Source organism: Moschus berezovskii, chromosome 19 (assembly GCF_049115385.1).
Source record: "Moschus berezovskii isolate FMDL1 chromosome 19, NW_MosBer_1.0, whole genome shotgun sequence".
Lineage (NCBI taxonomy): Eukaryota > Metazoa > Chordata > Mammalia > Artiodactyla > Moschidae > Moschus > Moschus berezovskii.
In genome coordinates, this window is record NC_142478.1 from 43,590,216 (window position 1) to 43,878,573 (window position 288,358).

The 288,358-nt window shown below is 40.4% G+C and overlaps 4 protein-coding genes and 3 pseudogenes across 5 annotated transcripts; 3 read left to right on the forward strand and 4 right to left on the reverse strand.

The window, feature by feature from the left end:
- Positions 1–5,197: 5,197 nt before the first annotated feature.
- LOC129542301 (mitochondrial carrier homolog 1 pseudogene) lies at positions 5,198–6,198 on the reverse strand (annotated as a pseudogene).
- A 13,190-nt stretch (positions 6,199–19,388) lies between these two features.
- On the forward strand, positions 19,389–33,085 carry PPID (peptidylprolyl isomerase D). Its single transcript, XM_055404444.2, has 10 exons — positions 19,389–20,001; positions 21,885–22,025; positions 24,319–24,425; positions 26,368–26,556; positions 27,381–27,503; positions 28,030–28,136; positions 29,819–29,960; positions 31,504–31,590; positions 31,683–31,725; positions 32,700–33,085. Exons 1-10 carry the CDS (start codon positions 19,917–19,919, stop codon positions 32,786–32,788), a joined length of 1,113 nt encoding a protein of 370 aa, XP_055260419.2. The 5' UTR covers positions 19,389–19,916; the 3' UTR covers positions 32,789–33,085.
- Positions 33,086–33,575: 490 nt separating this feature from the next.
- Positions 33,576–76,093, reverse strand: ETFDH (electron transfer flavoprotein dehydrogenase). The gene is made up of 13 exons (XM_055404443.2): positions 75,869–76,093; positions 56,384–56,524; positions 55,402–55,631; positions 53,748–53,829; positions 53,170–53,288; positions 50,886–50,963; positions 43,859–44,005; positions 42,022–42,162; positions 40,719–40,862; positions 38,033–38,201; positions 35,951–36,133; positions 35,460–35,681; positions 33,576–33,783 (listed from the first exon to the last, which is right to left on the reverse strand). Exons 1-13 carry the CDS (start codon positions 75,900–75,902, stop codon positions 33,620–33,622), a joined length of 1,854 nt encoding a protein of 617 aa, XP_055260418.2. The 5' UTR covers positions 75,903–76,093; the 3' UTR covers positions 33,576–33,619.
- LOC148774860 (biorientation of chromosomes in cell division protein 1 pseudogene) lies at positions 61,756–62,304 on the forward strand (annotated as a pseudogene).
- A 201-nt stretch (positions 76,094–76,294) lies between the features above and the next one.
- Positions 76,295–83,193, forward strand: C19H4orf46 (chromosome 19 C4orf46 homolog). Its single transcript, XM_055405419.2, has 2 exons — positions 76,295–76,758; positions 78,013–83,193. The coding sequence occupies exons 1-2, from the start codon at positions 76,576–76,578 to the stop codon at positions 78,166–78,168; spliced, it is 339 nt and encodes a 112-aa protein (XP_055261394.1). The 5' UTR covers positions 76,295–76,575; the 3' UTR covers positions 78,169–83,193.
- Positions 83,194–84,177: 984 nt separating this feature from the next.
- RXFP1 (relaxin family peptide receptor 1) lies at positions 84,178–144,988 on the reverse strand. Of its 2 annotated transcripts, XM_055404756.2 has the most exons (16): positions 144,928–144,988; positions 140,968–141,073; positions 135,493–135,564; positions 132,774–132,845; positions 128,205–128,276; positions 128,042–128,113; positions 126,940–127,014; positions 111,722–111,793; positions 110,582–110,653; positions 104,865–104,936; positions 101,198–101,269; positions 100,127–100,198; positions 98,052–98,281; positions 95,473–95,883; positions 94,215–94,433; positions 84,178–84,540 (listed from the first exon to the last, which is right to left on the reverse strand). In XM_055404756.2, the coding sequence occupies exons 1-16, from the start codon at positions 144,971–144,973 to the stop codon at positions 84,239–84,241; spliced, it is 2,037 nt and encodes a 678-aa protein (XP_055260731.2). In that variant the 5' UTR covers positions 144,974–144,988; the 3' UTR covers positions 84,178–84,238. The 2 variants fall into 2 exon arrangements, with proteins under 2 accessions (XP_055260731.2, XP_088684175.1); XM_088828049.1 differs by lacking the exons at positions 101,198–101,269; positions 104,865–104,936.
- Positions 112,908–119,146, reverse strand: LOC148774861 (ribosomal oxygenase 2 pseudogene; annotated as a pseudogene).
- Positions 144,989–288,358: the final 143,370 nt, after the last annotated feature.

Consider the following 288,358-nt stretch of genomic DNA (forward strand, 5'->3'; position numbering starts at 1 on the left):
AGATACTCATGTGAAAGTATTGCTTCAGTTCAGTTCAGTCGCTCAGTCGTGTCCAACTCTCTGTGACCCCATAAATCACAGCACGCCAGGCCTTCCTGTCCATCACCAACTCCCAGAGTTCACTCAAACTCATGTCCACAGAGTCGGTGATGACATTCAGCCATCTCATTGTCTGTCGTCCCCTTCTCCTCCCGCCCCCAACCTTTCCCAGCATCAGAGTCTTTTCCAGTGAGTCAACTCGTCGCATGAGGTGGCCAAAGTATTGGAGTTTTAGCTTTAGCATCAGTCCTTCCAATGAACACCCAGGATTGATCTCCTTTAGAATGGACTGGTTGGACCTCCTTGCAGTCCAAGGGACTCTCAAGAGTCTTCTCCAGCACCACAGTTCAAAAGCATCAATTCTTCGGCGATCAGCCTTCTTCACAGTCCAACTCTCACATCCATACATGACCACGGGAAAAACCATAGCCTTGACTAGACGGACCTTAGTTGGCAAAGTAATGTCTCTGCTTTTTAATATACTATCTAGGTTGGTCATAACTTTCCTTCCAAGGAGCAAGCGTCTTTTAATTTCATGGCTGCAATCAGCATCTGCAGTGATTTTGGAGCCCAAAAAAAGTCTGACACTGTCTCCACTGTTTTTCCATCTATTTCCCATGAAGTGATGGGACCAGATGCCATGATCTTTGTTTTCTGAATGTTGAGCTTCAAGCCAACCTTTCCACTCTCCTCTTTCACTGTGACACATCAGCATGCACTAAATAATAGTGCTTATTTAAAATTTCAACTTCATGGCAATTGATTAGCTTCCACTAAAATAAAGCAACATGGATGGACTTACAGGTTGTCATATTGAGTGAAGTAAATCAGAAGAAAAAATATCATGTGACATTCCTTATATGTAGAATCTTAAAAAGACATGATACAAATGAACTTATTTACAAAACAGAAACAGCCTCACAGACTTAGAGAATGAACTTTTGGTTGGCAGGGGGAAAGATGGGAGGACGGGATAGTTAGGGAGTATGGGATGGACATGACACACTGCTATATTTTAAATGGATAACCAACATGGACCTACTGTAAAGCAGAGAACTCTGCTTAATATGTGGCATCCTGGATGAAAGGGGAGTTTGAGGAAATTGACTGAGACTATTGAGTTTGAGAGAATTGATACATGTATATGTATGGCTGAGTCCTTTTGCTGTTCACCTTAACTATCACAACACTGTTAATTGGCTAAACTCCAAGACAAAATAAAAAGTTAAAACTTTTTTCATTAAAAAATAAAATTTCAATTTAATGTTAATTGCCTATCTTCCACTAAAATAAAGATGCCCAAAGAATTTTAAAATCAGCTGTTTAAAAATTTAAATACTACAGATTTCATAATATACAAATAATTTTAAACAATAAAATGTGCCTTACTATAAATTATGAAGGTGCTTCTTTTGGCTCATAAAGTCCCACAATCTGAGTTTGTTATCATTTACATTTCTCATAAAGTTGTTAAAATATCTGGTTATTTTTTTCCCCTAAATCATCATCAATATATTTATGTGAGGGAGAAATGGTCAAATCTTATTAGGAACTTATATATATATATTTATTTATTTAGGCTGTGCTGGGTCTTCGTTGCTGAGGCTGGGCTTTCTCTAGTTGTGCTGAGCCATGGCTACTCTTCACTGAAGTGCACGGGCTTCTCACTGTGGAGGCTTCTCTTTCTGCATAGAGCACAGGCTCTAGTCACATGGACTTCAGTAGTTGTGGCACACAGGCTTACTGCTCCACCGCATGTGGGATCTTCCCTGCCTGGGGATTGAACCTATGTCCCCTGCACTGGCAGGCAGATCACTCTCCACTGTACCACCAGGAAGTCCCAGGAGCTTTACGTTGCCTAGAACTAGAGTCACTGATCTGCCTAACACTCGGGTATTCACAACTGCATAGGCAATCATATCCTGTGTGAAAGGCATCACCATTAAACAGACAAGCATTTGACGAGGGGACCACGTTCTGAGCAGTCACATGATTTCCATTCAGAAGGTGCCGCCAGTGTTGAGAAAAATAAAGTGAGTTTCTAGCAAAGACCTGGACAGGCTGGTGGCCTTGTGAAAGGGGATCACATTCTATTTACAAAGCAAGAGAGCAAAGGTCCCAGCTGGCCAGCAGGATCAGAGCCGGGGCTGATCCCAGATATGTGAATGGGGGAGGTGGCACCTGACCTCACAACCCTTTGCTCATCCAACTTGGGCCTCCACAAGCCATTCTCTGATCCCCTGCACAAGACAGACTCAGGAAATCTGCAAAGCAGAGGATTCTGCCCCAATTCCCCAGCCCTACCCCAACTTCCTAGGTCTAACAGTCATCAATCCACTGGTTGCAGCTTCAACCCCACCCAACCCTGGTTCCAGAGAGACATAGGGGGAATATGGAAACCGGAGTCCAGCTGGTCTGGAGCACTTCTAGGTGCTGCTCCATTGGTCTGACAGGTGCCTGGACATGATCAGGCCTCACCACAGTGGCCAGGACACAGGCCACACTGTCAGACAGCGTGGTTTTTTTGGGTGATTTATGTTTGGGTAATTTCTGAACTGAACTGAACTATGTTTGTTGTCATTGTTATTCAGTCACTCATTTGTGTCTAACTCTTTGCAACCCTATGAACAGCAGCACACCAGGGTTCCCTGTCCTCCACTACCTTCTGGAGTTTGCTCAAACTCATGCCCATTGAGTCGGTGATTCCATCTAACCATCTCTTCCTCTGTCATCCCCTTTTCCTCCTGCCGTCAATCTTTCCCAGCATCAGGGTCTTTTCCAGTGAGTTGGCTCTTCAACTGAGGTGGCCAAAGTACTGGAGCTTCAGCTTCAGCATCAGTCTTTCCAATGAACATTCAGGTTGATTTCCTTTAGGATTGACTGTCTTGATCTTCTTGCAGTCCAAGGGACTCTCGAGCGTCTTCTCCAACATCATTGTTCAAAAGCATCAATTCTTTGGCCTTCAGCCTTCTTTATGGTCCAACTCTCACATCCATATGTGACTACTGGAAAAAACCATAGCTTTGACTATACAGACCTTTGTTGGCAAAGTGATGTCTCTAATTTTTAATATGCTTTCTAAGTTGTCATAGTTTTTCTTCCAAGGAGCAAGCATCTTTTAATTTCATGACTATCAGCAGTGATTTTAGAGCCCAAGAAAATAAAATCTATCAATGATTCTATTTTTTCCCCATCTATTTGCCATGAAGTGATGGGACTGGATGCCATGATCTTAGTTTTTTGAATACTGAGTTTTAAGCCAGCTTTTTCACTCTCCTTTCACCTTCATCAAGACACTCTTTAGTTCCTTTTCCCGCTCTGCTATAAAGGTGGTATCATCTGCATATCTGAGGTTGTTGATGCTTCTCCTGGCAGCCTTGATTCCAGCTTGTAACTCATCCAGCCCAGCATTTCACATGATGTGCATTCTGCAAGTAAGTTATAAGCAGGGTGGCAATTACAACCTTGACATACTCCGTTCACAATTCTGAACCAGTCCATTGTTCCATGTCCGATTCTAACTGTTGCTTCTTGACCTGCAGACACGTTTCTCAGAATGTAGGCAAGGTGGTCTGGTATTCCTATCTCTTTAAGAACTGTCCACAGTTTGTTGTGATCCACACAGTCAAAGGCTTTAGCATAGTCAATGAAGCAGAAGTTTTTCTGGAATTCGCTTGCTTTTTCTGTGATCCAATGGATGTTGGCAATTTGATCTCTGGTTCCTCTGCCTTTTTTAAATCCAGCTTGAACGTCTGCAAGTTCACGGTTCACGTACTTTGGAAGACTAGCTTGAAAGATTTTGAGCATTACTTGCTGGCATGTGAAATGAGTGCAACTCTGTGGTAGTTTGAACATTCTTTGGCACTGTCTTTCTTTGGGATTGGAAAGAAAACTGACCTTTTCCAATCCTGTGGCCACTGCTGGGTTTTCTAAATTTGCTGACATACTGAATGCAGCACTTTAATAGCATCATCATTTAGCATTTGAAATAGCTCAGCTGGAATTCCATCAGCTCCACTAGCTTTGCTCTTAGTGATGCTTCCTGAGGCCCACTTGACTTCACGCTCACACTGCAGGACGTCTGTCTCTAGGTGAGTGATCACACCATCGTGGTTATCTGTGTCATTAGTACATTTTTTGTACAGTTCTTCTGTGTATTCTTGCTACCTCTTCTTAATATCTTCTGCTTCTGTTAGGTCCATACCATTTCTGTCCTTTATTATGTCCATCTTTGCATGAAATGTACCCTTAGTACATCTCATTTTCTTGAAGAGAGCTCTAGTCTCTAGTGTTTTTCTCTATTACTTTGAATCGTTCGCTAAAGAAGGCTTTCTTGTCTCTCCTTGCTATTCTTTGGAACTTTGCATTCAGATGGATATATATTTCCTTTTCTCCTTTGCTGCTTGGTTCTCTTCTTTTCTCAGCTATTTGTAAGGCCTCCTCAGACAAGCATTTTGTCTTTTTGAATTTCTTTTTCTTGGGAATGGTTTTATCAACACCTCCTGTACAATGTTACGAACCTCCATGCGTAGTTCTTCAGGCATTCTGTGTATCAGATCTAATCCCTTGGATCTATTTGTCACCTCCACTGTATAATCATAAGGGATTTGATTTAGGTCATATCTGAAAGGCCTAGTGATTTTCCCTACTCTTTTCAATATAAGTCTGAATTTTGCAATAAGGAGTTCATGATCTTAGCTACAGTCAGCTCCTGGTCTTGCTTTTGTGATCATAGAACTTCTCTATCTTTGGCTTCAAAGAATATAATCAATCTGATTTTGGTATTGACCATCTGGTGATGTTCATGTGCAAAGTCGTTTCTTGTGTTGTTGGAAAAGGGTGCTTGCTATCACCAGTGCATTGTCTTGGCAAAATTCTGTTAGGGTTTGCCTGCTTCATTTTGTATTCCAAGGCCAAGTGTGCTTGTTACTCCAGGTATCTCTTCACTTCCTGCTTTTGTATTCCAGTCTCCTATGATGAAAAGGACATCTGTTTTTGGTGTTAGTTCTAGAAGGTCTTGTAGTAAGTCTTCATACAAGCATTTAACTTCACCTTCTCCATCATTAGTGGTTGGGGTATAGACTTGGATTACTCTGATATTGAATGGTTTGCCTTGGAAATCAACAGAGATCCTTCTGTTGTTTTCACATGATTCATTTTACTTCAGGACAAAGCACGATCTGGATGCTATCCAGCAGAAAAGCCGACTGGAGCCTCAGACGTGCTGGCCTTGCACACTCAGGTCCTTCCAGCAGTGGATCCAGGATTGGAACACTGGGGAGTGAGCAGGGGACCTGGCACGCAACCCACAGTCATTCACGGCCATGAGATCACTGACCAGCAGGAAGGGGTAGGTCAGCATGCTGACTGAGGCCCCCATCACAAATTTAGGGTGGCTCTGGATGGCCAGGCCTGGCTGAACTGGGAACCTGGACTGTGTTCTCATTGCCCAGCCCTCCTGGGGTGTCCTTCATGCAGTCACCCGCCAGGTAGGCATTGATGAAGTGGCAGCAGGTCCACAGGAAAATCGCATCTCCCAGGAGTTGAGGGGTTAAGCCCATAGAGAATCCCAGAAGCCCCTCTTCTATGAAAATCTTCCCCGTGGGGCTCAGCTTCCCCGTGGCCCTCCATCCACAGAACCAACTGTGCAGCGCATGGAGATGATAGGCAGAGGGGCAGGCCAGCATGCGGGACACGACCTGCATTGGCATCTCAAAGGGTCTCCTTCACCACTTGTGTTCAGAGAAGTCCTTGTGTCATCTGTGCTGGAAACCATCTTCATCTCAGCCAGAGGAAAAGCATTCCTCATACCACCCAGATCATGGTGGGGAGGGCAGCAGACGTCAGCCAAGGTCTCAGGCCTGGGAACAGCCTAGCTTTCCATCTGCTTGCACAGGGTCCACGGTGTAGATGAGGAAGCTTGGTGGGCAGAGGACTTTCCTCCCCAGCATGCTGGTCCCAATGGTGGGACCACTCATGACCTACCTGGATAAGAGACTTCATGTAGAGCAGTGGGTTCCTGAGCACTGCCTCACCCAGCACTGGGAAAAAAGCCTCAGTGGCCCGGGTGTTTTCCCTGGAGCCCAGCTTTGTGGATGCACCCCAGGTCTGGGGTATGTGCTGGGGAACCAGTGGCAGATGGGGAACCTGGGCCTGCATCCGCACTGACACTCCGCCTCAGCTCTTACTTGGGCTCCCCACCCCCCATAACTATCTGGTAACTGAGCACAGAATAATTGATGTTTTTGAACTGTGGTGTTGGAGCAGACTCTAGAGAGTCTCTTGGACTGCAAGGAGATCAAACCAGTCAATCCTAAATGAAATCAACCCTGAATATTCACTGGAAGGACTGATGCTGATGCTGAAGCTCCAATACTTTGGCCACCTGATGTGAAGAGATGACTCATTAGAAAAGACCCTGATGCTGTGGAAGATTGAAGACAGGAGGAGAAAGGGGCAACAGAGGATGAGATGGTTGAATGGCATCACTGACTCAGTGGACATGAGTTCAAGCAAACTCCAGAAGATGGTGAAGGACAGGGAAGCCTGGCCTGCTGCAGTTCATGGGGTCACAAAGAGTCAGACGTGATTTAGTGACTAAACAAAAGCAACAGTTTTAAAAATCTACTGAATGCCATTGACAGAGGAATAGATACAGAAGATGTAGTATGTATACACAATGAAATATTACTCAGCCATAAAAAGAATGAAAAGGCAGAGAAAGACACATACTACATGATATCATGTATACATGGATTCTTTAAAAGTGGTACAAATGAACTACTTACAAAATAGAATCACAGATATAGAAAACAAATTTATCATTACCAAGGTGGACAGTGGGGGACGGATAAATTGGAAGATTTGGATTGACATATACATACTACTATACATAGAATAGATAAGAACCTGCTGTGTAGCACAGGGAACTGTACTCAGTACCCTTTCATGGCCTATTGGAAAAGAATAGGAAAGAGTACATACATGTATGTGTATAACTGAATCACTTTGTTGTAAGCAGAAACTAACACAACATTGTAAATCAGCTATTTGTTGTTTGTTGTTCAGTTGCTCAGTCATGTCCAACTCTTAGTGACCCCATGGACTGCAGCACGCCAGGCTTCCCTGTCCATCACCAACTCCCAGAGCTTACTCAAACTCATGTCCATTGAGTCAGTGATGCAATCCAATCATCTCACTTTCTGTCGTCCCTTTCTCCTCCAGCCTTCAATCTTTCCTAGCATCAATGTCTTTTCCAAAGAGTCGGCTCCTCGCATCAAGTGGCCAAATTGGAGCTTCAGCATCAGTCCCTCCAATGAGTATTCAGGATTGATTTCCTTGAGGATTGACAGGTATTGATCTCCCTGCAGTCCTAGGGACTCTCAACAGTCTTCTCCAACACTACAGTTCAAAAAGCATGAATTCTTTGGGGCTCAGCCGTCTTTGTGGTCCAACTCTCACATCCATACATGACTACTGGAAAAATCATAGCTTTGACTATATGGACCGTTGTCGGCAAAGTATTGTCTCTGCTTTTTAATACACTGTCTAGGCTTGTCATAGTTTTTCTTCCAAGAAGCAAGTGTCTTTTAATTTCATGGCTGCAGTTACCACTTACAGTGATTTTGGAGCCCAAGAAAGTAAAGTCTGTCACTGTTTCCATTTTTTCCCCATTTATTTGCCATGAAGTGATGGGACCAGATGCCATGATCTTAGTTTTCTGAATGTTGAGTTTTAAGCCAGCTTTTCCACTCTCCTCTTTCACCTTCATCAAGAGGCTGTTTGGTTCCTCTTTGCTCTGTGCCATGAGAGTGGTGTCATCTGCATATCTGAGGTTATAAGTCCTCTTGGAAGAGGTCCCTGTTAGCTCCACTGTAGAGCCACTGAGCTGACGATCCACAAACTGGAGAACAGTTATAAGAAAGAGGTTCTTGCCCTTTTGGAAAAGTTCTAGGGCCCACAACAGATTTCCCAAGCTGGGAATTCGGCAAAGAGACTGAGAACCCCCCAGGGAATTTGACTTTGAACTCCAGTGGGATTTGATTTCAGAACTTCCACAGGACTGGGGAAACAGACTCTTGGAGGGCTCAATAAAACCTTGTATGCACCAAGACACAGAAGAAAGGAGCAGTGACCCCACAGGAGACTGAGCCAGACTTGCCTGTGAGTGTTTGGGAGTCTCTGGCAAAGCTGTGGGCAACAATGGCCTGCCACGGGCTCAGGGGCACTGACTATAGCAGTCCTGGGAGCTGCAGTGTGCTGGCGTAAATCCTTTTGAAGGAACTTGCCATTACTGCCATTGCCCCACCATAGTCTGGCCTTAGGTCAAACTACAGGGAGGGAACACAAGCCCACCCATTAACAGAAAATTGGATTAAAGATTTACTAAGCCCACCAGAGCAAGACCCAGTTTTCCCCACAGCCAGTCCCTCCCATCAGGAAGCTTCCATAAGCCTCTAATCCTCATCCATCAGAGGACAGACAGAATGAAATCAACTATAGTCCAGTAAAAATTAATTATTAAAAAAAAATCTCCTTAGGCAAACAGCATGACCAGAAGGAAAAGTTTTCCACATACAAATGAAAATTTCTCATGAGTTAGTCTTTGAACAATTAAGAGTTTTGGTATTATTTAAACTTCTCTCAAACATTATTAGATTTTGGAGAAGGAATGAAAATATTGTGTACTCTAGAATTATGTATTTATATATAGCCAAGTTTTGCTTATAGTTGTGAGTTTTGAGCAAATCTGGGTGAAACTGTGAGTACATGGAGAATTCTTTTTCTATTTGACTTTGATGTATTTAGAGCATCATTCTGCACTAGTTTTTTTCCTCAATGAACTGAGCATCTAGGTCTTACTCTTATCAGATGTTCTGCTATTAACCTTCCACCATGTTCTCCCCCATGCTTTGGGAATAACAGCTTCTCTTCTTTCTCTGGCTTTTAATTTCCTAAATGGAAATCATTTTTAAGCCATGTTATCTGTATAATAGGGGCTTCCCTGGTGGCTCAGAGGTTAAAGCGTCTGCCTCCAACGTGGGAGACCCGGGTTCGATCCCTGGGTCGGGAAGATCCCCTGGGGAAGGAAACGGTAACCCACTCCAGTATTCTTGCCTGGAGAATCCCATGGATGGAGAAGCCTGGTAGGCTACAGTCCACGGGGTCGCAAAGAGTCGGACACGACTGAGCGACGGAACGGAACGGATCTGTATAATATTAACAGGTGCCCCCAGACTCTAGTCTCTTAGCCTGGTGAAGTATTTTCTGGAATTTAAGAAGACTTAGAATCGCACCTCCCCTATAAAATTGTTAGAGATCTCCAAAGTCTAATATTCTAATATTTTCCCACAGTGTCTTGAGTATAATACATATTATTATGTATATGCATTATTATACATAAATTGTACATATATTATAATGATTTGTCTCTTTTAGAAAACAGTGAACTTCTTAAAAACAGCAACTCTGTTCTTATAACTATATGCTAACCCAGCAGGTATTAGGTACTCAGCAATGTTGGCTGAATAATGACAGTTTTTTCCCCCAGTAGATGTTGTACTGCTAACAGAAATACTTCAGCAAATATTATCACTCGATTATATCTGAGTATCTTATTAGCTATAAAAGTAAATCAAAAGAAAAGAGTCCTCATCCAACATGTATCAAGATTCTGAGTACAGAGGGATTCTATTTTCCTAGATCTAGTTGCAATTTAGCTGTGTACTAAATAATTATGATCTAAATTCTCCATTTGAAGCTTAAAAGCTTTCTTATTTTTTTAATGACCTGAATACACGACCTCTTTTCAACAGTGTGATCCAATAACTTTTAAGGGATTATTCAAGAAGTGACTGAATCTGTTGGCTCATTTTTTTCTCAAAAGCAACAATGATGACAAAAGCAACTGTCATCACTAATGACAAAAACAAAATTGTTATTATTGGCAGATATTCCCAAACATCCAGAAAAAGGAAGAACAACGCCCTTGGGGACCGAAGAGGCACGTTTCATGGCCTGATGGCTCGACATCGTGGTCTTGGGGCACTTCTTTAATGTCTCATACTCAGTTTCCTCCTCTGTGAAAAGGGATCCAAACACCAGCCTCACAGTTTTATATTAACAGTAAAAGCTGACCTTTTTTGGATGATGCTCTGTTGTATGAATTTCTGGAGCAATCATCAGAGTTCCAGGATTTAAATAGATCCACCATTGTGATCTGAAAAAAATCAAAACCTTCTCTGAAAACTTTCTTCTTAGCAAGGTGAGATATTGCATTCTGTGGGCAAAAATACAAAGTCAGCTCTTTGCTTCTGGTGTGCAGTCCAGGGCACTTGAATGTCTCTTCTCTCAACATCATAGAAATCCTTCCTTTCCCATTGTTTCTTGCCACCTTGATGATGAAGCCACAGCACAGCACCAAAGCCTAGCTGAAACCACAAAACAATCAGCAGGAATTGTATAAAGAATATGATAATCATTAAATGCTGTCTTCACTAAACATAATCAAATTCAAAGTCCTTCAAATTTGAATTCTAGGAACCTAGAAGCCAGGCTTCAGCAATATGTGAACTGTGAACTTCCAGATGTTCAAGCAGGTTTTAGAAAAGGCAGAGGCACCAGAGATCAAATTGCCAACATCCGCTAGATCATGGAGAAAGCAAGATAGTTCCAGAAAAACATATATTTTTGCTTCATTGACTATGCCAAAGCTTTTGACTGTGTGGATCACAATAAACTGTGGAAAATTCTGAAAGAGATGAGAATACCAGACCACCTGACCTGCCTCTTGAGAAACCTGTATGCAGGTCAGGAAGCAACAGTTAGAACTGGACATGGAACAACAGACTGGTTCCAAATAGGAAAAGGAGTGCGCCAAGGCTGTATATTGTCACCCTGCTTATTTAACTTATATGCAGAGTACATCATGAGAAATGCTGGGCTGGAAGAAGCACAAACTGGAATCAAGATTGCCGGGAGAAATATCAATAACCTCAGATATGCAGATGACACCACCCTTATGGCAGAAAGTGAAGAGGAACTAAAAAGCCTCTTGATGAAAGTGAAAGAGGATAGTGAAAAGGTTGGCTTGAAGCTCAATATTCAGAAAACAAAGATCATAGCATCTGGTCCCATCACTTCATGGGAAATAGATGAGGAAACAGTGGAAACAGTGTCAGACTTTATTTTTTTGGGCTCCAAAATCACTGCAGATGCTGATTGCATCCATGAAATTAAAAGATGCTTACTCCTTGGAAGGAAAGTTATGACCAACCTAGATAGCATATTAAAAAGCAGAGACCTTACTTTGACAACCAAGTTCCGTTTAGTCAAGGCTATGGTTTTTCCCGTGGTCATGTATGGATGTGAGAGTCAGACTGTGAAGAAAGCTGATCGCCGAAGAATTGATGCTTCTGAACTGTGGTGCTAGAGAAGACTCTTGAGAGTCCCTTGGACTGCAAGGAGATCCAACCAGTCCATTTTAGAGGAGATCAATCCTGGGTATTCATTGGAAGGACTGATGCTAAAGCTGAAACTCCAATACTTTGGCCACCTCATGCAACGAGTTGACTCACTGGAAAAGACTCTGATGCTGGGAGGGATTGGGGGCGGGAGGAGAAGGGGACGACAGAGAATGAGATGGCTGAATGGCATCACCGACTCGATGGACATGAGTTTGAGTGAACTCAGGGAGTTGGTGATGGACAGGGAGGCCTGGCGTGCTGTGATTCATGGGGTCACAAAAAGTCGGACACGACTGAGCGACTGAACTGAACTGAACTGATACCCTTCAATAGATAGTACTATTCTGGCCACGGGAAAAAATGACATAACAGTATGTTCATTTGTTTATTTGTTTTTGGGGGTCAAAATAAGGAAAGAATTGGGAAGTAGTTCATTCTGTGTTTTTGGTATTATCAGGAATGCCTTTAGTCAAATATGGATGTGAGAGTTGGACCAAAAGAAGACTGAGCACCGAAGAATTAATGTTTTTGAATTGTAGTGCTGGAGAAGACTCTTGAGAGTCCCTTGGACTGTAAAGAGATCAAACCAGTCAGTCCTTGAGGAAATCAAAGCTGAATATTCATTGGAAGGACTGATGCTGAAGCTCCAATACTTTGGCCATCTGATGTGAAGAGCCGACTCATTGGAAAAGACCCTGATGCTGAGAAAGATTGAAAGCAGGGGGAGATGGGACGACAGAGGACGAGATGGTTGGATGGCATGACTGACTCAATGGACATGAGTTTGAGCAAACTCTGGGAGATGGTGAAGGACAAGGAAGCCTGGTGTGCTGCAGTCCATGGGGTTGCAAAGAGTTGGATACGACTGAGCGACTGAACGGCAACAACACAATCCATAGATAGAGAATAACTTACAAAATGTAAAGGAGCCTAAACTGCTTTATAATATCAGGTCAAAACTGAGTTATGCAAGAATAAACCAAGTCCAGCGCTAACGTCATGAGGAGCTCAAGGCCCTTTACATATCTTGGTGTTTCTTACACAATATTTAAAACTTACAGGTTTAAAGATAGAGTGTCAGGTTTTATCTTTCTAGTATTGGGTTGGTCAAAATGTTTGTTCATTTTTTATTTCTGAAGATGACTCTAGTCATGCTGTCTTTAACTTCATTGAAAACAATTTTGTTAAATTGTATTGTGATAGCTCTCATATTAGCATACATTAAAAGAAACATGAAAATTGGTGAATTTTTGTGTACCCATTTTAAGATTGGAGACAGTGGAAAAAAGCAACATTTTGGCATAAAAGCATAAAAGCTTTATTATTTCAAGAAAGCTAAAAACATAACTGAAACACAAAAAAAGATTTGTGTAGTGTATGGAGAAGGTGCTGTGACTACTTAAACATGTCAAAAGTGGTTTTTGAAGTTTCATGCTAGAGATTTCTCTCTAGATAACACGTCATGGTCAGGTAAGCCAGCTGAAGTTGACAGCAATCAAATCATTAATTGAGAACAATCAATTTTATACCATGTGGGAGACAGCTGACATACTCATAGTATCCAAATCAAGAGCTAAAAATCATTTGCACAAAGTTGGTTATATTATTATTATGTTATTATTGCTTTGATATTTGGTTTCCACACAAGTGAAAAAAACTTCTTGACTGTATTTCTGCATGCGATTCTCTACTTAAAGGTAATGAAAATGTTCTGCTTTTAAAATATATTGTGATGGGTGATGAAAAGTGGATAATGCACATAATGTTGTGAAATAGTGTATTTCTTGCCATATCTGTAAATAAGGATGTCATAGCCATCAGCTTGGAGGAGGCAATGGCAAGCAACTCCAGTACTCTTGCCTGGAAAATCCCATGGATGGAGGAGCCTGGTGGGCTGCAGTCCATGGGGTCGCTAGGAGTCAGACATGACTGAGCGACTTCACTTTCACTTTTCACTTTCATGCATTGGAGAAGGAAATGGCAACCCACTCCAGTGTTCTTGCCTGGAGAATCCCAGGGATGGGGGAAGCTGGTGGGCTGCCATCTATGGGGTCGCACAGAGTTGGACACGTCTGAAGCGACTTAGTAGCAGCAGCAGCAGCCATCAGTTATCCTTGGCCTTCCAAAGGTAAATTTCTGGGCCTGGAGTGCCCCCAGGAAGAACAATGCCTGCTATTTGGCAGCCAGTGAACCACCTCAAGCTGCCACTCCTCCCTACACCAAACGAGAAACTAAAGATGTAAAAAATCAAATCACAAGACACTGATCCAGGTAACTGAGATACACATAAAAGAAATGATTTCAGTAAGCCCAGACTCGTACATCTTCCCATACATAAAAAACCCACTAAATCCCTTAACTTGAAATATCTGGTTTTGCTTAATAATAATCTTCTGATGTTCAGACTACCTGCCCCTTGTTGCTGCTGCTGCTGCTGCTTAGTTGCTTAAATCGTGTCTGACTCTGTGCGACCCCATAGATGGCAGCCCACCAGGCTCCCCTGTCCCTGGGATTCTCCAGGCAAGAACACTGGAGTGGGTTGCCATTTCCTTCTCCAATGCATGAAAGTGAAAAGTGAAAGTGAAGTCGCTCAGTCGTGTCCGACTCTTAGCGACCCCATCGACTGCAGCCCACCAGGCTCCCCCGTCCATGGGATTTTCCAGGCAAGAGTACTGGAGTGGGGTGCCATTGCCTTCTCCTTGCCCCTTGTTACAAACTTCTATATAAGCTGATTCACCCTACCCCTGAGTCCTTGGAACAGTTCTCTCAGGGTCACTTGAAATGTCTGTTGGGGTTAAAGTCCTAAAATTGCCACCAAATAAAACAAAACTCACAACATTTAGGTCTTGACTATTTTTTACCTTGGCAATGTGGAACGTGGATTCCCTGGTGGTCCAGTGATCCAACCACTGAGCCCATGTGCTGCAGTCACTGAAGTCTTTGCACCTAGAACTTGTGCTCTGCAACAAGAGTTGCCAGCCCCTGTGATGAGAAGCTCACACCCCACAGTGAAGAGTAGCCGCCACTTGCCCCAACTAGAGAAAGTTTTTGTGTAGCAACAAAGACCCAGCACAGCCAAAACTAATAAAATACATTTAAAAAATAATGCGGAACAGAAGAGATTGTGGGTTAAGCAAAATGAAACACCACCAACCACACCAAAGGCCAGTATTCATCTAAAGAAGGTGATATTGTGTATATGGTGGGATTGAAAAGGGAGTCCTCTATTATGAACTCCTTCTGGAAGACCAAAGGATTAATTCCAACAAGTACTACCCTCAGACCAACTGAAGGCACTTCATGAAAAGTGTCCAGAAGTAGTCAACAGAAAACACATAATCTTCCATCAGGATAACTCAAGGCCATGTATTTCTTTGATGACCAGGCAAAAACTGTTAACAACTTGGCTACAAATTCATCCCCTGTATTCACTGAGCCTTTGAATTTCCATTTATTTTGGTCTTTACAAAATTCTCTTCATGGAAAAATTTTCAATTCCCTGGAATACTATAAAAGGCACCTGGTATTAATAGTCACTCAGTTGTGTCTGATTCTTTGTGACCTTGTGGACCGTAGCCAGCCAGGCTCCTCTGTCCATGGGATTTTTCTCGGCAGCAATACTGGAGTGGGTTGCCATTCCCTTCTCCAGGGGATCTTCCTGACCCAGGGATTGAATGTGGGTCTCCCACATTGCAGGCAGATTCTTTACTGTCTAAGCCACAGAGCCCTGGCTTGCTATTAATAGTTCTTTGCCCAAAAAGAGAGAAAGTTTGGGGAAGATGGAATTATGAAGTTGAGTGAAAAGTGACAGAACGTAGTGGAACCAAACAGTGAATATATTGTTCAATAAAGTTTTTGGTGAAAATGAAAAATGAGTCTTTTATTTTTACTTAAAAAACCAAAGGTAATTTTTGGCCAACCCACTACAGTGAATTGGCTTTGGAGTCACACTGGGCAACTTTTGTTACCTCACTGGCACTTATTTGTCTGATAATAGGATGTTAAGATCACCTATGACACAGTTAAGTTGAAGACTGAATAACATTAATTATGTAAAGCACTTAGCACAGAGCTGGCACATGGCAGTGAGCAGTAGATGCTAGTTATTATTTTTGGGATAATTATAAAATCCATGTTGAGGAAGTCCTTTTAGATGAATGTAAACTGGATTTCAACAATGGTTTTTTGGGTTCACATTAGTGTATCATTGGTTCTGGTCTATCAGAGAACTACACATTTTGCAACTGAAAAGTTAAAATTAATCTTATTTCTCCTCAGAAAAGGAATAGACATAGCCCTCTTACTTGGTATTATTGTCAACTGATCATCAATACCGTTTTTGTCGTTATCACCTCCAGCACCTAGAAGAAGAATGTCACACTAGAAGAAGGTCACACTGGGAGTCCTCAGGCCCAGAGTCCCAGGCACCATTTCTGTCTGTGGGATGATTTCTGTTTCTGGCAGACTCTGCTGTCCCCTGGTGGCCTCTGCTGTCTTCCACTGGTTCAATGTTCCAGTTCAGAAAACCAAGTTATTCTTATAGAGTCATACATATAGTAGGCAGAGCCTGTGAATTGCTTTTCTGTTCTTGATTGTTCTTGAAGTGGAATCAGCCATTTCTCTACGTGGTTCAGAGAAAGGGCCCTAAGTCAGTACTCAGTACTCTCTCCTGCACATTACCACCTCATCAACACAAGCCCTCCCCTCCAGGAGTAGAACTGTGTTGTCTCCTTAAAGAGTTACATGTTGACCAGTTCTGATTTTGCTGTCAGAGCCTGATTTTTCAACATCTAAGGTCCTGAAGCTTTCTCCCCAAACCCTGGTGTCCTTCCTGATTTCTTGTCTTTGACAATGTGCTTGGGTGTTACTCCAAAGTTGTCTGTGTCTCTGTCACAGCCTATAACCATGTGAACATATAAACACAAATTTATTTTTTGATAACTTAAGTTCAATTTTGAATTGTCTATTCCAAAGGGTTGGTGATATCATGCTGTTGCTGCTAAGTTGCTTCAGTCGTGTCCGACTCTGTGCGACCCCATAGACGGCAGCCCACCAGGCTTCCCTGTCCCTGGGATTCTCCAGGCAAGAACACTGGAGTGGGTTGCCATTTCCTTCTCAACATAATCTTTGCCAATTTCTGGTATCCTACCTTCCCCCACCACCAGGGTTGGATCTAAATTTGAGAATGTCTAGTGTGGCGGCCTGGAAAAGGCAATGGCAAGCCACTCCAGTACTCTTGCCTAGAAAATCCCATGGATGGAGGAGGCTGGTAGGCTGCAGTCCGTGGGGTCGCTAAGGGTCGGACACGACTGAGCGACTTCACTTTCACTTTTCACTTTCACACATTGGAGAAGGAAATGGCAACCCACTCCAGTGTTCTTGCCTGGAGAATCCCAGGGACGGGGGAGCCTGGTGGGCTTCCATCTATGGGGTCACACAGAGTCGGACACGACTGAAGTGACTTAGCAGCAGCAGCAGCAGTGTGGCAGCAAGTGTTTAGGTTGGGACCTCTGGTTCCCAATGCCATCTGTCTACATGGGCATACAGTGAGAAACTCAGCATCCTAACCCAATCATTGGTTCTCCTAGCCTCTACTGGGTTCAGAGTTCCTTTCTGCAATCTCCTGTCTAAAAAAGGTGTCTCATCTCCTCCTAAAAAAGAAGAGGGCATCAGAGGATGAGATGGCTGGATGGCATAATAGATGGAGTGGACATCAACTTGGGCAAACTCCGGGAGATGGTGAGGGACAGGGAGGCCAGGTGTGCCGCAGTCCATGGGGTCGTGAAGAGCTAGACACGACTGGGAGACTGAACAACAGCAACAACTTCCAGGGCACACTGATAAATAAAGGGATGTTGTTTTGCTCACTCTCCAAGTTAGGGACCATTTAAACGGGTCCACTTCTACCTTTCCTCTTTCTCCCCACTTTCAACCATCCACAACCTCCTCTTTCTCCAGCACAAGAGGCGAGTTTATTTCAGTTTTTTCTGTGAGTGGAAAGCCAGAACATGTTTTATCCACATCTCTTGCTCTGTCAGTTTTTGTTGTTGTTGTTGTTGTTCCTGTAAGCCAAGCCTTTTGCAGCATGAAAGCCAGGACGGACTCCTTTTATTCCCTCCTCTGCTTTCTTTTCTTTCTCTGCATCTTTCCCTTAAAGCAATAAATAAGCACAGGATGCCTAGCTGCTTGTTTGGGGTGGAGTCATGCACAAAAACATCGAAAGAAGATAATACTGGTTAGGGGAGGCAATCTGTTAATATTATCCTACCACACTAGGAACAGACAGAAACAGTAATAGGGCTCTTAGGAATAATATTCCTCCCTCTCTCCAGATGAAACTGTGTCCTTAGCCTTAAGAAATAGTGCATAGTCAACTGAGTCCTTTTGCTGTCCACCTGAAACTATCACAACATTGCTAATCGGCTATACTCCAATATAAAAAGAAAGTTATAAAAATTATATATATATATATATAAAAGAAATAATTCATAGTCTTGGCGCTGTTCCTTCCTACACATTGGGCAAGACTTCAGAACTCAGAGCCCTCTCTTAAGCAGACTGACAATGAGACAGTTTGTCTTCTAGGATAAGGATTTATCAGTTCTGGAAAGATTTTCAAAGGTAGATTCTGTCAGTTGAGTTGGTTCTAGGAATATGGCAGTTTATATAAAGTAGTGACTTTACTGTGAAAAATCTAAACAGAGTGAGAGTAACATTTGGATTCGTCTTTTACACCCAGAAACCTGTATAACAGAATCACGTTACATTTTCTGACAATGCAGAGGCACCCTCAAAGCAATTAGCTTCTTTCATTTTGAAGTATTATTCAAAATTGATATTAGTAACTTTTGATATTAGTAGTTACCGTACTATAGTATCATTAGTAACATCAACGTTGATATTAGTAATTATAATAAAGTATTAGATATTTATGGTTAATTATTGCTTATACTTGAGTACTATGTCTGTAAACATCTAAATAACTTATTTACTCCTCATAAAAACATTAGAAAATACATAATAACTTACAGATAAGGAAACTAAGACACAGAGAGGCTAAGTAACTTTTCGAAAATCACAAACCGCTATTACAGTCAACCCCGAAAGTCTGATAGCCAAGTAGAAGTGCTTAGCTATGCTGCCTAGTTAATGGTAATGATAATCAACCATAATAACAGAAGATTATAGTGTATAAAAAACTACTTTTGGAATAAGCTAAAAGCTGATTTTTAAGCTCGTAGATCAGAATAAAAATTTTTACTTAATCATTTGATATTTGTAAGAAAAAGTCTAAGCTACCAATTTTGTAGTTCTGAAATGAGACCGGGTTAAGGAATAATTTATTTTCACTCTTATCAAGCGGCCCAGAGGTTATATGCTAAGTTCTTCTGGATCTTCAGGGAACCACAACGGATAAACACCATGAAACTGAAGGCCACCAATGCATAAAAAAGTAACATTTTACATTAACTTTAATGTGCTGGAATTTGAAAGGATCAGTGCGAGGAGCTGATACAGGAACTCTTCTCGCATTGTTCATAAGGGCATAAGGAAATGAAATTTCTTGACATTTTCATATAAACATGCTCAGGGCCTGACACTTTGAGAAGTGTTGAGATTAGAAAAAAGAACACCAAATTCTTGTCTTCGTGGAGTTTAACGGGAGAAGACAGATGAATGGGTCAGTAAACAATTAGAATATTATGAAGTGGTAAGGACCATGGCACCACTCTTCTCCAGAATTAAGCTTGATCAAGAAGCAAGTGTGCGGTCATGCAGCGAAATCAGAAGCTGGAATACAGCCCCCCAGGGAAAGCGGGCGATCTACAAGGCAGCTGAACCAGGAATCTTCGGCCTGGCCTCCTGCCACCGCTCACACGGCCAAGTAAGAGAATCGAATTACAACACGGCCGCCACCGCACAGGGCTCAGCGACTCGCCGCCGCTAGCTGCGCCGCCAGGCGGGCGCTGAGGGCCACGGTCTCCACCCTCCGACGATCCTCGACGTCAGCATTTCCAGCCCTGTTTCCCAGACAAACGGATTTTCAGACAGCCGGCGAGAGCGGAGCCCCGAGGCAGAACGGAGTGACAACCTGACAACGCTCTCCCGAAACACGAACGACAGGAATAAAAACAACTGGGCCTGCAGCTTCAATGAACCAGAAAAGCAGGGAAAGCGGGCTCAGGAAGCGCAGAGGCGGCCGCGTGGGCGCCGGAAGTCGGAAGCCGGAAGTCGGGCCGCGCCGCAGGAAGTTGGGAGGCGGCGCCGGAAGTTCGGCCGCGTCAGCCGCACCCCTGCCGGAAGCAGCTCACCAGCGCCGCCGTTCCTCGCGGACCTCGTGACTTTCGGGTTCGCGCTGCACGGTGACCGCGCGGTGCTACGAGGCGGTCGTGCACGCGTCCTAAGGCCGCAATGTCGCATCCATCCCCCCAAGCGAAGCCCTCCAACCCCAGTAACCCCCGAGTCTTCTTCGACGTGGACATCGGAGGGGAGCGAGGTGAGGAGGCGGGGCGCCCGGGGTCGGGGGTCCCTGAGGCTGGAGCGCCGCTCGGGCAGGGGGCTGCGCTGAGGTGGGGGCCGGCTGCCCACGCCGGGACCTGCACTGGTCCAGGCCTCCGGGCTGGGTTGCGCCCGCGACCTTGTACCGGTGCCGTGGGGCGTGGAGAAGTTTCTGGAAATTTCTGTTCGAGGAATGCTGGAAGCCTTTGGGTTTGTCTGACCCGACTTGGCCGCACCTGCCCGCCACCTAGCACCGCGAAGTTAGCACGAAACGAGATGATTTTATGTTTGTAGGGCGAAAACCTGTTTTGAAAACCCCAGGTTAAGCGTCTGGTGGGCTCTCGTCACCCTGTGTCTTTTGCCACGTGATGTAAGTCAGCAGTTGCCATGGTATCTATTAATTAAAGCGACTTCTGCGTGTTTTTTTCTTTTTTACTACTGATTCTTAAGTTAGGGATTAGTTCAGATTGGTGGACATTTTCTCCGTTTTGGCATGGGGAAAATGAGATCTGTGTGGCGGTGTGGTTGCCTAGGCTACAGTAGCAGCTTGGAGGCGCCTCGGGTCTTGTGAATTCTCACGTTGCTTTGTAACTTAATTGCTCGTGTTCTGAAACGCATTTACAACTGCTTTGAAGGAAAAAACTGAGGCCGTAAGCCTGGGACAGAGCATCTCAGCGCTCTTCAAAGAGATGAGGAAGGAGTCAAGGTATCTAGGAGTTTTTGCAACAAAGACCAGGTGGTCGGAACATCAAAAAAAAGATTACTGTTTAATTAAAGAAAACCAGGTATCTCAAGGAATTTAGGACTTTTCTCTGTATGAGAAGATGTAAGAATTTGGGCTCACTGAAATCATTCATTTGATGTGCATTTCAGCTGTCTGGGGCCTGGGTTTTCCTGTGTTTTCTCATCCTTAGTCTCCTCAGGGTACACCGTTCAGGGTGGCTGCAGCAACTGACTGCTAGGTGGGCTTGGAAGTGGGCAGCTTGTTTGACTCCATACCGAGTTCCCTCAGGGCACTTCGGTAGGTCAGGTCAGCATAATGTGATGGCTTAATGGCTGCAACATTCTTTGTTTACTGAGAAGGCAGGCAAACACACACACACACACACACGCACGCACGCAGAGACTTAGGTGTGCATTCATTTTGTTTGGAAATTTAGTGCTAGGTTTATTGCCTGCATTAGGAATAGTCTAGAGTGGCAACTTTTTCAGGTTTTGCTGCCGAGGCAGCACTAGGCAGGTTCCACAGAGCACAAAGATTACAGCTATACCTAAAACTTGGCCAAGCTGACCACTCGGGATATTTCATTTTCTTCCGTTGGTCATTTTGTGATTTAAAATTATGCGCACATGTCAGAGAAAATCAATCGAACGGTGGTGTCCTTTGTTTTGTTCAGTCACTAAGTCGTGTCTGACTCTGCCCCCGTGAACTGTGCCACGCCAGGCTTCCCTGTCCTTCACTATCTTCCAGAGTTTGCTCAAACTCATGTCCATTGAGTCAGTGGACCCTGAATATTCAGTGGAAGGACTGATGCTGAAGAGCCAATACTTTGGCCACCTGGTACGAAGAGCCGACTCACTGGAAAAGACCCTGATGCTGGAAAGATTGAGGGCAGGAGAAGGGGGCGACAGAGAATGATGTTGTCCTTATATGCTGCTAATCTTCTGGCTACTGTTTATGATCTTTTGTAAGATGTAGTAAAGTAGTTGCTTTAAAGTCATCCGGATACATGATACTCAATTTAGGTAGACTGAATTGGAATATTAGAAAAATGACCAAAAAAAAGAAAACTTTTTCAGTCACCATAATTTTGCCAATTCTTCTGTCATGTGCTAATTTAGTTGTTTTGCATACTGACACAATTTTATTTTTTCTTTCAGTTGGTCGAATTGTCTTAGAATTGTTTGCAGATATTGTACCCAAAACTGCAGAAAATTTTCGTGCATTGTGTACAGGAGAAAAAGGCATTGGACCCACCACTGGGAAACCTCTCCATTTCAAAGGATGTCCTTTCCATAGAAGTATGTATACATTTTGTGAATCTCACTCCTCTTAGAAGTCATTGAATCCTGTTCCTTAGGGAGTTAGGGAAGAAAACACTAAGCAGAGGGTGAGAGTTAAAAATTACTATTAGTTTCAAAAGGATGCTTTAACATCTGAGACTATAGGTCAGTTTCATAGATGTTGGGCTGTGAAAGGTGGAAGTAATTATGGGAGGGTCCTAAGGTTTATTTATAGAGAAATGGGTTATCCTTGCTTCACCAGGATGTGGCCACGTTAAAATAGAGCTTGGGTAGCTTGACTGCCTGGTGACAAAAAGTTATGCCTACTTCGTGGGCAGGATTGCTTGGGAAGACTGCAGCTGACTTAAGGATTCCATATTTTGCATCCCTGGTGTGCCATGTGATGACAGGGTGACCTTTCACTGTGTTGTCATACTTCTGTTTTGTGATGAGTTGCTGGTACTCCCCATGGAGTAGCTCCATATTTGAGGAACTGCATCTTCTCACCATTTTGTCCTCAGCATCTAGTATCGTTACTGAGTAGACACTCTATTTAATGAATAAACTAATAAGTTAATTTATAGTTATGTAAGTATTTAAAGAAACTTAAGAAGAAATTAACATTGATTTTAGATTACTTAAACTGTTGATTTACATTCATGTTTAATAAAATACCAAAATACAAGCATGTGTGTTTGTGCTTAGTCAGATCCAACTCTGTGACCCCATGGACTGTGGCCCACTAGGCTTCCCTGTCCATGGAATATTCCAAGCAAGAATACTGGAGTGGGTTGCCATTTCCTTCTCCAGGGGATCTTCCCAACCCAGGAATTGAACATGGGTCTCCTGTGTCTCCTTCTTGACAGGTGGATTCTTTACTGCTAGCGCCACTTGAGAAGTCCCAAATATAAGCATACCAGGGAGATATTGCAGGTTTGGTTCCAGACTACTGCAATAAAGTGAATGTTGTAATAGAGCAAGTTACAAAGTTCTGGTTTCCTAGTGCATATAAAAGTTATGTGTGCAGGATGCTATAGTCTATTAAAGTCCACAGTAGCATTATATCTGGAGAAAAATACATATCTTAATCTAATACTTTATTGCTAAAAAAATGCCAGAACAATTATAGTAGTAACATCGAAAAATCACTGGTCACAGATCACTGTAGTAGCAAATAATAATGAAAAAGTTTGAAATATTGTAAGAATTACCAAAATGTGACACAGAGACGTGAAGTGAGCACATCCTGTTGGAAAAATGGCGCTGACAGACTTGCTAATGCAGAATTGCTACAAACCTTCAAGTTGGAAAAAAAACCCAAAAAACCACAGTATCTGCAAAGTGCAGTAAATCACAGAGTTGCCTGTATGCTAATAAAGTGTCTGTGGATAAGAGTTAACATTGCAGACTTGAGACTGCTGTCCATAAAGTCTGCTTGCAAGGGTGGAATTGCCTGAAGTAAGAGCACTTAACCATTCCCTGAATCATAAGGTGGCTTACTCTGCCGAGACTGTACAGTTTGATTTATGCTGAGCAATTGCTTTCCTTTTGAGGATGTGGTGAAATTTTGGTATCTGCTAGGCAGAGAGTGCCTTCATGATCAGCCCCTGTAGAAACCCTGGGTGCTGAGTTTCTCAGGGGCTTTCCTGGGGAGTGACATGGTACACGTGCTGCTGCATTTTCTTTGCTGGGGGAAGAAGGCACCCTGTGACCTTTCACATAAAGAGGGAACACAAGGAAACACATGGATTCTTCCAGGCTTTGCCTTTTTTCTTTATCGTCCAGCTGTGTCTCCTTACTACATGAGTGTCATACAAGCAGATACAGAGTTCTGGGGAATCTGAATGTGGTGGCAGTGTTAAGTAATAACATTTGCAGAAGTAATTCCAATACAGTGTAACAGGCCTCTTGGGAATAATTGGTTTATTCAGTAGGCATTTTTGAGTAACCATTATGTGCCCAGTCATGCACATGGTTACCACGGAAGAAAAACAGTGTTGCTGTTCTTAATTGTTTGCTAAAAGAGGCAGATCATTATGATCCATATTATAAAAGAAAGGTAGAATCAAGGTACTATGGGAGAAAAATTAGTAGATCCAGTCTTGAGGTTTGACAGTGTTGTAGGGGAGGTGCCATACGAACTAATTCTGAGTGTTAGTGGGGATTTGGATTGGGAAAAGCCTTTTATGGAGTTGTGCGTGTAGGTGGGGAGAACAGGAGAGAAGTTGTCTTTATTGTCACACGTTCATTAGTTAACGTTGCTGTAGTCATGTGTACTGTAGTTTCTAATGCTAATTTTCGTTTTTTTTAGTTATTAAGAAATTTATGATTCAGGGTGGAGACTTCTCAAATCAGAATGGGACAGGTGGAGAAAGTATTTATGGTGAAAAATTTGAAGATGAAAATTTCCATTATAAGGTAAAATAGACAAAAATGTGTGTTGCTAATAATAAAGGTTGTCATGTTTCTGGGATTCTTGTCAAATTAGGATAAATGCCTCAGATGTGCTTAGATCTTCTTTATTTGTGAAAGGTATCATATTTGTAAATATACATCTTTAATATGAAAAAAAATACAACTCATCCAGCAATGATTTTATTTGCAAAACTAGAACAGCTATTTCAGTGTGATCCAGGTTTATACACTGCAGTAAAGCCAATGAGTTTTCATGGGTGGCCAGCATATGGCAAAATTGTTTCCAGGAAAAATGTTCCCATTAGAGGGATGGTAAATTGTGCATCTTTATGCCTAAATTTGAAGAGCAGCAAAACCATGGCTAATGTGCAGGGTGTCAGGGCATTTGCAGACTAGTGGATCTGGTTAATGTCCAGGCTCCTAATGACCTTAGTGACACCTGTGCCTGCTTAACTTAACTTCAATGACCCTGGGGTCCTGGGGTGTGGTCATGACAATGGACGTGTAAGAGCAAAAGGTTTTTGGAAATGGGGAACAGGAACAAGGTGATTAGGATCATTTGAGAATAAATGTCATCAATGTTTTAAGCAGTTTATTTCCTGTAGCTAATATAGGCACTGGCACCAAAGTATTTATCAAAAGGAAAGAGCATGATAAGGAATAAAATTTTGCCAAAAAGGCAAGACACATAGGACAACTGGAGAATAATGTAATAATATGCAAATAAATGCTGAGTTGACCAAGACCTTCTGTGTATACTACAGGAGAAAGGTATGACTCCTGTGGTCTGGATTACTAGGGAAGACATCAAGGGGGAATGGGTGCATGAACTAGGCAGACTGGACCTCACCAGGTGGCTGAGATTTGGTTAGAAGGAACTAAAACACAGATGCCTTTGAGGGAGGGATATGAGTGAAGAAGGAAGAAGGCATGAGGAAGCTGAGGAGATAAAGTTAATATTTACTACTGTGGGGAAAGCACCAGACTTTTGGAAGGGAGAAAGAAAGTACCAGAAGGATGAACACTCAAGATTATGTGATGGAAAAGTTGATCAGAAGAAAGGGGGCAGACTTCCCTGGTGGGGCAGTGGATAAGACTCCGCCTGCCATTGCAGGAGACACAGGTTTGGTCCCTGACGTGGGAAGATCCCACATGCCATAGAGGTTATAAACCCATCCGCCACAAGTGTTGAGCCCGTGTGCTGCAGCTGGTGAAGCCCCTGCACCCAGCGCCTGTGCTCTGCAATAAGAGAAGCCATGAGGTGCCTGAGCGCCACAACAGAATAGCCCCCACTCGCCACAACTAGAGAAATCCTGCACAAAAGCAACCAAGACCCAGTGCAACCAAAAATAAAAATAGCATTTTAGAAAAAGGGGCTGTTGCATGGACACATGGTTCTTTGGCTTACTTTGGAGGTCTTGAAAGCTGGATTAGGTTTGGGTTTAGGGGTAAAAGGCATTTCAGGTGGGAGGGCTAACATGAGTGTTACACGGGTGGAGAGTGGGAAAGGACCTAACTTTTCTGACATGTGAAGAGAGAATCATAGAGGCCTGAAAGTGGGAACACTGTTGAGTGCCTTTCAGAAAAAAAGTGTTTCAGTCATAAGAAAGGGTGAAGCAGAATTACTAGACTTTCCCCCTGCGGCATCTTCATCTTAATGATGAAGTTCAAGCATGTTCTCAGTATGATCAATTTAGGAGTACCACCCCTGCCCCCACTGTTGTTTCTGTTATCTTAATTTAGTTTCATAAGCTCTCCTTAAAGTTTAAAAAGTGGTTAAGTCCTCTCATAGTTTGTGAATTAAAGTCGCACTTGATAACGAAATAAAATCACTCTACATTATGTGCTGTAAGTGGTATTCCAGCGGCACCCCCTTTTCTGTGAATGGTTGGTAGAGTACAGCGGGAACTCTCATCTTGGTTTTCTTTATGGTTTATTCCTGCAGCATGACAAGGAGGGATTGCTGAGCATGGCCAACGCGGGCAGCAACACCAATGGCTCCCAGTTCTTCATCACCACCGTTCCGACTCCACATTTGGATGGGAAACACGTAGTGTTTGGCCAAGTGATTAAAGGAATGGGTGTGGCAAAGATTCTGGAAAATGTGGAGGTGAAAGGTGAAAAACCTGCCAAAGTGAGTAGCAGTATGGTAATGTTATCTTAGCTGCTGGATTAGAGAAGGGTGAGTAAAAGGGTGATTGTTAGCTGAAAACTGTCCAGAAGGCTCTTGTTCTAGAAGCCTGGACCTGCCACTTTTTCTCTGAAGCTGTTTCTACTGTGGGAAACACAAGGGCAGTTGAGACTTTTATTATTTTAACTTGTCTTGCTGATTTTGATAACTGAAGTCTCCTACGCCTGTAGAACTTAGAGTCGGTGTGTGTACGGGTGCAGAGTACAGAGAGCAGGAAACCAGGAGTCCTTTGGTCTTCTCTCTGCCACGTAACTTGTGGTCTAGCGTTGCTCTTGTGATTTCACTTTCCTTGGCCTGATTTCTCATCCTATATAAATCACTTAAGGGTTTGGACTACATCCTGTCACTCCAGAGATCCTTGTGTTCTGCATGTCTGTGGATCAACACAGCCATCACAGACACCCTGCATCCGCAGGGTTGGGAGTGGAAACTGGAGAGTCAGAGCTGCGGGAGGTGTGCTGTCATTCAGTGTGCGAAGGAAAGAGTCAGTTAAAAGCATGTGCAACACCTAAGGGAATGGTGAAACTGTCCACTCACTCTTTGTACGCTGAGTTATTGGCTGCAGTGAGTGCTTCCATAGTGTAGGGACATTGCTCTGCTCCTGCCAGTGTGTAAAGTGCGTTACTGCAGTCACAGCAGGTGTGCCTACCAGGAAGCGACGTAGACAGTGCACATGACTTGCAGCTGTAGAGCTTTTAAACCCAGACCTTTTAAAAATCATCATTAATGTAGTAGTGCGCTTCTACAATTGAGGGTTATTTTTACAGTTGTGCGTTATTGCAGAATGCGGAGAACTGAAAGAAGGGGAGGATTGGGGAATATTCCCAAAGGATGGATCTGGTGACAGTCACCCAGATTTCCCTGAGGACGCAGATGTGGATTTAAAAGATGTGAGTAATTTAAGATTTTGGGCTTTTCTGGTGGCTCAGGTTTTGAGCTTTTCTGGTGGCTCAGATGGTAAAGAACCTGCCTGCAATGCAGCAGACTGGGGTTGGATACCCGGGTTGGGAAGATCCCCTGGAGCAGGGCATGGCAACCCACTCCAGTATTCTTGCCTGGAGAATCCCATGGACAGAGGAGCTTGGTTGTCTCCAGTCTACTCAAAGAGTCAGACATGACTGAGCAGCTAACAAACACTTTCAGATTGGCCAAACTGCTAAAAAAAATTTAGTACTGAAAATTTTTAAATTTTACTTATTTATTGGCCATGCTGTGTGGCCTGTGGCATCCTCGCTTCCCGACCAGGAGTGGAACCATGCCCCCTGCAGTGGAAGCACAGAGTCCTGACCACCACCAGGGGATTCCCAGTGCTAAAATTCTGAGCTTTTTTTGTCAGTCTGTCTTCAAGATAGAACGTGGCACTAAACTGCATTACATACTCAAACCCCACATATTTGTATTCTTTCTTTTTTACAGGTAGATAAAATTTTATTAATATCAGAAGACTTAAAAAACATTGGAAATACGTTTTTCAAATCCCAGAACTGGGAGATGGCCGTTAAAAAATACACAAAAGTTTTAAGGTAATAAAACATTTTTAATAAATTGCGTTTAATAACTTATAAATTGAATTACAAAGTGAAATTCAAGAGTTGCTTTTTGTATTTTTGGCCTATTACTTGCAGAGTAACCAGGTATATTGAAATTTTAGTTGCATTTTTTTAATTGCCTACAGATTCTTAATTGAAAAATTTCAGAATATGGAAAAATTAATAGTACGTGAATACTCATGTACCTTTATCTGCATTCACCAATTTTTAACTTCTGCCACGTTTAGTTTTGCAGAATCATTTTGAAAGGAAGTTGTAGATACCATGACACTTTACCCCTCAATATTTTAGCAAGTATCATTTCCCCCAAATGAGGACATTTTCTACTTAGCCTTAATGCATAAAAACATCTTCCAAATATAGATACACTGTTACCTACTATGTAATTCATATGCAGATGTCCCCAGTTGTCTCAAAATTTTTTTTAACTCCAGTATCCATTGTATCATTTGTTTTTATGTCTCTAAGGCTTCTCTAATCTCCACCTTTTTTAAGTCATTTCCATTTTGTGGAGTCTGAGCCAGTTGTCTTAGGGAATATCATGTGTTTATTGCTTCCTCCAGATTAGTTCGAGGTGAAATATTTTAGCGAGAGGATCCTATGTATCATGTCCTGAAGGCACGTGGCAGTTTGGCTTATTTTGAGTTCTGGCACTTGGTTAAAGTGGCGTTAGTCATGTGTCTCTATTATAAAAGGACCTTTACCTTTTTAATAAATAAGACGTCCTCTGTGCAGTGGTCCTGTGAGATTGTATGACTGTAAGTTTCTAGGCTTTCATCCAGTGGTCTCAGCATCACTGAAGACCTTTGCCTGAATCAGTTACTACATTGAGGCTTGCAGAACTGTGATTTTCTGATTTTACCAGTCATTCTGCAGTTACTAGCTGTCATTCTTCTGTTTGAAAGGACTCCTTACCCTTTTTTTAGTATTACTATAGATCTGTGGATTTTTTTTTTTCAGTTCAGCCTATTATACTGTTCACATCATTCTTTCTGATGCTGTAAGGTTTCGGATTTGCCCAGTGGAAGCCCCTTGGCAGTACCCATCTGATATGTTCCTCTTAGTCTGTGAGCACTTGCCTGCTTTCTGCCACAAGGTGGTCCAGGCTTATCTTACATTTAATCTCATGTCCAGATCTGAATTTCTCTCAGGAGCCCAGATTCTTTTCTTTGAGGGAGACTCTAGAGACTGGACTATCGGGACCAGGTATATGCATTGTTTCAGGTCCCCTTTCATGGGAACGGTAGTAAACAGCTGGGAACTTCAGTAAAAGATGAGTCAGAGTTACCACTGTAGGTTTCCTCACCTTTCCCAGTCTAGTCCCTCTCCTGCAATGACAACCTTAGTTCCAGACCTAATTACATTGGAAAGTGGTTGATAAAAACCTTAATTTTACAAATAGAAAAGTGTTAATAGTATATATAATCTTTAGGTTTGGGGATTGTTCTTAAGTTGGTGTCTTTGAACATTTTGGGAAAAAAGGTTGGAACAAAAAAAAATCTTCCAAAGGAAAGCATTTAATAAAAAGATGGTCATTAAGAATATTAAAATTAGCATCGGTGAACTTTTATATTAAAACTGGCGAGTTATGAGTGAGTCAAAGGCAGAGTGTCTTAATGGGGTGTTGCTTGCTGCTTGTACGGGGTGTTCTCCAGGTATGTGGAAGGCTGCAGGACTGCTGCTGAGGACGCAGATGGAGCAAAGTTGCAGCCTGTCGCTTTGAGCTGCGTGCTGAATATTGGCGCTTGCAAACTGAAGATGTCCGATTGGAAGGGCGCAGTTGATAGCTGTTTGGAGGTGAGTCTGTTGATGTTCTTACATCTGAATATTTTGGATCTCAGTTCTTCCTCTCAGACCATCCATTTAGCTTATAACACGAGATCACTTAACTTCCGTGAAGATAACTGTCTTTCTCAGCTCATTTATTAAACTACTGAGCACCTATTATGTGCCAGACATTGGAAGATAAACCCAGGAATGATTAAGAACGTGGCTGTGGAGTTAGTCAGCAGACGTGGTTTTTCTCTTCAACCACTGTCACTTTTTGATGTTGAGGAAGTTCTTTAGTGTCTTAATTTCTTTGTGTTAAGTGGAAATACTGCTTTCCTCCTGGGATTGTTATAGACTGTGTTATGTGTGTAAAGCATTTTAAGCGCAGTGTTGGGCACAGATTAAGCAGCTGATAGGCGCTTATGTGTTTTGATTGAAAGACCCTCCCATCAAGGAATTTACTTGATGGGAGAGGGAGTCAGTTTCAGTTTAGGGTTGTCAGGACTCTTCTGGGGGGATGAGTGCTGTTGGAACATACAGGAAGGCTGCCTGCCTTCATGGGGATGTCAGCAGTGCTGACGGAGACAGCTGGAAAGTGGCCCCACTCCCTCCTTAAGCACAGCAGTTAGGACAGTGTGTTTGATCAAGTTTTTCAAATGAAAACATTCATTTCAGAAAGACCACCTCCAGTCATTTTTATGTATATTGCCCGTTAATCGCTGTACACAGGTCAGCTGTGCCCAAGTAGAAATGAAATGAGGTCCCAATTTATGGGGTAGGTGGAATAAGGTATAAGAGTATATTTAGAAGGGACTGGGCAGCAGAAGACAAGGTGGTTCTTTACTCTGGAGTGCTTTTCTGACCTTTGCGAGGCAAGTAATATACCCTTTTCAGTAAAATCTGAGTGCTGACCTTTAAAAGATGTTAAATAAATAAATATATTGTTTTTAAAATGTTTGTTTCAGAGGAGAAGCCTATTAAGTTACTCATGTTCCTTAAAAAAAACCTGGATGTCAGCTTAAATGAGTGTATACAAATTTTTACTCAGAATACTTTTTCCTATCAGCTAGGGCCCAATCAGAAGATAGGTATTACACAGTAATTTCTGTAGAGAAAGGTTACTCTAAAATAGATAGAAGGGGGCATTGGATTAACGGCGTTGGCTAGTAAAGAGAACCCTGAGGCATATGGCAACAGCAGGTATATATGTGTTTATATGTGGGTCTGTATGTCTAACAGGAGTGCCCATTCCCTTGGGGCTGGGCTGAGGTCCAGAGTCCTTGTGGAGGGGGTGGCCTTGCCTCACTGGATGGCAGGGAGGTTGAGTGCTTGAGGAGCCCGCCTGCAGGAGCCTGGAAGGGACACAGGTTCCTTGCCCATGTCCCCTTAGCGCCCTCTGCTGACCAAACAACGTGTCAGCAGGCAGAGGAGGCTCTCCGGGTCTAGCGTTGTTGTCATAAAGCAGTGAAGAATCGATTTGGAGCTGACAGGCAGTAAATTGAAATCTAGGATATATATTTAGTATTCAATGTTTGGATAAAAAAATACTGATTTTATCATTTTTTTGTAGGCCCTTGAAATAGACCCATCAAATACCAAAGCACTCTACCGTAGAGCCCAGGGATGGCAAGGATTAAAAGAATATGATCAAGCATTGGTAAAACTTTGTTCTAAATTTTAATTAAAAAAAAAAAACTCTTTTCATGAATCATAATCTATTATTTCTTTTTTTTTCCCTCCCGATTAAAGGCTGATCTTAAGAAAGCTCAGGAAATAGCACCAGAAGATAAAGGTAAGTTGGCAATTTTTGGAGTGAAAGTTCACTTTGTCTTTTAAGAATTTATGCTTGTTAGCCACTGTACCCTTTGCCCTTAAAGAGATTTATTTGTTAAGCAGATGCTACAGAAGGCCTGTTATGCGGCCAGGCTCCAATCACACTGCAATGAATGAGTCAGGGCCCCGCCCTCAGTCTAGTCTCTGTCCAGAACACTCATTTGCACATTTGCACGTATCTGGACTATAGGCTTTACTGTCCTGTAATGCTAGGTGAAGGAGCGGGATTAGAAGACAGTATTTATGGCAGATTTAATTAATGTTTGGGACCATTCCTTAAGCTGAATGTGGACATATCCCAGATAGCTACTGGATATGTTGTAGGAAAGTTTTGGAAAGCTGCGACAAAAATAAGCTTCTTTCCAAGTAAACCAACTACAGATAGTGATCATCAGTCTGCTGCTGCTGCTAAGTCACTTCAGTCGTGTCCGACTCTGTGTGACCCCATAGACGGAAGCCCACCAGGCTCCCCCGTCCCTGGGATTCTCCAGGCAAGAACACTGGAGTGGGTTGCCATTTCCTTCTCCAACGTGTGAAAGTGAAGTCGCTCAGTCGTGTCCGACCTTTAGCGACCCCACGGACTGCAGCCTACCAGGCTCCTCCATCCATGGGATTTTCTAGGCAAGAGTACTGGAGTGGCTTGCCATTGCCTGATCATCAGTCTAGACATTGAAATATACCTTGAGTCTTTTGCTTAAATGAAACAGGGGAGGCACTTTAGAGCCGCCTCTAATGGAAGGGAGAAGGCACATCTGTGTGTAATTGTTAGTTCTCTTGGTGGACAGTCTTCTAAATTATGCTCTGTTAATAGGGCTCAGTTACTCTTTAGGAGAAGAGTTTTATCTTTTTTTTAAACCATATTAAAGTATCAGTTTGGTCAACCTAATTTTTTGGATGTTTTGAGAAATAACTCATACTCTATTTATTTTGCAGCTATTCAGGCAGAATTGCTGAAAGTCAAGCAAAAGATAAAGGCACAGAAAGATAAAGAGAAGGCAGCTTATGCAAAAATGTTTGCTTGATGAGGAATTCAGTTTTGCTTCAGTGTGTGTTGATTGTATGAGCGAGGAAGACAGTGTAACGGTTTATCTGTTCTGTGTGATCCCTCTTGTGCTCCCTCTGATGCTGCGGTTCCCTGTGTTTACAGTCTAGGAATACGGATAGGGACTTACTCTTTAACACACCAGTGTTACAAACTACAATGGCGTCGATTCCCTCTTTAGTGACTCTGCATTATTCAAAGGATAATGGTGTCTCCAGCTTGTTTTTAAACTCCTAAAGACACATCGTGTTTGAATAAACAGACAAAAGCTTGAGTCTGTGTATTGTTTTTCTCAGTTCTTTGATGTGTCTCTCCGCAGTACAGGCTCTGGGCTGGCAGGCCTCTCTAAAGGGTCAGACATTACTGTCTCAGCTACTCAGTTCTGCACCTGGAGCTCAGAAGCAGCCACGGACAGCATGTAAACCAGGAGGCGTTGCTGGGCTCCATAACACTGTTTGTAAGAAGAGTGGTGGGCTGGATGCCAGCCTCTGGCCTACAACATAATACACACTTTACCTTGTCAAGTAACAAGTCAAATGTACATTACAGGCTGATGGTGTATCTTACTTTTGGTGCTGAATCTTGGAAGAATTTTGGAGAAGTAAATAGATGCTTCAGCACCTAACAAAGTTTTATTTAAGAGAAATATTCATAATATAATCTTTATGGGACAATTATAAAATGATTTCACTGGTAATTATTGTTTGAATACTGATCACTAACATATTGTAAGATGTTCTGACACCTGTGAACTTCCAAATACTGGAAGTTAGTTTGCTGTTTTATTAGAGACCCTGAAGCCAGCTACAGTTTACATTCCGTTGTATGCAGGGCCTCCCCCGCCTTCAGGTACCACCCAGTTAATGTTCTGACTTGGATCCTTAATGTCACATGTTTTACAGTGCACACAGTTCTGAGCATTTATCTGTAGCCGAAATCCATCACCTTGTTCCACAGGGACAAATTCATAAACTCCTGTGAAGAAAAATAGACAACATGGTGTAGTAGCTAACTTCAAAGTAGAAGCTGAGGTCCTGGAGAAACTCGCCATAGAAACACAAAGTTTGCTGACAGAACATATACCCACAGAGAGTATTACAAAGATCTGGGTGTGTGCATTTGCTACTGTTTTAAATCAGATACGATAAAAGCAGAAGGTGCAGCAGCATGTCGCTGAGTTGCTGTAACTAACAAGGCAACTCTTCATTGAGCAGTTTCTGAATGAGATGTTATATACAGGCCTGCACGGGAGACCCCACAATACAATGAAATGGAGTGCATCATGGGGGTTTTGTTTCCAGTGTATGGAGCAGTTACATTAAAGTGTTACTGTCTGAGTCTTCAGTCACATCAGAGATCACTGATCTCAATATCAAATATAATGAGAAAGTGGAATTTTGCAAGAATTTCATGTGACACATGAAGTGAGCAAATGTTGGGAAAATGGTGCCAGTTGGCTTGTTAAATCACGATTGCCTTCAATTTTTAAAAAGCCCAACATCCACCAAGTGCAACAAAATGAGATCTGCTCATATGTATGTGGCTACGGCTGCAAAGATCAGCTCTTACCCTCAGTTTACAAGCAGTGAGGTGACAGGGTTAGAAGCGAAAGTTGGAGATGGTCACGGCCCTCCCCCTGTCCACAGTACACTGGTTTTCACACTCCTGAGTACTGTCTCATCACCACTGAGGATCACTTCCTACTATAATTCTAGTTGAAAACTTAGCACTAAAAGATACAGTATCCATGATGGATTTAAAGTCTGGAAGCATTTCCCTCAGCTGCATGTGGCCAAAATCCAGTATTTTATGCTGGGAGGGAGTGGGGGCAGGAGGAGAAGGGGACGACAGAGGATGAGATGGCTGGATGGCATCACCGACTCAATGGACATGAGTTTGAACTCTGGGAGTTGGTGATGGACAGGGAGGCCTGGCGTGCTGTGATTCATGGGGTCGCAAAGAGACACGACTGAGCGACTGGACTGACTGACACACATACCATATGTGTATACGTGCATGTGTATGTCAGCATACAAACCAGTTAATCCTAAAGGAAAACCCTGAACATGTACTGGCAGGACCGATGCTAAAGCTGAAGCGCCAATACTTTGGCTACCTGATGTGAAGAGCTGACTTACTGGGAAAAAACCTTGATGCTAGTAAAAGGAGAAGAGGGTGGCAAAGATGGTTAGACAGCATCACTGACTGGATGGACATGAATTTAAGCAAACTGTGAGGTAGTGAAGGACAGAAACCTGGTGTGCTTCAGTCAGTGGGGTAACAGTCAGACACGAGTGAGCAACTAAACACATGAGCTCACTCACACGGACGGGAGCAGCTGTGACAAAAATGATTTTTAAGTCGCATGAATATGGAGAGAGATGTTTGGTGCTTTTTCCCACAACCCTCACCTTGGGCTGAGGGTAAACAATTTTTCTGAGAAATGCCGTCTAAATTAGGCTTAAGAAAGCCCTACTCTAAACTGCTAATGAAAGAACCGTAAGAATAATGGGTTTTTGAAAGGAATCTAGATGTAGGAGTCATTTACAATTTCTAAGCAATAGGAGGAGAAATTTCTTAAAATAACAGAAGCCTGTTTTTGATGTGTTAAAGCAGATACTTGGAGCACATGTGGAAATGAACGTACTAACCTGCAGGGCAGAATCGTTGCTCGGGCCCGTCATATATGGACAGGTTTCTGTTTACAGGCACGCTGTCATCTTTCAAGGTCAGATGTGCTGGCTGGTCATGTTCATGGTTGGTACCGCTCAGAGCCACGGATGACAGAAGGTCAAAACTGATCTGCCCGTCTGGTTTTGGATACTCAATGGGTGTGCAGTCCTTGGCTGGCTTGAGCTGATCTGAGTCAGACCCTTCCAAAGTTTTGAGGACGATTTTTAGTAAAAATAGAACTAATTTTAAAGTACTTCCTTAGACATTTAATAACTTGTAAATATTATACTGAAGAAGCAAGATTTTAGCCCTCTTACAGTGCTACCCTGTTCTCTTAACGACACTGAATTAATTTCTCTCATATGGCAAGTTTAGAACAGTAAAGTAAGAAAATTCCCCTTCTTCCCACTGACTGGATCCCGTTCCTGAGTTAACGACTAACACTCATGCTCACAGGGGCCAGAATTACCTTTATGTTTCAGAGTCCAGGGCTCCATCCCCCTGAATATCCAGTAGAAGATTCCAGTGTAAATCATTCCTCCGTACACACCCAGGATGCTGTGGCAGGACGGTCGGATGTTCCTGACAGCATAGAGCTCTTTCCACACCCATGACTTCTTCAAATTGTCCTCGTACTCAGTTACATCAAGCCCTATTTAAAAAGAAAAGAAATACTGTGTTAAATTGCCTCAAGGAGTATTACTGTCAAGGTACTCAGCTACCAAAATAAGTGATGCATCTTATGTAATTACAAAAAGCAGGTGGTTGTGTAAGACTACACTTGAAGAATCTTATACATAAATGTTGACATCATCCAAAAATAACCCATTTGATGTGGTATTAACAGGCAAGGCAGTAAGGCCAAACTGGTAGCATGGGAAATAAGTTTCAAAATTCAGTGAACCTGAAAAGGAAGCTAAGAGAGCTTATGGTACTAATGAAAGTGAGAAATTTCAGAACTGATCAGTGAAACCCTTCTACCTGCTATGGGTTGCACTGTATCCACCCCAAAAGGTGTTTTGATGTTGTAGCCCTGAGATGTCTCAGGCTGGGTCACGCTGGGTTGTCTCAGATGAAGTCAGAATAGGGTTGCTGCTGGTGTAATGAGTTAAAACGAGGTTATACTGGAGTGGACTGGGCTGGGCCCTCAGTCCAATGACTGGTGTTTTAACAAGATGACACACACAGAGAAGACTTCAGAGGAAGCCAGGGCAGAGGCTGGAGTTGCTGTGCCAGGAGCCAAGAATACCAGGGGCTCCTGGAAGCTGGAAATCAATCTGGAGAGGCAGTGGTCCTGCCAACACCTTCACTTCGAGTTGCTGGCGTGGGGAACTCAGAATAAGCAAGCCACCCGGTCTGTGGTGCTTTGTTGTGATAGCCCTAGGAAATGACAATGCCTGCCAATGCCGAAAGCTCCGGGCTTGCACTTAACCTCTAACAGGATGTCTTCGCTCTGGTTACCTCCTGTGAGCTCCGCGGTGAGCAGCCCCACTGCTCCTCCTCCTGATCTCGGTGACCTGCTCACTCCACCCTTCCAGTGTGGAGCCCCGTGTGCAGTGAGAGCCCCCCTGGGACACAGCCTTGGTGAGGATTCTGTCCCCTGCAGCTTCTCCCCCTCCCCCCTGCCCAGGCCTCCACGTCTCCAGGACACCTGAAGGCACAACCTACTTGGGCAAGCATCAAGTTACTGGACTCTATGGAGTACCGCATAAATCAAGTATTGAGTTGCTACTGTTGTTTGTAGTTCACAGGGAATGAGGCCCCTGCTCTTGATTTTCCATCCAGGAGGCAGGAGATAAAGTTGATCAATTCTGCCGAAAGGTGGAAAATACCATACGGAAAGAGGGGCTGGGACTGGGAGTGCTGTGTGTGTACATACGTGTGTGTGTGCTGCAGATTCACTTATCAACATGGAGCCACTAGAGAGATCTGAGCAGAGGTGCAGGGAACTCAGGGGTGGGTGCCCGGTGCTCCCAGGACCTGGGAAGCAGCAACAGGACCAGAAAGGAGAGTGAAAGGTGATGAAGGCAGAGGGTGGGGCAGGTCCCGCTGTTCCTGGGGAAGAGATGAGACCGCCTGAGAAGAGGCTGTCCTCGGATGAACGGTCTCCTGCGGGGTCCTTGGGCCAGGCCTGTGGCGCCTGCAGCCATGACTCCTCTGCCTGCCCAGGAGTGAACATCTGGGGGTGCTGGTGAGGGTCTCCCTGGGCGTGTGTGTGATGGGATGTGGGGCCCTCATGCTGATCGTGTTCCTGGGGCCAGGACACCACAGGCCCTGCTCCACTTTCCACGTTCATAAACTAGAAGGTGGCCGTAAAAACCTCGCTCACTGTGAGTGGGCCACAGGTTTCTTTGCCCAGCACGCATCTTAGTGCTTTGTGTAAAGGGACAGACACAGTAAACATCTTCCAGTATCCAGTGAAATAAACATAAAGACCAAGATTCTTAACTGTATTTCTTGTCCTCCTCTATGTGCATGCTGAGTGTATGTTTAAACAGCTTCTTTTTAAATGTCCCTGTGAAGAACCTGAGAATACACAGGAAGTTCTTACCTATCGTCTTTGATTGGAGATTTTCATTAGTCAGTTGATTAAAAATAGATTCTGCTGCCAAAATACCACTTTTCATTGCTGTGTGAGTGCCTTTGATCTTGGGAACATTCATGAAACCAGGGCTACAGCCAATAAGTAAACCCCCAGGGAAGGTGAGCTTTGGTATAGACTGAGGAAAGAAAGCAAGCGCATTTGTTAGTTCAGATTCAACAAACACTCTAAAACTAAATACTCCACACTACAGCCTCTTTTAAAGCTGTAGAGAAAAACTGAAAAAAAAAATTACATGAAAATGAATATAGTTAAAGGAAAAATCGGAGCAAAAGCAGTTTTTCCCCTCCCCTGAAAATGAGGATCAGAACTGTCACTCTTTTTCTATTAAGGATTTTTTCATCTCCCTCCCCATGACTTATGTAAGACATATGTAAGACCAGAGCATCAACACTTAAATAAAATGTTATTTATACATATTTGTGTCATAATTAAAAATATTCTCTAAACCTGAAAGACTATTATGTAAATTGTGATTTGCTTTTATAGCCATTCTGGGTAACACAGGATTTACCAAGAATGTTATCTTAACTCTATGTGCCCTTTTGTTTTACCTTGATGTTCAGGGACGGAAACCTAGATTGTAAGCATGGCATCACCACAATTAGCTGCCACCCTAAATAATATATTTTACTTAACCTAAGAGTAAACCAGATTTCCAAAATAAATTTTAAGACAATTGTTTGGACCTCAGTATACATTTCTGATGAAAAACAATGTAATCAAAGGCGGTGATGTTTTGGTTTAGTCCCAGAATGTAGCAGCTAAGCTGCGGATAGTTAGCATGGGAAAATGTACTGTAATCTAATCTACAGAGTAAAAATGAAAAAAGAGACAGTGGCTCTTTCCTCGTCATGTATGATTTCCTTCTCTGGAACCTTTCTAAAGTATGCCATGAGTCTCTGCTGAGAAAGCGGTGGGTGGTGACAGTCTGCCAGATGAAGCTGACAAGGACCCCGAGAAGAGTAGGTCCACAAGGAGACCCCTGCCACCAGCTGCCACACCGAGGGCACGTTGCCCCAGCTCCTGGCAGTTACTGAAGTCTAACCTTGAGGAAGAGGTGGTAACAAGCCAAGGGAGTGCTGGCAAAAGAGGGGTTGGGCCAGGGCCTTTCACAGTGCGTGTGGGGGTCACTGTATGACTGGGGTTCTCAGACCAACTAAGGATCAGAGCCACGGAGACAAAAGAGCACAAAATCAGGCTCAGAGAGCAGATGACAGAAAGAACGCCAGGAACCTGGATCATGACAACGCTTTTCTCAAATAAGGCTGTGGCCTTGCTATTCCTAAATTTGATTCAAGAACCAGAAGACTGAAGTTTAATAAAAGGACATGGGTTGCTAGTGTAAATTCTTCCCAATGGGTGCTTAAGTCCTAAGTGTTAAGGCCCAAGGGAAAAGCATGTTTTTCAGTTCTGGGAGGACCCCAACCTGTGTGGGAGGAGTTACTGGCAGCTGAGCATCTTGTTAAGGAGCTAGGGGCCCAGGAAAACTTGTAATGAGAAATGTATCCTGGGACAACTGCTGAGCAGGGCTAAATGATTAGAAAGCTTTGGTATAGACTGAGGAAAGAGAAATAAAAAGTCATGTAATACTTGTTATACTCAAAATAAAATCCAATGTTCTCAATTTTTGTGTCTTAAGGGTCTTAAAAACCTAATGGGAGTTTCCAAACCTCTGACTAATTAAATCAGAAAACTTAGGTAAGAAGTGTGTGTGTGTGCAGGGCGGGGGCGGACCATCTCTTCCTGCCCATCTAAAGATCATCTGGGATGTTGAAGCGACAGGCAGATGATGTGAATACGGATCTGTATGCACTGCTGAGCATACAGAAGCCGTTATACTAGAAATTAAAGAGTAGCATTAGGGTGGCGGCAGCTACTGTGGACATTATTCAAAAGAGTTTAATGGGCTTGAACACAGACAACTGAACAAAAATTACTGTGAATGAGTAACTACTCTAGAAATAAATTACCTCATGAGAGGTAATCCTGTAGCAATGGAACTTAGGGACAGTGCTATTTTAAAACTCTAGCAATTCCATTCATAATTTAGTTGTGATTTTACTTGACTTTATGAATGTATTTAGAACTTCACTTAAGGTTAAGTCGACTTTTCTCAATTTTCTATTATCTATTTGTTACTTTTACAATAGATTAAAAAAGATATCCAATTTCTGAAGTAGTTCTAATTTTGAACATATACTAAAATAGGACAAATAAGGGTAAAAACTTAACAGAGGCCACTTAAAGGGCATGGATATTACTAGGTAGTTGAAATGAATTAATTACCTTTGCTGAATACTACTATTGTTCTTGAGTTTCCTGGCAGCTAGCTAAGGAATAAAGGAGAAGATCTTGTTTAAATTTTCTGGTTAAAAACCAACCAACAAACAAAAAAGGCCCATGAATTTTTCTCTAGAAACAAGTATATCCTTAAAACCAAATCCATGGTAAAATTTATTTAACTCTGGTGTAGCAGGTACAGTTTTATAAATACTAGGGTGCTTTTTGCTTGGTTACTTAAATTTTCTCCCTATAAGATAACCTTCTATTCTTTACTTAGAGTTGTAACCTCATGTTTTGACATTTCATTCACCAACACATAAATAAGGAATAAAAAAGAAGGCAGAGTTACCTGAAGGCCACCTTCATTGAGTGCTCTGGCTCCATAGGCAATCCTTTTCCCACCTTCCAATGTTGGCTGGACGCTGGGATGGTGTTTCCACCTTTGAAATTCTCTAAATGGACTGAGGTACGGGTTTTGATAGTCCAGACCAACCTTAAAATGTTTATATTTAAATGAGACATTGCTATTTCAAATTATATCAAGATGAAGTATGGGCAATTATTTATCAGAAAACATATACATTAAAATTCTTCTTCTCAAAGGACTTAGAGAAATATACGCAATGATCCAAATTTAATTAAATAATTGGAATAAAATCTCTTTGGAAAAGAAGGGCAAACAATACATGCCATGTTTTTATAACTTGCAAAACTTAAAATACTTAGAACATATTAATATATCACTGTACTCTCTAAATCAAAATTAAATTAAAAAATATTTGTAGGTAGGTGTCATGCATTATGTGTCTACAAAAGGAGTTGTAATAACTTATTATTCATTTATCAACACCAACTCTAGAAATCAACTAATAAACTCTATGCAGTACACTGAGGCAAAAATTAAGAAACTGAATATAATCATATTTATAAAGAGGGCAAGAAATATCAGAGGTTATACTTTACATGGTATTACGAAATACTGAAATTAATAACCAAGCCGTTTTTGGTCTGAGAAGATTAAATCACTATAAAAAGATAAACAAAAGGAATGCACTGAACACACCAATAGTGCACAAATTTAACATCATATACAAGTCTAACTAACACTGAACTATAAAGCTGCAACCAACGGCAAGGAGCAGTAACTCATATTGTTTTTCCATTCCCTGTAATGTTCAAGATATAACTCATTGCAAAGATGTAAGTGACCAAAGGGAGAAAAGGTTCCTGTTAGAAAGTTACAGGCTCAAAGCCGGTGTGGACTGCACTTCCAGTGATGGCACGCCTCAGTGGACATGGGCTTCCAGGAGGACAGGTTTGGGCACGAGTCCTGCCTCTGTCACTTAATGGGTGTGTTTGGGAAGGTTGTTTCGCATATGTGAACTTCAGTTTTCCCATAAGTAAAATAAGGATGGACAGATTTCCCAGGAACCTTATGGAACAGGATTCCCAGCGAAGCACCCAGCACAGGATCTGGCGTATAGCAGAAGTGGATAACAGCCAAAAGCATTTCATGCATGCATAAAAGCAGAAAGGAAGCTTTAAGCGATTAATTAGCCTTTTACATTCTCCAGATTTGACACCCTGGTTTTGTAACACTGAGGAGCCCTGACTCTCACAGTGGAACCTCCCATCATGAGCATATGACTCACCACAAAGCCAAGTGCTACCAGGGGCTCCCCTTCATTCAGGTGGTAGAGGAACGAGCCCCCATAGGTGTGTCTGTCCAGGGGCCAGCCGACAGAGTGATCCACTCTCCCAGGTTTCCACTTCTTCTCATCAATAACCCATAACTTAAAAAAAAAAAAAGGTCCTAGTGTATTTAGATATTTTATGTCACCACATGTACAAAAGCTGCTAAGTTTTATGCTTTATTTATGAAGTTACAAGTGGAAAACTGTAATAAGAGAAACACATAAAAGGCATTTCAACCATCCCAGCAAAGTGCAGGGATGAATGAAGTAAAGAAACTAGTTACGAAAGTCAGGAATGCTTAAGACATTAATCAGGTTCTCAAATGGGTAAGGTGTTCATGTTTATAGGAAACGCCATACAGGAGATGAGGTGCTGGTAGCCACCTACACCTGGATCCAGGTGGGGGCCTCGCAGGAGTGCTTGCCTCATCAAGTGCACTGAGCCCTGCATGTCAGAGCTGCTACTTTACAGGACAGATGTTATCTTTCAGTAGAAAAACGTTTATTTCCTCCTGCACTGCCTTCTCCCCAACTGAAGCAAATCAATCATCCTACTTTCAGAAGGGTAAGGTCTAAATTTTATACAACAATTTTCATGTGAAATACTATCTAAAAATCAGATTTTATGTGACATCACATAGTGTTAAGTGCAATCTGCCAAGTGAAGATTGCTCAGTCGTGTCTGACTGTTTGTGACTCCATGGACTACAGTCCATGGAATTCTCCAGGCCAGAATACTGGAGAGAGTAGCCTTTCCCTTTTCCAGGGTATCTTTCCAACCCAGGGATCGAACCCAGGTCTCCCACATTGCAGGCAGATTCTTTACCAGCTGAGCCACAAGGGAAGCCCAAGAATACTGGAGTGAGTAGCCTATTCCTTCTCCAGCGGATCTTCCCGACCCAGGAATCGAACCAGGGTCTCCTGCATTGCAGGCGGATTCTTTACCAACTGAGCTACGAGGGAAGCAATCTGCCAAAACAAGCCCTTATTCACAATATAACAAATCTAGTTATGTACAGAATTTGAACCTATCTGAGTTTCACCCTCAAAAATATTTTTAACAAAAGAATTATAATGAAATTCTTATGCTAATAAACCTAAGGTTTGGGAAATCATACTAGAGATTGGATAAACTGAGAAACTATACATTTAACCTAATAAAAATATATGCTATAGATTAAATATATTGAGTGGGTACTCCATAAACTAAATTATTTTTACATTACAATTTTGAATAAGCAATTCTTCTAGGATGTGGGCATCTTACAAAGAGCAAACAAACAAAAGTGGAACAGGTCAAATCCTATTAGGGAAATGGAATTACAATGAAAAAATAAATTAACATCACAAATATTTTCAAATTCAAGACTTATTTCAATCAACATTTGACAAAACAATTAGAACATGCAGACACAATTCATATAATGGTGAAATCTGATTAGTTAGCTAGCCCCTTGAAAGAAAGTGAAGTTGCTCAGTCGTGTCCGACTCTTTGTGACCCCATGGACTGTAGCCTACCAGGCTCCTTCATCCATGGGATTTTTCCAGGCAAGAGTACTAGAGTGGGCTGCCATTTCCTTCTCCAGGGGATCTTCCCAACCCAAGGATCGAACCCGGGTCTCCTGCGTTGCAGACAGATGCTTTACTGTCTGAGCCACCAGGGAAGCCCCTTGAAAAATATCACAAGTATTTGCAGTCATTATGAACATTTCTGACTGATGATAATTACATGGCAATACAAATGAGTGTAAATTTCATCTTGCCACGTTAAAATTACACCGGCAAATGCAGGTACCTCCTTCAGCCCGATTCCATAGGTCTGAGGCTCGCAGTTGGCCCTTAAGTCGAACTTCCTGTACAGCTGCTTGGCCAGGTGTCCATGGCAGCCCTCTGCAAAAATTGTGACTTTAGCATGTAGTTCCAGTCCCCGCTCGAAAGTTGTCTAAGAAATAAGAACACGTTAAATTGCAACATTTGACAGTTTTTAAAATGTTCACATTCTGGTTGGTTTTGAATTAAACTATGATTTAGACATAGAAGAGAAGGTACAAATATATAATTTTAGGAGTAAAACTAATTACTGTTATAAGTGGAATTTAAATTTATAAAGCAGTCAATCGATATCTTGTATCCTTATTATGTTTACTTTTTCACTTCAAAAGTACTTGATTGAATGGTTAAGTTTGTAAGAATGAAAACAAACAAACAAACAGAGCATGCTCCCTCTTCCTATTACCTACAAATGAATTGTCAGTGAGACGTGAGGGGAAAGGGCAAAATGGATGAAGGGGGTCAACTGTGTGGTGACAGATGGTAACCAGGCTTGGGGTAGCTGTCCCTCTCCAGTGTATACAGATGTTGAATTGTAACAGTGGATACCTGAAACTTCTATAATTAAAAAAACATTTTTTACCTCACACCAGTCAGCAGGGCCATCATCAAAAAGTCTGCAAGTAACAAATGTTGGAGAGGGTGTGGGGAAAAGGAAACTCTCCTACACTGTTGATGGGAATGTAAACTGGAGCAGCCACTATAGAGAACGGTAGGGAGATTCCTTAAGAAACTAAAAACAGAGCTACTGTATGATCCAGCAATCCCGCACTTGTGCATGTATCTGGAGAAAACTCTTCATTCAAAAAGATGGAAGCACTCCTATAGTCACTGCAGCACTATTGACATTAGCCAAGACATGGAAGCAACTTAAATGTCCATCAACAGATGAAAGGATAAAGAAGATGCGGTACATAAACACAAAGAAATATTACTCAGCCATAAAAAAGAATGAAATAATACCACTTGCAGCAACATGGCTGGACCCAAAGAGGATCATTCTCAGTTAAGTAAGTCAGACAGAGAAAAACAACCATCACATGGTACCACTCATATGTGGAAGCTAATTTTAAAAAAAATGATACAAATGAACTTCTTTACACAACAGAAACAGATTCACAGAGTTTGAAGACAAACCTATGATTACCAAAGGAGAAATGCGTGGGAGGAGGGGAGGGATAAATTAGGAACTTCCATTACTGGGAGTGTGAACGCCTTTCACATTTGCTGGTAACTCTGTGCTTGTCTGGTGCATCAGCCACACGCACGGGCACCCTATAAATGACTCTGCTTAGTACCTCTGAATCCGTTTTTGTCTTCCCCTTACTACACTTCATCATCCATAAACCATGTTAAGAACCTAGCATGTGGAGTGTTACCCAAATATATACACACACGTATATACTGAGACCTTACATATACACCCAAACTTTCCTGGTTCCTGATGTCACAAGAATAGGATCATATAATCCAACCTTCTGTGCATCTTATTTTCTCACCATAGCACTTCATGGAAATCTCCCAAGTCACTGTGTGGCTCAAATCTTTCCGTGTGGGAACACCACTGGTTGGTGCTTCTGCTAACAGGTAACAGACATTCACTGTTTCCAGTTCATCTGTCATGAATAGCATGTTATAAAACATACACCCTGTATACGTGCCCTGACACCATTGGTACTTCTATTCCTGTAAGTTAGGTTTCCAGGAGTGGCACTGCTACTCCTGGACACACCTAGTTTAATTTTACTAGCTATCCCCAGAATGTCTACCCAGAGTCTGAACAATTCACATTCCTGCCCGCAGTATGTAAGAAGACACCTTCCCTATTCCCAGCTAGTGACAGTTTGTGTGTGTGTGTGTTCAGCTGTGTTTGACTCTTTGTGACCCCATGGACTGTAGCTCACCAGGGCTTCTCCAGGCAAGAACACTGGAGTGGGTTGCCATTTCCCTCTCCAGGGGATCTTCCCAACCCAGAGATCGAACCTGCACCTCCTGTATTGGCAGGCGGATTCTTTACCACTGAGCCACCTGGCAAGCCCATACCTTTTCTTCTTATGTTTTTGCTAAGGGTAGTACTAACGCGTTGCTATGCTAATTTGCATTTTCCTGATTACTCTCTTCAGCATCTTTTTCTTTTTGATTCAAGAACTATTAACTGAATGAATCCTGTGTACCAGGTTCTATGCTAGGCACTGGGGAAGAGAGGACAGGAAAACACCATTCCTTCCCTGGGGCGAGGCACAGGGGCAGGACTAAATATCAATAACTACGTGGGTGTGCAAGGACCAAGTTTGACTGCATGCATGGAGGAGAGCGTGGCCGTGGCAGGGGTTCTGGGGAAGAGCCGCGTGACTGGGGGAGCAGGAAGGGTCTCTGTGAGGAGCTGGCCTGGGAGCCGCCGACCCTGGACAAGAGATGTCTAAGGACCTGCCTCCCGGTCAGTGCTCACCTGGATCTGCTCTTCTGTCCACTGTTATTTTTTAAGATTCTGCCCGTTTTTCTAATGTGTTCTCTTTTTTCCTTGTCAATGTAGAAGTGCTCTTTGATATCACTGGCACTCAAACTATTTTCCCCAATCTACTGCTTATCTGCAGACTTTTCGGTATTTTTGGTATACAAAAATACCAAAAAAGTGCTTAATTTTTAAGTCATTAAAAAAGGCCTCTTATAGGTTTCTAATTTCTGTTATAGGATGGCTTACCTTACACCTACGTTGTAATTATAATCTAGGTTTCTTTCTTTTTTAATTGTTTTAAGAAGTCATCAGAATTTTTATAAAATGAAGGTCCAACCCTATCTGCTTCCAGATACACATGCGGTTTATCCAGCTTAACTTCAGTTCAGTTCAGTTCAGTCGCTCAGCCGTGTCCAACTCTCCGCGACCCCATGAATCACAGCATGCCAGGCCTCCCTGTCCATCACCAACTCCCGGAGTTCACTCAAACTCATGTCCACAGAGTCGGTGATGCCATCCACCCATCTCATTCTCTGTCGTCCCCTTCTCCTCCCGCCCCCAAGCTTAACTTACACCACAAGTCAATCTCAGTGAACTAAAGTACTCCTCAGTATATCTCCACTTCCTCTTAGAGGCAACACACCCCTGCGTGTGCAAGGGGCAGTCCTGGAGCCATACCTCCTCTATTCCAATCCCAGCCCCACTGCCTAACAGGGGTCTGACCCTGGGCAAGTCACTTAACCTCTGAAATGTGAAAACATCCACATCAGAATTCTGACAGGGGGCTTCCCTGGTGGCTCAGAGGTAAAGAATCCACATGCCAATGCAGGAGATGCGGGTTCGATTCCTGGTTCGATGAGGATCCCATATGCTGCGTTAACAACTAGGCCCATGTGCCCCAACTACTGAGCCTCCGCTTTAGACCCTGGGAGCTACAACTACTGAAGCCTGCGTGCCTTTGAGCCCTGCTCCACCACAAGAGAAGCCACTGCAATAAGAGAAGCCCACGCGCTGCAATGAAGAGTAGCACCCACTTGCCGCAATTAGAGCAAAGTCCTCACTCAGCAACAAAGACCCAGAGCAGCCAAAAATACACAAACAAATAAAAATTAAAAAAAAAAAAAAGAATTCTGAAAGTAAGAAGCCTGACAGATCTAAGATTAGAGCTACCAAATGAGCAGTTGGACAATAATTCTGGGACTTGAAGGAGAGGTGTTTAAAGTTGTGTCACCAAATGAGGCCACTAGGGAGAAAATATAGGTAGAGGATCCCACAGTGAAGCCTAGAGCCCAGATACTTGGAGGATGGGCAGGGTGGGGGCGGCAGAGGATGAGCAGGCAAAGGCAGAGGGGGCCCAGGAAACACCAGGAAGACCAGGAGAAGGTGGAGGGACAAGCAGGACGTGTTTCTGGAGGAAAGTTATTCAGCTGTGCCAGCATTCCCAACCAGGAGGCCGGGTGACAGGACAGAGAACTGGGTCTGCTAGGCGAGCTGTCTGTGAGCCCTAAGAAGGACAGAGGGAAGCCCAGCCATGCCGGAATAAGTGAGCCGAACAGCAGAGGACACAGAGTCCACCCTCGGTTCTTCCCCTTCCACACGGCCATATGAAGACACACTGAAAAACTTAGACTCTGTAGCTCAAACTACTGAGGTTCCACTGTACTCTTCTATGCTGTTACATCTCTATATACACAATATATAAAATATAAAATGTTTTTACAACTACAAAGCACAGAACACAAAAATACACATTTGGACAAATATCACAAGAACACACACAAAAAGAAAGTATCAGAATGGGAGAATTCGTGTGCTTCAATGTCGTAATATTAAATGTAAAATTTTTTAAAGACTAAATGGCAATTTATAATTAACTGATCATAATCTAGAAAAGAATAGCCATAACATAGGAAAGAATATAGGAAAACAATATTATTAAGTCCCCTTAAAATTAAGTTCCCCTTCTTACACTGTTAGTAGGAATGTAAGCTGGTGCAGCCACTATGGAGAACAGAATCGAGGCTCCTTTACAAACTAAAAATAGAAGTACCATATGATTGAATAACCCCATTCCTAGGCATATACCCAGAGTAAACCATAATTTGAAAAAACACATGAACTTCAGTGTTTACTGCAGCACTATTTACAACAGCCAGGACATGGAAGCAACCTAAAACGTCCATCAACAGAGAAACAGACAAAGACGATGTGGTACGTATACATGATGGAATACTACTCAGTCATAAAAAGGAATGGAACTGTGCCATTTGCAGAGACATGGACGGACCTAGAGACTGTCACACAGAGTGAAGTAAGTCAGAGACGGAAAAAAACATTGTATGTTAATGCATACATGTAAAATCTAGAAAAATGGTACAGATGATCTTATCAACATTTGCAGAGCAGAAACAGAGACAGATGAAGTGAACAAACATATGGCTGCCAAGGAGGTAAGGGGGGGTGAAATAAACTGGGAGATTGGGACTGACATATATACACTACTGAGACTCTGTATAAAATAGATAACTAACGAGAACCTACTGTATTGCTCAGGGAACTCTACTCAGTGCTCTGTGGTGACCTAAATGGGAAGGAAATCCGAAAAAGAGGGGATATATGTAAACATATAGGTGATTCACTATGCTGCACAGCATAAGCTAACACTTTAAAGCAACTGTACTGCAATAAAAATTAAAAAGGAAAAAGAAAATAGCAGTCATTTCTCTACCAAACTACGTCTTGGACAAGGCTTACTCTCTTTTCAGTAAGTCTATTAAAAATACTATGTACTACTTAAAAAAAAGATGAAAATGTAAAAAAAGCACAGAAAACTGAGTTCCCTAAAGCAAGTTTCTCGATCCAGAATTTTATTCCCTTTCTGCCGCCTCTGACCTCACCCTGGGCTCTCTGAACACCAATCAGCCAGAGTCAGGTGACTACAGTGGCTATTATGAAAATACCTTTAATGTCCTACAACTGCTGTTACAGATCCATCATTAACGTACAAACTCAGGCTGTTTCTCCAGTGCGAGATGAGCCCACAAAGCCTGGAGGCACGGAGCGCCTAGCCAGAGAGTCACAAACCAGAGACATCCTGACTCCCCAGTCAGAGGAAGTGGTTTCTTCTTTTTTTAATCCCAGTTTCTTCTTTTTTCTCTTGGCCACATCTTGTGGCTTGCAGGCTCTTAGTTCCCCGACTAGCAATTGAACCTGGGCCCTCAGCAGTGAGACTGCCAAGTCTTAACCACTGGACCCCCGGGGAATTCCCAATCCTAACTTCTTCTGCCTTAAGACACCCTCAGCTCAAAGATCAAGCTGGGGTGGATCTGAGGGGCTTCTTTCCCCACGCTGCTCAGCATCCTGGAATAAACCCTTACTTTGTCATAAACTCCTGTTCTCAGAGTTTTGGTTTTCTGTGCTGCAGGTACATTCCACACTTGGAGAAGCAGGATGAGATGACAGGTGTCTGCAAACCTGGCTATGCATCAGAATCCCTGGGGCCAGTTACGAGATAGCTCCCTGGCCCTGCCATAGCACAGGCTGAGTCCCGTGACCTCACGTGATTCTGTACAGCCAGGTAAGCCACCAGGAGGAACAGTGAGGCACTAAGGCTTGAGAACTTGGGTATGTACTTCTCTCTAAGCATGAAGGAGTGAGAAGCAGCAAGACCTGCTGGGGGATATGCTAAACGAGATGCCCAGTTCTGTTGTATAATGGGAGAAAAGGACTAACTAGGAGGTGACCCATCTTTCCTGAGGCTCTGGCATTACCTGGCACTGTGCCAGCCTTGGCGTAACCCTCCATGATCTCAGTCTTCAAGGAGCCTCTACTCTAGTTGAGAAATTAAGACAATAAACAAACATGAATAGGCAAGTTTGTCTATTAAGATGTTAATCTGTGTTTTGTTCTTGTTATAGGAAAGGAAGGTTATTTGTTCCTTGTCCTTTCCAAGGGACCTAACAGAGCTGAGATTCACGTATCAAGAGCTCTTCTTTTACAAATTCAAAAATAATGAGCTGTGAAAACTGGAAAAGGCCATTCAGGCATATTCTGAAAGCGAGAAAGGCAATCAGTCTTATATTTACCAAAAGATGTCAAAGATTCAATCCACATTACTGACAGTAGTGATGCAAATGACTCTTGTCCACAGAAGTGGAGGATGGTGGAGGGGAGCTGAGCAGCTGACCCGTGTGTACGTTTTTTGATTTTCCTTGAACTGGCTATAACATCTTACCAATTCCCTCATGAATGAATGAATGAAATAATATCTGTGACCTGTGTTTGTTTTATATTTATATGAATCATGTTTTTACCTTTTAAGAAAATTGTTCCTAAACATGTTATATCCACTTATCTAAATTATGTTTAATTCAAAGATGTTTATTTTTTTAACAATAAGACAAAATTCCACATTAATAACTAAACACTAACATGCACTTAATTAATGTGCAGTTTGTAGTAAGACTAGATCATTGAGCGTGAGTTAATTTTATATTTTACTGTCAGTTTGCTGAGCACGAACTGTCCACAGGCTCACCTTGGGCGCACCATCCTTCTGTATCCCTACGTCATTTGTGGCAATTCCTTTCACACTGCCATCTTCATGAAAAAGGACCTAAAATGAAAACACTTTTCATTATCACCTAGAGACTCATGACTGCCTTGCAAAAAAACAACAGACGGCTTTCGATTTTTAGAAGGTGAACTTATTCTCTAGATTATAGAGACACAGGCTTAAGAACGCTCAAGCAAAAATAAGAGATATGCTTTTAAGATACTCCCTTCAAGATCAAACAGAACTCAGCTCAAAAAGCTGGAAATGGAGGAAATGTCCCGACCTGACGAGGAAGAATGGGAGAGCTACCGAGAGGACACCGAGGAGCCAGGAAGATGTGATGGGAGGCCGCGTGCCATGTTCAGAGGTCAAGGGCATGTGTACAGAGCCTGGACTAAGCGCCTGTGACACACTGGACTGTCAGTTGGGGGCGCTGAGGACACTGTCAGGAAAGCCTCTTCCCAAGTGAGCCCGGACCCCAAAACCAAACACTCGAACAAGAAACAGAGTGGGGCTGAAGACAGCCCAGGGGTGATTAAAGCTTATTTCTGGACCATAAAGAAAGAGGGCAAACTGGTCAAAAGTGTGATTCTGAAGATGAGAAGGGACACTTCTCTCTCTTACTCGGTTTCCGCTTCTTCCAGAGGAAGATGCTCTTTGGACAGGAAAGAACTAGAACCTCGTGCCAGAAAGCATGCCAGTGCAAAGGTCTTTGGACAGCAAAGAACTAGAACCTCATGCCAGAAAGCATGCCAGTGCAAAGGTGAGACGAGACCAGCAGCAATGCACATGACACCTTGAAAACAAACCCACGCTAGGACAGGGCTGTGACCTGGACCTGCAGACGGCCTTGGCAAACAGGAAACTGGGGAGGAGAGCTGCTGGGGGCTCTGAGTGTGTGTGTGTGTGTGAACCATGGATGCCACAAACCACCTACTTGTGGCTTGGACACTGATTCCCATTAAGAACAGTTTATTCAGGAGAAATGCAAACCCAAATCCATGTGTATGAATTGGGAACACAGAAACTTGTAGCAGGACGTGTAGTGCAGAGGCCTATGTGTTTTATTTGGCTTACATCTACTGCAATGGGAAAAACAAAGATGCTTTTAATTTCACTGGTGACAAAAAGGACAACTCCCTCTCCTATCCAGATTCTTTCAGCATTTCCTTTAGAAAACTTGACTGTAAATTCTTTCTCTGTCTCTCTTAGAAATATGGGAATGATGTAAAAAGCTAAGTAAGATTCCTGGTAGGTCAGCCTCTCAGCAGTGCTTCTTGGGTCCTCAGAGACACATCTGACACGTGAACACGGAGGATGCTGTCCAATCTTCCTGTCTCCGGGGTACAGTCTGGGCTACATGCCTGCCTCCATGTTGTCACTTGCTGCCAGTCAAAAAGATATAGGATGCTTAATTTTTCCTTTGGAGAAAGATGATTAACATGGGGAGTGTATTTGTCTGGCTGAGTAAAAGGTTAAGAGTTCTCTCCGTCTTGGCAACATCCCTAGCAGATGGCCTGTAATTGCGCTGCAGTCTTGGTTTAATGCTCATTCATTAATAAAACTGCTTCATTTTTGTTTATAATTTGTAGAGGTGAGTTTTTTCTGGTTTGGTTGGAGATTTTATTTTTAATGATTTCCCCAACAACAAGTAGTGAGAATCTATAGTGCGATGTAGTTACCAGTTATTTTGAAGGAATTATTGGAAGAACAGTTTCTAGAATGAACATGGTAACCTGCCTTGCTGTAAGCAGGCTTGAAGTAGTTCATTCACTCTGGGTGCCACATAAAAGGGAATGCATTCAGAGGAGGGCAATGAGAATACTGCAGGAACTCAAAATATGTAACATGGTGGTTGTAAGAATTGAGAATATTTAACCTGGAAAAAAAAATCACCAGTGAAGGTGGGGCAGGAGAGCAGGGCATAATAATTGGAAAATTGTCCTTGGAGGAGGACACGGATTTGTTCTACACACTGTAAGGAAGTAAAGAAACGTCTCCTCAATTTACAGAAGAGAGCATTACCAACAATCCGCACATCAGAGGCTTTTTTCAACCTAGGTTGACCAGTCACCTGATGGGGAACAATACCAGGACTTCAAGCACTCTTTGGATTGATCCTGCTAAGGTTTCTTCTGATCTTACAACTCTAATATCCTATGGCTTTTTGAAAATATTTATTTATTTACTTCTGTATCATTCTTGGTTTAGTTTCAAAAGAAAAAGTGACCACTTCCTATCAGCATAAGGAAAGAGAGGCACAAACCTCGGCAGCCGCGTAGCCAGGGTACACCTCCACACCCAGGGCTTCCGCTTGCTCTCCCATCCAGCTCACCAGATGGCCCAGGCGCACGATGTAATTGCCATGATTGTTCATTGGGAGACCTACAGACAGAGGCTGGATTCAGAAGTCTGACTTTTTAGTGGTAAGTCTCAAAAACCTAAATACTAAATTTAGAAATTCTAAGGGCTGATTTCTGCATTAAATACACACATTATCTTATGGCCATAATTTCAATTTATTTCCTAACAATTTTGGTCTAGAGTTCAAACTATTACATTGAAAACAACGTTATGGAACTAAATCAGAAATTCCTGGTTGCTTTACAAGACTATCTCAATGCTCAAGACTAACTCAAGACTTCTCAATGATTAGAAGACAAAAAAGCACTGGGCTCTGGTCCTGCTTTCTTTTCCACAAGCTAGCTGTGTAATTTTGGGCAAGTCCTTCAGGTCTCTGGGCCTTTGCTTTCTCATCTGTAAAAGGAAAGGATTTAACCAGATGAAATGTAGTTCCTTCCAGCTATGGAATTCTGTAAGTACACAATATTTATCATTCTTTACCTGGAAGAATTGGCACAGGAATTCTGTATTTCTCTGTTAAAATTCCAAATCTATCTTCTGTTACAGGAGTGTTTAGAGGAGCCTGGAAACAAAAGGAGAGAAAAGGGTGTTTTGAGTTCATATCTGTAGGGGTAAACACAAAATAGTAAAATAATATGTCAAAAAGGAAAGAACAGTTTTCCTCACTTTTCTTCCGTCACTTCCTTTGGAAAACCTGACACTGTAAATCCTTTGTCTCTTTGAGATGCATGGGAATCTCCTTAAAAACTAAACAAGCCAGTTTTCATCTCAGGACTCTCTTTCCTGGGGGACCTGGAGCCACCTTTGAGTGAACCTCAAGGAGGCTGGCCTCCTGTCTCCCTGCCTCTGTGGAGGTCAGGCTAGACACTGGCTCCAGTGCTCAATGGACAGAAGAGAGGCTTTATTTTTCTTTGGATAAAGACAATTAACAGGTATGGAATGGATTGGATCTGCCTGGCTACATGGGGCTTTGATGTGAAAATTTTTTTCTATTAGTATTAGAATTGCTATATTGTCAATACTAATTCAATGATGCTTATTTCTGAAATACACTGAAGAGAGAAACCAGGCATAATTACAGCATGTCAAGTTTCAAGGAGTTTGCCACTTTAGAAGGAAGAGCATTGCCACTTGTGCTAAGCCCCAGGTCAGCACACCCAGCCTCAGCGCTAACCTCCCAGCCTCAGCGCTAACCTCCCAGCCTCAGCGCTAACCTCCCAGCCTCAGCGCTAACCTCATTCCATCTCAGCTTCTCTGCCAGACCTTGTGAGGTGTCCTCCTGGAGCCCCCGCCTGGGAGGTGACAGTGCCTGAAACAGTGCTTTTGCTTCTGACTTCCGTGCCCCAACGACGTTCTGTCAAAACCTCTCCTTTTCTGCTGCTCTTTGGAGCGCCTTTCTGTTTGCTAGATGGGGTGCTGCTCAGAATCACTGAATGAAGCCAATTTGACCTTTAGATTTACTCAGGTGAATTTTGATAACAGTTTTCACAACTGTTTCTATAGAATATTTAGTATTCACAGATACTAAATATTCTAACCTTGAATACCTTAAACAGAAATAATATAGCTCATCTCACAGAAGGAAAAACTGAGATTCTGCGTATCAGAATTTAACCAAGATTTTAACCAAGGTCATACAAATGATGAGAGCAGTAAGATTAGCACTGCGTTCTCTGTGTAGCTCGCCAGTGACGTGTCTGCTTAAATTATAAGAAGCCTTATTAATGTATTTCTTTAGAAAATTAGATTAAATTACCCTCTTTGGCTTTAGGTATTAAGAAAATAGGAAAGTTATAGAACATTTGATTAAGAACAATGATATAAACACGTATGGAATAAGTTAGGAAATACCCTCAAAATCAAAAGGCTGTATTTTATTCAAAGACCTCAAGATAATATCTTCTCATAAATCCAGCACACAAACACAACACGTAGAAGGCATTATGAGTTAATCTAAAAATTATTAACTATATTTGATGTTAGTCAATTTTTGGGACCCTTTTAAAATTAAACACCTATCTACAGTTGTCCTCTAAGAGCTAGAGCCAGGTGAAAAGGGGTCTCCATATTCCTTTCATCTGGACATAGAAATGCAATCAAGATGAGACTCGGTATAAATAACAACTGTTCATACTCCCTTCTCCTTCCAGTCTGGGAACAGCTCTTGTAAAGCTCGTGGATCCAGGCATGCCCCTGAGAGGGTGTGAGCGCCTATCTGAGCAGCTTTTTCCACCAGACACACGCGGATGTCCTTCTCGTGCTGGGCGGCCAGCTGCTTGAGCCGTGCGGCCGCGGAGAGCCCCGCGGGACCAGCGCCCACAATCACCACGTCCGCCTCCTCTGCAAACCGCTCCATGTTCACTCCTGCGAGTGAAGAGGATTTAAACACACATGACAATTCTGGGATGACTACGACCTGATAAAATCACAAGGCTGGGTTATGAGTACTCACTAATTTTTATAGCGTTATTCTTTTTTAAACAAACTTTTTATTTTGTATTGGGGTATAGCTGATGAACAATGCTGTGACAGTTTCAGGTGAATAGCAAAGGGGCTCAGCCATACATATACACGTATCCATTCTCCCCCAAACTCCCCTCCCATACAGGCTGCCACAAGGCATTGAGCAGAGTTCTCTGTGCTATACAGTTAGGTTCTTGCTGGTTATCCATTTTAAATATAGCAGTGTGTACCTGACCATCCCAAACTCTCTAACTATCTGCCCGCCCATTCTCCCCTCCCCCTTACACCCCCCCAAACATAAGTTCATTCTTTAAGTCTGTGAGTTGCAGCATTATTTATATAAACTGCCCCTCTGCTTCCTGCGAGAGCTATACAAAGTATATTATTGTCTCAGTAGAATGCTCTCTTAGGTTCTGTTTGAGGGCGTTATCTTACTTCAGCTTCCATAAATCAACTTTTATTACTGAGATCTATTAGTGTAAGTTTGCAAATATTTGCTTATCTAAATATTAATATGTAACAGATTTGATAAAGTTATAAAATATTAGGTGATTTTACACTATCATGAAAAATGTAATATCAATATTTACCTCCACAAAATGATACAAAATTTCTAGAAAGATCTCAACAGTTTTACAGAAATGATGACTTACCTTCCCATCGCTTGTCCTGATCCCGGGGATAAACAGTATAGTGGGTAGTAATTCGAGGAACAACAGAAGTTGAAGACCATCGTGTAGCACACAGAGGTAGGTAATTTTTCTTAATTTTTATGGCATGAAAGCACCGGTGTACTGCACAAAAATTAGGAACAGTATTATTTTTTCAAATAGGTTTTCTCAGGAGTAGTTTGAAAAAAATTTTAAGCACACATACACAAAAAATCAAGGATCGGGGATCTGATCTGTTTTCTCTTTGCTGTTGTTTAGTCACTAAGTCATGTCCAACTCTTCTGCGACCCCACAGACTATAACCTGCCAGGCTCCTCTGTCCATGGGATTTCCCACATAAGAATACTGGAGTTTTCTGTTAATTAGCCCTAAAACCTTAAAGAATCACTCAACTGTTACAGATTTCAGTTTCCTCATTCAGAAAAGTAAAGGGTTACCAGGTGATCACTAAGGTACCATCTTTTTTTGTTTTTTGTTTTTTTAGTCTTGCCACACAGCTTACAAGGTCTTAGCTCCCTGACCAGGGACTGAACACAGGGCCACGGCAGTGAAAGTGCTGAGTCTTCACCACTGGATTGGCAGGAAACCCCCTCACTAAGGTAACTGTGTGAGTCCACGTGATGCCTTCTCTTTGGAAACCTGTTTATCTTCTGGCCACATCAACACTGCAGACATCCAGTCAGTGAACAGGTAAAGCTACACTGCAGAGTCCTTAGCTGGGAAAGGTAAGCTGAAGCAGGTAGACAATTCAGTTGGCTTTTCCTCATAAAGCAATGTTCACAAACGAGAACATTTTAAAAGCTTTTTAATAAGCTAATCTATTCAATTTACCTTATGTCAAGCTTCACCTATAAATAGGATGACCCTATAATTTACCACCTAAACCAGATACTTGGAAAGCACTACAGTGAAAGTGAAAGTCTCTCAGTCATGTCCAACTCTTTGTGTCCCCTTGGACTATACAGTGCATCGAATTCTCCAGGCCAGCCAGAATACTGGAGTGGGTAGCCTTTCCCTTCTCCAGGGGATCTTCCCAACCCAGGATCGAAGCCAGGTCTCCCACATTGTGGGCAGATTCTTTACCAGCTGAGCCACAAGGGAAGCCCTTAGTGGTCAGCACCAAGGGGAGGTACTAATGGTTATACTGGGACCATGTGGGCAAACTGCACTTTAGGGTTGGCTTCATTTTAAATGAAGGGGAACCACCTTCCAACTGAGTTAATGTATATATTCTTTGAGTTAGCAAATAAGAATTTTATGGAAATGAACATGGGTGCCAAGATTTATCTGCAAGAATGTTCATCAAACTTCCATTGTCCTTAAACCTGCACCTGTCTCTCCTCCGTGCCTTACCTGAAACCGAGCACAGCAGGCCTCACAGAAAGAGAGAACTAGTGAGGTGGCAACTGTCTCAGAAGTTCTAAACACCTCCATTCATTCACTCAGGTTACAACAAAGAGAGGTCTTTTCTCTTCACTTCGATGAATCCTTCCACCTGGATGATGAGGCTTTTCCCTCCCATCTTCTTAGAGATATTCCTACTTTAAATATTAACACCCCCCTTTACTCCTGGATCTTCAATTTCTTACCACCTTCTCTAGCACTCCTCTCCACAGTGATCCTTCCCTTAATAATAATAAAAATAAAAAGACAGAATCCTTCCTTGGCAATAGCCCTGAATGCTATCAAAACTTACATATGGAGCTATGGGAGTCTGTCATGGGAGAAGGAGTAAAATCATCAAAGGAGCAGAATAAAGAGTTCATAAAAAGGTAGAATACATATAAGGATTTGGTATATGATAAAGAAGCCTTTTCAAATCAGGAAGAAGAGATAGTTCTTCATTAAATTGTCAGATACTGGCAGAAAGTTAGCTCTTTCTTTATATCAAAATGAATTTCATTTGATCAATGATTTTAATAGAAAAAAGTGCAAGTATAAAGGACTACAGTGATAAATCCACAAATTGAGTCTCTGCTTTTGAGTGTGGGCTGAACTTCAGGATCAGCTTCCAGTGAGTAGAGCATGGCAAGGAAAAACACTAACTTTACAGTGCAAAACCATGACAGACACTTTGACCAAGTGATCAAGTTTACCATTACTGCAATAAGATATATTAGTATCACATGATGTGATGTGATGAGAAAAGCTCCTCACCTCTGTGGCACACCTCCCCCAAGTTTACAGCCTTGATCCAATTGTGAGAAATCACCAGACAAACTCAGATCAAGGGACATCCAACAAAATGCCCGACCAGGGCACACTGAAGGTGTCAAGGTCACGAGACACAGAAAAGACAGGGAAGCGCCACACTGAAGCAGACGTTGACAGGAGAGGACGTGACAACTAAAGCAAGGTGGGGCCCAGGCCAGGTCCCCAACAGAAAAAGCATCCGGGTAAAGGCCTCAGTTTAGTTAATGCTGTTGTGTCAGTGTTAATTTCTTTACATTTGATGATTATTTTAGGGATACGAAGTTAAGCTGAATGAAGGATATAATATCGAGAATTCCTCACGCTATCAGAAAAGATTTTAAAAGAGTGTGAATGCCTGTGACCTTGGATCAGGCTATAGTTTCTTAGCTATGACACCAAAGCACAAGCAACAAAAGAGAAAACAGATAAACTGTACTTCACCAAAATTAAAATCTTTTGTTTTCAAAAGATATCATCAAGAAAGAGAAAAGATAACTCAAGGAAGGGGAGAAAATATGTGCAAATCATATCTCTTATAAGGGGCTTGTATCTAACATATACAAATAACTCATTTCCACTAATAAAAAGACAAATAACATGATTAAAAACACACAAAGAACCTGAATAGCTGCTTCTACAAAGGAGATAAACAAATGCCCAATATGCACATGGAAAGACGCATAATATCATTAACCATCAGAGAAATACAAATCAAAACCACAATAAGATATCACTTGATATCCACTGGATGGTGATAATCAATGAGATAGATAACAACAAGTGTGGGTGAGGATGTGGAGAAACTAGAATCCTCCCCTACACTGCTGGTGAGAATGTAAGTGGTGCAGCCACTCTGGAAAATAGTCCATTTTCTCAAAATGTTAAGCATAGTTTCCATGTAATTCACTCGTAGGTATATATTCAAGATCAAAGAAAACATGTCCATACAAAAACTTCTGCATGAATGTTCACAGGTACATTATTCACAGCAGCTCCAAAGTGGAAATGACCAAATGTCCATTAGTGAATGGACAAATAAAAAGTGATAGTGAAATATTACTCAGCAACAGAAAGACGAAAACATGGACAGACCTTCAAAACATTAAGTTAAAGTGACTAGAAGCCCGCCACAAAAAGACCACATTAGGGACTTCCCTGGTAGTCCCCTGGCTAAGACTCGGTGCTCCCCTGGCAGGGGGTCCAGATTCAGTTCCTGGTCAGGGAACTAGATCCCATAATGCTACAACTAAGAGTTCACATTCCACAATGAAAGAGTTCACATGCTGCAACTAAGGATCCTGCATGCCACGACTAAGACTCAGTGCAAATAAATCTATATTTTTAAAAGACCACATATTATATGATTCTATGTATACAGAATATCCAGAATAGACTAATTCATAGAAATAGAAAAAAAATTAGTTACCTAGGGCTGGAGAGTTGGGATTGATTTCTAATGGGTATGAGATTTCTTCCTGGGATGATGAAAATGTTCTGTCACTGTGTGATGGGTGCAGAACTTTGTGGACATACTAAAAACCACTGAATGGTATACTTCAGATGATGTAATGATATGGTATATAACTTACATCTCAGTAAAACTGTTATTATGGGAACGACATTATGGGATTATGGGAAAAACATTTATAACTTTTAGAAAGAAACTTGGATTTGGAAAAGTTTTTCTAACTATAGTTTAAAAATCTCAAAAATCATAAAATCATTTAACTAAAATTTTAAACATCTATATGACCAAAAAATGACATAAATAGTGTCTTATTTGTATTCTCCAGTAGATAGCATACTTCTATTTATTTTCATTTTTGTGTGCTAAATCTCAGTGCTAGCCTATATATAGGTATGAATATTTGTTGATTATCAGTCCTTTTTATATTCCTTTTTAGCAGAGTACTCACTTAGGACTGACTCATGCTATTATGAAACAGGTTAGTCCTGTTTTATTGTAATTCTCTGTGAAAAGGCAGGCTAGAGTCATAAATCAGAAGCATTAAAAGGCCAGCAAGAGGGAAAGAAAAGCTAAAGCCATAAGCTGGGAGGAAATATCTGCAGAAAACATAGCTGATAAAGGGCTGACATACAATATACACAAAGAACTAATATATCGATAATTCAACAAGAAAATAAACAACTCAATTTAAAAACAGGCAAAAAGATCTGGACAGAGACCTGGCCAAAACAGTTATTCAGATGGAAAATAAATATAGGAAAAGATGCTAAACACCCCATTTCATTAGGGAATTGCAAATTAAAACATCTATTGCTGCTGCTGCTGCTAAGTCACTTCAGTCGTGTTCGACTCTGTGTGACCCCATAGACGGCAGCCCACCAGGCTCCCCCGTCCCTGGGATTCTACAGGCAAGAACACTTGAGTGGGTTGCCATTTCCTTCTCCAAAAACATCTATTAGAATGGCCAAAACCCAGAACATGGAGAACACCACTGAGGAGGCGGAGCAGCAGAACTCATTCATTACTTCTGGGAACGCAAAACGGTATAGACACTGTGGAAGACAGTTTGGCAGTTTCTTACAAAGCTGAGAATACTCTTTTTTACCCTCCTTTAAACTCTTTTATTAAATAAATACTTTATGATCCAACGTAAGTATTAAAATAACACAATGTTGAATAAAAGGGAAAGTGAAAATGCCCCTTCTCAAAATGTTTCAAGAATAAATGAATGCAGGACTTCCCTGGTGGTCCCCCGGTTAAGAATCCGCCTTGCGATGCAGGGATGTGGGTTCGATTCCTGGTTTGGGAACTAAGATCCCACATGCCGCAGAGCAACTAAGCCCATGCCACACCTACAGAGTCCGTGTGCTCTGAAGCCCATGTTCCACAACTGCTGGAGTCCACACCACACAGCTAGAGGGCCTGCATACCACAACTGAGCCCATGTGCCCCAACCAGAGAGTCCGTGCACCGCAACCAAGATGTTGCCTGCAGGAACTAAGACCCTACACAGCCACGTAAATAAATCTGAAAAAAAGAAAAAGCGAGGCCATGCTGCAGCCCCCCGCCAGCCCTTCCTCCACCTCTGCCACCTCTCCGTGACCCGGGCCCTCGGTCCCTGAGAGGAAGCCATATTCGGTCTTCTTCGCGGGCCCGAGGAGCAGCCACGACAGGCAATGGGGACCCCCGTGTGATGGGCAGTGGCAGTGCGGGCCAGGCCTCCACAGGAGCCGCGATGGCACGATGGGCGCTGTCGGCAGCGGTGGCCCCATCAGCCGGCCTCAGTGCCTCTCTGGGACCTCGCGCTCGTCACACTCACCTTGGAGCAGTTCAAGAACCAGGGCCTGTTTGACAGCTTCTGCCAGGACGGCCTGGCCCAGCTGGACATCAAGCCAGCTTACCAAAAACGGAGGCAGAAAGTGGATAATTTTGTTGTCAACACATCTGGATAAGCGGGAATGGAATCCTTCTATGAACAAAGACCAGCTGTAAAATGGTCTGAGGCAGACTGTGGTTCAGTCAGGGATGTTGGAAGCTGGAGTGGACAGAACTCTTTCTGAGGTGGTGGATCCCAAACTAACTCATATCTTCTGGCCACAAAAAGAATGAGCAATTCATGAATTCCTGGCGGCCCAGAAAAAAGAAGTTGTGCCAGCGCTGCCCCCACTCTCCCAATCCCTCCGAGCCTGGAAGCCAAGACCCTCCAGCTCCATCCCAGAAGGCTTCCCTAGAACATGCCTGACACATTTGGAAGCTCCTTTGAATTAATGGTGAAGAACTGGATTCAGTTACTTCATTCAACTTCAGAATGAAGACAAGCCAAAGTCCTCACTGACTTCAGTGTTCAGTGCTGACTGTGGGGTGTTCAGACAGGACAGGGAGCAAGCAGGGCCTTAGGAAAGTGTCTGTGTGGGCCCCCGCGTGGTGCTGCCATCTGGCCAGCCTGTCCTAGGGGATGACACCCAGCACACACTACAGCTATATTAAGAAACACCACATCACCTTGGGGGTTGTCCTGAAAGTAACCTTTGTTACTTAAGAGTCTGTGTAGGGATTTTAGTATCTGTGCTTTAGGATAAGCAGAAGCTACAATGAATTAACACAATGAGTCTCAAAGATGCAGTTTAAAAGAATGACAGTAAAGGTTGGCCAGGAGTAGGTATTTGACAATGCTTATTTGATACTGTTTCTCAAAGTTGCAAATCAGAGTGAACAAGCTATAAGGACCAGATAGCTGTAAGACTGTTGCCATCCTCTTTACATAACTTGTGTAGCTTCTGCTTCCTTTCCACTGCAAAAGGGGTCAAAACATGGGACCCTCGAATGGATGAGGAAATGCAGAGTTGGGTGTAGGGAAAAACATTTGCAGACTCTCTGTCCAGGGCTTCTTCCTATCCTGTAAGGGCGAGTAAGTCTTGGGTGTGTTTGTTTTATTCTCATGTTTGTGTTTTTTAGAAGGTGAATAAGTGCCTTAAGTTTTATAATTAAATCATTTCATACTCTGAAAAAAAAATGAATGCAAGATAAATTATATACTCTTTAGAAGAGCATACAAGATCTCTTACTATCTGAACCCAGTTTATCTTTTGAAACTATTTCCCAGCATTAATCTATTAAACACATTCCAAAATATTGCATTTTTTCACACCACTGGGCCCTTTGCTTCCTATTTTGCTGTTTTTTTTAAAAAATTATTATTATGGTCAAATATACATAACATAGGATTTATTATCTTAACCATTCTTAAGTGGACAACTTATTATTTTCTTTGTCTGGAATTTTAAGAAAAAAAAAAATTGTTTTTTGGCTGGACAGCTAGGCATGCAGGATCCAGACCAGAGATGGAACCTGTGCCCCCTGCTGTGGAAACTCTGAGCTTTAACCACTGAACTGCTGGGAAATCCCCTCTTTGCCTGGAATTTTCCTTCACTTTTCTATACTGGTTAAACTTCCTTTGGGAATTTTGAAAACTCTTCTTGATAGTTCTAACCCCCTCCTGGCTCTTGTAACACATTGTACAGGACTGTCTTATCTGTCTCCTCTCAGCTCATGGGTTCCTCAGAGGCAGAGAGGGTCTGATTTATCCCGAAAACCTAGTGCCCGTTGCAGTGGCTGAGCAAAGAAAGTGCTTCATCAACTCTTCCTACACTCCTTTGTATCTCTGACACTTGCTTCTGAAGCTAAACAAACTCTTAACATAGGATCCAGCAATTCCTATTGCATTTGGCATTCACCAAAATGAGTTGAAAATTAACATCCACACAAAAATCCACAAACAAGATGAACAAACTCTAGAGATCTACTGTACAACACTGTGCCTATAGTCAATAACATACATTTAAAATTTTGTCAAAAGTGTGTATGTCATGTTGTGTTCTTATTATAATAAAATATCCAGAATTTAAAAGATTCACCTGAATGTTTATAGCAACTTTATTCATAACTATAAAAACTTGGGAGATGTCCTTTAATAGGTGAGTGGATAAACAGACTGTGGGGTACCCGTGCAACGGAATGTTAATCGGTGCTAAAAGAAATGAAGAGACACAGGAAGAAATGAAAATGCATACTGAAAATGCTACATCCTTTACGATTCCAACTCTATGACACTCTGGAAAAGGGACAGTAAAAGATCAGTGGGTCAGGTGTTCAGAAAGAGGGAGGAAGGGATGAATATGTGGAAAAAAGGGGATCTGTGGGGCAGCAAGGCTATTCTGTATGATAATGCTGTTAATGGAGGATACGTCTTATTACACGGTTGTCAAAACCCACGGAATGTAGGACATGAACTCTGAACTTTAATGTATCAATACTGGCTCCCAAGTGTGACCCACGGACCACACCAGTGCAAGATGTTAACAGGGAACGGGAGAAAGAAGGAACTCTGTGTACTTTCTACTCGACTTCTTTTTAAAATCTAAAGCTGCTAAAAGAAATAACATTTATTAACTGAAGAAACAAACAAAAAAGACAACACAGAATAAGGTAGCAGCTAAGTGAACAGACTCTGGAGTTTGTCTACACTGCGTTAGAATTCAGCAAGTCATGAACTCTCCCCACTTCATCAGCTCTGAAGTTTATTGTCAACCTTTGCCTAGAAAACACTATTGTGCAGGACCCAGTACGTCTCACACAAAGCAAGTGACTAATACACATTTGTTAACCTGACAGGTACCCTCCTAATTACAAGTGACTAATACACATTTGTTAACCCGATAGCTACCTTCCTAATTACCGTTTTAACTGTCATCCAGCAATTTGAAAATCTCTGGTTTATTTTCCTAAAACTAATTCCTGGATTATGATGATAACGATGAGGCCTTTCTCAGTTTTTTCTCTTATAGTGAAGCATCTGTCTGCACGTGAACGAGTTTCTAAACACACAACAATAAACAAACAGTAAATCTCAACAAAGGTTTTTGCATTTTGGATTTGGAGTATACAATAAAATTTACATTTTCATGGGCATATAGAACAGTTATGAATTTTCGATTTTATTACCACATGGTACCTTTATGACTTTATGAGACATGTCGGGTAGCTACAATCCTCATTTACAGCACAGAGAGAGAAATTCAGATGACCCCAGCCAATCCAGTCTCTATCCGTCCAACACCAGTCAAACCCTGAGGCTACAACTGGACTTGACCTGGTCTCTGAAATTATAGGACCTGAAACTAGCTGTTTCCTTCCTCCCTCCCTTCCTCTTCTCGCTTTCCTTCTTTTCTGATTAAAAGGAGATGTCAGCCTGGCAAATGCTAATTATTTATATTCTTAAGCACTCAACTGCATAACTGATTTATTTTTATGCTTCATTCTTTCCAATAAAATGAATTTTTGAAAAAGTAAAACCTAACATCAGACAATCAATTAGATTATGATGAACGCAGAAGGGGAAGAGGTTTGAAGCACTGAACCCTAAAGCCTCTTAAACACTAGAAATCTGTTTTCTGAGAGTCACTCTTTTATTAAAAAAAAAAGTCAAGGTATTAATTTTCTCTACTTGCAAACAGCATACTAAAAACTGTAATATTGGGAATCACTTTTAAAAATCTACTTATCCCTTCACCTTTACTAAATCTTGAAAAAAAAAAGGTAAATAAAGATATTAAGGGAGAGCTCAGTTCCAGAATTCAAATAGAGTATTATCATCATTTAAAAGAATACTTATTTATTATAAAAAACCAAAATTTTTTGATGCATTGTAATGAAGCATACATAAGTTATCATTTGCTTTTGAAATCTGATGATTTGGTGCCAGACAAAACTGTAATTCCATTGCTTATATAGCTAATAATTTTCTTAAAAATATCTGGAACTGGGTAGTCTAATTTCCTTCAGGGGGTTAAAGAAAGTCACAACCTTTACTCCTTTTCTGAATACAAATCTGATACTTAACTTTAGAGATTTAAACACTTAGACACCTTGGCTAAATTTTGGTAGAGAAGAGAGGTCAAAAAGTTCAGAGAACTCATGATATCATCATACAAAATCACACTGATGGCAATTCTGTGTCCATCTCTTTGATGTCTGTAGTCCTAACACCAGGCCATGAAAACAGCAATGATTTAGCTGCTGCTGCTGCTGCTAAGTCACTTCAGTCGTGTCCGACTCTCTGCGACCCCATAGACAGCAGTCTACCAGGCTCCTCTGTCCATGGGATTCTCCAGGCAAGAACACTGCAGTGGGTTGCCATTTCCTTCTCCAATGCATGCATGCATGCTAAGTCGCTTCAGTCGTGTTCGACTCTGTGCAACCCTATGGACAGTAGCCCACCAGGATCCTCTGACCATGGAATTCTCTAGGCAAGAATACTGGAGTGGGTTGCCATTTCCTTCTCCAGCAATGATTTAGAGACCCAGTGAAAATAGAAATAGTAATTTTGGTGGGATTCAGATAGCACCTGACCCAAGAATGATTTCAAGTAAATTAAGAGGAGGGCAGATTGCATCTGATTACTCTGAAATTTTGAAAAACATAAAGCATATTGTGGACAAAAAATGTCACCTGCTAATTTCAGTAAACAAAAGATGTTGTGGCCATCAAGCGATCAGCCATAGCAGCTGCCTCCAACAGTACAACCCTGAGGGGATTCAGAATGGAGAAAAGCAAGGTGCTGACCCTAGATAGTAAAGACGCTCGTCAAAGGAATAACTGCAATGAGCCCAGACTCTTGCATCTTCCCATACAGAGAAAAGTGCTAAATTCATTAATTTGAGATGTCTGCTGCTGCTGCTAAGTCACTTCAGTCGTGGCCGACTCTGTGCGACCCCACAGACGGCAGCCCACCAGGCTCCCCCGTCCCTGGGATTCTCCAGGCAAGAACACTGGAGTGGGTTGCCATTTCCTTCTCCAATGCGTGAAAGTGAAAAGTGAAAGTGAAGTCGCTCAGTCGTGTCTGACCCTTAGCGACCCCATGGACTGCAGCCTACCAGGCTCCTCCATCCATGGGGTTTTCCAGGTAAGAATACTGGAGTGGGGTGCCATTGCCTTCTCCGTTGAGATGTCTCGTTTTCTATAATTAGCAGTAACCTTTTGATGTTCCAGCTACCTGTTTTTTCTGTTTTTACTCCCCTGGCCCTAGACTCCTGTATATCCTGGCTATTCCTGTAACTCTCTGGAATAGTCCTTCAGAGTTATCTCAGAGGCTGACTCCTGGGTTTAAGTCCTCAGCATTTCTGTTGATCATATTAGGCTTCCCTGGTGGTTCAGTGGTAAAGAATCTGACTGCCAATGCAGGAGATGCGGGTTCAACCCCTGAGTCAGGAAGATACCCTGGAGAAGGAAATGGCAACCCACCCCAGTATTCTTGCCTGGGAAATCCCATGGACAGACGAGCCTGGTGGGCTACAGCCCGTGAGGTTGCAAAGATTCAGACATGACTTAGCAACTGAGCATGCACCCATGTCTGTTGAATAAAACATAACACTCAACTTTTAGGTTTTGCTTCCCACCCCACAACCCTCACTAGTTGACCTGACTAGCTGGTGACCACAAAAGGACCTAGAGCTGACTTCTCTCCTTCACCTGAACTCTACAAGGAACGAGAGCCTTCGTATCAGTAGTGGCCTCTTCTGCTCACCCATGTTCTTGGAGAGACAAGATGAATCTAGGTGACTCTTTCCTGGTTCTAAGAGCTCTAGATTATTGGTTGATGATTCTGAGTTTTATCTGGCGAAGTATAATAGGTACCTAGCTGGACATGGAACAACAGACTGGTTCAAAATAGGAAAAGGAATGCGTCAAGGCTGTATATTGTCACCTTGCTTATTTAACTTATATGAAGAGTACATCATGAGGAACACTGGGCTGGAAGAAGCACAAGCTAGAATCAAGATTGCCGGGAGAAATATCAATAACCTCAGATATGCAGATGACACCACCCTTATGGCAGAAAGTGAAGAGGAACTCAAAAGCCTCTTGATGAAAGTGAAAGAGGAGAGTGAAAAGGTTGGCTTGAAGCTCAACATTCAGAAAACAAAGATCATGGCATCTGGTCCCATCACTTCATGGGAAATAGATGGGGAAACAGGGGAAACAGTGTCAGACTTTATTTTTTTGGGCTCCAAAATCACTGCGGATGCTGATTGCAGCCATGAAATTAAAAGACGCTTGCTCCTTGGAAGGAAAGTTATGACCAGCCTAGATAGCATATTAAAAAGCAGAGACATTACTTTTCCGACCAAGGTCCGTCTAGTCAAGGTTATGGTTTTTCCCGTGGTCATGTATGGATGTGAGAGTTGGACTGTGAAGAAAGCTGATCGCCGAAGAATTGATGCTTTTGAACTGTGCTGTTGGAGAAGACTCTTGAGAGACCCTTGGACTGCAAGTCCATTCTAAAGGAGATCAATCCTGGATGTTCATTGGAAGGACTTATGCTAAAGCTGAAACTCCAATACTTTGGCCACCTCATGCGACGAGTTGACTCACTGGAAAAGAGTCTGATGCTGGGAGGGATTGGGGGTAGGAAGAGACGGGGACGACAGAGAATGAGATGGCTGGATGGCATCACCGACTCGATGGACATGAGTTTGAGTGAACTCTGGGAGTTGGTGATGGACAGGGAGGCCTGGCATGCTGTGGTTCATGGGGTCGCAAAGAGTCGGACACGACTGAGCAACTGAACTGAAGTAAAGATGGATAAGCCAAAGGGACACCCTGTTGGTTCCCAATAATAATGAGCCCCAAACAAGTCTGCTCTAATTACCCAGTTTAAAAAATATATACCCTTAAAAGGCTGGGGAAAAAACTATACTTAGCTACCTGACAAACTAGTTGCCAATTAGTTGGGGCAACAGTTAGACCTATTAGTCAAGTTACAAGACTGACAAGAGGGCTTGTGTCCCTTGGCTCAATCCCTCACTAGGGATCTGAGAATCTTTTATACAAAATAGATAAAATGGTTGGAGAATGAAAGAAAGGAAAGCTTCTAGGACTCCTTTCAAGACCAAAGCTTGTTGACAGGGTTCTAATGGGAACCAAAGTTAAAGGTATAAAAGTTGACAGAATTGAGATGAAAGTTTACAAAAATTGGTACATTTAAATAGGCTTTATATAAGATGTTTACATCTCTTTTGCTGAATTATATTGTGGGATAGACATGTTTCACTGGGCTTTCTCTTCTTGGTATTATAAGACAGGGTATATGAATCTGGCCCTCAGGAAATATTATTTAAACATATGAAAGGAAACCAATAGGGTTACCTGAGCCACAACAATATAAAGTAAAAACTGGGAACTAATATTCAGAGGCTAAAGAATTCTAAAGGAGGGCGCTCCTGGGTGTTCATTGGAAGGACTGATGCTAAAGCTGAAACTCCAATACTTTGGCCACCTCATGCGAAGAGTTGATTCACTGGAAAAGACTCTGATGCTGGGAAGGCTTGGGGGCAGGAGGAGAAGGGGACGACAGAGAATGAAGTGGCTGGATGGCATCACCGACTCGATGGACATGAGTTTAAGTGAACTCTGGGAGTTGGTGATGGACAGGGAGGCCTGGCGTGCTGTGATTCATGAGATCGCAAAGAGTCGGTCACTACTGAGCGACTGAACTGAACTGGACTGAAAAAAAAAAATAGACATTTTGCTCTGGGTCTAACCTATGTACTCAGAAAGAGGGGCTCTGTCAATGCCTTATGTCAGTTTCTGAAGGCATGACAAATTTAATCCAAAGTTCTATAACCCAGGACTTTTTTTTGATTTTCAGTTTAGCTGAAAATCTCTGATACAAAAGCAAATCAAAGTAAGTATAGTTGCATAAATCAATCTTTTAATATCAGGAGCTACTGTACCTTGCAAATCTCTACAGATCAGAAATGTAAATACAGCTCCCAAAGAACTGAGACTGAGCCTAATTAGCTCAATCAAATAAAACCTGAAATGGAGGGGGGGAAATAGGAAAAAGACCTTTTAAAACTCAAACTGTTGGAAAGGTTCCCTCACCCAAAATCTAATTCTTAGCTTCCTTAATGGTTTAACAAGGACAAATATAAATCTGAAGACCTCTCCACAAATAGTAAAGTATTAATCTGAGCAAACAAATTTATCTTATTCCAACTGTTACTTATAAACTTGTGAGTTTATATGGTAATACCTGATTCATAACTAAGTTTTTAGAATGAAGCTATGCGATCTCTAGTTTTGTCTGTTTATGTGTCTGGGTGTACATCACATATGAGATATATCTAACTCTGGAAAATATGAACAAAGTTAAACTTATAAAAGAGCTCTATTTAATTGACTTACAGTAAGTGCTTACAAACTAAATATTTCTAAATATAAAAGAAACTTGTTGGAGGGAATTTGGGGTTCACATGGTCTAGAAAATATTCAATATTAAATTAATATCTGAAGAAATGGACAAATTCCTAGAAAAATACAACTTTCCAAAACTGAACCAAGAAGAAATAGAAAATCTGAACAGACCATTCACAAGCACGGAAATTGAAACTGTAATCAAAAATTTCCCAGCAAACAAAAGCCCAGGTCCAGACGGCTTCACAGCTGAATTCTACCAAAAATTTAGAGAAGAGCGAACACCTATTCTACTCAAACTCTTCCAGAAAATTGCTGAGGAAGGGAAACTTCCAAACTCATTCTATGAGGCCACCATCACCCTAATCCCAAAACCTGGTAAAGACCCCACAAAAAAAGAAAACTACAGGCCAATATCACTGATGAACATAGATGCAAAAATCCTTAACAAAATTCTAGCAATCAGAATCCAACAGCATATTAAGAAGATCATACATCATGACCAAGTGGGCTTTATCCCAGGAATGCAAGGATTCTTCAATATCTGCAAATCAGTCAACGTAATACACCACATTAACAAACTGAAAAATAAAAATCATATGATTATCTCAATAGATGCAGAGAAAGCCTTTGACAAAATTCAACATCCATCTATGATAAAAACCCTCCAGAAAGTGGGAATAGAAGGGACAAACCTCAACATAATAAAAGCTATATATGACAAACCCACAGCAAACATTTTGGCTCAATTCCAGAAAAATAAATGACCCAATCAAAAAATGGGCCAAAGAACTAAACAGACATTTCTCCAAAGAAGACATACAGATGGCTAACAAACACATGAAAAAATGCTCAACATCCCTCATAATCAGAGAGATGCAAATCAAAACCACAATGAGATACCATTTCACACCAGTCAGAATGGCTGCTATCCAAAAGTCTACATGCAATAAATGCTGGAGAGGATGTGGAGAGAAAGGAACCCTCTTACACTGTTGGTGGGAATGCAAACTAGTACAGCCACTATGAAGAACAGTGTGGAGATTCCTCAAAAAACTGGAAATAGAACTGCCATATGATCCAGCAATCGCACTCCTGGGCATACACACCGAGGAAACCAGAATTGAAAGAGACACATGTACTCCAATGTTCATTGCAGCATTGTTTATAATAGCCAGGACATGGAAGCAACCTAGATGTCCATCTGCAGACGAATGGATAAGAAAGCTTTGGTACATATACACAATGGAGTATTATTCAGTCATTAAAAAGAATACATTTGTATCAGTTCTAATGAGGTGGATGAAACTGGAGCCTATTATACAGAGTGAAGTAAGCCAGAAAGAAAAACACCAATACAGTATACTAACACATATATATGGAATTTAGAAAGATGCAAATGATAACCCTGTATATGAGATAGCAAAAGAGACACAGATGTATAGAACAGTCTTTGGGACTCTATGGGAGAGGGTGAGGGTGGGATGATTTGGGAGAATGGCATTGAAACACGTATGTTGTCATATATGAAACGAATCACTAGTTCAGGGTCAATGCATGTTATAGGATGCTCGGGGCTGGCATGCGGGGATGACCCAGAGGGAGGATAAAGGGAGGAGGGAGGTGGGAGGGGGGTTCAGAAGGGGGAACTTATGTAAACCCGGGGCAAATTCATATCAATGTATGGCAAAACCAACCAATATAATATTGTAAAATAATTTGCCTCCAATAAAAAATAAATTAATTACCTAAAAAAAAATAAAATAAAAAAATAAATTAATATCTGATATTAAAGTTATCTTAAGCTCATTGGTTTAGTCAGTACAGACATGTCTTACTTTTATTGTACCTAAGTTTACTGAAGGTCAGTAAGTTCACGTCATTTCTGTTACAGAATTTGTCAATGTGAAAAAAAAAATTTAACTTGATATGACTTTAAGTTAACCAATAAACATAAATGAGATAAGAATTTTCTGGTGAACTCTTCAGGAATTCTTTTGTTTTGGGTATGTTTATCTTAAAATGGTTTCTTCAGATTTTTGGTAATTTGAATTTTGGTAAGTTAAATGATGGGAATTCCTTGAATATCCTGGTCATTTCAAATAAGATAAAACGCTGGAACATTAATTGCTCAACAGGTCTAAATTGACCTACTTTTGTTTCCTCACAAGAGGGAAACCAAAGATCTTTGGCTTTATTGGACACGTCTTGTATCACATAGAAGAAAGAAATTATGTTATAAGAAGATATATGTTTCTAGAAGTTATAGAATATCCCAAATGGGGAATGCTGGTTTCACAAACAGTTCACAATCACTTGTTCCTTTTAGGTTTCTGCTAAAGATTAAGGTTTTTAAGGGTTAAAACTATAACAAGTAATCAAAGCTACTAAAACTATCAAGGGAAGTAGTTCAGTGTTTAAGCAAAGTAGGATGTATGTTTTCGGCAAAAGAAGAATGAAGGATAGAAATGAACTGGTTGGAACTGCAAGGGTGATTTTATCCTAGAGTCAGTTATTTCTGGATAAAAAAAATTAACAAACAAACTAATAAGAATAGAGAAAGTTGTAGAAGGTCTATAGAAAAAGAGCCCTGAAAAAGGAGGTGTTTTTTTTTTTTATAATTTTTTAATGGCCTCTTAAATCCACAGAGTGTTGAGGTGGGAAACCCCCAACCACATCAGATTCGTTTCATATATGATAATATACATGTTTCAATCCATTCTCCTAATTATCCCACCCTCGCCCTCTCCCACAGAGTCCAAAAGACTGCTCCACACATCCGAGTCTCTGCTGTTGTCTTGTATACAGGATTATCGTTATCCTCTTGCTATATTCCATATATATGTGTTAATATACTGTATTGGTGTTTTTCTTTCTGGCTTACTTCACTCTGTATAATAAAAAAGGAGTTTTGAAAATGGTCAGACTAGGATTAGATTAAATTTAATAATGTAAATGGATTTTGTGATTAAAAGTAGGCTGGAGTAGGACTGGTTTTGGTTCCTCTGTTAAGAGAACAAAATTTTCCCTGTCTTTGATAACAGATTGAGTTTCTGTGCCTCTAAATGATCTGTTTTTGCTTTTGAAATATTTTGTCACTTTGGTTCACAATGACCTATGATCCTACTTGACCAGTGTTTTGAAACCTTTTTGATATTTTTTACAAACTTCCAAAATAGCAAATTCTAACTAAAGTCCTTTTGACCTTCAACTAACTCGGGGATACTTCAAAGGAACCCTGACATCGCAAAGAGAGATATTAAACTAATTCATACATGGGAAACACTGTCACGTAAGTGGCGGTAAAGCCATCTAAGGTTAGATGTTATTAACACAGATATTCTAAAATTTATAAAGAACTCCCAGAAGTCTGGTATGTCCTGTTATCAATATAATGCTATCAATCATAATTCTAGTTATTATCTTAAAATGCTGTTTGTCACAGAAATATCCAAGTTTCTTGTCAATTGCATTGTAATCAGATCTTTAACCATGTCATTTTAAGTATTTTGTCATTTACAGACAATCGCTGCTTCACTCTGATGCTTTTGTAAAATGAAGACCTTCAAGATTTATAAAAATGACTTTTTGGCAAATAAAAATTCCTGATAACTTTCAGATTATATCACTGAACTGAAAAACCTTTCCTCTTACACTTACCTACAAGTTGATAAAGTATACCTTTGTAAATGAAGATGAAACATTATCTTTCTCTCTACGTGATCCCTCCAAAATTTGGCTTGTTCAGCTGGTTCTCCTGTGGATTGGATGGCTTATTTCAACCAGACTACAACTAGTTATACTGATCATTGTTTTAATTTGCTCTCTTGTTGGATTCAAATTACTTATGACTTGTCCTTCTCTCTGCTGCACTATAATGTTATTAGCTAAATTACTTATATCCTATTTCATAAGATTTCCTTTGGCATCATCCAATGTTTAATCAGGCCTCCAACCAAATTAATGTCTTAAGACAATTTACATATAGATTACACAGAATAACTGTAACAGTGCAACTTCAGATATGGGAATAAACGACAAGAAAAAACATCTCCTGGATCATAATAAACTAGTGAGACAGGCACTCCAGAGAATTTTAGATTATCACCAGGGCCTGATCCAAAAATAACACATAGGGTGGCCTATCAACAGAATCTCTGCCTGATCTAGGAATGAACCTTCCTAGCACCAAGGGACAAAAACCGGTCCTGAAATGACTCCCAAACGTTAGTCAAATTTATGACTTAGAGGAGGCACTGTGGACAAAGGATATCACCTGTTGTATCAGTAAACAGGATGTTGTGGCCATCAAGCTCTCAGCTACTGCACCTGTCCCTGACTGTGTACTATGAAGGGATTCAGGATGGAGAAAAGCAGGACACTGGGCCTAGATAGTGGAGATGCATATCAAAGGAATGATTTAAATGAGCCCAAACCCTTACATCTTCCCATACACAGAAAAGCACTAAATTCATTAACTTGAGATATATATTTTTTAATTAGCAGTAATCTTTTGATGTTCCAACTCCCTATTTTGTGTGTTTCAGCTTCTTTGTTTTTGCAAAAACTTCTATATATCCTGGCTTCTACCTTACCTCTTCAGAGCTGTCCCTCAGAGCTATCTTAAGAGGCTGTTTCCTGGGCTAAGTGCTTCCTGTGCCTGCTGAGTAAAACATAATCCTCAACCTTTTAGGTTGTGCATTTTTTTTCAGTCAACAGTATTTACACATTAGGTGTCGTAAAACATGAACCAGTAATAGAAACTTTAAATTCCAATTATTTAATACATGGTAGACAAATTTGACAAAATTCTACTTTTGTGAAATTTACATAAGAATATCCGTGAATTTGCAATATGTACATTTGTTTATTTTAGAACCAAAATTTAAATAAACTACAGAAGAAAGATTAAGTCAGTTTTGAGAGAGATCTTGGAGTAAACTTTTTTTTAAATTGTTTTTAAGTAAAACAAAAACCGTCCAACGACATCATTCTTTTTTTTTTAATTTGAAAGGGGAGGTAATGAGGTATTTAACCAAATCATCATAATGGTTCTAGGGACAGCCATAACACGATACACCGTAGAGTTAATTTTAGACAACACAGAAAAATTCCTGGCTCCAGAGATAACCTGATGACTTGGGTACCATATAAAAGTCAATGTGACAGAACAGAGTTCAAATTCTTAAGAAAGGAGCAGGACGGCTGCAAGACGCAAGTCAGGTGAGGACCAAGGAGAAGACCTGTGTAATAGCTAATTTACCCATTTTCCAACAAGGCTGTTGCAAGTCGAGGACAACATCTGGGCTTTGGGAAGAGGGTCAGCACCAGGGTTCGGGGAAGATTCCGCTCGGGAGCCGCATTGACAAGTTCCCTCCGCCCGTGACCTCTGCCCTAGTTGTCAACTTTTTCAATAGCGACAAGCCCGGGGAGGAACCCAGGATCCATCTGGCGCTGACCGCGCGCCCTGGCCTGAATTCCTCCCTAAATAGGGTAGCCCGGACTGCCCCGCGACCTTGCTCTGTCAACCCGCGCCCGCAGACCCCGCTCACCCGGGCAGGCCAATCTGGCCAGCAGCACCTGCATGGTCACAGCAGACAGGACGCTGGCCGACGCCGGTGGAGGACGTTAGGCTTGGCTCGTATGGGCGCGGGACCTCTAAGCCACTGGGGGCGCCATCGCCGGCCGAGACGCAAGCAGTCACAACCTGCCTGCTCCGCGGAACGCTCCTGCTTCACCACGCTCCCGCCTGTCTCGCTGTGCGCGGGCGTCCCGAGTGACGCGACGCGACGCGACGCGACGCCCGCAGCGCTTCCGGGGCACGGACCGAAGGGGCAAGGGAAGGGACTCCAAGTCCCAGTGCCGCCCGCGGCTGCAGGATGCGCGGCCTCTCACTCTGCGTGCACTGAGGGCGCCGGATTGGTTGGGGAGGTGGGTGGGTGGTGGGGAACCACAAATCCCAGGGTGAATCGCGCGCAGAGCCCCAAGCGGTGAGGCGGAGCGGCGCGCACGGCACCTTGGGAACTGTGGTCTTCTGCTCCGGCGTCTGGGAGCCCGTTGGGAGGTTTTCCCCTGGAGCGAACCATCAGGCGAACTCATTGGCATCTGATTGGCTGTCCCGAGAAAGTGACAAGGCTTCGCGGTCCCGGGCGGAGAGCCGAGAGGAGGCGGGCCCGCTGGGCTTTGGGCGCGAGCGGTTGAAAGACGGTTGGTGTTGGTTCGGCCTCCCAAGTCCGGTCCAGTCGCCCAGCCCCGCTCCATGGCGAACCCTGAAGGGCTGCAGGTTTCCCCGCCGCCGCCGCCCCCTTCTCCTCCTTCGTCTTCAGACACGTCTTCAGCATCTTCCCCCGGCGCCCCGGGGGGTTTGGGCTGGCCGGTTCCGAGCAGGGGCAGCGGCCGTCTGGTGGACCCGCTGGAGGAGGTGGAGCTGCAGATCGGAGACGTGAGTGCGGCCGGCGGGTCCGGGCCGTGTCCCGCACGTATTCGGGAGGCCAGGGCATCCCTCTCCCGCCGCGCCCGCGCCGGGTCTTTGTGCCTGGAGGTCTGGTTCCGCTCTCGCGCTGTAACCCGAAACGGCGCAGTTTACAAACCCACCGCCCTGCAGCGTCTGCGGGGCTGAGGGCCAGATAGGGATTCCTCTGCTGGGACTTGAGCCGTCTCCCTCCCCCTCGCCCTGTTTAGTTGGCCGCCTGCCCAGAGCCTGCTGGCTAGGCGATTATCCGTCTGGGCGGACCCCCTTAGGATGGGTTAGTCCCCGCCCCTGGTCCAGATTGCTTCCCTTAACTGTACAAAGACCCGTCCCTCTGATGGCCGGGATTCCTGGTCTGGACGGCTCCTGTCGAGTCTCCAGTTTGTAGACGCGCGCGTACACTCACAGCCACCCCATCACACAAAGTCGGGTTTCTCTAAGGTCAAGTGAATGAAGTCTGTAGGGTGTCCTCTTAACCGGGAGATCCTCCTGTGCAGACTGCAAACCGCGGGGTGAACTCCGTTATTCTCTCATTCCTCAGCAAGTATTTGTTGTTTTAAAAAGACGGCTGAAATGCTGACACAGCTTCATCTTTGCTGAACCAGGCTGTTCCAAGTGAGCGTGTAGAATGCAGTGCTGATGTGTTTGTTACCCAGGAACAGTGTTAATTTTATACGGTGGGTGAAGGAAGCATTTGATCAAAAAGTGCGTTTTCCACCAAGAGTGCGGTGTTTTCTGCATGGGTGTTGTTTTTGTTGGTGTTAATTGTGAGTTCAGAGTGTCTGTTCTTTGGTTCATACGACTTCATGGTCTGCAGTGTTAAACAGATAAAAATAGCGGAGCAAGTCCCTTCCTCCCATCAGTAAGAGCTGTATCATAAGTCCTTCAAATACCTCTGGTACTTGGTGTCAACGGGCCCAAATCGTCTTGTTGAACTAAATGAGACTCTAGTGTATTATCACCCGAAAAAGATGCTGTCTGGTCATGTCTCATACATAATGTATATCTTTATAGTAGACATATATCCTCAAAGCTTACTTAATGTAGAAAATTTTTTTAGGTTCCACTAAAGAGCTGGCTTGTCTTAGTTTGAAGGTTTTTAACTTTTAAAGAAAAGAACTTGGACATTGAATTCTAAGCTATTTTCAGTCAAGTTCATAAAATAAGGAGAGAATTTTAAAAATAAACTTATATTGCTTGACTTCTTTTTTTTTTTTTAACTTTCAGGCAGCATTTTCATTAACCAAACTTTTGGAAGCCACATCTGCAGTATCAGCTCAAGTGGAAGAGCTTGCCTTCAAATGTACAGAAAATGCACGTTTCCTTAAAACATGGCGGGACCTCCTGAAAGAAGGCTATGATTCCTTGAAGCCTGACAACTGATTTGACTGTAATAATGCATACCTCCTCATCTATGATGTTTGCACATGTACCATGGAGACTAGATAATCACATGGTTCTGGATACCGAAGATGAAATTTTTCTCGGTTTTCTTCATTTTGTGAAAACAGAATGCTGATGTTATTTTTGAGGCTGATTCATATTTATCTTTAAACACTTTCTGTTCTCTGAACTTTCAAAGAATCTTTTATGAAAGTTAATCAGTAGATAATAATGCCACAGTGTTACCAGTAGCAAACTAGGTGGACCATTATGCTCTTCTATTTGCAAGAAGATGCCAAGAATAGCAGAATTTGAAATTGAGCTTTATTTATGGCCCAAAGAAGGTAAACTTTCATGTTACCAATGTTAGATTTAGCTCCACTGGGCTAAGTTCCCTGGAACCAATGATTATGTCTTAGTTACTTACATATTTCCAGCAACCTAAAACACTGTTACACAATAGTCACTAAATGTTTGTTAAATAAGAGTTGACAGCAAAATTAAAAGCTGCTTTTTCTTCTTGATTTTAGCATAAAGATGTTAATTGTTTCTTGAAAAAGTATTTGAGTCAGAACCTCACTGACTTGAAGGAAAATGTTATCTTTTTTGTTTTTTTTTTTTAACAGGAATTTGAACTTTGGTAACCACTTTTAAAAACATCTGATAAATATTTTTCGCCCCTCTGTGATGCTTTTCAAAAAAACTTTTACTGAAGCCTATCTTGAAAAAATACATATTTTTTTCCTCTTTTTCTGAGGTTAACTGCTTTTACTGATACTTCTCATATTCACTGTTTTGTATGTTTAATTGTTCTCCTTAAAGTGCCTTATCAAAATTATGGCTCTGTATTATTACTTTTGGAGCTTGGCAGGTAATAATTTTAAATTCTGAATGTAATAATTCTAAACAAGTACTTTAAAAAAATGCATCAATGATGTAATTGTTTTCATATTATTTGATCTTCATGACAGTGTTCTGTTTTACTTACATGTTGTGCGCACGTGCTCTCTCTTGGTGAGTTTGTGTCGTATGTGTTGGTGATTAAGCCAGCTAATTCTCTGTTGTGTGACTTCTGGACATATCTGGTGCAGCATCTTAATTCTTTGTAGCTGTGGAGGTATGCACAGAACTACACTTCCAAGCCCCACAGTGGGCCTGTGAAAGTGGACACATGGATGGGCAAAGGATAGTTTTATTTAACATATTAAGTCACAGTTCTTGATTAATTTTTTATGTTAAAGTTAACACTTGTGGTGTGTTGCTATACCAAAGAGATGCTTATTTTGATGTTAGAAAAATATTTTTCTTATGTGTCGTGAAAATTGCAATTTTTAAAATCTGTAAAAATAAGCTTATTCAAAGCAAATGTTATTTTCATTGCTTCAATTTCATTATTTTAAAACTTTATTGAAATATTTCAAACCTAAGAGGAAAGGTGAATCACTTAAAGAACACCCATATATTTCCACCATGCAGATTTCATAAATTTTAGCATTGGGTTATGTTTTCTTTAGATCTATGAACATATTAATGTGTAAGTGTTAGATGCATTTGATACTTATTTTATTACTTTTTGATTCTATCCCTTTCTCCCCAGAGATAACCTCTGTCCTAGAGGGATTGCATATTCTAGTTTGTGTTATGTTTTTAATACACATATGTGTTGTTAAAACACTACAAAGTACTATCTTGAAACTAATATTGACTGTACGTCAGATAAAAAAATTACTGTTTTGTGTGTGTAGTAGCCAGCCTCCAGAGGGCCCCAATGGTCTTCTGATATTCATTTCATATAGATAGTCCCCCACACTGAATAGTGCTGCCTCGTGTAAGTACAGGATGTTGAAGAAATGCGGTGTGATTTTTGCAGGCGATACCTTTTGCCCATTTTTCTGTTATGTTTTGTCTTTTCCTTATGGATTTATAGCTATTACATATTTTCGATACTACATAATGCTTTGCTATGTATGTTTCAACTGTCTTGAAGTCTGTGGTGTATCCTTGTATTTGATTATAGAGTCTTCTTAAATAAACATTTTTAATTTTAATGTAATCTCACCAGTCTTTCATAATAGTGTTTTCTGAGTCTTGTCTAGCAAATAGCATAAAGATACTCTCCTGTACATCTTTCCAAAAGTTAAGAAAAAGTTTTTAGTGTTTAGATGTTTAATACACCTGAATTTCATTTTGCTTGTGGTTTAGTTCTTGGGTTTTGTTTCATTTATTTTTGTATGTGTATAGCGGTTCCTCCAAATATCATGTTTCAGATGCTATATGTCATTCAGTTACCATATAAATGACTTGGTCTGAGTTCTGCAGTCATTCTTTTGATCTGTTTGCATCATCTCATGCTAAGAGTCTGTAACTTCCCCTAGTTTAGCTGTATGGTAAATGTGATCTGTACTACTTTGGTCTTTGTGTGTGTGAGTTCCTCTCCCTGCCTGCTTTACCCCCAACATATGTTTTTCTAAGATAGAAAAATCATGTTAATTGATTTCTAATTTTATTTAATTGCCATTTGCTTGGCTTAACCCCCAATTTCAGGCAGTGAGCCTTCTGAGGACACTTAATTCCTCTTGCAAAACTCGTAGCTGCTATTGTTTGGAGTCCACAGGCCCACAGCTCAGCTCTGCTCACAGTTTCTGTTGCCATGTGTGGTCCAAAGAGAAGTTCATCTTATTTTCAATAGTGACTTAACAAAAATCATCCCTTTTTATATTTCTTTTTGCTCTGCTTCATGGGAGAGATTGGGAAGGAGGTCAAAACGTAAACATTTTCTTAAAGACAAAAAATTTTAAAACTTATTGCCAGATCTACATAAACCTCAAAGGACAGCTTAATGTTCTGACTGATCTAAACTTTTAAGAGCCTCAAGAGGATGACGTCAGTAAAATGTAATTTTTAGTATTAAAATAGTGTTTAGTTTAAAAAATTCTGAGCATGAAATATATGCCAAACAATGTTAGGTTTATAAACATTATTTCATGTAAATATATTAGCTCCTTGAGGAAAGTGATATTATTCCTATCAATAGAATAGAAAACAGGCTGAGGTGAAATAATCTGCTTGAGGGTCTCCCAACACCAAAACTAATATGCTTGTCTATACTGTGCCTTGCTATCTATCTCTTGGTTAATCTTATTAATATTCAAGGCTGTGATTTTACTTAGTTTCCCCATGTGTGATAGTTTATGTGTCAACTTGACTGGATCACAGGGTACCCATATGTTTTGTCAAACATTAAGGGTGTTTGTGTGAGGGTGTTTTTGGATGAGATTAACAATTCAGTTAGTAGACCGAATAAAACAGATTGCCCTCCATAATGTGGGTGGGCCTCATGCAATCAGTAGAACCATGGACCTTCCTGCCTGATGACCTTTGAACTGGGCCATTGGCTTTTCCTGTTTCTACAGTAGCTTCTGGCCTTTGGACTTGAACTAGGATATTGGTTTTGCAGGTTTTTGGACTTGCCAGCCTCCATAATCTCATGAGCCAATTCCTTATAATAAATCTCTTTGCATATGTAAATATATATATTTTTGTTGAAAGTACGACATTCTTCATGTAAAAAATGTATTTGTATTATTTCATGTGAGAATGGAGAAGGCAATGGCAACCCACTCCAATATTCTTGCCTAGAGAATTCCGTGGACAGGGGAGCCTGGTGGGCTGCTGTCCATGGGGTCGCAAAGAGTCGAACATGACTGAAGCAACTTAGCAGCAGCAGCAGCATGGAAGAACAGAAAGGACTCAGATCTGGCTTCAGTAATGATGACATATAGGATTAGTTGCCCCACAACATGTGGGGTTTTCCCAGAGCAGGGATCAAATCCATGTCCCCTGCATTGGCAGGTGGATTCTTAACCACTGGACCACCAGGGAATCCCTTAGAACTTGTTTTTGCCCAAGAAGTTACCCTGTACTTCTCAGGTATCATCTCTCCAACCCCTCTACCCTGGGAACGTCTGATCTACTTTCTGTCTGAATTTGCTTATTCTAGGTATTTAATGTAAGTGGAATCATATACTTATTTCACCTTTTTGTGTCTGGCTTATTTCACATTCATTGTGTTCTAGCATGTGTTAGAACTCATTCCTTTTTGTGGTTGAATAATATTCCATTGTGTGTGTGCACCACATTTTGTTATCTGTTCATCAGTTGATGGGCATTTGGGTTGCTTCTATCTTTTCGCAACTATGAATAATGCTATGATGAGTATTTGCAAGCAAGTATCTGAATCCTGTTTTCTTTTGGGTTTATACCCAAGAGTGAAATTGCTGTATCATATGTGAATTCTATGATAAACTTTTGTGGAACAACCAAATGGTTTTCTACAGTGGCTGCATCATTTTACATTCCCACCAGCAATGTAGGGGCTTCCCAGGTGGCTCAGCGGGTACAAAATCTGCCTGCAATTCAGGAGACTCAGGAAATGCGGGTCTGACCCCTGGGTCAGGAAGATCCCTGGAAGAGGGCATGGCAACCCTCTCTAGTAGTGTTGCCTGGAGAATTCCATGGACAGAGGAGCCTGGCAGGCTGTAGTCCATAGGGTCACAAGGAGTCGGACATGACTGACCATGCATGCACAAACAAAACCAGCAATGTAGAAAGGTTTCAGTCACCATATCCTTGCCAATACTTGTTATTTTCCATTTTTTAAAAAATTGTAACCCCCTAGTAGGCGAGGTGTTATGTTACTGTGATTTTGATTTGTATTTTCCTAATGGTTAGTGATACTGGACATGCTTATTGGCCATTTGTATATCTTCTCTGAAGAAATATCTGTTCAAGTCCTCTGACCATTTGAAAAATTGAGTTGCTTGTCTTTTTGTTGAGTTGTAAGAGTTCTTTATATATTTTGGACATTAAACCCTTCTCAGATATATGACTTGTAAAAATGTCCTTTCATTCTGGAAGGTTGTCTTTTCATTGTGTTTGTTTATGTTCCTTGATGCACAAAAGTTTTTGATTGAGGTGAAGTCCAGTTTATCCATTGTTTCCTTCTCTTTCTCATGCTTTTCATGTTATATCTAAAAATCCACTGTCAGATCCAAGGTTTTGAAGATTTCCCATATATTTTCTTCTAAGTAATTTATGTTTATATCATTGATCTGTTTTGAGTAAATTTTTATATATAGTATAAAGTAGGGGTCCAACTTCATTCTTTTGCATGGTAATATCCAGTTGTATTGGAATCACTTATTGATAAGACTGTTCTTTCCCCATTTGATTATCTTAGCATATCTGTTGAACATCAATTGACTCTAAATATGAGGGTTTTATTTCTGTACTCTCAGTTCTGTTCCACTGACCTCATTCTAGCTTTTCTGATTCATTCCTTTGCAATGCTTTTATCACCTTTTTACAATCTCATGTAATGGTGCTCACTTAAAGCAAAAAGACAGCTGGGCAGGAAATTGATAGAAAGGTGCTGTTTTGAGTTATTATCAGAGCATATTTTTTTCCATAGGAATAAATGTGTATTGCCTCTCAAGTGTATGAAGACTTGAAGAGAGGTAAAATGAGTTCTTAAAACAAAATATCTGTATTTTGCAAATAATGAGACATTTTCTCTGATGTTAGTATATTGATTATTAGAAACCATTAAACTTTTATTTAAAAGTGTCCATGATCCTTATGTTTTCAAGACAGGCAAAGCTGTACCTTAAACTAAGAGTTGCAGGTGGACTTTGTATTAATATATTCTTGTAGTTACACAATTTAACATTGCAAGATTTTTTATTATCTGCTCCCAGGAATTTACCACAGTGCCATGCACATAGTGGGTACTCAGTAAATGCATGCTAATAGAACAAATGAACCTTTCTGAAATATATTTCTCTCAATTTCCTATCCAAAATATGTACTAATACATACACATTATCAATATAATTTATTTCCCTTTACACGGGCATTAGTCATTTTGATTTCTCCCAAATAACCTCATGTCCTTCTAAGTGAATTGGTTTTAGCCATTATTATAAATTATTTTGTGGCATTTACTTTATACTCTTAAATCCATCATGAAACATCTCACATTATTCTCTGTGTAGAAATTGGTATCCGTCAGTTATGAATAGGAGTTGAGTCTAGTTGATTGAGAAATAAGTGATAATTCAGAGGGGTCTGCGAAAAGAACTGGCTCCATTAACTCAGAAGGCGTCTCCTGCATGGGCCACATTTCTACCCAGATGAATGACGGAGCATATGTCTTCTGACTTCCTTTGCTGTCTATAGATCTTCTCTGTCTGTAGTTATACCAAAACTGATGGATCATTTCTTTGAATGGTCTTGTGGTAAGAGTATAGAGAATTGGGTTCAAAGCACTGTTGATAGGCAGAATAAAAATCACTACCCAAGAGGTTATGGTAGCTGGAAGAAAAAAATGAAATTTGTTGAGTTTTTGTGAATGTTTACAAGGTATGTAAACATCTTTTCCTTAGTTCTCCCCCAGCTGTATTTTTAGTTTTAACCACCCCCCGCCCCGACGATGTCACATAATTAAATACCAAGTCTACTCATAGTTCCAGGATGTTTTTCCAGGGTGCCAGTATTTGAGGGGGTGCTGACATTTCACCCTGTATATTGTCACCCTGCTTATTTAACTTATATGCAGAGTACATCATGTGAAATGCTGGGCTGGATGAAGCACAAGCTGAAATCAAGATTGCCAGGAGAAATATCATTAACCTCAGATATGCAGATGACACCACCCTTATGGCAGAAGATGAAGAAGAACTTAAGAGCATCTTGATGAAGGTGAAAGAGGAGAGTGAAAAAGTTAGCTTAAAGCCCAACATTCAGAAAACTAACAGCATGGCATCCGGTCCCATCACTTCATGGGAAATAGATGGGGAAAGAGTGGCTGACTATTTTTTTGAGCTCCAAAATCACTGCAGATGGTGATTGCAGCCATGAAATTAAAAGACGCTTACTCCTTGGAAGGAAAGTTGTTACCAATCTAGACAGCATATTAAAAAGCAGAGACATTACTTTGCCAACAAAGGTCCATCTAGTCAAGGCTATGGTTTTTCCAGTGGTCATGTATGGATGTGAGAGTTGGACTGTGAAGAAAGCTGAGCACCAAAGAATTGATGCTTTTGAACTGTGGTGTTGGGGAAGACTCTTGAGAGTCCTTTGGACTGCAAGGAGATCCAACCAGTCCATCCTAACGGAGATCAGTCCTGGGTGTTCATTGGAAGGACTGATGCTGAAGCTGAAACTCCAATAATTTGGCCACCTGATATGAAGAACTGACTCACTGTAAAAGACCCTAACACTGGGAAAGAATGCAGGCAGGAGGAGAAGGGGATGACAGAGGTTGAGATGGTTGGATGGCATCACCGACTCAATGGACATGAGTTTGAATAGTCTTTGGGAGTTGGTGATGGGCAGGAAAGCCTGGCATGCTGTCATTCATGGGGTTGCAAAGAGTCGGACACAACAGCGACTGAACTGAACTATTTCAAGGAACAGTTTTCTGGCTAAGTAACTTCCTGAATACATCAACAAAAGAATTCTAGTAGCTAGAAATGTTGTTTTTTTTTTTTCTTTTTACTGGGTGATTACATATTACTCTGATATGATTCAATTTTAGGAAAAACAATATTGTTTAGTATTTAAATCATACCTTTGCTAGTGTTTTAATTATTAGTTTGTGCATGTAGTATTTCTTAGAATATATAGACTTATCCTTAATATATTTCTGCTATTTATTTGGTTTGAAAAACGTATGCATTTTAAGGCTTTTGACTATATATTTATTTCAGTAAAGCATCTTTGGCTAAACTTATCTTAAAATTACTGTAGTATATATGCAACTACCAAATACTCAGATTTTCTTTATAATTTAATTTATGCTATATTCCCTCTTTTACATGTAAAATGTAAGGCACTATCACCACTAACCGTGGGAAAAAGCAAAATTAAAATTGTATGTTTATAAATTTTTAAAGTGTGAGTGCATATTGTAATACGCATACAGTTAACAGGATTTTATACATTTTTATTGTTTATTGTTTATTTTAATGTTTACATAACATAAACATTTCCATTTTAACCATTTTTAAGTGTGCAGTTCAGTGGCATTAACTACATTCAGATTGTTGTGAACCATCACCACCATCCATTTCCAAAGCTTTCTCGTCTTTCCACCCTGAAACTCTGTGCCTTTAAACAATAACCCCCATACCTTCCTCCCCCTAATCCCTGACAACAGCATTCACAAAATTTCTGTCTTTGTGAATTTGATTACACCAGTTATCTCATGTAAGTGGAATCATACCATACAGTATTTGTCCTTTAGTGACTGGCTTGTTTCAGTAGCATAATGTCTTCAGAATCTATCCATATTGTAGCATATATCAGAATTTCCTCCCTTTAAAGGCTGACTAATAATCCACTGTGTGTATATAACATATTTGGTTTAAGCATTCATCCAGTGATGGACACTTGGGTTGTTTCATTTCCACATTTTGACTTCTGTGAATAATGCTGCCTTGCACTTGGGTGTATGAATGTATGGTTCCCTAACCTCAGTTCTTTTGGGTATATATTCAGAATTAGAATTTCTGGGTCCCATGGGAATTCTATGTTTAACTTTTTGAGGAACCACCATAGTGTTTTCTATAGCAGCTGTGCCGCTTTACTTTCCTACCAGTACAAGAGTTCTAATTTCTCCGCATCCTCACCAGTACTTGTTATTTTCTGTTTTTGAGAACAACCATCCTAATGAGTGTGGTGCACCTTATTTTGAAATATCAAGAGTGCCTTATCATCTTTCACACCCTGGGGTAATGTTCCTTAAATTGCTATGTATTCCAGGAATAAAGATTTCTTATGTTTTTGAAAAAATGTAGCAATTACTTGATAATCATATTGACCTGTGTTCCTTTCTGGTCATCTCAAGCATGGAATTATTAGAATTTCAACACACTGAGTGTAATTTATTTGAGCAATTAATACATTAGAGGATATCAATGGTAGATTGGGTGATACAGAAGAACTTGGAAGACAGAATAGTGTAAATCACCCAATTAGAATAGCAAGAATAAAAAATAATTTTAAGAAATGAGGATAGTTTAAAGGACTTCTGAGACAAGTATACAAATACTTGCATTATTAGGGGTACCAGAAGGTGAAAAGAGACAGAAAGTGGGAAAATGTATTTGATTAAATAATGGCTGAAAATTTCCTTCACCTGAAGAAGGAATCAGATATCCAGATCCAGGAAGCACATAAAGTCCCAAACAAAATGAACTCAAAGAGATACACACTAAGGCATACAATAATTAAAATGGCAGGGTTAAAGATACAGAGAGAATTTTAAAGGCAACAAGAGAAAGACAAAGAGTTGCGTACAAGTTGAGTTTTCAGAAGAAATTTTCAGGCCAGAAGCAAGTGGCATGATGTATTGAAAGTGCTAAAAGAAAAATACCTATAACCTGGCAATGTTATCATTCAGAATTGAAAGAGCACTAAAGAGTTTCCCAAGAAGAAAAAAATTTAAAAATTCATCACTACCAAGCCAACCTTACAAGAACTGTTAAAGGGACTTTTCCAAGTGAAAAAAGAAGGCCATAATAAAAAAATAATATATATGAGGAAAAAAATCTTATGGATAATGTAAATATATAGAAAAGGCAGTGGATCAACTATTTAAAAGAACTAATATGAAGATTAAATACAAAAGTTGTAAAATAAATATCAAGTATAACTTAAACAGTTAATGCTGTAAAATAGACATCAAAATGAAACTTCACAGGGAAATAAAATGTAGAATAAAAAGTTTATATATGTGTGTGTGTATGTATATATAGGAAACTGCAAACCATAAACCAACAACAGATACACACACACACACACACACACACACAAAGGAAATCCAAACATAACAATAAAGAAAATCAAGGAAGATGCTAAAAGACAAAAAGGAAAACTAAAAACAACCAGGAAACAGCAAAATGGCAATAAGTACATAACTATGAATAATCACTTTAAATGTAAATGGACTAAATGCTCCAGAAAAAAGACACAGGGTGACCGAATGGATTAAAAAATAAGCACCATCTGTATACTATCTACAAGAGAGTCACTTCAGAACAGAGTCACACATACTGAAAATGAAGAGATGGAAAAAGATATTCCATGGAGATGAAAAGAAAGCCGGGTTAACAATATACATATCAGACAAAATAGACTTTAAAGAGAAGTCTGAAACCAAAGACAAAGAGTGTCGCCTATATAATGAAAAGGGGGTAAATCCAAGAAGAGGATATAACATTTGTAAACACATAGGTACCTAACACAGAAGCACTAAATATAAAGCAAATATTATCAGACATAAAGGGAGAAATTGACAGTATTATAAGGTAGTAAGTGACATTAATACCCCACTCACATCAATGATTTTCTGTCATTCAGACAGAAAATCAATAAGGAAACAGTGGCTTTAAGCAACACACTATATCAGATGGACTTAATAAATATCTACAGAATATTCCGTTAAAAACAGAAGATTAATCTTCTCAAATGTGCAAATAACCTTTTCTAGGATAAATCACATGCTAGGCCACAAAACAAGTCTTCATAAATTTAATAAGACTGAAATCATATCAAACATCTTTTCCAACCACAACAGTATGAAACTAGAAACCAGTTACAGGAAGAAACTGGAAAAACACAAATGTGTAGATTAAACAACATGCTACTAAAAACCTGATGGCCAACAAAGAAATCAAAGAGGAAATAAAAATATCTTAAGATGACTGAAAATAGAAACACAACCCTACAGAATCTATGGACTACAGCAAATGCAGTTCTAAGAGGAAAGTTTATAGTGATTCATCACCATCTCAAGAAATAAAAAAATCCAAGTATACAACCTAACTTTCTAATTAAAGGAACTAGAAAAAGAACAAACATAGGCCTAAGTTAGTAGAAAGAAGGAAGTAATAAAGATCAGAGAAGAAAGAAATGAAATAGAGACTAAAAACAACAGAAAAGAACAGTGAAATTAATAGTTTGTTTTTGAAAAAAATATTGATAGATCTTTAGCCAGATTCATCAAGAAAAACAGAGAAGAATCAAAATGGATAAAATTAGAAATGACAAAGTAGTTACAATTGATATCATACAAGTACAAACAATCATCAGAGAAGAATACAAACAGTTATATGCCAACAAACCGGGCCATCTGCAAGAAATGGATACATTCCTAGAAACATAAAATCTTATAAAAGAGAATCAGGAAAAATATGGAAAAAGGTATTCCATGAAAATGGAAATCAAAAGAAAGCTAGAGTAGTAATATTTATATCAGACAAATGACTTTAAAGTGAAGACTGTTACAAGCGACAAAGACTTTTATTACCTAATAATGAAGGGATCAAATCAAGAAGAACATAGAACAATTATATATACATGTGCATCCAATATATAATCATCTAAATATATAAGGCAAATATTAATGAACATAAGGCAGAAATCATCAGTAACACAATAATAGTAGGGGATTTTAAAATTTCACATCAATGAGCAGGTCATCCAGACAGAAAATCAATATGGAAACACTGGCCCAAGTGACACATTAGACCAATATATAAAATTTCATCTGAAAGCAGAGTATTTTTTTTTAAGTGCACATGGAACATTCTTCAGATCATGTGCTAGGCCACAAAATGAGCCTCAGTAAATTTAAGAACACTGAAATCATATCAAGTATCTTTTCTGACTGTGATGCTATGAGACTAGAAATCAACTATAAGAAAAAACCTGCAAAAAACACATGGAGGCTAAGCAATGTGCTACTAAACAACCAACAGATCACTGAAGAAATCAAAGAGGAAGTAAAAAAAAAACCTAGAGACAAATGTAAATGAAAACAAGATGATCTAAAATCTCTGGGATGCATCAAAAACAGCTTTAAGAGGACAGGTTATATCAATATAAGCTTTGTTGTTGTTGTTTAGTTGCTAAGTTGTATCTGACCCTTTGTGACCCCATGAGCTGTAGCCTGCCAGACTTCTCTGTTCATGGGATTTCCCAGGCAAGAATACTGAAGTGGGTTGCCATTTCCTTCTCCAGAGAATCTTCCTGGCCAAGGGGTTGAACCCATGTCTCCTGCATTAGCAGACAGTTTCTTTACCACTGATCCAGCAATACAAGCCCAGCAATACAAGCTTACCTCAGGAAATAAGAAAAATCTCAAATAAACAACCTAACCTTACATCTACAGGATCTATGGAAAAAAGAAGAAACAAAATTCAAAGCTAGTAGAAGGAAATGAATCATAAAAAGCAGAGCAGAAATAAATGAAATAGAGACTAAATATACAATAGAGAAGATCAATGAAACTAAAAGCTGGTTCTTGGAAAAGATAAACACAATGGATAATTCTTTAACCAGACTCATAATAAAAACAAGGAAGAGAGTCCAAATCAATAAAATCAGAAATGAAAAAGAAGTTACAACTGACATCATAGAAATAGAAAGATCATAAAACTGCTATGAAAAACAATATGCCAATAAAACAGACAACCTAAAAGAAATGGACAAATACTTAGAAAGGTACAATCTCTCAAGACTGAATTAGGAAGGAATAGAAAATATGAACAGACCAATCACTGAAATTGAATCTGTGATTAAAAAACTTTCAACAAAAGTCCAGGACCAGATGTATATTTTTATATACCAATTATGAACTATCAGAACATGAAGGCAAGAAAACCATCCCACTTACACTCAAATCAAAAAGAATAAAATACCTAGGAATAATCTAACAATGAAGTGAAAGACCTGTATTCTGAAAACTGTAAGACACTGATGAAAAAAACTGAAGATAATACAAATACATGGAAAGATGTACCATTTTCATGGATTGGAAGAATTTATATTGTCAAAACATCCATACTACTCGGTGCAATCTATAGATTCAATGCAATTCCTATCCAAATACCCATGACATTTTTCACAGAACTATAACAAAGAATACTAAAATTTGTATGGAACCACAAAATATCCCAAATAGCTAAAGCAATCTTGAGAAAGAGGAACAGAAGTGGAAGTATCATACTTCATGACTTCTGACTATACTACAAAGCTACCATAATCAAAACAGCATGAGGACTTTCCTGGTACTATAGTGATTAGGAATCTACCTGCTGGGACTTCCCTGGTGGTCCATTGGTTAAGATTCTGAGCTCCCAATGCAGTGTGCCTAGAAATTAGATCCCACATGCTGCAACCAAGAGTCTGCATGCTGCTCTAGGACTTGGCACAGACAAATAAAAAAATAGAATCTACCTGCCAAGGCAGGGGACATTGTTTCAGTCCCTAGTCCAGGAACTAAGATTCCACATGCCATGGAACAGCTAAGCCCATGCACCACAATTACTAAGCCTGCATGCTGCAACTACTGAAGCCTGCATGCCCTAGAGCCCATGCTCCACAACACAGAAGCCACCTCAATGAGAAGAAGTCTATCCACAGCAACTAGAGAGTAGTCCCTGTTCATTGCAATTAGAGAAAGCCCACACACAACAATGAAGAGCCTGTGCATGAAAAGCCCATGCACTACAACAAGGACCCAGAAAAGCCAAAAATAAATACATAATTTTTAAAAACAGTATGGCACTAGCACAAAACAAAGACACAGTCAATGGAACAGAATAGAAAGCCCCAAAATAAACCCACACATTTATGGTTAGTTAATGTATGACAAAGGAGGCAGGAATATACAAGGTGAAAAAGGCAGTCTCTACAATAAGTGATTGTTGGGAAAGATGCACAAGCTACACTGAAAAGAATAAAAGTAGAACATCACATTATACCTTATACAAAAATGAATTAAAAATGGATTCAGACCTTAAATGTCAGACTTAAAGCTGTAAAACTAGAAGAAAACATATGCAGTAGACTCTCTGACATTAGTGTTAGAAATATTTTTTAGTTTCTATTTCCTCAGCCCAGGGAAACAAAAAATTAACAAATGAGACCTGATTAAACTAAAAAGCTTTCGTACAGCAAAAGAAGCCATTGAGAAAATAAAAGACAACTACAGAATGGGAGAAGATACCTGCAAAAGACATGACTGACAAGGGGTAATATCCAAGATACATAGAGAACAAATACAACTCAATATAAAAAAATCTGTTTAAAAAATAGGAAGAAGACCTGAGTAGTCAATTTTTCCAAAGAAGACTTATGGATGGTCAACAGGCACATGAAAAAATGCTCAACAACACTAATCATTAGAGAAATGCAAATCAAAACCACTGTGAGATATCACCTCACACCTGTCAGTGTGGCTCTCACCAAAAAGGCAAGAAATAACAAATGTTGGTGAGGATGTGGAGAAAGGGAAACCCTTGTACACTGTTGATAGGAATATAAATTGGTGTAGCCACAATGTAAAATAGTATGGAACTTCCTCAAAAAATTAAAAATAGAACTATTGTACAATGCAGCAATTCCACTCCTTGGTATATATCCAAAGAAAATGACAACACTAATCCAAAAACATATATATATCCCAATGTTCATTCCAATGCTGTTCTCAATAGACATGATATGGAAGCAACCTAAAAGGCCATTGACAGATGAATGAATAAAAAAGATGTGGTATATAAACACAATGGAATATTACTCAAGCTTAATTAAAAAAAGAATTAAATCTTGCCATTTGTAACAACATGGATGGCCCTGGAGGGTATTGCTGCTGCTGCTAAGTCACTTCAGTCCTGTCCGACTCTGTGCGACCCCATAGATGGCAGCCCACCAGGCTCCCCCGTCTCTGGGATTCTCCAGGCAAGAACACTGGAGTGGGTTGCCATTTCCTTCTCCAATGCATGAAAGTGAAAAGTGAAAGTGAAGTCGCTCCAGTCATGTCCGACTCTTCTCGACCCCATGGACTGCAGCCTACCAGGCTCCTCCGTTCACGGGGTTTTCCAGGCAAAAGTACTGGAGTGGGTTAGGCATAGTGAAATAAGTCAGACAGAAAAAAACAAATACTATATGTTTTCACTTATATGTTGAATCTAAAAAACAAAACAAGCAAACAAATATATCAAAACAAAAACAGATTCGTGGATACAGAGAATAAACTGATGCTAAAGCTGAAACTCCAATACTTTGGCCACCTCATGCGACGAGTTGACTCACTAGAAAAGACTGATGCTAGGAGGGATTGAGGGTGGGAGGAGACAGGGACAACAGAGAATGAGATGGCTGGATGGCATCACCGACTCGATGGACATGAGTTTGGGTAAACTCTGGGAGTTGGTGATGGACAGGGAGGCCTGGCGTGCTGTGATTCATGGGGTCGCAAAGAGTTAGACACGACTGAGCGACTGAACTGAACTGAACTAAATTGAACCACAGAGGAGAGGCCTGGGGGTAGAAAAAAATAGATGAACAATATTAAAAGGTATGAACTGCCAGTTATAAAATAAATAAGTCACAGAGATGTATTGTATAGCACAGGTAATATAGTCAGTATTTTATATTTACTTTGCATGTTGTATAATCTATAAAATTACTGAATTGCTATGTCATACACCTGAAACTAATGTAATATTGTAAGGCAACTACACTTTAACACATTGAAAATTTTAAAAAGAAAACTATTTCATTTAAGAAAGTGTTAGTTGCTCAGTCATGTCCAGTTCTTTGTGGCTCCATGGACTGAAGCTTGCCAGGCCCCTCTCTCCATGGAATTCTCCAGGCAAGAATACTGGAGTGGGTGGCCATTCCCTTCTCCAGGGGATCTTCCTGACCCAGGAATCGAACCCGGGTCCCACTTCATTTAAGAAAAAAACTTAATTTACAAGTAAATAACATTAATCTAAAAATAAGAGGAAATGGCTTAGGGAAAAAAGAACTAAGCAACTTCCTCCTAGTAAACATTTGATCAGTGAACAGAGCTTTAACTACATGTAACTGACTTATGATTCTTGAAATGAGTTACTGTTAGGGATCTTAATACTCTTTCTAGAGGAACTCTATAGAAACAGATTTATTATTTCATTATAGGAAGAAAAAATTTGTACCTGGTATTTCTACCTGAAGCAATGAGAGAAATTTCAGTATAAAGATGGGGATCCAGCATAATGCATCAGTAAATACAATAAAGAAAAACCGTTTGGCAAGGATCATCTCTTTTCTAACTTGATTCCGTACTTCATTTGCTGTTATGGCACTTTGATGAATGCTGTAAAACATACTTCCGTAGGAAAAAACTATGATGATAAATGCTGCCAAGTTAATACCTATTAAGAACACATAGATTATTATTAATAAATATGAGCATTCTTTCAAAACACACATACCCTTAGCTGTTATTATAAAGGAGAAGGCAAAGACCACAATGTGTTTTTTGTTCTTTATAAGTTGCCTTCTCCATTATAAGAATTACTGAAGTGCAAAAATCATGAATTAAAAAATTTAAATATTGTTGAAGTTATAAGGATGATGAAATGTTTAATTTTAAATTGACATATTAAAAATAGATTTCAGTGATTATAGTGATTCAGTGAATATCCTGGGCTTATTAAATTAATCTATTTTTTTAATAATTCAGTTACTTTAAATTATACTTTGAGAATATTTTTTCAAAAGGAAACACTTGTCTACTCCCAAGCTAAATACCTGTGTTACTACTTTGAATCTATTCATATTATAAAGGCAAAGAGTTGAAATATATTTTGCTTAGTATTAGTAGGGTGAATGCATGAAATGCAAGTGTTTAATGTCTTGTCTTTTATTAAAGTGCATCACATGTGAATTAATATGATAAAGTGGCAATTTAGAAAAAAATTCCCTTTAGGGAGTTTTGATAAAATCCACCCCCAGTGTCCATTCTGGCTAGAAGATCTGAAATTAAAATGTAAATGTTAAAAGGCATAATGAGATACATATTGTGACTTATTTTAGCATTTAAATAAAGGGGCTTTTAAAAAATACTCATTTTAAGTCTTGAGTCTGCTACAATATTTTTTTCTGATTTTTTTTTTTTGGCTGAAAGACATGTGGGATCTTAGTTCTCTGACCAGGGATTGATTTTGGTTTTGCTATTTTTTTTTTTTCTTTTCATTTTTGGATGGCAACACACAACATGTGAGATATTAGTTCCCTTGCCAGGAGATCAAACCCACATCTCCTGAATTGCAAAGCAGATTCTTAACCACTGGACCACCAGGGAAGTCCCTCTGACCAGGGATTGAAACTGCACCCTTTATATCGGAAAGGGAAATCTTAACCACTGGACTGCCAAGTCCTTGAAAAGGCTTTTAATACAGAATTTCTTACCAAGAAAAATTGCCACTGAATAAATCTGGGCTCCATTACTTTCTGCATCTTCTGAATGAAGAGGGAAACATACTCCGTTGGTGCCATAGTAGTTTTTGAAAAATTCCTTATTGCTCAGTGGAATGAAAGCCACGATAATCCCAATAATCCAAATGAGAACCAAAACTGTAATGGTTCTGCATTTTCCAGGTCTTAAACATCTAAAAGGATACACAATGCAGATATATTTTTCCAATGTGAGAAATGTTAAAAGTAATACAGATACTTCTGTGGACAGAATGGCCAGGGACCCCAGAAGCTGACAATGAATGCTCTCCATCCACAGCTGCGCATGTTTATTGTATTCTCCTCGAAACTTCAGGTCAAAGGCTCCAATCACAAATAAATAGATTCCCATCAAGCAGTCGGCACCTGTAGGAATCAGTAAATTTAACAAATGTAGACAAATAAATAGGTGAAATGGAATTATCATTAAATAGTAATATTTTTAACATTAGCCCCAAATAGACAAGTGTCTCTATCTTCGGGGGAGGTAAGATGCATTCTAAGAATTCATTTATGGGTGAGGACCGTTTCATCAACTCTCTCTGATAACCATGCTTATAGCATCCTCTGAAGCTAAATATGTAAGCATGTCTCTGCTTTTATCTAACACACACGTCTGCAAGAGCAGGGGTCTTGTCTGTTTTGTTTTCCTTCCTAGTCCCATCACCTAGAAATGCTGAATAAATGAGTAAAATGCAACTATGCTCTGCATTCAATTATGGACAAGATGCTGCTGCTGCTGCTAAGTCGCTTCAGTCGTGTCCGACTCTGTGCGACCCCATAGACGGCAGCCGACCAGGCTCCGCCGTCCCTGGGATTCTCCAGGCAAGAACACTGGAGTGGGTTGCCATTTCCTTCTCCAATGTGTGAAAGTGAAAAGTGAAAGTGAAGTCGCTCAGTCGTGTCCGACTAGTAGCGACCCCATGGACTGCAGCCTACCAGGCTCCTCTGTCCATGCAATTTTCTAGGCAAGAGTACTGGAGTGGCTTGCCATTGCCTTCTCCGATGGACAAGATAGGGGTATTATAATTTGGTTCATTTCTTCCACTGAAATTCTCCCAGTTTAAGAAGTTAAGTCATTCAAAATCCCAGAGAAAGTATTTCAGAAGCTGCTATGATAGAGTAATGACTATGAATTTTTAGGTCTATAATTTAGAAGATATGAATAATTATGAAGTGCTCTGTAGTTAGTATAATTTTAAGGGGCTTAAATGTCTTATCCAGAGGTGGTCTAAGCAAAACTATTCTGGTTCTTTCTTCCCATGTTAACATCTTTCTCTGCCTCTTTTCAGACTCCTCCAAATCAGTTGTTCATGTGATACATTTCTTGGTGTATTTTCTAAGTAAATATTGCATATCATAAAGAGATTTTTTTTTATCGTGCAAGCATTCTACACAATGATCCTCAAATCACATCACAGTATAAATCACAAGGCTAGCCTTAATCTTTAAACACTGAGGTTATATTCTAGCCTTTACCAGGGAAATTGAGTGAACTCAAAATTTTATAGCTAGCAATACAAAGTAGTTAACAATTTCTGAGTTCTGTTTCTCAGGCAGTTTGCAATGAAAAAACAGTTCAGCCTTAGACTTTGAATGAGTGTAGGGGTAAGACATAGCACAGCACTCATAAAAAGTAGGACACCATGTAGATGGAAGTTTGCTTGAAGGAGTATGGGTGAATTATAGGCCACTTGACCCAGATTATAAGCAACTGGAAGACTAGTTTCTTGCTTTCATTTCTTTTTTTTTTTTTATATTCTTCATTTAACATATTACCTTGCAATCACGTTTCAACAACTTAAAAAAATTTAATACTACTTCAAACACTTTTTATTTAAATATTTCAAATTATGAATGGAAAAGATGTTAGAAGCTCAGAGACCAGAAGAACAATAATGTCTGAACTTAGTGTCTACGAACTGGATGCGCACACAAAAAATACACAGAGCTCTGGGTGTGAAAATGTGACGATGAAAGGTTTCAAGGTTATTCATAATAAAAAATTTTACGTGTTTTCTAAAAATACTACACTGGCTTCCCTGGTGGCTCAGCCGGTAGAGAATCTACCTATAATTCAGGGGACCCGGGTTCGATTCCTGGGTCAGGAAGATCCCCTGGAGAAGGAAGTGGCAACCCACTCCAGTATTCTTGCCTGGAGAATCCTATGGACAGAGGAGATTGGCGGCTACAGTCCACAAGGTCACAAAGAGTCGCATACAACTGAGCGACTAACTCACAATATATTATACCTTTAGAGAAGAAAGTGAATGAACAAATGTTTCCTTATCAGACAATAGTAATGAATGAATGCTTCATTAATCTGTGTAAGGTGACTGAGTTTTCTTACTTTAAAAACTTTCTTATCACTTTATTTTCATGTAGCATTTCATTGAATGCTTAGAAAATATCTAAGCAGAGGGGAGAAAATTTTAACATCCCATGATTCTAGTACTCTGGTTACTTATTTTCTAATAGTAACACTTTTATATATTTCAAAACTTCTAATTCCTCTTCAGCCAGGAAATACTCACAGCAGAGAGAAATGATTGACATGGCATGCAGCTTGTTCTCAGACCTGATATAAGGTCGCATACAGATGACAAAGATGTTTCCAAAGCACGTAACTGCAGACACAACCCAGACGAAAACTCTCTGAATAATGCTTGCCAAGAGATCCTCTAAAGATGAGAGTCCGTCAGTGTTTGGTTTACAGATGCGAACATGCGGTGCATAGCCACAGTATTGAAATCTCTTAAAATAGCTGTTGTGCAAAGAGAAGGGAAAATAAGACTTTAAACTGAAGTGTCACTCTACCTTAATATCTATTTTCTCCATTTCCTCTGTAAAAAGAAAACATCTTAATATCAGTCTCAGAGGAACAAAAGTAAAACGTTAGGGACATTAAAGTTTTATTAAGAAACTTAAGTTTAATTCTTATTAACTTGATTTTACTATAAAAGAATGCGTGAGTGAGAGCAGTAAATGGGCATAATGAACAGACAAGCATTAGACATATTTTAGAATGTAAATCAATTGTTGTCATGTGATCAGGATAACCCACTGAAGGAAACTGTTACTGGGTTTTCAGTGCTTGGTGCATAACCCCTGTGTTGCTGCAATTGATTTTGCTTTTCCAAACCCGGGGGAAGGGAGTTAAAGGCTTTTCCCTCTGTGCTTCTATGGCTTTTCTATTATAGAAGTTGTATGGTCTGTAACTACTTGCTAACACGTTTATTCTCACACTAGATTTTGGTACATGATAAGGTGTTTGATAAATATTTGTTGAGTGAATTCTTTCATCAGTAGAATGACCTCCCTTGTTAATAAAAGACAGCACCTGGATAATCCGTAATTACTACTGTGTACTACCAATACCCACACCATTTATTGAGCATCTTCTAAGTATAACTTCTCAAATCAGGAATAACTTCTTAAATCAGCTCAATGAGGTTGGTGTTGCTATGACCATATGAGGAGATGAATCTTCAATGCAGGCAAATTATCTGCTAGGAAACTTTCTACTAAGTGCATAAATTTAGTATTCAAATTAGATCTATTTGCCCCTAAAGCCATGTACTCTGGCAAAAAGTATAAATGATCTTTATAATATAAAGAGCTGTAGTAATACAAAATAATTACAGACTGACAATTACAGTCTATAGTCCTGTTGTTTAACTCTTGCTGCCTGGATCCCAGGATCTGCTCATTTCAAGTCTAGTCCTTGAGTTGTTTCTTGAATTTTATGAGTTACACCATTTTCTTTCAATAAACTTTGCTTTGCTAGATTTAGTCAGAGTGCTTTATATTGTTTTGCATAACCAAGAAAACTTTTATAAACATGGTCTGAGGAATTATGGGAAAAAAATCAGTGTCCTCTGTTAGATTTAAAATACAAGCAAGATTATAGAGTGGTTGTGGCTGCCATGATGCTTTCTAAATTATTGAGAATTAATTGCCTTGGCATGGTGATCACTCTAATATTGTGTGTGTATTATATATATATATATATATATATACTGCTAAATACTACATTCAACTAAAGAAAATGTTTATAAAGCATGTAATGATGGCAAGAAGAGACATGATGTTTGAATACAAGATTTTCCAAAGTTTGCCATTTTATCCATACACCCTTGCTCCATCATGCACTGACACTGTGGGCAATTTTCACTGAGGAGGCTTTCTCTCTTCCTTCCTCCATTTACATGAATTATTTATAACTGTTTGATGTTTTTATGTGACTTCCTACTTTTCCATCTGGTTGCATTTATGCCATGTGCACCAGTTGCTAGCTCAGTGGACAAGCGAATGTCTGTGAATGTCACGAGAGGTCATTAGAGCTTACAGGCCTGAGTGGGTTCCCTCCACACTCCTGTGGTCTGACACTCAAACAAATCTCATTTCATTTTCTCAGACCAAACCACGGACAACTAAAAATCACCTCACCCTATATCTATGCTTTAAAAGTTAGTTATTGTTTAGGCAAATTAGTCAGTACAAAATGTTAAGAAATTGGATGTACTGCATATTTGGGTATTAGCACAATATAGGTAGAAATCTAAAAGATTAAAAATCAAGGTGAAGAACAAGAAAAACATCTGCTTACATGTAAGAGAGATTCATGAGAGGTCTAAACATCCTTTGTTGGATATTTGAAATTTCAATTCCTTCTAGGCTGCTAAAATATAAAATTATCAAAAAACATATTTTATGCAGGGTATAATGAGCTTTTGTGAAGGACAGTTTAATATACAATTATTTAACACTTATTCTGAACTAAACATTCATACTTAGCCTTCCCTAGGCACTTTCCCAGTTCCTTTCATTGCGTGAAAGATTTTTAAAATCCTATAGTGCTTTACAATTTTCCAAAGTTTCACACACATGATTTCATGTGATCCCATAATAACCCTTTTTTCCCCCAATGCCTTTTTGACTCTGCTATTTATATACAATATAAATACTTATATTTATATTGATTCTATATCTTTCCTATGTCAATTTTTGGCTTCTAATAGATTGTCGCATGATGCTTTTTTCATAGTAACTACTCAACAAATATTTGTGAAATAAATGAATAAATATTGCCTTTTGATGACATTGCAATTGCATAGAGGGACATTTTACATTCTTGAAATTTTTCGAATAATTTTTTAATAATTTTTTTCTAATAAAATGACATTTTACTGAGGGAACACTGAAAAGACCTGAAGCACACCTTCTTAAGGCAATTCATAGAATCGAACATAATTCATGTGTGTGTGTTTGTGTGTGTGTGCTGCAAGTAAAGATTTATATAACCTAGAACATTCTACTTTGGGATAACAATAGTTATAATAAACTCTTAGATACCCCCAGTGCTAATGAAAGAATAAAATATGCATAGATGCCTTCAGAGGATCAAAACAAACAATCCAATATAAGCTCCTGGTGATTATAAAACATAGAAGGTGATTACTTATTATCTAATTTTTAGCTCATAAATATGAAAGATTAAACTAATAGCCATCTGTTTGTTTATAGCTCAGCAAGTACTCATATGGCAGAGTTAAACTAGCATCCTGGGAATAAAGCTTCTGATTCAAGACTCTATTAATCTTATTTTATAGAATTTATTAGCTATTAGTATATAAATTAAAAATGTATCATAAAACTATCCCCATCAGTGTATACTTACAGAGACTTGAGTTTGCTAAGATTATCAAATTGGTTGGCTTGAATTGTCTGTATTGGGTTATAGGAAAGATTCCTGTTTCAAAAAAAAAGAGCAGTAATTGGTCATTTCTAGAAAGGATTTGAGTAAAGAGGAAGTATACCTGTTGACTGAGGGTTGCTTGTAAACATTATCAAAAAAATATATCAGTGGCACTTGTACCATAGGGCTCGTTAGACATTCAAATGGATTAATGTAGATAGAACTCTTAGAACCATGTGTGGCTCTCAGTAAGTGTCTCAGTGACAGAGAAAAGCTAAGACCACATGATCATGAAGGTGGGGTGGTCCTCGATCGTCACACCAGGGAACCTGCAGACTTCCCAAACGGAAGCCACACCACTTCAGATTTTGCCTATCATCAGCTGTGATTTAAATAAAAGAAAAAGAATCTCATTTAGTCAAAATTTGAATGAATTAAACCATATTGAGTGCTTTTGACAATAAATCATGTCAAATAGTGGCATATTGTGTTAGCAAGTTATGAGCATGAAGTGAAAAGTAAACGGCTTTACGGCTAGGAACAAAGAAATGAAGATGGTGCTAGAAGTTCTATCCAGAAGGATTAGGCAAGAAATAAAATAAAAGGCATCTAAATTGAGAAGTGAGAAGTAAAATTTTCTCTGTTTACAGATGATGCTTTATTTGTGAAAAGTGAAAGTGTTAGTTGCTCAGTGGTGTCAGACTTTTTGTGATCCCATGATCCACTGTAGCCCACCAGGCTCCTCTGTCCGTGGAATTCTCCAGCAAGAATACTGGAATGGGTAGCTGCTTCCTTCTCCAGGGGATCTTTTCGAACCAGGGATAAAACCCAGGTCTTCTGCATTGTGGGCAGATTCTTTATCATCTGAGCCACCAGGGTAGCCCATTTTATGTGTATAAAACATTAAAGATTTCACACACACATACAGACACACCCAACTGTTGGAACTAATAAGCAAATTCAACTAAATTGTTAAATACAAAATGAATGCACAGTAATCAGACAATGATGAATAATCAAATATATCTTTATACATCAACCCTCAGCAATCTAGAAAAAGAATTAAGAAAATAATTTAATTTACAACAGCATCAGAAGAATAACCTGAATAGAGGCTTCCCTGGTAGTCCAAAGGTTGGGAATCTGTTTGCCAATGTAGGGAACACGGATTTGATTCCTGATTCAGGATGATCCCACATGCCACAGAACAACTAAGCCCATGCACCACAACTACTGAGCCACAGAAGAAGCTACCAAAATGAGAAGCCTCCACACTGCAATGAAGAGTAGCCTCCGCTGGTCATAATCAGAGAAAGCTCATGCAGCAATGGAGACCCAGTGCAGCCAAAAAACCCCAATAACCTGAATAAAGGTGAAAGGCTTGCACTGTGAAAACAAAATATTGTTGAAAGAAATTAGACACCGATAAATGGAGACATTCTGTGTTTTGGGACTGCTGCTGCTGCTGCTGCTAAGTCACTTCAGTCGTGTCTGACTCTGTGTGACCCCATGACGGAAGCCCACCAGGCTCCGTCGTCCCTGGGATTCTCCAGGCAAGAACACTGGAGTGGGTTGCCATTTCCTTCTCCAATGTGTGAAAGTGAAAAGTGAAAGTAAAGTCGCTCAGTCATGTCCGACCCTTAGCTATCCCACGGACTGCAGCCTACCAGGCTCTTCCATCCATGGGATTTTCTAGGCAAGAGTACTGGAGTGGCTTGCCAAGATTTAAAATCATTAAGATGGCAATACTACCCAAAACAATCTAAAGATTCAGTGTAATGTCTATCAAGATCACAGTGATGGTTTTTCTGAACAAATAGAAAGATCCATCTTAAAATTTGTTTGGAATCTCAAGGGAAACTGAATAAGCCTTGAAAAAAGAAGGACAAAATTGGAGATCTTACTTTCTGACCCAAAACTTACTACAAAGCTATAGTAATCAGTAATAGTGTGTTGCTGGTGGCATAAAGACAGTTTTATAGGATGATGGAATAGAATGGAGAGAGCCCAGGAACAAACTTCTGTATATATGGTCAAATAATTTTTAACACATGCCAAGACTGTTCAATGGGGAAAGGACAAACTTCTCAACAAATGGTTCTGGGAAAACCAGATAGATGTTCATATGCAAAAAAAAAAAAAAAAATGAACTTAGACCCTTAGCTTCCACAATGTACAAAATTAACTAAAAATGGACCTAAGTCCTAAATATAAAAGCTAAAACTATAAAACTCTTAGAAGAACTCATAAGAGAAAAACTTCATGACATTGGATTAGGCAGTGGTTTCTTGTATATGTGATACCAAAAGCATAGGTAACAATAGAAAAAAATATAAGAACTGGACTACATCTAAATCTAACACTTTTGTGCATCAGAAAGCACTATCAGCAGAGTGAAAAGGCAACCTACAGAATAGGAGAATGTATTTGTAAATCGTATATCTGAAATTATTTACTTTCTAAAATATATATGATCTTACAACTTAACAGAGGTTTCCAGGTGGCACTAGCGGTAAAGAACCCACCTGTCGATGAGGGAGACATAAGAGACGCAGATTTGAACTCTGGGTCAGGAAGATCCCTGGAGGGCATGGCAACCCACTCCAGTATTCTTACCTAGAGAATCCCAGGGACAGACAGGCCTGGTGCACTGCAGTCCATAAGGTCACAAAGAGTAGGACATAACTGAAGTGACTCAGCATGCATACACAGCTTAACAATGAAAAGCCAATGCAACCCAATTTAAAAATGAGTAAAGCACCTAATAGACATTTTCCAAAGAAGATGTGCAAATGACCGATGAGCACATGAAAAGATGCCCAACATCATTAATCATTAGAGAAATGCAAATCAAAACTACAATGAAATACCATGTCACATCCATTAGGCTGGCTATTATTAAAAAAATACAAAATTGCAAGTGCTGTTGAAAACGTGCAGAAATTAGAATCTTTGTGCAGTTAGTGAGAATGTAAAATAGTATAGCCACTATAGAAAAGAGTAGGGTGTTTCCCAAAAAATGAAAAATAGAGTTACCATTACGATCCAGTAATACTATTTTGGGGGCTGTATACCCCAAAGAATTGAAAGCGAGTTCTTTAACAGATATTTACACATCCATGTTCATAGCAGCCCTACTTATAACAGCTAAAAGGTGGAAACAACCCAAGTGTCCATCAATGGAAAAATGGATAACTACAATGTAGTACTTACACACAATGGATTGCTAATATGGATGATAATATTCAGAAATTCTGACACATGCTACAGCATGGATGAAACTTGAAGACATTAGGCTAAGTGAAATAAGCCAGTTGTAAAAGAACAAGGTATGTGTGATTCCACCTATATGAAGTACCTAGAGATGCCAAATTCATAGAGACCAAACAGTGATAGAGGCTGGTTGGGGAGGGCTGTCGATGGGGAGTTAGTGTTTAATAGGTATGGAGCTTCAGTTTGGAAAGCAGGAAAAGTTCCAGAAGTGGATGGTGGTGATGGTTACACAACAGTGTGAATGAACTTGACACCACTGAACTGTACACTTAAAAATGGTTAAAATGGTAAACACACATACTCATGTGTACTCTAACGGCAATTTAAGAAAATGAAACAAATTAAAAATAAAGATAAAAATTCATATTAATCTTACAGTTGTGAGAGCTCCTTCAGATCCTTAAAGATATGTGGAGAAAGATTTTCAATCTTATTGCTTCCTAAATCCCTAGGGAAATAATTGCAAACATGTCATGTTATTTTCTTAAGACTTTATCCATAGTTCTGTGATTTATTAGAAAACCATTACACAACTTTCAAACAGTGCTATTAATGAGTTATATTAATCGGTGGTGGTGGTTTAGTTGCTAAGTTGTATCTGACTCTTGCGATGCCATGGGCTGTAGCCCACCAGGCTCCTCTGTCCATGGGATTTTCCAGGCAGGACTGCTGAAGTGGGTTGCCATTTCCTTCTCCAGGGAATCTTCCCAAACCAGGGATGGAACCTGGGCCTCCTGCACTGCAGGTTGATTCTTTACCGACTGAGCCACCAGGAAATTAACAGAAGTCACAACTTTAAAATGGGAATGAAATGTAAAAGATAAAAATATTTACTAATTTTATTCCTCATTCAGAGACAATGCTTGATGGTATTTGATCTGGTTCTAATAGATCCAATTTTATAATTTAATTATTATTGTGCTGTCTTCTTTTCTCTTTTTTCCCTGTGCCACCTCCCTCTTTCCCTCCCATCCATTCTTCTTTTCTTCCTTCTGTGCTAAAGTAGAAATATGGTTTGGAGACTTAATTTTTTCTTTTGTTTCGGTTGATTATGGTTTTTAACTGGAAGTGGATTATTTCAGGTTCCAGTTTCTTCCATAGCTGATATGCACGAGGTCTTATATACTCCTGGGGCAGGATACTTCATATATGTGTAGAGGTTGGGCTGCCCACTGTGGTGTGACTTTGTAGCTTAGCTGTGAGAAGATTTTGGACAGTATCAGCTCTTATGGTAGCTTTTATAGTAGCAACTTTCATGAGAAAGGCCTAGAATTCTTCTAAACAAGATAGGCTTGATTTCTCCAATGTCATCACGAGAAACTAAGAGAAAGTCTAACCACTTTCCCTATCTATCCTCAAGAAGTATTAGTTGCCACAGGGGGACGTAAGAATGTAGATCTAGGTGCTATGTAAATTGGAGTGCTTATAAATCAGAAGTTAGATTATTGAATTTGAAAGGGCAGGGCAGTTTTAGATTGAATTTTTTTTTTTTTAGATTGAGTTTTAAAGTGAAAAACAAGTAAGTAATATAATCAGAATTATAAATGTCTTTGCTGTAAATGTTCTATTTTCATATTGTAATATGATTCTTGAGACTGTTTTTGTTATTTACATATTTATGGGTGAATTGTTTATGTGGATAGATTCTCTGATTTGATAACCAAAGGAATCTTTCAAAAATTTCATCCCCCTTTAAAAATTCTTCAATAGCTCATTGCTGCATAACAGATAAAATCAAAACTGCTTAGTGTGATAGAAAAAAGTCTTTAAATATTTTATACTGTCCAGCTTAGTTTCCTACCACTTTCTGCTCACTTAAGTTGACTTTCACCAGGACCTGAATGCACCTCAGTATTCTAACCTCCAGGTTTTTGCATAGGTGCTTCCTTCTACCTGGAAAAAGCTTTACTTCTGGTCCTTCAGGTGAACACCTTTAAGATTCTGCTTAGAAAAAAAACAAGGAATTACTGTATAGCAGAGGGAACAATACTCAGTATCTTGTAATAATAACCTATAATGGGAAAGAATCTGAAAAAGAATAGATATGCAAAACCGAATCATTTTGCTATACACTTGAAACTAACACAACGCTGTAAATCAGCTATACTTTTTGGGGGGCTGTGCTGGGTCTTTGTTGCTGCCCACAGGCTTTCTCTAGCTGTGGTGGTGGTGGGGGCTACGCTCTAGTTGAAGCGCTCAGGCTTCCCATTGCAGCGGCTTCTTTCGTTGCAAAGCAGGAGTTTTAGGTGTGCCAGCTTCAGCAGTTGTGGCTCATGGGCTCCAGAGCACTGGTTCAGTAGTTGTGGATAAAGGGCTTAGTTTCTCCTTGGCATGTGGGATCTTCCTGGACCAGGGATTGAACCTGTATCCCCTGCATTGGCAGGTGGATTCTTAACCACTGGACCACCTGGGAAGCCCAACTATACTTTTAAAAAATGATTCTTTTCACGTGTCACTCCTTCAAGACTGGGAGAGTTAGGCATTCTCACATATAGCACTTATAGCATCATATTAAAACTTCTCCTGTCCCCACATTCTTTCCTGAAGGGTGTGAGCTTTTTCAGTGTAAGATCTGGGTTTCCCAGCATATGGCTTAGTTTTGGACTAGCTATTCTTTCCATCCCTACTGGCAGTATATAAATAGACTGAAGATCTGTTTTCATATTTAAGTAAAAGGGGCAGGATGATTCCAGCTCCTTGTATGGGAAGCCAAGTAAAATATAGATCATGCTAGTGAGGCAATGTGAAAAACAGATTTAGAAGAGTCCACTAGACCTTTAAATCTCGAACTACCATGTTCAGCCATTTCTGGTGAGAGTGCTGGCTTTGGCTATTAGAGCAAATTCTGACAAATAATTCTTTCATCATCGATCAAGTAATGGGGACCATTTGGCTTAAATCTTAAGTGACAAGAACAAAGACCATTTTCTCAGTTTTGTTCTAGAAAAGTTGGTCTAAACTCAACTGGACTTGAGGTCCATTTCTGAATGGGCTCAGGATACACATTGTAACCTTGAGTAGTTGCTTTAAAAGCACAAATTGGGCTTCCCTGGTGTTTCAGTGGTTAAGAACCCGCCTTGCAATGCAGGGGACAGAAGTTCAATCCCTGGTCCAGGAGGATCCCACGTGCCTTGGAGCAGCTAAACCCATGCACCACAACTCCTGAAGCCTGTGCTCTAGAGCCCAAGAGCTGCAACTACTGAGCCCACGTGCTGCAACTACTGAAGCCCACATGCCTAGAGCCAGTGCTCCATAAGAGAAGCTGCAGTGATGAGAAGTCGCAATAGCATAGCTAGAGAGCAGTCCCCACTTTCTGCAACTTGAGAAAGTCCATGGAGCCAAGAAGACCCATAATGGTCAACAAATACATAGATCTTATTAAAAGAAAACTAAAAAAGCACAAGTAATAATAACTTAAGTATGTAGCAAAGTTTCTGCCACTATTTAAATTAAAGAAAATTTTTTTTGGCTACACAGTGGGGCATGTGGGATCTTAGTTCCTGACTAGGGATGGAACTCATACCCCTGCAGTGGAGGCTCCGAGTCTTAACCCCTGGACCACCAGGGAAGTCTCACCAGAACTGTTTAGACTCTGCTCTGAGAAGTGAATCTGAGCATTGCTAATTTTGCCCTCATCAATTCTGTCAGTGGGATCAAGCAAGGAGGGGCAGAGAATGTAGTCCAACCTTCTTTCAAAGGGAGAGTCACTCATTTTAGGTCTGCTGCTGCTAAGTCACTTCAGTCGTGTCCGACTCTGTGCGACCCCATAGACGGAAGCCCACCAGGCTCCCCTGCTCCTGGGATTCTCCAGGCAAGAACACTGGAGTGGGTTGCCATAAGGGACCTCCCTGGTGACTCAGATGGTAAAGAATCTGCCTGCAATTCAGGAGACATGGGTTTGATCCCTCTGTCTGGAAGTTTCCCTGGAGATGGGAATAGCACCCACTCCAGGATTCTGGGCTGGAGAATTCCATGGATAGAGGAGCCTGGTGGGCTACAGTCCATGGGGTCACAGAGAGTCAGAAAAGACTGAGCAACTAACACTTTCACTTTCATTCATGTAAAACCATTCAGTTCAGTTCAGTTCAGTTCAGTTGCTCAGTCGTGTCTGACTCTTTGAGACCCCATGAATCACAGCACGCCAGGCCTCCCTGTCCATCACCAACTCTAGAAAACCTGCCATTTTCATCCTTGTAAATCTGATTTTTCAGGCATGGGATTTGACAGGATTTAGGTAGGACTGAGTCTTGGTGTGGGGACCCTCTCTGCCCCTTTGTTGCTTTCTTTTACCTCTGAACCTGGATTAGCACTGACTTAGGACTAAACTGTCCTGCCCCATGCTCACTGCTGGTTTCAGAATCAACACAGTGGTGTCCTTTTATCTCCTGGTCTCTGAATCCTAACTCTCTAGAAAACTTAAAGATAAATTTGTTGTCCTTCTCTGGCAGTGTGTTAGAGCAGTGTAGGATGTATTTTACTTGTTAATTTCCCCTGACTTTATTCTTTCTTGCACCCACACCTTAGGGCCACTGTGCAAGTTAGAATTTGGAGAAATTGCCTTCTGGTATTCAAATTGGAGTTGCAAGTATGATAAAACAAGGAAAAGTATGGACCCCTTGACTAACTTGCATTTTAATGGCTAGATAATACCTTTTGAGTCACCTGCATGAACTGCTGAGAATAAAATAATTTCCTGTGTGCTGATGGTATAGTTAATTTGCCAGACACCAGGAGTCATTACAGCAGATGTTTGGTTCTGATACCTATTAAGATTTTTCTTGTATGTTTTGTGAATGATTGGAACTGTCTACCAAAAAATGTTTCAAGCCTAAAGTTATGGAAAAAAATGTTGGGGTTTCAATGGCTTGTTTATTGACGTTTTGGAGCAGAATGCTGGATTGTTTCCTGAGGGATGTTTTTGCCTGTGGCATATGTGTTTCCTCCACTTGTCTTAGTATGCAGGTAAGACTCTTGAGAGTCCCTTGGACTGCAGGGAGATCCAACCAGTCCATTCTAAAGGAGATCAATCCTGGGTGTTCATTGGAAGGACTAAAGCTGAAACTCCAATATTTTGGCCACCTCATGCGACGAGTTGACTCACTGGAAAAGACTCTGATGCTGGGAAGGATTGGGGGCGGGAGGAGACGTGGATGACAGAGAGTGAGATGGCTGGATGGCATCACCAACTCGATGGACATGAGTTTGCATGAACTCCGGGAGTTGGTGATGGACAGGGAGGCCTGGCGTGCTGTGATTCATGGGGTCGCAAAGAGTCGGACACAACTGAGTGACTGAACTGAACTGAAGGTGTCCTGAGCAACATTTTAGTTACATTCTTTAATTTTTTATGGAAAAGTTTTAATGAATCCAAGTTCTGCCCAGCTAATTGTCAAAACATGTAGTTCTGTTCACACTACAGATTCTTTTCAGAAAACATGAAATCAAACTAGTGGCTAGCCCAGACTTTAACAAAACTTCAATTGAAGAAATTAAGCCATAAAAAAATAAAGAAAAACTATCTGAAGAGCATGGGCTTCCTCCATTGTCTTACGTATATTTTATTTGGAGAATCAACTACTATGTGGCTTGACCTCAAGGCTTTGATTCATCAGAGACTAGCTTTACTGTCCTTCGGAACTGTGTCATTGATCTTAAAATGGGATGTTATAAATAGCTGTTTCAAGCTGCTCTCTTGACCGTTATTACAGGTTTGGATGTTGTTATCCACGGCAGTGTCTAATCTTACAGATCCAAGATTATCCTTTGGTTTCAGAACCAGCAAAGTGATGTCTTTTTATCTCCTGATCTCGGAATCCTCACTCTCTACAAAATTTAAAGATAAATTTTTCTATCTGTCTCTAGCAGTGGGTTAAAGTGATGATGGATGTAATTTATTTATTAATTTCCCCTGGCTTTATTCGCCTCCACAGCTGTTTCCTTTACTTCACTTTCCTCAGATATTTATTTTATAGTTTCCTTTAACACATATTTGTTAAGCTTTCAGAATTCCTGAAATACCTGTGGCTCAGGGTATACAGAAGTAGTGCTACATGTGTAATCAAACTTACAAAATATGTGTGTAATCAAACTTACAATTCATCTAGTTTCTGGAGAGGTGCAAACGTATTTTCACTAAGGTGATTAATTTTGTTTTTCCTCATTACTCTGAAAGCAAAAAGAAAAAAGATGTTGTAGTTTCTGGAGGTAACTTACAGGTAAGTTATTGGAGAGGAGATTAACAGCCTGCAAAAACAAAGATAATTATGTATAATGCATTTCCATATCAAGATACGTTGAAATAGTATGATAAATTATCCAAGCTCATTTTAATCTTAAATTTCCCAGATCTTTTAATGATGATAAAAGTAAAATAGTGTTCACATTTTAAAATGTTTTAGGGAAGAGCTCCGCAGGGATAAGAGTGAAAAATCTCGACCTCTGAGAATACAGTCTGAGTATCAGTATAACTGTCTTAGAGTCGCCTGTGCAGTCTTCATGGCATGTCTGTCTAACAAAATATACCCCTGCCCCAACACCACAATATTACTCGTTCACATTGGGTAGTTGCTGTGATTTAAAGTGGAGGTGCTGGAATATGTCTACTCTAAGCTGGACCAACTCAGAAGATCTCTGATTTGTGATGCTGAATCAGAATGTAAGGCCTGACAGTTCATTTCTGCGCTGATCTGGTGTTATGAGCTAGCAACATGGATTTAAAATAAGACAAAGCGGCATAGGAGAAATTATATTCGATAACATTCTAAGGTTTATCCTGGTGGGTTTCACAGTCATATCCTCACAGATGTGAACATTCTGCAGCTTTTGAAGAAATTATAATTAATTTTTTTCCCACAACCTTTGCAGTAATAATTCTCACCGAGTAGGACTTGGTCTTGGTATTTCTCAAACTTCCATCCAAGGACAGAGTCTACACGGTTTATGAGAATTTTTTTCCATTAAATTGGGTATTACTTAAGTTTGAGAAAAGTAGGTCTTATGTAAGATAGTACCACTGTGATGATTCATGTACTGATATGTTGTGAATCCGTGGTTACCCCTGCTTTGGAGTTCAGTAATTTTGCCAGTGTGTTTCCATTTCAAAAATCTTCAAACTTAGAGGGAACATTTGCTATAATTACTATGCATGTGTATGCCAGAGCCCGTTCACATAAATGATTCATTTTGTTTATAAAGAGATAAAACATTACTTCAAAAGGACAAAACATTACTTACAAAACAGTTAAATTACTGCAGGAAATAAAGGTCAAATTTCTTAAATTATGGATATTGTTGCCTTCAAAATCCCTGAAATATAAAAATAAAAGTGACAAAGCTAAATTTTAATCACAGACAGAAATCAATTGGTTAAGAATTAAGTTTTCTCATAAAATATCTTTTCCCCCACATACTGTTTATTTCATATAAATTCTCATGTAATGTAAGTGTAGCCACTTACCTAATAGCTGAAATGATATATTTATATATAATGTTTCTTTTTTTCTATGTTAACAGTAAAAATGCTTTGAGTGGCATCTGTATCAGGTATTCATATGGATACATATGTTATCCCAACTAATGTGAAGAGAATGAAAAAAATCACACGAAACACTTCCAACTCCATGCATGTGTGCTAAGTCGCTTCAGGCATGTCTGACTCTTTGTGACTCTATGGACTGTATCTGCCAGGCTCCTCTGTCCATAGCATTCTCCAGGCAACAATACTGGAGTGGGTTGCTATGCCCTCCTCCAGGGGATCTTCCCAACCCAGGGATCGAACCTGTGTCTCCTGCGGCTCCTGCATTGCAGGCAGATTCTTTACCGCTGAGCCACCAGGGAAGCCCCACCGACTATATAAGCAGATACCAAATGGTGATCCATACTAAACATCTGTCCAGAGATCCAGAGGTACCCATGACTACCCTAAGTGGTGTGACAATTTGCTCAGAAGATCCTACTATTGTTGCAGAAGTTGCCACTGCCAAAATAAAGTTTAACCTCTACTTTCTCTGGCTAAACACGCCCCAGAAAAAATTCTCAATAGCCTTTTACCACTGAGAACACCCTTTCTTGTTTTAGCGTATGGCCACGTAGGCCAATGCAGAGGGAGACCCACAGCTGCCCTTGGCTGTTCACTCCCAATTCAGGACGCTGCGTGAAGACCTGATTTGAGCGCCCTTACTGTGTGATGCTAGGTTACCAACAGGAATCTGGTCTGAACATCAAAACTTGTCAAATAGTTGAGGTTTTATTATCTCTGCTTCAGAGTTATCATGAAGGTATTCTTCTATTGTCTTTTATCTATCATGAGGCTTATGGTGGAAGTTTGTGGAACAGAGTAAGCTGAGCTCAGGAATACACTTTCAGAAATAGATGCTGGCTCTTAAATCTATTCATTTTACCCCAACACTTTGCTGACTGATCACCATACCATGTAGAGCCATTCAGGAACAGTTGGGACTAAAATACATGAGCTGAAGTGTGACACAGCTACTAAAATCATGAGCGTTAATCGATGTGCCTTTATTCTGCTGGCAAGGCTGTATCTGGGACAGTCAGTTTTATTTTGACACTGCAATAAAAATAGAGGCAGACAAACCAAAGTCTATCTGAAAAATCTAGAAGGCCAGCATGTAAGGGTTCTAGAAATCAAGTCAATGGGACAAAAGCATGTATTTATCACAGAGAAGAGCAAGTCAGAGAAATATATTTGAAGTCAGGCGTAGGGTTTTTCTCTTTGGTATTAGATTGTAAAATCGGATTTACTGGTTGAAGGACACAAAACATTTCAAAATTAAGCTCACAAAATAAAAAGAGACTAAGCTTTTTATTACTGTAGTGATTTAGCAATATACCATCATTTACGGCATATACCACAACATACCATAAGAATTCTATAGACAGGATTTCTGTATTATATGGAATATTGTATTAAAATCTTAAATTTTGATCCTAGATTACCCTTTTAAAGACAAACTTCTATTATTTTATTAAGTTGGAAATTAAACACATATATTGGGTCATTAGGTTTGGCCAAGGCTTTTGACTTTCCATTACATAGGCTGTCAGTGACAAAAACTGTTCTTTTTCCTGTTTTTGTTGCTGTTACCATGAATCTACCACCAAGGGGGTGACTCTTGAACCTCACAAAATATCTTTAGGAGAGTTGATGTTCTTTTCTTATTAGCTACACTTGTAATTTTTTTTCTATTAAAGTAGCAAAAGTATTTCATTTAATATTCATATTAATTTACTAATTTGTAAAAGTCAGTAAGAGGGAATTTTGATTAAATTTTTACATTCAATGTTGAGTTTATTTCAATCTTTATTTGTGAATTGGCTTTGGTTTTCTTCCTAAAATTAGAGGTATTAGTTCTTGATATTCAGGGATCAGATATACAAATCTGCTCCTTGTGCCAGGGCCCCAAGCTCTAAGTGACTCGAGGGGTTGTTTTTCTTACTTAATTCCTGGATCACTTTTCCAACTTAATGAGCCTCTGAATCTAACCACTTTATTTTTTCCTTTATATATAGCAGGACTGGTTGAAAATGAAAATTTGGTTCTTGAACCTGAAGAACAATAACAGAAAACAAAAATAATCTTTCCTGCTCAGCCCCCTCTCTCATCCCCTAGTGGCATTGTAAACGTGCAAATCTCTACCTCTGCTTCCTTCCCTGCCTTTTAAATACTTCTGGCTCTTCTTTCACAGAGAAAATCTAGGCAATGAAGGCAGGAAAAGCCTGACATCTGTAATTTACCTGAATGGGCACCTGGTCTCCTACACCCAGTGTGTGATGACCCTCCTCTTGTTTTAGGCTAATCCTATGTTTTTGAGTTCGATTTGTGAATTTGCAAACTCCAGGAGATAGTGAAGGAAAGGGGAGCCTAGCCTGTTGCAGTCCATGGGGTCGCAAACAGTTGGACGTGACTGAGCAACTGAACATGTCCTAAAATATATGGTCAATTTTGGTGAATGTTTTTCAGCTTTTTTTCACTTTCAAGTTTATATCTATTAGGGTTAAGTGCAGCTACATAGAACAGAGGGTTTCCCAGGTGGCTTGGTGGTAAAGAACCTGCGTGCCAATGGAGGAGACACAGGAGACGCAGGTTAGAATCCCTGGGTTGGGAAGATCCCCTGGAGAAGGAAATGGCAACCCTCCCAACCAGTATTCTTGCCTGGAAAATCCTATGGACAGAGAAGCCCATGAGGTTACAAAGAGTTGGATACAACTTAGTGACTGAACAAGCACTCTCGCAGGCATGTATGTAGAACAGAGACCCAACTGTGATAGCATAACATCACAAGGATTAAAAAAAAAAAAAATCTAGGGTTATGTAGTCCAAAGCTAGACTGGCAATTTTACCAAGTTGTTAGAAACCTAAGATCTTTCATATTCACTGCTCATATGCCCTTGTCTTCATAGTCCAAGAAGATTTTAAAGCTCAAGCCATTATATCCATGTTTTCTTGATGAGAAAACAAAGGAAGGGTCTGCCTGTTTCTCTATAAGGGGATTTTCCAGAAGTTCCACCTGATACTTCTTCCTCCTCGTTAGTTAGAGCCTAGTCATGAGACTCTGTCTGGAGCAGGGAAGTCTGGGAAAGTAATATTTCTGCTGGGTACACTGCCACCCCAAACAAATCAGTTCTGTTATTGAGAAGGGACTTAGCAGTCTGATATTTGAGAATCAGAATTAACTCATGAACAATGTTATTTAGTTCTGCCTATTGTTTTTTACTTGATCTTTCAGGAACAAAACAGGCTGATTCTTATCTCTTACCAATTATATATGTTTATTTTTCTTTTGTTTTGGTGGTTAGATGCATCTATTCGGTGCATATATACTCCTAATATAATATCTTATGTTGGAAATTGCATTTATGTTTTATTATTTTAAAAACAGTTATTCCTTTGGCTGTGTAGGATCTTAGTTGTAGCACGTGGGATCTTCATTGCATCATACAAGATCTTTCCTTGCAGTGCACAGACTCTCTGGCTGAGGTGTGCAGGCTTAGTTTTTCCACAGCATGTGGGATCTTAGTTCCCTGATCAGGAACCAAACCCGAGTCCCCTGAATTGAGATTCTTAATCACTGGACCATCAGCGAAATCCTACACTACAGCATTTATATGTCTTTCTTTGTACTGCTTAATCCAAATTGGCCAGAATTCTACTATTTAGAAAAAAAAAGTGTTTTTTTTTTTTTTTGGTTTGCATTTACATGGCATACTTTGGAGCAGTCTTTTATTTTTAATCTTTCTTAATCACTTAGTTATAGTTGCATTTTTTTGTAAATAGTGTTGAGTTAGGTTTTGCTTCCCAAGCCAATCTGAAAATCTTTTTTTCTTTTTAGTAGGTAATTTTAGGCCACTTATGTTGATTGACAAGGCTAATATATCTGACCTTCGCCTACTATTTAAAAATATTGTTTTATATATATCAGTTCAGCTCAGTCACTCAGTAGTGTCCAACTCTTTGTGACCCCATTTAATTTAAATAATACAATTATTGGAGCTGTGTGTTTTCTACCTCACTGGATTAAATAAACTTGTTGAAGTATGGTTTTTGTCACCTTCTGGGACATTTACTAATTTGCTGTTCTTTCTTTTATGTACCTGTTAGTACATATAGCCAACTGATCACCTGTAAAAGGTACGTCTCATCTTATTAGATACACAGGTAAGAAAAGTTACATTCATCATGTCCTTGGCTCAAAGCACACAGGGGCTCCTTAGCACACAAATCTTGGCAGAATGAAGTGTCTACTATTTTATATATACATATTAATACTAAAAAGTAGTGAAAGGACCAGACTGCTTGGATTAAACTTTCTGTGCAGAAGGATAATAGGAGGTTTTGCTTTTGCTTTTCCTCATCTGTAGTAAGCTACCCTTCACAGAACTAGCTGAGCTGTTCCAAATTTGCTTCAGTGCATCCTTATGTGATAAAGGAAATCGAAGTCCACGAGACTCTGTTTCCTCATTTCCCATCATGTGTGTGTCTCACCTATTCTTTCAGGAATGATAGAGTAAACCACCTTTTCTCCAGTTTCATCAGATGGATCTTGATCAGGTCCTACAGTGAGGACAATGTGGTCTCTAAACTGCAGTCTCACTGTGTTGCCCGACCCTGGCAACTGTCCACCTGGTGTTGAAAAGCTCTGCTCCACCTCCCATGTAGTAAGAAGAGAATTCATGGCAACATCCTTCCTCATGTCTGCTAAAGGCAGTTCTTTGATGCCCTCTAGCTGGTCTGCAAGCATCCTCAGAAAGCCACCTTATCTTCTTGTTGCAACAGCTGTGGTTTCCATCTGTGGGAAAAGCTACCAGCGGATGCCAGCCCGGAGCTCCACGTCTCGCCTTGTGGTATCAAACACGAGACCCAAAATGGTGTCCAAAAGGAAATCGCCCCACGAATTGCTCCGGAGGTGCGGATGGTCATGTGCCTGGAGTGGGCCAGCCCCTCCGGCATGTTCGCCTGCTGGAAGGCCCCTCTGCGAAAGCATCGATCTGCTGGCTTCAGCGTGAACTCCTGTGATCGCCCTGCACGCTTCACTCCCAAGCCCGCCGGGGGCACCGTGAGTTGGTACAGGTGCCAGTGTTTCTTTCCCTCCAGCTGCAGGATGAAAACCTCGACATCATCGTAGTGGGGCGGCAGGCCCGGATCTCCTGCGGGGGTTATGCACACATTGGAGCCAAAGGAGCACTCCAGCTTCTCCTGCACCTTCCAGAGCTCATCCTTAATTCTCCGAGGCTAGTGAAATGGAATTGTTGTACTTTTCTGATCAAAATCTTTTCTCAGCTGAAGAAAGTGCACTTTGCCCTACTGATTTCAAACCTTCTTCTTCCCACGGACACACCTGTAGACATTTTTGAATCTTCCATAGTACATACCCTGGCTGCACAGACTCTTCAGATCTGAGAGCATGAACAGGCAGCTCAAGGTCATCTCTCTGGATGAGAAGGGCTTCTGCTCTCGGAATTCCTTAAAAAAAGTCTCTGACTTGATGGGCGAGATGAAACTTTCAAAGAGGCCACAGGCGCTGTCAGAGTTGACAGGGGAAGGCCCACCGGCTGCCTCCACCTTCGCCTGCTTAGGGACAGGCCCCCTCTTCCTTCCCAGCCCCTGCAGACTTCTCTTTCTTTGGCAACGCTGTCCTCCAGACAAGGCAGTGAGGAAATGCAAACCAGACTCAAGCCTGTTGAGGGCAGCTACCCTATATTGTTTTTATAGGTTAAAAAATCTTTGAACAAATGACTTAAAATTTTTATTTCTTCTAATATTTAAAAAGCTTTGTATATTCTACTGGTTACCGTTATAACTTTATCCAATACACTCTATCTTCTCTTAGAGAGTAACACTAGTACTTAACAATTCCTGTTATTAGAAATGATGAAATTAGTATTTATTGTCTTCCTGACTTTCCTTCCATCTGTCTCTCACCATAGGATTTCCATCAATTATATGCTATTTATTAGTGTTCATCTTAGGAATATCCAATATCCACAAACTGGTAGATTTCTTAGTTTTAAATGACATCTCTTGACACCTAGCTATTTTTCTTAGAGTTTTATGGTTTCACTTCATTCATTTTGAAACTGCCTTCCCTTTTAAGTTACTGTGTCCTCTTCCTGAATTGAGCCCTTTATCATTATGTGATCCCTCTCTTTATCCTCGGTGATAGTCTTTGTTCAAAAGGCTCTTTTTCTCCAATGTTAACACAGCCCGTCCAGCTTTTAAAAAAATTACTGCTGCATTTCTTATCTTCATTTAGCATCATGTATTATAATCTCTCTTTTTTCTCTGGTTGCCACAGGCTCTTTTCCTTTATCTTTGATTTTCAGCAGCTTGATTATCATTTATCAAGATTTTTCCTTTCTACTTCTGTTTGTTTTTTTCTCTGAGGTTCTTAGATTTTTGGGGTTCATTATGTTATTTTAGAAAATTCTTGGTCATTATCTCTTTAGATATTTCTTGAAAATTGAGCAGGACCCTGTGTCTCCGGACTTGCCTCTTGTTTCTAGCAAAGCTTTATCCTCTTTCTCGAATTCCAAGGAACGAATTTAATCAGAGAAGTGAGAAAATGCAGAAACAAAGGAAAACAGTCAAGCAAGACTGTTAGCCATCAAACAAAGTCAAGGATGTTAATTTCTTCCTCAAGTGCTGTAGATAACATCCTGAGGCCTGTCCTTGGGTTGTTTTGCAGATAGTCACCCCCACCAGGTGGAGGAAGTTAACCGCTGACCACCAGCCTGTAGATCCTAGACTGACAGGAACCAGAAGGTTGATGATTGAGATTCCTGAAACATCACCCTACTACCTCACCATCAACCAATCACAGAATTGAAGCTCAGTGGATCTTGCACCCTGCAATATTATCCCTCACTTTGCCTTTAAAAACCCTTCCTTGAAAGCCATCAAGGAGTTTGGATCTTTTGAGCATGAACTGTCTATTCTCCTTGCTTGATACCTACAATAAATGCTGTACTTTCCTTGACCACCTCTGGTGTCAGTAGATTGACCTTACTATATGTCTGGAGAGCAGACCCAAGCTTTGTTTGATAACATCTTCTGTCTTGTTTTTCCTCTCTTCTTTTCCTGTGATCCTTTAACGCAGTTTTAGGCAATTTTATATTATCCTGCAACTTCTGGATTCTCATCTCTGTATTTCATGTTCTTTTTTCTTTTTCATTCAAATGAAAGTTTTCTATTGATCTATCTTCAAGGTCATCGATGCTTTGCTCAGCTAAGCTTGTTGAAGTAATTCCCTGCTTCTCTTTAAAGCTTCCGTCTTTTTTTCAGACATTTTCCATATGTGTATGTGTGTTGGTTACTTTTTCCAATAAATCAATTAACTGATTAATCAAAGATTTTTTGATGGGGACCATTTTAAAAATCTTTATGGAATTTATCACAACACTGCTTCTGCTTTATGTTTAGGTGTTTTGGCTATGAGGCATGTAGGATCTAAGCTCCCCAACCAGGAATCAAATCTGCACCCCTTTCATTGAAAGGGGTAGTCCAAACCACTGTATCACTGGGGAGGTCCCAATCATAAGTATTTTAATTTCCTTGTTTGGTAGCTGTAACATCCGAGTTATCTCTAGGTCTGGTTCTGTTGATTGCTTTATAATCAAGGATTATGACAAGGATTGTTCTTCTCGCTCTTTTTGAGGACTGGATTTTTCTCAGCATTGTTGTCAATCATGACTGAGAAGCCCCAGCCCACTTTGTAATAGTACAGGATCCTGAGCTGGAGAGGCTTATCTGCCCCTGTTGCTGGAGTAGAGAGCTTTGGCTTCTACCACTCTTTCAGGTTCCCAGGTGGCTCAGTGGTAAAGAACTTGCTTGCCAATGCAGAAGCTGCAAGAACTATGGGTTTGATCCCTGGTTTTGGAAGATCCCCTGGAGGAAGGAATGGCAACTCACTCTAGTATTCTTGCCTGGGAAATTCCATGAAGAGAGGAGCCTGGCAGACTACAGGCCATGGGGTCGCAGAGTTGGACATGACTGAGCGCACACACACACACACCGGTATCATAAAGATTTTGCTTCCTAAGAAGGAAGTGTCTCAGGAAGAAGGAGGGGTTTGTGCCTGTGGGCCACCAAAGAAGACTGTCTAGTTTCTTTAATCACCCCTAGCTCTGCTGTGAGTTGGTGGATTCCAGAGGAAAAGAACCTGTTAGGAGTAGCTGACTCCCCTGAGTCTAGGGTTCACAGTTATTCCAGAGGGTTACACTATCCCACACTTAACCTTTACAGGTTTATTACAGTTTTAGCAGTTTTCTTTGTACCTGCTTCATGACCATCAACTCTTCACCTTGTGCTCTGCTAAAGGCAAAATACTGTAGATGTCCTATCTCTCCTGAATTCAGTTTACTTGCTTGCCTTGTGACTGTAGCTCTCTGATGGGCTTGGGAAAATTATGATTGTGTAGATTATAAAGTTCTTTCTCATTGGTAGAGAGGGAGCAATATTGTCTTGGGGCTTTCTATACCTTCAGTACAGCATTGTTGAAATGGAATTGTAATATATACTATTTTCTTTATATATGTATTTATAATATATATAACACAAATATATCAGAGAAGGCAATGGCAACCCACTCCAGTATTCTTGCCTGGAGAATCCCATGGATGGAGGAGCCTGGTAGGCTGCAGTCCATGGGGTCACTAAGAGTCGAACATGAGTGAGCGACTTCACTTTCACTTTTCACTTTCATGCATTGGAGAAGGAAATGGAAACCCACTCCAGTATTGTTGCCTGGAGAATCTCAGGGACAGAGGAGCCTGTTGGGCTGCCGTCTATGGGGTCGCACAGAGTTGGACATGACTGATGTGACTTAGCAGCAGCAGCAGCAACAAAAATATATAGAATATATTATATTTTATTACATAATATCTATTTTATTTATATTATATTTTATATATTACAGTATGTTATATAATATATAAAAATAATATGTATATTTTCTTTATACTTCATATTATGATCTTGAAATTGCACCGTGTTGATGGAAGCAGGGCGGGTGCATTCATCTTTACTGTACCTGTGTGTGTACATCACATCTTAATTGCCTGTCCTTTCCATGGCTTCCAGGACATTGCTCCATAATGCATCCTTACTGGTTTCTATACTTTCAAATTCTTTATATTAGCTTCTTCTCCCTATATATAAATTTGCTTAGTCTCATCCCAAAATGAAAGTTTACTTTACTCTTGGAATCATCACCTCAAGTTTGGCTATTGCCCCAGCTGTTCATATGCTTATTTACTACTTATTTTCCTTCCTTTTTGAATTTCACATATCTTATTGTGGTGTTTATAGGTTTTTTTAAATTGCTTTGAAAAAGCTATTGGGTTTGGCCAACCGCGGGTAGCACATTGATAAAGAAGCCACTTGCCAGTGTAGGAGATGCAGGTTCTATCCCTGGGTCAGGAAGATCCCCTGGAGTAGGTGATGGTAACCCACTCCAGTTGTCTTGCCTGGGAAATCTCACGGATGGAGGAGCCTTGTGAGTTACAGTCCATGAAGTTGCAAAGAGTCGGACATGACTGAGCTACTGAGCATGCATGAACATATTAAAGGTTTTAGTCTGTTTTCCGTCGTATATCTTACAGGTATATTCTCCTAGGCTGTCATGTCTCTTTTTATTTTCTTTATATTTTTCTATTTAACCATAATGAGACAAATGTTTGCTAACAAATCCAACAGATTTTCTACTTTATACTTTGCTAAATGAAAGTCCATATGCAAGGTAAAGTCATTATAATTAATTTAAAATGAATACTTATGAAGCAAAAATTATTACTAGCATTAAAATTGGGATAGTATTCACTATTAGGAATGCATGTGGAGTGAGTTGTTTGGATAGTTAAAATTTAAAGATTATACTTTTTATAAAGATTATAACTTTATAAAGAAATTTCAAAAGTCTACCACTTTAGTGATAAATCCTAATCATTTTATTTTTGTCTGAAATGTAAATTTTCCTATCTTTTTAAAAGCAAAGGAAAGTTTTATTATTGTATGAGTATAAAATTTCCCACATTTGCTTCTGTTTTCAATCAATGAGTGGACTTTTAATTGCTAATTTATTCATGTAAATATTGCTCAATTTTACTTAATTATTAAGTTGGGATTAATGAGTATGTAATAACAGTTAATGAATTCTTTTGAACCCAAATTTAATCACAACAAATGATATTACTCTTAATTTGCCCTTTCCTTTGTCATTAGTGAGGGTACTATACTGTCATACCCAGATGCCCTCTGGACTTGGTAATTAATGATTTAGAAGATGTTTCTCTTTTCCTAGATGGTTCCAAACTAGTATGTTTTGAATTACAGGGTCTGCTTTTTACAGCATTTCTTGCTACTGCTTTGTTATTAGATTGATAGTTGCTCAGTTCAGTTCAGTCGTTCAGTCGTGTCTGACTCTTTCCGATCCCATGAGTCACAGCACGCCAGGCCTCCCTGTCCATCACCAACTCCTGGAGTTCATTCAGACTCATGTCCAGTGAGTCGGTGATGCCATCCAGCCATCTCATTCTCTGTCATCCCCTTCTCCTCCTGCCCCCAATCCCTCCTAGTCTTCAGTTCAGTTGAGTTCAGTCACTCAGTCGTGTCCGACTCTTTGCGACCCCATGAATCACAGCATGCCAGGCCTCCTTGTCCATCACCAAATCCCGGTGTTCACTCAAACTCATGTCCACAGAGTCGGTGATGCCATCCAGCCATCTCATCCTCTGTCGTCCCCTTCTCCTCCTGCCCCCAATCCCTCCCAGCATCAGAGTCTTTTCCAATGAGTCAACTCTTAGCATGAGTTGGCCAAAGTATTAGAGTTTCAGCTTTAGCATTAGTCCTTCCAATGAACACCAGGATTGATCTCCTTTAGAATGGACTGGTTGGACTTCCTTGCAGTCCAAGGGGCTCTCATAGTTGATACTTCTTACTAAAACCAACCTTACTAACTTTCCCTCCTACTTTCAAGTTGGGACTTCTAGTCTGCAGTGAGCTTAAAACTCCAACAACCAAACTTTTGGGAATCTCCTATAAAATGAAAGACAGGGAATTTTCATATGACACAGTGCATGCAATTTATGGATCAAATAAAAAAGAGATATTTTGGATTCACTTCTTCATTTTTTTACCTGTCTCTTAGCCACATTTACTGGATAATTGAATTTTGCATAGGTGGGCTGATGCTAAGTACTGCCAGCAAAGCTACTGTGTGAAAAATTCCATGGAACATATTCTGTGTGATGAGGCTTCAAAAATAAATTCTAAATATCATATTCTTGTTACACAGAATTTAGAGATAGAACTAAATTCACTTAGTCTGTCTACACCAAATGAATGTGTGAATAGATTGACAAAGAAAAGAGGTCATGTGGGCTGGAAGAAGCACAAACTGGAATCAAGATTGCTGGGAGAAATATCAATAACCTCAGATATGCAGATGATACCACCCTTATGGCAGAAAGTGAAGAGGAACTCAAAAGCCTCTTGATGAAAGTGAAAGAGGAGAGTGAAAAGGTTGGCTTGAAGCTCAATATTCAGAAAACAAATATCATGGCATCTGGTCCCATCACTTCATGGGAAATAGATGGGGAAACAGTGGAAACAGTGTCAGACTTTATTTTTTTGGGCTCCAAAATCACTGCAGATGCTGATTGCAGCCATGAAATGAAAAGACGCTTACTCCTTGGAAGAAAAGTTATGACCAACCTTGATAGTATATTAAAAAGCAGAGACATTACTTTGCCAACCAAGGTCTGTCTAGTCAAGGCTATGGTTTTTCCCGTGGTCATGTATGGTTGTGAGAGTTGGACTGTGAAGAAAGCTGACCGCCGAAGAATTGATGCTTTTGAACTGTGGTGTTGGAGAAGACTCTTGAGAGTCCCTTGGACTGCAAGGAGATCCAACCAGTCCATTCTAAAGGAGATCAATCCTGGTGTTCATTGGAAGGATTGATGCTAAAGCTGAAACTCCAATACTTTGGCCACTTCATGCGACTAGTTGATTCACTGGAAAAGACTCCGATGCTGGGAAGAATTGGGGGCAGGAGGAGAAGGGGATGACAGAGAATGAGATGGCTGGATGGCATCACCGACTCAATGGGGATGAGTTTGAGTGTACTCCGGGAGTTGGTGATGGACAGGGAGGCCTGGCGTGCTGCGATTCATGGGGTCGCAAAGAGTCGGACACGACTGAGTGACTGAACTGAACTGATACAATGTCACAACATTTCTTCTGTCTTCTTCCTACCTCCAAGGTACTTTGGTTTTTTGGAGATATTTTATTTTAGTAAGTGTTTCCATTCAGTATCATAGTAATCCAAGTCTATGTCCCATCACTAATGCCAATGAAGCTGAATGGTTCTGTGGAGACCTACAAGACCTTCTAGAACTCACCAAAAAAAGATGTCCTTTTCCTTATAGGGGACTGGAATGCAAAAGTAGGAAGTCAAGAGATACCTAGAGTAACAGGCAAGCTTGGCCTTGAAGTAGAAAATGAAGCAGAACAAAGGCTAGGGAAAATTCGTAAAGAGATGGGAATACCAGACCACCTGACCTACCTCCTGAGAAATTTGTGTGTAGGTCAAGAAGCAACAGTTAGAACCAGACATGGAACAACGGGGCTGTTTCCGAATTGAGAAAGGGATATGTCAAGGCTGTATATTGAATCCTTGCTTATTTAACTTCTGTGCAGAGTACATCATGGGAAATGCTGGACTGGATGAAGCACAAGCTGGAATCAGGATTTCTGGGAGAAATATCAATAATCTCAGATATGCAGATGACACCACCCTTATGGCAGAAAGGGAAGAGGAACTAAAGAGCGTCTTGATGAAGGTGAAAGAGGAGAGTGAAAAAGCTGGCTTAAAACTTAACATTCAGAAAATGAAGATCATGACATCCGTTCCCATCCCTTCATGGCAAATAGATGGGGAAATAATGAAAACAGTGACAGGCTTTATTTTCTTGGGCTGCAGATGGTGACTGCAGCCATGAAATTAAAAAACACTTGCTCCTTGGAAGAAAAACCATGACAAACCCAGACAGCATATTAAAAAGCAGAGACATTACTTTAGCAACAAAGTCTATCTCTTCAAAGCTATGGTTTTTCTAATAGTCGTGTATGGATGTGAGAGTTGGACCATAAAGAAAGCTGAGTGGTGAAGAATTGATGCTTTTGAACTGTGATGTTGGAGAAGACTCTTGAGAATCCCTTGGACAGTAAGGAGAGGAAACCAGTCAATCGTAAAGGAAATCAGTCCTGAATACTCATTGGAAGGACTGATGCTGAAGCTGAAACTCCAATCCTTTGGCCACCTAATAAAAAGAACTGACTGATTAGAAAAGACCCTGGTGCTGGGAAAGATTGAAGGCAGGAGGAGAAAGGGATGACAGAGAACAAAATGGTTGGATGGCATCTCCGACTTGATGGACATGAGTTTGAGCAGGCTCTAGGAGATGGTGATGGACAGGGAAGCCTGGCTTGCTGCAGTCCATGGGGTCACATAGAGTTGGATGTGACTGAGCTACCAAAGTGAACTAAGCTTAGAGGAGTTAGTTTTGATAATAGTTCAGTTCAGTTCGTTCGGTCACTCAGTCGTGTCCGACTCTTTGCGACCCCATGAATCGCAGCACGCCAGGCCTCCCTGTCCATTACCAACTCCTGGAGTTCACTCAAACTCACCTCCATCGAGTTGGTGATGCCATCCAGCCATCTCATTCTCTGTCATCCCCTTCTCCTCCTGCCCCCAATCCCTCCCAGCATTAGAGTCTTTTCCAGTGAGTCAACTCTTCGCATGAGGTGGCCAAAGTGTTGGAGTTTCAGCTTTAGCATCAGTCCTTCCAATGAACATCCAGGATTGATCTCCTTTAGAATGGACTGGTTGGATCTCCTTGTAGTAATGTTCAATAAAAGTCATGCTAAAATTTTTGAGGAATTGTGACACAATATTTACAAGTACCATTTGAGAAAAACCCAATATCCAAAATGAGTTAGGCAAAAACAGAAAAGTTAGTTGTCTTCTGTAAGAAGAGATACAGAAGGAAATGGCAACCCACTCCAGTGTTCTTGCCTGGAGAATCCCAGGGACGGGGGAGCCTGGTGGGCTTCCGTCTATGGGGTCGCACAGAGTCGGACACAACTGAAGTGACTTAGCAAGAAGAGATGCAGGGAACCCTCCTATACTGTTGGTGGGAATGTAAATTGGTACAGCCTCTATGGAGAGCAGCATGGAGTTTCCTTGACAAGCTAAAAATAGAGCTGCCATATAATACAGCAACACCACTCCTGGGCATGTTTCTGCAGAAACTCTAATTTGAAAAGATACATGCACCCCCATATTCATAGCAGCACTATTTACAATAGCCAAGACATGGAAGCAACATCAATGTCTATCAACAGAGTAATGGATAAAGAATATGTGGTGCATATATACAGTGGAATACTACTCAGTATTCCAGAAAGAAATAATGCCATTTGCAGCAACATGGATGGACCTGGAGGTTATCATACTAAGTGAAGTAAATCAGACAGAAAAAGACAAATATGTGTGGGGTCTAAAATATGATATAAATGAACTTATTTACGAAACAGAAATAGACTCACAGACATAGAAAACAAACTGATGGTTACCACAGAAGAAAGGGGGGAAGGAAGGGATAAATTAGTTGCTTGGAATTAACAGATGCACAGCACTATATATAAAATAGACAACCAACAAGGATCTACTATATAGCACAGGGAGCTATATTCAATATCTTGTAATAACCTATAATGGAAAAGAATCTAATATACATATATACAAATATATATATATACACACACATGCATATATATATAACTGAATTACTTTGCTGTACTCCTGAAACTAACAGAACATTTTAAATCAACTATATTTCAATAGAAATTAAAAAAGATATATACAGCAACTTACAGCCAGTGCAGTCTGGGCATGTGCTGACAAAGAGATTTGTCAGGCAAGCGGGTAAGGACGTTATTCATCAGTACTCTGAAAAAGATAATCAGAAAGGAGTCCCATTTTTCTGTTTCTTTTTTCAACCGAAGTCAAACATGGGTTTATCATTATTCTCATGAAGCCGTGAACATCTAATAAGTTAGGTACAATTCTTACTCTAATTTTTTGGTAAGTCTTGTTATATTTAAGTGCTTGTTAGTAATAAAATTAGACAAATGATATTTGTCATATGGAAGAAGCAGTAACACCAGCAGACTGAAGAAAGCACCTGTAACCCTTCAGTTGTGGGTAGTGAAAAGAAGGTGATTTCAAATGAACGTTATTTTTCTTTACCAAGATTAATATACTAAGTTCCTTGCATATGAATGAGTTCCATTCCAAGAGCATGTTCATTAAGTCCAATTTGTTGGTAAGTCCAACAAAGTTAGCCTAGGCGCCCAACAAACACGATCAGCTATATAGTACTATACTGTAATAGGTTTATAATACTTTTCACACAAATAATACACAACAAACACAAAAGATAAAGAAAACACTTTTGATCCTATAGTATAGTATCTTGAAAAGTACAGTAGGGTAGTACGACAGCTGGCGAGTGAACCGGGAAGATGAGCTACCGACAGGAGGAGGGGAAGGCGGTGGGAGGTGGTAGAGCTGAAGGATCATCAGCGACAGGGAAAGGAGGAGAAGCTGCAACGTCACTCACGTCTGCTGTTGATGGAACGCGTGTTCACATCTTTAAAAGCTCACAGCTTGAAGGCTTGTATGTCGGGGACTTACAGTAGAGCAAAGCACGGGTGTGCCTAAGAATATTGGAATGAAGCATGACGGTGAGGCTGCGTTCAGTTTCGATGGGCTGACATTTTAGAAGACAGAAGATCTTATAACATTGTTACGACTACCGAATAGCCTCATAGAACAGGACTAGGAGATGGTTTTTTGTTGGAAAGGTCTTTTTTGGGTTCTAACTCCAAATAAAATGCTATTAAACTCCAAGTGATCATTTTTATTCATGTATTTTCCTTCAACTGAAATATTTGCTTAAATTTTTAGTACTTACAGGAGAATAAGAGAATTTAGTCCATAAAATGTTAGTGGGGAAATTCGATTGAGGTGATTATCTTCAATTATCCTGCCAGCCAGAAGAAAAAATGGATTCATTTTATATATATATTTTCAACATAAAGACTAATACCATAATATGCCACTGAAATGAAACATACAGCCATTCTAGTCTGTGGAGATCTTCAAAAACACCCGGCCTCAGGAGGGTGATTCTGTTATGACTGAGATACCTGAAAAAAAGAGAAATGATGACAGCAAATCTGTTATCTTCTGATATCTTCCAATGAGGAAAGGAAGAACAATAGTCATTCATCTTAAACTTTCTTCTATGCTGTCCTCATCAGGCCATTTTCCTGCCTTTGGAACTCTTAAAGTCCTTTATCATTTACCTTTTCATATCCAGTTTTTAATTTCTCAATTATCAATCAACCATCAATCAGTCAGTCAATCACTCTATCTATCCATCTGTTCATCAGATTGTTTTGACAGTGTGCTAGGTCTCTAATCCCTTTCTTTGATGAAGATGACATCTGAGCAGGTAAATAGGATAGCAGCGGAGGGAAAAGAGCTAGAACAGTTACTCCGACTTTCCAGCAGAGAAGACGCTGACTGCTGGTTGGGGCTGTGGAGTTTGGAGGGGAGAGGAGACAGCGAGTCCTAATGGAAAGAGGCTCAATGGAGAAGAGATTTGGATGAGGGTGTGTCATCCACAAAGCAAAGCATGGGTGGGAGTGAGTCCCAGAGACAGGAAATGACTTATGCAAAGGCAAGAGGTGTGAGGGTGACAAGTTGAAGGGTCACGGTGAAGAGGCTGAGAGGGGACACAGGAGACTCCCTGGGGGCAGGCAGGGACCCGCTCTAGAGAAAAGACACTGAGCACCTTGTGGGGAGTCTGACCCACTGTACTCTAAGGAGACTTGACTTCTCACTCTTCTGCAGAGTGAATGCTGTCCTCCTTCTGTTGTACTGATTGCTTATGCATTTTTCTTTTTCTTCCAAGAGCAAACCAGCTTTTAATAACTTTCAAAATCACCTCTCGTATAAGTGGAATCAAGCTAGAATAGTCAATTCATAGAGTCAGAAAGTATACTGGTAGTTGCCAAGGGCCAGGAGTGAGGGGTGGGGAGGGGAAGAGGGAGTTAGTGTTTAATGTGGCCAGGGTCTCAGTTTAGGAAGGTGAACATTGGGGATATGGATGATGGTGAGAACACACAACAATGGGAATGTATTTAGTGCGACTGAACTGTACAGTTAAATATGATTAAACTGTATGTTTTATATTTTGTAACTTTAACCTCAATATAAAAAACATTAAAAAAAAATCACCTCCCTTCTTTTATAGAGGCCTTAGAGTGTTTATGTGGTTTTTGTTTTCCCTTAAGAAAACTTTTGGACACACACACACGAACACACATAACCCAACAGAATAAATAAATAAAGGGATAAATAAAGGGAAATATTTGCAAAAATCGAATTCCACTTAACTAATTAATCTAATTTAATCAAATTACTTTAATCTAATTAAACTAATTTAATCTAATTCCATTTAACTTTGTCCTTTTGATTTGGGAAAGTGGGGTAAAACTCTCAAAATACCTAAGGTTGCCAGTGGTAGTAATAGTCCAGGACTGAAATGTGCGCAAAATTCCTCTTCTTCCATTTTGGCTTAAAATGGCAGAGAAAGTCGTCTTACATGTTTATTTCTGTATCAGTTTCTCTGGCTCAGGAATTCTGCTCTGAATCTGCTGTCAGACAGTTTGGTTCCTAGCTCTGCTACTGAACAGAGTGCCTCCTCTTTTTTCTCACTTCTGTGATTCCTATGCAAGTGTTCATTCAATTCCATTTCTACTGATACGTGGACCACACTGATTTCTCTCTTCATCTGACAAATTGGGCAGTTGTGTGCGTTGTATGGTTAGTCGCCTAGTGGTGTCCGACTCTTTGTGACCCCCATGGACTGTAGCCCTCCAGGCTCCTCTGTCCTTGAAATTCTCCAGGTAATAATACTGGAGTGGGTAGCCATTCCCTTCTCCAGGGTCTCTTACCAACCCAGACTTCCTGTGTCTCCTTCATTGTAGGTAGGTTCTTTATCACCTGAGCCACCAGGAAAACCCAATTCCACTTCTACTCATACGTGGACCACACTGATTTCTCTTCTTTTCTCCACTCTGACAGATCAGGGAGCTGATATCCTATGAAATCTCTCCTGCCAAGAATTTCCTTTCCCCTCTCCACCCCACAGATCTGACTTTTGCTTGGGGGTAGCATGGGATAAGACCCCCACACTCTAGCCACTTGTTTCCTTCCCTTGCAAGCCTAGAGCCCCAGTTGGGCATGGGAAGATGGAAAGTATCTCAGAGGCTCCTTTAAGACTCACTGGAAGTCCCCCAAGTAAAGGTATTTGATCCATCCCCACCCCCAAAGACTTGTGCTGTCTGTTTCACCCCATCCTCTTCAATTTTCAGAGTCCCCATCCACTGCTCTGGACCTGAAATGATCACACCTTTCAGACAACCATCATAGCAGCTGTGGTCTGAACAACACAGGTTTAGGTCCCAAGAAAGTAAATCCCTCGCCATTCTCTAACTATGATGTATATGTGGGCATTGTTTCCCCAACATAGACTGCAAGCTTCTGGAAACAAGGGGGTGCCTCTCCCCAGAGGAAGCACATGGTTCTCTCTGAAATACCAGAGTGTAACGTGCTGGAAGGCAGCAGGTCTGACTTCTGTTTCTCTGTACCACACTCTAGAATGTCTGGCTGAAGAACTTGCCCACTCTGAGGGGTAATGAATATCTACGGATAAGTGACGAGCAGAATCTGATGGTGATCCATGAAAACCCAGGACCGTGTGACATTTTTACACACAGACAATATTCCAGGGGCAGGCAAAAGCCAAGGAGTGGATGGAAGACACTTCTGCATTTTCTCCAGTTTCTACTATCTTTCAAGAGCCCCCTCCATATCCATTGAACATTATACCAAGCAGATGTGTCTAAAAGTTTTGAATAGATTTGTGAGAGATTGTAAAGAAAGGTAGTCAGAAATATGATAAGGATGAGTCCAGTACTGATTTTGGGTAATTTGCTATGACATGAAAGCGCAGGGTTGGGACGGAAGGGAGGAGGGCATGGCTACAGGGGTTACTGTTAAGACTTTGGAACTCCAGTGACTTTCTTCCATTTTGCTACTAAGAGATTGGGTGGCCTTTTTGACTCAACCCCAAACTCTGATACCACCAGTGAGGAATCTGACCAAAGTTTCTTGAGTTAAGGATTAAAAAATGGGATAGAATAGAAACCAAGGGGCCAGAAATAGAAATACAAGAAACTTTTATTTATGTGATTTTGGGTCATAATTCCCTTCAATAACTCCTGGGAGTCAGCTGCTTGGTAGAATGCAATGAAATGGAACTCTGAGAAGGACTATTTTAAAAAACATTATTAAATAAAAATTAAAAAAAAAACTTTGCTCTTAACTACAATGAGATACCACTTTACACCTGTAAGGATGGCTATTATTAAAAACTACACAGCACAAAACAACAACAAAATCCCAAAAAATAGCAAGAGTTGATGAGGATTTAGAAGAATTGGAACCTGTGCATTGCTGATGAGAGTGTAAAATGGTGCAGATGCTGTGGAAAACAGTAAGGTGGATCCTCAGAAAATCGAATGTAGAATTGCCATATAACCCAGCAATTCCAGTTCTGGGCATTCACCCAAGAGAATGGAATCAAGGGCTCAAAGAAATATTTGTACATCAATGTTCATAGCAACATTATTCACAATAGCTGAAAGGTGGAAATGATCTCAGTGTCCATCTATCAAAGTCAATAAATAAATGTGATACACAGAATGGAATATTATTCAGCCTTATTATCGTTACATTCAGGAATGAAATTGTGATATATATTACATGGATGAAACTTGAAGGCATAATGCTAAGACTAAGATGTTATGAAATAAGCTTGACACAAAAGGGAAAATATTACCTGTTTCTACTTCTGTGAGGTCCCTAGGGTAGTCAGATTCGTAGGGACAGAATGTTAAATGATATTTGCAAGAGGCTGGAAGAGAGGCTTGGGGAGTTAGAGTTTAATGGATGTGGAGTCTTAGTTGGAAAGATGAAAAGTTCTGGAGATGGATAGTTGAACAATAGTGTGAATGTATTGAATGCCACTGAACTATATCCTTAGAAATGACTCAGATGCAACTTTGCTATATATATTTTACCATTAAAAAAAAACCTTGTTCTTTCAAACTTATCATGCTTTATATATTTGTACAAGGAGAATTAGTGGGAAAAGCACAACTTTGGGTTTTCTCCTTCATAAATTTTAACTATCACTAGGTTTTCTCAGGTTGATAAAGTTTATTCAGTCCTCATTCCCATCACTATGGCTAATGCATACTGTGTGCTAAATTATTCTGATTTTTCTCATTCATTCCTCGCAACAACCCTGAGGTAGGTACTGTTGTAGTTTTCACTTTTACAGTAGAGGGATTTGATGCTTAGAAAGGAAAATAAGTCCTCAAGTTCACACACCCAGTGAGCTGATGCAGCATGTGTGACTCAGGGTCCCACACCTTTGGCCCCAGTGGGGCAACGTCTGCTGTCTGCACATGCTCTGAATGCCATCATGGGTGGCAGGGCCATGTGCAGTGGGAGGGGTCGGGTCCATAGGCCACCACGGAATGGGAAGACTAATTGGCCCTGGTACTTACAGTTTAGTAAGATTGTACAGTCCTCGGAAAGCATAGACAGATACGGATCTAATCTTATTGTTTTGCAGGCACCTGTGAAAATGATTATTAAAGGGAAAACATGAGGGAAAGGAGTTTCAGTTTTGCAAGAATGGAGTTTTGTAGATGGATGGTGGTGATGGTGGTGCAAAAATGCGGGTGTGCTTAATGCCTCTGAATGTACACTTAAAAATGGTTAAAATGGTACATTTTATGTCCTGTATATTTTACCACAACATCTTGTAATAACATATAATGGCAGATAATGTAAAAAAAAAAGTATGTTTATATATACGTATAATTGAATCATTTTCCTGTACATCTGAAACTAACCCAACATTGTACTGTACTTCAATAATTTTTTTTTGAAAAAAATAAAAAAAAGAGGAAATGTCAAGAATTCTTTAAAATTAAAAAAAAGGTAAACAGGACAAAATAGTGAAGCTGGATATATGTAATTTTGTTTCTTGATTAAGTTCATAAATTACTGGGCTGGTTTTTATTTAGAACTTCTAGTTATAAATTTAGACATATGATGCCTAAAATTTAACATTTGAATTTTCAGTAAGTGAAACTTCAGTTTTAGGGCCGGCCATGAGTTTGAGTGAACTCCGGGAATTGGTGATGGACAGGAAGGCCTGACGTGCTATGATTCATGGGGTCGCAAAGAGTCGGACACGACTGAGCGACTGAACTGAACTGGACTGAAGGTACTTACTAATCAAAGAGGCCTAGAAACCTTTTTAACATTCTGATAATTCCTGCTGTAATTCTATAAACTTGATAGTATTCAGCACAGCCCTGGCAACACTACAAGGCTGTGACATTACTAAAACCCCAAACCATATGCCATATTCATCATAAATTGGGCAAGCAAGTCAACTTGAATCGTATTTATTTGACACCTAAGTTTTGCTCCAAAAAGTGTTTGAGAAAACGTATCAAATGTACATACCACAGAAGAGAAAAACAGAAATACAAAAAATCAGGTCTAGAAAACTATAAATGAGCTTGGAAGGCCAAGCAAGGATGCTGGCTGCAGAGTTCACTGAGGTCATGCTGAAGGTTGGGCCTGGAAATAACAGGAGGTCAGAGGAAACAGAACCTGGAGCACAAGCCCTTGCCATCCCATGTATCCAGTTAAGCTCCACACATTCATAAGCACCGGCCCCAGGTTGTAGCAAGGAGGAAGTAAGGATTTTAAGCCTGACTTCTTTCTGTCTTCTGATGTGGGTCACCATGGTCCTGGTGTGAGTGTGTGCTAAGTCACTTCAGTCGAGTCTGACTCCTTGCGACCCAATGGACTGTAGCCCACCAGGCTTCTCTGTCCACAGGATTCTCTGGGCAAGAATACTGGAGTGGGTTTCCATGTTCTCCTACAGGGGATCTTCCCCACACAGGGATTGAACCTATGTCTCTCATGTCTCTTGCATTGACAGATTGGGTTCATTACCACTAGCGCCGTCTGGGAAGCCATATTTTGCCTGGAGGTGGAATCAAGGTATATTTCTAGCCACCAATTATAACTTTTTTGGTAATGAAGCTATTTTGATCTATTACGTGGAACAAATTGGTTGTTCAAGAATTAAAATTCATTGTATAAAAATGCCAACATACTGAATTCTGATATTTAGAGTTGAAGTCCTGACGCCTTTTAAACCATGTGAACACAAGGTGGTGCTACAGATCAGAAAAATTCTTCCTACTCCAGAGATCAGGAAACAGGAAGAATGTGTCTTGAAGTTTGTGTATCAGGCTTAAACCTCTTCTGTCTTGACTGATTAATATCTAGAATAGAGTTCTGAAAAGTCTTTTATTGGAATTCAGTTTTCTGATGTGAAACCTTTTTCTTCAGATAATCTGAGCTTTGAGAACATTTCATGAAACAAAATGGATAATTTTTCTTTTGATTCTGTTCTATTTCTATTATCTTCAAGAAAAAGTACAGATAGATGATATCAATGTACCAGGGTTCTATAGTGTAAACACAAACCAGAAACCAATGTAGATGCGAAAATGAAACCAGGAACTCTGAGATGTTTTCTACATAGTGTAATGCAGGCACAGAATACTTAAACCCAGCAGTTTAAGCCTATGACAGTATAATTCAGCCACAAAACTGACCTAGGTAACAGGCAACCATCACCAGGGCCATTACAGATTTTGAGTACGCAGGTCATCTTAGACTGGCAGGAAGCCAACATGTCAGATAAAACTTAATGAGACAGATGTGAACATGGAATTAATTCTACAGAACAACATGCTGAGAGGTTTCAAACCACAAGGACTTGCTATCTTAGGTAGAGACTGGACTTGCAAACATATGGAAGAAAAATTTCCCTATCTAAGAATGAAGGCAGACCTGGTAAAGGGTGCTAACATTTCTCTCTAAATTGACGTTGAGGTGCAGAGAGCAAAGCCTGCTGAGTGTCTTCACTTGGGGGAGGGTGGTAAGAGAATTCACAGTACACATACTTTGGTTTCTTTGGGGATAGGTATCTGAGAGTTTGCTAGAGTGGCTTCTAGAAGCAGTCAGAAAAACAATGTTACCTGGTAGTCTCCAGCTTACAGTTAAATACTTCCCCAAAGAGGGGTTAGACTTAAGCAGAGGTGTAGTGTTGGTCTCTGCAGAAGTGGGAAGAAACAGATATGCCAAAAAACATTAGTCAATTTAATACTAAGAATTAAGATTTTTTCTTACAGAGTCTGAAGACCATGGTACTTTTTGAAGACATTAGGAGGAAGCTTTCTTATTAAGTTCCGCCTGAGTGACCTGAAATAAATGTAAATTTTGGATTTTAAAGTTGTTTTCTTTAATTTTAATAACAGTATGAACAGTTATAAACTCTATTTACTTTAAGACTAGCTTTCAGGAAATACTTTGCTTCATAACTTCACTCCTGTATTCATATAATTTAAAATTTTTTTAAAAGAGATTTTTGTTTGAGAGATACTTTAATTTTATTTTAATTAATTAGTGTTTTATTAAGATACAGCTGATTTACAATATTATATTAGTTTCAGGTATACAACATAGAAATACAAAATATTTATAGACCGTACTGTATTTATAGTTATTAAAAAAAATATTGGCTATATTCCCTGTGATGTAGCTCATTTTATTTTATTCACAGCAGTTTGTAGCTCTTAATCCCCATTTTACCCCGCCCCCTTCTCTCTCCCCACTGGTAGCCACTAGCTTGGTTTCTATACATATGACTCTTTTTGTTTTGTTATATTTGGTAATACGTTTTATTTTTTAGATTCCACATATAAGTGAAAACATAAAGTATTTGTCTTTTTCTGACTTATTTCACCAAGCATAATACCCTCGAGGACCATCCATTTTGTTGCTAATGGTAAATTTCATTCTTTTTTATGGTGGAGAAGTATTCCATTGTATATATGTGCCACATCTTCATTATCCATTCCTCTGTCAATGGACACTTGGGTTGCTTCCAAGTCCAAGCTAGCGTTTGCCAGCACAGGGTCCGCTTGGTAGAATGAGCTCCCAGAATGACTGCCCCGTGTCCATGTCCCGAGTGAGCTCTAGTTGCCTCCTGCCTCTTCAGGAGATTTTCCAAGATCAGCAGGTGAGACTGACCCAGGTCCCTTTCAAATTACTGCTTTTGCCCTGGGTCCCTGAGCAGGTAAGGTTTTGCATGCACCGCTTAAGAGTGGAGTCTCTATTTCCCACTGCCCTCTGGGACTCCTGAAAGTAAACTCTGATGGCCTTCAAAGACCAGTGTTCTTGGAACTCATCTTCTTGGTACAGGATTCCCGGATTGAGGAGCCTGATGTGTGGTTTGGACCCCTTGGTCCCTTTAGGAGAATCTCTGCAATTGCAATTGTTCTCCCATTTGTGGGTCATCCCCTGGGGTTATGGGTGTTGATTATATGAAGTCTCTGCTCCTACTTCCCTTCTTGTTGTAGTTACTTCTTTCTGACTTTAGTTGTAGATGGTCTTTCCTGGTAGGTTCCAGTCTTTTTCACTGATGGTTCTTCTGAAGATAGTGATGGTTTTGGTGGGCCCATGAGAGGAGGTGAGCTCAGGGTCTTATCATCCTTCGGTCTTGGGAATTGCTTCTCTTCATAGTACCAGTTGAAATAGGACTAATTGTTGATTTTGAATTATTATAGTTTTCTTAAATTTAAGTTGCAACATTGTAATTCTGACAAAAACTTGAAACAATAAAACTGGAAAAATAATCTTCAGTTATGTTCTTTTCTATTTTCATTTAACAAACAGAAAGCATCTCAGTTTTTGAGTGACAATGAGGATAGTGTTTTCTTGTTTAAAGCATATTCAAGAACCTAATATTATGCTCCTCAATACTTCAATTTTCACATTCCACTACCTTGCTTCCTTTAAAAATTATTTATAAAGGAAACTGTCCATTGGTCCATATAGTTGAACCATCTTTATTCAAGAAGTAATCCCAATGCAATTTCTAATAAGTTGTATAAAAAAGATTTCCACTTGTTATTGCAGTTTATAAGCAGCTTGACACAGGCCAGGTTCACATAATTTTGGTTGTATTGAAAAGGACCTAATGTTTAATTCTTTAAACAATATAATATGATAGGAACAAAATAAAACAAGCAAAAAATCCCAACCATTGAAGCTGGTGGTCCCTGGCATGCAACATACACAATCTTCCCATGTCAGTTTCTTTAACAGTGAAAGAATGTATTTGGACTACATGACCTCTAATAATATGGTGCCACTGTTGTTACTGTACTTGTCTATTATGATGGAGCAGATGCTCATTAAGAAATGAGCAATACACCTCATTGATGGGAGTTCGATCTGCTGTTGGACAAACATTTGGAAACAATGGTCAACATAAAGGACTCAGTGAAGAGACAGTTTCATACAAAAGACATGAATAGTGTTACTTGTGTTGGTGTGGACCAGTATTGCCTGAACTTGATAATGAATCCTTCTTAAAGGAAAATAGCTTCTCAGGCCCCTGAGAACACATTTTTGGAAACTAATTGGAGGAAAACCTATTCTAGAATATAGAAAACTATGTATTCTCAACACTAGTGTTATCAGAAAATTAAGAAAATAATTTCTTTGAGAGTGAAAAAAATCTTACTTTTTAAATAAAGAACTAGTATATGTAAATATATACAGTATATCTGAAGTATTAAAACATCACAGGAGAGGACAAAAATGTCTAAAAAGCCTCAGGAAGGGAGGCAATAAAGAAAAGAAAAAAGGTTAAAAAACACCGTTCGAGACTATACATACCCGTCATTTAGTAATTTTTTTTAAATGACTGAATGTCGAAGGTTGATTAACTAGTAACCTTCTCTTGAAATCACTCTTAGCTGCTGGGTTATCACCAAATGTTCTTTCATTCCTTATATCAGCTAATTGAAAATTCCTTTTCTACTAAGAGTTCTCACTTGGCTTAGAGCTTCAGTTCTGCTTTATATCCTGTTTAAATGTTTGTGTTGTGTAAAGATTAACTGCTGAATGTTTGGGTTTGATTCAAGGTTATTGATGAAAGTTTAGTGTGCTTCCAAAAGTGTGTTCATTCATTCATTTTCTCAACAAACCTGGGTTGAATGCCTTCCGTTGTACTTTGGAAAAAAGATAATATCCCTGTCCTGGATAATCTTGTACTCTATTTGGATGACAAATAACATACTTTATTAAATAAAGATTCTTCTTTGGATAATAGCTCAGGACTATTTTTTATTGTAATGATTTACTTGTAAATTCAACTCAGAAACACTGTTCAGAGCTTATTGTACTTGTTAGGGACTTGGAAGTTATATAGAAAAGCCACACTGTAGGGCCCCCATGGAGCTTATGGCATTCTCCTTTTTCTGGTGGAGATTAGGACCCCAACCACTATGGCATGAGGGAGAACATCTGATATACTTTAAGGAGATATAAATGAGGCTCTATGAGAGAACCCAAGAGAACGAGGCTAATTGCTCCTGAGTGAGAGGGTGACTGTAGAAGGAGTGGCGGCTCCTTTAAGGACTCCTGAATGATGTTTCTTAGGAAGTTAAGTTTTTTATTACTAGTGCCTAGAACTTATAGACTACTTCTTTCTAATGATGCCAAATGTTTCACAAATAGCATTATCTGTATTTTTATAATACCTTACTGAGATAAAAAGAGATAGGTGTTAATTCTTTCACTTTACAGGATGGACCAAAATACTTTTTAATATAGTAGAGCCTTGTATTTTAAAATTTAAATATTAATGAAATAGACATTAATTCCTGAGCTTGACTCCTACATTTCCAAATGCCTGTTGGCAATTTCCATGGAGTGATCTTTAATCTACCATTGAAAAACAACTAAATTGGAGTTATAATCTTCCCCACCGTCACCAAGTCTCCCCTATCACCCTGTTACTCAGGACGGACACCTTGGAGTCACCCTGAATCCTTTCTTCTCTCTTGCCTTCTGTACCCAATTGTTCATGAAGATCAGATTCCATTCTAGATGCAGATGTAGAGAATGGATGTGTGAACATGGGGCTGGGGGAAAATTGGGATCGACATATACACACTACCATGTATAAAGTAAATAGCTAGTGGGAAGCTGCTGTGTAGCCCAGGGAACTCAACTTGGTGCTATGTGATGACCTAGAAGGCTAGGATGGGGAGCGCGAGGGAGGCTCTAGAGGGAGGGGATATATGTATACATATAACTGATTCACTTTGTTGTATAGCAGAAACTAACACAAAACTGTAGGCTTTCCAGGTGGCGCTAGTGGTAAAGAACCCACCCGCCAATGCAAGTTAGAGGTAAGACATGCTGGTTCTATCCTTGGGTCGGGAAGACCCCCTGGAGAAGGGAATGGCAATCCACTCCAGTATTCTTGCCTGGAGAATCCCATGGACAGAGGAGCCTGGCAGGCTACAGTTCATGCTCAGGAATTAATGTCTATTTCATTAATATTAAATTTTAAAATACAAGGCTCTACTATATTAAAAAGTATTATGAGGATAATTTTCTTTTACATGGCTAAGTATGAGTTATTTAGGGAAAAAATGAACATCAAGTCACTGGGTCAAGTGTAACTCAGAAGAGTTAGATTTTAAATGTGAAGTGATGGAATATTTTATCCAATTTATTTTGTTGTTGTTCAGTAGCCCAGTTGTGTTCGACTCTTTACAAGTCCATGGACTGCAGCACGCCAGGCCTCCCTGTCCCTCACCATTTCCCAGAGTTTGCCCAAGTTCATGTTCATTGCATTGGTGATGCCATCCAGCCATCTCATCATCTGATGCCCTCTTTTCTTTCTGCCTTCAATCTTTCCCAGCATCGGGACTTTTCCAACAAGTTGTCTGCTTGCATCAGATGACCAAAATACTGGAGCTTCAGCTTCAGCCTCTGTCCTTCCAGTGAATATTCAGGGTTGATCTCCCTTAAGATTGACTGGTTTGATCTCTTTGCTGTCCAAGGGACTTTCAGGAGTCTTCTCCAACATTGCAGTTTGAAGGCATCAAAAATTCTTTGGCATTCTGCCTTCTTTATGGTACAACTTCCACAGTCATACGTGACCACTGGGAAGACCATAGCCTTGATATATGGACCTTTGTTGGCAGAGTACTGTCTCTGCTTTTCAACACATTGGCTAGGTTTGTCATCACTTTCCTGTCAAGAAGCAATAGTCCTCTGATTTCATGGCTGCAGTGATTTTGGAGCCCAGGAAGAGGAAATCTGTCGCTACTTCCACCTTTTCCCCTTCCATTTGCCATGAAGTAATGGGGTTGGATGCCAATTTATTTTACTTGCTTTATATTTTTATTTATACATGAGTGCATTAAAACTTATTTTCAATAATTAAAAAATTGACTCTTTTAATGTGTCAATTCCGGTGTTAAGAAAGCTTTATATAATAGTTTATATAAAGGCTTTTTTCTTTAGTAGCATCTTTTGTTTAGATACAAATAGTGATACTAAATACTTGGTAAGATTGTTATGAGGGACTGAATAAGTGAGTACAGAGAATAGCTTAGAGTAGGATCTATCATTTAATAAATACAAATAAATATCAGCAATCATTATAATTGACAAAGGATCAATGATATCATCTCAAATGACAATGCATTATTAATAATGATGATTACACCTTAATTATGATACAGTTTTACAGGTGCTGTACTGGCTGTCAGAATGAAAACATTTTTTTCTACTTACATAAAAGTCACATTTGAAGAAACTGATGGAACAGCTCGTAAATTGATCTCATCACACTCAAGCTCTAAACCTTGGCAAATACATTGCGTGGGTGCAGAACTGACCACTGTATAAAGAGGATGTAGTAAGGGTGAGGGGATGATGAGGGACCAGGAACAGGAGGGGAATGAAAAGAAAGAAACAAAAAACTATGAGAAAATCGTACACAAATGTGTGTCGTGTCTTATGCAAGCAATTTGTGCAAAGCTTTAAATTAAGTTTCCAAAAGTTTGCTTTAAACATTAAAATGATATTAGGACCTTAAGATAAGGAAACTTACACATTTAACAGCCCACGCATTAAAAAAAGTAGCAGCTTGCTTTTCTCTATCTCTTATTTTATCCTTGGAGAGTAGCTATGGCTAAAGGTGACACAACAGTGTGTGATGGGCTTTAATGTTCATTTTAAACCTGCTACTTGAGAATAAAGTGTTCCTTTTAATGGAATACTAAGCTGTTTTTAACTAGCAAGAAAAAGAACTTTACTGTGAACTACAGTGTGGGTAGATTTTCTTTTTAAATTCAGGAACTCTTCAAAGGACTTCTTTTGGTTTATGTATTACTGTAAGGATGCCTACTGCTTCACTTAAGGAAGTGAACATTTTTATCATAGCTATTCTGTTCTCACTGATGGGAGTTGGAAAGAGAGGGAAAATGGGATGTATGCCTTCAGCTACCTTGTGGGCTCCCAATATTGCTAAGGTTTATTAGAGATTTGGGGTGGTGTGTTCATATAGCTAAATGAGAGTATTATTCAGTGTCATAGACATCGTCTGATCCCTGACTTGATAAAGAATGGATGATGCCTCATCAAGAGCAATGGGGCATATTCTCTTTTACATTTACTTTGAAACCCTGCACTTAGAGCAGAGCTTATAGACTTGAATATCTACTGAAGCAGGCAAAGCAGGTATCAATCGCATTCTGGAGTCCCAGTGGGACAGCTTCTCCTAACTGTTGCCCTATTACCATAGGAGCATGTGTGGCCAAGTCAACCAACTTCCTCAAAGAAACCAGAAAGACAATACTTTTTATATAATTACCTACTTAAAAATAGTAATACTTAAAAACATTTAAATCATTACTGGACAAACAAAACTTCTTGTGAGAACTTTCTGTTTGCAAACTTTTAGTCTAGAACCTTTATAGGAAAGTTTCTGGAGAGTGGAAAAGCATCTTGATGGCAAAGAAGACATTCTGGTGGCAAAGATGGTGTATGATGGTGGGAAATTTGCACAGTGAGCTCCCAGCCTTGGAAACAGCCAGGTATTCCTTTGCTCAGATATGTGGCCACAGGTGCTTTTTGTCTCCTTCCAAACAACTCAGCAGATCCCCTACAGAATCCTGAGAGTTTGCAATCATAATTTAGGTTTTGTGTGTTTTGTCAGCAGAGTCTGTGCCAAGAAGTTTTGAACAGTCTTATGGTTGTAAGTGACCATTTTGGCAATGGATCCCTAAAAACTGATTCTATCTAAATTCCTGTGCTAATGTGAATACTGTTGGGAGGGGACAGGGAGCTTTTGGAGGGGAGATGAAGGGCCTGAGAAATTGGTACAAAGGGTAAAAATAGAAGGTGGAGAAGATAGTACTAATCTGGTGTTTGTTTTTTTTTCTATTTTTATAGGCTGAGTTAAGATTCATAATTCATATGTGTTGATAAGGAAAGTGAAAAAAATAGCACCTAAATATCCTACCAGGAAAGAAGGATGAAGCAAATTATGTCACTGAAAAATTTATGGTATTTTGAAAGATTTGTAATATGAATACCTGACTATGCTAAAATGCTACCTGGAAATATGACAAGAATGGATTGCACTGAAAATTTCAACTATGCTAAAATAAAAAGAAAGATGAGTAATGAACCGGCAAGTTAATGCTGGTAGCTTCTGAGTGGTGAAATTATGGCTAAGTAAATAATGTTTTCCAAATCTCTATACTTTGCATATTCCTCAAATTTAAACTTTATGAATATATTTGTTTTGATGGATATGTTTTCTGTGATTTTTTTTTGAGAGGTGACTTTGTAAGTGTGAATTCCTCACATTCATCCAGTCATAAAATATTATAAGCCAGTTAAATTTCTCAGTTAAGTGTCCAATAAATACTTATTATAATAAAATTGAATAAAGTGATACAGTAGGAACCTTAATTTAAGTTTCACCCCCTAATTTTACACTACGCTTTACATTTAATTTTTACACTGGTTTTAAGTTTGAAAAAAGATACTGAATTTTAAATTACCACTCCACCCCTATCTTTCTTGAAAATTCTAATTAAAAATGATATGTTTGCTCATTTCTAAGAACAGATAAAAAAATTGCCTTTGTACTTTTTGAAGCATCATTCTTTGTGTAGCTGCTTTCCTCTTATGTAAGAATACTTAGGGAACATTTCTCCCAGAGCTCATCATCTGGCAAAAAATTTATTTTTCTTGCTGATTTGATCTGTTTTCCCCATTTGTTTGCTTTTGCTTTACAGACCAGATTATGAAAGTTATGCAAACCATTATTTTCCCTCTTTGACCTAATGACTACAAAATTAAGAACTAGGTAGTAACTTTTCATATAAAATTTTTCTTCTCTATTCCTTATCCCATTTACCATGGAATTTTTGTCTCTTATGTCATGTTAATGGGTTAAGTCTGTTCATAGCCATATTTATTTTTATTGAAAATTGCCTAAATCCTTTTGGGAATAATGTAAAATATAAAGAGATTCAATTAAAATTTAAGAAATGTAAAGGATATAGGATGAATCAAAAGAGAAAAATAAAAATGATATTTTGAGACTGTATGGCTTAATCCATTAGTTTTATATTTATCAATCCATTAGCTTGATATTAGCTTTTTCCTTTTCCAAAAGCTTTCAGCTTTTTCATGATCAAGTAATCTGGTCTCTCTCTATATATATTTTGGCTGCATCATGCAGCCTGCAAGATCTTAGTTTCCTAACCAAAGATTAGTTCCCTAACCCTAATCGAACCTATGCTCCCTGAAGTGGAAGTGCAGAGTCTTAAACACTGAACCACCAAGGGAGTTCCATGGTTTCCATATTTTGACAAGAAGACAACATGTGGTTGAAATAGATTGCTGAGTGACCTGTGAGATTAACAGGAGGGATTATATCCACTCAAGTGGGGATTGATAGCAGTTTTTTATGAGTTTTATTTGAGCAGTAAAGGCAAAAAATATTTTTTTAAAAATTAAAAAGCTGCACTTTACAATTTGTGGTAGAATATAAAGTGAAAAATGTTGTAAAGGATTCTTTTCCCCAAGCCCTTCCTTTTAACCAAGGTTTTGAAAGCTATGATTGAAATTACAACTTTAAGGCACACATTCATATGTGAATAATTTATCAGAATAAACCCAAGAATTATGCATATTGTTCTTCCTGATTTTAGAAATTATAGAGTTTATCCTCAATGTTATACCCTCCTACAATCCTTTCCATGGTTTTTGTAAGTTTTTGGTATGTGACTAAATGTAGATTATAACAAATAAGGCTTTTTTGGTAGCTGTAAAGTATGACTTAGACCCCAGAAGCTTTTTCACTTATAAGTGTTAAAATCCCAACAGCTTCTCTGCTCTTGTTTCCATTTCCTTTAAATTGGAGTTGCTTTTATATCGGAGTTTGCAGTAACTGTGAAAAGGGGACATGTAAAACAGAAACCCCAATGCACTGACATTAATTTTTTCACATCAGTACCTAGCGTGATTTAGTCCTGTTGCACTTATGATCCCTGAGTCATTTAAAAATAAAATTCTCAATTTCAGGTTGTATGTCTAATAGAAAATTATTATTTTGCAAAAAGAAAACTGCAATTAACTTTATAAAAATATTAAAAACATTGTATCCAACTTTAAGAACATGGTGTCTTACTAGAAGCCCATAGACAAGGACGCTCAGCCCTTCTAACTACTTACAGCACTCAGATGTTTCTGCCACAATACTGGGATACAAGGAAGTCATTTTGTAGCTATTGCCATAATATCTGTCAAATTGTGTAGACCATCCGTTGATGTCTCCTAAAATAAAGATCAGAGAACAGAAAGGTTCAAGAATAGAAATATTCTGGAGTGTTGGGGAAAATAGGTCTTCTCTTTAAGAAAAATTAATGACCTTTTGGAAATAGAATCTAAAAAAAGTAGATATATATGTATATGTATATTTATCTATCTACCTCCAGGGCTTCCCTGGTGACTCAGATGGTAAAGAATTTGCCTGTACACAACTAAATTGCTTTGCTGAGCAGCATAAACTAATGAGACATTGTAAATCAACTACACTCCAATAAAAATTAATTTAAAAAAGAAATGAGTGATCGACAAACAGAGAAAGATCATCTGGGAGCTTGTCAACAAGGAGAATTTCTGGCCCCTCACCTAGAGATCCTGATTTCACAGGTCCCCTAATCTCTGGTTTCAATAGGCACTAGAGGTGATTCTTCACCAAACAGTGTCTGAGCCACACGTTTTTAATTTTATATTGGAATAAAGTTGATTTACAATGTTGTGTTAGATTCAAGTGTACGGCAAAGTGATTCAGTTATACATATAGATGTATCTATCCCTTTTCCAATTCTTTTCCCATTTAGGTTTTTACAGTGTATTGAACAGTTTCATGTGCTATAAGTCCTTGTGAGTTATCTCTTTTAAATATAGTACTTTAGATATACTGAAACACAGCACACTGTTCTTAGCATCTTCATTTTAACTTCCCTCAGTCTCTTCAATCATGTAGACTGATGCTGGAGATGGATGGCCATAGTTGTTAAATAGAAAAAGAAAAAATACATGACCAGCGTGATCTCATTCTTTTTTTAAAGCACTGTGGTATCATGGATAGTGTTGAGTGATTATCCTCTGAATGCTTACATATTTTCTCATCTATATTTTCTGATTTTGATATGAAACTCTTGTCTCATTAAAAAAATGAGACCAAAAATAGTAAAAAAATAATCTTCATTTGGTGGGAGGGAAAAAATAATTTTTCCTTACAAAATTCCTCATGAACTTGCAGTTAGTTATGAACCTGAGACCATGAGGCCAGTCATGAGATGGAAAGGATATGAGCTGGGGTGCAGGAGCAGCTTCTCTGTACCATCTGCAGAGGGTACCAGCCTTATCCCATTGCAGGTTGGGATGGGTATAAAGGGGATCCTTCCCAAAGGTACCAAACTTTAGTCAGGATGCTGTTGGGACTCTTTAAGGGAGCATAAACATAAACAAGAGACCTGGGTTCAATCACTGGGTGGGGAATATCCCCTGGAGAAAGGAATGGTTATCCACTCTAGTATTCTTGCCTGGAGAATTCCATGGACAGAGGAGCCTGGGGTCGCAAAGAGTCAGACACGACTGAGGGACTAACACTAACTTTCAAACATATAGACAGGTGATAGAAGTGATAAAAGTTTATCTTATGTAAGTTAGGATTAAATTTAAGTCTCGCATCTATTTTATAAGTTATTTCTGCTGCGTATACATAATTCAAACCTGAGATTGAGTCCAGATAGTGCAACTTTGGCTGGATTTGGTGAACCTAACCTCATCAATGGGTTTCCTTCTAATCAGAGGACTTCCAAATTACATCTCCAGCCTGCACTTTATCTTGTGTAACATGGAGCCTGCTCACTATAAGAACCTAGAACACAGCATTCACCAAATGGAACTCATCATCTTTCTCCATATAATCTTGCTATTTCTCCCAATTTTTTTGGATTGGTGAATGGTCAGCTCAAATCAGAAAATTTTTTGAATATACTCTTATCTGATTAAATATAATATGTACAATTTTTTTCCATCTCCAGGTTATTTTCTTATTTTCCATGGCTCATTAACTCTTTCATGAAGATTACATTTGGGAAAGGAAAAGTATTCTAACATAAGTGTTGTGTATGAATCAGGCTTTCTTTTAAAGTTTCACTGAAAATAAATTGGAAAGAAGAGACGCTATTTAAAGATTTTATTTATAGCTATTTCCATCCTTTAGTATTACTTGTTAGTTTGAACACTTCTTTATTATGATGGATTTCAAAATAAACACAAGTAGCAAGGCAGTATAATGATATCCCAATGATATTTTCATGATATCGCAATGATATCATTATGATATTTCAGAAGGAGACGATTGATGGACCTCAAGTTTACCATCTGCAGACATCAGCTTGAGACTCCAACTGAGTTCCAGTAATTGGATGGACAAAAGATACACTCCAGAAACAGCAAATCCTAGCGTCTGAACAACCAGGAACCAGGTCAAAGTGCCTCGCTGACCCTTGACATTGTGAGTAGTGTAACAGGAGGAAGGGAAGGAAACTTGAAAGACTGAGTTTGTTCAGGTGAATAGAGATGGTAGCTTGTTGCGACTGTGAAGACTTAAAGCATCCTTTTTTTTTTTCTTTGCTCTCCCACCATTCAGTTTAGAAGGCTTTCTCATTCTTCAGAAGCTGGTAACTTAGTTCTATATTTTCCAGACTCCAAGAAGTTCAGTTCTTATAGATATATTTCTACCAGTGGAATGCACTCATGTGACACTGGAAGTTTGTAGACTCCATCTTGTGGGTACCTATTGAAGGTGGGACAGTTACCATGGTCCCAGCTTCCTGGGTAAAGAGCTGATAAGCCATAGTGGATGCTTATTAATCTTGGGCTTGCAAGTATAGTAGTGTTTTCCCCAATCCTGCTTCTATATTCTTTATAATGATTCTATAAGCGCATTCTTCTCTGTGTGAAACCTCTTTTTTTTCTTAAGCCTCCCAAACTCTAGAGTGGCTTCTGTTTTCTCCTTCCATAAGGGGTTGCAGACAACAATCTCAAGGATAAAAACACTGGATTGGTTATCTGACCTGAATGGTTTTGAAGATAACAACAGTCTTGTTACTATTAGAAAATTGTATTCTCATGGTCTTTGGCACACTGTGACAAAAAAATGTTGTTTAAATCATCACTTATGGCTTCCTGGACTGTGTGCCTCTTCAAGATAGACTGTGGCAAAGCAGTTGCTATGGTAACTCATCAGCATGAAAACGAGAAATGTCAAGTGTTGTGGAGTGAAATGACTATAAGGATAGCCCTGGAGAGATTAAAGAGAGAAAATGACAATCTCAGGGTATGACGTCATCAGCTCAAGAAGGTTCAGAGAACCAGGGAGCTGCCATAACCACCCTAAGATAACCTTTTATCTTTTGGGACCTTAGGACTCAGATAGGACTCTAATGGGTTGCTAAGGTTACAACATTAGCTGAATTCACATTTTGTCCTTTCTTTCATTTATTTATTTATTCTTGATTGCTCTGGGTCTTTGTTGCCATGCACAGGCTTTTCTCTATTGTGGTGTGTGAGCTTCTCATTGCGGTGGCTTCCCTTGTAGCGCGTGTGGGCTTCAGTAATTATGGTACATGGGCTTAGAAGTTGTGGTTCTCTGGTTCTAGAGCAGAAGCTCAATATTTGACTCATGAACTTAGCTTATCTGTGGCACGTGGGACCTTCCCATGTCAGGGATCCAGCTCACGTCTCCTGCATTGGCAGGCGGATTCTTTACCACTGAGCCACAAAGGAAGCCCTTGTCCTATCTTTTAAGTGAACACTAGGACTCTGATTTGAAAACAGAGGGACCCTGGGAATTGTAATGAGACATTTGAGCATGTTCAATTGAATTTGCATCCCCCCCAAACCCCCATCCCTCTGAACCTCCCTGGCCAGCATAAGCAGCTGCCTTCCCCTGTCCAATGAGGTTACTTGTTTGTTGGAGGCTTGCTAGTTACTTTCAGTTCAGTTCAGTTGCTTAGTCATGTCTGGCTCTTTGGACCCCATGGACTGCAGCATGCCAGGCCTCCTGTCCATCACCAATTTCTGAAACTTGCTCATATTCCTGTCCATCGAGTTGGTGATGCCATCCAACCATCTCATCCTCTGTCGTCCTCTTCTCCTGCCTTCAATCTTTCCCAGCACCAGGGTCTTTTCCAATGAGTCGGTTCTTTGCGTCAGGTGGCCAAAGTATTGGAGCCTCAGCTTTAGCACCAGTCCTTTCAATGAATATTCAGGACTGATCTCCTTTAGGATTGACTGGTTGGATCTTCTTGCAGTCCAAGAGATTCTCAAGAGTCTTCTCCAACACCACAGTTTAAAAGCATCAATTCTTCGGTGCTCAGCTTTCTTTATAGTCCAACCCTCACATCCATACATGACTACTGGAAAAACCTTAGCTTTGACTAGATGGACCTTTGTTGGCAAAGTAATGTCTCTGCTTTTTAATATTCTGTCTGGGTTGATCATAGCATTTCTTCCAAGGATCAAGCGTCTTAATTTCATGGCTACCGTCACCATCTGCAGTGATTTTGGAGCCCCACCCCAAATAAAGTCTCTCACTGTTTCCACTGTTTCCCCATCTATTTGCCATGAAGTGATGGGACCGGATGCCATGATTTTAGTTTTCTGAATGTTAAGTTTTAAGCCAACTTTTTCACTCTTCTCTTTCACTTTCATCAAGAGGCTCTTCAGTTCCTCTTCACTTTCTGCCATTGGGGTGATGTCATCTGCATATCTGAGGCTGTTGATACTTCTCCTGGCAATCTTGATTCAAGTTTGTGCTTCATCCAGTCTGGCATTTCTTATGATGTACTCTGCATATAAATTAAATAAGCAGGGTGACAATATACAGCCTTGACATATTCCTTTCCTGATTTGGAACCAGTCTGTTATTCCATATCCAGTTCTAACTGTTGCTTCTTGATCTGCATACAGATTTCTCAGGAGGCAGGTCACGTGGTCTGGTATTCCCATCTCTTGAAGAATTTTCCACTGTTTGTTGTGATCCACACAGTCAAAGGCTTTGGTGTAGTCAATAAAGAAGAAGTAGATGTTTTTCTGGAACTCTCTTGCTTTTTCGATGACTAAACGGAAGTTGGCAATTTGATCTCTGGTTCCTCTGCCTTTTCTAAATCCAGCTCGAACATCTGGAAGTTCTTGGTTGAAATACTGGTGAAGCCTGGCTTGGAGGATTTTGAGCATTGTTTTGGTAGCATGTGATATGAGTGCAATTGTGTGGTAGTTTGAACATTCTTTGGCATTGCCTTTACTTGAGGAAAATAACTTGCCAGCTTCCCTCAGGCCCCTTTATGACCATGCTTCCTTGTCTTCCAACTGATTCTAACCAGAGTCAGATCACAGCCCATCCCAGAAGACACGCAGCAGTTGGAGCTAGGAAGAGAAGATTGACATCATAGAGGATCTTGCTCTTTGATAATGGCAGGAACCTAGGGAATTTCTGTGAGCACAGTTTCTGAGAGCACTGCACCAGGAGGAGGGACCCTATGTGGGGCAAAGTGGGTTAGTATGGGTTTCTGAATTCAGTCTGCTAGCTCAAGTTGAGTTTGCAGATGTTGATTGAAATCTGAATTCAATATTGTCCTGGGCGAAATAAAGTTGAACAACAGATGTGTGTGGATGGCATGTCACTGAAGGGATAGAGTATGAGGGACATGACTGTTGCATTGCAAGGCTGGAACAGACCTGTAGAGGATACTGTAGATTGACCCTCTCGACCTCCATTTGACAACAGCCTTCACTGGTGTGGTTTTGCAGAGCAAGGCCTAAAAAGCTTACAGCATTTTACATCTCCATTACAGCTGGAATTTGGGGTGCACTCACACATATTTTGGGCTTCCCTAGTAGCTCAGTTGGTAAAGAATCCGCCTGCAAGGTGGGAGACCTGGGTTTGATCCCTAGGTTGGGAAGATCCCCTGGAGAAGGGAAAGGGTACCCATTCCTGTATTCTGGCCTGGAGAGTTCCATGGACTGCATAGTCCATGGGATTGCAAAGAGTCGGACATGACTGAGTGACTTTCACACATAGTTTGGTTGGTAGAAGAGAGGTAGTAGTTATTTTCCTGCTCTTTTGTCTAAACAGAGATGTAGTGTTAATAAGCAGTGGTGGCAGTGGCAGGGCATCGGGGATGTGACCAGTTGTGTCTCCGTCTCTGGATGGGAGCATTGATGCTGTGCTCTTGGATTCAGTGGCGACTTAGGGGCTATTGTAGGGGCTTTGCTGATGCCTACATTTCCAGCCTGTCTGTGAATTTTGTAAGCATCTAATTTCTGTTTGATGTACCTTGAGTTTCTTGTATGAGACCTTGATAGATATAGAGACTGATTTAATTATTGAATTGAAACATAGTTTAAGTGACACTGGATATTTAACCATTTGGGGGAACTCAGGTGGAATCTCATGAGTGAGAACAAAGCAGTGAATTTTTTTTCCCTGAACCCATGCACTTCAGTGTGGTTTGGTTCAATGGGCTCCCTGCAGGAATGGTGGGAATAATTTCCAGCATTTTACTGCATTGCCCATATGGGTTCTGGGGACAGGGTCAGGAGCCTTGCAGAATGTTATGCTCTACTGGGCTCCAGAAACATCTATTTCTTTCCTTGGTTGTCAGGTTTTGAAGTCTATGGCATTGGGTTGTTGCCCTTTCCTGAGTTAGCTGCATTTGATTTTTTTAGGCAAGTTTTTACTTTTAAGAACTGAGTTTGTGTCTTTAGTTACAAGAAAGGATGATACTGTGAGAAATTTAAATTCTCCGATTTTTTAACAGAGAAATTGAATATTCGCACTTAGCACTGCCAGAACTGGCATTTAGCAAGTATGTGCAACACTGTATTACTTACTACTTTTATTTTATTCTCATGGTATCTCTATTTGGTCATTATTGCTAGCTCCACTTACAGATGGAAAAACTGACTCTGAGAAGTTTAAGTGATCTAAGAAAGAGAATTATTAAAACTAACTGAAGGGTTAAAATAATAAAATTATTGTAATCATTTCTAGGTCCCAAATATGATTTTATCGGTTTATATTCTTCTTACAGAAATTTCAGCTTTTATACGACATTGCCTTGAAATATGTAGCTGTTGCTGTCACCTATTGTTCTCTCGCCTGTTTCACTTCCATTCTACAGGCTGTTATATCAGGACCGTGTGGATTATACAAAAATTCATTTAAATGACAATCAGTAGCTGTTATTAAATAGCATTTAAGTTCATCATTACAGTTAGCCATGGAATCAATGGAAGTATTGTGAATCATTAAGGTATAACTGGGTTTCCCAGGCAGTGCTGGTGGTAAAGAACCTGCCTGCCAATGCAAGCTAGATGTAAGAGATGCGAATTCAATCCCTGGGTCGGGAAGATCCCCCAGAGGAGGGCACAGAGACGCACTCCAGTATTCTTGCCTGGAGAATCCCATGGACAGAGGAGACTGGCGGGCCGTTAATAGTCCATGGGTTCGCACAGAGTTTCGACATGATTGAAGTAACTAAGTACATATGCAAAGTATAACTAAAAAATTTTAAAGTAGATTAATTTTCATACTAATGTTATGAATTTTATACATTTATAAATGCTACAGATAAAACGTGGGTAAGAGAAGTCCTTTGGTTCTGGATGTGACAAGGCACTGATTATTCTATAGAAAAGTTCTTTTGTATCTATAGCTGGAGGATGGAAGTCTGAACGACTCAACCTCTCAGGCTGCCAGGACCTGTCTGGGGCAGGGAGGGTGCTATCCATGCTCATGTTCCTGTCCTGACCCATCCACTTGGACTTCAACACACAGCGATGGGACTCCAGTGACATGATGGCATGGCAGAGCCAGGCTTGCTTCCACCGGTGGCGTCTCACTGCCGCTATGACACTCGTAAGATGGGAAGGTTGGATGACAGCCAGTAGATGTTGCTTTTCCTTTGCTCAGCTTCTTCAGTTCAGTTCAGTTCAGTCACTCAGTCGTGTCCGACTCTCCGCGACCCCATGAATCACAGCACGCCAGGCCTCCCTGTCCATCACCAACTCCCAGAGTTCACTCAAACTCATGTCCACAGAGTCGGTGATGCCATCCAGCCATCTCATTCTCAGTCGTCCCCTTCTCCTCCTGCCCCCAACCTTTCCCAGCATCAGAGTCTTCCAGTGAGTCAGCTCGTCGCATGAGGTGGTGAAAGTATTGCAGTTTCTGCTTTAGCATCAGTCCTTCCAATGAACACCCAGGATTGATCTCCTTTAGAATGGACTGGTTGGATCTCCTTGCAGTCCAAGGGACTCTCAAGAGTCTTCTCCAGCACCACAGTTCAAAAGCATCAATTCTTCGGCTATCAGCTTTCTTCACAGTCCAACTCTCACATCCACACATGACCACGGGAAAAACCATAGCCTTGACTAGACGGACCTTTGTCGGCAAAGTAATGTCTCTGCTTTTTAATATGCTATCTAGGTTGGTCATAACTTTCCTTCCAAGGAGTAAGCGTCTTTTAATTTCATGGCTGCAATCAGCATCTGCAGTGATTTTGGAGCCCCCCAGAATAAAGTCTGACACTGTTTCCACTGTTTCCCCATCTATTTCCCATGAAGTGAGGGACCAGACAGCAGGCCCTATATTTAAATGAACTTTTACAAGTGAACTGTTTCAATTTGCAGCACTTTTACCATTAATAGGTGGTGCAGTGCTTCACGTCACGGGCGTTAGTAGCCTCTCCTGACGCTTTGTCCTTCAGCGTCACTTCCTTGCCCTTCTGTCCTAAAGGGGCTCATGAAGCATGGTGTATTTGTACCAATTTAGTCCAACAAATCTAAGTAATATAGTTTCTTACACTGCTTCTCTGCTCTGTCCCTGTCTAATCCTGTCTTTTCTCTCCTTTTCTATCTTATTCTACCTCAACACACACACACACACACACACACACACACACACACACACACACACGAGAGAGGCAGAGCACAGAGAGGGAGAAGAGAAGGAGAGGTGATGCAGAATGTGGGAATGCAGAAGGAAACAGGACAAGACGGCTTATATAATATTTCCCCAAGTCAGAGCATATATTTTGCAGGGAGTTCTCTTTTGAAATAGTAACATCTTCAAACAAACAAGCTTTTTCATAATTAACATTTACCTTCCTTCCTGCCTTCCCGAAGCATTTTCTTCTTCCCACCCATCACTTCCTCTCACCAGAAGGCAGGAATAGAAAACGTAGCCAAAATTGCAAGGTTGGAAAGTTAGCATTCTTAAGAAAACAGCTTCTGGCATATGTGTTTCTGTATTTTAAACCCTATATCCTTCATATTTTAAGGATGTATGAGACAGTGAGCAGAGTGGTTTTTCATGCTTTAGTTATGATCCCACTGAAACTGATTCTCGGGTGTTTCTTGAAGCATCATGGAGTAAACTGCATGGTACTAAGAGGATACTGTGTTAGGGAATACGGTTTCCAGTATGTGTGGGTAGTGAAATATGAACACCGTTGATCAGATATATACACATATATTTACTAAAAATAGTTTTTTAAAGCTAAAAACATGTAATGATGCTCTGAATAAAAATGAATGCCATAGAAAATCCTGGTCTTGCATGTTATTAATAAGTATTTATTAATTCAATGAATGAGTGAATGAATGGGTGTCTGTCCTGAAACACACTTCAGAGAAAACCCAGTCTCTCTTACATTATAATAAAATTTGGAAACTGGGGCTCTTAACAAAAATACGGATTTCCAGGCTTCTTTCTCTATTGGAGATTCTGATTTATTTGGTCAGTAGGAGGTATAGAGGTCTATATTTTCCATCAATGCCTTGGGGGGTCTTGCAAGAAGTTTTGGGAGAACTACATTATGGGATGTTCTCTGATTAGAGCACTTCTCACATTGCAGTGGAGAAGAGTTAGATTTAGCAATGGAAAAAGCCTGTCAATCAGAATGAGCAGGTTCTTTTCCTTGGTAAAGTTGCTGATTATTAATAAGGTTAATGCAAGTGGTCTGTAATTTAAGGGCACACTGCTCATATGTCTTGTTACACTTATTATAATCTGCTTCATAATGCGACTATTTATATATGTATTTTATCTCATAAGAATATGATAGGGATTAATCTTAGCCTATGTATTTGTATTGCCTCAGTGACTTCTAAGGTACTTTTAATATAGTTAAAATATGACTCTTACTAGCTCTCATAAATTACATAAAAGAGTAAATTATTATTTCATCAGCATCAAATATTAGTTACAGTCTAGTTTTATGGAAAAATAGGTGAGACTCATCAACTTGAATTCTGAGCATGCATCTCTCTCCTGCATGCTCTCAGATTCCCTGGCATCCTTGGCATCAGGAGTGGGGTGGAGGAGTGTCAAGAGATGAGGTCTGGAGGGAGATGAGAAAGGTCTCAGTTTCTTGAACGCATTGCATAATTTGTCATGGTGCTATATTAGGTTGTCTTCAAACAGTTTCCCAGGATTCTCCTTGAGAAGAGAGTTCTATGGCTTAATATGCTTGGGAATCCTGTACCCCCGCTTCGAATTAATAATTCAGGTTAATACAATGAAAGGAGAACTCAGGCTCAAAGAAATAACTTTAATTTTGTTTAACCCTTTTACGAGAGTGAAGAGAAAGTGCTAGTTGCTCAGTCATGTCTGACTCTTTGCGACCTCATGGACTGTAGCCCGCCAGGTTCCTCTGTCCATGGAATTTTCTGAGCAAAAACACTGGAGTCGGTTACCATTCCCTTCTCCAGGGGATCTTCCCAACCCAGGGATCAAACCCAGGTCTTCTGCACTGCAAGCAGATTCTTAACATCTGAGCTAGCAGGGAAGACCAACCCTTTCATAGCGCCATCTTTTAATAACTTTTGGGAAGTGTTTGCTTTTGCGTTTGCACAAGACATGTCTAGTTGAGTGGTTTTCAGAGTGCAGATCCAGGATAAGTAGCTTCAGCGTCACTTGGGAACTTGAAAGAAAAGCAAATTCTTGAACCCTACTTGAGGGGCTTTCAATCAGAAACTCTGTAGATGGGGCCCAGGTTTCTGCATTTTAACTAGTCCTCCAGCTGATCTGATGTCAACTCATGCTTGGAAATCACTGCTTTAGGCTAATAAATTACTTTCAAGGGGCTCTGAATTTGTAATAAAATTGTGTGCATTGGGAAGTGAGTCATTTCAAAACTTTAACAAGTGTGCTATATACCGAAGATGCAGATTTCTGGGCCCTGTTCCTATCTACTGGGCTAATGTTTCTGGGGGTGGAGCTCAGGACTCTGCATCTTTCACCAGCCTGTGGGGCCACCTGTTCTGGAGCACACTTTCCAAACGGTCCTGTAGGTTTGCAGGGACCACTCCTGAGTTCCTTTCAAGTAGGGATTTTGAATATTCAAAAGTTGAGGGATCTGTGCCTCTGTCTTATGAAACTGAAGGCATAAATCCTATTGCCTACAATGTAGTCTTATTGATGAATGGATGAAATAAGTATTATTCGCTCAGTGATGTCTGGCTCTTCGCAACCCCATATACTGTAGCCAGCCAGGCTCCTCTGTCCATGGGATTACCCAGGCAAGAATACGGGAGTGGGTAGCCATTCCCTTCTCCAGGGGGTCTTCCCAACCCAGGGATCTAACGTGAGCCTCCTGCATTGCAGGCATATTCTTTACCATCTGAGCCAACCAGGAAAATCAGAATGGATGAATAGGTGGTTAGTTTATTCAATTTATTTATGCCAAGTGGAACATTCTTGATTTCATATACTTCTTCAATTCTCAGCACCCATTCTGGGGGACACAGTGGAGCATCTTTTTCTAAGGAAGTAATGATCCCTAGAGTAGAGGGGTTCTGGGCCATTAGAATAGACCATGGGGTATTTAGACCTGAACTTTACCTGGTCACATAGACCAGTCCATCAAACCAGTAGTGTGAGAGCTCCTTGAATTTGAATGACAATAGTTTGCTGGACAAAATAGGTATGCCTCTTTGTGGGTACCTTTATTTTTAAATTTATTTTAATTGAAGGATAGTTGTGTTGGCTTCTGCTCTACAACAACACGAACCTACCCCTCTAGGTTGTCACAGAGCACGGAGTTGAGCAGTTTGCGCTCACAGAGCAGTTTCCCCCTGGCTGTCTATTTGACATACTGGGAGGATCCCTTGGAGAAGGGAATGGCAACCCACTCTCGTATTATTGCATGGAGAAGTCAATGGACGGGGGAGCCTGGTGGGCTACAGTCCATGGGGTTGCAAAGAGCCGGACATGACCGAGTGACTAACACATATGCACAGTGTACACATGTCAATGCTACTCTCAATTCCTCCCATCCACTCCTTCCTCCCCCCACACCATATCCGTAGTCTGTTTTCTATGTTTGTATTTCTATTCCTGCCCTGCAAATAAGTTCATCAGTACCATTTTTCTAGATCACATATTTATGTATTAATATATGAAATTTGTTTTTCTCTTCCTGAGTTACTTTACGAGATATAACAGGCTCTAGGTTCATCTACCTCATTATAACTGACTCAAATGTGTTCTTTTTTTATTGCTGAGTAACTGCAATACTTTGGCCACCTCATGCAACGAGTTGACTCACTGGAAAAGACTCTGATGTTGGGAAAGGTTGGGGGTGGGAGGAGAAGGGGACGACAGAGAATGAGATGGCTGGAGGGCATCACTGACTCTGTGGACATGAGTTTGAGTGTACTCTGGGAGTTGGTGATGGACAGGGAGGCCTGGCGTGCTGTGATTCATGGGGTCGCACAGAGTTGGACACGACTGAGCGACTGAACTGAACTGAACTGAACTGAATATTCCATTATATACATGTACTACAATTTCTTTATCCATTCATCTGCCAATGAATGTCTAGGTTGCTTCTATGTTATGGCTACTGTAAACAGTGCTGCCATGAACACTGAGGTACATGTGTCTTTTCAGTTATGGTTTTCTCAGGGTATAGGCCCAGTAGTGGGACTGCTGGGTCATATGGCAGTTTTAGTCCTACTTTTTTAAGGAATCTCCATACAGTCCTCCATAGTGGCTGTATCAATTTTCATTCTCACCAACAGTGCAAGAAGATTCCCTTTTCTCCACATCCCCTCCAGCATTTATTCTTTGTAGATTCTTTTGGTGATGGCCATTCTAATGGGTATGAGGTGATACCTCATTGTGGTTTTGATTTGCATTTCTCTAATAATGAGTGATGTTGAGCATCTTTTCATGTGTTTATTTGCCCTCTGTATGTCTTCTATAGAGAAATGTCTGTTTAGGTCTTCCCCCATTTTTTTGATTGGGTTGTTTGTTTTTCTGATATTGAGATGCATGAGCTGCTTGTATGCTTTGAAGATTAATTCTTTGCAGTTGTTTTATTTGCAACTATTTTCTCCCATTCAGAGGGTTGTCTTTTCATCTTGTTTATAGTTTCCTTTTTTATTTTTAAATTAATTTCTGCTAAGTATAGTTGATTTACACTGTTGTGTTAGTTTTAGGTGTACAGCATGGTGAATCAGTGTATATGTATATGTATATCCACTCTTTTTAAAGGTTCTTTTCCCATTACAGAGTATTGAGTACAGTTCCCAGTGTTTACACAGTATGTCCTTATTAGTTATCTATCATATCAATAGTGTATCAGTTGCCAGTCCCAATCTTTCAATTTACCCCCCACCCCTTTCCCCTTTGATAACCATAAGCTTGTTTTCTACATCTGTGACTCTATTTCTGAGTACCTTTAGAGGCAACTCTTTGAAGAAATTGAGTGTGATATTATTGTGGGGATATTTGAAAGGAAATTGAACCACTACAGAAACTGCCTTTTGTGTCCTATCTCAAAGGAAGCATTCTAAGCTGAGAGTTTTTGTGTAGTTAACTCAAACTTTGAAGAATTGTTGGATAAACATAGACAAACATATTTGAGGTTTTAAAAAGGTTTGTATTTATAGAAAAGCCAAGGGTTCAGCTACTTAGGTATCTCTAATGCTATTTTGAGAATAATAAACAGAAAAACAGCCATTTTTGAACATACAATGCATAGTTGTTTATCAATTCATGTATTTATGATGGGTATCACTTTTCCTCTTGTGTTTTTAGCCTTAAAAAAGACAAACCCACAACTCTAATGAAATATTCTAAAGTGAGAATGCTAAGTTCTACATCAAATGGATTGGCATTGCCATCATTCTGACAGCTCTGTAAAAAGCTGTATTGAAGAAAGGAAGAAATATTTAGCAACTCAGAATTTTAAATGAAGGCCCAATTAAAAATTAAAAGAATCTGTGAGTACACTTCAAACATTCTTATAAGCCTATTAAAAAGTATATATTATCACCATCATACCCATAAATAAATGCTGCTTATCTAATTCTTATAGATTAATGCCAGCCAGTGACAGCAAATATTTGGGATGTTAGTTTCTTTTCCCTTGAATGCCTTTTATTCTGCCCTTTTCCTGTAACAAGAGGCTAGAATTTTCCACTTTCATTGCCTTGGAGAAGAAATGAAGCAGATGTCTGCAGGAAACAAAGGAATCAAATTTTTACTGTTTAATTGCCAAAGGCCCAGGTTTGAGCATTGACAATGATTGTGGAAAAACAAAAAGAAGAGCTAGGCTTTGCTATTCCTGGACTGGACAAGAGATTTGTACCAGAAAGGGAGGGGAGAAGGGTCTGCCTGGGCTGCACCGGGGAAACCAGAAACTCCTTAACTTCATTATACCTCAGTTCAGTTCAGTCGCTCGGTCGTGTCCGACTCTCCGCGACCCCATGAATCACAGCACGCCAGGCCTCCCTGTCCATCACCAACTCCCGGAGTACACTCAAACTCATGTCCACAGCGTCGGTGATGCCATCCAGCCATCTCATTCTCCATCATCCCCTTCTCCTCCCGCCCTCATTATACCTACAAAGACCCTATTTCCATGTAACATCACACTCTGAGGTTCTGAGTGGACATCAGTTTTTAGTGCAGGCTAACCTACTTTGGCCACCTCATGCGACGAGTTGACTCACTGGAAAAGACTCTGATGCTGGGAAAGGTTGGGGGCGGGAGGAGAAGGGGACGACCGAGAATGAGATGGCTGGATGGTATCACCGACTCTGTGGACATGAGTTTGAGTGAACTCAGGGAGTTGGTGATGGATAGGGAGGCCTGGCGTGCTGTGATTCATGGGGTCGTGGAGAGTCGGACACGACTGAGCGACTGAACTGAACTGAACCTACTGCATCATGCAAAATGTAGAGGAAACTCCCAGTTTCCCTGTGGAGCAAAGAAGTACAAATATGGAAACAGAAGAACCAAGTTTTTGTCCTTCTCCTGTAGACTAGGCTGTTAAAGTGCAGAGCAGGGCTGATGCTCTGAGTCTACAGAGGTGAGCATCTGAACTTGCATCTTCATGGTAGAGTGATTCAAGCTGTCTCCAAGGGGGATGAAGTTGAGTGAGTGTGACTGTGATGGGGAGCCTTCTTTGTATTGCCATTTATTTATAATACAGAACAACTGCTGGCAAATTCTAATCTGGAAATGCAAAGAATTCCTTTAAAATAAAAATCTGGGTGTAATCAATAAATTGCAAAGCATCTGTGAATCTGATGCTGTTTTAATATTTTATTTTTACTGCAAAGTTAGAGCATTCAATTTGAAATGAACAAAAATAATTCCCTTCCCTTCTTTTTTTGACTATGTCTCGTGGCAGGTGGGAATCTTAGTTTCCTGACCAGGGATTGAACACATGCCCCCTGGGGGTGAAAGCACAGAGTCTTAACCACTGGACCACCAGGGAAATTTCCCCAAATTCTGACATTCTCTCTGGGAAGTCCCAACCCACCCACGTGTGGACAGCAGAAGCATCCCAACTGGCCATCTTTGAGGTTTTGAGCATAGTTCAATTTTTTGGTTTTTTCAGATGACTGCCACTAGTAGAGCAGCAATTTATCTTATAGGAATGAAAAAAAATTGATAATGATTGTGATAATGGAGTTTCTTAGCAAGTAAGAATGCTTGAACGCCATATTGAAGTCTTGATTTTGGTTTAGTTTTTCTGTGGCTACTATTTCCAGTGCATGCCTTACTTTCTGCTCCTTTGGGTTTAGGTCTGCTGCTGCTGCTGCTGCTAAGTTGCTTCAGTCGTGTCCGACTCTGAGGGACCCCATAGACGGCAGCCCACCAGGCTCCCCCGTCCCTGAGATTCTCCAGGCAAGAACACTGGAGTGGGTTGCCATTTCCTTCTGCAATGCATGAAAGTGAAAAGTGAAAGTGAAGTTGTTCAGTCATGTCCAACTCCTAGTGACCCCATGGACTGCAGCCTACCAGGCTCCTCCATCCATGGGATTTTCCAGGCAAGTGTACTGGAGTGGGTTGCCATTTCCTTCTCTAGGGGAACTTCCCAACCCAGGTTCAAACCCGGGTCTTCTGCACTGAAGGCAGATTCTTTATCCACTGAGATACTAGGGAAGCACGTTTGGAGTCCAGTCAAATCTAAACAATTTCCGGGACAAAATTTCAAAGATGTGAATTTCCAGAGTAACTGCCAAGCACAGTAGTCAATACTCTTGGTGTGCCCAGATTTACTGTGTGCTCGTTACATGACAAGTGTTTCTACCCAGATAATTCACTTAATCCTCACAACAAATTTATTATTCCAGTTTCACAAGAAAGGAAAGGGATTGAGCCTAAAGCAAGGATTTGCCCAAGTAACAGGCAGAAAGAGGCACTTCTAAATTCTGAGTCTGAGCCTTCTGATGCCTGGTTAAGGAATCTTCCTACAACGTTGTTTTTATTTTAAAAAGAAATCAAAGACCATAAGGAAAGTTGTTACTGTTGCAATTATTTGAAACTATGCACACAACCTATTGATTTTATATGAACAAATTTGGAGTGCTAATTGGGAGAAACTGATTCCAATTCATAATGAAATTGTTTCTTTTTAGGAGATTTCTGTTTTAGCCAATAACAGGATTTAGGAAGCTTTTTACCTTTTAAAAACTCTATTCCTTTTGTAAAGCTGATTAAGTTACAGACACTTTTCTCATTGAAAAGGCACATGTACACAAATACACAACATTTTATAGTCTTCAGGGGATTTATAGATGGCTCAGATGGTAAAAAATCTGCCTACGATATGGGAGACCAGGGTTCTATCCCTGGGTCAGGAAGATCTCCTGGAGAAGGAAATGGCAGTCCACTCCAGTATTCTTGCCTGGAGAGTTTCATGGACAGAGGAGCCTGGCAGGCTACAGTCCACGGGTTCACAAAGAGTTGGACACAACTGAGTGACTAACGCACACTGAAGATTTTCTTGATTCTCAAAGAGTCCACTGACCGTAAGATACAAACCACCCTTCTGGTTTACTCAGCCCAAGGGTAGGGGTGGTAGGAAACTTTTCATAGCTACTTAGAAATTAAAAACAAGTTCTTGGATTCTTTCTTTGGAAATAAAGGTGCTAAAATCTTTGAAATGAGCAGCTTACAGACTTAATGAAATGAGTTCAGTAATAAAGTCTAATTTATGAATACTGTGGTGTGTTTGGTTTGAAAGCAAAGAATGGAGGAACACAGAAGGACGAAATGGGGATTGAGAGAGAGTAAAGGAAGGAAGGGGGCAGCTGGAGAGGAGAAGTAGAAGGGGAAACCTATGGGCCTCGGACCTGCAGAGGGTGGGAAAATGCTGGAGCGAGAGGATGGAGAAGAGAGGGGAAGGAAGGAACCATTACAGGGAATCCATCTCCAACCTGATTTTGGTTCCCATGGTGCTCAGTCAGTCATGTCAGACTCTGTGCGACCCCATGGACTGTAGCCCGCCAGGCTCCTCTGTCCATGGGATTTTCCAGGCAAGAATACTGGAGTGGATTGCCATGTCCTCCTTCAGAGGATCTTCCCAACTCAGGGACTGAACCCACGTCTTTTATGTCTCCTGCACTGGCCAAGTGGGTTCTTTACCACTAGGGCCAGCTGGGAAGCCCGTGACGGCCTCTAGGTCTCATTGAGTGTTGTTTCCACAAGAGTCATGCCCACGCTTTTTATCAAAATTAAATTCTTTTACAGATGAAGAAATAGACCCTTCCTGATTTAGGTTTGACATATACACACTCAGTTCAGTTCAGTTCAGTCGCTTAGTCGTGTCCGACTCTCTGCGACCCCATGAATCACAGCACGCCAGGCCTCCCTATCCATCACCAACTCCCGGAGTTCACTCAAACTCATGTCCACAGAGTCGGTGATGCCATCCAGCCATCTCATTCTCTGTCGTCCCCGTCTCCTCCCGCCCCCAACCTTTCCCAGCATCAGAGTCTTTTCCAGTGAGTCAACTCGTCGCATGAGGTGGCCAAAGTATTGGAGTTTCAGCTTTAGCATCAGTCCTTCCAATGAACACCCAGGATTGATCTCCTTTAGAATAGACTGGTTGGATCTCCTTGCAGTACAAGGGACTCTCAAGAGCCTTCTCCAACACCACAGTTCAAAAGCATCAATTCTTCGACAATCAGCTTTCTTCACAGTCCAACTCTCACATCCATACATATACACACTGCTGCTGCTGCGTCACTTCAGTCGTGTCCGACTCTGTGTGACCCCATAGACAGAAGCCCACCAGGCTCCGCCGTCCCTGGGATTCTCCAGGCAAGAACACTGGAGTGGGTTGACATTTCCTTCTACCACGTATAAAATAGATAGCTAGTAGGAACCTGCTGTGGCAAGGGGAGTCCAGCTGAGTGCTCTGTGATGACCTCGATCGGTGAGATGGGGAAGTGGGGGGGAAGTCCAAGAGGGAAGGGACTCATATCTGTGATAGCTGATTCATCTCATTGTACAGAATAGACTAACACAGTATTGTAAAGCAATTACACTCCAATTAAAAAAAAAAGAGAAAGAAATAGACCTTAATGTCTTTCCTAGTATTACATTCTATTAAAATTCACCAGGATTTAGAGTAATGAATATCCTGAAAGACCAAATATAGAAATCTGCATAATTTATCTCCCCCCCAAATAAACTGCACTTACATTTTCAGGAGATAGGGGAAAACTTACCCATCTCCTGAATAGCTATCTCTGAATCAAAAGGACACACACACAGACACACACCCTACATACACACATAACTACAAATTAGTGTCAAAAATACCACTTCTTCAAATATCAGCTGTTGTTTTAATAATATAAGTAAGCACATAAATCATGGTTACTCCTTGGAATCTTTAAATTGTTTAACAGAACTTCCTAAGGTCATGCAGGGGGGCTCTGAGCCATTGCAAGTCAATATTAATATTTATAGGAAAAGCTAATGTAATACTGACTGTGGCAGAATTTGCAAGTTTAGCTCTAGTCTGCCCTCCCTTTGTCTGAGCTCCTTGCACTTGACTTTGAGCTGCTCTTGGCAGGAGGAAGGCTCCATTTCTTTTATTGTGAAAAGACTGCGCCAATAGGATGATCAAATGACGTGATCTGCAGAAGGGCCAAGTGTCCCCAGCTGTCTCAGCCCAGGTCACAAGCATGGCGACAGAATTCACCCACAGATGCCTACAGAGGCATCAAGAAAGCCCAGCAGAGGCAGGAAGATGGTGCAGCTGATCTCAATTGAGCCCAGCAGGGATTGCTGAGCCACAGAATCTGAGCTAAAACACTGGGCTTGTGACATACCCAAAGCTGACTGATGCGCCAGGGAGAATTTATGGAGGCTTATTATCTGGACCATGAAGAAGGCGGAGCGACGGAAAATTGATGCTTTTGAACTGTGGTGTTGGAGAAGACTCTTGAGAGTCCCTTGGACAGCAAGGAGACCAGACCAGTCAATCTTAAAGGAGATCAACCTTGAATACTCATTGGAAGGACTGATGCTAAAGCTGAAGCTCCAATACTTGGGCCACCTGATGTGAAGAGCTGACTCATTGGAAAAAATCCGGATGTTAGGAAAAATGGAAGGCAGAAAGAGAAGAGGGTGACAGGATGAGATGGCTGGATTACATTACTGATTCAATGGGCATTTTTGTTGTTGTTCAGTCTCTTAGCCGTGTCTGACTCTCTGAGACCCCCATGGACTGTAGCACACCAGGCTTCCCTGTCCTTCACCAACTCCCAGAGCGTGCTCAAACTCATGTCCATTGAGTTGGTGATGCCATCCAACCATCTCATCCTCTGTCATCCTCTGTCTTCTTCTCTTGCCTTCAATATTTCCCAGCATCAGGGGCTTTTCCAGTGAGTCAGTTCTTCGTATCAGGTGGCCAAAGTATTGGAGCTTCAGCTTCAGCATCAGATGAACAGTATGAAAAGGCAAAAATATGTGACAGTGAAAGATGAACTCCCTAGGTCAGTAGGTGCCCAATGTGCTACGGGAGAAGAGTGGAAAAATAACACCAGAAGGAATGAAGAGACAGAGCCAATGTCAGAGACAGGTCAGTGGTGCCATCCAAACATCTCACCCTCAGTCGTCCCCTTCTCCTCCTGCCCTCAGTCTTTCCCATCATCAGGGTCTTTTTCAATGAGTCAGTTCTTCACATTAGGTGGCCAAAGTATTGGAGTTTCAGCTTCAGCATCAGTCCTTCCAGTGAATATTCAGGACTGATTTCCTTTAGGATGGACTGGTTGGATGGGTCTCCTTGCAGTCCAAGGGACTCTCAAGGGTCTTTTCCAACACCACAGTTCAAAAGCATCAATTCTTCACCACTCAGCCTTCTTTATTGTCCAGCTCTCACATCCATATATGATTACTGGAAAAACCATAGCTTTGACTAGACAGACCTTTGTTGGCAAAGTAATGTCTCTGCTTTTTAATATGCTGTCTAGGTTGGTCACAGCTTTTTTCCCAAGGACAAGCATCTTTTAATTTCATGGCTGCCGTCACTATCTGCAGTGATTTTGAAGCCCCCCAAAGTAAAGTCTCTCACTGTTTCCATTGTTTCCCCATCTATTTGCCATGAAGTGATGGGACTGGATATCATGATTTTAGTTTTCTGAATGTTGAGTTTTAAGCCAACTTTTTCACTCACCTCTTTTACCTTCATTAAGAGGCTCTTTAGTTCCTCTTTGCTTTCTGCCATAACGGTGGCATCATCTGCATATCTGAGGTTATTTATATTTCTCCCAGAAATCCTGATTCTAGCTTGAGCTTCATCCAGCCTGGCATTTCACATGATATACTCTGCATAGAAGTTAAATAAGCAGGGTGACAGTCTACAGCCTTGACATACTCCTTTCCCGATTTTGAACCCATCTGTTGTTCCATGTCCAGTTCTAACTGTTGCTTCTTGACCTGCATACGGATTTCTCAGGAGGCAGGTAACGTGGTCTGGTATTACCATCTCCTTAGGTATTTTCCAGTTTATTGTGATCCACACAGTCAAAGACTTTAGTGTAGTCAATGAAGCAGAAGTAGATATTTTTCTAGAATTATCTTGCTTTTTTTTTTATGATCCAAAAGATGTTGGCAATTTGATCTCTGATTCCTCTGCCTTTTCTAAATCCAGCTTGAACATCTGGAAGTTCATGGTTCATGTACTACTGAAGAATGGCTTGGAGAATTTTGAGCATTACTTTGCTAGTGTGTGAGATGAATGCAATTATGTGGTAGTTTGAACATTCTTTGGCATTGCCTTTCTTTGGGATTGGAATGAAAACTGATCTTTTCCAGTCCTGTGCCCACTGCTAAGTTGTCCAAATTTGCTGGCATATTGAGTGCAGCACTTTGACAGCATCATCTTTCAGGATTTGAAAACACTCAGCTGGAATTCCATCACCTCCACTAGCTTTGTTCATAGTGATGCTTACTAAAGTCCGCTTGACTTTGCATTCCAGGGTGCCTGGTTCAAGGTGAGTGATCACACTATCATAGTCATTAAGTGTTTTTTTTTGTGTGTAGTTGTTCTGTATATTCTTGCCACCTCTTCTTAATATCGCCTGCTTCTGTTAGGTCCACACTGTTTCTGTACTTTATGGTGCCCATCTTTGCATGAAATGTTCCTTTGGTATCTCTAATTTTCTTGAAGAGATCCGTAGTCTTTCCCATTCAATTGATTTCTTCTATTTCTTTGCATTGATCATTTAGGAAGTTTTTTTTTTTTTTTTAATCTCTTCTTGCTATTCTTTGGAACCCTGCATTCAGATGGTTATATCTTTCCGTTTCTCTTTTGCCTTTCACTTCTCTTCTTTTCTGAGCTATTTGTAAGGCTGCCTCAGACAACCAGCTTTCCTTTTTGCATTTCTTTTTCTTGGGGATGGTTTTGATCACTGCTTCCTGTACAATGTTATGAACCTCCATCCACAGTTCTTTAGGCACTCTGTCCATTATATCTAATCCCTTAAATCCCTTTGTCGCTTCTACTGTATAATCATAAGGGATTTGACATGAACTTGGGCAAACTCCAGGAGATGGTGAGGGACAGAGAAGCCTGGCATGGTGCAGTCCATGGGCTGCAAAGAATTGGTCATGACTTGGGGACTGAACAACAATAAAATTATCTGTCAGTCTGGCAGGTGCTCTGCTCACCATCTTAGATACAGAATTGCATCGAAGTCTCTGAACAGCTTACAGACACAGGTACTCTTATCATCCCCATTTTATGAAACGTTTCACCAGAATTTATGCCTAGGTCTCTGGGAGCCTGATCTTAAAACCCCCATGCGATACTGTTTCCATCTGGATTCCGAGAAACTGCTAGAGTTTAAGGATTTGAACGAAGAATGTCACCTGCCATATCAGCAAACAAAGGATCTTGTGGCCACCAAGGCTTCAGTCACTGCAGCCCTCACCTGACTTGTACCTTGAGGAGATTCAGGATGGAGGAAAGCAGGATACTGGCTCTAGATAGTTAGGGTGCATCATATCACAGGAATGATTTCAATGAGCCCAGGCTCCTGCATCTTCCCAAACACAAAATAGTGCTGAATTCATTAATTTGAGATATCTGGTCTTCTCTAATTAGCAGTAATCTTTTGATGTTCCAATTACCTGGTCTTTGTTGCAAAAACTCCTCTTTATCCCACCCCCTCCCTTACCTCTTCAGAGCAATTTCTCAGAGCTATTGAGAGGCTGTCTCCCAGGCTTAAGTCCTCTGTGTGTCCACAAAAGAAAGCATAATTCTCAACTTTTAGGTTTTGTGTGTGTGTGTGCTTGTTTTCTCAGTTGATAGCTTGATACTTTTAGATTGTTACTTTTATTCCTTGGTCTTTTTAAACTTAACTCAAAGACAAAATTTCCTAAACCATTTTCCCTGTGAAGCTGTTTGGGGGTGAATTTAGTGCTCCTTCTGCTTCCTGCCACCATTTCAATTGGGGAGGGGAGGATAGCTCCTGTCACTCTGTGTGAAATTGCTAGCAGCTTGAGGGTGGAGTGGTTGGCAATGGGCAGGACACATTTTTCTTAGTTTAAAAAATTATGTAGTATTCAGTTATTTTTAACAAGGTGATATATATATATATATATTTAAAGAAGAAAAACCTTTGCACAGCCATCCCAAACAAAGGCAACTGCAGCCTAAGCTCAGATATAGACAGGGTACTCACTTCTGAGTTACTGCCACAACCTCGAGACAGTTCTCCAGACCGAGAAGTTTAATTCCTTTAAGGCAATGCCTCAAAAAGTCTGTAGTAGGGACTTCCCTGGTAGTTCAGTGGTGAAGAATCTGCCTGCTAGTACAGGAGCTGTGGGTTCAATTCCTGGTCCAGGAAGATCCTCACATGCCATGAAGCAACTTATCCCGTGGCTCACAACTACTGAGTCTGTGCTCTAGGGCCCAGGAGCAGCAACTATTCAGCCCACTTGCCCGAGAGCTTGTGCTTCACAGCAAGAGAAGCCACCACAATGAGAAGCCCTCACACCATAACTAGAAAGGAGCACCTGCTCTCTGCAACTAGAGAAAAGCTTCCACAGCAACAAAGACCCGGCGCAGCCAAAAATAAATAAGTAAAATTAATATTAAAAGGTCTGTAATACTTCAGGGAGTAATAACAGCAAGGTATCAGCTGCTTATGCAGCACAAAATTGTGCATGCATGTCTCTGACCTCTAAAAATAGTACTTTATTTTTCCATGAGTGAGAAATCTCATTATTTTACACTATTAACCAAGGCCCATTTCCACTCCCCCTCCCCCAGATCCAGCCAATTTAAGTTCTTTTTATAAATTTATGTTTTTGAGACCTTTAGATATTTGAACAAAAACCCAATTGAACAAAAAGCCAAATTTTAACTGTTTAGAAGCCCTACTTTTGGCTTTATAAGGTCATAAGTATGGTTGTTAGTTAAGAGAGAGGTAAGTTGGACTTACTGATTTTCTCTGTTTTAGGAGGCCTCATTTTCCCTTCATAATTGTACCAAGTAAACGATAAGAACAAGCAACAGCAGCTGACAAACAGCATCTGCTGCATACCTGTGCTTTTCTGAATCAATCTGCTCAAATTCCCTTGTGTGTGTGTTTATAGTCGCTCAGTTGTGTCCAACTCTTTGCAATCCCATGGACTGTAGCCTGCCAGGCTGCTCTTGTCCGTGGAGTTTTTCAAATTTTATTAGTGTGGGTACAGTTCTTAACACAAGGAAATTGAGGTTAAGAGAGGTTAAGAAATGCCTTCAAGGTTAATAACTGGTTATTTTTGCACCCGTTTTCAACCACTCAACCTTGTCTCCAGAGCCCATCCATCCTCACAATTACACTGTTCTGTCTCTAAGACATTAACTGAGCAGGTCTACGGCTTAAATTTAACCGTGTGCCACAATCATTTACTTTCTTGAAATATTGGCTGTGATACTAATACACAGAAGAGAATGGATTAAAAAAATAGGTCGGAGTATAGTTGATTTACCATGTTGTGTTAGTTTCTGGTGTACGGCAAAGTGATTCAGTTACACACATATAAATTATCGTACTGAGTGAATATATATATATATATATATAGTCTTTAACAGATTCCTTTACATTATAGTTTATTACAAGGCAAAGAATATATTCCCTGTGCTATAGAGTAGGTCTGTGTTGTTTATTTATAAATATGTTTATTTATAAATAGTGTGTATCTGTTCGTTTCTAACTCCTACTTGTTCTCTCCCCAATCTCCTTATGCACTCAGTAATCATAAGTTTGTTTTCTATGTTTACCAGTCTGTCTCTGTTTCGTAATAAGGTCATTTGGGTCATATTTTAGATTTCACATAAAAGTGATATCATATGGTATTAGTCTTTCTCTGTCTGGCTTGCCTCAGTATGGTCATTTCTAGGTCCACGTGTGTTGCTGCAAATGGCATTCTTTCACTCTTTTTTATAGCTGAGTGGTATTCCGTTGTGTATAATACCACATCTTCTTCATAAGAATATTGCTTCCCTGGTGGCTCAGAGGTTAAAGCGTCTGCCTCCAATGAGGGAGACCCGGGTTCGATCCCTGGGTCGGGAAGATCCCCTGGAGAAGGAAACGGTAACCCACTCCAGTATTCTTGCCTGGAGAATCCCATGGACGGAGAAGCCTGTTAGGCTACAGTCCACGGGGTCGCAAAGAGTCGGACACGACTGAGTGACGGAACAGAATATAATATTAGTTTATATTTTAAACTAATAAAATAAATGTAAGATTTCCTTAAGTGACATGTATTTTGCTTTTCAACTTCATTTCTCTTTTCCCATTTCTATTTCAAGCGCCTCAGCAGCTTGATACTGGCCTCCCGCCCTTGGGTCCTGCTGTGACCTGACCCCGGTCCTCCCGCCCGCCCAGCTGTGACCCTGGAGCTTGCTCACCGCAGTTGTCCTCGTCCACGTGGTTTTCGCAGTCGTCCACGCCGTTGCACTGCAGCTGCTGAGGTAAGCACTTGCTGGTGTTGCCGCAGGGGAAGTAGCCCAGGTCGCAGGGCACATACTGCGCTCTGCCAGGAGTGACTGTGATGGGGAAGGGGAGAGGGGTTTACACAAGGCCCTGCACGGAGTAACTCCCCACAGTCCACAACCCTCTTCTTGTCATCCTGGCAGGTCCCACCTTCCTTATGCTGCCTCACCTTGAGCATTAGCCTGATGCCAATGCTTTTCCAAGAACCTCCACACCTAAGGAAGTTCTTTTTCACATCTTCAGAAAATGCCAGGACTCCCCGCTCTTTGACTTTTATGTTTCCCACCTGCAATGTCCTTGTCATTCATCTTTTCTATGAAAGGTCTGCCCATACTTTATAGTTGAGCTCAATTCCCCTTTTCTCTTTCCAAAATTTTTTCATCCAGTCATTTTTAAATTAAGGACTTTCTTGCATTCTTACTGTTGACTGAGGATCATGGCTGGTTTGGTACTGGGGTGGAAGAGAACAGGCCAGGTAGTAGGAACTGCCATAGCAGGTTCCTGAGGGCAGGCCCTGTGCCCTGTAGCATGTAGCATCCAATAAAATGCTTCCTGCCCTTTTTGTACGGGCTTCTTTCACTTATAAATTTCATTTAAGGTTCTTCTATGTCTATTCATGACTTAACTCATTTCTTTTTTGTGCTAAATAATATTCCATGGTCTGAATGAAACATATTGATTGATTCTATTGATTCACCTAATGGAAGGACATCTTGCAAGCTTTGGCAGTTTTTAATAAAGCTCCTATTCACATCTATGTGCAGGTTTTTGTGTGAAGGGACTTAAGTTAATTTTGCCATTTAAAACTCCAGATTTATACGAGCTCAAAGATTATTATAGAATTCAAGATAATTCTGTTGCTTATTATCTTTTCTAAGTTTGTACATCTTTGAGACTTTCTAGAATAATAGTCAATTATAAAGAAAAACACAGAATGGATTGAACAGTCAATAAAGGACTTTCTTGCATTCTTACTGTTGACTGAGGATCGTGGCTGGTTTGGTAGTGGGGAGGAAGAGAACTGGCCAGGTTGTAGGAACTGCTGGAGCTCATTCACATGTGGGAGTGGGGGTGTGTGACATCTATTTAATGTTAAAAATCAAGTTGTTATTTTGATATTAAATTGTATGAACTATTTATATATTTTGGATATTAACTCCTTACTGGTCATATCATTTGCAAATATTTTCTACCATTCAGCAGGTTGTCTTTTCAATTTTTAAAAAAATTGAAAAAAAATTTTTGGCCATGCCATATGGCATGTGGGATTTTATTTCCCCAATCAAGGACTGAACCCGTGCCCCCTGCAGTGGAAGTGCGGTGTCCTAACCACTGGACTGCTAGGGAAGTCCCTTTTTGTCATTTCCTTTTGTTAATGGTTTCTCTTGTTGTGTAAAAGCTTTTAAGTCTCATTAGGTCCCATTTGTTTATTTTCACTTTTGTTATCTTTGCCTGAGGTGACAGATTAAAAAAAAATATTGCTATGATATATGTCAAAGAGTATTTTGCCTATGTTTTCTTCTAGGAGTTTAATGGTTTCCTATCTTATATATAAGCCTTTAATTCATTCTGAGTTAAAACAATTTGGTCCAGTTCTATTTTTTGAAATTATTAAGATAGGAATAAAAAATGACTTTTTCAACTATAAACTTATAATACTGGGTCTGCTTTGCCATACATGACTTACACTATCTAGTCCTCAATCCTGATTGGCTCCTCTTCATTGAATCTCTGTTCAGATGGTTCTGTGCTGTTTGGATCCAAATAAGGAAGATTCAGTCATTTCTGGATGTGGAGCTTAAATGGAGTAAGCAAACACCTTTTCACGTCTCTGTTTACGTTTATCTTGGGTGTGTGTGAATTTGCAAAATGCACTCACCAAGCATCAAAGGAAGAGAAAGGCAGCAGAAGGACAATGAGTGGTTTCATTTGCATAATTTTTTGCTTATTTTTAGATTTAGTCCTAAATTTGGTAGTAAGCTCTTTTCAGATAAGGAGCGAACAGATGAGACAGAAAAGTTTAAGAAAATGGGATTTAGTGCCTGTGTTGCTAAGTTTAATAACAGGGAAAGTATGTAGTTTAGGAGTAGATGAATTTATAAATACGCTTTTGAAGACTTTCTGACTATAGTAAATGAAATGTTAAATATATCTGGCTTCCCTGGTGGCTCGATGGTGGAGAGTTTGCCTGCCAATGCAGGAGACCTAAGAGATGCTGGTTTGGTCCCTGGGTCAGGAAGATGCCATGGTGAAGGGCATGGTAACCCACTCCAGTATTCTTGCCAGGAGAATCCCATGGACAGAGGAGCCCGTCAGGCTACATTCCATGGGGTCATAAAAGTTGGACACAACTGAGTGACTAACACTTTCACTGGATACATTTATGCACTGAGAAGAAGAAGGTCGCTCAGTCATGTCTGACTCTTTGTGACCCCATGGACTATACAGATCATGGAATTCTCCAGGCAAGAATACTGGAGTGGGTAGCCTTTCCCTTCTCCAGGAGATCTTCCCAACCCAGGGATCGAACCCAGGTTGATCACGACAGGTGGATTCTTTATCAGCTGAGCCATAAGGGAAGCCGAATACTGGAGTGGGTAGTCTATCCCTTCTCCAGGGGATCTTCCTGACTCAGGAAGTGAACCGGGGTCTCCTGCATTGCAGGTGGATTCTTTACCAACTGAGCTATCAGGGGTTATGCAGTGGAATAAAAGTATTAATAATTTCAACAGAGACTGTGTAGTGATAGATTCAGAGCTGAATGAAAAAGACCTACCAGAGCACTCGTGGTGCAGGGAACATCTGTTGACAGAGACAGCACGGCAGTGATGAGGCGCTGGCTCTTTTAGCATAGTATAAGTTCAGTTCAGTTCAGTCGCTCAGTCGTATCCGACTCTTTGCGATCCCATGAACCACAGCACGCCAGGCCTCCCTGTCCATCACCAACTCCTGAAGTTCACTCAAACTCATGTCCATCGAGTTGGTGATGCCATCCAGCCATCTCATTCTCTGCTGTCCCCATCTCCTCCTATTAGCACAAATGTATCTTGCTTTTCGAGATACCTGAATTTGTATTTTTGTGATTATAGCTTTTTAATTTAAATACTTTCATATCATACAAAAGTCACTTATAATTTAAGAAATTCATAAATGATTTTTTAAAAAGCACCCTAACTGAAAAATTAGTGCATAAGACCTCAAATAAATATTACAGTAAAAATTAGAAGCAATTTGGAAAAAATGAATAATAATTTAAATTGCAACAGCAGAGACTACTTTTTGGTGAAGCACATAAATGTCTTCGTTTTCTTGGAAATCCTATGAGATTGAGTGCATGCTAAGTCGCTTCAGTCGTGTCTGACTCTTTGCGACTGAATGGGCTGTAGCCCGCCAGGCCCCTCTGTCCATGGGATTCTCTAGGCAAGAATACTGGAGTGGGTTGCCGTGTTCTCCTTCAGGGGAATCTTCCTGAGCTCGGGATCAAACCTGTGTTTCTTACGTTTGCCTGTGTTGGCAAATGGATTCTTTACCACTAGCGCCAACTGGGAAGCCCCTTATAAGACTGCTGCTAAGTCACTTCAGTCGTGTCCGACTCTGTGTGACCCCATAGACGGCAGTCCACCAGGCTCCCCCGTCCCTGAGATTCTCCAGGCAAGAACACTGGAGTGGGTTGCCATTTCCTTTTCCATTTATAAGACTAAGTAGGTGGAAAAATTGAGGGTAGAGCTCCATGAGCTGATTGATAAGTGAAACACAGTGCTGAATGAAAATCAGCGACTTTTTTTTTCTCTGCTGAAGAGCAAATTACTGTCATTCCCATATGACTAAAAATATGTATGTGCCTTGTATGCATTTTGTTGGGTCTGGGTAATGCACAAAGAAGGGACAGATGGTCCAGACTTTGTTCAGTGATCTTAACTTCTTTTTGACTTAATTGGGTCCTCATGTAATTCCCTGGTGGCTCAGAGGCAAAGAATCAGCCTGCAATGCAGGAGGCTCAGGTTCTATCCCTAGGTTGGAGAGATCCCCTGGAAAAGAAAATGGCAACCATTCTAGTATTCTTACCTGTAAAATCCCATGGACAGATGAGCCTGGCAGGCTATAATCCATGGATCTCAAAAAGAGTTGGACACACCTTAGAAACTGAATGATAACAGCAATGTAATTCAAGGGCCAGAGTCAAAGAACAAGTGAAGTGAAGCATGTTGGTAATGTGGTTTTGAGGAAACTGTCCTTGTTTCCCTATCAGTTCAGTTCAGTCGCTCAACTGTGTCCGACTCTTTGCAACCCCATGGACTGCACACCAGGTTTCTCTGTCCATCACCAACTCCCGGAGACTACTCAAACTCATGTCCATTGCATTGGTGATGCCATCCAACCATCTCATCCTCCTTCGTCCTCTTCTCCTGCCTTCAATCTTTCCCAGCACCAGGGTCTTTTCCAATGAGTCAGTTCTTCACATCAGGTGACCAAAGTATAGGAGTTTAGCTTCAGCATCAGTCCTTCCAGTGAATTTTCAGGACTGATTTCCTTTAGGATTGACTGGTTGGATCTATTTGCAGTCCGAGGGACTCTCAAGAATCTTCTCCAACACCACAATTCAAATCATCAATTCTTTGGTGCTCAACTTTCTTTATGTTCCAACTCTCATATCCATACATGACTACTGGAAAAGCCAAAGCTTTGACTAGATGGACCTTTGTTGATAAAGTAATGTCTTTGCTTTTTAATATGCTGTCTAGGTTGGTTATAGCTTTTCTCCCAAGGAGCAAGTGTCTTTTAATTTCATGGCTGCGGTCACCATCTGCAGTGATTTTGGAGCCCAAAAAAGTAAAACCTGCCACTGTTTCCATTGTTTCCCCATCTATTTGCCATGAAGTGATGGGACCAGATGCCATGGTCTTAGTTTTCTGAATGTTGAGTTTTAAGCCAACTTTTTACTCTCCTCTTTCACTTTCATCAAGAGACTCTTCAGTTCTTTTTCACTTCTGCCATAAGGGTAGTGTCATCTGCATATCTGAGATTATTGATATTTCTCCTGGCAATCTTGATTCCAGCTTGTGCTTCATCCAGCCTAGCATTTCACATGATGTATCCTGCATATGAGTTAAATAAGCAGGGTGACAATATACAGCCTTGGCGCACTCCTTTTCCTATTTGGAACCAGTCTGTTGTTCCATATCCAGTTCTAACTGTTGCTTCCTGACCTGTACATACAGCTTTCTCAAGAGGTAGGTCCGGTGGTCTAGTATTCCCATCTCTTTCAGAATTTTCTAGGGTTTATTGTGATCCACACAGTCAAATGCTTTGGTGTAGTCAATAAAGCAGAAGCAGATGTTTTTCTGGAACTCTCCTGCTTTTTTGATGATCCAGCAGATGTTGGCAATTTCATCTCTGGTTCCTCTGCCTTTTCTAAATCCAGCTTGGACATCTGGAAGTTCACAGTTCACATATTGTTGAAGCCTGGCTTGGAGATTTTTGAGCATTGCTTTGCTAGCATGTGAGATGAGTGCAACTGAACATTCTTCGGCATTGCCTTTCTTTGGAATTGGAATGAAAACTTACCTTTAACAGTCTTGTGGCCACTGCTGAGTTTTCCACATTTGCTGGCATATTGAATGCAGCACTTTCACAGCATCATCTTTCAGGATTTGAAATAGCTCAGCTGGAATTCCATCACTTCCACTAGCTTTATTCATAGTGATTCTTCCTAAGGCCCACTTGACTTCACATTCCGGGATGTCTGGCTCTAGGTGAGTGATCACACCATCATGGTTATCTAGGTTATGTAGATCTTTTTTGTATAGTTCTTCTGTGTATTCTCACCACCTCTTCTTAATATCTTCTGCTTCTGTTCTTCCATACCATTTCTGTCCTTTATTATGCTCATATTTGCATGAAATGTTCTCTTGGTATCTTTAATTTTCTTGAAGAGATCTCTAGTCTTTCTCATTCTATTGTTTTCCTCTATTTCTTTGCATTGATCGCTGAGGAAGCCTTTCTTATCTCTCCTTGCTTTTCTTTGAAACTCTGCTTTCAAATGTTTCTATATAGTAAAGTGGTTATGATGGGGCTGGCTATCATTTGTGGGGGAACGACATGATCTGACCTGGGTCATGTTTAAATCTTGAATCCCTCTATTAGAACTAAAATCTTAAAGGTTTCGATAAATATGTCTTGGAAACTAAGTTTCTACTGATTTATCTTTAGTAGAATAGTAGTTAGCTTTTACTTTTTGACAGACCTTGACAGAAATGCACAAGCACTTGTAGATGTGTCTCTAGGGGAACTCATTTTTTATGGAAAACAGTAACTCAGTGAAATTATAGCCCTTATTCTGTAACAACATTAAATGTTAATATGGAAAAATGTCAGCTTTGTTGCTCTGGAATCAGTGCAGTCACTGCATTAAAGGCAGTTCTGCAAACAAATTCAAAATAAAGGAGGTGAATAAAATTGGTATGTTTCTTTATTATTGTTTATATATAATTGTTTATAGTATTTCTGAATAGCCGTGACTTGGCAAACACAAAGGTAAGAGTTTTATTGGATTCTGTTGTCTTATTATCAACATTTGAAATCCCTTTTATACTCTATGGAAAAATATGCAATATTCCTATTTTGGGGGTAACTACCCGCAGCATCAAAAGTGTAGAAGGCATTTGCTAAAATAATTTGTTAAGAAGTAAAACTTAAAACAACAAAACAAGGAAAACCAAGTACAACCCATTTATTTTATAACTTCTATCTTAAATACCCAGGTCTCCTGCATTGTGGGCAAATTCTTTACCACCTGAGCCACGAGGGAAGCCCAAATGCTAACTATCAATAACTATTTCAGATACTCAACAACAAAACAAACAAAAATACCAGTAGCAACAGAGGATTCTTAAATGAATATATTATGTAATTAGAGAACTATATGTTATACAGCTATGTGTTATATAAATGAATCACTGTGCTGTACACTGGAAACATTATAAATTAACTATATTTCAGTTAAAAATTTCTTCTTCTTAAAAAAATCTGAAGCTATTTACAGATAATTCAAGTGCATGAAAATCTAGTTTATTGGCTATAGATGGAAAAACACTGATTTGTAATTAGCTGGTTTTCTTTAGACTTTTTGAAAAGAGGTAAGACCAAGCCAGTGGCTCTCAGTCAGGGATGATTTTGTAGCCCGGGGACAGTTGGCAGAGTCTGGAGATTTATTTTATATTATTACCACTTGGCAGGAGGTGCTACTATCATCTAATGAGTAGAGTCTAGTGATGCTGTTAAACATCCCATAGTGCACAGGACAGTTCCCTCAAAGATTTGTCTTCGTAAAATGTCGATAGTGCCCAGATTGAGAAACCCGGAAGTAGGTGTTGATGAAGCACCAGTGGGGAAGGCATTCCTTTTCAGCAGCCTAGAACACGTGTGCTCACTTGCAGGCAGGCAGTTTGTTACTTCTGTGACTTGATTACTTCCTAGTGGAGATTTTCCAGTTGCTTTCATGAGATCTTAGAAGTGGGTGGACATAACCAAACAGAGGCACCATTGCAGCTGTTGTGTCTCTTGGAAGGTTGTTATCGCTGTTGTTTTGGCAAGTAACTCAGGGAAGAGGCTACGTTTATTCTGTGCCCTGATGCCAGGGATGACATTCAAGTTAGTTATAAGGAGTCATCTCTTAGCTACAGGAATCATTCAACAGTGGATGGGGTTACTGAGACAATCTCTGGAGGTTTTGAAAAATTGGATAGATAATTTAAGAGCATTCTGTTAAAATTAAGGGAATTGGGAGCAAAATATTTTCAGGCTGCTTGAATTCATTCCCTCAATCTGGGAATAATATAAATAGATGTTTAAAGGAAATTATCATTTAAAGAAATATTTTAGACTTCAAATTAGAGACTTTGAGATATACACAAAAAAAAACCTTGAAAAATTCAATTGCCTATACCTCAATAAAGCTGAAACAGTAAAAAAAAACCAAAAAACAAACAAAAAAAACCAGGTAAAACAAAAACAACGACATCACCAAGGTCCTTGAAGAGGAAATGTTAAAATTTTACATAACCTCCTGCTCGTTCTGCCTCTGTAACTCAACTTGCTCCTTACAAAGTCTGGATCATGTAGGTCACGTAGTCTCAGAAAGTGGGGACTTATAATACTAGGAACTGGAGCTTATCTCACTCACCCTTGTCCTACTCTTTGCAGTTGCCCAGCCCCTGCAAACTTGCTTAATCATGCCTGTCCGTGTAAAGGTCAGGCATCCCCTTCCCTGTCTTGACTGCTGTTCCCATGCGGGTAAAACCCCTTAGTTTAAATCAGCCTATTAGTAGCTCGTGTTGCCCTACTATAGTAGGTTGACCTACTATACAGTTGACCTACTGTAGTAGGTATATAAAAACTCTGTAACCTCTTTGTTTGGGACTCAGAGCTTAGAGTGTTAACTCCTCTGGGCCCGCCAGCATAATAAACTTGAGTTCTCCAACTTTCCGAGTGTGGTGCTTGGTTTCTCGATTACTGGTTTCTGCAACATCCTGACAAAATCCTGGTACTCAATATCTCTTCATGATCTTGTCTTAGTCCAGTTTCTTCTTATAACTCTTTCGGGGTCAGATGAACTAGACACTCAATTTCTCAAGAATTATGTCTCTCTTATTGACTGTCCTCACTGTAGTCTGACTGCAGAACTTACAGAGCACTGACTCAACAGCAGAATTGTCTGTGGTCCCCAAATGTGCCAGGCACACTACTCTTCCTTCCAATAAAATGGGAGGGGGCCTTGACGCCATGTGGCAGCGGATCTCTGTTCTATGCACTCTTCCATCTCCTAGATGATGATTTCATTCCTTCTTTCCTTGAGCCTACATTGCACACTCTGCCTCCTTTGCACCCTCTTCACACTGGTCCAAAGTCAACATTCCCCCTCCCCCCAACCATTTCCATCCTTCTTTCCTGCTCCAGATGGATCTGATGATTCTCCCTTCTCTCTCCACTGTGTCCATTTTCACCTCTTTCCTGAAGCATGCTGTGTCTCCCTTCTTAAAAACAAGACTAAAGAAAACACATTTCATTCCCCACAACACGTGCATCTTTATTTTGTATCTCCCCCTTTTAACAAAACTTGTCAGAAAAGTCTATACTGGTGTGTCTGATTTTGGGTTGTAGCTTTACTTCTAAGGGCTTCCCTGCTGACTCAGATGGTAAAGAATCTGCCTGCAATGCAGGAGACCCAGGTTTGATCCCTGGGTCAGGAAGATACCCTGGAGAAGGGAATGCCAACCTGCTCTAGTATTCTAGCCTGGAGAATTGCATGGACAGAGGAACCTGAAGGGCTACAGTCCGTGGATAGCAAAGAGTTGGACACAACTGAGCAACTAACACTTTCACTTTTTCACTTTACTTCTAAACGTTTGGAGATCTATTGAAACCAAATGAATTTGGGTTATCATGTGTGTAACAGGGAAGAACAACTCTGATTCCATATTGAAACAGCTTCTTTCACTTTAAACTTTGTATGGCTTTTGCTACACTTAGTCACTAAAGGGGTGTTGCCTACAGCTTAAAGTATACATAATGGCCCATCTCTGGGAACCTTGAGGGTTAAGGGTTAAGCTTGAGGGTTAACCTTGAGGGTTAAGGGTTAACCCTAACCAGAAACATCCTGACCAGATCCTCCAGTGAATGGCTACAGGAAAGAAGAAACATATCCTTTCTGGAGTCTGCCTAGAACCAGAAAATATTTGCAACAACTTACCACCTTTTTAACTTTACTTCCTCCCCTCATGCTTTTTGTTCTATAAAAGAAACCTGGGAATGGTAGCTCTTTGGAGCACTAGTCCACCGTCTTATTGGTCTGAGGGCTTTCTGAATAAAGGCACTATTCCTTATCCCAACAACCCATCTCTCGATTTATTGGCCTGTGATGTGGAAGCAGTCTGAGCTTGGACTTGCTAAGATGCTGATGTGTTAGGGCCCTTGAGGGCATTCGTGTCCTATAGCCTTGACCACAGACCCCTGTACTTTTGGAGTTCTTTCAGCTTCTTGTGTTTTTTCCTCCACGGTTCTTTACCAGCTGTCACTTCAACTATCCTTAATGTGTCTGCTCTGTGGTCTCACTGCACTCATTACCATTTCTAATTTATTACTTAAATCTGCTGTGGCTAAAAGTGCAGATACTTGGACATGACACGTAGACCTCTGTGTAAAGTGTGAGCCAGTGAGCCAGTGAGGGCCTGAAAAAGGAGAAGACTTCTTTTTTAACAACTGGGTTTTTAAGAATTAAAGTTTTGGAGATTCTAGGATGAGTGATCTTTAGTTGGGTGAGATGCTATTGTGACCATTGCTCAAGGCTTATGGTTCTGCCATAATAAACATCCGGTGATCAATCCTGAGTGTTCATTGGAAGGACTGATGCTAAAGCTGAAACTCCAATACTTTGGCCACTTCATGCGACGAGTTGACTCACTGGAAAAGACTGATGCTGGGAAAGGTTGGGGGCGGGAGGAGAAGGGGATGACGGAGAATGAGATGGCTGGATGGCATCACCGACTCTGTGGACATGAGTTTGAGTGAACTCCGGGAGTTGGTGATGGACAGGGAGGCCTGGCGTGCTGTGATTCCTGGGGTCGCGGAGAGTCGGACACGCCTGAGCGACTGAACTGAACTGAACTGAGCATTTGCTGAGTGAGCATACATACTTCCAACACACAGAATAGCTGGGAGTCCTAAATCTTGTATTTTTACATTTCTAGTCTATGTGTCAAACTACGACATGATTCTTTGTCTACTGTCCAACCATCCCATTTGATTCCTGCTCAGTAACTGATAGCAGTTTATTGATGACACTGCTAGTGCAGCAAAAAAAAAAAAAAAAAACAGATTGAAGTCAAGGGCAGTTAAACATCTTCCTAATGACCTTTCTACCCAGCAGCTCCTTTCCACTTGCATTGACTCAGCTGTGATCCCAATCTAGATTATCTCACATCTGACGGCTACACTTTTTTTAAAAAACATTTTATTTTGTATTGGGGTATAAGCAATTAACAACGTTGTGATAGTTTCAGGTGAACAGTAAAGGGATTCAACCATATATTTATGTGTATCTGTTCTCCTCCAAACTCCCCTCCTGCAGGCTTCTACATAACATTGAGCAGAGTTCCATGTGCTATACAGTTGGTCCTTGTTGGTTATCTGTTTTAAATATAGCAGTGTGTACATGTCCATTCCAAACTCCCTAACTATGCTTTCCCCCCATCTTCCCCCGGCTCCCGTAGGTTCATTCTCTAAGTCTGTGAGTCTCTTTCTGTTTTGTAAGTAAGTTCATCTGGTTGATACACTTTTAATGGCTTCCTTAGCATTACAATTTAGCCTTAGAGTCAAAGCAATTGCAACTGGCCACAATCTACTTTCTTAAACCTAAGAGTCCAGTGCATTGACCTTCTCACTCTGATCAGAAGACTTTTCTTTCATGTTTTTGAGCATTTACTAAATTTTAGGGAATAGCACTGAGAGCTTTACATATTTTATTTCATTCTCATAACAATGCCATTGAATCATTATTAATATTATCGTGATTTTACCATCTAGAAGGTAAGGGACAGAGGAGTAAGTTGCTCAGGGATCACACAACTAGGCCATGGCAGAACTGAGGCTCAGACTCAGAGCTGTTTGATTTCAGAACGTGTGCTTTTAACCACTGCTCCCCATGTGCTGACAAGCCTTGGAGCTCCTGAAAACCACCCATATTTCTGTTTCTTGACTTGTGACAATTGTGCTGCATATCTAATTTTCACCCAAGTTCCACCCTTCATAATCAAGGTCAATTACAACTTCAAACTGACTCCCTCTCTGAGCAAATTTCTATTCTGGGTGATCTGTCCCTCTTTTGAAACCTTTCACTGCAAGGATGTGATGCTGGCTGCTTCATCAGGGTACTTTATGCTGCCTTGGGTGTTGCAAGATATTTCCGCACAAGGTCAAAGACAAGCTTGATGCATCTAAATAGACATAGTCCCACTGCTCCTTAACAGACATATTGGAGATGGCCCTGCAAATTCAGACTCAGGGTTCAGAGGAGCAATGATTTCCAAGGAAGGCAATGGTCTATCGCCCTGGCTTCTCCTTCCTTCACATTTAGAGAGTAAATTAAAAAAGTAAAAAGGGAAAAACTTGGTTCCCTCATTATTTTTCCTTTTTGGAGAAGTTTCCAGAAATAAACAACTGAATTGATGAAGCTTCATGGAGAACTTTATATTTAAATATCTGAGGTATGTGCCAGAGGGGCCAAACAGCAGAGTGGAAGATAGGAACCTGTGTTCTGAGAGGCAGATGTGGCAATACTGAAAGCCAGTGGGGCTACTCTTGGGTGGGCCTCTCAGTTGATGGGCAAATTTTAGCAAGGTTCTTCATCTTCCTGGACTTCAGCTTTCCTCACCTGTTAAAGGTGGAAACACTACCAGTGGTTGTAATATTATTTGACTCAAGGAGGAAGGTGAGGTGTTAATAAACATGCATGAAAGCTCATTTTTCAAGGGGCCTTAGACAGGAGAGAAGAGAAATGAAGGAAAACTGACAAGAAACCTGGAATAAGATTGAGCAGGAGGAAATGAGTGTATCTACCCTTATGGCAGAAAGTGAAGAGGAACTCAAAAGCCTCTTGATGAAAGTGAAAGAGGAGAGTGAAAAGGTTGGCTTGAAGCTCAACATTCAGAAAACAAAGATCATGGCATCTGGTCCTATCACTTCATGGGAAATAGATGGAAAAACAGTGGAAACAGTGTCAGACTTTGTTTTTTTGGGCTCCAAAATCACTACAGATGCCGACTGCAGCCATGAAATTAAAAGACACTTGCTCCTTGGAAGGAAAGTTATGACCAACCTAGATAGTACATTAAAAAGCAGAGAGACATTACTTTGCCAACCAAGGTCCGTCTAGTCAAGGCAATGGTTTTTCCCGTGGTCATGTATGGATGTGAGAGTTGGACTGTGAAGAAAGCTGATCGCCGAAGAATTGATGCTTTTGAACTGTGGTGCTGGAGAAGACTCTTGAGAGTCCCTTATACTGCAAGGAGATCCAACCAGTCCATTCTAAAGGAGATCAATCCTGGATGTTCATTGGAGGGACTGATGCTAAAGCTGAAACTGCAATACTTTGGCCACCTCATGCGATGAGTTGACTCACTGGAAAAAACTCTGATCTGGGAAAGGTTGGGGGCGGGAGGAGAAGGGGATGATGGAGAATGAGATGGCTGGATGGCATCACCGGCTCTGTGGACATGAGTTTGAGTGAACTCTGGGAGTTGGTGATGGACAGGGAGGCCTGGCGTGCTGTGGTTCATGGGGTCGTGGAGAGTCGGACAGGACTGAGTGACTGAACTGAACTGAACTGAACACTTATGGGAGGAGTCAGGGAATCGGTTGGTTGATGACTAACTGTCCATTTCCGTTTTCCTCTAACACTGGAATCCCCATTGTTTTTGTGTTGATGGGGCATTCAGTACTGAGGAAGACACGTCTGTCTCAATAGTAAAACTATGCTTATTTCCCAGGTTCTCTGCTGCCTTGGCATTTAGGCATGACTGTGGGACCAAATCCTGACCTATAAGTTCTGAGAATCAGAATTCTTCTAATGGGATTTCTGGGAAAACTATTGTGGAAAGATGGACCTACATGCCGCTTGGACTTGATGTCTGGAGCTACAGTGGCTGTCTTTCCATGAATTAGGAGATAAACGTTTAATATGATAATCAGCACAGAGGATGGTGAAGTGGGAAATACAGGAAAAGCCCAGGACCCTAATGACATGGCTGGAGAGCTCATCTGGTGCCATAAGCAGACTGCTGGACTGTTACTGTGAGAAAAATTAATTCTTCTTTGTTTCAGATGCAGTGGCTTGGTCGTTTTCTCTGTTGCACGGAGCGGGCATTTCTCACTGGTAGAGAAAGATGGATGCAAATAGCAATGGAGACCCTCTACCTGGAGGACAATGTCGGAACTCGGAGGGTAAAGGAACCTGGGAATGATCACCAACTGACTGGAGAACCTGAAGCGTGGCTTGGTTAAGGCTTCAGAGATGACTCTGAAAGTTAGGATAGATAAATGTGAGTCTCTAAGGATTGTCTGAGGACGTTTACAAGAATAGGGATGGGTGAAAACTGGATGTCTTGAGAGTCACAATTTTAAAGAAAAAGAAACAAAAATGGGACACAGTACTTTACAAAGAGATCCGCTGTCAACACAGCAGCGAGCTTTCCTCTGGTACATTTCCATGACAACTTCTGGTCTTGTGTTTGCATCAGACAAACCAAAATTTGAGGAATATTCTATATGGTTCATCTGGCCCACCTTCTAAACTTATGTCATTGTCTTCAGATTAAAGAAGGCTACAGAGCTGTGGCTGCTGAGTGCAAGGGTATGATTAAGAAACAATTTTTTCTATAAAGGATGTAATTAGGATAATTGATAAAACATGAATATAGATGTTACATTAGATAGCCTTATTTTATCAGTGTTAAATTTCTTGAATTTAGTAATCAAGAATGTAGTTTTTAGGAGAGCCAGGATGAAGTATTTAGGGGAGAGGAGTCCTGGTATCTGCAATTTGCTCTCAAATCATTCCTCAAGAAAACATATGTGTGTGTGTGAGTTTGTTGAGAGAGAAGAGGCAAATGTGTGAAAATGTTAATGGGTAAGCCCAGGGGAAAGGTATATGGAAAGGCATATGGCTCCTTGTACTACTTTTATCATATTTTTGTGGATTTGAAATTTTTTAAAGTACAATAAAAATTTTTGGTACATATTTTAATTTTTAAAACTTATTGCAGCTGAAACAGTTTGTAAAATTTCTATGGCAATGAAAGCACAGAGTCTGAACCACTAGACCACCAGGGAATTCTCTAGAATTTTTATTATGTGAAAAACATTTAACTTACTCCTAGCTGCCTGGTGTTGGATACATACCAACAGTTTTTGAGTAAATATGAAATTACCTGGACACCATATGTGTGTGTGTGTATAATGCATATCTACTTTAAGCTTTCTCAGATTATGAGAGTGAGACAAATAATTTGAAATGCCAGAAGTATTATTTATTTACAAGATATGTCATTCCATATCATCTGTGTGTTTATGAATTGGAGTCTGTGATATTTTTCCATCTTTAACCCAAAGGACAATTTTGAAGGCATTTTCAGGCTATGAGAGTTGGACAAGATTTTGTTGGATGTGATATAAATGTTTCCTGGTGCATAGTGGGGATATTACCATTTGGGGAGGATATATGACGAGCAAGATTTTAAATGCCATTACGGGGCAGCTCAGGGCAGGGACACTTAGCCAACCACACATCTGCAGCCTGCAGATTAAGTGACCACTGCTTCCTTTTTAGAATTCCCATGTGGCTGTTATTTTGTGAATGACATCTACCATGGGCTTAATTGCAATGCTTTTCCATACAGCTAAGTATCAATTCAGCAAAAATCAAACAGGCTCATTTAAATTCGAAAGCAGTGTTTTCCTGATTTTGCCTTTTCTTGAAGTTACCACAACCACAGGCCTCAGCACTTCCTGAGGCTTGGTCCCTACACCGTGCCTACAAGCCCAGCGCAGTTGTGCGTTGTTGCCACGGGCTAGGAGTTCCCATTGTGCCCTGTGGACTCTGAGTAGATTTTGTCACTTCTCAGTTTCCTCTTCCAGAAAGCAGGGAATAGTGAAACTCCTTCCCAGGGTTTTTGGCGTGATTAGATGAAGCTAATGGATGAGAAAGAAGTCACACATACTAAATGTCAATTTCCCTTCTTTAGTCCATTGGTCTTAATTTCCAGGGAATTACTATTGTAACTATCAACTATGCTAAAAATATATTTAATAGAATCTATACTGTACAATCCATGAACTTGTAAGCAGCATGGGATGAATATTGACTGAGATGATAAGAGCCACTTGTGGTCCACTTGGATGCTAAGAGTCTCTCTGATACCAAGTAAACATTGCTTATGCCTCTCTTCTTCTCTTATAAATGTCCATAAGGAGCGAGTTAATATACTCCTCTTAATCGTTTGTAGAGCTCTTCCATTCTCAAACCCACCATGATTGAGTTCGAATGGGCATTGGCACCTGTGGGTACTTCGTTTTTTGTACTGACTATTCCGTCTTCCTATTTCTGTCCACACTGCCATCTCAAATTAAGAGTGAAGCATGTGATGTGAAGTGGCTGCTAATTAAGGTCGCCAGGTTAAGCAGCGAGGAGAGATTCATTTTCTATTCTCTGGTCATACCTGGAGATTGCTGTTGTCACCCGGGCTGCCTCTGAGTGGCTGCCTGCTGAGCTGCCCACCTGTGCCCAGCTCACTAGACCAGTGTATCAGTTGGAATCCCAAAGACACAAAGATCAATGGAACAGAATAGAGAGCCCAGAAATGAATCCACACTTATATAGTTAATTAGTCTACAACAAAGGAAACAAGACTATGTAATAGGGAAAAGATAGCCTCTTCAATAAGTGGTTCTGGGGAAAGTAGAAGCTCCATGCCAAAGAATCAAAGTGCAGAACTCTGCCACACCATACACAAAAATAAATTCAAAATGAATTATAGACTTCAAGGTAAGACACGAAACCATAGGGCTTCTAGAAGAAACCATAAGCATTAAGTTCTTTGACATGGATCTTAGTAATTTTTTTGGATATGCCTTAGGCAAGAGAAACAAAAGCAAAATAAACAAATGGAACTATATTAAACTAAAAAACTTTTGCACATTGAAGGAAACTATCAGCAAAGCAAAAAGGCCAATTATGGAATGGAAGAAGATATTTTTATATGCTATACCTGATAAGGGGTTAACATTCAAAATACAAAGAACTCATACAGCTCAACATCAAAAAAACAACCTGACTAAAATGGGTAATAGACATTTTCCCAAAAAGATGACATACAGATGGCTGACAGACACAGGAAAAGATGTCAAAAATCACTAATTAATAAGGAAATACAATTGAAAAGCACAGATATTTACCTCACATCTAACAGAATGCTGCTGCTGCTGCTAGGTTGCTTCAGTCATGTCTGGCTCTGTGTGACCCCATAGACAGCAGCCCACCAGGCTCCCCTGTCCTTGGGGTTCTCCAGGCAAGAACACTGGAGTGGGTTGCCATTTCCTTCTCCAATGCATGAAAGTGAAAATTGAAAGTGAAGTCGCTCAGTCTCATCCGACCCTCAGTGACCCCATGGACTGCAGCCTTCCAGGCTCCTCCATCCATGGGATTTTCCAGTCAAGAGTACTGGAGTGGGGTGCCATTGCCTTCTCCAATCTGACAGAATGGCAATCATTAAAAAGACAAACAATAGCAAGTGTTGGTGAGGATGTGGAGAAAAGGGAATCCTCATGCACTGTTGGTGGGAATATAAACTGGTGTAGCCACTTTGGAAAATAGTATGGAGATTCTTCAAAAAAATTAAAAATAGAACTATCATACAATCCACTCTCGGGTATTTATCTGAAGAAAATGAAAGCATTAATTACAAAAGTGCACTCCTATGTTCATTGGAAGCAACCTAAGTGCCCATAAATAGATGAATGGATAAAGGAGATGTTGTACATACATAGAATACAATTTAACCCTAATGAAGCATGAAAGCTTGCATTTGTGACAACGTGGATGAACCTTGAGGGTATTAAGCTAAGTGAAGTAAATTGGACAGGGAAAGACATGCACTGTGATTTCCTTTATACGTGGAATCTAAAAACTAAACAAAAGAACAAGCATAACAAAACAGAAACAGAGTTATAGATGCAACCAGGTGGTTGCCAGAGGTCAGGAGGGTAAGGAAGAAAAGAAATAGATGAGAGAGATTAAGAGCTACAGACTTCCAGTTGTAAAATAAACGAGTCACCAGTGTAAAATGCACAGTGTGGAGAATAAAGTCAACAACTGTGTGACGTAACCTAACTAGACTTATTGTGGTGATCATTTTGTAATATACAGGAAAATCAAAACACTATGTTGTGTACCAGAAACTAGCACTGTGTTTTAGGTCAGTTATACTTCAAACACAATCAAATGAACAAACGCATAAAAAAAGATCAGAACTGTGGTTATCAGAGGTGGAGAGTTGGGGTATATCAGCTCAGTTCAGTTCAGTTCAGTCGCTCAGTCGTGTCCGACTCTTTGCGACCCCATGAATCACAGCATGCCAGGCCTCCCTGGCTATCACCAGCTCCCAGAGTTCAGGGAGGGGGAATTGGATGAAGGCAGTAAAAAAGTGTACAAACCTCCAGTTTTAAAATGAAACATCCCCAAAGACTCCTGTGTCTGATCCTAGTACAGTCAGCCAAAAGTCTGACTATATTAGTATTTGTTTCTCAAAGGACTTGAGCCCTTTATAGCCACCTAGCAACTCTGAGGTCTACATTTTGTCTGTGGAACCATCGTAGTAAAGAGTCTTAGCTGTTTTCTTTTCTTTTTTTCTTTTTTTTTAGGGCCAGGAAAGAAAAGGAGGAAATAGAAAATTAAAGAAGAAAGGGATAAAGAGGGAAACATTTTTAGATTAGGACTAGCTTTTCAGTAAAGCTGGTGGTAGCATAATACCGTTTTTACCATAGCTGTAGTTTGTTATCAAATGATAGAGAAAATCCTAAAGAGAGTTTGGATTTAGAATCTAGAATATACATATGTATTAATTGAATGAATAAAAACTTATTTTTCTAGGTTAGCTGCTGCTGCTGCTAAGTCACTTCAGTCATGTCCGACTCTGTGTGACCCCATAGACAGAAGCCCACCAGGCTCCCCCGTCCCTGGGATTCTCCAGGCAAGAACACTGGAGTGGGCTGCCATTTCCTTCTTCAATGTGTGAAAGTGAAAAGTGAAAGTGAAGTCGCTCAGTCGTGTCCGACCCTTAGCAACCCCACGGACTGCAGCCTACCAGACTCCTCCATCCATGGGATTTTCTAGGCAAGAGTACTGGAGTGGCTTGCCATTGCCTTGGTTGCTCTAAATGACAAGAGATTAAATTGACATGGGATTTACTTTTGGGGGGAAACAAGAAACAAAACTTTGCACATTATGTATGCATGAAATTCAGTCCACCACTGTAAACCCCATTTAGTAAACCAACATTGCAACCCCAGAATGTATATAATATTCTATGTTATTTTTAAAGAGTTAATAGAGTTTCATATGCACATTTAATTTATACCAGAAAGTAATTTATTCAGTGAAAAGACATTACTTGGTCCAACTGAAGGTGAATCACTTGTCTTTTCATAAATATACTGAAAACAATTTTTTTTCTGTTTTCTGTGACCTGTGGTTAAAGCATTTCTTATCATGTTTGAAGCCATTAGCATGGTTTTTATATAATGTATATAATATTTGCAAAAAAGAGCCTATTTTCATTCATATATCTCTTTTAGTTCAGTACTTGAGTTAATAATTATTGATACCTTCAAGAACGATATAATGTATTCTGACTTCAAAGGTGTTCTGGGCAAGCTATTTCTCTAGTTAATGTGACCATGGTTCTGCAATTTTTAGGGAGATTAAAAATGTGCTGAGGGTTGAAAGTATCTTGATGCATTTTCAATGATGCACTTGAAATATTCAGCACCATTTTACCCTATTCTTACTGTGCACTTTCTAAAGGAATGACCAAGAAATAAAGTCATGAATGTATACTTATAAGTGCCTCAAACTTACCATGGAGAGTGTTATTGATTAAAATGTAAATGTGTTAAAATAGAGCAAAATTATGCCCTTATAGATACTAGGTTTTGGACCTATTAACACAATATTTAAAATTATATATATGCCTTTCCTTCACTGTTGGGAGGTTGCAGCTGCTGAGAAAAGTCTAAAGTTTATTGACTGTACTGATTCTTAGTAACAGCCCTGACTTGCAAAGTTACTTATTGATTGAAGAAGACAGTTTGTACCTCTAGCTGGTCAGTACCTTTTCTTTGATTTAAATGACCCTGTATTTGGACACTTTGTCCACCTACTCTCCATCATAGTATGCATCTTTGTTAATAATGTTTTCTGTTATGTTTCTATTACTTGTTTTCAAATTGGACCCAGAAGTTAACAGATGGGTTAGTGAGTAACAAGAGAGCACAGGAGAAATTGGAAGCATCATCAATACAGACTAGATGCAAAGACTTTTTTGGGAAGGAGAAGTAGAGATGGGAGCTGCATGTTTGTGGAGTGCAGTGTCAAGCTGGCCAGTCCTGTTGCAGTCAGGGTACTAGACAAAACCGTCGTATTGCATTCAACATGTATTTTGTATATTTCATAAGTATATCTCTTAGGTACTAGTCAGGGAGAAAATATACTGAAAAGCCACTCAGGTTCTAGGAAAGCAGCCGACTTGACTTGGTCATAGCCTCTTCCTCTCTAGCGATGGAGGGCGACTGCCACACTCCTTTAGGGCCTCTTGTCGGCTCCTCACACTCTAGATTACTTTGGGTAAGTTGCCAGAGTTAATTCCTAAGGAAAGATAGCTATATCACTGTGTTCAAAACCCCCTTCCAATTGCTTATGCCCTAAGTCCAAAGTCATTTTTGAATGCGGCTCACTGAGACTCATGGTCTGTATGCAAGGATCTCCTCCAGCTTCATCTCCAGCCTGTCCCCCTGCCCTCCTCTTAATCCCGCACTCCTTCTCCTAGTTTCCCAGGCCTGGCCCCACCCACACTCCATCTGTTCCTGCCCTGCCTTGACCTCTTTCCCCAGAAACAGCAAGTGTGGGAGATCTCGATTGAGTTCACATTGCCTGGTCAGTTTGCTCATCTGTCCTATAAAATGAGAGATAGTATACATAACGATGCACCATGATTTTGGTATTTGTATGGCAAGTGGAAAGAACTCAGATAAACATGAATTCGCATCCTGCATTAAGCACTTAGGAGCCTGTGATCTTGGCAAATCCCCAAGTCTCTCTGAGACTGAGTCCCTCCTCTGGGGAGGGGAGGATCCATTGCCCTTCATGGTTCATAGGAGGATTTAATTAGACAAGACTTCTAGGTGTTTATCATTTAACCAGAACTTCAGTACTGTAACTGACTCTAATTACAACTTCAGCAATATAAATAATTTATGTTAATCATCTCCCACGCTAGTAAAGTCATGCTCAAAATTCTCCAAGCCAGGCTTCTGCAATACGTGAACTTCCAGATGTTCAGACTGGTTTTAGAACAGGCAGAGGAACCAGAGATCAAATTGCCAACATCCGCTGGATCATGGAGAAAGCAAGAGAGTTCCAGAAAAACAAAACATCTATTTCTGTTTCATTGACTATGCCAAAGCCTTTGACTGTGTGGATCACAATAAACTGTGGAAAATTCTGAAAGAGATGGGAATCCCAGACCACCTGACCTGCCTCTGGAGAAACCCGTATGCAGGTCAGGAAGCCACAGTTAGAACTGGACATGGAACAACAGACTGGTTCCAAATAGGAAAAGGAGTACATCAAGGCTGTATATTGTCACCCTGCTTATTCAGCGTATATGCAGAGTACATCATACATCATGAGAAACGCTGGGCTGGAAGAAGCACAAGCTGGAATCAAGATTGCTGGGAGAAATATCAATAACCTCAGATATGCAGATGACACCACCCTTATGGCAGAAAGTGAAGAGGAACTAAAAAGCCTCTTGATGAAAATGAAAGAGGAGAGTGAAAAATTGGCTTAAAGCTCAACATTCAGAAAACTAAGATCATGGCCTCTGGTCCCATCACTTCATGGGAAATAGATGGGGAAACAGTGGAAACAGTGTAAAACTTTATTTTTTTGGACTCCAAAATCACTGCAGATGCTGATTGCAGCCATGAAATTAAAAGATGCTTACTCCTTGGAAGGAAAGTTATGACCAACCTAGATAGCATATTAAAAAGCAGAGACATGACTTTGCCAACCAAGGTCCGTCTAGTCAAGGCTGTGGTTTTTCCTGTGGTCATGTATGGATGTGAGAGTTGGATTGTGAAGAAAGCTGATCACCGAAGAATTGATGCTTTTGAACTGTGGTGCTGGAGAAGACTCTTCAGAGTCCCTTGGACTGCAAGGAGATCCAACCAGTCCATTCTGAAGGAGATCGATCCTGGGTGTTCATTGGAAGGACTGATGCTGAAGCTGAAACTCCAATACTTTGGCCACCTCATGCGAAGAGCTGACTCACTGGAAAAGACTCTGATGCTGGGAGGGATTGGGGGCAGAAGGAAACGGGGACGACAGAGAATGAGGTGGCTGCATGGCATCTCCGACTCGATGGACATGAGTTTGAGTGAACTCTGGGAGTGGGTGATAGACAAGGAGGCCTGGCGTGCTGTGATTCATGGGGTCGCTAAGAGTCGGACACGACTGAGCGACTGAACTGAACTGAACTGAATCATCAGAATATGGCAACTTTGGCCTAGCACATTTTGTGTCTCTAAGCACACTATGAATCGTATTAAAAATCTGAAAGTTTCCTCAGAATGAATTTAAAAAGTAGTGTAGCTTCCTGGGGACTCATTAGACATGTGTGCTTGTGATGGTGCAGCTTCTAGGTAGGATGGGATCGTCACACCAGACTCCTCTGTGTTCCTCTTATTTATCACAAACTCTGCTATTTAGACATTCTGTCAGAAAGAACTTGGGGAAGAAAGTTAACAGATAAACACAATGATTTGGGATTTGTCACTATTCAAGTCACACTTCTCTGTTTTGGTGGTTTTGTCTGTAGTATTGTGACTCACGTTGGTTAGAGCCACAAGAAAAGAAAGCATTTAAAATGTAGGGAAAAGAGATTGAAAGCAAAAATAACAGAAAAGGTAAGTGAAGTAAGAGTAGCTGATCTGGGCCACAGAATGGAAGCATGGGAAGAACAGTACCGGTAAGAGAGTAGAGTTTTGAGTCATGATATTTGAGTTAGAATCTGAATAGGGTGGGCACATTCTTGGGTGATTATAAAAACTACCAAGATTCCCAGGTGACTCAGTAGTAAAGAATCCACCTGCAATGCAAGAACGTGGAAAATCTGGAGAAAGAAAGGGCAACCCACTCCACTATTCTTGCCTAGAAAATCCCATGGACAGAGAAGCCTGGGGGGTCCAAAGGGTCTCAAAGAGTTGGCATGCCTGAGCATGCACGCAGGCATGTAAAAAAATCTAACAAACGAAGATACCCCTCTGATAAAGGGAATAACATTATCTACTGCCATTATGAAAATTTTGAAAATCCTGATTTTTCTTTAATTAAAAAAATTTTTTAATTGAAGTATAGCTGATTTACAGTGTTGTGTCAATGCCTGCTATGCAGCAAAGTGACTCAAGTTATATACATGCATACACACATTCTTTTATCTTTCGAAGTTTCTTGAAAGTGGGAGTAAACATGTATCTTCACTGCATCCGCTTAACAGGGGTGGAAAAACAGCTAAATATTTTATATTATATATTTTGAACATTCTCAAAAGAGTTCTTATTTTACTAATACATGTCACTGTAATTATTATTTCAAACTATTGTTGTTTTGTGTTTATAATTCTCGCTTGTCAAATGCTCCATGCTTTTAGCATTTATCCAAATATACTGCCTTGTTGGTTATTCTTTTTTTTTTTCACCCTTCCCTGGCCATATGAGGTAGACACACTGTGCTTGACTCTAGATGTGTGTTTTTAGATATGCGCCCATTCTGCAACTGTACCACATATAAAAGCTTTATAAAAAATGACTTTATTAATATTATTATTTGGCCAGGCAGTATGTGGGCTCTTCCTTGGCCAGGGGTGGAACCTATGCACCCTGCAGTGGGAGCATGGAGTCTTAACTACTTTCCAGGTGGCTCAGTGGTAAAGAATCCACCTGCCTGTGCAGGAGAAGTGGGTACGATCTCTGGGTTGGGAAGCTCCCCTGGAGGAGAAAATGGCTACCCATTACTGTATTTTTGCCTGGGAAATTCCATGGACAGAGGAGCCTGGCCGGCTATAGTCCACAGCGTTGCAAAGTCAGAAGGGACTCAGTGATTGAATAATAACAATAACCAGGAAAGTCCATAATGGATTTATAAGGGTTACACTAACATCATCACCAACACATATCCACTGTATTTTGTCCCTCCTGCCTCTGCATCATGGCCAGCTAGGTGGTTTCACTGAGTTCCTCTTTTATCTGAGGGTTTGCTCTCTGTCTGCAAACACTATTTATTTTTATGCAATACCACGTGGCATCATTCTTTCTTTGACTCCTCCATAACTCCTGCCTTGTTAAATTCCATTTCTGATCAGTACCACCTTCATTCTCCATTTATCAATTCAAGCATTCACAATGACTATTCCACAGACTGTTGATGGGATATAGTAATAATAACTTGTTTGGCCTTAACCTATCTGTTATCATTTTAATTTAATAATTCTAGCCCATGCCTATGCATGTCTACAATATATCCATTATATCTTAGACTCTGAACTCTTGGAGGGAAGGGAATACATCTATTAATATCTCTGTGTGGGTAATGGACCATGAGATAATAGGAAACCTGCTGCATAAACTAGCTTAGGAACCTTGAAAAAAGATGCCCAGGAGCAAGTAGCATTACAAAATGATTTGTACAGGCTTTTTTTTTTTTTAAATTAAAATGAACTTGATGGACAAATGAGTTGCCACATTATTCCAGGTCAACATTGGAGACGGATGCTCAGTTGCCCCCAAAAAGTTATCGAGCAAACAAAAACTATCCTTCTTCCAGGAAGTGTTAACTGTTGTGCTGTGAGATTAGAAGTTCAGGGGTAAGGACTGCAATCAGAAGGGCAGAAGTAAAAATCTTTATTTAGCTTAGCCAAACCAACCACTTCTCCTGATCTTAACACAAAAAGGGGGTTAAGTGGAGGTCCAGAGAAACTGACAGCATGACCACTGACGTCTTCTTGTCTTAATTTGAAATGTATGAGAAAGCAGAACATTTATAAACCGTGAAGCAGTTTTGCAGTTTCCAACAAATCAGCCACAATGCAGGAAGTAAAAATGGCAAATCTTTTGGACCATTGAAAATGAGTCAAACATTTCCAGCCTGCTCTGGGAAAAACCTATTAAAATATCAAACGGCTGGAGTGAGCAGCAGAGGGTGAGAGAAAAGGGTAAGATGGAAAGGCGAGGATCAAAGGCTTCGCGAGTGAACGCGATGGCAGTGTGATTGGTGTTTTCAGCGCTCCATGCGCCTGAGAACGTGATCAGTTATTTCATCAATCAGTACTTGCAGTATGTGTGCTGGATAAAGGCTTCCAAAAAAGCCCTTCTCAGCTTCTTGACTTCTCCCAGTAGATCCAGGCTCATACACTTACAAATTTTGTTCACAGTTTGTCAATTCATGTCCATTTGTATATCTGTGCTAGGAAAGGTTGGGGGCGGGAGGAGAAGGCGACGACAGAGAATGAGACGGCTGGATGGCATCACCGACTGTGGACATGAGTTTGAGTGAACTCCGGGAGTTGGTGATGGACAGGGAGGCCTGGCGTGCTGTGATTCATGGGGTCGCGCAGAGTCGGACACGACTGAGCGACTGAACTGAACTGAACTGAACCGAACATTTCAAATCTGTGAAGAAAGATGTCTCTGTTGAAATGACTACAACTACGGGAATTTGCAAGATCATCAGTTTCTTACACTGGGAGGATCAGGTATTGGAACCATCTTCCTAAATAAAGCAGAATTAGCCTGGGTTCAATTCCTGGCTCAAGAAGACCCCCCGGAGAAGGTAATGGCAACCCACCCCAGTATTCTTGCTTGGAAAATTTCATGGGTAGACGAGCCTGGCAGGCTACAGCCCATGGAGTCACAAAGAGTTGAACATGACTGAGCGACTAACACAACAAGAAAAAGCCAAAAATCTCCATGAGTCTGGGTAACGGCGGAATGAGGTTGGAAGGGTATAAGGTATAATGTGCATAGAGTGTGTTTAATAGGCAGTTGTCCTCTATGAAAGGACGGATTTGTGAAGAGAGAATCTTTGGGAGAAAAGGTGGGTAGAAATAAGGATTCCAGTTGCAAGGTTTGTGACCAAAACCTCTGGTGTAGATTTTGTCAGGAGGTGTGGTGAGTCTGAGGAATAGAGACAAGAGTTCACGTAAGAAACGAGAGAAGGAGGAACCGGTTGGTTAGGGCTAAGAATTAATATCTGAGCCACCCGGAGGCCAGAGTGGAGATGCTGCTGAGATTCCACTGGGAGGGATGAAAAGGAGGAGGAAGTGAGCACAGAGAACTTGTAGGAAGTGGGAAAGTGCCTGAGGAGACTTGCTTAATTTTCACTTTATCTCTCGATGCCTAGAGCCAAAACACGAAGACAATCTCACCCTACATGATAAACAGAATGTTGGACTGGCCTGGGAGTTGAGAGCTTACTACTTGTATGGGGTTTATTTGCTACTGAACCATGAATTGTTGATATTAATACCTGCAGGGAGCATCACGCAACGGTGAAGGTGCATTGCAGGACTTCTGTAAGCGTCCTTTCAGGCTCCGTGATGTTGGAAGAAACATGACTCCATCTCGGGAGATGCGAGGGCAGGGGAAGGGGCGGGAGGAAAGGAAGTTCAGGGGCCTGTGTCCTCAGGAACAGAGTCTCCACTGCACCCCGCTCTCTCTCCCCCTCCAGTATCAGCCTCAGTACAGATACAGAGACAGAAGACATGGTATTTTGGGGTAGGGAGAAGGAAGGGATTGTGAGAAGGGTTAAACACGTAAGCATTGGTGCCCAGGCTGTTTGAGGATAGTAGATTAAGTTCCCTGCATACGAATCTTCAAGTTGTGAACTTTCAAAGAGGCGAACATGTGTTCCATCAGTGTCAGGCTGAGTGACGTTGCAGCTCGCCCTCCATCTCCTGATGCTGATGAGCCTTCAGTTCTGCTCTATCCCTCCTCCCTTCCCTCCTCCACTGAGCCGCTGTTCTTGCCTGTTCACTCAATGCCAGCCCCTGCGTGCTAGCTGTTGTACAGTACTACTGTATATTTTGAGGTACTGCACTGTAAGATTAAAAATGTTTTCTTTATTTTTTGTGTTTGCTTTTTGTGTATTATTTGTGTGAAAAGTATTATAAACTTTTTACAGTTCAGTACTATATGGCCAACTGTGTTAGTTGGGTATCTAGGCTAACTTTGTGGGACTTAAACGAACAAATTGGACTTAATGAACAGGCTCTTGGAAAGGAACTTGTTCATATGTGTGGGACATACTGTATGGAGGCAAGAGAATGTCCATCTTGAAATGAGAAGCACTGAGATTCTGATTGTGTACCAACCTCTCCTGGACGTGGATGCTTTCCTTTTGGACTCCTGCAGAGCCATCAGTCTCATGCAGCCTGCAGCAGAGGCAGGAGGCCTCTTGCACTTCATGAGGATGCCCCAGGGGCCACATTCATTCATCTGCATGGCATGTGATGAAAACGATGCATCTTATAGTTGTCTGGAGAATAGCATGGAAGTGAGGGATGTGGAGAGTGGACACACCCATGGGCTCTGAATTTCCTGACAATTTGAAAAGTCCTTTTCTTTAAATTTGGACCTGACCACAAGCATGGACTTGGGAAGGTGTCCTTAGAATCCTTCTCTCCTCTGTCCAGTCTCTTCTTGGTGAAGAGAATGGTTTAAAATGTTTATCTGCCAGGCAGGTGTGTGGAAGTGTGACACACGATAATGCAAAATCAATGTATTTGCAAATCTTAATTTTTGAGGCTAGGATTTTGGTGGGTAATAAAAGTAATTTAATAACTGTGGTTTAACTTCTTTCTGTTTAAAGGTGATGCTTTACCCTTCTGATTTTTCTTCCCCATCCTGTCCTACATATGAAATTGGAGGCATACTTTTAAAAGCAAGTAAAAGATAATAAAACTGAAATAAAAGGGAGCACAGCGATCTAGGCTCAGTTTCTTCTTACATGAAAATGAGGGCGTTGTATGATATGAGCTTTACATCTCCTTTGAACTCAAAAAGTCTAATTATGTGAAACAAATTAAAAAAGTACTTGAGAGATATGAGGAAACTGTTTAATCAAATTGCAATTCACTGGAGACTCAGACTGCTGGAGGCAGAAAAAGAGACTTCATGTAATGTTACTTCACATGAATGAGGTAAGAATCAGGAGAGCAGACTGTCAGGAGAAAAATAGTACAACGAAACGTTTTCATCAATGAATTAGCTAATGCAATTGTGTGGCCACCCAGTTCAAGCACACACTCAGCTCTACCAAAAACAGAAAAATGATTTCAAATCTCAACCGAAAAAAACCAAAGAATAAATATGCACACATTGCTATTAAAAGATAAAGTCTCAGCTGCCTTTGACTTCGAGGGGTGAGAATTGGGAGTGGGAAGGAGCCTCAAAAGGAGGGAATATATGTATGTGTCGCGCTAAGTTGCTTTAGTCTTGTTTGACTCTTTGCGATTCCATGGACTGTAACCCACCAGGCTCTTCTGTCCATGAGGTTCTCCAGGCAAGAATACTGGAGTGGGTTTCCACGCCCTCCTCCTGGGGATCTTCCTGATCTAGGGATCAAATCCGTGTTCCATGTCTCATGCATTGACAGTCAGATTTTTTACCACTACTGCCCCCTGGGAAGCCTGGATACACCTACGGCTGATTCACGTTGTTGTACAGCGGAAACTAATACAATATTGTAGAACAATTATACACTGATTTTAAAAATAAAAAGAAAATCTCAACTGGCTTCTAAAAAGGGTGAATCTTACAATTAGAGAATGCATCAGATTATCTGCTGTCCCATTTTGAGGCTAATCACTTGGGCACCTTGACTAAAGGTGGACCTGGAATTCGAGTCTGGAGACGGGTTAAGGAGAGATGTCTGTGTGTTCTTCATCACAGAATGAGAACTTGAGCTCTTGGGCCAATGTAGGCGATGGGCAGAGGTCAGGGAAAGAGGATGCGGAGGGAGAAGTGGAGAGAGGAGCCGGCATAGTGACCAGAGGCCAGGGCTCCACGTGGCCTGGAACAGCCAGTGGAGAAGCCAAAGGTCCCCTTCCCCCAAAACAATCCTTACGTTTTTTGAGAGCACTGAATATTAAAAAGAACTCCACAACATATTCGTTATTAGAGAAGATTTAAGAAACAAGGTGTGTGTATTTGGAGGGGTGCGCATGCTCAATTGTGTCTGACTCTTTGCATGCATGCTTAGTCACTTTCGTTGTGCCTGACTCTATGCGACCTCATGGACTGTAGCCCACAGGCTCCTCTGTCCACAGGATTCTCCAGGCAAGAATACTGGATTGGGTTGCCATGCCTTCCTCCAGGGGCTCTTCCCAACCCACGGATAGGACCCACATCTCCTTTCTCTCCTGCATTGCAGGTGGATTCTTTTCCCACTGAGTCACCTGTGAAGCCCCAAAAAACATTGCCTTCTTTGGTTCTAGTTAATTCAGGTAATAATGAAATAATTATAAAATAAATTTATTTAGCAGAAAATCAAATCTCCAAATTATTATAAAATACAATGATTTTGTAGGAAAATGTCGATTTCTAACACAAATAACCAGAGATCCCACTTTATGCTGTTCTTTCTAAATTTCCATTCAACATCTATCTTAGCTGTGATAGAGAATAAAACCTAAATTTTAAATGCTCACAACTTGCCCTCATTTTTTTCCCAACAAGGAAAGAGATATTGGTTTCAGTGATACTGCCTTGTTGTTCTGATCAGTATGATGGGTACAGGCCCAGATTTGAAGATGATGAGAGAGTGTTGGGCCACAGTGGGTAAAACAGGGAATAAGCTGCTGTGGTTGTGCAGACAATGAAGGCAGAAAACTTTCAGGGGGTGGGAGAGGTGAGCTAAGATGAGAATTACATCACTAGGTATTGGCTCTCCCTGTGTATAAATCTCTGTGACATGTGCTATCAGCAAAAGTGCTTTCGAAGCAAAATCCTGGAATCAATACAGGTTGAGTGTAATGTCCTATTCATTCAAGTTATTTCCACATCTTTCCTCATCCATAAATTCTTGGTGCATAATCAGAAGTGTATGCAAAGCAGATGGTACCAGCCAACAGGAGGAGATGCACAAATACGGAGCATGGATTTTTCAGACTCCTGGGATGGGGATAACCTTGCTCTAGTGGAAACTGTTTTTGTTTGGATTTACCAGTTCCATGACTATGGGCTGGTCCGTATTTCTCCATTGCTTAATCAGTAAAATAGAGAAATAGTGACTGCATCAAAGACCAGTGGGCTAGGACTTCCCTGGAGTGCAGTGGTTAAGAATCCACCTTGCAATGCAGGGGACTTGGGTTCAAACTCTAGTCCAGGAAGATTCCACATGCCATGGAGAAACTAAGCCTACAAGCCACAGCTACTGAACCTCCATGCTTAGAGCCCGTGCTCTGCTACAAGAGAAGCCACCACAATGAGATGACTGCATATCACAGCAAAGAGTAGCCCCTGTTCGCTGCAGCTAGAGAAAGCTTGCACAGCAAAGAAGACCCAGCACAGCCAATAAATAAATAAATCTTAAAAGAAAAAAACCCAGTGGGCTAGATCAGGGCATCTGTTCAGGCCTCTTTTAATTCTCAGATATTGAGCTTTAGAGTATTAACGCTGAATCGTGTTTTACTAGCATAGGATGTTCAAGGACACAAACTTGGATTGTAATCTCTTTTGCAACACTTACTAAGAAGTGATGCCAGGCTTGCGACTTAATATTTCTCATTTTCTGTTTCCTATTTTGTAAAGTGAGAAGATCTCTTAAGGTTGTTACAGGGATAAAGTCGGATCATGTTCATAAGCATTTAGCACAGTTTGTGGTCCATGGCAAGCTCTTAATAACTGGCAGTTATAACACTGAGTATATAACCACCACATCCATAACCACAATCATATAGAACTTGACATTAAAATGGTATAAATGGGTACAGTTTGTTTGTTGGGAGATTTTTGATTACTGTTTCAATTTCCTTACTAGTAATTTTTTAGTAAAGTCTTTGCAGATCTTATTCACTGATGGATGAATGCATAAAGAAGATGGGATATAGGTCCATAATGGATACTGTTGTTGTTGTTTAGATGCTAAGTTGTGTCCAATTATTTTGTGATCCCATGGCTGTAGCCTGCCAGGCCCCTCTGTCCATGGGATTTCCCAGGCAAAGAATACTGGAGTAGGCTGCCATTCCCTTCTCCAGGGGATCATCCAGACCCAGGGATCAAACCTGCATCTCCTGCATTGGCTTGTGCATTCTTTATTGTTGAGCCACCGGGGAAGCCCCCATAATGGACACTATTAAGCCATAAAGAAACAGTGCAATCTTGCCATGGGTGACAGCATGGATGGATTTGGAAGGCATTAAGCTAAGTAAATGAGTCAGATGGAGAAAGTCAAATACCACATGATTTCATCATATTGGGAATTGAAAATGAACTAACAAATGAAATAAAACAAAAACAAATTCATGGATACAGAGATTAGATTAGTGGCTGTCAGAGGGAAGGGGGTGGCAGGGTGAGTGAAGTGGAGTGGGTGAAGCAGGTCAACGGTAACGGATGGGTCAATCTACGGTAGCAGATGGTAACTAGACTTGGAGTTGTGACCACTCTGTAGTGTATACAGATGTTGAATTATAATGCTATTCTACCTAAAAATCATAAATTAAAAATGCTTTTTTTAAGGACAAAAATTAAGCCTAAATAGAACACACAAGTCCAGCCATTTCAGTTTAACAAGTCAGCTTAATGTGTGAAATTAAGCTTGTGAAATGATTTAGTTCCCAGATGTAATCATTTGTTTCTTTTCATACAGATGATGGCGCGGCATTTGCACAGAGTTGTTAATTTTCTTTCTGTTTGAGACATAAAGATGTGATTCCACATTCCTAATTAAGAACAATACAAAATTGTTAGCAACCTTAAAAAAAAGTAAGGTGAACTGTTAGGTATTTCTGTAGCCTACATTTGGAAAGATTTTTCTCCATCTTTTGGAGGTAGATAAATATGCCAGTATTCCCTTTTCTTGTGTGCTAATGGTCTGTTTTTCGTGTACCAGTTGTCAGTTCAGAAAACCTCCTGGCCCCTTCTTTGTGGTTAGAAGAGATAGTTGCTAGGAGATATGCCAGTGCCAGGACCCAAGGCAAAGATCAGGTGGTCTTGTAAGTATTCACTTGAAATCTAAAAGTCAGCACCTTCCCAGCTGGGTCAGTCCTTGGCAAAATATTAACGTGGATCAAGTTCATATTTGGGGCCTTTTATTTCCTATTCCCTTATTTATTCTCTGCCTAGCAAAAGTGTTAAGCAAAATGATTGCTTTTTGCTTGATGATATTGTTTAAGTAACAGTAAAGCATTGTGGATAAGGACTTGGGATACAATTCTCCCAGAGGATCATTCTGTGACTTTTAATTTTAGACTCACAAGATGTTGCAGAATACTACAAGAGGTCCCATAGATCCTTGACCTAGCTTTGCCTAATGGAATCATCTTATATAACGATAGTACATTATCAAAACAGAAATTAACATTGCAAGATACAGCTAACTAGACCATAGACAGAGGAAACTTTTTAAGAATAAACATTTCTCAAGGATAAAAGGAAATCTCTTCTGGATCTTAATGTCACCTTCCCACCCCACCCCCTACTGTGCGCACCTAGGTTTTTGTCCTTGTCTTACAACTTGGTGATCCTAGATACCTTTTTCTTCTCCACTCCAACCTTTTAGAGGAGGGATCATGCTGTAGCCATCCTTTAGTCTTATTGTTTATTAAAGTAACTGGCATTCAATAAACATTTTTGAGTAAAAGGGTGACTAACAATTGCTTGGGTCTATAAGGGGCTTTTCTGTTTTCAAAGTCCCCTTATTATACACATTATCTCTACTGAGAATATTCATGGTCTAGGAGAAAGACTGTAGACAATGAAAGCATTCAAACGGGCATTTGTCAGCTTGAGCCTTGTGACAAGGTAATGAGTGTCCTTGGTCTTGCCTTGCTCACGTGCTTAATTACATCTACCTAATCAAGTTGTGATGATCCAAGGAGGTAATGTATGTAATAAAGAATGAAACACAGGGGCTCTGGGAGGTAGAGAGGGCACAAGACTATTGCCATTTCACACACTAAGACTCAGAGGGTAAGTCCTTGTGGACAGTTACAAAGCTAGTACAGGGCGCTGCTGTCAAGAACCTTAAATCTTGCATGTCAGCACACTATCTTTCCCAGACAACAGGAGATAATGTTTATAAACAAGCCACCAGCAACAACCATGGGGTTAGTTAAGGAGATTTAAGATGTTGTCCTTATGTGGTTGACTTCTTTTGCTATATGCCCAGGAAATCCTCTCGTTGGTAGGGCTTGGTGATGGGATAAGCCAACAGGTGAGTCATGGGTGTGGGTTGCTGGGTTGGGGGCTCCTGTCAAATGCCCTTCAGCCTGCCCACTGTGTGGAGAGCATGTAGCCAGGAGTCCTGCTTGCCCAATTCTGCTTCTGGAGGCATGGAGAAAGGAGGACTTGGCATTCCCAAGTATTCACAGTGCATTATGAACATTATTTTAAAAATCCAAAGACAAATTTAAGTTTGAGAGTTTTGACAATTATTGTCTTCATCGCTATTACCTATTTTCTGCTCATGAAAATAATTTTCTATTGACAAAAGAACATAGAACTTTTTTTTTTATTAAGCATAGAACATTTTTACCACATGACTGGTAACACACTAGCCACATTGCTTCTCAACTTGCCCTAAATTCCTTTTAACATTCCCTTGAATACCTCAGATGAGAATGTCTATTTGGAAGAATCTCTTTGGCTTATTTAACCTGCTCATTTCATTGAAATGAGAGAGGAGATGGCAAAATATATTATGGATTTATGAGGCTGCTGCTTGCAAATATCCACAGCACTTGGATTATACTAAAACCACTCAGTTTTTGGTGGTGGTGTGAAATTTGATTTTTCACTTCTAGTTAAAAAATGGCAATGACAACAGTAAGATCAGAGATGGAGAAAGCTAGGAACTATCATGTTTCCCCAGGATTTGGAATCATTTTCCTTGGTTTCACACTGTCTTCCATCTTTGACCATCAAAGTGAGGTGTACTAAGAGGTCAGGAAGACTGGAGATAAAGGAAAAAAATCACTTGCGTGCAGAGTATGCCATCAGGATTGGGAGAGTTACAACTGAAATATGCTTTGAGGCATTCCTCAGTACAGTGTCTTAGTGTCAATAAATTTCTGCAAAGTTTTAAGAGACAGAGCAATGTAAACATTCTTGTGAATCTTGAATTTGTCATAACAATAATTCCCAGCACCATAAGGTATGAAAGGGACCTAGAAAGTTTTTTTCCTCAATTTGCTTTGACTTTTCTCATCATATATTACCCAAGAAGCAAAAACATTTTATTTCTGTTTACCTAATATAGTTTAAATAAAGTTTAATGCTCTTTCCTTTCATTAAAAAGTAAATTTGTTTTGAAAACAATGCATACAGAGAGGAAACAAAAAACTGTCATGATAACAAAAGTAAACTGTCCATCTGGGCGCCTCGTGTGTCTGTGGTTTTCACTGCTTTCTACTTTCCCTTGTCTTTCTTCCCGGGAATAGTGAGAAACCTTGCTAAATAAAAAAGGAGTTTTCTGAAGGCATCTCTCTGTGAGGAGGCAAACCTATGCTACAAATCACAAAAGGCTAAAGTAAAAAAACATTACAAACACACAAGAATCAGGAGCAAACATACAGACTATCCCAGGATGTGTCCTTGGGCACATTCCTTGAACACAATCTCTTTAAGGACTGCTCCTCTTGAAATATAACATGACTTATGAAACAAATGTTAATGTCAACTATACCAATTGATTGTTATGAAGCATAGATTTACATGGAATGTTAGTATTCCAGCTTTTAATGTAAATACTAGAAATGTATTCCGGAGAATCCTTCTGAAGTGAGATGACAGTTTTATCAGAAGAAAACATTTGTACCTTAAAAGCATACATGTCAGTCATCAACATTTGTCCTTTTGATTATTTCATAAAATCCTAAGGTAGACAAAATTAAATGCTGAGTATACTTACAATATTTTCCAAAAATCAAGATGTAGAGGAAGACAGGACCAGTTGTCATTTCCTTCTCAGAGAAACTGATTAATGAAAGTGAATACAGTTTGGTCCTGGTTTCTGAGTCGCTTCTGCTCACTGTGGTTGTAAGCTATTTCTGTCTGCAATCTTAGCAGTTACAAAGCAACCCCCCCACCCGCCTCTCCCTCTCTCTTCCCAGTCCTTCTTTTGTCTTTCTTCCTTTTCCTTTCACAATCTCTCCTCCCCACCCACCTTCTCTAAAAGTCAGTATTTTTCTTCACACACACACAGATGAAGTTTCAGACAGAAAACACACAGGCTCTTCTTGTTGACTTTAAATATCGAGCTTCCATCCCTGGCGACAGTCTATAAACGAGGATGTGAACGGACACTGACAAATGTCTGAACTGATCAAAGTTACACAGAGAGACAGAAATCTAGCTTGGAGATGTGTCAGGAGCCAAAACTGTGTCCCCCCACCGTGACTTCGGACTAGGAAAAGAACAGGACGATGCAGCACAAAATGCCTTTGTGGAATGAACTATAAGGCAGGAATTAAACTATGACTCAAGTAATCTTTTGTCAGCTGAGTTTAGGCATTTGAAGGATAGGACATTGTTCAAAGAACAATCTAGAGGAATGACACACAAATATTACATTTTCTTGGACTCATTAATTTTACTATAGTGAAGACCACACTGTGTCATTGGTAGTGGAGTAAAACCTTCCTGGGTTTGAGTCACAGTCTATTTTTTGAGAGTTGTGGAACCACTGATTCTTGGCCGAGCCTTGCCTCCCTGGAGGAAGACATCTCTCTAGCCAGGTAGCTGTGATGACCAGCAGAGAACTCATTGACTATCTGGCATGGGCCCCAGTACATTGTAGGTGTTTACTAAATGGCAGCTGTTCACAGGATGATGTTCTATTATTTTTAGCAGTGGGGTAAAAAGTCATGTAAATGTTCTTTCAGTTCAGTTCAGTTCAGTCGCTCAGTCGTGACCAACTCTTTGCGACCCCATGAATCACAGCACGCCTTACATGTAACGCATTTTCTTTTATCTTAATTTTTATTGAAACAAAGTTGATTTACAATATCATGTTAGTTTCAGGTGTGAAGCACAGCAGTTCAGTTATACATATATATATGTTCTCAGTTGTGTCTGACTCTTGGCCCCATGGACTGTAGCCTGCCAGGCTCCTCTGTCCATGGGATTTTCCAGGCAAGAATACTGGAGTGGGTTGTCATTTCCTTCTCCAGGGGATCTTCTCAACCCAGGGATTGAACCCAGGTCTCCCTGGGCATTGCAGGTGGATTCACTACCATCTGAGCCACCAGGGAAGCCCTATATGTATATGTATATATATATTCTTTTTCAGATTTTTTCCCTTCATACCTTATTGCAAAATATTTATATAGTTCTCTGTGCTATACAGTAGATCCTTGCTGTTTATCTATTTTATATACAGTAGTGTATATATGGGAAAAGGCAATGGCAATCCACTCCAGTACTCTTGCCTGGAAAATCCTATGGGCAGAGGAGCCTGGTAGGCTGCAGTCCATGGGGTCGTCAGACATGACTGAGCTTCACTTTCACTTTTCACTTTCATGCATTGGAGAAGGAAATGGCAACCCACTCCAGTGTTCTTGCCTGGAGAATCCCAGGGACGGGGGAGCCTGGTGGGCTGCCGTCTATGGGGTCGCACAGAGTCAGACACGACTGAAGTGACTTAGCAGCAGCAGTGTGTATTTGATAATCCAAAATTCCTAATTCATCCCTCCCCCGCGTTTCCTTTCTGGTAACTGTAAGTTTGCTTTCTATGTCTGTGGGTCTATATCTGTTTTTTAAATAAGTTCATTTGTATTATTTTTTATATGTTCCCGATGTAAGACAAAGGTTGTGTGATATTTGTCTTTCTCTGTCCGACTCACTTCCCCTACTATGATCATCTCTAGGTTCATCCATGAGATGGGCTGCTACAATGGCATTAAGAGTGCATTATCTTTAAATCCGGCTGTATCATTCTTATTTTGCAACTTGATCATTTATTGCCAGAAGAAATGGGTAACACTTTGACATGATAAATTTGTTTGTGAGGTTAATGTCTCCTAACCATTCATCATGTAGAATCTATTTAAATTACATGTCTATATCATTAACTCTGACATAAGAAGTCTAATTGTAAATGGTGGCTAAACAATCATATTAACACCATTTTTTTTTTCCCGGTAAAGGTAATTAATACCATGAAAGGAGAAATGAGATATATGAATGTTCACAATTCCTTACTCATTTAACAGACTTATTTAGTGAAATGTCATTTTTTTGGCAGAAATGTTTACAGTTTACTGGATTCTAGTGATCATTTCATGATCAATAAGTGTTCCTTTAATGTTTATTGTTCGTAATAATACTTGATTTAAGTAGTTAATAATTTTAAAAATTACTTTAGAAATAGTGTTTCCTGGGAGGAGGCTGTGGGACATGTCAAGGGCAGATCCATCAGAAGCCTCTCATCAGTAGTACTGAGGAACTTGCTTTGGAAAGTGTCTGTATAAAGTGAGCTGTTAATACAGAGGTTTGCAAAGCAATCCGGATGTTATTTTGTCAGCTTTGAATGTTTTGCCTGAGCTGATGACACTGACAGACACACTGGCCAGCAGCCAGGAAACACTCTTTCCTTAAAAAAAAAAAAAATTATTGACTTGAATGCCCTGGGTCTTAGCTGTGGCGTGTGGGATCTAGTTCCCTGACCAGAGGTTGAACCCAGGCCCCCAGCATTGGGAGCTGGAAGTCTTAGCCACTAGACCACCAATGAAGTCTCAATATTCTCCCCCCCCCCAATATTCTTTAATAATATATACAGGGAATTTATTTTGGGGCTTCCCAGGTGGCACTAATGGTAAAGAACCCACCTGCCAATGCAGGAGACATGAGAGACATGGGCTCAATTCCTGGATCATGAAGATCCCCTAGAGGAGGGCATTGACAACCCACTCCAGTATTCTTGCCTGGAGAATCCCATGGACAGAGGAGCCTGGTGGGCTACAGTCCATATGGCTGCAAAAAGTCAGATACACCTGAAGCGACTTAGTACATAGTATATTTTTAATCTCAAATTATCGCTACAAAACTTCAAAATAATTTCTCATTTCTCTAAGACTTTATAAATAGATTTTGCTAAAATAGCTATTTATTCAGAGGAACAATTTTAGACATTTGATTTTTCAGGAAATGAAAAGTCTTTCTTATTTCTGGCAAAGACAGTAAATCTGGAATATTAGTTTTATATAAGCACATTGATGGGAAAAATGCAAGTGTATCAGAGTACCCCTATCACACATTGCAGCAGGCACAATTTTTATTTAGGGTCAGAGGCTTCTTTACTGTGAAGGGCTGTCTTTTGCTTCGTAGTCTGTTAATCTGCATCCCTGGCCACTACCCACTAGATGTTGATAGCACTCCCTGGTTGTGACAATTAAAAATGTCCCCAGACATTGGCAAATGCCTCCTGAGGGCAATGTGCTTCTAGTTGAGAAGTGCAATTGTAGCAAAAGATTTCCCTGAACCGTGTTCAAGTACTGATTTTAAACAGATAATTTTGTATATTATCATATGTGAAACGAATCGCCAGTTCAGGGTCGATGCATGTTACAGGATGCTCGGGGCTGATATGTGGGGTTGATTCAGAGGGAGGATAAGGGGAGGAGGGAGGTGGAAGGGGGGTTCGGGAGGGGGAACTCATGTACACCCGGGGTGGATTCATGTCAATGTATGGCAAAACCAACCAATATAATATTGTAAAATAATTAGCCTCCAATTTAAAAAAAAAAACCCACAGATAATTGAAAGAGAATTCTTCCTACCTAAATTTACTTATTTATCTTTTAAGATTATTTTTTATTTGGACCATTTTTAAAGTCTTTATTGAATTTGTTACAACACTATCTCTGTTTTATGTTTTGGTTTTATGGCCGCGAGGGATGTGGGATCTTAGCTTCCTAACCAGGGATCAAACTTGCATCCCCTGCATTGGATGATGAAGTCTTAACCACTGGACCACCAGGAAAGTCTCCTTGAATTTAAATCAAAGTATTTTCTCATTTTCTTGTTTGGTAATTTTTTAAAAAAGATCTCATTAGAAAATTTTTTTTCTTGGAGTATAGTTGATTTAGAGTATTGTGTTCTTGTTTTGCAGTATTTGAAGATGAAAGAGTTTTAAAAACAGATATTGGTGAGGGGAGGGATAAATCAGGAGCTTGGGATGAACACACACTACCATACATAAAATAGCCAACAAAGACCTACGGTACAGCACAGACAAATATACTGAATATTCTCTAGTAATCTTTATGTGAAATGAATCTGAAAAAGAATGGATATATGTATAACTGAATCACATTGCTGTGCCCCTGAAACTAACATAACATTGTATCAACCATAAGTGAGTGAAGTGAAGTTGCTCAGTCGTATCCGACTCTTTGCGACCCCGTGGACTGTAGCCCACCGGGCTTCTCCGTCCATGGGATTCTCCAGGCAAGAATACAGGAGTGGGTTACCGTTTCCTTCTCCAGGGAATCTTCCCCACCCAGGGATCGCACCCGGGTCTCCCGCATTGGAGGCAGACGCTTTAACCTCTGAGTCACCAGGGAAGCCCTGTATCAACCATAATATGAAATAAAAATTAAATTAAGAAAATAGAGGACATATGAGACAAAACAAACAAAAAGCCGAAGTGGGTGTTGTACACGCTTGACTTTCCCTTTTGCCCAGGTTTTTTGATGATCACCTGCACCATTGGCCCCACAGGATCTGTGACGTCATTGCATCCACTTGACTGGCTGCATCCGGGGTTTCTACCCCACATCTGTGCTGACACAGGCTTGTAGACGTCAATACCTCTTCTTCAAACCTTATTGCGGCTCTCTGAATAGTAACACAATTTTCAGTTTGAAGATTACTTCTCAGAACAACTGTGGTGAGCCAAACCAGACAAGCATTATTAACCTGTCTGTATTATGTAGATTCAAGTTTCTAACTTGGTGGTTTTTCCATCCCACTACTACTGAAATACACAACAATGTTCTTCAGCATCATATTTTAAAATTAGATAATGATATTTAAGGGCTTTGGTCCATGCTTCTGAGCCTATTTGCCACCATCATTTTCAGCAGCAGAAACAGTATTTTTATGAAATGTCTGTTTTTGAATGTAGACCTGGGAAAGTCCCAACGAAAGAGGTTGATAAAATCTCAGTCAGCGCTTCACAATGTAGAGACATTCAGAAAACAGTAAGCCAACTCATACATTAAAAATAGGTGAGATCCAAGACTTAAATGCATGCTGTCATGTAGCTCATCCTGTGGATCCATTTCTAATTGACAACTGTCAGTCAAGCAATACCCTTGAGATTCTCATTGCTAGGCCATGGCAAAAGACAATTTTAGCTGTCTTGATTTAGCATTAATTAAACAATTCTGGAATGCAATGATTTCTGAGGAATGATATCAAGCAAAATGCACATGTGGGACAGAGCTACTAATAGACCCAGGCATTTCAGAAGACATTTTGTACAAAATCTGAACAATTTCATCCCAGGTGTAAGTGGGATGTATCTGCAGCTATTATGTATATCGTTTTAGCAGAGAATCAACGATTAAACAGTAAACCAACTCTTCTATGAATTCATGTGTTGTCCTTGAGGCATATAATATGGAAATAACAGAATTAAGTGATCTTCTGCAAAACTGACAGTGTGAAGACGGGGTCAAAGTTAGCAAGCTCAACACCATCTATCTATCAGTCCATCTATCTGTTATCTACCATGCATTATCCAATTTATCTATCTACAATATAGCTTATCTATCTATCATTTATCACATATCTAGCTAATCTATTATCTACCTAATCTATTGCCTATCTAATCTGTCATCTATTATGGGCTTCCCAGGTGGCTCAGTGGTAAAGGACTCACCTGAAAGCAATGGCAAACCACTCCAGTACTCTTGCCTAGAAAATCCCATGGATGGAGGAGCCTGGTTGGCTGCAGTCCGTGGGGTCGCTAAGGGTCGGACACGACTGAGTGACTTCACTTTCACTTTTCACTTTCACACATTGGAGAAGGAAATGGCAACCCACTCCAGTGTTCTTGCCTGGAGAATCCCAGGGACGGGTGAGCCTGGTGGGCTGCTGTTTATGGGGTCGCACAGAGTCGGACATGACTGAAGTGACTTAGCAGCAGCCAATGCAGGAAATGAGGTTTGATCCTTGGGTTGGGAAGATCCCCTGGAGAAGGAAATGGCAACTCATCCCAGTACTCATGTCTGGGAAATCCACTGCTGAGTTTTCCAAATTTGATGGCATATTGAGTGCAGCAATTTCACAGCATCATCTTTCAGGATTTGAAATAGCTCAACTGGAATTCCATCACCTCCACTAGCTTTGTTCATAGTGATGCTTTCTGAGGCCCATTTGACTTCATGTTCCAAGATTTCTGGCTCTAGGTGAGTGATCATACCATCGTGATTATCTTGGTCATGAATATCTTTTTTGTACAGTTCTTCTGTGTATCCTTGCCACCTCTTCTTAATATCTTCTGGTTCTGTTAGGTCCATACCATTTCTGTCCTTTATCGAGCTCATCTTTGCATGAAATGTTCCCTTGGTATCTCTAATTTTCTTGAAGAGATCTCTTGTCTTTCCTATTCTGTTGTTTTCCTCTATTTCTTTGCACTGATCGCTGAGGAAGGCTTTCTTATCTCTCCTTGCTATTCTTTGGAACTCTGCATTCAGATGCTTATATCTTTCCTTTTCTCCTTTGCTTTTTGCTTCTCTTCTTTTCACAGCTATTTGTAAGGCCTCCTCAGACAACCATTTTGCTTTTTTGCATTTCTTTTCCATGGGGATGGTCTTGGTCCCTGTCTCCTGTACAATGTCACGAACCTCCGTCCAGAGTTCATCAGGCACTCTATCAATCAGATCTAGTCCCTTAAATCTATTTCTCACTTCCACTGTACAATCATAAGGGATTTGATTGAGGTCGTATCTGAATGGTCTAGTGGTTTTCCCTACTTTCTTCAATTTCAGTCTGAATTTGGCAATAGGGAGTTCATGATCTGAGCCACAGTCAGCTCCTGGTCTTGTTTTTGCTAACTGTATAGAGTTTCTCCATCTTTGGCTGCAAAGAATATAATCAATCTGATTTCAGTGTTGACCATCTAGTGATGTCCACGTGTAGAGTCTTCTCTTGTGTTGTTGGAAGAGGGTGTTTGCTATGACCAGTGCGTTCTCTTGACAAAACTCTATTAGCCTTTGCCCTGCTTCATTCCGTGCTCTAAGGCCAAATTTGCCTGTTACCCCAGGTGTTTCTTGACTTCCTACTTTTGCATTCCAGTCACCTATATTGAAAAGGACATCTTTTTTGGGTGTTAGTTCTAAAAGGTCTTGTAGGTCTTCATAGAACCGTTCAACTTCAGCTACTTCAGTGTTACTGGTTGGGGCATAGGCTTGGATTACTGTGATATTGAATGGTTTGCCTTGGAAACGAACAGAGATCATTCTGTAATTTTTGAGACTGCATCCAAGTACTGCATTTTGGACTCTTTTGTTAACCATGATGGCTACTTCATTTCTTCTAAGGGATTCCTGCCCACAGTAGTAGATATAATTGTCATCTGAGTTAAATTACCAAATTCATACCTAGCTTTTTTTTTTTTTATTTTAGTCTTTTCAAACTTTGTATATATGAAACAGAATTAATTTTCTACCCAACCCCTGGCCCAATTGGCTCCTCTTTAAAATGCAAATATTCTGAATGGGTTAAACCTTCATTCTCAAGGTGCTCCAGAGGCCTTGTTCACATCTTATTTTCAGAGTCTCAGGCAAATATCTTCCTGTCCTAGCTCAGTTACCATCCTTTTGCTGCTAAGTCCTGAGTCAGTATCTGTGGCTGAGACCTCTCTTTGGAGCTTCTCTCCTGCCTAGTAGCTGAGCCTGTGGCATTGCAAAGTCATCCTAATGTCACCCCAGCTCCATCCCTGTGTCAGAACATACAGAGCTGTTCACCGTCTCTCCTCCATCTGCTCCACCTCCTGTGGTCCTGGCCTCACCCAGAGAAAACATCACCTGTTTTCTCAAGTCAGGGATCTGAGGGTCACTCATGACTCCTTTTGTTTTCACTCCTTGGGGTCTCCCCAACTGTTAGTTGCATCAAGTCGATCTCACAATATTTCTCAAAATCATTCTATTTCTTAACCTTCACTGCCACCACTTGAGCTGATGCCATAATCTGAAATATGTCAGCCTTCCCAACTGGTCTTTTTGACTCTCCTAATTTCTACCTGTATGCAGGTCAGGAAGCAACAGTTAGAACTGGACATGGAACAACAGACTGGTTCCAAATAGAAAAAGGAGTACATCAAGGCTGTATATTGTCACCCTGCTTATTTAACTTATATGCAGAGTACATCATGAGGAATGCTGGACTGGAAGAAGCACAAGCTGGAATCAAGATTGCCGGGAAAAATATCAATAACCTCAGATATGCAGATGACACTACCTTTATGGCAGAAAGTGAAGAGGAACTCAAAGGCCTCTTGATGAAAGTGAAAGAGGAGAGAAAAAAGTTTGGCTTGAAGCTCAACATTCAGAAAACGAAGATCATGGCATCTGGTCTCATCACTTCATGGGAAATAGATGGGGAAACAGTGGAAACAGTGTCAGACTTTATTTTTTTGGGCTCCAAAATCACTGTGGATACTGATTGCAGCCATGAAATTAAATGACGCTTACTCCTTGGAAGGAAAGTTATGACCAACCTAGGTAGCATATTAAAAAGCAGAGACAAGACTTTGCCAACCAAGGTCCGTCTAGTCAAGGCTATGGTTTTTCCTGTGGTCATGTATGGATGTGAGAGTTGGACTGTGAAGAAAGCTGATCACCGAAGAATTGATGCTTTTGAACTGTGGTTCTGGAGAAGACTCTTGAGAGTCTCTTGGACTGCAAGGAGATCCAACCAGTCCATTCTAAAGGAGACCAGTCCTGGGTGTTCATTGGAAGGACTGATGCTAAAGCTGAAATTCCAATACTTTGGCCACCTCATGTGACGTATTGACTCACTGGAAAAGACTCTGATGCTAGGAGGGATTGGGGGTGGGAGGAGAAGGGGATGACAGAGAATGAGATGGCTGGATGGCATCACCAACTCGATGGACATGAGTCTGAGTGAACTCCGGGAGTTGGTGATGGACAGGGAGGCCTGACGTGCTGTGGTTCATGGAGTCGCAAAGAGTCAGACACGACTGAGCGACTGAACTGAACTGAACTGAACTGAATTTCTACCTTTTCATACTGTTCATGGAATTCTCAAGGCAAGAGTACTGAAGTGGTTTGCCATTCCCTTCTCCAGTGGACCACGTTTTGTCAGAACTCTCCGCCATGACCTGTCTGCCTTGGGTAGCCTTACACAGCATGGCTCATAGTTCCATTGAGCTACACAAGGCTGTGGTCCATGTGATCAGTTTGGTGAGTTTTCTGTGACTGTGATTTTCATTCTGCCTGCCCTCTGATGGATAAAGATAAGAGACTTATGGAAACTTCCTGATGGGAGAGACTGACTGAGGGGGAAACTGGGTCTTTTTCTGATGGGTGGGGCCATGTTCAGTAAATCTTAAATCCAATTTTCTGTTGGTGGACAGGGCTGTGTTCCCTCCCTGTTGTTGACCTGAGGCCAAACTATGGTGGAGGTAATGAAGATGAAGGCTTCCCTGGTGGCTCAGAAGGTAAAGAGTCTGCCTGCAGTGCTGGAGACCCATGTTCGATGCCTGGGTTAGGAATATCCCCTGGAGAAGGAAATGGCAACCCACTCCAGTGTTCTTGTCTGGAAAATCCAATGGGTGGAGGAGTCTGGCAGGCTACAGTCCATAGGGTCACAAAGAGTCCTACACAACTGAGTAACTTCACTTTACTTCACTTATGAAGATAAGGGCAAAGCTAAAGGCAAAGGAGACAAGGAAAGATAAACCCATTTGAATATAAAGTTCCAAAGAACAGCAAGGAGAGATAAGAAAGCCTTTCCTCAATGCCAAGAAATAGAGGAAAACAATAGAATGGGAAAGACTAGAGATCTCTTCAAGAAAATTAGAGATACCAAGGGAACATTCATGCAAAAATGAGCACAATAAAGGACAGAAATGGTATGGACCTAACAGAACCAGAAGATATTAAGAAGAGGTGGCAAAGATACACAGAAGAACTGTACAAAAAAGATCTTCATGACCCAGATAATCACGAGGGTGTGATCACTCACACAGAGCCAGACATCCTGGAATGCGAAGTCAAGTGGGCCTTAGGAAGCATCTCCATGAACAAAGCTAAGGGAGGTGATGGAATTCCAGTTGAGCTATTTCAGATCCTGAAAGATGATGCTGTGAAATTGCTGCAGTCAATATGCAAGCAAATTTGGAAAACTCAGCAATGCCCACAGGACTATTAAAAGTTAGTTTTCCTTCCAATCCCAAAGAAAGGTAATGCCAAAGAATGTTCAGACTACTGCACAATTTCACTCGTCTCACATGCTAGCAAAGTAATGGTCAAAATTCTCCAAGCCAGGCTTCAACAGTATGTGAACTGTGATTCCAAATGTTCAAGTTAGATTTAGAAAAGGCAGAGGAACCAGAGATCAAATTGCCAACATCCACTGATCATTGAAAAAGCATGAGAGTTCCAGAACAACATCTACTTTTGCTTTATTGACTATGCCAAAGCCTTTGACTGTGTGGATCACAACAAACTGGGGAAGATTCTTAAAGAGATGGGAATACCATACGACTTGACCTGCCTCATGAGAAATCTGTTTGCAGGTCAAGAAGCAACTGTTAGAACTGGACATGGAACAATAGACTGGTTCCAAATAGGGAAAGAAGTATGTCAAGGCTGTATATTGTCACCCTGCTTATTTAACTTATATGCAGAGTACATCATGCGAAATGCTGGGCTGGATGGAGCACTAGCTGGAATCAAGATTACCAGGAGAAATATCAGTAATTTCAGATATGTAGATGACACCACCCTTATGGCAGAAAGTGAAGAAGAACTAAAGAGCCTCTTGATGAAAGTGAAAGAGGAGAGTGATAATGTTGGCTTAAAACTCAACATTCAGAAAACTAAGATCATGGCATCTGGTCCGATCACTTTATGGCAAATAGATGGGGAAACAGTAGAAACAGTGTTAGACTTTATTTTTTTAGGCTCCAAAATCACTGCAGATGCTGATTGCAGCCATGAAATTAAAAGATGCTTACTACTTGGTAGAAAAGCTATGACCAACCTAGACAGCATATTAAAAAGCAGAGACATTACTCTGCCATTAAAGTTCCATCTAGTCAAAGCTATGGTTTTTCCAGTAGTCATGTATGTATGTGAGAGTTGGACTGTGAAGAAAGCTGAGTGCCAAAGAATTGATGCTTTTGAACTGTGGTGTTGAAGAAGACTCTTGAGAGTCCCTTGGACTACAAGGAGATCCATCCTAAAGGAAATCAGTCCTGAATATTCATTGGAAGGACTGATGGTGAAGCTGAAACTCCAATCCTCTGGCCACCTGATATGAAGAACCGACTCTTCGGAAAACACCCTGATGCTGGGAAAAATTGAAGGTGGGAGGAGAAGGGGACGACAGAGGATAAGATGGTTGGATGGCATTACAGACGCGATGGACATGAATTTGAGTAAGCTCCGGGCGTTGGTAATGGACAGGGAAGCCTGACGTGTTGCAGTCCATGGGGTCGCAAAGAGTGGAACTCGACTGAGTGACTGAACTGAACTGAATTTCTACCTGGGACGCACTTCCCTCTCCATCGCTTTTTTATCGCTTTTTAAAAAGTTTTCATTGAATTTCTTACAGTATTGCTTCTGCTTTATGTTTTGGTTTTTGGCTAGGAGGCATGTGGAAATCTTAGCTCTCTAACCAGGAACTGAACAACCTCTGCATTGGAAGTGAAGGTCTTAACTACTGGGCCACCCGGGAAGTTCTGCTATTTATCTTTTATACACTTTTCCTTTTAGGAAGATAGGAGAGAGGCCTATATAAAGTTAGAAACTCTTGCTAGTATTTCCACATTAATTTTCTTATTTATGACAGTAGCTCACTTTGCAGTACAATTTTCCTTCATTAGCCTCTTCTGTTGAATAATTAAAATAGTGTTTTACTTACTCAATATGATGTGCCTTGCTTGGCACGTAGCAGAGGCATAATACATATTTTTGAGTGTTGAACAAATGAATGAATGTTGTGTTTACTGTTCTTTTGGAAGCTCTTTGATCAAAGATTAAAGCTCTTGATCTTTTTAACATCTGAATATTGAATTAGGTTAATCATGTACCAAGAGACAGCTCCTGACTAATACATTTCTCACCCGGTTATTAAACAGCCATTATATTGGATTTCATTCCTGGATAGGATTTTTTCTTTCATTCCTGCAAAAGCACTTCTCAATTTTCTGTTCTACTTCCTACTTGTCAGGCAGGGAATGTGTGTCACTTGCTGTTCTTGGGGGCCTCCCTGTTTGTTAACACTCTTTTGAAATAATTGAGTCATTTAAAAAAAATTTTTTTTAGAAGTATTGTTGATTTACAATGTTGCATTAATTTCTTTGGTACAGCAAGGAGACTCAGTTATACACCCATCCTGTATGTTATGTTTCTTGTTCTTTTCCATGTGGTTTTTCACAAGAAATTGAATATAGTTCCCTGTGCTTTATAGTAGGTCTTTGTTTATCCATCCTATGTATAACAGCTTGCTTCTGCTAATCCCAAACTCCCAATCCTTCCCTCCCCAACCTCTTTTGCCCCTTGTAATCATAACATTCAAAAAGTTTTATTAAAAGAAATTTTTGATTAGAAAGATAGTGAAGGGTTTTCATCTACAAAGGCAAAATATAACTGAATAGAGATAAAATGCTTGCAAATATATCTGACAAATTATAATATATTTGAGTGATTATTTTAATGGAGCATATTCTAAATATCTACCATTTAAATTCTAAAATTAAAAACTGCTTCAGCCATGAATTTAATACATTGATGACAAATATGTGAAAACATGATGCCCGCAACACTTAATGGCACTTCCAGTTCAGTTCAGTTCAGTCGCTCAGTCATGTCCGACTCTTTGCACTTTACATAGGTTATAAAAGATATATCTTAGTGAGTCTTATTTCTGACTGTAGCTCCCAGTGTATCCAAAAGACCCTGATGCTGGGAAAGATTAAGGACAGGAGGAGAAGGGGGTGACAGAAGACGAGAGGGTTGGATGGCATCCCTGATTCAATGGACATGGGTTTGAGCAAACTCTGGGAGATAGTGAAGGACAGCATGCTGCTGTCCATTGAGTCTCATAAAGCCGGACATGACTTAGTGACTGAACAACCAATAGGACCCCCTTAATGGATCTTTCAGGATGGAAAATTCTTTGCTTCCTTGTCAGCATAGAGAAGTGAGTTAATGGAAAGGTAAAAATGCTAGAGAGAGTAGATGTAAGTGTGTTTTCAGGGCTCTGAATAGTTGGAGAAGTTTGGAATCTAGGACAGGGGTGAGATTCACTTTCAGAAGGATGGAAGGACAAGGAATATGAGATGAATTATTGATAATAAAGACGTGAAGCTGATAACTGCTGGTGGATCTTGTTTTTACAACAAAGTAGAAGGCAAAGGCCTCTCGTTACGTTGCTGGGATGGAGGTGTTGTATGAGGTTTTTGGTCCTCAGCATTTAGCCCTACAGTTGGCTATTATGGGTTAAATTGTCTGCCTCTAAGTGTACCCACATTCATATGTTGAGGTCCTAATTCTCAGGACTGCAAAATGTGACTTTATTTGGAAATAAAGTCCCTGCAGATGTAATTAGTGAAGGTGATTTTATATTGGAGTTGAATGGGCCCCTAACCCAACATGACTTATGAAAAGGGGGAAGTGTGGACACAGGCACACACAGAAGCAAGATGATGTGAAGAAACCCAGGGGAACAGCGGTCAATGACAAGCCAAGGAGACATGCTTGCCTTGAATTCCTTAGAAGGAACCAACCCTGCTTACACCTGGACTTTGGGCTTGTATCCTCCAGAACTATGAGAAAATAAATCTTGTTTGTTTAAATCACTCAGTCTGCAGTACTTTATCCTGCAAACCTAGCAAGCAAGTATACTGGCTAGATGTGAAAGTGAAAGGGTTAATCTTCAGTCATGTTTGACTCTTTGCAACCCTAGGGACTGTAGCCCGCCAGTCTCCTCTTCCAGGGGATCTTGCCTGGATTTTTTCAGGCAAGAATACTGGAGTGGGTTGCCATTTTCCTCCTCCAGGGGATGGTCCCCACCCAGGGACTGAACCCAACTCTCCTGGGTCTCCTGCATTGCAGGCGGAGTCTTTACCTGCTGAGGCATTAGGGAAGCCCTGTGTGGAAATTTCTCTAACTTCAGTCCTGAGTGTCACTTCCTCACTTACCCATGCTATTTGTTGACTGAGTGGATGAATGGATGAATAAATTGAGTGGGTGGGGAAGTGACACTCAGGACTGAGAGTTAGGGAAATTTCAGTCAGTCATTAGGTTATCCCAGAGGGTCAAAAGTGTTCTTAGACTTCAGTTAAACATTTGGAGAAAACAGTGAATTTGAAATCAGATGAAGACAACTTCAAAGAAGGGGATAGATAAATAGTTTAGAAGTAATGAGATGGAACAAGACCAAGATAAACCCTTTTTCCTGTCCCATTGCATTAAAGAGGAATTGGAAAACATGAACCTTTAACAAAGTGAAGAGCTGGGGATGTGATAGAAAAGCACTCGTTATTTTTGCTGCGTTAGATCTCATTTTCGTTGATTTATCATTTAATTATTCAGACAGGTCTCTTCCAAATACTGACATTCATGAAGCACTGAGTGTCAAGCCTGGAGCCCAAACGTGTGTGTACATACTAACTTTTCCTCCTTTGATAATTCTGGCATTCTTTTTGAATAAGTCCTTTGGATGTTTTCCTGTTGTCTACCTTGATAGAATTTAAATGTTTTTAGATGTCTTTTTTCTAATCTCTATAGGTGCTATGAACACAAAGAGACACACTGTAGGACCCAAGAAGAAGACACAAATGCTTTCTAGGTGATAAATATCAGAATTGAGTCTTTATGTTTCAAAGATCTGTTTTGTAGACAATATCTATAAAACTGAATAACAAGGGACAATGAGTGGATGATTTTTTTGTTACAAATGGCAGAATATTAAGAAATAAGTGAAAGTGAAAGTTCCTCAGTCATGTCTGACACTGTGACCTCATGGGCAGTTCAGTGCAAGGAATTCTCCAGGGCAGAATACTGGAGTGTGTTCCCTCTTCCTTCTCCAGGGAACTAACCCAGGGACTGAACCCAGGTCTCCTATATTGCAGGCGGATTCTTTACCAGCTGAGCCACACAAGTGAAGCCCAAGAATACTTGAGTGGGTAGCCTATTCCTTCTCCAGCAGATCTTTCCAACCCAGGAATTGAACAGGGATCTCCTGCATTGCAGGTGGATTATATTACTTGGGGTTTATGTAATATATTGGCGTTTGGTCTCCTTAGGAAAATATTTACAAGTTGATGGACTCAGGGATGCAGGGTACCATGGTCATAATGCTGCTGAAAGGATGCTTCACGTAATGTTATGATCCCAGGGGGTCCATGGACCCTGCAGCTTGTGCTTTTGGACCTGTGCAGAGCCCTCAGGCAAGATCCTGATGACCCAAGGTGCTGCTATTAACTGGGTGAGAAGTCTTCTTACTGGGAAAGGCTTCTTATTTCTCATTTCTGTCCCTCCACCACAGTTGCTATGCTCCTAGGGTTACAGAGCTAATTAAAAAAAATTATCTTGAAGTCACATAATTGATGTGTATCCAGGGGTATCATACAGAAAATATATGTTAGTGAGTTATAATCATGGTGGACTCATTAGCTGGAAGATAGGCAATCTGTGAGAAAAATTTAGTGTTAGTATCCCATCATAGTTCAGATAGTTAACATGGTTTTCCCACTCTCAGTCATCTAAACCTAGTTCTTCTTCTGTCGAACTGGGAGAGCTACCAAGACACATCCTTTTATACAGGGTATAAGGGAAAATATGCTACAATGCTGTGTGAGTAAGGCTTCTCCAGAGAAACAGAATCAACGGAGGGGGATGGGGGTAGAAGAGAGATAGAGACAGAATGACAAAGTGGAAACACACACACACACAGAGACACACACACACACATATAAAGAGTTTCATTCTAGGGTATCGGCTAACATGATTATGGAGGCTGAAAAGTCACTCAATTTGCCATCTGCACCTGAGGACCCAGGATTCCTGGTGATGTAATTCAAAGACCCATGAGTCAGAGGATCAATGGCGTAGATTAAAAGCTGAGTTGCAAGACCTGAAAACCAGGCATGCCAAGGGCTTGTTCCAACTCAGTCAGTCCCACAGAGAGGAAATTCAACCTTCCTCTGCCTCTGTGTTCTCTTCAGGACCTCAAAAGATTGAGAACACCTTCCCACATTGAGGAAGGCCGTCTGTTCATCTGTTTTACTCGGCTCACTGATTCAAATGCTAATCTCCTCCTGAAACTCCTCCACAGACACACCCAGAAATCATGTTTCACCAGCTATCTGGGTACCCCTGGTCAAGTTGACACACAAAAGCAAGCATCATAACCATCCAACCCAAGAATTAGGGATTGACATATACACCCTACTGTATTTAAATAGGTGAGCAACAAGGGCCTACTCTGTAATAATCTAAATGGGAAAAGAATCTGAAAAAGAATAGACTGTAAGTATATGTATATCTGACTCACGGTGCTGTACACCTGAAACTAACACAACATTGTCAATCAATTATGCTCCAACATAAAATTTAAAGGCTGCTCTCTCCTTCTGAGATGGCCCACATTCTGCCTGTGGAGTGTATTTCTCTGTAAATAAATCCACTTCTTAAAACAAAAACAAAACAAAATCCTCAAAAACCTACAATTACCCAACCCATGAAGCTGCCTTCTTTTTAGAACTTGATTCTGAAGAGTCCCATGTTGCTGGAGTCTGCAGTCCCATGTTGCTGTTCAACCTGTCACTATGTTATGGTATATAGTTAACTTTTTACAGTTTTCCATGGCTGTGTGTATACCTCTTGTCCTGATGTAGACTTATATCTGTTTTTTACTCTCTCTCCCTCTTTGTTCAGTATAATACCACCTGCCTTATCCTGTTCCATGAATTTACCCTATTGTCTCTTAGGCAGGGCCCTTTTGTTACTCTGGAGGGGTCCACCAAATTGCAAGACACACAGTCGGGTCCTTGGAGAACCAAAGGAATCTGGTAAGAAACCAATAGAATGCTTCTAGATATCAAGTTATTCATGTTATTCATGTTTATCACTCTATCTAACATTTGTTGAGCATGTACTCTGTGTCAAACACCAGAGCCAAGGGTTTTCCATGTAATAGTAATTATAGGAAAGATATTATTATCCCCATTTTTCAGACAAGGAAATTAAGAATTGGAGAATTAAGCAACTTGCTTAAAGTTACATAGCTTCAGTGGCATTTCAGTGATTGGGATTTGATACTAGCTCTGTCTAAATTTACAGTGTTTGCTCTTGACAAGGGAAGTATTCTTCGTTATTATTATCAATACATTTGGGAAATGGTGGCCTCAATTCTGTAAGAGAGCAAATATCTCAGTAGATCCCTCTAAAGAAGGTCAGCGAAACTGAAAGTTGTTCAGTCGTGTCCGACTCTTTGCGACATCATGGACTATACAGTCCATGGAATTCTCCAGGCCAGAATACTGGAGTGGTAATCCTTCCCTTCTCCGGGGGATCTTCCCAACCCAGGGATTGAACCCAGGTCTCTTGCATTGCAGGCAGATTCCTTGCCAGCTGAGCCACCAGGGAAGCCCAAGAATACTGGAGTGGGTAGCCTATCCTTTCTCCATGGGATCCTCCTGACCCAGGAATTAAACTGGGTTCTCCTGCATTGCAGGCAGATTCTTTACCAGCTGAGCTATCAGGGGAATCTGAGGATGGTCAGATGCTGCCTCTTTAAAACTTAGTATTCTTCCTCAGATTGGTCTTAGACATTTATTTAACTCTATCTAATATTCTTAGGCATGTTTCCTGTAAATGTTTCAAGTTTTAGGTTGACTGTCCTTGTTCTATGTTTCCTTCAAAGGTTATGAAACCAGTTTGATGTGGGGAAGTTCTTTTACTTCCATAAAATTCTTTAAGAAAATTCTTAAAGAGATGGGAACACCAGACTACCTGACCTGCCTCCTGAGAAATCTGTATGCAGGTCAAGAAGCAATAGTTAGAACCAGACATGGAACAACAGACTGGTTCCAAATCGGGAAAGGAGTAAGTCAAGGCTGTATATTGTCACCCTGCTTATTTAACTTATATGCAGAATATATCATGTGAAATGCTGGGCTGGATGAAGCACAAGCTGGAATCAAGATTGTCGGGAGAAATATCAATAACCTCAGATATGTAGATGACACCACCCTAATGGCAGATAGCAAAGAAAAACTAAAGAGCCTCTTGATGAAAGTGAAAAAGAAGGGTGAAAAAGTTGGCTTAAAACTCAGCATTCAAGAAACTAAGATCATGGCATCCAGTCCCATCACTTCATGGGAAATAGATAAGGAAACGATGGAAGCAGTGACAGACTTTACTTTTTTGGGCTCCAAAATCACTGCGGATGTGACTGTAGCCATGAAATTAAAAGATGCTTGCTCCTTGGAAGAAAAGTTATGACCAACCTAGACAGCATATTAAAAAGCAGAGACATACTTTGCCAACAAAGTCCATCAGTAGTCATGTATGGATGCGAGAGTTGGACTGTGAGGAAAGCTGATTGCCGAAGAATTGATGCTTTTGAACTGTGGTGTTGGAGAAGACTCTTGAGAGTCCCTAGGACTGCAAGGAGATCCAACCAGTCCATCCTAAAGGAAATCAGTCTTGAATATCCATTAGAAGGACTGATGCTGAAGCTGAAACTCCAATCCTTTGATCACCTAATACGAAGAACTGACTCTTTGGAAAAGACCCTGATGCTGGGAAAGGTTGAAGGCTGGGGGAAAAGGGGATGACAGAGGGTGAGATGGTTGGATGGCATCACCAATTCAATGGACATGAGTTTGAGTAATCTCCGGAAGTTGGTGATAGACAGGGAAGCGTAGCATGCTGCAGTCCATGGGTTCGCAAAGAGTCAGAAATGACTTAGCGATTGAACTGAACTGAACTGAACTGAACTGAGGTTTCCTTAAGCAATTGCTGCATGATCTGCCCTGGCCCTCACCCCCATAAAGGATGTACATTGGGGTGAACGTGGTTATTATTCCGAGTGATTTGAGAGTTTATGTATGCATACATACTGGAAAAATAATGATAAAACGTGATAAATCTTTGCTAACCTTAAGCTCTCTTCCTTTTCTTTAGGAATTGCACAAGAATCACATGGGAAGCTAAGGAAGGTCATACTGAGTAATATACCAGTTAAATATGCTTTGGTTTTACTCTATTCATTAAAAAATTGAAATGGGGGAAAATCTGATTTTTGTAAAAGATTTTTTTTCCAAAAAGAGGTTTAATGTCCTCCTATTTCAATGAAACTATTCTCTGAAAAATGTACATCTTGTTTTGCTTATAAAACTCTCTAGTGTATTTTGTTTGGTCTTTTCTACCCACTCCACTCAGCAAGTTGGTTTTTACACAAACATTTTATACATGCTATGTTATTTGACCACCAGTTGTCTTTGACATATTGTTTTTCTCTCTGGGTTTTATTTACTTGTTACTTTTAAAGTTGTCTATCAGTGAGTTGCCCATTTAATTATTTATAGAGGCATTTATGTTAGCATGTGAAGTAAAGGCCATTTATTGTCTTTTATAGTATCGCCACTACCCTACTTGGTACCGTGCCATGCCGTGCTGTCACTTCAGTCATGTCAGACTCTGTGACCCTAAGGACTGTAGCCCCCCAGGCTCCTCTGTCCATGGGATTCTCCAGGCAAGAATACGGGACTGGGCTGCCGTGCCCTCCTCCAGGGAGTCTTCTTGACCCAGGGATCGAAACTGCGTCTATTGTGTCTGCTGCGTTGGCAAGTGGGTTCTTTACCAATAGCGTCCTATTTGGTAAATATGCACAATTCTCAGTTGTATATGTCAATAATATGTATTTCATGTTAGTTCTGCATGACCAATTGCAGTGGAGACTGGTCAGGACAAAATGACACAGTACCAGAGAGCTTGTGGATGAGACACAGAGGAAAGCATGAGGTTATAAGCTGGAGAAAAGGGAGTTACACTGAATCTGAGAAAAGCAAGTACTGTAAATTCAAAGGATGATACTGATATCAGAGTCAAGGGATGGTGACATCAAAGGTATCATAGGAAGCTCTAATGAAAATCTGGAGGAGAAATGTGGAGGTGGTAACGTAATTAGAATAAGAGGCCAGGAAATAGGCTTTAACAAAACAGGAATATAGAAACCAGAAAATCTCAGAGTCCAATAACATTTGATGGGTCCACACAGATAACTTACATGGATATAACTCCTGATTTCTGGAGATGAGAAGACTTTCTTTGAAAGCTGGGTGGTATTGTGTTGGTCAAAAGTTCATTCAGATTTTTCTGTAACAAACCCAATACTTCCCAGTCTAGAGAAAGGCATGGCATTGAGGATTTGGGTAAATCATTTAAATAAAGAGAAAGGCTAAGTAATGCTGGGTGTTGACTTCTTGACTGGCATATATTGAGGAATAATAATATAACATTGGTAACTGGTAAAATTCACTTGGGAATGATGGCATTAAATAATATCAAAAGCATTTTTGGTGCCAGATACCAGCTAAATTGTCTGTGATCAGTTTCAGCTATGAATATTTGCCCATCTTTTAAATAGTAATATTGGTCTTTGTTTTTTGATAATCTAAAATGTATCTCTGCAGTAGGTAAAGAGGAAAGCATGAAATTACTATAAAATTTCCAGTCTGAGGCTAGTATTCTCACGAAAACAAGCAGTCCATTTTCCCTATAGAACCCATTCCTAAATCAACACACATTATCCTTGCTGTGTCAGAACGCTCCAGTTTTGATGGCAAGGTGAGTTACTAACCACTTGATGAGGTCAGCAATATGATTCGTGGATGCAAAATAGGCAATTTTTGGCAAAGCCAGGTACTGGTTTATGCAACTCGTCTGATGACAGACACAGCAGCTGGCCTAGAAAGTCAGACTTGGAAACACTGCATGTGGATCTTTCCATAAACATGAATTGCTCTTGGAGAATATTTCGGTTTATTGGATGTGGAAGTCTTCTTCCCCATCATGGATAAATGTTTCCAATCACCAATGTCAAAAGACTAAATTTTACCATTATTCTAGGAAATCTCATACAGCAGAGCTTTGAAAGAGGTATATATGTTTACTTTTTAAAAAAGAGATTTTTGAAACTCTGGCAAGGGTCTTGAATGATAATTTGTATAAATTGGGATGTGTTCATGGAAAAAGAGGCTATTGTGAAAACTACTGGGATTCTGGGATACTGAGATAATCCCAGTATTATAATACTGGATTAATAAATTTACACTTTATTTCTCCCTCTTCCTCTGATTGAATTTACTGGGTTGACCTTATATGGGTCATTTAATGTTTTTGTACCTCAATTCTTCCTTATGAACATGTAAATTAAGTTGACACACAGTACAAACAAAAGTTTATGTCTCATCCCTTTAGGTATTTCGTATAAACTAATGACACTGTGTATCTTCCAGATGAATTTATAAGCCAGTGAAGTTTCATAAGAATCAGACATGAGAATGGCATGCCCTCTTTATTCCTTGTTTGAAACGGAAATAACAGATAAATGGAATTTACTGTTCATTGACATTTTCCCTCTAATGTTCCAATTTTCTTGAGCAAAATAGAATTACTCCTTCTTTCAAATTATGTTTCAAGAATCATTTGAATTTTCTCATTGTGTTTCACTCTAAATAAATCATGTGTTTTAAAATAGGCCTTCCTAAATATTTTGGGCTTCCCTGGTGGCTCAGTTGATAAAGAATCTGCCTGCAATGCAGGAGATCGCCTGCAATGCAAGAGGCCTGGGTTTGATCCCTGGGTCAGGAAGATCCCCTGGAGAAGGACATGGCAACACACTCCAGTATTCTTGCTGGGGAAATCCAATGGACAGAAGAGACTGGCAGGCTACAGTCCATGGGGTCGCAAGAGTGGACACGACTTAGCGATTAACCACCACCACCTAAATATTTTATAAACAAATTTTGTCTTTTAGATTGAGTCTGTGGTATTTTAGAGTAATGATTTGGCTCTGAGATTGCTCTCTAAAATTTAAACTAAGAGTATAGTATTTCTCAAGAATCATCCTTGATAAAATTAATAAAAAAATTTTTTATGGACTTTCCTCCAATTTGTCATTAAAATTTGCTAACACATTTGGTACAGTTTTAACAGTGTTAACATTTTACTAACATGATTTACTAATTCAGCATCTCTTGTTAATTTAAGGACACGGAGATATTGGAATCTTCCTATTTGTTATGTCTTATTTCTGTAGTTGCCGTAGCCTGGAACAGGTGGTCTCTGAAACACAGAGGCTGGATGCAAAGTGACCTGAAGCAAATACCTCTAATAATGCAGTGGTCCAGACAGGTTACTAATGCTGAGATACTTATCAGAGTTTGCTGTCTAACTTATCTGCAAAGTTAGACTTTAGTTTCTGCTGGTCATGAACTTTACTAGTGCTTCTTTTGTATCTAAGCCTCACAAACTATTTCAGTGTGATTCTTCCAAATTACAATGTGTTTTAAACAAGAAAACCATATGTGGCTTAAATTAGATGAAAAACAAGCTTATTCTTATTGGTGGTATGAATCTGATACTCTATTATTGAGTTGGGTTGTCTTTGAGTCTTAGTCATATGGCTCATGGAGAGAACTCACCTCAAGATCTCCAACAGGGCTTAAAATCTGACCTATTGAGACAGCCTGAGACCTGGGACCCTTTGCTGCAGTGCTGCAGTGCTTGCACCTAGATACACCTCTCCTCGAGCAATGAAATATAAAAAAACTGTGGAACCAAAAGTGCATGCATGTGCAGTTGGGGCAAATTCTGGACCCCTAAGATACAAAGAGATCAAACAATCCAACTGCCACTTTTGAAGAGCCTGGAGCAAAAATTGGGTGTTGGAGAAAGAGCAGGGTGCTGTTCATGCCCCCTGGAAACAATACCTCTTAAGGGTTGGGCAGACCACCTGAGACATCCCTCCAGCCTGACCTCTGGACATAGCCCTATCCTCACCCCATATAAGGAACAAGTTGTCCCCTCTTGGGGACTGAGCAAAGGAACTTGTTGGTTGTTCTTACCCTCCAGTGCCACAGTAGAGGCCCCAATAAAGCCTTGCCTGAATTTCTTGTCTGGCCTCTGATCAATTTCTATTGATTGGGGAAGGCTAAAACCCCTTTATCCTAAAGTTTTTTCTCTGCCCTGAAACCACACTTTTATCATAAAGAGGTGCCAGAGATGCTTTCTGCTTCCTGTGTTTTCTTTCCTTGACATGTTAATACTCTCCTCTGCTTCTCCTTTCTGAGTCTCTCTTGTTCCATCTCTGGGTCTCTCTGTCCGTTGGTCTAGGTCTTTTTCTCAAGTTGTGATGGGCTGCAGAAATCAGCCCTCTCCTCCACCTGCTACCATTCTGACCCATGTGTCTACCAGAGGGCTGGGTAATTGCTGTTATACATTTGGAAATAAATTCAGAGGGTATTTTTTGATTTTTTTAAAAAGATTTTTTGATGTGGACCATTTTAAAAATCTTTATTGAGTTTGTTAAAATATTGCTCCTGGTCTGTTTTTTGGCCACGGGGCATGTGGGATCTGAACCCGAACCTCCTGCATTGGAAGGTGAAGTGTTAACCACTGGACTGCCTGGGAAGTCTCAATTTTTTACTTTTCATTGAATGTTTTATGTTATATGAATTTTATTGTTTGGAGTTGAACATTTTGATTAGAGGGCTTCCCAGGTGGTGTTAGTGGTAAGAACCTGCCTGCCGATGTAGGAGACGTAAGAGATACAGGTTTGATCCCTGGGTCGGGATGATCCCCTGGAAAAGAAAATAGCAACCCACTCCAGTATTCTTGTCTGGAGAATCTCATGGACTTTGGATCCTGGGGGTCTACAGTCCATGGGGTCACAAAGAATTGGACCCGACTGAAGTGATTGAGCATGCAGCATGCATTTTGATTACAATGTATGCATATAAAGTAGGAAAGATATCTCAGTTTATGTGATGGGGATGAACACATGAACTTTTTGTGACACTGGATGTCTTCAACACTATTGTAGTCTGCACTTAAAGAAATAGGACAGGAATATCAGCATCGTGTTTAATACCTACATATTAAGTGCTCAGCTGTCAGGTATGAGAACTTGTGTAACACAGGTCCCCACTCTCTAGGAATTTGCAATCTGGTTGATTAAAAAAGAGACAAAAAGCGTCACGACAGTCCGAGAATTTGTACATTTTAACTTGGAACTTCCCCACTTTCTTCATTGTTGCCTCTGATATTCTCAATGTTGGCAGAAAATCCTACAAAAGCGTAATGATTGACTCCATTGCAGATCTGTGGATTCCTACTTTATCTGTAAATCCTTTTTTCTATTTCTCACAAAACAGACTTATATCCCTCCTTCCCACTCCTTCCTCACATTTTAGTTCTTCACTTAAAAACCAACTCTATTGAAATAAAAACTATATTACATATATATATATATATGTATATGTAATGCACACAACTTGATGAGTTTGGAGACAAGTGTACTGAGACCATCACCACAATTTATGCCATAAACATATTAATCACCTATCAATCACCTCCATACTTTAATCCTATTTTATTTATTAATTAGTATTCTTTTGTGAAAAATTCTTGGGTACATAATCTTTGTTTCCATGGTTTCCTGAGACTGGATCTGTTCGTTTCCGTCCTAATGACCTGGGTTTGCTCAGTGTCTGCATTTGATCACCATCAGCTTGGCTCACTTGGGTCATCTTAAGGCATGTGTTCCTTCGTTTTGACCCCAATCACTCTCTGTGCTCTGTTCTAGCCTTTGTATCTGTCTTGCAGTTTTGCTGTCTTTCCATGATCTTGGTTCTGTTTGATAAGACTTTTCCTTTTGGTCTTGGATGTGCTTTCCTTGAAAGTCTCAGTCTGTCCTGGGTAATAACTGCCCACTAACTTGTCTGCACTCCAGTCCTGCCCATCCCTTCAGCTGTCACAATGCTCTCTTCACACACAATTTCCTGCACAAGAATAATATGATCTTTCATCTATTGGCTTCTACCTGCATCTCCATCTGCTCTCCAAATGCACCATTTTTTCTGCCATATAGCACTGCTTATTGTCATCCCAGCAAGTCTGTATTCTGGCACCACTTGAGAGAGCCAGACATGGTGTGGGCATTCTCATCTGAGGCAAATGGGAAAACAACACAGAGGCAAAACAAAATAATGAACAAAATACATGAAAAGAATTATTCAACAAAGAAATATGAAGAACCAAACATATAGAGAAAACTGTAAGATACCTAGGTAGTCAAGTGATGCTACTGAGAATAAAACATTGATTTCAGCTATCAAATTGATTGCTGTTGCTAAGTCACTAAGTCAGTTCCAACTCTTTGTGACCCCATGAACTGCAGCACACCAGGTTTCCCTGTCCTTCACTATCTCCTGGAGCTTGCTCCGACTCATGTCCATTGAGTCAGTGATCAACCATCCATCCAGTGAGTCCGCCATCCACATCTCATCTTCTGTCATCCCCTTCTCTTGCCCTCAGTCTTTCCCAGCATGAGGTTCTTTTCTAATGAGCCAGCTCTTCACATCAGGGGGCCAAAGTATTGGAGCTTCAGCTTCAGCAACAGTCCTTCCAATGAATATTCAGGGTTGATTTTCTTTAGGATTGACTGGTTTGCATGCTCTACAAAACTTTGAAATGATAAATCTCAGTATTGGTGATCTGTATAGTTTTAATGGTACCTGGATGTTTGTCAAGCAGGTAGGGTAAAACATACAGATACAGAAATGACTGTCATGAAGGAAGAAGTTTCTGCTATACTCATAACCCCCTAGACAAAGGAGGCCTGACTGCCATGCTGGCCTCAGAGGGAAGCACCTGGGCAAGATGAGCAGATAGAGCGGAGCTGTGGGGTAGAAGAATTTATTGTGGTTTTCCTGGGAAGGAACAGACAAGCAAGCTAAGCAGTTTTGGAGATGGACACTTTGAATAATTTTGGTGGGCTCAGGGCTGCTAGAGTGAACCCTAGTTGTCCAGTAACTGGTCTTGGGTTGATTAGGATAGAGGGATAGCATTCCCATACAGCAAGAGTCTGAAAAAATCAGGCAGAAGGGGATATGACTCAAATTGATTTGTTTTCATATTAAAGACATGCTTACAGGCAACCTTTTAGTCTCTCTAGGAATTAGACAACCTGGAATTAGTGACTCCTCCCCACCGGCAAGATAACCCCAGATGCTAAAACATCAAGAATACAGAAAGTAAGAAAATACAGTCAACACGATGAATGTGGATGATCTTGTACACATACTGTAAACAATTATTTCCTCTCTTGAATCATCAACTTCCTCTCTCTATAGAGGAAAAAAGAACTTAGAATTGCTAGAAGAGTCTTGCAAGAAAAGTTAGAGGACTTTCACCATCTGATTTCTACAATTACTGTAAAGCTGCAGTAATAGAGACAGGAGCTGACATGAGGATAGACAAATAGATCAATGAAACAGAATGGACAGGCCACAAATAGACACCCAGACATCAATTGCTTTTTGAAAAGTTGCCAGCTCAATTTAATTCAATGGACAAAGAAAGTTTTTTCAACAAATGGGGCTGAAGTAACTGGTAAATATCTGGGGAAAAAGTAAACCTTGACACTCATCTCACACTTTGCACAATGCACTCAAAATTAACTTGAGTGAAGAAGCATGAACCTAACTTACAAACTAAAGTTATAGTTTCCAGAGGAAATAAAAACTTCTACCATACAAATGAAAACTTTTATAATATCTTCATGATCTCGGGGTAGGCAAAAATTTCTTAGAGGGGGCAATGAATCCAGTAACTATAATAGAAAGAAAATGAAGAACTTTACTTCACTGAAATAAATATATAAAGAACAATAACAGCCCAACACAAATGAGCAAAGCTCAATAACAGCCCAACACAAATGAGCAAAGCTCTTGAACAGACACCTCACTAAAGAGGTTACAGAATGAGTTACCAAGGAAATGCATATTAAGTCCACAATGAATTCCCGTGTTGCTCCCACTGAAATGGCTGAAACTAACAAGACTGGTAGCACCAAATAGTGATGAGGAACTCTCACTTTGGAGCTATGTGACTGTTGGTTTGAAACCTTCAGTGTTTGCCAGATGAAATTCAAAGCCAGCCCCTGTACACAGAAGTCAGGGGAAGACTGAAGGAAAAGGCAGAACCCTCCAGATTGGTAGACAGCAAAGTAACTTTAACAAGCAAGGAGACCTACATAAGATGTCTTGGACTCTGTGAGATGAGTAGATCCCCACAATCTTTTTTGTTTTTAACTAAAGAGCCTCTTGATAAAAGTGAAAGAGGAGAGTGAAAAGTTGGCTTAAAGCTCAACATTCAGAAAACTAAGATCATGGCATCTGGTCCCATCACTTCATGGAAAATAGATGGGGAAACGGTGTCAGACTTTATTTTTTTGGGCTCCAAAATCACTGCAGATGGTGATTGCAGCCATGAAATCATAGATCGAAATACTCCTTTCAATCTATGATTTGCTTCTTTTATTTCTGGAACCTTTCCTTAAGTTATTTTTTCCCCCTAGTTCTCTGGTTTTCTTCTTTGGTAACACTCTATATGCAAATGTTGGATTTCCTTCACCTATTTTCCTAAACTACCATTTCTTTTCTAATGTTTAAAAATCCTTGCTCTTTTAATTTTACTCAGTTTTTGTATCACTGTTCTCTAGTTTCTTTTTTAAAAATTATTTATTTATTGGGGTTCATCTAGTCTTAGTTGGACCATGTGGGATCTTTCACTGAAGCCCACAGATTCTCTAGTTGTGGCATATGGGCTCAGTAGTTGCCCACGTGGGCTTACTTGCTCTGCAGCACGTGGGATCTTAGCTCTCCGACCAGGGATCAGACTTACGTCCCCTGCATTGCAAAGCTGATTCTTGACCATTGGGACTACAAAGGAAGTCCCTGTGCTCTGTTTCCTCACTGTGTATTATTTTTTGTTGTGGTGACTCCAATTCGATTCTCATTCCTGTGATGACTTTTTCCCCCCTGTACTTCTTTTTTGAGCTGATCTATCTTATTTTCCACCTTCAACTGTTTTGGTATGAGTGCTCTGAATTCTAGTATCTCTGATTTGTGTTTTCATTTTAAATAGGCATTTGCTTCCTTATGCTTTTCAAATAAAGCACCTTGTATTTGGCTACAGTTTTTGTTTTCTCCATGTCATTGTTTCTTCAGTAACTAGTCTACATACCATTTATTTTCCTTGTTGCTTGCCCCTTTAAAAAACAGATCTTATACAGTTTCCTTTTTTCATTATTTTGTTTTTGAAAGGTCAGTTGTTCCTGAGCTGTTCCAGAATTGCTCTTTTCAGGGGAGTTTGAGAAAGACAATTCTATTTCTGCCATGGGGCTAAATACATTCTTTTTGCTTTTATTCCTTTCTAGTCAGTTAAAAATAGCAATGTAGTCTGGTTTTAATCAACCTTATCTCCAACTCAGATGGTTGCCCAAATCTAGGTTGTCTGGGTGTTTCCTAAATTACCTCCACTGTCTTAGATATTTTACACTTGATAGCAAATACAACCCAGAGAGCCTCTTACTATTAGCCTAAATATGTCATTTATCTTGTTTCAAATATGAAATAGTTCCTAAAACTATGCCAGGGCATGCCACCCACTTTATTTCACAAATGCCCTACCCAACGTTTGTGAGCTTTTCAGCAGTGGTTGTTCTCTCTTTGCATTTTCCTGTATTTTCTGTCTCAACTTTTTGTCCACTTTGTTTTGTTTTATGATTTGGAGGATCAAATTTCTCTAGTTTAACCAAAGGTGGATTTATATTTCTGTTTTTCACCTATTTATAGAAGGGGCAATGCTTCATTTACTTATGATGAATTCTGAAGTTACTCTGGGCTCGTATTGCTAGATCCCAATCTGTCAAGGCGCTTTACAATGTTGTGACAGTTTCTGCTATGCAGCAAAGTGAATCAGCTATGCCTACACATATATCCCCTTTTTAGGATTTCCTGCTCATTTAGGTCACCATAGAGCACTGAGTAGGGTTCCCTGTGCTATACAGTAGATTCTCATTAATTATATATTCTATATGCACAGTAGTGTATACATGTCAATTCCTATATCCCAATTCATCCCACCCACCTTCCCCCATTTGGTATCCATACATTTGGTCTCTATGTGTGTGTCTCTATTTCTGCTTTGCAAATAGGCTTATCTGTACCATTTTCCTAGATTGAACATATATACTTTAATATACCGTAATCATTTTTTGCTTTCTGACTTACTTCTCTTTGTATGACAGTCACTAGGTCTATCCTTTGCTCCTCACCATGTGTGGATGCATCTATCCAATCAATATCTATATGTGTCTTTATTTAGGAAATAAACTGAGAGGGAATGTTCTAAACTATTGGTTGTGATTCTCTATGTATGAAAGAAAACAACAAAGCCCAAACTCTTGTGGGTACACTAGAGTCTAAGAAATTTCTAACTATCCATCAGGTCACAAACACTGAAGGGGGGAATATGTAGCTATGAAAGTTGGGGTGTGGAGCAGAAGCGCAGGGACAGGCAAATCAGGGATGAATTAGTGAGCAGCGTGGGAGGGATATGAGGTTGAGCAGCTCTGTTATCTTTAAATCTGCATTTCTGAGCCCTGTGGGAAAGTTCTGTGTGGGTGTTTTGGTGATTTAAAGACCAGTGTGTTAGAAGGCACAAGTATGTCATACAGTATGTCCACTCCTCCATGCTATATTCACTCTGCCAGACTGGAAAATTCTTACTCATTCTGTAAGGTACAGTTTGAAGATGATCAGTTGTCTCCAGCTTGTAGACTTCTACCATCACCCCACTCCACTAGGATTTCTTCTAGTTTTTGCTTTGTTTTTCCCCTGTTTTTGCTTCCCTTAGCTATTTAAGTTTATATCTATTACAGAACTTAGAATGTGTATTTAAATTATTACTTTGTTGTCTGTTTCCACTTTCAGCTATGAATTCTTTGAAGGTGAGGATTCTGTCTTATAATTCCCGGTTCCTAGTACCCAATTTGAGATACATCGAATTTCTAATAAAGTTCATGTATTTCACTGAATCATGGTTTTTTAAAATAAACGTTATTGGAGAATAATTGTTTTGCAATGTTGTTAGTTTCTGCTGTATGGCAGAGTGAATCAGTTTTACACATACATATAATCCCCCCTTTTTAGATTTCCTTCCCATTTAGATCACCACAGAACACTGAGTAGAGTTCCCTGTGCTATACAGCAAATCCTTATTAGTTATCTATTTTATATATAGTAGTGTGTATATGTGCCTTCCGAGAAGGCAATGGCAAGCCACTCCAGTACTCTTGCCTAGAAAATCCCATGGACACAGGAGCCTGGTAGGCTGCAGTCCATGGGGTCGTTATGAGTCAGACATGACTGAGCGACTTCACTTTCCCTTTTCACTTTCACACATTGGAGAAGGAAATGGCAACCCACTCCAGTGTTCTTGCCTGGAGAATCCCAGGGACGGGGGAGCCTGCTGGGCTGCCGTCTATGGGGTCACACAGAGTCGGACATGACTGAAGTGACTTAGCAGTAGCAGGGTGTATATGTCAATCTCAGTCTCCCAATTTATCCCTTACCCCTTTCCTGCCTGGTAACAATAAGTTTGTTTTCTACATCTCTTCATTTTTTTTCATTAGCATTAAATGTCTGACACGATGGATGACTTAATTTGATAATGGCTAGTTCAGAAGTCCTCAGTGTATAAATTTAAAATTTGTATTAAAATTTAAAATATTTGTCTATACTCATAGTTTCTTTAAGTACCTAGAAATATTTAATATAAATGTATCACAAATATTTTAGTTATAAAACATGATGACCATTCTGTGGAAAAATTCTAATTTCAAAGGAAATTATAGAGAATAACTTCATAGTGTGTAAAACTTTCCTTGCTTGCCTTTCATGAATTTTTCAATTAATCTGTGGAATTTTAGTTCTGCTAAACCTGAACTAAAATACATTCCCTCAGGCTGTTCTAGTTTGTGGCAACAGATCCACTGCAGAGTGATTCTAAGAGTTCTTTGCCAATGTTTTGATGATCTGTGATCTGGATATGCTACGTATATTAGCAAAGACTGTAAGTGTGATTTACTCTACTATTTTAATAAATAAAATTTATTATTTATTAAATAAATTGCTATTGCCAGGCACTGTGTCAGTGCTTTACACAAATTACTGGTCTTGATTCCTCATTTTATTGATAAGAGAAATAAAATTGGGGGAGGCTAAACAACTTTTCTTTACCATCTGAGCCAAGTTTCTAGCCCCACCCAACCAGCAGGTGACTGAATAAGGTATCACCAAAGTTTGCGTTCTTAGCCACTGTGCTATTCCACCATCGTAAAGATAAATGAAAAATAGCTACTGAATTTGACTTAAACAGATAAAAATTGTTCTGTAATGCTTCTGGTTTTGCTTAAGCAGACTCAGATTCAGGTCTAGAGGTTTCTTGGCAAATGATACAACTTCACAGGATTTTTCAAATACTGTGCAGAGCCATATGGAGCCAACCTCAAACTCATCCAACTTGTGTGCTTGAAATTGCAGTCCCTTGTGAAATGGCTGAAGATGTTTTAAAAATTGGAAAAAGCTTCAGAAGTATGGCCTTCCATGACCTTTTCTGCCTCTGTCAGAAAGGTGACGTGAGGCTGGAGAGAACAGGAAGAAGATCATCTCATAGTAACAAGGTTATGTGGCTGAAACAGTGTATGTGTGTGTGCACGCGTGTGTGTTTACACACGCACGTGTGTGTTGAAAGTCTCTCATTCTAATTAAAGCAAAAAAAAACACTCAAAGATGTTTAGTTCAAAATCAAAAAATAAGGCATGAATTTGAAAGGGCATTTTTCTCTCTTTTGTTTTGTGGATGCGTGTTAAGTTGCTTCATTCACGTCTGGTTCTTTGAGACCCTATAGACTGTAGCCCACCAGGCTCCTCTGTCCAAGGGATTCTCCAGGCAAGCATACTGGAGTGGGTGCCATGACCTCCTCCTGGGGATCTTCCTGACCCAGGGATGGAACCCAAGTCTTTATGTCTCCTGCATTGGCAGGTGGGATCTTTACCACTTTGTGCCACCTGCAAAACCCCTTTTGTTTTCTTTCGTGGATGTGAGCTAAGTCACTTTAGTTGTATCCGACTCTTTGCGACCTCATGAACTGTAGCCCCTCAGACTCCTCTGTCTATGGAGTTCTCCAGGCAAGCATACTGGAATGGATTGCCATGCCCTCCTCCAGGGGATCTTCCCGACCCAGGGATCGAACCCTGTCTCAAGCATCTCCTGAATTGGCTGGTGGTTTCTTTACCACTAGAGCCACATGGAATGACAGTCAATAGAAAATATCAGAGTTAGAAGTGTTTGTGGTGTTTGTGGATGAAGATATTGGTTCATGGATTTATATTTGTAGTAAAAAATTAACACTATTTCTGTTGGTGAACACAATGAAGAACAGATAGAATGGCGCTGGGAGAGGGCTTCCCCACACCTCCCCTACCCAGCCCTTCCCTATGCACCTCTTCCATCTGGCTGTTTCTGACTCTTGTCCTTTTATAATAAACCAGTAATCTAGTAAGTAAAAAAAGCTAAAGCTATTTCTAATTACCAAAATGATTTTTTAAAACTTGGAAACAAAAATCTAAACACTCAAATCCCCCAAAGTTGATTTGAACACATGGATATGACTTTTCAGAATTTTATACACTACATCTGAAGTATAACTTTTTGATATGAGGCCTAAGGTAAGAAACCAATCAAATTTATTTTTTTTTGAAAAATATAGCATATATGTGCTTAAAAACAAAATGAATCAATATCTGGCTTATAATTGAATGACTCTCTATATACTGCTTCTCCTTCTTTTTACTCTATAAACTTATGTTGTTTCTAAACAGAGAAAAGATGGAGAGAGAATAAAGGGGCTGGAGGAATTAGGGCACTTGGCTATTTAAAAAAATCTTTTAAAGCTTTACTTTTAGAGCAGTTTTAGATTCACAGCAAAATTAAGAGGAAGGTACAGAAATTTCTCACATACCCTTGACCCTCACACATGCACAGCCTCCACAATTATCAACATCCCTTGCCAGATGAGACATTCGTTACAATGGAATCTACATTGACAGACTGTTATCACACAGAAAGCATCGTATAACATAGGGTTCATTCTTGATGTTATACAATCTATCCATCCATCCTAAGTCACTTTGGTAGTGTCCGACTCTTTGCCATCTATGGTTTGGGACAAATGCATAATGAAATGTATAGCCTATCATTATAAAGTCATACAGAGTATTCCCACTGCCCTAAAAATCCTCTGTGAGGGATGGATAAAGAAGCTGTGGTACATATATACAATGGGGTATTACTCAGCCATTAAAACTTATCAAATACTGCCATTTGCAGCAACATGGATGGATCTAGAAAGTGTCATACTGAGTGACATAAGTCAGACAGAGAAGGAGAAATATTGGATGACATCCCTCAAATGTGGAATCTAGAAATAAATGATACAAATGAACTTATAAAAAATAGAGACTCACAGACCTAGGGAATGGACTTATGGTTGACCAGGGGGAGAATGAGTGGAAGGAATAGCTAGGGAGTTTGGAATGGACATGTACACATTGCTATACTTAAAACAGATAATCAGCAAGACCTACTGTATAGCATATGGAATTCTGCTCAATGTTATGTGGTGGCCTGGATGGGAGGGAGTTAATGGCTGAGTCCCTTCACTGTCTACCTGAAACTATCACAACATTGTTAATTGGTTATATTCCAATACAAAATAAAAAGTCCTCTGCGATTATATTTATCCCCAAATAAAGAGTCCTCTGTGATTCTCCTATTTACCACTTGTTCCCCAATCTCCACAACACTGATCTATTTACTGTCTCCACAGTTTTGTCTTTTTCTGAACATCGTATAGTAGCACCAGGCTATTGAATCAGATCTTCAGATCAACATTCCTGGGTGTGCGTTGATCTGCTTTGAGAAAGATAGGCAATTCCCCACCTCCTGGGAGTCATTTCCTTTATTCAGAGGATGAATAATAACTTCCATGGCTGACAGCAAAGTGAGCATTTGATATCACAGAATGACAGTGCAATGAACAGATAGTATAAAACCTACTGTAAGATTCGACCAGAATACATTTCTATGTCTAAGTTTGTGGAATGAACTGGAGTGCCAACAAACAGGAGAAATATTAAGCTCTGCGTCACATCTGTTATCTTCATTGATTTTTGCTCATGGATCTATAGTAATATGACTAGATTGTTTTCCCAAGCCAGGTACAACTGTTGACTACAATTAATGGGCTCTCTGAACTCAGAATGTACAGACTTGATCCATGGACAGTCTTCAGCTAACTGTTATGAATCAAGTCCTTTAGGACTTGAATAGACATTTTCCCAAAGAAGGCTTGTAAGTGAACTCAGGTACATGAAAAGGCACTGAATATCACTAATTATTAGAGAAATGCAAAGCAAAACAACCATGAGATTTTTTTTACACTGGTTAGGAGGGCTATTAACACAAAGACAAGGGATTCAAATGCTGATGAGGGTGTGAACAGGGAACCCTTCTACACTACTGGTGGGAATGGAAATTGATGCACCCACTGTGGAGAACAGCATTGAAGTTCCTCAGGAAGCTAAGAATAGGACTATCATATAATCCAGCTAATTTGACTTCTGGGTGTATATCCAAAGGAAATGAAATACCATCTTGAAGAGTTATGTGCACTCCTGTGTTTGTTGCAGCATTATTCACAATAACTAAATTATGGAAACACCCTAAACATCCCTTAATGGATGCATGGATCAAAAGAATGTGATATATATACATATATATCAATGTGGTTGATATATATGTATATATATGATTATCACTCAGCCTTCAGAAAGAAGGTAATCATGTAATTTATGACAAAGTGGATAAGCCTGGAGGACATTATGTTAAATTAAATAAGCCAGACAGAGAAAGACAAATACTGCATGGAGACCCATAAATATGTGGAATCTGAAAAAAGAGTCAAATCATAGGAACAAAGGGTAGAAAAGTGGTTGCCAGGGGTTGGGAGGAGGAGGAAATAGGGAGGCATTGGTAAAAGGGTACAAGTTTTCAGTTATAAGGTGAATCAGGTCTGAGGAATTATATAGAAAATGACGACTATAGTTGATAACACTGTATTGTACAATTACAATTTCTAAGTGAGTAAAGCATGTTCTTACCAAAAAAGGGAAATAATGTGAAGTGATGTGTGTATTAATTTTCCCCTCACAATGCATGAATATCAAATCATAATGATGGACATTTTAAATACCTTATGGTTGTATTTGTCAATTATTCCTCAAGAAAGCTGAAAAAAAGAATAGCTAATAGAAAAATTTGTAAAAGAAAAAAAAAAGTGAAAAAACAAAAACCCCTCTCCAAGCATCTCATGAGTTACTGTAGTACCTGAGGATGAGAAATAATATTTATCCCCTCATTATATGAAGAATTTGAATCATTCAGTCAATCAGTAGCTACTTCCTGAGTTCCCATTATGTGTGCTTTGGTACAGGGGAGGGTTTCACTCTTGACATCATTTATGAAGTCTGACAGAGGCAGTTCAACAAAGGGATGGAGCTCAGGTCCAAATGACGTTTTCTGCACTACTGGTTGTCAACCTCAGGCAAGTTTCTCAACCTTTTTATACCTCAGTTTCCTCATTTGCAAAAAGGGGATGCTACCCTTGTTCTGCTATGATTGTGTTTGTATAACACAGACTTGGGGTATTGAACCCTGCAGCCTGCATTGCAGTGATTGTTTGCAGGCTTATTCCTGACTTTGGTGCATGTGGCTCTGTGCACCTTCATCCTTTCTTATACCCAACTCAGGCCCTCAAACTACACATTTTTAGGAAGGTAAAGCCCTGTTTTATTTTTTAAATTAATTTTTATTGGAGTTTAGTTGATTTACAAGGTTGTGTTAGTTTCTGCTGTATAGCAAAGTGAATCAGAACTGAATCAGAAAAGTGAATCATATGTATATATTACATACATCTTCTTTTTTGGATTTTTTTTCCATTTAAGTCATTACAGAGCACTGAGTAGACTTCCCTGTGCTGTCCAGTAGGTTCTCATTAGCAATCTACTTTATACATAGTAGTGTATATATGTCCATCCCAATTTCCCAGTTCGTCCTACCACCCTTTGTCCTGTGTTTCTATAGCATTTCTTCTATATTCTAGAGAAAGAGGCAAACTACACATAAATTATCGTTTCTTTGATTGTTGGGTAATTACCATGTTTTAAAAATGTGTTATTTTAAATTGATTTTATTAATGCAGTGCTTAGAAAGTTGTTTACATTTTGAACTGTTTCCTTTGAACACTTTCTCCACCATAAACCCTGATAAATTTAGTACAAAATTTTGCAGAATGTGATGTTTTTCAGGACTATGTACATTTTATTTTAAATATCTATTTGGTATTCATAGTATATATCTCAAAGAATTTCTTTGTGGATCAAATGGGTTATTACTCTTTTAATCTCTGATGATGTCAATACCACTCACTATATTTTCTGCACTGCTCTGAACACTTAGCATGCAAATGTTAGTTGGAGCTGGTAGTCCATAAATCACTTTAATCAAAGGAAACATTTAACTGATTTACATGCCTGTGGTGACCTGACTCAAGACCGCAGGTGATGCCATTGCTTAAGTCAGGGGCAAGGGGGATGCACACCAAAGACATTGTATATTTGTATACACATTATGATAATTTCCTGTGGATGGCAGTGCTGTGTCTTGCTTTAAGAAAATCATATCTTATGATGGTAATAAACTGTCTTAAGGAAGAGGAGCCCATTCTAAGTAGTATAAAGGTGCACCAACAAAGGACCTTTCATGAATAGTATTTTTTCTTGGCAATTATGAATAAAGCTACAATAAGCATCCATGTGCAGATTTTTGTATGGACATGTTTTTGATTCCTTGGATAAACACTAAGAAGCAGAGTTGCTGAGTGCTAAGAGGATATTTAGCTTTGTAAGAGACTGCCAAATGGTCCTCCGAAGTGACTGTGCTATCTTACGTTCCCATCGGCAATGATTGAGAGTTCCTGTGTGTTCTACAGCATCATTAGCATTTAGTGTCATCAGTCTTTTGAATTTTGGCCATTCTAATAAGTGTGTAGTAGCATCTCAGTTTTAATTTGCTTTTCTGGATGATATAAGATGTGGAGCTTTTCATATGCTCATTTGCCATGTGTATATCTTCTTTAGTGAGGTACACGTTAAGATGTTTGGCCCATTTTTAAATTGGGTGTTTTCTTATTGTTGAGTTTCAAGAGTTCTTTGTGTATTTTGGGTAGTGTTCCTTTATCACATGTGGTCCTTTGCAGTATTTTCTCTCAGCCTGTGGCTTGTCTTGAAATTCTCTTGATACTGTTTTTTGCAAAGCAGAAGTTTAAAATTTTATTTTATATTTGAAGTTTACATTTAATTAGAGGATAGTTGCCTTACAACACTGTGTTGGTGTCTTCCATACAACAACATGAAACATCTTTATTGATTCATATATCGCCTCCCTCCTGAACTTCCCTCCCACCCCACCTCCATCCCACCCCTTTAGATCATCACAGAACACTGAGCTGAGTTCCCTGTGCTATACAGACATTTCCCACTATCTATTTCATGTTTAGGCTATCGTCTATGGGGTCGCACAGAGTCGGACACGACTGAAGCAACTTAGCAGCAGCAGCAGCTGCAGTGTATACATATCAATGCAGGTTTCCCTGATGGCTCAGTTGGTAAAGAATCCACCTGCAATGCAGGAGACCCTGGTTCAATTCCTGGGTCAGGAAGATCTGCAGGAGAAGGGATAGGCTACCCACTCCAGTTTTTCCCAGGCTTAACTGGTGGCTCAGCTGGTAAAGAATCCGCCTGCAATGCAGGAGACCTGGGTTCAATCCCTGGCTTGGAAGACCCCCTGGAGAAGGGAAAGGCTACCCACTCTAGTATTCTGGCCTGGAAAATTCCATGGACTATACAGTCCATGGGGTCACAAAGAGATGGACACAACTGAGCAACTTTAAAGAAAGAAAAAGAACTAAAACCAATGCTACTCTCTCAATTCCACCCACCCTCTCTTGCCCCCACTGTGTCCACAGGTCCATTCTCTATATCTGTGTCTCTATTCCTGCCCTGCAAATAGGTCCATCAGTACCATTTTCTAATTCCATATATATATGTGTTCATACAATATTTGTTTTTGTCTTTCTGACTTACTTCACTCTGTATAACAGGCTCTAGGTTCATTGATTTCACTTAATCTGACTCAAATTTGTTCCTTTACATGGCTGAGTAATATTCTATTGCATATATGTAACACAACTTCTTTATCCGTTCATCTATTGATGGACATCTAGGTTGCTTCTATGTCCTGGTTATTGTAAATAATGCTGCAGTGAACATTGGGGTACATGTATCTTTTTCAATTATAGTTGCTACAGGGTATATGTCCAGTAGTGGGAGTACTGGGTCATATGATAGTTTTAGTCCTAGTTTTTCTAAAGGAATATCTGTATGGGCTTCCCCGATAGTTCAGAGAGTAAAGAGTGAAATGAAAGTGTTAGTCACTCAGTCATGTCTGACTCTTTGAGACCCCAGAGACTGTGGACTGCCAGTCTCCTCTGTCCATGGAATTCTCCAGATAAGAATACTAGAGTGGGTAGCCATTCCCTTCTTCAGGGGATCTTCCCTACCCAGGAATCAAACCTGGGTCTCCTGAATTGCAGGCAGATTCTTTATTATCTGAGCCACCAGGAAAGCCCAGAGGGGGAATAATCCTCCTGCAATACAGGGGGACATGAGTTAGATCACTACGTTGGGGAGGTACCCTGGAGGAGGAAAATGGCAACTCACTCCAGTATTCTTACCTGAACAATCTCATAAACAAAGAAGTTTGGCAGGCTACAGTCCAAGGGGTCACAAAGAGTTGGACACGACTGAGTGACTACACTCACACACACATGCACACACTACTCTCCATAGTGCTTATATCAATTTACATTCCCACCGACAGTGTAAGAGGATTCCCTTTTCTCCACATCCTCTCCAGCCACTATTTATTATTTGTAGATTTTTTTTTTTTTGATGATGGCCGTTCTGACTGGTGTGACGTGATACCTCATGGTAATTTTGATTTGCATTTCTCTGATAATGAGCAATGTTGAATATCTTTTCATGTGCTTGTTGGACATCTGTATGTCTTCTTTGGAGAAGTATCTGCTTAGGTCTTCAGCCCATTTTTTGATTGGGTTGTTTGTTTTTCAGATATTTGGTTTCACGAGCTGGTTGTGTATTTTGGAGATGAATCCTTTGTCAGTTGTTTCATTTGGAATTATTTTCTCCCATCTGTAGGGTTGTCTTTTCATCTTGTTTATAGTTTCTTTTGCTGCGCAAAAGCTTTTAAGTTTAATTAGATTTTTTTTGTTTATTTTTGTTTTTATTTTCATTACTTTAGGAGGTGGGTCAAAGAGGATCTTGTTTTGGTTACATTTTAATGAAAACCAGGTTATCAATTATTTCATGGATCATGGCTTTGGTGTTGTATTGGGTCAACTAGGTCTTCTCCTATGTTTTGTTCTAGGACTTTTATAATTCTGCATTTTATATTTAGGTCTATGATATATTTTGAGTTAGCATTCAACGTTCATGAAAGGTAAAAAATTTGTGTCTAGATTTGTTTTGCATTTTGATGTTCATTTATTCCAGGACCATTTGTTGAAGAGAATATCTTTGTGCATTTGTTCCTTTGTCAGAAGTCAGTTGACTATACATGTGTGAGTCTATTTCTTGTCTCTCTGTTCTGCTCCATTTCTCTGTTTGTCTGTTCTTTCACCAATACCGATTTGTTCTTTCACGTTGACTTGGTTATGTAGCTATACAGGAAGTCTTGAAGTTAGGTAGTGTCACTGCTCCAATTTTGTTCTTCTCTAGTGTTATTTTGGCTATTCTGGGTCTTTCGCTTCTTCATGCAAACTTTAGAATCCATTTGTGTATGTCCATAAAATAACTTGCTGGAATTTTGATTGAAATTGCATTGTATGTATAGATTAAGTTGGGAAGAGCAGACATTTTAACAATATTGCACCTTTCTATGTATGAACATGATATACATCTCCATGGATTTAGTTCTCTTTCATTTCAGAAATGAAAACTGATTTCATTCCTCAGTTTTATAATTTTTGTCATATAGATCTTGAACATATTTTGTTAGATTTATACTGACATATTTCATCTTTGGGGTGCTAATTAAATGGTGTTATGTTTCTATCTTCAAATTCCACTTCTTCATTGTTAATATATAGGAAAATAATTGACTCTTGTATATTAACCATGTATCTTACAATTTTGCTATAATAGCTTATTAATTGCAGGAATTATTTTGTTGATTTAGATATTCTAAAGTGAACAAAGAGATTTTGTGTCTTCCTAATCAACCAGTATACCTTTTATTTACTTTTTTTGGTTTTACTGATTTTCTGTTTTCAATTTTCATTGATTTCTGCTCTAATTTTTGTTATTTCTTTTCTTCTATGTACTTTTTGGGCATCCTACGTGGCGCTAATGGTAAAGAATCTGCCTGCCAATATGGGAGATGCAAAGACATGAGTTCAATCTCTGGATTGGGAAGATCCCCTGGAGGAGGAAATGGCAACCCACTCCAGTATTCTTGCCTGGAAAACTCCATGAATAGAGGAGCCTGGCAGGCTACAATCCGTGGGGTCACAAAGAGATGGACATGACTGAGCGACTGAGCACTTTTCATTTAATTGCTGATTTTTTCTAGTTTTCTAAGGTAGATACTCAGATGATTGATTTTAAATATTCTTCCTAATACATGCATTCAATGATATAGATATCTTTCATATTTTACTTTTGCTATATCCCACAACTGTTGATAGGTTGTGTTTTCATTTTCACTTAGTTAAAAATATTTTCAAATTTGTCTTGAGATTTATTCTTTCAACTATGTGTTTTAAAGAAGCGTGTTGTTAAATCTCCATGTATTTTGAAATTTCTCAGTTCTGTTTTTGCTATTGATTTCTAGATTAATTCCACTGTGGTTTGAGAGCAGACACTGTGTTTTTTTCAGCTTTGGACCTTTCCAGTAAGAGGCCTGGTAGACATCTCTCCAGCCTATTGTTCAGTCTACTTACAAGCCCATCAAAGGCATTTTCCGTTTCTGCGGCAGTCTTCTTGGTTTCTAGCATTTGTTTCTGGTTCTTTCTTAGAATTTCCATCTCTCCTGTGTTCTCTAGTTCTTCCATTGGAGCCTTTAGCAGATAAATAACAGTTGTCTTAAATTCCCTAGGTTGATAATTACAACATTCCTGCCATATATCACTCTGGTTCTGATACTTGCTCTGTCTTTTCAAACCAACATTTTTTTGCTTTTTAGTGTGTCTTGTAATTTTTTTCTTCTTACCCAAACATGATTTACTGGGTAAAATGAACTGCTACAAATAAACTTTAAGTAATTTGTTGGTAAGATGTGAGGGGAAAAGGTATTTTCAGGACTCCTATGATTAGGTTGCAGGCCGTTAGTAAGCATAACTACTGCTGTTGCTGCTGCTGCTAAGTCACTTCAGTCGTGTCCGACTCTGTGCGACCCCATAGACGGCAGCCCACCAGGCTCCTCTGTCCCTGGGATTCTCCAGGCAAGAACACTGGAGTGGGTTGCCATTTCCTTCTCCAATGCAAAGCATAACTCATACGTACATCAAAATACAAATAGAAATTTAAACAAAATGAGATGGCATAAGAATATGTTCCAGATAAAGGAACAAGCTAAAATCCCAGAAGAACAATTAAGTCAAATGGAGATAGCCAAAATACCTGAGAAAAAAGTGAAGAAGAACTAAAGAGCTTCTTGATGATGGTGAAAGAGGAAAGTGAAAAAGCTAGTTTAAAATACAACATTCATAAATCTAACATCATGGCATCAGGTCTTATCACTTCATGGCAAATAGATTGGGGGAAAAAGTGGAAACAGAGACAGATTTTATTTTCTTGGGTTACAAAATTACTGTGGATGGTGACTGAAGCCATGAAATTAAAAGACTCTTGCGCTTTGGAAGGAAAGCTATTGCCAGCCTAGACAGTGCATTAAAAAGCAGAGACATCATTTTGCCAACAAAAGTCCATAGAGTCAGTGCTATGGTTTTCCAGTAATCAAGTATGGATGTGAAAGTTGGACCATAAATAAGCTGAGCCCTGAAGAATTGATTCTTTTGAACTGTGGCACTGGAGAAGAGTCTTAAGAGGCCCTTGAGCTGCAAGGAGATCAAACCAGTCAATAAAAGAAAGCAACCCTGAATATTCATTGGAAGGACTGATGCTAAAGCTGAAGCTCCAGTACTTTAGCCACCTGATGCAAAGAGCCAACTCACTGGAAAAGGCCCTGATGCTGAGAAAAGTTAAAAGCAAGAGAAGAAAGAGATAACAGAGGATGAGATGTTTGGATGGCATCACCGACTCAATGGACATGGGTTTGAGCAAATTCCCGGAGTTAGTGAAGGACAGGGACGCTTGGCATGCTGCAGTCGAGGGGGTCGCAAAGAGTCAGACATGACTTAGTACTGAACAACAATATCAACCTGTGAAAGAATTCAGAGTAATGATTGTAAATATGATCCAAAAACTTGGGGGGAAAAAAGATGGATGTGCAAAAAAAATGTACAATAAGTTTTTATTTTTTAAGTTAGAAAAAATAAACAACAATCAAACAGAGTTGAAGAATACAATAACTGAATATAATACAAAAACTACACTACAATGAATCAGTTACAGAACAATTGCTTTTGAAGAACAAAGTGAGCAGACAGTACAGAGTGGTGGAAATCACTGCTATGGAACAGAAAAAAGAATGAGAGGAAGTGAAGACAGTCTCAGAGACATGTGGGACAGCACTAAATGCACCAGCATTCGCATCATAGGGGTCCCAGAAGGAGAAGAGGGAGAGACAGGTCCTGAGAAGATATTTAAAAACATTATAGCTGAAAACGTAGCCTAACATGGAAAAGGAAAGTCACCCAAGTTCAGGAAATGTAGAGAATCACAGGCAGGATTAACCCACAGAGGAACACACTGTGACAGCTGGTAATCAAAATGACAAAAATTAAAGCTAGAGTATAGTAAAAGTGACAAGGGAAAAGCAACAAATAATATGCAAGGGAATCCCCATAAGGTTATTAACTGATTTTTCAGCAGAAACTCTGCAGGCCAGAAGGGAATGGCACAATATACTTGAGGTGAGGAAAAGAAAAAAAAAAAAACAAACTACAATCAAGAACACTCTGCACAGCAAGGCTCTCATTCAGATTTGGCAGAAAAATAAAAAATTTACAGACATGCAGAAGCTAAAAGAATTCAGTGCCACCAAACCAGTGTGCAATAAATGCTAAAAGAACTTTTCTAGGCAAAAAAGAAAAGGCCACAATTAGAAACAAGAACATTACAAAATGGGAAGTCTTACTGGTAAAGGCAAATATCCGTTGAAGGTAGAACGTAAATACATCCACACACAAATATGATACCAAAACCAGCAATTGTGGGACATTCCTGGTGGTCCAGTGGTTAAGAATCTGCTTTCCAGTGCAGGGGATATGGTTTTGATCGCTGGTCAGGAAACGAAGATTCCACATGCCATGGGGCAACTAAGCCCATGCGCTGCAACTACTAAGCTCGTGTCCTCTGGAGCCTATGCTCAGAAGCTAGAGAAGACCTTTTGTGCCACAACTAGAGGGAAAAAGTCTGTGTACTGCAGTGAAGAGCCTGCAGAGCCAAGCAAACTGAAAATAAAGCAAAAAACCAGTAATCATGAGGAGTGTACAAATGCAGGATATTTGAAATGTTTTTGAAATTAAGAGACCAGCAGAGTAAAGCAATCATGTATCTATATAGACTGCAGCATCAAAACCTCATGGTAACTGCAAACAATGAAAGATTTAGTTAAAGGGAAAGATGAAATAAAAAGTAAAGTTATCAAAATGGCTGAGTCTCAATAATGTTAGGTGAAGACAAGCAAGCTACAGAATAATGTGTTGAGTGTGATACCATTCCTACATAAATTCTATCATAATGGTTTGACAGAAAATAACAAAATTCTGTAAAGCAATTATCCTTCAATAAAAAAATAAATTAAAAAAAATCAGGATAACTAGGGATGTGAGGATGCTGATTGCAGCCATGAAATTAAAAGACGCTTACTCCTTGGAAGGAAAGTTATGACCAGCGTAGATAGCATATTAAAGAGCAGGGACATTACTTTGCCAACCAAGGTCCGTCTAGTCAAGGCTATGGTTTTTCCCATGGTCATGTATGGATGTGAGAGTTGGACTGTGAAGAAAGCTGATTGCCGAAGAATTGATGCTTTTGAACTGTGGTGCTGGAGAAGACTCTTGAGAGTCCCTTGGACTGCAAGGAGATCCAACCAGTCTATTCTAAAGGAGATCGATCCTGGGTGTTCATTGGAAGGACTGATGCTAAAGCTGAAACTGCAATACTTTGGCCACCTCATGCAACGAGTTGACTCGCTGGAAAAGACTCTGATGCTGGGAAAGGTTGGGGGCAGGAGGAGAAGGGGACGACAGAGAATGAGATGGCTGGATGGCATCACCGACTCTATGGACATGAGTTTGAGTGAACTCCGAGAGTTGGTGATGGACAGGGAGGCCTGGTGTGCTGTGATTCATGGGGTAGCGGAGAGTTTGACACGACTGAGCGACTGAACTGAACTGACTGAACTGAACTTTCGTACTCCTTTTAAAAAATCCTTTGTTGTACCTGTCATATTCACATGTGTATTTGTGAATACGTATATTTAATGACCCAACAGTTCTACTCCTAGGTATTTGTCTATGAGAAATGAAACAAAAAGATTTATATAAGCATGCTCACAGCAGTTTTATTCTTATTAGCTCTAACCTTGAAATAATACTTATGTCCGTCTATACAGGGAATGGAATGGTTATCCAATGGAATGCTCTCCAACAACAGGAGGAAATAAACTGCTGCTACACATACAACATGTATGTATCTTATAAAAGCCTGCTACTGCTAAGTCACTTCAGTCGTGTCCGACTCTGTGTGACCCCATAGACGGAAGCCTATCAGGCTCCCCTGTCCCTGGGATTCTCCAGGCAAGAACACTGGAGTGGGTTGCCATTTCCTTCTCCAATGTGTGAAAGTGAAAAGTGAAAGTGAAGTTGTTCAATCGTGTCTGGCCCTTAGCGACCCCACAGACTGCAGCCTACCAGGCTCCTCCATCCATGGGATTTTCTAGGCAAGAGTACTGGAGTGGCTTGCCATTGCCTTCTCCATAAAAGCCTATATTCAACTAAAAAGACACTCAAGAAATAATATTATGAATTCTGTTTGTGGGGCAGCAGGGCTGGCCACATAATTTGAATAGCCCTGTGCAAAAGAAAAGTGTGAAGACATTGTGCAAAGAGCAGGAAAAAGTACCCTGGAAGGTACTAAGGTGTAGAGCTTTTTCTTTCTGCCACAGTCATTTAAACTATCATAGCACTTTTGTTATTTATTGTGGTTCAAAGTAAAGAAAAATTTACAATTAAAATGGATCAATTAAAATTCAGCATTCAATATTCAAATTTATTATTCATATTTACATTGCACAATGCCAGTTTTAAATGTGAATAGAAGAACATTTATCTTGTATGCAGAATGACTGAAATGATACCGTTTGTATTTTGTAGCTCATATATGCACGTCTTTTGTTCTTATCCAAACAGTGGAAATGGTGCACAAAAATAATTTAACCATTTTAATTTCACTTCTTGACTCATGAACATTCTGCTAATGCTCTGTACATTTCACTTAATGATGAATAAGATACCCTTGTCTCCCGTTTCCTTCTACAGCATCACTGGAGACCTAAGTGGTTGGTCAATGCAGGAAGTCATGGAACTAGAAAAAGACATGACATCTCCTTCCTTGGTCATTGGTGTTTCCTGCATTATTGTTTCCTGTGTTGGAAGCAAGTTCTTTTTTTTTTTTTTAAAAAAAAAAAGATGTTAATTTGTTTATTTGACTGTGTTGGGTCTCAATTGCGGCATGTGGGATTTTTCTTGTTGTGGCGCAGCATGCGGTCTCCCTAGTTATGTTGCATGGGCTTCGTTTCTCTGTAACATATGGGGTTTTAGTTCCCTGACCAGAGATTGAAGCCGCATCCCTTCACTGCAAGGCAAATTCTTAAGCACTGGACCCCCAGGGAGGTCCCAAGAAGCAAGTTCTGATTGATGTGGGAATTGTGGTCTCTGAGACTGTGGTGCCCACATTTCTTCACTCCTAGAGGTAACATGATTCCCTCATACTGAGTCTTGCTGAGCTGAACTCCTACTTAATCATTTGTCCCCTGGAACTTTGTCCTTGTGGGGCTTTGCAAAGGCCATATACCAATGGGGCAGCAAGGAACCACAGATGCATGTCCTCCCATATTTTCAAATCAGACTCAATTTATGAAACACAAGTTCAAAGATGAAATTAGTAAGAACTTCAGGACAGCAGTAAGAGCAGAGCACTCAACTTTGTGTGGGGCCCTTTCCCACACAGTTATATGTATGCATTTCAGTTATACAGATGCATATGTTTATTAAAACTCAAAATCTGTGCAATATATTACATGTAAATTATAAGTAAATACAAAAATCACCCCACAGTTTTCTACTAAATATAAAACTGCAAAATCTTTTATATATTATTGGTCTAATTTTTCTGATGACAAATCATGGAACTTACAAAATAGGTCAAATTTATAAGTTATCAGTCTTCTCCTTCATTACTTCTCAACTCTATGACCTACTTCTAGAGTTACTGAAAAGTAAAACTATTATACTGTCCTAGAGGGTAATTTTTTTGTCTTGTTCCATATTTTTTTCCCAAAGCACAGTTATCCCTCTGAATAGTGCAATACCTGAAAAAGAAGATTGTAGTCATCAGTCTACAATTTCAACTCAACAATGAAGTATTGCTTGCTTCTTTTATGTCTCATAGAATATGTACCTTATCTGCAATTCATGAGAAATTTGCACTCATTTTTTCTCTGGGACAGTATAAGCCTCCAGAGAGAAAGGCTTTGACAGGGATCACCATATTGTGCCTCCTGGACTCATCTGTCTGGTCAGGGGTACGTGTTGAAGGATGTTTCCCTCGGTGTCATTGTAAACACACCAGCAAGATTCTTCTTCATCCTTCACACTTCGGTAAGGTTGGACTTTTATTCACACTTAGTTATTACATCTGCAGTGCAATCAGGAGATTTTGCATACCTGCTTAAGGTTTTATTTTACCATTTTCCCAACGACTGATCTTCAGCAGGATGGTGAATTATTTTCGCATTGGTCTGTAATAAGGAAGCTAACATACTGTTCGATTACTTCTCAGTTCATGGAGGTGACATTTGAGAGAGGCATATTCTCTCCTTCATAGTGCTGTGTTATTTGCTCAGAGCTAATATTATTATTCTGACTGCTTGCTATATTTAAAAGGTAAACTCTTTATAAAATTGAAGTGTAGCTGATTTACAATGTTAATTACTGATGTACAGTAAAGTGACTCAGTTAAACATATATATATACACATTCTTTTTCATATTTTTCCCATGATGATTTATCATGGGATATTGACTATAGTTCCCTGTGCTGTACGGTAGGACCTTGTTGTTTATCCATCGTCTATATAATAGTTTGATTCTGCTAATCCTAAATTCCTAATCCTTCCCTCCCCAACACCCCTCCCTCTTGGAAACCACCAGTCTGTTCTCTAGTTTGCGAGTCTGTTTCTGTTTCATACATAGGTTCATTTGTGTCATATTTAGATTTCACGTATAAATAATATCATCTGGTATTTGTCTTTCTCCTTCTGACTTACTTGGTTCAGTATGATAATCTCTAGGTTCATTTATGTTGCTTCAGATGGCATTATTTCATTTTTTCTTATGGCTGAAGGGAAAATCATTTTAAGGAAATACTAAAAATGGAAAAGGTTTTAGATATGAAAAAAAAATTTCAAACATATTGCAGGCCAACAAATTTCTCAGTGCCTTTACATGTTGCCTGTGTGAGGAAATCCTCAGGCCACAGGTACAGTCTGGGGAGTGAAAACCATTTACAAGCCTGTCCAGAGGAAGAGCACAAAACACAGAACCCACTTTTTGAATCTCAAAACCTTTACCTGAATTATTATTGTCTGAGTTACTTGCTCATAATTCAATTTGTTCTTCCTTCTGTTTGAAAATGCTGCTGTATATTTGAGCATGTTTTGCTTATTTTCTGAAGACTATTTTATATTCTAGATGGATTCTGTATTCTGTGTTATTTCCCTCTGCCACCTGAATTCAACATGTCTGGATTCAATACCTCATTCTCCTCCTGAAACCAGCTTTTCTTTTTTCTTCCTTAATTCTCTTTTACCATCCTCTCAGGAATCCAACTTTCAGTCATATTTGATGTTGCCCAACTTTTCTTTATCCCTTACACCCAAGCTGTGAAGATGCTGTCTGCAGAGTGCCTCAAGAACCAATTTTCTCTCTCCCATGCCTGCTCTACTCTGATGCCACATTGTCATGCTATTCCTCTGACTGTTGGAAGAACACAGATCTCCTTCCTTCCTTAGTCTCTCCCCTTTCTACTGCACTATGCATTGTTCCAGCCAATGGAGCGTCTTAAAGAGCAGTTTCGAATCTACAATTTTTTTATTTTTAATTGGAGGATCATTGCTTTACAATGTTGTGTTGATTTCTGCCATACAACAACATGAATCATCCATAAGTATGCATATATCCCCTCCCTCTTGAACCTCCCTCCCACCCTCGTCCCCAATCCCACCCCCTAGGTCATCACAGAGCACCAGGCTAAGTATCCTGTGTTAATGCAACAACAACTTCCCACTAGCTATCTCTTTTATATATGGTAATGTATACATTTCAGTGCTGCTTTCTCAATTTGTCTCACCCTCTCCTTCCCCTGCCTGTGTCCACAAGTCCATTCTCTACTTTTGCATCTCTATTCCTGCCTTGCATCAGTACCATTTTTGTATATATGTGTTAATATACAGTATTTGCTTTTCTCTTTCTGACATACTTCACTCTGTATAACAAGCTCTAGGCTGAAACTTACAAATTTTAAAGAACTCAGTTAAGATATTAGTTTTCATCAAAAAGCTTAAAAATAACGAATGCCAGAGAGGGTGTCGAGAAAAGAAAACCCTCCTACACTGTCAGTAGGAATGCAAATTGTGTACAGACACTGTGGAAACAGTATGGAGTTTCCTTAAAAACTAAAAATAGAGCTACCATATGACCCAGCAATCCCACTTCTAGGCATATACTCAGAAATGATGAAAACTCTAATTCAAAAAGGTACATGTATCCAAATGTTTATAACAGTACTATTTACAATAACCAAGACATGGAAACAACCCAAGTGTCCATCAACAGATAAATGGATTAAGAAGATACGGTACATCTATACAACTGAATAGTACTTGGCCATAAAAAAGAATAGAATAATGCCATTTGAAACAACATGGATGGACTTAGAGATTAGCATACTAAGTGAAATGAAGTAACTCAGGGAGATAAAGGCAAATATTGTTATGATATCACTTTTATGTGGAATCTAAAAAATGATGCAAATGAACTTATTTAAAAACAGAAATAGACTCATAGACAAGGAAAACAATCTTATGGTTACCAAAGAGGAGATGGGGGAGAGAGAGGAGGAAAGATAAATCTAGTGTATATTATAGGGAACCATATTCAGTATCTTGTAATAAATGTGCAATGGAAATGAATCTGAAAAAGAATCTGTATACATCATATATATCAATATCTATACAAATATATATATATATACATATGAATCACTTCTCTGAACACCTGAAACTAACACAACATTGTAAATCAACTATGCTCCAATTAAAAAAATTAAGGAAATGAAGGTAATAGATCTTCAGAGGAAGACTGATATACTGAGAGAATGAATTATTAGCTACTCCTCACCACCGTTTGTATTGGATGAACTGCGATCAGATGTGTAATTGCACAGGAGTCCTCATCTAGGAGTCTCGATGGTCAATATCTTTCCTAATGTTGTCAGCCTGCTGGGGTAAAATATTGGGTTATGCAGAATTAGAGCAGCAGGATTCATTTGTGTCTCTCTGACCCTGAAAATGTCCTAAACTTTACTCTTAAGAATAGTTTTTTATTACAATTTAAAATTTTAACTAAAAGACTTTTAATTTTATATTGGAGTATAGTTGATTTACAATGTTGTATTAGTTTCAAAGTGAGTTGGTTATACATACACATGTATCTATTCTTTTCCAAGCTTTTTTTGCATATAAGGTATTACAGAATGTTGAGTACAGCTCCCTGTGCTATACAGTGGGTCCTTGTTTTTTATCTATTTTATACATAGTACTGTGTACATGTTAATTCCAAACACCTAATTTATCCATCCTACCTTTTCCCTTTGGTAACCATAAGTTTGTTTTCCATGTCTGTGAGTCTAACTTTATTTTGTAAGTAAATTCATGGTATCACTTTTTAGATTTCATATATAAGGGATATGATATTTGTCTTTGTCTAACTTGATTCCCTTAGTATAATAATCTCTAGGTATACCCATGTTGCTACAAATGACATTATTTCATTCTTTTTTCAATTACTGAGTAATATTCCATGGTGTACACACACTACATCTTCTTTTTCCACTCCTCTGTCAATGGACATTTAGGTTTCCTCCATGTACTGGCTATTGTGAATAGTGCTGCTGTGAATACAGGGGTGCAAGGATCTTTTCAGAATATGGTTTTCTCTGGATATATGCTCAGGAGTGGGATTGCTGGATCATATAGTAGTTCTGTTTTAAGCCTTTTAAGGATGACCATCTAATTTTTAACATCATGGGATACATATAAAGCTCCAAAATTATAATGTACATTACACTGGAGTAAACAGGAGGAGATCTGGGGGCAATTATATCATATTGAGTGAGAAGATCCATTGCACTTATTTTATATAACTGTATTCTTCATGGATATTAAATATTGAATGTGCTTAAAATTTCAAAATAAAATATTTTTTGAGGAGAAACTTGTGTTTGATTTCATGAATATAACATTTTAACATTAAGTTATGTGCTTTCAATGGTTATATTTAAATCCTGATTCATACTTCAGGATGGTAATCTCTTCACATCCTTGATGGTCACTGTCAAAGGAAAATTTTGTTCATGTAGATATAAGACTTAAAATATTAAAACCATTTTTTCAACCATTCCAGTAAAGAATTTGTAACAGTTGAAATTGTATTTCAAGTAGCTCTTCCTTTTTTCCCCTCAGAGATGTAACTAAGATTATTTATACTGTTAAAGGATTTTGAATCTACTTGAACTGTTCTGTATCAGAATTTCAAAGTAACATTGAGGCTCTAATTTTCAGAATGTAGGTGCATTTTAAGGACATCATCTGAAGCTAGTTTGAATCAGAAAAGCAGCAAATTAGCAGCAAACCCACAGAAAAATTACAAATATGTGAAAAGCAAAAGATGAGAGTCACTGCCTAGGTGGTTCCTGCCAAGAATTTTGTCTGCCTCTCTGTCCCCACTCCCATCCCTGGTAGGACACTTAGGACTGCCTGCTATGCTCCGGGGGCATCTGGGACATGAATTCAGTGGTTCTGTAGGCCCCCGCCCCCGCCCTTGGAGAAGGCAATGGCAAGCCACTCCAGTACCCTTGCCTAGAAAATCCCATGGATGGAGAGGCCTGGTAGGCTGCAGTCCATGGGGTCACTCAGTCGGACACGGCTGAGCGACCTCACTTTCACTTTTCACTTTCACGCATTGGAGAAGGAAATGGCAACCCACTCCAGTGTTCTTGCCTGGAGAATCCCAGGGACGGGGGAGTCTGGTGGGCTTCCGTCTATGGGGTCGCATAGAGTCGGACACGACTAAAGCGACTTAGCAGCAGCAGCAGCAGCAGTAGGCCCCTTGTCCATCATGGGCAGCAATAACGTGACAGTTGATGACTGAAGGGGACACCTAGGTGCTGGAACATCCAGCACTGATTCACTGCGTGGTGGGGACATAGCAAGGACTGACTGTAGCTCCTCCTGCTCACCGCTTGCACTGGGAAGGCTGCTGGTCCAGTCCTCACTCTGCTAGGTTCCCTCCTAGGTCCACTCCCAGAGATGCTTGCGAGCGGAGACAATGGGGAACTAGGAGCTCTCTGTTAGCACACAGCCCTGTAGGCTTGGGGGATCACATCTCAGTGCACCAGAGTGAAAGTGTCAGTCACTCAGTTGTGTCTGACTCTTTGCCACTCCAAGGACTGTAACCCACCAGGTTCCACTGTCCATTGAATTCCCCAGGCAAGAATAGTGGAGTGGATAGCCATTCCCAGCATATCTGAACCCCTCTCTAAAACACCAGCACAACAGGCTTCCCTTGGGAGTTCTCTCTTCTTAAATGAAGACATTTCAAGGCTGAATGGATTAGGGCACCCTTCCAAGGGACATTTTCCCAGGCTGGGCTGGATAGTTTGGGCTTGTCTCAGACTTTTCAACCCAAATTTGCACAGCATCACTCTCATGTCACTGGTAATGATGCCCTTGGGAGGTAATTAAAAATAAATTCCACAGGATGGAAATCATGCCTCCACTGTCTGGTCCTCAATTCCAGGCTCCGCTTACAACTACATGAGACCCAATTCCTATTGCAAACCCAGATTCCCTAACATTCACCGCGACTCTGCTGCCCTGTTTGAATCCTGTCTCATATATCTTGTCCTCTCTGTACCTGTATTTCTCTAACTCCCTTTCCTCAGTCTATTTCTTGCCCCAGAAACTCTTTCCCTCCCCATTTGTGACAGGAGAAATCCTAGGCAACCTTTGAAGATTCACTTCCAATACTAATTCCTTCCTGAAGTCTTCCTGGTCATCCCAAGTAGACCATCCCAGATGGTCAACCCATTTCTCTTTTGCATTCTGCACACTTGTTCTTTTTATGTTATCCTTTCCTTCTTTTTTATGGTAAGTCATTTTATTCTTCCTAATAGAAAGCAAATCACTTTGAAGACAGAAACTATGACTTAACCCTCTTGTATCCTAAGGCATTTTGTCTGTAACATACTTAGCATTCAGTGAATATTTGCTGAATTGTATTGACCGTATATGCAGATGACACTACCCTTATGGCAGAAAGTGAAGAGGAACTAAAAAGCCTCTTGATGAAAGTTAAAGAGAAGAGTGAAAATGTTGGCTTGAAGCTCAACATTCAGAAAACGAAGATCATGGCATCTGGTCCCATCACTTCATGGGAAATAGATGGAAAAACAGTGGAAACAGTGTCAGACTTTAATTTTTGGGCTCCAAAATCACGGCAGATGCTGATTGCAGCCATGAAATTAAAAGACGCTTACTTCTTGGAAGGAAAGTTATGACCAACCTTGATAGTATATTAAAAAGCAGAGACATTACTTTGCCAACCAAGGTCTGTCTAGTCAAGGCTATGGTTTTTCCCGTGATCATGTATGGATGTGAGTTGGACTGTGAAGAAAGCTGATCGCCGAAGAATTGATGCTTTTGAATTGTGGTGCTGGAGAAGACTCTTGAGAGTCCCTTGGACTGCAAGGAGATCCAACCAGTCCATTCTAAAGGAGATCAATCCTGGGTGTTCATTGGAAGGACTGATGCTAAAGCTGAAACTCCAATACTTTAGCCACCTCATGTGACGAGTTGACTCACTGGAAAAGACTCTGATGCTGGGAAAGGTTGGGGGTGGGAGGAGAAGGGGACGACCGAGAATGAGATGGCTGGATGGCATCACCAACTCTGTGGACATGAGTTTGAGTGTACTCCGGGAGTTGGTGATGGACAGGGAGGCCTGGCGTGCTGTGATTCACGGGGTCGGGGAGACTTTGACACGACTGAGCGACTGAACTGAACTGAACTGATTGACTGTAGATATAGAAATAATATCTCTTAGTTTAGTGATTCGGAGAAGGCAATGGCAAGCCACTCCAGTCCTCTTGCCTGGAAAATCCCATGGATGGAGGAGCCTGGTAGGCTGCAGTCCATGGGGTCGCTATGGGTCGGACACGACTGGGCGACTTCACTTTCACTTTTCACTTTCACACATTGGAGAAGGAAATGGCAACCCACTCCAGTGTTCTTGCCTGGAGAATCCCAGGGACGGGGGAGCCTGGTGGGCTGCCGTCTATGGGGTCACACAGAGTCGGACACGACTGAAGTGACTTAGCAGCAGCAGCAGAAGCAGTTTAGTGATTAGCCCAAAGATATGGTGAGGAGTCAGTTAGTCTATTAAACATATTTGAGGAAAATCTGGTATTACCCAATAGGCAAAGATCACTAATAAAGTATCTATCCTATGCTTTCAATGTGTCATTCCAAGATTGTTTTTATAATGTGGTTCAGATAATGCAGAGTGGGGTATTTAATTTTCCTTCTTCAAAAACAATGCCAAAATAATTTTGCAATTAAGCTCATGATCATTCAAACTCAACTGATTTTTGGGCTTTGTTGTTACATCAGGGAATTAATGCATATGTTTCTGTACATGACATTTTACACAAAGTTCTAATATATAAAATAAACAATAAAAAAGCTCTTTAACAACAACAGCAGCAGTGACAATAAAACCAAAGAAAACAGATAAAAGTGTAGCAGCCTAGAATAATGCTGACATGAAACTGCCCTTCCCTCACCAACCTGTGGCATCAGGTTCTTCTGCAGAGGCAACAGTTCAATGGTACACAGTTCAGAAACTGCCAACACGGCATGTTCCCTTCTGAGGGTTAAATCTCATTGTGTAAAGACACGGTAGGTCAGTCATGCAGTCCTTCAAGCCATATCTACCACCTACTGAGCTGGACTGTGGTTTTTAGAAAGATTGCCAGGTGACTTTAAAAAAAATTCTATTCTGTTTTAGTCTATTTTATTTTATTCTGTTCTATTTTATTTGTGGCCCTGCCCCATGGTATGTGGGATCTTAGCCCCCCAACAGGGATCAACCTGTGCCTCCTGCATTGGAAGCAGAGCCCTCATCACTGTACTGCCTGGGAGGTCCTCCCAGATGATTCTATATGCACTCAGGTTTGAGAAGCACCACTTTGGAAGATTTAGGGGATGTTAAGACAGGAATGGGAACCAAATAAGAATTGATGCACAGTAGACACAGGTTCGGAGAAGGCAATGGCAAGCCACTCCAGTACTCTTGCCTAGAAAATCGCATGGACAGAGGAGCCTGGTGGGCTGCAGTCCATGGGGTCGCTACTAGTCAGACACGACTGAGCGACTTCACTTTCCCTTTTCACTTTCGCACATTGGAGAAGGAAATGGCAACCCACTCCAGTGTTCTTGCCTGGAGAATCCCAGGGACGGCGGAGCCTGGTTGGCTGCCGTCTATGGGGTTGCACAGAGTCGGACGCGACTGAAGCGACTTAGCAGCAGCAGATACAGGTTATGTGCCAGCAAACTTGGAACACTCAGCAGTGGCCACAAGACTGGAAAAGGTGTTTTCACTCCAATCCCAAAGAAAGGCAATGCCAAAGAATGTTCAAACTACTGCCCATTTGCACTCATCTCACACGTTAGTAAAGTAATGCTCAAAAATTCTCCAAACCAGGCTTCAATAGTACTTGAACCGTGAACTTCCAGATGTTCAAGCTGTATTTAGAAAAGGCAGAGGAAGCAGAGATCAAATTGCCAACATCCATTGGATCATAGAAAAAGCAAGAGAATTCTAGAAAAACATCTACTTCTGTTTCATTTACTACACTAAAGCCTTTGACTGTGTGGATCACAGTCAAACTGTAGAAAATGCTTAAGAAGATGGGAATACCACCTTACCTGCCTCCTGTGAAATCTGTATGCAGGTCAAGAAGCAACAATTAGAACTGGACATGGACTGGTTCAAAATTGGGAAAGGAGTATTTCAAGGCTGTATATTGCCACCCTGCTTATTTAACTTATATGCGGAGTACATCATGAGAAATACCAGGCTGGATGAAGCACAAGCTGGAATCAAGATTGCCAGAAGAAATATCAATAACCTCAGATATGTAGATGACACCACCCTTATGGCAGAAAGTGAAGAACTGAAGAGCCTTTTGATGAAAATGAAAGAAGAGAGTGAAAACTTTGGCTTGAAGCTCAACATTCAGAAAACAAAGATAATGGCATCTGTTCCCATCACTTCATGGCAAATAGATGGGGAAACAATGGGAACAGTGACAGACTATTTCTTTGGGGCTCCGAAATCACTGCAGATGGTGACTGCAGGCCTGGAATTAAAAGAAGGTTTATTCCTGGAAGAAAAGTTATGACCAATCTAGACAGCATATTAAAAAGCAGAGACACTACTTTGCCAACAACGTTCCGTCTAGTCAAAGTTATGTTGTTTCCAGTCGTCGTGTATGGATGTGAGAGTTGGACTATAAAGAAAGTTGAGCGCAGAAGAATTGATGCTTTTGAACTGTGTTATTGGAGAAGGCTCTTGAGAGTCCCTTGTACTGTGAGGAGATCCAACCAGTCCATCCTAAAGGAAATCAGTCCTGAATATTTATCGGAAGGACCGATGCCAAAGCTGAAACTCCAATCCTTTGACCACCTGATACAAAGAACTGACTCATTGGAAAAGATCCTGATGCTGGGAAAGATTGAAGTCAGGAGGAGAAGGGGATGACAGAGGATGAGATGGTTGGATGGCATTACCGACTCAATGAACATTAAGTTTGAGTAAGCTCTGGGAGCTGGTTATGGACTAGAGAAGCCTGGCGTGCTGCAGTCCAGTTCAGTTCAGTTCAGTCGTTCAGTCGTGTCCAACTCTCCGCGACCCCATGAATTACAGCACGCCAGGCCTCCCTGTCCATCACCAACTCCCAGAGTACACTCAAACCCATGTCCACAGAGTCGATGATGCCATCCAGCCATCTCATTCTCCGTCGTCCCCTTCTCCTCCCGCCCCCAACCTTTCCCAGCATCAGAGTCTTTTCCAGTGAGTCAACTCGTCGCATGAGGTGGCCAAAGTATTGCAGTTTCAGCTTCAGCATCAGTCCTTCCAATGAACACCCAGGATTGATCTCCTTTAGAATGGACTGGTTGGATCTCCTTGCAGTATAAGGGACTCTCAAGAGTCTTCTCCAACACCACAGTTCAAAAGCATCGATTCTTCGGCGATCAGGTTTCTTCACAGTCCAACTCTCACATCCATACATGACCACGGGAAAAACCATTGCCTTGACTAGACGGACCTTGGTTGGCAAAGTAATGTCTCTGCTTTTTAATATACTATCAAGGTTGGTCATAACTTTCCTTCCAAGGAGCAAGCGTCTTTTAATTTCATGGCTGCAATCAGCATCTGCCGTGATTTTGGAGCCCCAAAAAATAAAGTCTGACACTGTTTCCACTGTTTTTCCATCTATTTCCCATGAAGTGATGGGACCAGATGCCATGATCTTTGTTTTCTGAATGTTGAGCTTCAAGCCAACCTTTTCACTCTCCTCTTTCACTTTCATCAAGAGGCTTTTGAGTTCCTCTTCACTTTCTGCCATAAGGGTAGTGTCATCTGCATATCTGAGGTTATTGATATTTCTCCCAGCAATCTTGATTCCAGCTTGTGCTTCTTCCAGCCCAGCGTTCCTAATGATGTACTCTGCATATAAGTTAAATAAGCAAGGTGACAATATACAACCTTGATGGACACCTTTTCCTATTTGGAACCAGTCTGTTGTTCCATGTCCAGTTCTAACAGTTGCTTCCTGACCTGCATACAGGTTTCTCAAGAGGCAGGTCAGGTGGTCTGGGATTCCCATCTCTTTGAGAATGTTCCACAGTTTATTGTGATCGACACAGTCAAAGGCTTTGGCATAGTCAATAAAGCAGAAATAGATGTTTTTCTGAAACTCTCTTGCTTTCTCCATGATCCAGCGGACGTTGGAAATTTGATCTCTGGTGCCTCTGCCTTTTCTAAAACCTGCTTGAACATCTGGGAGTTCACGGTTTACATACTGCTGAAGCCTGGCTTGGAGAATTTTGAGCATGACTTTACTAGCGTGTGAGATGAGTGCAATTGTGTGGTAGTTTGAGCATTCTTTGGCATTGCCTTTCTTTGGGATTGGAATGAAGACTGACCTCTTCCAGTCCTGTGGCCAGCGCTGAGTTTTCCAAATCTTCTGGCATATTGAGTGCAGCACTTTCACAGCATCATCTTTCAAGACTTGAAATAGCTCAACTGGAATTCCATCACCTCCACTAGCTTTGTTAGTAGTGATGCTTTCTAAGGCCCACTTGACTTCACATTCCAAGATGTCTGGCTCTAGGTCAGTGATCACATTATCGTGACTATCTTGGTCGTGAAGATCTTTTTTGTACAGTTCTTCTGTGTATTCCTGCCACCTCTTCTTAATATCTTCTGCTTCTGTTAGGTCCATACCATTTCTGTCCTTTATCGAGCCCATCTTTGCATGAAATGTTCCCTTGGAATCTCTAATTTTCTTGAAGAGGTCTCTTGTTTTTCCTATTCTGTTGTTTTCCTCTATTTCTTTGCATTGATCACTGAGGAAGGCTTTCTTATCTCTCCTTGCTATTCTTTGGAACTCTGCATTCAGATGCTTATATCTTTCCTTTTCTCCTTTGCTTTTCCCCTCTCTTCTTTTCACAGCTATTTGTAAGGCCTCCTCAGACAGCCATTTCGCTCTTCTGCATTTCTTTTCCATGGGGATGGTCTTGGTCCCTGTCTCCTGTACAATGTCACGAACCTCCGTCCAGAGTTCATCAGGCACTCTATCAATCAGATCTAGTCCCTTAAATCTATTTCTCACTTCCACTGTATAATCATAAGGGATTTGATTGAGGTCATATCTGAATGGTCTAGTGGTTTTCCCTACTTTCTTCAATTTAAGTCTGAACTTCGCAATAAGGAGTTCATGATCTGAGCCACAGTCAGCTCCTGGTCTTGTTTTCGCTAACTGTATACAGCTTCTCCATCTTTGGTTGCAAAGAATATAATCAATCTGATTTCGGTGTTGACCATCTGGTGATGTCCATGTGTAGAGTCTTCTCTTGTGTTGTTGGAAGAGGGTGTTTGCTATGACCAGTGCATTCTCTTGACAAAACTCTATTAGCCTTTGCCCTGCTTCATTCCGTGCTCCAAGGCCAAATTTGCCTGTTACCCCAGGTGTTTCTTGACTTCCTACTTTTGCATTCCAGTCCCCTATAATGAAAAGGACATCTTTTTTGGGTGTTAGTTCTAAAAGGTCTTGTAGGTCTTCATAGAACCGATTAACTTCGGCTTCTTCAGCATTACTGGTTGGGGCATAGGCCTGGATTACTGTAATATTGAATGGTTTGCCTTGGAAAGGAACAGAAATCATTCTGTCATTTTTAAGATTGCATCCAAGTACTGCATTTCGGACTCTTTTGTTGACCATGATGGCTACTCCATTTCTTCTAAGGGATTCCTGCCCACAGTAGTAGATATATTGGTCATCTGAGTTAAATTCACCCATTCCAGTCCATTTTTGTTCACTGATTCCTAGAATGTCTACGTTCACTCTTGCCATCTCCCATTTGACCACTTCCAATTTGCCTTGATTCATGGACCTAACATTCCAGGTTCCTATGCAATATTGCTCTTTACAGCATCGGACCTTGCTTCTATCACTGGTCACATCCACAGCTGGGTATTGGTTTTGCTTTTGCTCCATCCCTTTATTCCTTCTATAGTTATTTCTCCACTGATCTGCAGTAGCATACTGGGCACCTACCGACCTGGGGAATTCCTCATTCAGTATCCTATCATTTTGCCCTTTGTTACTGTTCATGGGGTTCTCAAGGCAAGTACACTGAAGTGGTTTGCCATTCCCTTCTCCAGTGGACCACATGCGGCTGTGGTCCATGTGATCAGATCGACTAGTTTCCTGTGATTATGATTTCAGTGTGTCTGCCCTCTGATGCCCCCTAGCAATACCTACCGTCTTATTTGGGTTTCTCTTACCTTGGTCGTGGAAAATCTCTTCACAGCCGCTCCAGCAAAGTGCAGCAGCTGTACCTTACCTTGGACGAGGGGTATCTCCTCAAGGCCGCCCCTCCTGACCTTGAACGCGGAGTAGCTCCTCTCGGCCCTCCTGCCCCCGCGCAGCCACCGCCTGTTGGACGTGCGGTAGCTCCTCTCGGCTGCCGGCCCTGGCCTCAGGCGTGGGGTAGCTCCTCATGGCCGCGCCTCTTTGCGTGGTTTGTTGCTCCGGGGCCGGTGTCTCTCGTGCTGCAGTCCATGAGGTCACAAACAGTTGGACATGACTGAGTGACTGAAGTGAGACACAGGTAATGAGAATGAATTAATTGCACACATAAGGGAAAACTGTGCTGGAGTCTCCTTTCCTGGGCAATTCTGGGCTATGTCTGGCCACAGGAAAAACAGGCGCAGTGTTTAGAAGATTGAGGAAGCAGCAGTGATGGCACTGGGAAGGTCCAGTGCAGGATCCAAGTGCTGCTGCAGTCCAGGGTCTACGGATGTGCCTGGGATGGGGAGCAACGAGCACCTGTGTGTGGGCCCTGTGCTGGAAGGTGCAGGTAGCTTTGTGCATCTCTGCAGTTGCCATGGGGACAGAGGCACAGTCCTGCTGGTCCTGGTGGGTTTCAGTTCATCTTTGTCAGTTCCATCTGATCTTCATGAGTTCAGGTTTCCCTTCGTTTCTCCATCTTAGCAGCTAGATCCTTCCCCTCCCTCTGGCTCAGCTGACCTACATGGCTTCAGACTTGCAGCCCAATGCAGACACGCAGCTTTGAATAGACCAGCTCTCCCTGTGTTCCTGGGGGCTGATGCTTCTCTGATTCCCCAAGTCTACCCTTGTCTAGAGTTTTCTTTCCTCAGCTTCTCCCATTGTTGTTAAGTTTAATCCTAACAGTGAATCCCTTATTCCCCATCAGTTGTTGTGGTCCCGATTCCCTAATTAAACCCTGACTGACACAGTTACTGCAAGGAGATCCAACCAGTCCATTCTAAAGGAGATCAATCCTGGATGTTCATTGGAGGGACTGATGCTAAAGCTGAAACTCCAATACTTTGGCTACCTCATGCGACGAGTTGACTCACTGGAAAAGACTCTGATGCTGGGAAAGGTTGGGGGCGGGAGGAGAAGGGGACGACGGAGAATGAGATGGCTGGATGGCATCACCGACTCTGTGGACATGAGTTTGAGTGAACTCCGGGAGTTGGTGATGGACAGGGAGGCCTGGTGTGCTGTGATTCATGGGGTCGCGGAGAGTCGGACACGACTGAGCAACTGAACTGAACTGAACTGAACTGACACAGTTACTGAGTCTGCAGAGAGTCCTGCATCCAGCTTGCAGCTGTGGCTCACTCCACCTGCTCCTTTCTGAGTCTTCTGTAACATCTCAGTGGAGGTTTTCTTGAAGACTTGAAAATGGGAGTAACTTTTAATTTGGCAATTTATGGTAAATTGATTTTATCCCCTATAACTTTTTAATTGAAATAGAGTTGATTCATAATGTTGTGCTAGTTTTAGGCGTACAGCACAGTGACTCGGGTATATATATTGAGTTGGCCAAAAAGTTTGTTGGAATTTTTCCATATCATATTAGGGAAACATTCAAATGAACTTTTTGGTTAACATATGAATTCTTTTTCAGATAATTTTCCATTGTAAGTTATCACAGGACATTGAGTTATAACTTAATCAGTAGGTCCATATAGTAGTGTCTGTATGGGTTTCCTGGGTGGCTCACGTGATAAAGAATCTATCTGCAATGTAGCAGTTGCAGGAGACATGGGCTTGATCCCTGGGTTGGGAAGCTCCCCTGGAGGAGGGCATGGCAAGCCATCCAGTATTCTTGTCTGGAAAATTTCAAGGCCTAAGGAGCCTGGTGGGCTGCAGTCCATAGGGTTGCCACGTCGGACATGACTGAAGTGACAGAGCACTCATGCACATACAGTGTGTCTATACTAATCCCAAACTCTTAATTTATCTTCAGCCCTCCAGCCAGAGAGAGTTATTTTTTCTAGAAGAATTTTTAAAATTTGATGTGCTTGAAATAGCTTTTCTTTTTTGGTTTCTTGACAATCAGGCTTAGAGAACTGCTAAGATGCTATTTAATACCTTTCTTTCATATATATGTTAAAAAAAACCTTCCAACGAAGGAACACTAAACCAGAGAAGAAAACTCAAGAGAAATAGGCTATTAGGAGAAAGACAAAAAAGGCTATTGGAATGTGTGAGAGGATATTAAGCTAAAATTGCTTTGTATCAAGAAGCAATCATCCCTTTGAATCAGCCTCTCTCATCTTTTCCTTTAATCACATTTTTTTTTGGTTAACCTTTCAAATCAATCACTGTGAGTTTAAAGCAACCAGAAAATGTAGAATTCTTTTTTCTCATATTTTAATTAATGTAAAATTTGGTCAGAAAAATGAAGTCATTTTTTTTCTCCTTCATGTGACATATTCTGTTTTATATTTTAGAAGTTTTTAAAAAATTAATTTATTTTAGTTGAAGGCTAATTACTTTACAATATTGTGGTGTTTTTGGCCATACATCGATATGAATCAGCCACAGGTGTACACGTGTCCCCCATCCTGAACTCCCTTCCCACCTCCCTCCCCATTATATTTTAGAAGCCTTAAAAAACTATGTTTAATTGAAGGATAATTGCTTTACAATATTGTGTTGGTTTCTGCCATACATCAACATGAATCAGCCATAGATATACCTATATCCCCTCCCTCCTGAATGTCCTTCCCACCTCCCACCTCCCATCCCATATAGGGTGTCACAGAGCCCAAACTGAGTTGTAAAGTTGAAACTAAAAGAGGTAACAGCTTCCCTTCTTCATAATTTAGTTCATTAATCAACTGTTTTTATTGGCGTATAGTTGATTTACAATGTTTCAGGTATGCGGCAAAGTGATTCAGTTATATATACGTAAGTATAGATAGACTCCTCTTCAGATTCTTTTCCATTATATGTTACTACAGGATATTCAGAAGAGTTCCCTGTGCTGTACAGGTGGTCCTTGCTGCTTATCTATTTATACGCAGCAGTGTATATGTGTTAATGGCAAACTCCCAGTTTGTCCCTCCCTTCGCTGACTCTGTTGGTGAGTGCTAAGTTGTGTCTGACTCTTCGGGACTCTCGTCGGTCGCCAAGTAGTAATTGTCTACAGGATTTTTTCAAGTTTCTAATATTGTTTTCTACCCTTGACCAGGGTGTTTAAAAATTCACCTCTTCAGATATGTTTATTTTTGATAATAAGTCCTAATATTTTTGAGCTAGCACTTTCTTATCTCAGACAGTCGTCTTGGAAGTCATGAATGTTAATATTTTCCATTCTCCTGCTAGAACCGGCGCTCCAGGAGGGCAGGGGTTTTGTCTCCATCACTGCTGCATCCCTCTTGCCCAAACAGTCCGTGGCACACAGTAGGAGCTCAATTAAGATTTCCTTTACTGTTTGCACACCTGCTTTTATGCACACAGTCTGCCTTAAACACCGATGTGCAGAGTTAGGTTAAGAAGTCAGGACAAGCTGGTGGGGATGAACACTGAATGATGGGGGCCTGATCTGCTTGTCCTAACCCATTTGCAAGAGCGGATGTGGTATTCTCCTTGGGTTCTGGTGCCTGAATTAGAAGTGTGCTCAACTGTTCCCCATGGTAGGGGGAATTATCTCCCCATTCCGTGTCCGCGTCTTAATCCCTGGAATCTGAGAGATTCCTTATACAGGAATCTCTTGTCACCTTATACAGGCGGAAGGACTTTGTAGGTGAGATACACTGCAGCTCTGGAGGTGAGAGTGCCCTGAATTATCCAGGCTGGCCTGATGCAGTCCCTAGGGTCCTTACAAGAGTCAGGAGAGCACGGGAGTGGTAGGAGATGGAACAAAGGGCTTCTTCTCATCTTCGTGTCTTAACCACTTGCCTTTTACCAGCTCTCTGTAATCCAACTTGAGGATGCCCATGAGCGGCTGCCTCTTGCCACATCCTATTGTCAACATTGAATCCAGCTCAGCCCGGCAGAAAAGATGTAAACCTCATACCAGGCACGAGCTGGTGGGAACCATCCACATTTCACTCTACAGCACATGGGCAGCAGCTGTCCAGTTTGGAGACTGGCCACCATCTCCTGGGAAGGAACATTCAGATCCCTGTTACCAACACTTTCTAACAGAAGATTGTATATTAAAACTCATCATGCTAATTTCTTTTTTAGGGGTCAGAATAAAGTAATGCAATAATGAGGCATCTTTCAGACACAGATAGACTTGAATTCAAATATCCTTTCTATTGTCTACTAATCTCATTCAGTTTTGCCCTGAGCAAGATCAATTAATCGCTCTAAACTTGTTTTCTCATCAGAAAAATGAGAAGATTAATACTTGCCTTTAAAGGGGTGTTTTGAGGAATATATTATAAAAAATGGAAACATTATGGAAGCAATTATAGACATACCTCATTTTATTGTGCTTCATTTTATTGCACTTTGCAGATACTGTGTGTTTTACAGATTGAAGGTCTGTGGCAATCCTGCATCAAAAAATCCATCAGTTCCACTTTTCCAACAGTATTTGCTCACTTCATGTCTCTGTGTCAAGTTTTGGTAATTCCTACACAAGTTCAAACTTTTCCATTTTTATTGTATTTGTCATGGTAATCTGTGATCAGAGATCTCTGATGTTATTACTGCCAAGATTATGACTCACTGAAGGTCCAGAAGATGGTTAGTGTTTTTAGAAATAAAGCTTTTCTAATTAAGATTATGTTTTATATATATTTGCCACTATTCTTTGTAAATTAATTTTTATTGCAGTATAGTTGATTTACAATATTGTATTAGCTTCTGCAAAGCAAAATGAGTCAACTCTGCATATATCTCCTCCCTTTTGGATTTCCCTCCCGTTGAGGTTACCACAGAGCGTTGAGTATAGTTCCCTGTCCTACTAGGTTCTGATTAGTTGTTTATTCATAGTGGGGCTTGCCTGGTGGCTCAGTGATAAAGAATCCATTTGCTAATGCAGGAGATGCGGGTTTGATCCCTGGGTCAGGAAGATCCCCTGGAGAAGGAGATGGCAACCCACTCCAGTATTCTTGCTTGGAGAATCCCACAGACAGAGGAGCCTGGCAGGCTACAGTCCATGGGAAGGCAAAGAGTCAGACACAACTTAGCAACCAAACAATAACAATCAGTAGTGTATATGTGTCGATCCCAATCTCTCCCCCTCCCACCCGACCGCCTCCCCACTTGGTATCCATGCATTTTGGCTGCTATTCTTGATCACTTCAGGCAGGAGGGGAATTCTGATCTGTTATCCCATTTTGGCTGGAAGCAGAAGGCTACTGCTTCTGGAAGGATAAATATCTAGAGATAGTTATTAACCAGAGTTGACTGGAAAGAGCCGTAAATTGACAAAACACTTTTGTTTTGCAGCCATGTACTCTCTCAAGGTTGCCTGGGTAGACTTTTCCTGGAGCAAAAGTGTCTTCTGTTTGTGAAAGGGACGTCTCTTGGGTGTCAGGATGTGTGTGTGGTGTGATGTTTGCAGGTGAGATACCTCTTTGATGTGCTTTACTTTCCAGATGGGCAGTTGTGGGTAAATCAGGTGCTGACACCTCAGGAATGGTGCCTCACTGTGTTCAGTTCTGTAATTTTAAGGACATTGTGCATTTTGTCTCATTCAGCATAAACATTGGCACTTGAGACCTTTTAAACCAAACCTCAGTCCTTAAAAGTGTAGACCTGATTCTTCTCACATAATCATGTCCCTTTAGAACCATCTCCTTTGTGGTCTTCACTCTGAACAGATAGGCCTGGTCTTTAACTCTTAGTCCCTTTTCAATCCTCTATCTTTTTGAGTCTCAGAAGTTCAAGTTTCCTGACAAGCCAAAGACATAATGGTTTAACTATTTTATTCTAATCACTCCACCAATTTTCTGATGAGATTCATTTAAATTTCAGCTAGCATTACTGTCAGACACAGCAATGTGATGTCTGGCTGGAGTTTAAAGATAATTTCCAATCATTTTCCCCTTTGAAAATTCTTGCCATCCCTCTGTTTCTTCTGAAGATAGGAAGTACATTTTCTGTGTAACATATCAGTTTGTGTTGCTGCCATGTGACTTTAAATCAAACCTAGTTTCTGTCTTTTGCTGCCACTGTAATACATTGCAAAAATTGTGTGACATTTTGAAAAGTTTCCCAAGTTCTTTTCAGATATGACACTTTTCCTCTGTCACGGGTTAATGAAACTAGGCTTTCTGTTTATTTTGTGAATTTCGTTTAAAGAAAGTAATAGAAGAAACAAAAAAGCAAATCTCTTAATTTTATTCCTGATCCAAGGCAATAAAAATACCTTGTTAGCTTATAAACACTGTTTTGGATTGTTTCACCATAATAAGAAACTCCACTTGCCCAAAGAAATGATAAACTGCCTTTCAGTTAGCTGTAAATGTGTGTCAACAAACTAGTGATGAATTGTCTTGGCAGGGCACAGTCACATTTTTATCCAGAAGAATTCCTTTTATTTCCACATGACAAACTTAGATGCTGGTGAAGTCTGGCCAAGGGCTTGAAGTGACATGGGTTGGAAGGAGCCTTTGGCAGAGAGTTTTTCTTCCTCTGATGGTTTCCAGTTGAATGAAGATCTCCCAGTAGGATTCACATCTACATGAGGACATCTGCTGTGGGTCCAAGTCCATCATGGGAATGAAATTTGCTGGAGTTTGTTTGCTGCAGACAAATAGAACCACAGCTCATAAGCAAATGCTGGTTAGCATGATGGCCAATGCTTTGTTTGTGAAGAAGCATACTTTATCTCATTCTTGTTCTTGCAAGCTGCTCCCTAGACACATCCTTGCTATTTTAGTCACTGTCTGCAGGAAATGGACTTGACCTGTGTGGGGATGATTTTTCTGCTGGAGTCTTTGGGTTTTTTAGATAAAAATTATTTGCCCCCATTAAGTTTATGAGTCTATTTTTCCCCAAGTAATTTACATTAAATACAGAGAACAAGGTTTCTTACCAGAGCATTTAAATAGTTACTTTTAGAGACCCTTCCTTAATGAGAGGTTTACTGGACTTAGAGCCCTGGGTGCTGCTCCTCTCATGGGGTCAGGGCACCTGCCACCAGGAGTTCCTCTTTCTTCCCTCTGTGCCCTGCTTCAATACTTTCCCCCCTCATATTCTTCACAGGCTGGGGTTCAAGCTCCAAACCTGTCTTGGATGCTCAGGCATCTTCCGTGGGCTTCCTTGGTGGTTTAGACAGTAAAGAATTGACCTGAAATGCAGGAGATCCTGGTTAGATTCCTGGGTCAGGAAGATCTCCTGGAGGAGGGCATGGCAATCCACTCGTTTTCTTGCGTGAATAATCCCATGGACAGAGGAGGCTGGTGGGCTACAGTACAATGAGTTGAACACAACTGAGTGACTAACACACACACACACACACACAGCCATCTTCCCCAGACAGATCACCCAGGATGCAACTAGTTTGAGTTGCTTCACCTGTGGCTGCAGGGCCAGGAGACATTGTTGGGAGTGTGGAGATGTAGCTTGACTTCCCCGCAGCTGTGCACAGAGGCCCCTTGGGAAAACAACTGGATGTGGGTGGTGATGAGTGGCATCTGGGGCACATAAGGACCGGGGGTTGCATTATTTCTGGACTGTAAGTAATAGGGTAAAGCCTTGGGTGGAGAAGGAAGACACCATGAGAAGCTGAAGTGCACGTGTTTTTTTCTGTAAGATAGTTTATATACAATGTGTAAAGGGAACGGATAGCATTGACTTTAAAAATACAAGGATCTACTGTATAGCACAGGGAACTCTGCTCTATATTCTGTAATAACCTAAATGGGAAGAGAATTTGAAAAAAGAATGTGCTGCTGTGCTTAGTTGCTCAGTCATGTCCCACTGTTTGTGACCCCTTGGACTGTAGCCCACCAGGCTCCTCTGTTCATGGAGATTCTCTAGGCAAGAATACTGGAGTGGGTGGCCATGCAACCCAAGATCTAGGGGATCTTCTTGACCCAGGAATGGAACTGGGGTCTCCCACATTGCGGGTGGATTCTTTACCAGCTGAGCCAACCAGGGAAAAAACAATAGATACATGTATGTGTTGGGCTTCCCTGGTGGCTCAGACGACAAAGAATCTGCTTGCACTACATTCCCTTGGACTGCAAGGAGATCAAACCAGTCAATCCTAAAGGAATTCAACCCTGAATATTCATTGGAAGGGCTGGCGTTGAAGCTGAAGCTCCAATACTTTGGCCACCTGATGTAAAGAGCTGACTCATTGGAAAAGACCCTGGAGCTGGAAAGATTGAAAGCAGAAGAGGGCTATGAGGCTGAGATGATTGGATGGCATCACCTACTCAATGTATATGAGTTTGAGGAAACTCTGGGAGATAGTGAAAGACAGGGAAGCCTGGTGTGCTGCCTCCATGGGGTTGCAAAGAGACATGACTTAGTGACCAAACAACATGTATATGTATAACTGAATCACTTTTCTGTAACCTGAAACTAACACAGCTTAGTTAATAAGCTGTGTGTGAAAGTCGCTCAGTCGTGTTCGACTCTTTGCGACCCCATGGGCTATACAGTCCATGGAATTCTTCAGGCCAGAATACTGGAGTGGGTAGCCTTTCCCTTCTCCAAGGGATCTTCCCAACCCAGGGGTTGAACCCAGGTCTCCCGCATTGCAGGCAGATTCTTTACCTGCTGAGCCATTGTACTCCAATATAAAATAAGAAAATTTTAAAGTACATTGAGAAGATGATAGTCAAGTCAACTGCCAAGGTCAAGGGGTTTTAAATGAGGCACACTGGGCTTGCCCTGGTGTCTCCTCCTTCTGATGCCTTGGAGACTGCCCCAGAATGTTCTGGTTGCAATGAGGAAGATTCCTGGGCCACCACCATCCAGGTACAGTAGAAGTGAGACTGGCATTCGTGGTGTTGGAAAGCATCACAGGATTAGTTGAAGGTAATCATGGGTTCCAGGTTGATCAACAGGGAGAGGACAAACAAAGCTCTCCCATGACAGGTGCTCATTTTAATTTTCAGAATTCAAGGTGAGAAGCCTTTTGGAGTAACAGGGAACTTGATTTAGGCTCTTGCTTGAATGATGAAAATTTGACATAATATATGAAACACTGGTTGATCAAGAAGTGAGGCATCAAGTAACAAAGGACAGGAATCCCCAAGAGGGGAGAAATAAGTGAGATAAGCTCTCAGCTGCCCCAGTTCACTACCAGACAGAGTTTACGGGCTGTGGTGGAGGGAGGGGCCACCCCGGTGGGGTTTACTGTACCCTGACTTGAGGAGATGGGGGTGATTGGAAAGCTGAGGCCTGAATATTTATAGGGTGTTGTGCTCAGTGAGGTAAGTCAGAGAAAGACATACTGCAGAGTGTCACTCACAGGTGGAATCTAAAAGCGCTGAACTAGTAGAAACAGAGTCGTATGGTGGTTACCGGGAGCTGGGGTTGGGGGGATAAATTGGAGATTTTGGTTAAAGAATACAGGCTTGTGAATAGAAGATGAGTAAGCTCTGGAGATTTCATGCACAGCATAGTGATTATAATTAACAACACTGTGTTACAGACTTCAAAGTTTTTAAGAAACTATCTTAATTTTTCTTACTGCAAAAAGTAGCGATAATTACATGATGTAGCTGAGACATAACATAAAACTACAGTGGTCCTCATGTTGCAATATATAAATGTATTAAATCAATATGTACATCTTGAACTCACACTGTGTTATATGACAGTTATATCTCAATAAAAATATTTATAGGGCCAAGTACCTGAGAGAAGGGAGCTTCAGAGAACTTCAAAGAACTTCAGAGGGTCCCCTAGAGCCTTCCCCCATCTGTAGACCAATCTTGTGTGTAAGGAAATTACCTGAGGCCAAGGGGGAGAAAGACACCCTGAAGATTCAGAAGGTACAATTCGCATAGTCTTAACACTCACATAAAAGGCAGAAATTCTCACTTTGAATAAAAAAGCAGTGTGCTTGGAATCTAAAATGGAAACCGTGAAAGAACAATCAAATGTTTTGTAAATCAAAGCTTATTTGCTTGGGACTTCCCTGGCGGCTCAGTGGTAGAGACCTTGCCTGCCAATGCAGAAGACACAGGTTTGATCCTTGTTTTGGGAGGCTCCCACATGCAGTGAAACAACTATGTCTGTACGCCACAACTATTGAACCTGTGCTCCAGAGCCAGGGAACCACAACTACGGAAGCCTGAGAACCCTAGAGCCTGTGCTCTGCCACAAGAGAAAGTGCAATGAGAAGCTTGCACACCCCAACTAGAGAGTAGCCCGCACTCTCCAAAACCAGAGAAAAGCCCATGCAGCAACAAAGACTCAGCACAGCTGAAATAAACACATAAACAAATACATTAAAAGGAAAATAAAGCTTATTTCCCTGAATTTAAAAAAAAAATTACTTTATCTATAAGGAAAATGGATTCATGACCATTGGGAAGCTTTGCATAATTTTGTAAAACATACCAAAATATAGTTGTTTCAGTTATATCTGTGTTCTGATTAAATGAATCACATATGAGAGATTAATATTTTTTTTTCAAAATTTCTTCAGTTCTCATTGGAAATTGTGGATCAATAGATTGTGCCACAAAAATTTTTCCATATCTTTTGATGTCATGGAGCTTACTGCTTTCATTGACAGGATGTTTTTTTGTTTGTTTGTTTTTTACTGGTAAAAGGTCTACTGAGTTTTCAGTACCGTCTGAACAACAACAAAAGATTTGTTAAAGCTTTCCAGAGTCTTTGGAGTCTATGCTTAGGTTATTGGATGAATGTTAGTTTATGAACTGAATTCAATATTCAGATAGGTCAAGATGTTAAACATCCTTGAGGAGTTTGCTGTAAGCCAGGGACTTACCTTGTATCCTCAGAACTCGGTAGTGTAGGCTCTATTATTATCTTTTTCATTTTTACAGATGAGGAAACTGAACTCAAGAGAAGGTAAGGAACTAACCCAAGGTCCTCAGTAAGTGACTCAGCATGAATCTTCCTTATTCTGATTAAAGGCCAATTACCCTTATTCACTTACATTGTGTTGGCACTGCCATTGTATTTGTATTTCACAGTAGTGAGGAAGATGTAAACCTCTTATATTTTGGCTGAATTTGTCAGCCAGTACAGCAGGTGGGCTTCCCAGGTGACTGGGAAAGAAACTGCCTGCCAATGCAGGAAACATAAGAGAGACAGGTTCGATCCCTGGGTCAGGAAGATCCCCTGAAGGAAGGCACAGCAACTCATTCCAGTATTCTTGTCTAGAGAATCCCATGGGCAGAGGAGTCTGATAGGTTACGGTCCATAGGGTTGCACAGGGTAGGACACGACTGAAGCAACTTAGTACAGCACAGCACGGCAAGTGGATTCTGAATGAATCTCCTCAGCTGAGGATCCATCTGCCCTCTTGCTGTGCGCTCAGGTCCAGGATATTTCACTGGTGGACACGAAACTCACATGACCCTTGGCGAGGGAGCCAACAGAACATGACCATTTCTTTTTACTTAGCTCTTCATAAATTATTCTAGAATGATATTCCTTTCCCCTCTTATGCCATATTTCTAAACGTACATGGATTCCACTCAAAATAATACATTGATATCTTTATTTCTGTAATAATACACACATTTATTTCAACATAATAAAAAGCTTTTATTGATAATAAAATATGTGGAATGCCATCATAGTCAGCTCGGGCTGCTGTAACAAAATACCACAGAATGGGTGACTTAAGCAACAGACACTTATTTCTCACAGTTCTGGAGGCTGGGATGTCTGAGAGCAGGGTGCCAGCATGATCAGTTTCTGGAGAAGACTCTCTTCCTGGATTGCAGTCGGCCACTTTTCCCTGTGTCCTCACATGGTGGGGACTGAGAGACAGTGCCCTTTTGTGTCTCTTCTTATAAGGGTACTAACTCCATCATGAAGGCTGCATTCTCGTAACCTATCTCAACCTAATTATCTTCTAAAAAGTCCCATTGCTAAATAATATTTCATTGGGTATTAGGGTTTCAACATACAAATTTTGGTGGGGATATAAGTCAGTCTGGGCTTCCCTGGTGGCACAGTGGTAAAGAATCTGCCTGCTAATGCAGAAGATACTGAAGAGGGAATTCATAGGGCCTGGACTCCATCTTAGGCCTGTTCATGCTGATCATGCTCGGCCGCCTCTCCAATGGACTCTGAACTCTGTGCTTAGTGCCTGTGGAAACTACACTAGAAAGATAAGACCCCCTCTAGACAGGGGAATCTTGAAGATCACATCCAGGTTACTCATCACCTAAGAGAAAACATACTCTAATCACACCTGCCTCCGGACAGGTCATAAACTCTTTCCGTGTCTACCGGAATGTAATCACAGGCTTATTGATTATTAACTGTTTGAACACCTAACACATGAATGATGGGGTTATTGTGATTGTATTTACTCTTCCTTTGTTTTATGTAAGTCTCAAGGAAATTGGGGTGGTGGGTTTGACGTACACATAGGGTATAAAAGATTTTCACAAATGGTGGTCAGGGTCCTTGGCTAAGAGGAGACTCTGCCTTGGGCCCACCGATATAATAAACTACACTCCACTATCTGCGTTGTCCTTCTGAGTGAGTTTGTTTCCCGGAATGCGTGGCTACAATAATACAAGAGACTCTGATTTGTTCCCTGAATCAAGAAGATCTCCTGGAGCAGGAAATGGCAACCCACTCCAGTATTCTTGCCTAGAAAATCCCATGGACAGAGGAGCCTGGTGGCTACAGTCCATGGAAGTGCAAAAATATAGCTGAACAACTGAATACACACACACATATCAGTCCATAGCAGTGCCTGTTTTATTTTTTCACTATTGTCTTCTTTTATAAACTAACCTTAATTTGGTTCAAAGAATTTTGTTAAAGTGTTAAAAGAATTTGAAAAATAAACTTATTTTACTTAATTTTTAAAAAGGTGATACCTTTCTGATTGTTTTCAGTGATCAGAAAAAAATTTATTCTAGTGCTGCTACAAATAGTGAGTTGGACATAAAAGCAGATACTGGAGATTTTTTTTTTAGTACAGTCATCGTTCAGTATCCATAGGTTGCAGGGGGTGTGGATTGTTCCAGGACAGCTCCCACTCAGATACCAAAATACACTGATTCTCAAGTCCTGTACATGAAGGGCTGTTGTATTTGCACATAACCTCCGAAATCCTCCCCAAAACTCATGGCTCAGCTGGTAAAGAATCTGCCTGCAATGTGGGTGACCTGGGTTCTATCCCTGGGTTGGGAAGATCCCCTGGAGAAGGAAAAGGCTACCCATTCCAGTATTCTGGCCTAGAGAATCCTATGAACTGTATAGTCCATGGGGTCACAAAGAGTCATACACAACTGAGCAACTTTCACTTTCGGCACATCCTCCCAAATACTTTAAAACATCTCTAGATTCCTTATAATCCCTAATACAATGCAAATGATATGCAAATAGTTGTAAATACAATGCAAATGTTATGTAAATAGTTGCCAGCACATTTGGCAAGTTCAAGTCTTACTTTTTAGAACTTTCTGGAATTAAAAAATTTTTTTGAAATACTTTTGTTCTGCGATTGGTGAAATCTGAGGATGAGGAATCTGAATCTGGAGGCCTGATTATATTAAATTTGTTCTTATGTCTAATTTTGTGACCTGAATCTTTGTGACTTTCTGATTTACATAAAAAGACATATGCATTTCAAAAAGTAATTGATCTCAGTAACTCCTGTGGACAAAGCAATCTGGATAAATGTCACACAGTAATATAAGTTTAAAAAAGGAAATACTGCACCAAAAATGAAGTGGTACCTGAACAAAAGAGTGACATTACAAAGCTCACTCCAGCGATGGAGAATAATGCCATCCAGAGGATGGGCAATGTGTGTGGCAAAAAGCAAAATTACTGATTGCAATTAGTCCATCAAATAGTTTCTTAAAAGTCATCTCCTCCACCTCCTCTCCTCCTCTTCCATTTTCTCCTTCTCTTCCTTCTAAAGCTTTTAAAATAATTCATGGATTCTGATTCTCTTCGAATGTATTGTGAAATTTAGTAACAACTGTTTAAGTGTAATACAAGCCATGCAATTTGTACAATATACTATTGTGTATTACATTTGTGTAACATACCATAGTAGAAACCTTCACAGCTACCCAGAAATTTCCCCAGCTGGTTCAGGTTCAGAGTTAACTATCAGCTCAGGCCTTTGACCCCAAGCCCATGCTTTTAACCATTGTATTAGCATGATTCATTAAGGTATGCATATCTTTATTATTTAGAGGCAGTTCTCAGGTTCCCCTGCAGATTTGTAGCAGAGTCTGCTAAAGCTGAAACTGCAATACTTTGGCCACCTCATGCGACGAGTTGACTTACTGGAAAAGACTCTGATGCTGGGAAAGGTTGGGGGTGGGAGGAGAAGGGGACGACGGAGAATGAGATGGCTGGATGGCATCACCGACTCTGTGGACATGAGTTTGAGTGAACTCCGGGAGTTGGTGATGGACAGGGAGGCCTGGCATGCTGTGATTCATGGGGTCGCGGAAAGTCGGACACGACTGAGCAACTGAACTGAACTGAACTGAACTGCTTTGCCTGTGAACTGAGAGTGTCTGTTTCAGCTGGCTAGCTCCATCCAGCTCCTGGCCTCTCACTGTGAGAAAACAGTGGTTGGTTACATTGTTTCTCTATTCAGATCAATTAGTTTCTTTCACCCTTAGGGTTGGTTGCAAACAGCAATTGGAAACTATAAATATTAAGCATCAAAAGACAAATGGTTTCACTTACTGTGACTTGGAAACTGTCCTGGAACATATCTCCAAATAAAGAACATTCTTCATTATGACTGGATGGAAAGTTTAAGGCATAAATTTAAGGCTGATTTTAATATCTATTGCCATTGTTAAGAGGGTGTGGAGTTTGACTTGACGCCTCAGAATTGTGGCTGAAACCCAAAGCTGAGGACACAAGGCACTGAGTACCTAAGCCCTTAGGAGCTACCAGGGCTTGCTAAGTGACCTTTGTCTTGAATGCCACCACTAGTTACCATCTCTTTTCTACACCCTCTCCTCCCCACTTGCATTCCCTCACATGGTCTGGGAATTTGAGGAAGGCAGGACATTCACGGTTTATGACTGGAGGTTCCTCCCTCCCTGCCCTTGGAGGAAGATACAGTGGTGCTTTCCCATCCACAGAACCAAGTGAGTCAGCTTCAATAAAATCCTATGAAGATTCAGTTCAGTTCAGTCGCTCAGTCGTGTCCAACTCTCCGCGACCCCATGAACCACAGCACGCCAGGCCTCCCTGTCCATCACCAACTCCCGGAATTCACCCAAACTCATGTCCACAGAGTTGGTGATGCCATCCGGCCATCCCATTCTCTGTCGTCCCCTTCTCCTCCCGCCCCCAACCTTTCCCAGCATCAGAGTCTTTTCCAGTGAGTCAACTCGTCGCATGAGGTGGCCAAAGTATTGCAGTTTCAGCTTTAGCATCAGTCCTTCCAATGAACACCCAGGATTGATCTCCTTTAGAATGGACTGGTTGGATCTCCTTGCAGTACAAAGGACTCTCAAGAGTCTTCTCCAATTGGGGTGTCTTAAAAAAGGGGGGAGTAACACCTTGTTTGGAGTCGGACACGACTCAAGTGACTTAGCAGCAGCAGCAGCAACACCTTGTTTATTCCTTTGGATATTTACTTAGTTGCAGAATCTGCAGATTTATTCTGTTGCTAAAAGTATGAGTGCTTTTGAAAGACACTAGAATATGCCACCTGGAAGCCTACCACATTAGCATTAGGATTATTTTGAGCCAAAGGCAATGGAGAAAAAGCAAACACTGGAGGAGATCTCTGTCCTCCCTGCATCTGCCTATAAGGAGAACATAGAAAAAAACACATTCTGGTGCACTGTGAGAATGAATTCATTCAGAGTGTGAAATATGGGCAAAGCAACACAATAGGTAAAGTCATTTTTTAAAAAATCAAATATGTGGGAACTGAAGGGGATCAGAATATGCTGCCCAAAATATACTGCATTGGCATAAAGATTCTTTTGAGTTGAAGGCAATTGAGCATCAACAGATTCAGGGAGAATTCTCCCTTCTGTTCTTATCTGCCTAAATGTAGGGCATACATTTCCCTTTGAGGAAGGGTATAAATTTCCTTTCCCACCACACCAGAGGAGAACAACTCATCACTGAAGATGGGAAGTTGACACCAAGATGAGTCTGCATAAAGTTACTAAATCTTACTAAAATATCTCTTATCTTCCATTAGTTCCCCCCCCCATATTTCTTAGTCACTTTCCTATAATTTATTGTCCCTAGAAACCAAAGCCTTCTTTCCTTTGCTAAAAGGATATATTCTACCCCACCCCAAGTCTAACCACTTCTTTGATTTTCACTTCTTTTCTCTGAACTCTTTTGCACAAAAATATTAATAAAAATTATGTCTTTTATCCTGTTAAATCTATCTTTTGTTAGATTAATTTGCAGGCCCCAGGAACAGAACATAAGTGTGTAGAGCAAAGGGTTTTCCTCTCCAGCACTTCTCTTTTCAGTTCTCTTCCCTCCTTTTGGGAGAAGAGGGAGATGCTTAAAACTGTGTTTCCTGATATTTGAAGTCATGTCATGGTGACATTGAAGAAGTTAAGTTGCCCCTTGGCAGGGCACTTGGAGACTGGGAGCATTTCAGACCCAGAGGGGTCCAGTGTGAAACTTCACATGCATATCACTTACAGAGAGGCCAACCACCCTGAGGTGGAATCAGCCCAGACTAGAAGTACAGTAGGGACCCTTCTTTTCTCCAGTACTGTGGAGATAATCACATAAAAATGTTGTCACCCTCACTCCCATTTCCAATTTGTTTTCAAATCGGAGTAGTAAATATCCATAATAAGGAAGGAAGGAGGTGTGTCAAGTACAAACCATAACACTTCTGCTTGAAAGACTAAAAGCTTGTGTGAGGTGGGGGAAGAAGGTAAGTGCCAAGGGTTATGAGTCAAGTCTGAGATTTAAGTTTTAAGTAAATGGATAGCATCAAGTCCTAACTACTGGAAAAAGATTGTTTTAATAACTTAAGATGATTATGGAATGAAGACATTGTTAAGTTAGCAATTCAAGATTGCTGGTGAGCATAGCTGAAAAAAAATAACATTTTGTAATTAAATTCTAACAACTTGAGATGCTCCAGTTTGCAGGTATACTTATAAGCAAATTGTTTCCTCCAGAAAGTTTCTTTGTAATTTCCTTTATGAACAAGGTCAGTCAGTCAGTTCAGTCGCTCAGTCGTGTCCGACTCTTTGCGACCCCATGAATCACAGCACGCCAGGCCTCCCTGTCCATCACCAACTCCCGGAGTTCACTCAATCAATGCATTTTAGGCTATCCAGACCATGGATATCCAAAACTTTTTGTGAAGAAAATGTTCTAAATTTGTGCCATGCAACATGGTATCCAGTACACACATGTGTACTGTCTTTCTGACATTCTGATATGTGGCTCATAGAACTAAGGAGATGAACTTTTAATTTCAATTGATTTTGATTTAAATTTAAATATAGATGGTATCATGTGGCTACTAACTAAAGCATTAAACAGCTCTGGTCTAGATTCTTGAAATAAACTGGGGTAGAGGCAAAGGAATGATAAGGAAAGTTCTCTGCTGATAGGTGTTTTTCTTCTTTTATGAATTTATTTTTAAAAGGATAATGTAGAGACATCAATGTATACTAACTTGACTAGGGCTTATTTTAATCTATTTTAAAAGAAATCTTTACAGTTTTAAAAAGAAGTCACATGTTTAATGACTCATTTGTTAACTAAGGTGTGGAAAGAATGGAATGCCTGGAAACAGCCATAGAAAATCTTTTTTTAGAGATTATTATCCCATGGGTTATTTTCCAGAAATATTTGCTTTGACCTTAGAATAAAGTTAAAAGTCATCACTTCTCTCCCAAATTTATTCTGTTCCTTAAATTGTATCTTACAGTTTGACTGTTTATATACTGAAAAATGGTTAAGCTAAGGAACGAAGGAAGCCAAGAGAGTAGAGGGATCTTTCTAGGGCTTAAGAATTCTTCATGCTACTCTCTCCAAAAACGAAAGGGATAAGATGGTGTTCCGATTCATTTCAAATAGAGATACAAGAAAGCTATTCTATCCTCTCTTTTTATTAACACAAACCAATGGTCCGATTATTGTTATTTAGATTAATTGAATGCATATCTTTTTGTTACAGCAAAGAGAAAAGCAGACAAACTTCTATACGGATGATGTGGTGGAGTATCATGGACTAGAAGGAGCTCTTCTTCCTGATTGCCTAGTACTGATAAAAGAACTAAAATAGGTTTTCTTAGCTGATGAAGTCCAGTATTCATGTAGTGAATACTTGGAATACTTTTATCCAGCAACTTAGCTGTACATTTTGTAGTGAACTTCTTTTTGGTTGGCTCAACAGGAAGTACTGCTGCTCCAAATTGTTTATTGTCAGCAGGGGTCCCAACTGGCTGCCTGCAGCCCCCAAATCACCAGGAGCCAGGCTGCCACACTTGGCATTTTTGAATGTGTGTGTGTTTAGGTAAACATCTCTAGTTTGTCACTACTCATGCCTGGCCCTATTACACGTTTAGTGATTTCTGAGTTGGCAGCCTTCTTTCTACCCAAGCTATCTTGAAACTCCTCTTTGGTCAAGGCAGCTTGTTGACAATATAGCTGCCTTTAATTATTTCCAGGTTCAATTACCGGCATCTTGCTCTGTGTGTTTCAAGTTGGTGGTTATGTAAGCTTTCAAACAAATTCAGAGATTTGAGGTAAATGTTTATCTAGCTGTCAGGCAGTTCTGGGGCCCCCAGCTATTAAGCTCTTGCAAATTTCTGATTAAAATGAGACATGTTGCAAAGACGCCATATATGACACCATTAAGTAAGTTCCTTTAGGTTCTATACCCTGGTAGCAAGTTAAATCAAAAGCTATTTGGACTAGATTAGCTTTTTCTATAAAAGTGTTTTTCCTGAAATAAATTTAACAGCATGTCCTTGACTTTATGAATGAGAAACGTTGGATGAAAAATTTCTTTCTTTATACAAAGACCATGGAAAACATGTTTTTATTTCTATTGTCAGATAAAAAGTTAAACTGCCTTGCATTGATGCATTTCTTTCTATTAGACAAAGAGAGTTTCCTCACTGGTGATGTTTTCCTGTTACCTTGGCTGTAGCAATATTAAGATGAACTCTCTTCTTCTTTGATGTGTTTCTCATCTCTCTTTCACCTTTAATACTTTTTCTGGTTCATGTGTATAAATTTGCTTGTAACAAATTTAAATGACTTTTTGAAAGCATATGGGTTAAAAATCACAAATAAATCACTAATTATGAAATATAGCTCTATTCAAATATGCCAAATAACTTAAAGACTCTATGACTCTGTCTGTTTTAAAGAAATAAGAAAAAGCACAGAAAGATTTAGTGTTTCAAAATATAGATTTTCTTAAAGAAATAACTAAAAAGATGTATAAATACTTAGTATCAGATATATTCCTTGAAATGGTGTTTGTAATAAGAAAATGACATATCTATCTGCACTTATAAAAATCGTGGCAATTTGTTAAATAATATATGTATATTGATGCAGTGGAATACTGTTGCAGCCGTTTGAAAAGAGGCTGCTGTTCAATTATATTTGTTCAATGAAAGTTGTCTAGAACATTGTGATTCAAAACAATAGACATAGTGTTATAATTTTTTCTGGTGTGCAGAAAGGTCTGGAACTATATACATCAATGAGTTAACAATAAGTGTTCTGGTGAGTTGGAATGATAAATATTTTAAATGGTTTTACAGATGGCACAGTGGTAAAGGAATCCACTGTGGAAGACTCAAGAGACACGGGTTTGAACCCTGGGTTGCAAAGACCCCCTGGTGTAGGAAATGGCACTCCACTCCAGTATTCTTGACTGGAAAATTCCATGAGCAGAGGAGCCTGGCAGGCTATAGTCCATGGGGTTGCAAAGAGTCGGATATGACTGAGCACACGCACATTACATTTTTGCTTTTTTTTTTTAACTTTTCCTATAATTAACATGACTTACTTTATTAAAAGGCTAATAAATTTCAAATTAAAAACAGAGCCAGTGGTTTGGGATTTTATTGTCCCAAGTCTTTGAAATGGCAGAAGAACATGACCTGTGAAAACAGTGATCCACTCAAATCTGTCAGAGAAACATCAGGCCCAGAGTACAACTTCAAAGAGCAACGTGCTGATGAGCCCTGAGGGGTCGTTTGATCTTCACTGCAGCATCCCCAGAGCACCACTTAACAACTCTTGGTTAGTGTCTGTTGATAAGAAGACAAGACTAGAGATCTTAAGTAGCTTTGATTTAGTAGAGGTGGAAATCAAGGGATTTTTTTTTTTTATAGATTTGATCCATAAAGCTTTGTCAATGTTTTTGACATTTCTGAGAGATTTTCAGAGAGAGTCTATAGCATAAAATAATTCAGCTAATGTCTGAAAGATCCACTCCCTTTAAAAATATAAGCATTTGTGTGTTTAGAATGAGAGAATTTGAGAGTATCTGGAAAACAAAATGAAACAAAACTTGATGCCTGCTAGCATGACAGGCAGAACCAAAGTTGCTCTGTTAAAAGCAAGTTCTTCAAAGCTAACCAGTAAAGGTTTTTATTCTTTTTTACTTTCTTCTGATTCTTCTAAAGAATAGGGAATTTTATAAGTTCCCAGCTCTCAATTCTCCATATGACAGTTTACAGTGAAACCTGAAGCTTCCATTTCAAAAACAGAGTCACTTTTAAAGAACAGGTGTCTTGCCATTTTCAGAAATGGCAGCGAATTCTGACTCAATCTTTTGGAACACTTATAAAAGTGCAGCTTGCCCCACAGTCTGCTGGAAAAGAAAACATTACCAGGCTCCTGGGTGGTGTCTGACTGATGGTTCAGGTATGAAAAGGAAGGCAGCTATTTGGAGAACTGCTCTGTTCATGGGAAAATTAGAAGTCTTCCCCTCGAATCTGTGGGGTACAATCTGTCTGTGGGTTTGCTTGCATGCATGCCTAGTTGTTTCATTCGTGTCAGATTCTGCGACCTTATGCAGTGTAGCCTGCCAGGCTGCTCTGTCCATCAGATTCTGCAGGCAAGAATACTGGAGTGGGTTGCCATGACCTTCTCCAGGGGATCTTCCAGACCCAGGGATAGAATGCACGCCTCTTATGTCTCCTGCATTAGCAGGCAGTTTCTTTACTGCTAGCGCCACCTGGGAAGCTCTGACTGTGGGTTTATGTAGTCTTAAGTCAGAGCATTAGGTGCAATGATCTCTGTAGCAAAAATCTCACTTGGAAGAATCTCTCACTTCATCTGTTCTCAGTAAGAACACTGAAGTCCATTTTCTATGGCAGTTTGTATCATTATGTAGAGTCCTCTACTTGCTAGTGAGATACCTGAAAAGTCTGTCTTCTTTATATTTTTATTCCTTGTAGAGCCTAAAATAGGCAAAACAACACCCAGTTGCGGATGTGAATGGTGATAGAAGCAGGGTCCGATGTTGTAAAGAGCAACATTGCATAGAAACCTGGAATGTTAGGTCCATGAATCAAGGCAAATTGGAAGTGGTCAAACAGGAGATGGCAAGCGTGAATGGTGACATTCCAGGAATCAGCAAACTAAAATGGACTAGAATGGGGGAATTTAACTCAGATGACCATTATATTTACTACTGTGGGCAGGAATCCCTTAGAAGAAATGGAGTAGCCATCATAGTCAACAAAAGAGTCCGAAATGCAGTACTTGGATGCAATTTCAAAAATGAATGATCTCTGTTCGTTTCAAAGGCAAACCATGCAATATCACGGTAACCCAAGTCTATGCCCTGACCAGTAATTCGGAAGAAGCTGAAATTGAATGGTTCTATGAAGACCTACAAGACCTTCTAGAACTAACACTCAAAAAAGTTAAATAAGCAGAGTGACAATATACAGCCTTGACGTACTCCTTTCCCTATTTGGAGCCAGTCTGTTCCATGTCCAGTTCTAACTGTTGTTTCCTGACTTGCATACAGATTTCTCAAGAGGCAGGTCAGGTGGCCCCATCTCTTTAAGAATTTTCCATTGGGTTTTTTTCCATGGCATTGGGTTTTTTTTTCTTTTTGCAGCTTGAGGCAGTTGTAAAATAATGTAGCTTTTTGCAACTGTGTATTCTATAGTATT

Excerpts from the sequence above, each read along its gene's own strand:
- ETFDH (XM_055404443.2), bottom strand. The coding sequence starts at position 75,902 with ATGCAGGTGCTGCTGGCCAGATTGGCCTGCCCGG. Across the intron at positions 55,632-56,383 it reads TCAGGACAAGCGATGGGAAG|GAGTGAACATGGAGCGGTTT; the intron begins GTAAGTCATCAT and ends CTTCACTCGCAG. Across the intron at positions 50,964-53,169 it reads CTGGCTACGCGGCTGCCGAG|GTCCTTTTTCATGAAGATGG; the intron begins GTTTGTGCCTCT and ends TTTTCATTTTAG.
- RXFP1 (XM_055404756.2), bottom strand. The coding sequence starts at position 144,973 with ATGACTTCCTTGTATCCCAGTATTGTGGCAGAAACATCTGAGTGCT. Across the intron at positions 135,565-140,967 it reads TCTTCAAATGTGACTTTTAT|GTCACTCAGGCGGAACTTAA; the intron begins GTAAGTAGAAAA and ends CATTTATTTCAG. Across the intron at positions 111,794-126,939 it reads ATGCCCAGACTGCACTGGCT|GGATTTTGAAGGCAACAATA; the intron begins GTAAGTTGCTGT and ends TTTATATTTCAG.
- C19H4orf46 (XM_055405419.2), top strand. The coding sequence starts at position 76,576 with ATGGCGAACCCTGAAGGGCTGCAGGTTTCCCCGCCGCCGCCGCCCCCT. Across the intron at positions 76,759-78,012 it reads TGGAGCTGCAGATCGGAGAC|GCAGCATTTTCATTAACCAA; the intron begins GTGAGTGCGGCC and ends TTTAACTTTCAG.
- PPID (XM_055404444.2), top strand. The coding sequence starts at position 19,917 with ATGTCGCATCCATCCCCCCAAGCGAAGCCCTCCAACCCCAGTAACCCC. Across the intron at positions 26,557-27,380 it reads AAGGTGAAAAACCTGCCAAA|TTGTGCGTTATTGCAGAATG; the intron begins GTGAGTAGCAGT and ends TTATTTTTACAG. Across the intron at positions 31,726-32,699 it reads AATAGCACCAGAAGATAAAG|CTATTCAGGCAGAATTGCTG; the intron begins GTAAGTTGGCAA and ends TTTATTTTGCAG.